At 40.1% G+C, this 288,358-nt stretch overlaps 1 protein-coding gene, 1 long non-coding RNA gene and 1 pseudogene across 3 annotated transcripts; 2 read left to right on the top strand and 1 right to left on the bottom strand.

Annotated features, from left to right (window-relative positions):
• The first annotated feature begins 58,736 nt into the window (after positions 1–58,736).
• Positions 58,737–69,578, top strand: LOC119624928 (uncharacterized). Its single transcript, XR_005241079.2, has 4 exons — positions 58,737–59,459; positions 59,543–59,816; positions 60,385–60,508; positions 67,574–69,578. It is a non-coding gene; the product is annotated as an uncharacterized lncRNA (long non-coding RNA).
• Positions 69,579–74,889: 5,311 nt separating this feature from the next.
• On the bottom strand, positions 74,890–182,729 carry LOC103237691 (phosducin-like protein 3; annotated as a pseudogene).
• CA8 (carbonic anhydrase 8) lies at positions 181,997–280,468 on the top strand. Of its 2 annotated transcripts, XM_008000716.3 has the most exons (9): positions 182,111–182,827; positions 183,990–184,181; positions 198,336–198,460; positions 232,267–232,362; positions 237,663–237,725; positions 240,013–240,061; positions 241,665–241,777; positions 253,879–254,048; positions 272,756–280,468. In XM_008000716.3, the coding sequence occupies exons 1-8, from the start codon at positions 182,728–182,730 to the stop codon at positions 254,011–254,013; spliced, it is 873 nt and encodes a 290-aa protein (XP_007998907.3). In that variant the 5' UTR covers positions 182,111–182,727; the 3' UTR covers positions 254,014–254,048; positions 272,756–280,468. The 2 variants fall into 2 exon arrangements, with proteins under 2 accessions (XP_037856398.2, XP_007998907.3); XM_038000470.2 differs by lacking the exons at positions 253,879–254,048; positions 272,756–280,468 and adding an exon at positions 242,069–242,678 and having other exon boundaries at positions 181,997–182,827.
• Positions 280,469–288,358: the final 7,890 nt, after the last annotated feature.

Genomic DNA, 288,358 nt, shown 5'->3' with positions numbered 1-288,358 from the left:
TCAGCTTATCAATTAATACAAAAAAGCCTACCAGTGTTTTGATGGAGATTTTGTTGAGTCCATAAATCAATTTGTAGAGAGTAGGTATGTTTTTCAATTTTTTATTTGAAAAGTTTTTTTGCAGGTACAGTGGCTCACACCTATAGTTCTAGCACTTTGGGTGTTTTTGTTGTTATTGTTTTATAGAGGCGGGGTCTTGCTCTGTTGCCTAGGTCTTGAACTCCTTGCCTCAAGTGATTTTACTGCCTTGGCCTGCCAAACTGCTGAGATGACAGGCATGAGCTACCACACCTGAGGGTTGGTATCTTAATAATACTGAGTTTTCCAATTCATGAATATGGTATATTTCTTGGCAATGTTTTCATCGTAAACAATTTTGCATATTGCTTAAAAAATTTATTCCTAAGCATTTTACAATTTATGATCTCTTAAATATATTTCTTTTCTTTTCTTTTTTCTTTTTTGAGATGGAGTCTCACTCTGCTGCCCAGGCTGGAGTGCAGTGGCGTGATCTTGGCTGGCTGCAACCTCTGCCTCCCGGGTTCAAGCTATTCTTCTGCCTCAGTCTCCCAAGTAGCTGGGACCACAGGTGCACACCACCACACCCAGCTAATTTATGTAATTTTAGTAGAGACGGGGTGTCACCATATTGGCCAGGCTGGTCTCAAACTCCTGACCTAGTGATCCACCCACCTTGGCCTCCCAAAGTGCTGGGATTACAGACGTGAGCCACCGTGCCCAGTCTGTCTTAAACATATTTCTACATAATTTTCAAATTATTGTGAAAAGTATATAGAAATGCAATAGATTTTTAAAAAATAAATAAAGACAGGATCTCATTATGTTTCCCAGGCTGATCTCAAACTCCTGGGCTTAAGCCTGTCCCAGCCTCCCAAATTGCTGGAATTACAAGTGTGAGCTACTGCGCCAGACCAAAATGCAGTAGATTTTAAAATATTGGCCCTACATCCTATGACTTTGCCAAATTCCCTTATTAGTTCAGTTTTGATTATTTTGGGTTGTCTAGGTACACAATCATGTTATATACAAACAAAGACCATTTTACTTGTATTTTGGATATGTGTATATATTTAAATTATTTTGTGCCTGGAATGTCCCAATTGTTGCTGGGAGCTGGGTCTATGGTGGTGAATAAAACAATTTTTGAAATGTCTTCCTGAATCTCATCACCTATGCCTCATTCCATAGTGAGTTTTTTTAAAAAAGTTAAATGTTGTGTTTTCTTTATACAATCCCAAGTTGGTTATGTGTTATCTTCCTCACTAGTGAACTAGTTGAGGGTAGCTATTCTATAATTTTCACCTTTGTAATCAGAGCCTAGCATAATGCATTACTCTTGGTAGGTTCTCAAGAAATGTTTATTGATCTGACTCAGCCTCTGTTGGTATGATTTAGGAGAGTCCATCCAAATTGGCCAAACTTGACATTTACAGTAGGCAAACGTAAATCATGTTTCCTATGAATAGTTGTACTTAGGGAGCAGGCATACTCATGAAATAGGTAGTATTCTGTTGTGGGAGCCACCTAAGGCACCAGCACTGCTGTGTGGTACTACTCCAGAAAAAGTCATTTATTTCATGGTCTATGAAAATGCAATGCACAGCTTTTCCGCTGTGTTCTGAGAACACAGTCTGAACAGCAGCCATATTGAGAGACAGGACTAGCTGGATTTCCTAGGCCAACTAAGAATCCCTAAGCCTAGCTGGGAAACACGGGGCTTGCAACTGAACCCACACCTGACCAATCTGAGAGCTCACTAAAATGCTAATTAGGCAAAAACAGGATGTAAAGAAATAGCCAATCATCTATTGCCTGAGAGCACAGTGGGAGGGACAAGGATCAGGATATAAACCCAGGCATTTGAGGCAACACCCTTTGGGTCCCCTCCCCTTATATGGGAACTCTGTTTTCACTCTGTTTCAGTCTGTTAAATCTTGCAGCCACACTCTTCTGGTCCATGTTTTGTTAAGGCTCAACCTGAGCTTTCGCTGGGCTCCACCACTGCCGTTTCCCGCCCTGGCAGACCCGTGGCTGACTTCCATTCCTCCTGATCCAGCAGGGTGTCCGCTGTGCTCCTGATCCAGCGAGGCGCCCCCTGCCACTCCCTATCCGACTAAAGCCTTGCCATTGTTCCTGCATGGCTAAGTGCCTGGGCTCATCCTAATCGAGCTGAACACTAGTCACTAGATTCCACGGTTCTCTTCTGTGACCCACGGCTTCTAATAGAGCTGTAACACTCACCACATGGCCCAAGATTCCATTCCTTGTAATCTGTGAGGCCAAGAACCCCAGGTCAGAGAACACAAGGCTTGCCACCATCTTGGAAGTGGCCTACCGCCATTTTGGAAGTAGCCCCCCACCATCTTGGGAGCTCTGGGAGCAAAGACCCCCGGTAACAATATCAGTACTCTTTCTTAACCAAGGCAAATCATCTCAGTTGGCCACCTTCCATTATTATGCAGTGCTCTTTGTCATTGACCACCTTTTTGCTTCCTATATACTACTGTTTAAAACTGTATTCCTTTCAAGCTTTTTATCCTTCTTCTTTATCAACATAGTACCTTGGGTGTAGTGAAGAATTAACTTTACCCAAAGAGAGGTCTGGCCTTTGCCCTCAATTACTTGGCTGTGATCTCTAGGCCTTCAGAATATTCTGCCTGATGGGAGTGTCTTTGTTTGCCTGGGGGCTTTAGCCGCCAGACAGTCTAACGATGTCATTTATGATGGGGGCTTCGGGCCACAATGTATGTTTTGTCTCCACCAGGGACTGGGGACTAAAGGCAATAGCTTGACTTCTGAAAAGGGCTGGACTGAAGTTCAACCACATGGGCAGTATGAAGGAGCCCCAGCAAAACTGGACACCAGTGACTGGGCGAGCTTCTCTGGTTGGCAGTACTCTGCATATTGTTACACATCAACTCTGGGAGAAGGTCACACTGTTCATGTCTCCACAAGGGCAGGACAACTAGAAACTCAATGTCTGGACCTCTTCCCTGGGCTGATTTTATTGTGTATCCTTTCATTACAATAATCTGTATTCCTGAGTATAACAGCTTTCAGTGGGCCCTGAGAGTCCTTTTAGTGAGTTACTAAAACTAAGGGTGGTTTGAGAATCCCCCCTTACTTGTACTTGGTATCAGAAGCAAGGATGGCAACTTGTGGGGACTGGTCCCCCTAACCTACATAGTTGGCCTCAACTCCTGCCAACTCTATTTCTCTCTCAAACTAAACCCTAGAGTACCTTGTAATTACTTACCCTTCTTTGAAGAAAGTTATATGCCTGATTTCGTTCTTTTCTCATTTCTCATTTACACTTCAGCTAATTGTGATTAGACTTGCTGTCACTGTTCCACTCTAAATGATCTGACAGAGATCATGAATAACCTGTTTGCAGCTCAGTCATCTATTTGGTAATTAAACACATTTTTATTTAGTGTCACCACAAGTCAGGTGTAATGTTGGGCCATGAGAGTTCAGTGATTAACAAAATAAAAGCATTCCTTGCCCTCACAGCACTTATAGTCCAGTAGGGGGTTCAGGTAAGCCCTCAGAAAACAGCATGTTAAGGTCCACGTTATGGGAAATAAGGGAGCTATGGCAGACTACCGGGTGGTGGTGGATGGGGGGGTCCCAGCCACCTCTCCTTAGCAGTTGACACTATTTTTTTTTTTTTAGATGGAGTCTTGCTCTGTTGACAGGCTGGAGTGCAGTGGCACTATCTCGGCTCACTGCAACCTCTGCCAACCTCAAGCAATTCTCCTGCCTCAGCCTCCTGAGTAGCTGGGATTATAGGCACGTGCCACCACACCCAGCTAATTTTTGTACTTTTAGTAGAGACGGGGTTTCACCATGTTGGCCAGGATGGTCTCTATCTGACTTTGTGATCCACCCACCTCGGCCTCCCAAAGTGCTGGGATTACAGGTATGAGCCACCATGCCCAACTGAGCATTTGACACTATTAACTAGTGCCTGGTTCTTTCTCCTAGGACTCCTATTTTTCTAACTATTTCATCTCACTTCCTTTGCTTACAACTTTTTCTTTGCGTACCTCTTAAACCCTGGTGTTTTCTGGCATCTGAGCTCAGAATTCTTCTCTCTCATCTTTCTACACTCCTCTAATCTTTTTACACTCTCTCGAGTAGGTCTCCTTCACTTTGACCGCTGTAATTCCCACCCAAACACAATGATTCTGCATCTTTATCTCTCACTTAGGCCACACCCCTGAGCTGTAGACATGTGTCATCAGCTCCCTTCTGGACGTTGTTGCATGACTCAAATGGAACTTCACACATTTCCCCTCAGAACAGCTCTGCCTTCTGTGTTTCTGACATTGGTGAATAATTAGTGTCACCATCTACCTAGGCACAGATGCCAGAGACCTGGCTGTCGGCCTCCACTTCTCCCTCTCTTTACTGCCTCATCCAGTCACCAAAGCCTTTGAGCCTACAGTGTTACAGACATGTGCTGTTTTCTCCATCCCTGGCAGCTGTGGTGCAGGCATATGACACGTATTTGGCCAATTGGTTGCTCACTTTGGATTTTAAATTTGGTTTCCCTTCTTCTACCCATGGCCTTTCAGTTTTGTTTCCGAAGAATGCTTTTCAAAAAATATTAGTCAGGCTAGGCATAGTCGCTCATGCCTATCATCCCAGCACTTGGGGAGGCAGAAGCCAAGGGATCACTTGAGGTCAGGAATTTGAGACCAGCCTGGACAACATAGCAAGACCCTATCTCTACAAATTAAAAAAAAAATTAGACACACATGGTGGTTCACACTTGTAGTTCCAGCTACTTGGAAAGCTGAGGCAGGAGGATTGCTTAACCCCAGGAGTATGAGGCTGCAGTGAGCTGTAATTGTACCACTGTGCTCCAGCCTGGGCAGCAGAGACCTTGTCTCTTAAAAAAAAAGTAGATCATGTCACTCCCTGTTCAACATCGTCTAATAATTTTCCCTCATATTTAGTATCAAATTCAAAGTCATGATTGTTGCCCAGAACAATGTCCTACATGATCAACTCGTAGCTCACTCTTCATGTTCACTCTGGCCATTTTCCTGTTGCTCAACTGCTCTGTAGTCCCCATGTTGTGCCTACAGCCTGCCAAGCGCACTGTGGACTCAGACAGCTGTTCCTTTTGCTTGACATGTTCTTCTCACTGATTCTTTTTTTTTTTTTTTTTGAGACAGAGTCTCTCTCTGTTGCCCAGGCTGGAGTACAGTGATGCCATCTCAGCTTACTGTAGCCTCAACCTCCTGGGGTCTAAGTGATTCTCTCACCTCAGCCTCCTAAGTAGCTGTAACTACAGGCGTGCACTACCCCCAGCCCTGGCTACTTTTAAAAAATTATTAGTAGAGACACGGTCTCTCTGTGTTGCCTGGGCTGGTCTCTAATTCCTGAGCTCAAGTGATCCTCCCACCTTGGCCTCCCAAAGTGATGGGATTACAGGTGTGAGCCACCACGCCCGGCCCTTCTCACTGTCTCTTACGTGATTCACTGTCTTACTGCAGGTCTTCACTCAAATGAAAGACTTTCTGTGACCATCCTACTGTGTAAAATAGCCACCACTCTCCCAATTCATTCTCTGATCCGTACCCTACTTCATTGTTGTTCAAAGCACTTCCCACGGTCCAGTGTTGTATTGTTTACTTATTTGCTTACTGGTCTATTTTCTACCTCTCCAACTAGAATGTAAACTCCACAGTGGCCATGGGACATGCCAGCAGCACCTCCTTGTCATCTAACGACCAAAATCATGCAACGCATTGATGCCCCCTTGGGGGAAGGTGCAGTGCAGCCTCCGACTGAGAACCAGTGCTAGATGTGAACTGGACACATGGGAAATTGTGGTTAGAGATGCAGATGCTCCGTTTTTAATTATTATTATTATTATTTGTAGAGACAGGGTCCTGCTATGTTGCCAAGGCTGGTCTCTAACTCCTAGGCTCAAGAGATCCTCCCCCGTCAGACTCCCAAAGTGTTAAGATTACAGGCATGAGCCAGCATGCCTGACTCCATTTTTATTGGCCCTGCAAGATGCTTTGTTTTGATTGTTCATTTTCACTTCTGCCTCCTTCAGTAAACCTGTGAGTGTCCTGAATGGGGATCAAGATTTGTTTGAGTGTATGATCTAATTTGAATACACACGTGTGTGTGTGCGTGTGTGTATTTCCCCTGCTATTGGACTGCTCAGCCTTCACGGCCTGTTCTTCCCCACTCTGATACACCAGGTGTCCTTCAGCAGGTGTAGTGAAACAAAGCAGAGGCTTTGATGTCACCCACGCTTGCCCTCATGTGACTCCCGGCCCAGCCCTGAGCCAGAATCTACTCCTGTTATTAAGGGTATGATTGTCTTCATTTTACAAATGAAGATATGGAGGCTCATATTCTTCATCTACAACTCATTGATGGATAACCAGGTAGCCCTTGCAACCTAACCTTTGCTGTTGCCTCCATTACAAAAAGCTCTATGCTCAGCCGTCAGTCATGATTTTAGAGAGGGCTCCTCAGGTATCGAGAAAAAATGCTGACCGACAGTGTCATTATTTCAGGTCGAGGTGACTAATAGCCCTGCAGTCCTCTCTGCACTCTGTGCTGAGGGAGAATGACCTTTGATCTGTGGCAGTCGCAGGGGCTGGCAAGGCCTGCAGTCATTTGCAGCTGATTCTGCTGCTTTGTGTCATGAGACATTAAGTGACCTGCTTGGATTCACTGAACTAATTAGTGGCATAGCTGGGATTGGAACTCAATATTCCCTTCTCCAAATGATGGGGTTCCCTCTGTGCTTGGTGTCTTCTTGACTTCTAATGTGTCTGAAATGCGTAATTGTTAGAACCCTGGACATCTGTAACCTTCACCGGTCAACTCTAATCACCCCAAGCACCCTGATGGATTCGCGGAGCACAGAGGACGATCCCAGCAAACGTGTTTATCGTGTTTGTCACCAATGAGGACTTTTGCTGCCATCTCTTGTGCCTTGGTGACTTGGGCTAGAGCACACATAAACCTCCAGGATTATTTTTATCCTTTTAGTTTAAGGTCTAGAGAGAATGAACAACTCTTGGCCTATTATGTTAATCTCAACTCACACCTACTTTTGGCCCTGTGCTTGAGGCATGAAAATATGAGTTTTTTTCCCTTCAGGCCTAGAACAAAGCTGCCACCTTCCCCCACAGTGGTGTTTTTTAAATGCTTGGTTATGACCAATTAGAGGATTATAAAATCAATTAGTGGGGTAACCAGCACTAAAAAAATAGAACAGGATATAAAATAAAAAAGTAGTAGTAGAGTACTGTTCTGTGAAATCTTTTATCAGTAATGTGTGCATATGAATGAATGTGTACATGTGTATATGTATATGTGTGCATGTGCATGTATACTGGATCACAGTTTAAAATGTATTTCTCACTATACTTTGGGGTAAAATAATAGGTGCTTTCAACTTGCAGGTGATAATTATGACTTGGCAGGATGTATCCAAATGACATACCACTCCAGGTAGATTAGAGTCTCTAGAGGGAGGGGCTGGGTGTGTATGTTTTTTAAGTTCCTCAACTGATTATGGCATTATCTTTCTTGCTACCTCCCCATCTCTCTCTCTCCTCTCTCTCTCTCTCTCTCTCTCTCACACACACACACAGACACACACACACACACACTCCACAGTTGTTGCAAACAACTGTATCTTATTCATCTGAGTATCCCCCTATGACTGAAGCAGTAGCTGGCACTCCCCAGGCACTCAATAAATGCTTATAATTGTCAAATGGCAAATGTTTGAAGGCTAAAATGTGAAATTTATATAGTTTTCTTTCATCATGCCCAGCATACATTTTGCACTTGGTAAATGCCACTCAGTGTGGTCATAATGACTTATGGAAAACAAAAATGCAATACTGAGAAGCCAAATGGCTAAAACGCGCAGGTGTAATGAATAGCCATTGGACTGAGCTGGCCTTCACCACCCCAGAATAAAACTCTTTCCCCCTCACTGCACTTGAACAAACCAATCCAAACCAGGAAACCACAGAGAAGGAGTGGCTTCCACCTCCCTAAGTAATAGAGTAGATCTCCTCTTAACCTTGGTGACCCTCAAAAACCAGTAAATTCCTTCTTTTATCTATCCTAAATCCTTTATATTACCCTTTAAGCCAATTTTCTGTTGTACTGTATTCAATGGGAATTGAAAACAGCTGGTCACCATCTGCTGTAGATTAATTCTTCATGTACTTGAAGCCTATAATTAGGTCATTCCTCAGCCTTCTCTTCTCCAGGCTAAATATCTTATTTCCTTTAGCCTTTCCCAAAAGGTTTTATTTTCCAATTATTTAATTGTCTTCATAGTGTTACTCTCAATACCAGGCTCCCTGTCTCCACACACCTCAAGTTGAGAAGGCTGATCAGTGTGAAGGGTCATGGGCATTTAAAGTCACCACTGCCACTTTCAGGAAGTCCTTTTCTGTGAGTTGTTTATTTTCTGAGGGCCATTTAGAAATGCACAGCAGCCTTCAACTGAACAGGACTGTGTCACCCTGAAATTGGAAACAGGAAGCAGAATATTATGCTTTGCTTCTACCCTAATTTCAAATACAGATAAGCTGGACCATAACCTTGATTTTGCACCCCAAAGTCTGTGAGTTAGCCAGTGTAAATCTGTGGGATGTAATTGTCATCCTCAATTATAAATGTGTCATTATAATAGCATTCTTTTTTTTTGGATGGTGGGGACGGAGTCTCGCTCTGTTGCCCAGGCTGGAGTGCAGTGGCACTATCTCGGCTCACTGCAACCTCCGCCTCCTGGGTTCAAGTGATTCTTCTGCCTCAGCCTCTTGAGTAGCTGGGATTACAGGCACATGCCACCACGCCCACTAATTTTTGTATTTTCAGTAGAGACTGTATTTCACCATGTTGGTCAGGCTGGTCTCAAATTCCTGACCTCATGATCCACCCACCTCGGTCTCCCAAAATTCTGGGATGACAGGTGTGAGCCACTGTGCCCAACCTATAATAACATTCTTAAAATGGATTTTTAACTTGACTAATCTCAGGTGGAGAGAAGTGTTCAGTGTTCATCCTATTTTTTTTTTTTTTTCGATACGGGGTCTCGCTCTGTCACCCAGGCTGGAGTGTAGTGGCAAAATCATAGCTCAGTACAGCCTCGAACTCCTGGGCACAAGCGATCCTCTCACTTTAGTTTCCTGAGTAGCTGGGACTACAGGCACGCACCACCATGCCTGGTTAATTTTTTAAAAAGTTTTTTGTAGAGATGAGGATCTCACTGTGTTGCCCAAGCTGGTCTTGAACTCCTGACCTCAAGCAATCCTCCCACTTTGGCCTCCCAAAGTGCTGGGATTACAGATGTGAGCCACTGTGCCTGGCCCAAAGTGTTCTTTTAAGTTCAGGAAATATTCTGCTGGTGGAATGTACCCAGGGAGGAAGAAAGCATGTCCAAGCACCATTCTTGAAGGCAGTGGCTCTCCTCCTTTCTGGAAGTATGTGTATGTGACACATTCTCTAATGTCCAGATTTTGATGAAATACAGGAACATGCATGGATCAATAGATTTTTGAGATGATCAAAATTATATCTTTATTTCTGTGGCCCTCTGTTCTGTCTATCGAAACTGTGTTGGAATTTTATAGCATGACTTTTTGGTTGGAAAAAGTTACCCCCTGGTTGTCTGTCCTTAGAAAGACTCCATCATGACTCAGAAATGATGGCCAGATTGTGATGTTTATTACCTTACTCTATTAAACCTCTCCTCTAGCTGTACCATGCCTTATTCAGAAACAGTCAAAAATGCATGGCTTCTGTTTACTGTGTACAGTCCCTTCATGAGGTAGATATTATCACCACGTCAAATATATATGCATGTTTATGGTTACTTAGGTGGCAGAGCTGGGATTTGGATCAAGCCCTGATTGGTCTCTCTGGTGTCATCAGAGTCACCTTTAGCATGCGCTAAAATACAGATCCCTGGATCCCGGGCTCAGATTCTGACTTAGGAGGCAGGACTCAGGAATCTTCACTTTCAGTTTCCCCAGCAAAGTCTTACGCATTGAAAAATGCCATCTAACTATTAGATGCTGGGGCACCTGAATTAAAAAATCTAGACCGTTGTGTCTCAAACTCTGTTGAATGTCTACCCAGGAGTTTGATGAAAAGAATCCTGGATTCCCCTCTACAGCTGCTGAATCAGAACTGAGAAAAATGAAGTTGGATGTATTGTTGATGTGCAACCCGGAGGAATTGAAGGCCCAGTGTAGTTTGAGGAAACCACTAGTGTGAATCTTCCTGCCAGCAGTTTCCAATCCCAAGCACTTCTGGATGTTTTGGTGGGAGATGGAGTCTGCTAGGGTGAAAGATGGGATGGTAGTGGCTTACAGTTCTTGGCTTCCTAAGTGTGTGAAGAAAGGCTAAGGAAACAGCGGGAAGATGAGCCTTGAGAATGCTTGCTGCCTCACCAGGCAACTACTTCTTTTTTTCTCAGAGACAAGGGTCTCCCTATGTTGCCCAGGCTGGTCTTGAACTCCTGGGCTCAAGTGATCCTCCTCCCTCGGCCTCCCAAAGCATTAGGATTAGAGGCGTGACCTGTCCCAACTACCTCTTAAAGAAGGATAAAAAGGATACAAAGCCATGGTTTTGAAAGCCAAGTATTGCATTTGCAAGCAGAAGTATAGTAAAGGGATAATCACGTGTTATGATGTTGTAGCAGGTACTGTTGCCATGGCAACATAGCAGGGGACTTACAGAGGAGATAGACAGAGGAACAGATGGGACGGGTGTTATTCCATTGAGAACTTAGGGGACGCAAGAAGGTTTACTGAAATGAGCAGCATAAAAAACTACTTGGCGCACAGCGAAAGCTAGTCCTAGAAGATGAAAACTCAGAAGACTTGGTTCTATGAATATATTTTAAATCTACAAAATGTGTTTTAACAACAGGAGTCAAAGAATCCTCATAGCTGTCTGAGAAGTCTTCATTTGACAGATCTCAATTGCAAGCAGCTCTCTGCTAGCGAATCACATAATGTACCATATGTTCTTGGTATAATGTGTGTGGGAAAATGAGTATGGTGTTTGTGCTGAAAAGTCAGAGCCCTACAAATATAATTAAGCTCTCACTAGATGACCTAGAGATAATTGACTGAATTCAGCATAGCAATTTCTTGAGTCGGTATTTACTAGGTAAGTGGATGGAAATAATTTAAGGTTCATGCATATTTGTATGTACATTTCAGTATTATAATAATTATAGGCAATGTTTAAAAACAAATTGAATTTTAATTCCCTAGATTAACGTTGGCTCCTATTTATTGAGTTCATTTTCACTTAGAGCTAAGGAGGATTTATTTATTTATTTATTTATTTATTTATTTACTTATTTTGAGATGGAGTCTTGCTCTGTCGCCCAGGCTGGAGTGCAGTGGCGCCATCTCAGCTCACTGCAAGCTCCACCTCCCGGGTTCACGCCATTCTCCTGCCTCAGCCTCCCGAGTAGCTGGGACTACAGGCACCTGCCACCATATCTGGTTAATTTTTTGTATTTTCAGTAGATACAAGGTTTCACCATGTTAGCCAGGATGGTCTTGATTTCCTGACCTCGTGATCCACCTGCCTCTGCCTCCCGAAGTGTTGGGATTACAGGCGTGAGCCACCAAGCCTGGCCGAGAAATTGTTATGTAACACTTCAACAGCTACTCTTCATCAGCACCTCAAATTCACCTAATCAAAATTATGGAAAATAAAACACAACAATCTCTTTCTTTCAATAACTAAGCTTTATTAGTTCCTTAAATACATAATTACTACATTAAAATAATTTAAAAAGAGGCTGAGTACGGTGGCCCATGCCTGTAATCCCAGCAATTTGGGAGGCTAAGGTGAGAGGATTGCTTGAGCCCGGGAGCTCAAGACCAAGCTGGGCAAGATGATGAGGCCCTGTCTCTTAAAAAAAAAATTAGCCAGACATAGTGGTGTGCACCTGTATTCCCAGCTTCTCGGGAGACTGAGGTGGGAGGATTGCTTGAACCCAGGAGTTCGAGGCTGCATTGAGCTAAGATCCATGCCACTGTACCCAATCCAGGTGACAGAGACCCTGACTCTATTTAAAACAAATAAATAAAACACATGGATTCTATACAAATGTTTATCTCATTACTTTATCAAACAGGTTTTCTGCCATGGTGAGCATTCAACAGATGCTGACCTCATTTGGGCAGGAGAAAGGGAATTCCTTACATTTTTCTTGTTTAAATTGGTTCTTGAACCAAAGTAAGGAGACGGAGGGAAGGAAGGAAGGAAGGAAGAAGGAAGGAAGGAAGGAAGGAAGGAAGGAAGGAAGGAAGGAAGGAAGGAAGGAAGGAAGGAAGGAAGGAAGGAAGACGCCCTCCGAGTGTGACTAAATTCCCCCCAGAATACTCCTTGGGACAAAGTGCTGAGAGACTGAGTCCTCCCTAAGGATCCACACCTTCCCAGTTTACCTTGTGCCTCTCCACAGATGCTGTGCATTGGACTCTTCATTGGACTCTTCCTCACTTGGGCTCCCTGCGATTTTCCAGATCAGATGTCTCCATTTGCTTCCTAGCCTAAAATGAAACACCTTCCAAGGCAGGCAATAAAGGGATCTCTGTTCTCCTCATGTGTTTGGAGGCCTCTGCTTTTTCCTGCTCTGTGCATAGCCTTGCAAAGGCTCTGCATTTCTGTGTTCTGCACTGCTCACAGCTTGCATCTTCAGCCTTCCCAGAATGAACTTCTTGAACTACTCCCTCCTGTGTCCACGCTTCCTGAGAAGTGCAGCTACGGAAATCCCACCCTGAAGCCCGGTAGCCTTGCTTGGGACATCGCTGAAGAGTTGAACTAAGCACAAGGCTATGTGGGACCAAACCTATCTATTCCCCACCACCAAAATCTCACCCCTTTTTCATGCCAGCACTCAGGAAAGCTGTTTTGGAGAAAAGTGAGATCCGCTTTTACGGTGGCTGACTACGTGAGGAAATTATGATTCCCTGACGGAAATAGATTGGTATAGACATGGCCAGAATGAGAAATAATCTAATTAATGATCCATGTGCTCATTCAGTCTCTTCAGTTCATCTGTGTTTACAATCAACAAATCATTCCTGTGGACAGAAAAGTCTCACAACAGAGGTTATCTATAAGAAGAAAAGGAATATCGCAAATCCTGGGATGGTCCTCTTTATGAGGCAGGAGTCCGCTAGTTGCAAACACAGAAACTGATCTGAGTTGGCTTAAACAAAAAGGGGGACGTTTGTTTTAAAGGTAAGGGAGTGTCTCTGGAAATCCAAGTGCAGAAATGCAACCTATGCTCAAGCTGGAAGCAGGGAGTGGAAATCCACGTCTGATCTCTCTATGTCGGCCCATGCTGGTCTTGCTCTTTCCTCTCTCTTACACTGATTTCCGTTGCTTCTCTTTCTCTGTATGGGAAAACGTGGCAACAGTCCTGGGATTTTGCTTCCTGCATTCAGGAGAAAGCCACATTGAAGTAGTATTTCTTCTGAGAAGGGGTGTATTAACTCCAATTGGGACATGTGTGCACTCTTGATCCAATCAAACATAGTTTGGGGGAGGATCATACTACAAAAATGGCTGCTAAGAGTCCTGCTGGCCATGCGGATGGCAATGGGATTAGGGGTACAGATAGGGCATTCCCAGAGCTGGGTAAATGAGTTCGAATTGGGCAAACTACAAGACTACCCTCCTTGCCTTGCACAAACAGACACTTTGTTTTTTTCCTTATGCATTTAAAGATTTCCCACTAACATGCTCTAACTGATACAATTAATATAAATATCAATTTATTCACTATACACCTCTTCCTTAGGCAGGATATCCCAAATTTGTGTTCCGCCACTGCATCCAAAAGAGGTTTTCTGTTTTTGTTTTTGTTTTTGTGATAGGGTCTTGCTATGCTGCCCAGGCTGGATTTGAACTCCTGGACTCAAGTGATCCTCCCTCCCAACTCTGCCTTCCAAAGAGCTGAGATTACAGATAGGGGCCACCATTCCTGGCCAAGAGCTTCTGTGGAGTAATTATTCAGGATTAAAGGTCAGGGTTTCTTGGTGAATTCCATACCTCTTCCAGTTAAGTCTTGTTTCTGTCTACACATGATATCTCACTGTCTTGCAACCCATAGACTATTTAAAGATACACACTTCTTGCTGGGTGTAGTGACTCACAGCTGTAATCCTAGCATTTTGGTAGACCAAGGCAGGAGGATTGCTTGAGCTCAGGAGTTTGAGACCAGCATGGAAAACATAGTGAGAACTTGTCTCTACAAAAAATTAAAAATTAGCTGACACTCCAGCCTGGGCAACAGAGTGAGACCCCATCTCAAAAAAAAGAAAAAATTAACCAGGTGTGGTGGTGGATGCCTGTGGTCCCAGCTACGCAGAAGGCTGAGGTGGGAGGATCATTTGAGCCCTGGAGGCCAAAGCTGTAGTGAGCTATGATCACACCACTGTACTCCAGACTGGACAACAGAGCAAGACCATGTCTCAAAATAAATAAAATAAAATAAAATAAAATAAAATAAAATAAAATAAAATAAAATAAAATAAAATAAAGATACACACTTCTAACACATCTGATGTGAAATGGTAGAGGGAAAATTGGAGTAAGTCTAATAAAAGCCTCTTAGAAAGCAGAAAAAGGGAAAGGTCATCCTGGTAATCGATCCAGAGTTCATGCTTTCTATTGTTAATAAATTTTAGGATCTCAAAATCTCAAAGGCATCCATTGGTCATCTGATTGCTGGTAGGAGAGTGAGTTCCTTGGCCAACTGATTTGGCTGTCTCGGGTTCTGACTGCTGAATTGCTCTTGTCTAGTGCCTTTCAGGGCTATCTGAAAGTGGCACTTGAAATGATATGGGGTCTGTACAAACAAAGCAGTCTACTTTCTGTTGGTGCAAATACTTGGGCCTTGAGATGGCTTTACAAGTTAAGAAATTTTGAGCTCCTTTTCATGAGGCTTGTTTTGTTTTGTTTTTCCTAACAATGCAACTTCCTTAAATCTGAGTTTCATTTGGGGGACTCCCTTTGCTGATAACTGCCACCCAAAATTCTATGTATCTGTTTCTTAATAGTGGGACTGTGTTTCCTCTCCCTTGTCTTTGGCTCTCAGCTGAAGAGTTGAGTTTTCTTCCCTAATCTGCCCTGGAATGTTGCCCCAGCCTCTACTGGAAGTGCTGTCCCCTTTGTCTGCCATGAGAGAGTTTAGTTAGGGTCCCTTTACCCAAAGGATGTCTTCAGGAGAGCCTATCCAGATGTCAGGAATGTAAAGTAGTGCAAAGAACAATAATTATTCACTCCATTTCCTAGCACTTGAAGTTGGACAGACTCACCCACACACAACACAGCCTGGCTTGCAAAAGCAAGCTGCACGTGCTATTGATTGAAGTAGTTACATATTTTAAATAATATCCACTATGAAATACTGCTGAATAATATTTAAATAATGTGCTTCTTTCCTCCCTCCAAAACTCTGCTTGCACTTGCTTTTCTAGTCTTCTGTGTAGAACTCTTAGCCTTATGCTCAGAATTAATCCTTTGTCGCCCTGCTACCCTTGGACTCCCTTCTTGGCAGTATGAAGGTGTGCAGCTACTATGCATTTCACATTTGCCTGCTGCTCCAGTCTTAGAACCCTCCCTTAACCTCTGCTCTTACTCTAGTCGTGGAACCCAAAAGATCCTTTACAAGCGCAGGGGATACTTCACAGTGGGGGAGACTTTTTTTCCTTCTTTGTCTTTTTTTTTCTAGACAAGGGTCTCCTTCTGTCACCAAGCTGGGGTGCAGTGGTGTGATCATAGCTCACTGCAGCCTTGACCTCCCTCGCTCAAGCAATCCTCTCACCTCAGCCTTCCAAGTAGCTGGTACTATGTGAGTGCACCACCACACCCAGCTAAGTTATATATATATATATATATAATTTTTTTTTAAAATAGAGATGGAGTTTTGCCATGTTGTCTGGGCTGGTCTTAAACTCCTGGGCTCAAGCAGTCCTCCCTCCTTGGCCTCCCAAAGTGCTGAGATTATAGGTGTGAGACACTGTGCCTGGGCTGCTTTCTTTGTTTTTAACTACATTTTCTAGATTATTTGTTCCTGGAGCAACTGACTAATCCAGAGACTAAAGTTGGAAGAAAGCATATTCCTCAGAGACAGTGGAGAGTCCTCTGACACTTTTCTCTCAATGGTCATGGCTCTGAAAAATCAGTCCTGGACCAGAAGTGAGGGTGTCATAAAGAAATGTTGCTTTAGGCAAGGGAAAACTGAAATCCAGTTTCCCCGCTACCATGGGTAACCTGGTGGGGCTGTCCTTTGTAAGAAAGGTGAGTGTCTCATGCTTTGGTCGTTGCCTGTCTCCTGGATCCCTCTCCCTCTCCTTCCCTCTTCAGCTTACTTTTTCCTTCAGAGAACATCTCCTGAGTTCCTCTTTTGTGCTGAGTGTGGTGCTCTGTGGTAGGAATGGAATGGTGTACACAAACAGATACTGTTCCTGTCTTCATAGAGCTCAAAGCCTAGTGCAGAGGGAAAACTGATGAATCACATATAATCATTGTGGAAAGTACTTTGAGAGAGAGGAAGAATGTATATTGTAGAGCAGAGCAGGGCTGCCTTTTTTTTTTGGTGACAGGATCTCATTGTGTTACCCAGGCAGGAGTGCAGTGCTGTGATCATGGCTCACTGCATCCTCGAACTCCTGGGTTCAAGTGATTCTCCTACCTCAGCATCCTGAGTGGCTGGGACAACAGGGGTGCCACCATGCCTGGCTAACTTTTAAAGATTTTCATAGGGATGGGGTCTCACTATATAGTCCAGGCTGGGTCTTGAACTCCTGGGCAGAAGTGATCTACCCATCTTGGTCTGTAAAAGCTCTGGAATTACAGGTGTGAACCACCACATTTAGTCTCGGTAACTTTATCCATCTATTTATTTATTTTAATTTCACCAAAGCAGTTGAAATTAACTTTGAAATTGAGGTCTGAGCAGTGAATAGGAGTGAGCCAGGGAGTTAGATGTGGTGGTGATGGTGGTGATGAACAGGCAGTGAAAAGAATCTCGGTAGCAAATGTCTAAAAGATGTCAATGGTGTCTCCCTTCTACTAAGATCTACTTAGGATAGACGCTAATGCCCAACCCACATTCTGCAGAAGTTCAAAGCCTACCTCAAGATCTCAGAGGCTGATTCTTGGGCTTGTGCCTGCTACACCTGTGGCACTCTACCCTTTCCTCGATTACCACAAAAATCCTCTCACACAAGGAATTTACTTATAAACGAAACTTTCTTCAGCCTCTTGGGGTCACCAGGAGGGATCCCATTGCACACGCTGCTCGGCCAAATTCAGCAGAAAAATAAATTAGAGATTTTTTTCTTCAAAGTCCTTTGCTTGTTCACTCCCTCCCTTACCCCTTGAATGACTCCATCCTCCACCCTTTTTCTCATTTTCTCAGGCTTCTTCTTTCATTTCTTCTCCCTACTTCCTCTCAGGGACAAACCCTCAAAATTCCTCTCATTTTCCAAGTACTCAGGGGCTCATCTTTTACCAGTGGTCTCTTGGAAAGACAGCCCCTTGATTGTGATGGTGGGAAATCCAGGCTGTTGAGGAGGATTATGAGTAACGAGCTTTCTTGCTCTCCCCATATCATTCCATAGATATCCAGTTTCCATAGATATCCATTCCATAGATATCCATAGATATAGGGGATACCTATAATATTAGTTATCCATGTAAACAGATTCATTTTGTTCTTGCTACTGCTCTGCTATGTATTACTTAATGCTATCATTACTCCTCCTGCTGCTGTTACTACTACTACTTACTAAACACTTGCTGGACAAAGCACTTAAAATCTATCATTTCCTCTAATTCTTACAAAAATGCCATTAAGTAGGTATTATCTCCATGTTACTCTAAAGAAATTGAGGCTTAAAGACTTTCAGTAACTTAAAGTCACTCAGCTAGTAAATGGTGGTCACTCCTAAAGCCATATATTTAATCATCATAATAGAATGTTACTGTTACAAAGCAACATTTTTTGACTTTTTAATATAGTGATAAATAATGCCACACACACTCTAGCACAGTCTGCAACTGAAAATATGTACTTTAGTTGGAAAACATCTTCATATTGGGAAAACATCTTCAAATCTTTAATGAAAGCCAGTGAGAAAATATATTTGAAAATTTAGCTATCTGTTTTTTTTCATTATACCACAAGTTCTGGGGTACATATGCAGAATTTGCAGGTTTGTTACAAAGGTATACATGTGCCATGGTGGTTTGCTGCACCCATCAACCTGTCATCTATATTAGGTGTTTCTCCTAATGCTATCCCTCCCTTTGCCCCGCATCCCCTGACAGGCCCCGGTGTGTGATGTTCCCCTCCCTGTGCCCATATGTTCTCATTGTTCAACTCCTACTTATGAGTGAGAACATGTAGTGTTTGGTTTTATGTTCCTGTGTTAGTTTGCTGAGAATGATGGTTTCCAGCTTCATCCATGTCCCTGCAAAGGACATGAACTGATCCTTTTTCATGGCTGCACAGTATTCCATGGTATATATGTGCCACATTTACTTTATCCAGTCTATCATTAATGGGCATTTGGGTTGGTTCCAAGTCTTTGCTATTGTGAATAGTGCTGCAGTAAACATACGTGTGCATGTGTCTTTATAGTAGCATGATTTATAATCCTTCGGGTATACTGGGTCAAATGGTATTTCTGGTTCTAGATCCTTGAGGAATTGTCACACTGTCTTCCACAATGGTTGAACTAATTTACCCTCCCGCCAACAGTGTAAAGGTGTTCCTATTTCTCCACATCCTCTCCAGCATCTACTGTTTCCTTTTTAATGATCACCATTCTAACTGGCGTGAGATGGTATCTCATTGTGGTTTTGATTTGTGTTTCTCTAATGACAAGTGATGATGAGCTTTTTTTTCATGTTTGTTGACTGCATAAATGTCTTCTTTAGAGAAGCATCTGTCTATATCCTTTGCCCACTTTTTGATGGGGTTGTTTGCTTTTTTCTTGTAAATTTAAGTTCCTTGTAGATTCTGGATATTAATCCTTTGTCAGATGGATAAATTTCAAAAATGTTCTCCCATTCTGTAGGTTGCTTGTTCACTCTGATGATAGTTTCTTTCGCTGTGCAGAAGCTCTTTCATTTAATTAGATCCCATTTGTCAATTTTGGCTTTTGTTGCCATTCCTGTTGATGTTTTCGTCATGAAGTCTTTGCCCATGCCTATGTCCTGAATGGTATTGCCTAGGTTTTTTTCTGAGGTTTTTATGGTTTTAGCTCTTGCATTTAAGTCTTTTACCCATCCTGGGTTGATTTTTGTATAAGGTGTAAGGAAGGGGTTCAGTCTCAGTTTTCTGCATATGGCTAGACAGTTTTCCCAACACCATCTGTTAAATAGGGAATCCTTTCCCCATTGCTTATTTTTGTCAAGTTTGTCAAAGATCAGATGGTTGCAGATGTGCGGTGTTATTTCTGAGGGCTCTGTTCTGTGCCATTGGTATATTTGTTTTGATACCAGTACCATGCTCTTTTGGTTATTGCAGCCTTGTAGTATAGTTTGAAGTCAGGTAGTGTGATGCCTCCAGGAATTGTTCTTTTTGTTTAGGATTGTCTTAGCTATATGAGCTCTTTTTTGGTTCCATATGAAATTTAAAGTAGTTTTTTTTTTTCTAATTCTGTGAAGAAAGTCAATGGTAGCTTGATGAAGATAGCATTGAATCTATAAATTACTTTGGGCAGTATGGCCATTTTCATGATATTGATTCTTCCTATCCATGAGCATGGAATGTTTTTCCATTTGTTTGTGTCTTCTCTTATTTGACTGAGCAGTGACTTGTAGTTTTCCTTGAAGAGGTCCTTCACATCCCTTGTAAGTTGTATTCCTAGGTATTCTGTTCTCTTTGTAGCAATTGTGAATGAGAGTTCACTCATGATTTGGCTGTCTGCTTGTCTGTTATTGGTGTATAGGAATGCTTGTGACTTTTGCACATTGATTTTGTATCCTGAGACTTTGCTGAAGTTGCTTATCAGCTTAAGGAGATTTTGGGCTGAGACAATGGGGTTTTCTAAGTATACAATCATGTCATCTGCAAAAAGACACAATTTGACTTCCTTTCTTCCTATTTGAACACACTTTGTTCTTTCTCTTGCCTGATTGCCCTAACCAGAACTTCCAATACTACATTGAATAGGAGTGGTGAGAAAGGGTATCCTTGTCTTGTGCCAGTTTTCAAAGGGATGCTTCTAGTTTTTGCCCATTCAGTATGATATTGGCTGTGGGTTTGTCATAAACAGCTGTTATTATTTTGACATACGTTCCATCAGTACCTAGTTTAATAAGAGTTTTTAGCATGAAGGGTGTTGAATTTTATCAAAGGCCTTTTCTGCATCTATTGAGATAATCATGTGGTTTTTGTCATTGGTTCTGTTTATGTGATGGATTATGTTTATTGATTTGCATATGTTGAACCAGCCTTGCATCCCAGGGATGAAGCCGACTTGTTTGTGGTGGATAAGCTTTTTGATGTGCTGCTGGATTCAGTTTCCCAGTATTTTTTTGAGGATTTTCACATCGATGTTCATCATGGATATTGGCCTGGAATGTTTTGTTGTTGTGTGTCTGCCAGGTTTTGGTATCAGGATGATGCTTGCCTCATAAAATAAGTTAAGGAGGAGTCCCTCTTTTCCTATTGCTTGGATTAGTTTCAGAAGGAATGGTATCAGCTCCTCTTTGTACCTCTGGTAGAATTTGGCTGTGAATCTGTCTGGTGCTGGTTGGTAGACTATTAATTATTGCCTAAATTTTAGAACTTGTTATTGGTCTATTCAGGGATTCGACTTCTTCCTGGCATAGTCTTGCAAAGGTGTATGTGTCCATGAATTTATCCATTTTCTCTAGACTTCAAGTTTATTTGCATAGAGGTGTTTATAGTATTCTATAACGGTAGTTTGTATTTCTGTGGGATCAGTGATGATATCCCCTTCATCATTTTTATTGTGTCTATTTGATTCTTCTCTCTTTTCTTATGTATTAGTCTGGCTAGTGGTCTATCTATTTTGTTAATGTTTTCAAAAAACCAGTCCTGGATTCATTGATTTTTTGAAGGGTTTTTTTTCTGTCTCTATCTCCTTCAGTTCTGCTCTGATCTTAGTTATTTCTTGTCTTCTGCTAGCTTTTGAATTTGTTTGCTCTTGCTTCTCTAGTTATTTTAATTGTGATGTTAGGATGTCAATTGTACATTTTTTCCCACTTTCTCCTGTGGGCATTTAGGGCTATAAATTTCCCTCTAAATGCTGCTTTAGCTCTGTCCCAGAGATTCTGGTACACTGTGTCTTTGTTCTCATTTATTCCAAATAACATTTATTTCTGCCTTAATTTTGTTATTTGTACAGTAGTCATTCAGGAGCAGTTGTTCAGTTTCTACATAGTTGTGTGGTTTTGAGTGAGTTTCTTAATCCTGAGTTCTAATTTGATTTCACTGTGGTCTGAGAGACTGTTTGTTATGTTTTCCATTCTTTTGCATTTGCTGAGAATGTTTTACTTCCAATTATGTGGTCAGTTTTAGAATAAGTGTGATGTGGTGCTAAGAAGAATGCATATTCTATTGATTTGGTTGGAGAATTCTGTAGATGTCTATTAGGTCAGCTTGGTCCAGAGTTGAGTTCAAGTCCTGAATATCCTTGTTAATTTTCTGTCTTGTTGATCTGTCTAATATTGACAGTGGGGTGTTAAAGTCTCCCACTATTATTGTGTGAGAGTCTATGTCTCTTTGTAGGTCTCCTAAGAACTTGCTTTATGAATCTGAGTGCTCCTGTATTGGGTGCATATATATATAGGATAGTTAGCTCTTCTTATAGCATTGATGCCTTTACCATTATGTAATGCCCTTTTTTTTTTGCCCTTCTTTTATGATCTTTATTGGTTTAAAGTCTGTTTTATCAGAGACTAGGATTGCAACCCCTGCTTTTTTTTGCTTTCCGTTTGCTTGGTGAATCTTCCTTCATCCCTTTATTTTGAGCCTGTGTGTGTCTTTGCATGTGAGATGGGTCTCCTGAATACAGCACGCTGAAGGGTCTTGACTCTTTATCCAATTTGCCAGTCTGTGTCTTTTAATTGGGGCAGTTAGCCCATTTTTATTTAAGGTTAATATTGTTATGTGTGAATTTGATCTGTCATTTTGATGCTAGCTGGTTATTTTGCCCATTAGTTGATGTAGTTTCTCCACAGCGTCGAAGGTCTTTACAATTTGGTATGTTTTTTGCAGTGGCTGGTACCGATTTTTCCTTTCCATATTTAGTGTTTGCTACAGGAGCTCATGTAAGGCAGGCCTGGTGGTGACAAAATCTCTCAGCATTTGCTTGTATGTAAAGTATTTTGTTTCTCCTTCGTTTATGAAGCTTAGTTTGGCTGGATATGAAATTCTGAGCTCCAAATTCTTTTCTTTAAGAATGTTGAATATTGTTAAAGAGAGCCCCCACTCTCTTCTGGCTTGTAGGGTTTCTGCAGAGAGATCCACTGTTTGTCTGATGGGCTTCCCTTTGTGGGTAACCTTATCTTTCTCTCTGGCTGCCCTTAACATTTCTTCCTTCATTTCAACCTTGGTGAATCTCACGATTATGTCTTAGGGTTGCTCTTCTCGAGAAGTATCTTTGTGGTGTTCTCTGTATTTCCTGAATTTGAATGTTGGCCTGCCTTGCTGGATTGGGGACATTCTCCTGGATAATATACTGAAGAGTGTTTTCCAACTTGGTTGCATTCTCCCCATCACTTTCAGGTATACCAATCAAACATAGGTTTGGTCTTTTCACATAGTCCCATATTTCTTGGAGGCTTTGTTTGTTCCTTTTCATTCTTTTTTCTCTAATCTTTTCTTCGTGATTTGTTTCATTAAGTTGATCTTCAATCTCTGGTATCCTTTCTTCCATTTGATTGACTGGGCTATTGATACTTGTGTATGCCTCACCAAGTTCTCGTGCTGTGATCTTCAGCTCCATCAGGTCATTTATGTTCTTCTCTACACTGATTATTCTAGTTAGCAATTTGTCTAACCTTTTTTCAAAGTTCTCAGCTTCCTTCCATTGGGTTAGAACATGCTCTTTTAGCTTGGAGGAGTTTGTTATTACCCACCTTCTGAAGCCTACTTGTGTCAATTAATCAAACTCATTCTCCGTCCAGTTTTGTTCCCTTGCTGGTAAGGAGTTGTGATCCTTTGGAGGAGAAGAGGCCTTCTGGTTTTTGGAATTTTTGGTCTTTTTGTGCTGGTTTCTCCCCATCTTTGTGGATTTATCTACCTTTGGTCTTTGATGTTGGTGACCTTTGGATGGGGTCTTTGAGTGGATTTACTATTCCTTTCTGTTTGTTAGTTTTCCTTCTAACAGTCAGGCCTCTCTGCTGCAGGTCTGCTGGAGTTTGCTGGAGGTCCACTCCAGACCCCGTTTGCCTGGGTGTCACTAACAGAGACTGCAGAACAGGAAAGACTGCTGCCTGTTCCTTCCTCTGGAAGCTTCGTCTGAGAGGGGCACCTGCCAGATGCCAGCCAGAGCTCTCCTGTATGAGGTGTTTGTCGATCCCTGCTGGGAGGTATCTCCCAGTCAAGAGGCACGGGGGTCAGGGACCCATTTGATAAGGCAGTCTGTCCCTTAGCAGAGCTCGAGAGCTATGCTGGGAGATCCTCTGCTCTCTTCAGAGCCAGCAGGCAGGAACGTTTAAGTCTGCTGAAGTTGTTCCTGCAGCCACCCCTTCCCCCAGGTGCTCTGTCCCAGGGAGATGGGAGTTTTATCTATAAGCCCCTGACTGGGGCTGCTGCCTTTCTTTCAGAGGTGCCCTGCTCAGAGAGGAGGAATCTAGAGGGGCAGTCTAGCTACAGCAGCTTTGCCGAGCTGTGGTGGGATCTACCCAGTTTGAAATTCCCAGAGGCTTTGTTTACACTGTGAGGGGAAAACCGCCTACACAAGCCTCAGTAATGGTAGATGTCCCTCCCCCCACCAAGCTGGAGCATCCCAGGTAGACTTCAGACTGCTGTGCTGGCAGCAATAATTTTAAATCACTGGATCTTAGCTTGCTGTGCTCCGTGGGGTTGGGATCCACTGAGCTAGACCACTTGGCTCCCTGGTTTCAGCCGCCTTTCCAGGGCAGTGAACAGTTCTGTCTCACTGGTGTTCCAGACACCACTGGGGTATGAATAAAAACTCCTGCAGCCAGCTCAGTGTCTGCCCAAACGGCCACCAAGTTTTGTGCTTGAAACCCAGGACCCTGGTGGTGTAGGCACTGGAGGGAATCGCCTGGTCTGTGGGTTGCAAAGACCATGGGAAAAGTGTAGTGTGTGGGCCAGAATGCACCGTTCCTCATAGCATGGTCCCTCACAGCTTCCCTTGGCTAGGGGAGGGAGTCCCCCAACCCCTTGTGCTTCCCAGGTGAGGCAATGCCCCAACCTGCTTCTGCTTGCCCTCTGTGGGCTGCACCCACTGTCTAACCAGTCCCAATGAGATGAGCTGAGTATTTCAGTTGGAAATGTAGAAATCACCCTCCTTCTCTGTTGATCTCATTGGGAGCTGTAGACCGGAGCTGTTCTTGTTCAGCCATCCTGCCAGCCACCCAATCTCTGCTTCTATATTTTATATCTCACAGCTTGGCCATTGTTTGGGGACTCTGTCTCTTTCCCTTTCTTCAGTTTGCAAACTCCATGGAAGGATTCTGATTGGGCTGGTTTGAAAGCCCACTCTTGGATCCCAATCATCTGTGGCCAGATTGGAGTCAACAGTGAAATGGTCACTCCATTCAACTTCCACAGGTGGAGTGTGTAAGAGAACATTTCCTAGAAGAAGGGATGTTGCTGTTACCACAGATCTCAAGAGCAGAAAGAGAGGCAGGGATGGGGACTTAATAACCAAAAAACTGATGTTTCCCACACAGGCCTGCTTTTCACGACCCCAGCATGTACCACGTACCCTCTCCTGTTAAACTTTACCTTCAAATTTCTTCCAGTCCACTAAACTACTTGTCTTAGTCCATTTGGGCTGCTATAATAAAATGCCTTAGATTCATAATTTATAAAGGAGAGAAATGCATTGCTCACAGTTGTAGAGACAGAGAAGTCCAAACTCAAGATGTCAGCAGATTCAGTGTGTGGTGAGGGCTTTCTCTCTGCTTCAAAGATGGCACCCTCTCATATTAGAAAACAGCAAGTGAGCTGCTTCAAGCCTCTTTAATAATGGCATCAATCCCATTCATGAAGGTGGAGCCCCCATGACATAATTGCCTCCCAAAGGCCCCACCTCTTATACTATCCCATTGGAGATTACATTTTAAACATATGAATTTTGGGGAGACAAACATTCAGACCACAGCACTACCTTTCTATTAAAGCACGAAAAAAGACTTCATCAAAGACCTAGACATAAATAGCCCATTTCCATCAATAAATTAAATGAGTTCCTGTGAAGGTTTCCTACAACTGATACATCAGTTATACTTGAGCCTTATTAGTCCATTTTCATCAACCTTCAGGGGAAGTTAACTGGAATGAAGTGACATGACTGAATCTAAAGTTCCTACTGAAACAATCTTTTTATGTAATAATTTCACCAGGATGTCTATCAAGGTTTGGTCTTTTTACATAATCCCATATTTCTTGGAGGCTTTGTTCATTCCATTTCATTCTTTTTTCTCTAATCTTGTCTTCACACTTTATTTCATTCAGTTGATCTTCAATCTCTGATATCCTTTCTTCTGCTTGATTGTTTCAGCTATTGATACTTGTGTATGCTTCACAAAGTTCTCAGGCTCTGTTTTTCAGCTCCATTAGGTCATTTATGTTCTTCTCTAAACTGGTTTTTCTAGTTAGCAATTCCTCTAACCTTTTATCAAGTTTCTTAGCTTCATTGCATTGGGTTAGAACATGCTCCTTTAGCTTGGAATAGTTTGTTATTGTCTACCTTCTGAAGCCTACTTCTGTCAATTCATCAAACTCATTCTCTATCCAGTTTTATTCCCTCACTGGTGAGGAGTCTGATACTTTGGAGAAGAGGCATTCTGGTTTTTGGAATTTTCAGCCTTTTTGCTCTATTTTTTCCTTATCTTTGTGGATTTATTTACCTTTAGTCTTTGCTGTTGGTGACTTTTGGGATGGAGTTTTTGCATGGTTATTATTTTTGTTGATGTTGATGCTATTGTTTTCTGTTTGTTAGTTTTCCTTCTAACAGTCAGGCCTCTCTGCTGCAGGTCTGCTGGAGTTTGCTGGGGGTCCACGCCAGATCCTTTTTGCCTGGGTTTCACCAGTGGAGGCTGCAGAACAGCAAAGATTGCTGCCTGCTCCTTCCTCTGGAAACTTCGTCCCAGAGGGGGGTGACCCACCACGCCCTGCCACAAATTTACTATTTTTAAAAGTAATTATTTTGGCATAATATCAGAAGTTTGACAATGCACCTGTTAGGGAAGCTATGGGGAACAGGTAGTGCCATATATTCCTGGCAAGAATACAAACGGACACAATCTTTATAGAGGAGAATTTGGTGATTTCAAGCAAAATTCCGTATTGATTTACTCTTTGACTCAGATATCCCACCTGTAGGAATTTAGTGTAAAGATACTGATATGGCTTGGCTGTGTTCCCACCCAAATCTCATCTTGAATTGCAATTCCCATAAAACCCATGTGTCTAGGAAGAGACCTAGTGGGAGGTGATTGGATCATGGGAGCAGTTTCTCCCATGCTGTTCTTGTGATAATGAGTGAGTTCTCAGGAGATCTGATGGTTTTATAAGGAGCTCTTGCCCTTTCACTCCTCACTTTTCTCTCTCCTGCTACCACACGATGAAGGTCCCTGCTTTCCTTTGGCCTTCTGCCATGATTGTTAAGTTTCCTGAGGCCTCCCCAGCCATGCAGAACTGTGAGTCAATTAAATCTCTTTCCTTTATAAATTACCCAGTCTTCTAAAGTTCTTCGTAGCAGTATGAAAATGGACTTGTACAGATATACTTGCAAAAATACAAAATTACTAATAGGCTATTAATTGCAGTGCTATTTGTAATAGTAAAATACTGCAGGTAAACCAAATGCCCATCAACAGTGTTCTTGTTGATAAACAATGGTGCATCTATCTAGTAAAATATAATAAAACTATTAGCAAATGGCTGGGTGTGGTGGCTCACACCTGTAATCCCAGCACTTTGGGAGGGTGAAGCAGGTGGACCTCCTGAGATCAGGAATTTGAGACCAGCCTGGCCAACATGGCAAAACCCCTTCTCTACTAAAAATAGAAAAATTAGCCTGGCATGGTGGTGCATACCTGTAATCCCAGCTACTTGGGAGGCTGAGGCAGGGAGAGCTGCCTCAGGAGGCAGAGGTTGCAGTGAGCTGAGATTGCACCACTGCACTCTAGCCCGGGCGATAGAGCAAGGCTCTATCTCAAAACAAAACAAAACAAAACAAAATGTAAGAAAATAATGTGGAAGTTTTCTCTCTCTCACACACATACATATGCGTGAAAAGAGCTAAGTGCAAAAGAGTGTGCATTATATACTTTACTTGGGTAAGGAAAAGAAAAAAATCTATAATATTTGCTTATATATTAAAAAACAAACAATGAGAGGGTAGAACCTGAAAGCTAATAAAAATAGTTACCTATGGGGGCAGAAAGAAGTATGGGGAAGTCATAGACCAACACTAGACTTTTCTAAATATACCCTATTTACCAGTTTCACTATGGAACCATAATGTAATGTCTTACATTAAAAAATTAAATAAAAACTCAAACAAGGCATACCCCCCAAATTAACAACAAATGGAAACACACTTACCTAACCGATAGGAAGTTGGTGGCATGAGCACACAGAGGACTTATCTTAAGTGACTTTAAAGCATAGTATTTTAACTCTGCATTTTGTTTGTTTGTTTCTGAGACAAGAGTTTTGCTCTGTCTCCCAGGCTGGAGTGCAGTGGCACAATCATGGCTTACTGCAACCTCTGCTTCCCAGGTTCAAGTGATTCTTGTGCCTCAGCCTCCTGAATAGCTGGGATTACAGGAGTGTGCCATCACACCCAGCTAATTTTTATATTTTTAGTAGAAACAGGGTTTGACCATATTATGGGCTTGAACTCCTGACCTCAAGTGATCCACCTACCTTGGTCTCCCAAAGTGCTGGGATTACAGGCATGAGCCACTGTGCCTGGCTTAACTCTACATTTTGAAGGAGCTATATCCCAAGGGCAAAAAGATCCACCAAAAAAAGCATTTGCTACATTCAGTGGTTTTATTTTTAGCAATAATACATTAGTCTATATTTTAGAATTATTTGAGGTATTATTATTTTTAAAGTAGAAATGTGAATATATACAAAATTAGTAGTAATTATGTGAATGTCATTAGGACCTAAGATTTATAATATAAGATAAATTAAATACAAATATAAAATAAAAGAATTTAAGTCCAAGATGGCCAAGTAGGAACAGCTCCGGTCTGTAACTCCCAGCGTGATCAACACAGAAGACGGGTGATTTCTGCATTTCCAACTGAGGTATCTGGTTCATCTCATTGGGACTTGTTGGACAGTGGGTGCAGCCCATGGAGGGCCAGCTGAAGCAGGGCGGGGTGTCACCTCACCCAGGAAGTGCAAGGGGTTGGGGGATTTCCCTTTCCTAGCCAAGGAAAGCCATGAGAGACCAAACCGGGAAAATTGGGACACTCTAGCCTTAATACTGCACTTTTCCAATGGTCTTAGCAAAATGCACACCAGGAGATTATACCCTGCGCCTGGCTTAGTGGATCCCATGCCCAATGGAGCCTTGCTCACTGCTAGCACAGCAGTCCAAGATTGAACTGTGAGGTGACAGCCTGGCTGGGAGAGGGGTGTCTGCCATTGCTGAGACTTTAGTAGGTAAACAAAGCAGCTGGGAAGCTCAAACTGGGTGGAAGCCACCACAGCTCAATAAGGCCTGCCTGCCTCTGTAGACTCCACCTCTGGAGGCAGGGCATAGCTGAACAAAAGGCAGCAGAAACTTTTGCAGACTTAAACGTCCCTGTTGACAGCTTTGAAGAGAGCAGTGATTCTCCCAGCATGGTGTTTGAGCTCTGAGAACAGACAGACTACCTCCTTAGGTAGGTCTCTGACCCCCATGTAGCCTAAATGGGAGACACCTCCCAGTAGGGGCCAACTGACACCTCATACAGCTGGGTGCCCCTCTGAGACAAAGCATCCAGAGGAAGGATCAGGCAGCAATATTTACTGTTCTGCAGCCTCCACTGGTGATACACAGGCAAACAGGGTCTGGAGTGGACCTCCAGCAAACTCCAACAGACCTGCAGCTGAGGGACCTGACTGTTAGAAGGAAAACTAACAAACAGAAAGGAATAGCATCAACATCAACAAAAAGGATATCCACACCAAAACCCCATCTGTAGGTCACCATCATCAAAGACCAAAGGTAGATAAAATCACAAAGATGGGGAGAAACCAGAGCAGAAAAGCTAAAAATTCTAAAAACCAGAGTGCCTCTCCTCCTCCAAAGGATCTCAGCTCCTCGCCGGCAACAGTACAAAGCTGAACAGAGAATGACTTCGACGAGTTGAGAGAAGTAGGCTTCAGAAGGTCGGTAATAACAAACTTCTCCAAGCTAAAGGAGGATGTTCGAACCCATCACAAGGAAGCTAAAAACTTTGAAAAAAGATTAGACGAATGGCTAACTAGAATAAACCATGTAGAGAAGGCCCTAAATGACCTGATGGAGCTGAAAACCATGGCATGAGAACTACATGACACATGCACAAGCTTCAGTAGCCGATTCAATCAAGTGGAAGAAAGGGTATCAGTGACTGAAGATCAAATTAAAGAAATAAAGCAAGAAGAGAAGTTTAGAGAAAAAAGAGTAAAAAGAAAGACACAAAGCCTCTGAGAAATATGGGATTATGTGAAAAGACCAAATCTACGTTTGATTGGTGTACCTGAAAGTGATGGGGAGAATGGAACCAAGTTGGAAAACACTCTTCAGGATATTATCCAGGAGAACTTCCCCAACCTAGCAAGGTAGGCCAACATTCAAATTCAGGAAATACAGAGAACACCAGAAAGATACTCCTCGAGAAGAGCAACTCCAAGACATAATCATCAGATTCACCAAGGTTGAAATGAAGGAAGAAATATTAAGTGCAGCCGGAGAGAAAGGTCAGATTACCCACAAAAGGAAGCCCATCAGACTAACAGTGGATCTCTCTGCAGAAACTCTACAGGCCAGAAGACAGTGGGGGCCAATATTCAACATTCTTAAACAAAAGATTTTTCAACCCAGAATTTCATATCCAGCCAAACTAAGCTTCATAAGTGAAGGAGAAATAAAATCCTTTACAGACAAGCAAATGCTGAGAGATTTTGTCACCACCAGGCCTGCCTTACAAGAGCTCCTGAAGGAAGCACTAAACATGGAAAGGAAAAACCGGTACCAGCCACCACAAAAACATGCCAAATTGTAAAGACCATTGATGCTAGGAAGAAACTGCATCAACTAACAGGCAAAATAACCAGCTAACATCATAATGACAGGATCAAATTAACACATAACAATATTAACCTTAAAAGTAAGTGGGTTAAATGCCCCAATTAAAGATACAGACTGGCAAATTAAATAAAGAGTCAAGACGCATCACTGTGCTGTATTCAGGAGACCCAGCTCACGTGCAGAGACACACATAGGCTCAAAATAAAGGGATAGAGGAAGGTCTACCAAACACATAGAAAGTAAAGTAAAGCAGGGGTTGCAACCCTAGTCCCTGATAAAACAGACTGTAAACCAACAAAGATCAAAAGAGACAAAGGCATTACATAATGGTAAACGGATCAATTCAACAAGAAGAGCTAACTATCCTAAATATATATGCCCCCAATACAGGGGCAGCTAGATTCATAAAGCAAGTCCTTAGAGACCTACAAAGAGACGTAGACTTCCACACAATAATAATGGGAGACTTTAACACCCCACTGTCAATATTAGAGAGATCAACAGGACAGAAGGTTAACAACCATATCCAGGACTTGAACTTAGCTCTGTACCAAGCAGACCTAATAGACATCTACAGAACTCTCCACCCCAAATCAACAGAATACACACTCTTCTCAGCACCATATCGCACTTATTCGACAATTGACCACATAGTTGGAAGTAAAGCACTCCTCATCAAATGTAAAAGAACAGAAATCACAACAAACAGTCTCTCAGACCACAGTGCAATCAAATTAGAACTCAGGATTAAGAAACTCACTCAAAACCGCCACAAGTACATGGACACTGAACAAACTGCTCTTGAATGACTACTGGGTAAATAACGAAATGAAGGCAGAAATAAAGATGTTCTTTGAAACCAATGAGAACAAAGACACAATGTACCAGAATCTCTGGGACACATTTAAAGCAGTGTGTAGAGGGAAATTTATAGCACTAAATGCCCACAAGAGAAAGCAGGAAAGATGTAAAATCAACACCCTAACATCACAGCTAAAAGAACTAGTGAAGCAAGAGCAAACAAATTCAAAAGTTATCAGAAGGCAAGAAATAACTAAGATCAGAGCAGAACTGAAAGGGATAGAGAAACAAAAAACCCTTCAAAAAATCAATGAATCTAGGAGCTGGTTTTTTGAAAAGATCAACAAAATAGATAGTCTGCTAGCAAGACTAATAAAGAAGAAAAGAGAGAAGACTCACATACATGCAATAAAAAATGATAAAGGGGATATCACCACTGATCCCACAGAAATACAAACTACCATCAGAGAATAGTATAAACACCTCTACGCAAATAAACTAGAAAATCTAGAAGAAATGGATAAATTCCTGGACACATACACCCTCCCAAGACTAAACCAGGAAGAAGAAGAATCCCTGAATAGACCAATAACAGGGCTCTGAAATTGAAGCCATAATTAATAGTCTACCAACCAGAAAAAGTCCAGGACCAGACAGATTCACAGTCGAATTCTACCAGAGGTACAAAGAGGTGCTAGTACCATTCCTTCTGAAACTATTCCAATCAATAGAAAAAGAGGGAATCCTCCCTAACTCATTTTATGAGGCCAACATCATCCTGATGCCAAAGCCTGGCAGAGACACAACAAAAAAAGAGAATTTTAGACCAATATCCCTGATGAACATCGATGAGAAAATCCTCAATAAAATACTGGCAAACCAAATCCAGCAGCACATCAAAAAGCTTATCCACAAAGATCAAGTTGGCATCCTCCCTGGGATGCAAGGCTGGTTCAAAATACACAAATCAATAAATGTAATCCATCACATAAACAGAACCAAAGACAAAAACCACATGATCATCTCAATAGATGCGGAAAAGGCCTTCAACAAAATTCAACAGCCCTTCATGCTAAAAACTCTCAATAAATTCGGTATTGATGGAACGTATCTCAAAATAATAAGAGCTATTTTTGACAAACCCACAGCCAATATCATACTGAATGGGCAAAAACTGGAAGCATTCCCTTTGAAAACTGACATGAGACAGGGATGCCCTCTCTCACCACTCCTAGTCAACATAGTGTTAGAAGTTCTGGTCAGGGTAATCAGGCCAGAGAAAGAAATAAATGGTATTCAGTGAGGAAAAGAGGAAGTCAAATTGTCCCTGTTTGCAGATGACATGATTGTATATTTAGAAAACCCCATCGTCTCAGCCCAAAATCTCCTTAAGCTGATAAGCAACTTCAGCAGTCTCAGGATAAAAAATCAATGTGCAAAAATCACAAGCATTCCTCTACACCAATAATAGACAAACAGAGAGCCAAATCATGTGTGAACTCCCATTCACAATTGCTACAAAGAGAATAAAATACCTAGGAATCCAAATACCTAGGAATCCAACTTACAAGGGATGTGAAGGACCTCTTCAAGGAGAACTGCAAATCACTGCTTAACGAAATAAAAGAAGACACGAACAAGTGAACATTCCATGATCATGGATAGGAAGAATCAATATCATGAAAGTGGCCATACTGCCCAGGGTAATTTATAGATTCAATGCCATCCCCATCAAGCTACCAATGACTTTCTTCACAGAATTGGAAAAAACTGCTTTAAAGTTCACATGGAACCAAAAAAGAGCCCACACTGCCAAGACAATCCTAAGCAAAAAGAACAAAGCTGGAGGCATCACACTACCTGAGTTAAACTATACTATTAGGCTACAGTAACCAAAACAGCATGGTACTGGTACCAAAACAGAGATATAAACCAATGGAACAAAACAGAGGCCTCAGAAATAACACCATACATCTACAACCATATGATCTTTGACAAATCTCACAAAAACAAGAAATGGGGAAAGGATTCCCCATTTAATAAATGGTGCCGGGAAAACTGGCTAGGCATATGTAGAAAGCTGAAACTGGATCACTTCCTAATGCCTTATACAAAAATTAATTCAAGATGGATTACAGACTTAAATGTTAGACCTAAAACCATAAAAACCCTAGAAGAAAACCTAGGCGATAGCATTCAGGACATAGGCATGGGCAAGGGCTTCATGACTAAAACACCAAAAGCAATGGCAACAAAAGCCAAAATATACAAATGGATCTAATTAAATTAAAGAGATTCTGCACATCAAAAGAAACTGCCATCAGAGTGAACAGGCAACCTACAGAATGGGAGAAAATCTTTGCAATCTACTCATCTGACAAAGGGCTAATATCCAGAATCTACAAAGAACTTAAACAAATTTACAAGAAAAAATCAAACAACCCCATCAAAAAGTGGGCAAAATATATGAACGGACGCTTTTCAAAAGAAAGCATTTATGCAGCCAACAGAGACATGAAAAAGTGCTCGTCATCACTGGTCATCAGAGAAATGAAAATCAAAACCACAATGAGATACCATCTCACACCATTTAGAATGGCGAACATTAAAAAGTCAGGAAACAACAGGTGCTGGAGAGCATGTGGAGAAATAGTAATGCTTTCACACTTTTGATGGGAATGTAAACTGGTTCAACCATTGTGGAAGACAGTGTGGTGATTCGTCAAGGATCTAGAACTAGAAATATCATTTGACCCAGCAATCCCATTATTGGGTATATACTCAAAGGATTATAAATCATGCCACTATAAAGACACATGCACACTTATGTTTATTGCAGCACTATTCACAACAGCAAAAACTTGGAACCAATTCCAATGTCCATCAATAACCAACTGGATTAAGAAAATGCGGCATATATACACCATGGAATACTATGCAGCCATAAAAAAGATGAGTTCATGCCCTTTGTAGGGACATGGATGAAGCTGGAAACCATCATTCTTAGCAAACTATTGCAAGGACAGAAAACCAAACACCACATGTTCTCACTCATAGATGAGAATTGAACAATGAGAACAGCTGGACACAGGGTGGGACACGTCACACACCAGGGCCTGTTGTGGGGTGGGGGGATGGGGGAAGGATAGCATTAGGAGAATTAGGTAATGTAAATGATGAGTTAATGGGTGCAGCAAACCAACATGGCACATGTATACATATGTAACAAAACTGCACATTGTGCACATGTACCCTAGAACTTAAAGTATAATAAAAAACCAGAATTTAAGTAAAACTCATATAATTGTGAATATCAATATGGAATTGATTTTTATTTTTTTTAAAAGATTATGTCTTGCTTTGTTCCCCAGGCTGGTCTTGAACTCCTGGCCTCAAGTGATCCTCCTGCCTCAGCCTCCTGAATCACTGGGAATACAGGCATGAGCCACCACATCCAGCCTCGGCTTTCTATTTCTAAAAGTTTTGGGCTGGGTGCTGTGGCTCATGCCTATAATCCTAGCACTTTGGGAGGCTGAGGTGGGCAGATCACAAGGTCAGGCGATCGAGACCATCCTGGCTAACATGGTGAAACCCTGTCTCTCCTAAAAATACAAAAAACTAGCTGGGTGTGGTGTCAGGTGCCTGTAGTCCCAGCTACTTGGGAGGCTGAGGCAGGAGAGTGGTGTGAACCTGGGAGGCAGAACTTGCAGTGAGAGGAGATCACGCCACTGCACTCCAGGCTGGGTGACAAAGCAAGACTCTATCTCAAAAAGGAAAAACAAAACAAAACAACAACAACAAAAAACTTTGTATTTCTAGCAACTGTATTTCTGTCAACTGAAAGCTCTAAAGGCAATGACAACCCAGTAGCAATGAGTGCCTCTAGTGTTGAGACTGTGTTCCCTAAATACCATTTTCTTGTAAAAGGAACCAGCACTCTTTTGAGAAATTGCTGACTCCAAATATGGAGCAAGAAGCAAGATAAACCTAGGATATCTATTCATGTGAGATAGCAGGGAAGTGCTCAAATACTACTGGGGTAATGTTAAAAGCACACAAGAGCAAATGGTCAGAAATGGGACTAATTGAGAGTTAAAAAAAGTCTTCAATGAATTGATATAATTCTAATATATAAATCTATAAATTAATATGAAATTGAAAGTGATATTTTATTTGTCATTTTTTTGAACTTGCTAGGAGACCAAATTAGTATTTTTAACACAGATACATGAAAAGAATTAAGCAGGTATACTGTCTTTTGTAGGTTACCTCTGTTTCAGGGTAAGCAAATAGTTGATGAGAGAAAATTCCTTATGGAAAAACTTCAACTAATAAATGTTGAGGAAACGGTATAACTTTCAAAGCATTGTTTTACAGCTCTATTGGAATAATGGATCTAGGCAATGGTCATCAGCGGCTACTAACACTATCATGTGTACAGTCGATTGGACACTTTGTAAGGGATGAATCAGACTGACTCACCTGAACCTATTGATCAACCTTCACTTCTTTAATAATGGGACAATCAGATATTATATGCCTTTTGATGAGATTAGTTAGGAAATACACAATATCATCTATTAAGTGCTCCTCAAAAAAAAAAAGGAAGAAAAAGAAAACACTTCATCTAAATCTGATTAAACCTTTAAATCTAATGAGAATTGACAGGATACACAGGAGACAGAGTAACATGCTAACCAATACCACATGAAGGCAACCAGCTGAATCCAAAAAATGAAAAATTCTATACATTTCTCCAACAAATAAATGGCAATATAATGCACCATAAAATGAACACAAAATACAAAATAAAAACAATGAAGAGAGTTGAGGGAACAGTGATGGGTATAAAGAGATATAAACCATCAATAGAATGCAATGCATGAATTTTTTAAAAACCTGATTTGAATGAACCATGTGTATGAAAATTTTAATTTAATTAATTTATTTTTAAACTTTATTTTAGGTACAGGGGTACATGTTCAGGTTTGTTATACAGGTAAATTGTGTGTCACCAGGGTTTGTTTTACAGATTATTTCATCACCCAGGTAAGCATATTACCCAATAGGTAGCTTTTTGATCCTCACCCTCCTCCCACCCTTGACCTTCAAGTAGGTCCAGTGTGTATTGTTCCCTTTTTTCGTATTCATGTGTACTCAATGTTTAGCTCCCAATTATAAGTGAGAACATGTGATTTTTGGTTTTCTGATCTTGCGTTAGTTTGCTTAGGATGATGGCCTCCAGCTGCATCCATGTTCCTACAAAGGACATGATCTCGTCCTTTTTTATGGCTGCATGGTATTCCATGGTGTATATGTACCACATTTTCTTAATCAGTCTACAAATGATGGGCATGTAGGTCGATTCCATGTCTTTGCTGTTGTGGATAGTGTTGCAATGAACATACATGTGCATGTGTCTTTATGGCAGAACAATTTATATTCCTTTAGGTATATACTCAATAATTGCTGGGTTGAATGACAGTTCTGTTTTAATGTCTTTGAGAAATTGCTAAACTGCTTTCCACACTGGCTGAATGAATTTACATTCCCACCAGCACTGCATAAACTTTCCCTTTTCTCTGCAACCCTGCCAGCATCTGTTATTTTTTTTGAATTTTTAGTAATTGCCATTCTGACTAGTGTGAGATGGTATCTCATTGTGGTTTTGATTTCCATTTCTCTAATGATTAGTAATGTTGAACATTTTTTCATATGCTTGTTGTTCACCTGTAGGTCTTCTTTTGAAAAGCGTCTATTCATGTCGTTTGCCCACTTTTTAATGGGGTTAAGCAAATTAACAAACAAAAAACAGACTACAACATCATTACTTCAAATAGCAAAATTAACAAAAATGCTTCAATATTTTTAATACCCAATCTGTGTTCAATTTTCCCTAACTGTCTCAAAACATTTTTTATACTGGGTGTGGTGGTACACACTTTTAATACCAGCTACTTGTTTTAATGATGGTATGGTTTGTTTTTGGCTTGTTAATTTGACTAAGTCTCTTATAGATTCTGGATATTAGACCTGTAGCAGATGCAAGTTTGCAAATATTTTCTCCCATTCTGTGAGTTGTCTGTTTACTTTGTTAATAGTTTCTTTTCCCATACAAAGGCTCTTTAGTTTAATTAGGTAACATTTGTCAAATTTTGTTTTTGTTGCAATTGCTTTTGGCATTTTCACCATGAAATGTTTGCCAGGGCCTATGTCTAGAATGGTATTTTATAGGTTTACTTCAAGGATTTTTAAAAAATAGTTTTAAGGTTTTATATTTAAGTTTTGTTTATTTATTTATTTATTTATTTAGCCCCCAGACAGTCAGGCAGAATATTTATTTATTTATTTTAGAGGCAGTGTCTTACTCTGTCACCCAGGCCGGAGTGCATTGGTGTGATCCTAGCTCACTACAGCCTTGAACTCCTGGGCTCAAGCCATCCTCCTGCCTCAGCCTCCCAAATAGCTGGGAGGCATCACCACACCTGGCATGAAAAACGTTTTGAGATATTTAGGGAGAATTGAACACAGATTGAATATTTACAAATATTGAAGGATTTTTGTTAATTTTGCTATTTGAGATAATGATATTGTGGTTTGTTTTGAAAAGTCCTTTTGTTAGCATTGTTGGTGTTACATTCTGAAGTATCAATAAATAACGTAATATGATGCCTGTGTTTGCCTTAAAACAATTTCACAAATTTTTTTTAAAAAGGTGACAGGAATTAGATGATACAAAGATGGCAAAATGTGATCATTGTTGAAGCTGGAAAATATTACACGTGAATTCATTATACTATTCTCTCTAAAAATAATCATGTTAGAATTGATAAAATATAATATTACTGTCTAACTATATGTAGAACAATAAAATTGTGCCCCTACCTCTCACCATATACAAAAGTTAGGATGGATTAAAGACTTAAATGTAAGACCTCAAGCTATAAAAAATCCTAGAAGACAACCTAGGAGATACTCTTCCAGACATTGGCCTAGGCAAAGAATTTATGACTCAGTCTTCAAAAGCCAATGCAACAAAATGAAAAATTGACAATTGGGACCTAATTAAACTAAAGAGCTACTGACAGCAGAAGAAACTATCAACAGAGTAAAGAGACAACCTATAGAACAGGAGAAAATATTTGCAAACTATAGATTTGACAAAGGACTAATATCCAGGATCTGTAGGGAACTTAAACAAATAAACAAGGAAAAGTCAAAAAAAAACCATTAAAAAGTAGGCAAAGGACAAGAACAGACATCTCTCAAAAGAAGACATATAAGTAACCAACAAACATATGAAAAAATGCTCAACATCACTAATCAGTAGAGAAATGCAAATCAAAACCTCAATGAGATACCATCTCATACCAGTCAGAATGGCTATTATTAAAAGTCAAAAAATAACAGATGCTGGTGAGGTTACAGAAAAAAGGGAAAGCTTATACACTGTTGGTAGGAATGCAAATTAGTTTAGCCCTTGTGGAAAGCAGTTTGGAGATTACTCAAAGAACTAAAAATGGAATTACCATTTAACCCAGCAATCGCATTACTGGGTGTATACCCAAAGGAAAATAAAATTGTTCTACCAAAAAGAAATTTGCACTTGTATGTTTATTGCAGCACCATTTACCACAACAAAGACAGGTTCTCTTTAACAGTGGTTTGGATAAAGAAAACGTGGTACATATATACTATGGAACAGCACACAGCCACCATAAAAAAGGATGAAAGCATGTCCTTTGCAGCAACATGGATGCAGTTGGAGGTCATTATCCTAGGCAAATTAATGCAGAAACAGAAAACCAAATACTGCATGTTATCACTTATAAGTAGGAGCTAAACACTGGGTACATATGGATACAAAAGTGTGGAGAGTTGGGAGAGGTGCATGGGATAAAAAACTACTTCATGGGATAAAAAACTACGTTCACTACTTGGGGGATGAGATCATTAGAAGCTCAAACCTCAACATCATGCAATAAATCCATGTAACAAACCTGCACATGTACCCCCTGAATCTAAAACTAAAAAACAAAAGAATACAGTTAAAATTTTTTTGTACAATACAAATTTCAGCTAGAAATTTTTAAAACCACATTGTTCCTTTTTCTATTCTACTTTATTTTGTTCCTTTCTTGTCTTTTTTTTCCTCTGAGAAGTTTGTAAATTTCATTAATCAGAATCCTATTTCCATTTTTCAGTAGTTCATATTTTATCATTTATTAACTTAATAAAATCATGTTTATCAATATCTCTACATACCTTCCTGTGAAGCAATACAAGGTTCTAGGAATGTTTTAACTTCAATTACTGTCCACTACAAATTTATATATTATTATTGTCCAGTTGATTAGTTCCATCCTAGTTTTATAATTCTCATTACTTATTATTATTGTATTAGACAAAGTTTTCATTAGATATTTATTAATTTCTGTACTCATCATTTCCTTTTACATTTAATTTATTTTGTTTTCCAGTTCCTTCTTTCCTAAGATATCCACTATTAATGTTTTCTTTAAAGATCTATTAGCTAAATACTTTTGTCTTCACTTTTCCAAAGAAATCTTTATTTCATTCCAATTTTTTTTTTTTTGAGGTAGAGTCTCGCTCTGTCACCCAGGCTGGAGTGTAGTGGTGCAATCTTAGTTCACTGCAGCTTCAACCTCTCAGGCTCAAATGATCCTCCCACTTCAGCCTTGCAAGTAGCTGGGACTACAGGTGAGCACCATTATGCTCAGATAATTCTTCTTTGTAAACTTTTTGTAGAGATGGAGTCTTGCCATGTGGCCCAGGACAATCTTTAATTTCTGGGCTCAAGTGATTCTCCTGCCTTGATCTCCTAAAGTGCTGGGATTACAGGTGTGAGCTATGGCTCCTGGCCTCACCCTAATTTTTGAGTGAGAGTTGGATGTAAGTGGTTTTTTGTTTTTTGACTTTTGTTTTTTGGTTTTTTGAAGATGTTGTTCAGTAGCCTTCTATCTTCTGTTATTGTTAATAAGAAATCTGCTATTGATTTGTTATTCCTTTGTTAGTAATTTATATTTACTCATTGTTTGCTTTTAAAATATCTTTTTAACTGGTGTTCTACAGTGTAACTATGATATATCTAGATATGAATTTATTTTTGCTTATCTTGCTCAGAAATTTTTATACTTTTAAAATCTGAATTATTGGATTTCACTAATTTTGTACAATTCTCAACAATTATCTACTTGAAAAATTTTTCTTTTTCATGTTTTCTGTTTTCTACTTTTGGAATGTTCACATTTTCTACATATTTGTCACTTTATGCTGCCTTGTTGATTAGTTCCTCAGATGTGTTTACAGAGTATCTGGAAAGAGTGTCAAATCTGCTGTTTAACCTATCATTGAGTGCTTAAAATTTAGTTAACAGCATTTTACATTTCTGAAAGTTTCCATTTTTAACCTTTAAAATATTTTTTCAGTGTCTTATTTTCTTCTTATAGCTCAATTCTTTCGAAAATATCTATAGTCATATATAGTGGTTTCTGTGTGATTATATGTTATCTGAAGTTCATGGGAACTATTTAATCATAAATTTTACTTATGGCAGACTTTTGGTTTTGTGTTCTGTAATGCTAGATTGCGAGCTCATCTTCAGCAGGCTTTTAGCAATGGGAAGACTGTGAGATCCAGATCAAGTCATCCATAAGAGTGGTTTTGTTCACTTATACTAGATTTCAAGGAAGTATCACCAACCTAGGACTACATTTTTTGTGTGTGTGTTTTAGATATTTTGATTTTTTTAATTGATTCTTTTGAATAGTTAATGTAAGTTGCAATGTGAAAGAGGTTTCTTTCCGTCTCTGTACACACAGTTTACCCTCCCAGATGGAACTGCTGTTGGCAGTTTCATATTCTTTTCTTCATTTATTTAACAAATGCTGAGTGTCTATGTTCCAGGCCTTGTTCTAGGAAGTTGGGATACATCAATGAACAAAATAGACAAAAATTCCTGTTTCCAGAAAGTTTACCTTCTAGGGGAGTGTGTGTGTGTATATATATATACTGGGAGAGGGAGCAGAAAATAAATAACAAACACAACCAATAAGTAAATTGTATAATATGATTGACAGAGTGATAGGTGAATGGGACAAGTAAAGCGGTGTTAGAAGAATAAGAGTGCTGGGGCCAGGGACCAACTGCCTTAATACATGATATCCTCATGGTAAGTCTCCTCAACTTGATGAGACTTGATCAAAGACTTTAAAAGGCAAGTCATTAGCAAATGGATAACTGGGAATGCATGTTCCAGGCCAAGGGAACAGCTTGACCAAGGGGTAAAAGGAAGGAACATGCCTGGCATGCTCACAAAATAGCAAGGAGCCTAATGGGCTGGAGTGGAGGGCAGGAATGGGAAGTAGTGAAATATCTAGAGGTATGGGAGCACAGATCACGCAAACTCTTGTAAGCCATTGGGAGGACTTTGGCTCTTACTTTGGGCGACGCTGGAAGCCATTGCAGGAATTTGAGCCATATATATATATATATAGATGGTGTCTTCTGTATCACCCAGACTGGAGTGCAGTGGCACGATCTTGGCTCACTGCAACCTCTGCCTCCTGGGTTCAAGCGATTCTCCTGCCTCACCCTCCCAGGTAGCTGGGATTACAGGCATACATCACCATGCCCAGCTAATTTTTGTATTTTTAGTAGAGACAGGGTTTCACCATGTTGGCCAGGCTCATCTCAAACTCCTGACCTCAAGTGATTTGCTTGCCTCGGCCTCCCAAAGTGCTGAGATTACAGGTGTGAACCACCACTCCCAGCCATGATCTTCTATTTTTAAAGGCTCACTCTGGTTTCTAAATTTATATTTATTTATTTATTTATTTATTTTTGAGATGGAGTTTCGCTCTTGTTGCCTAGGCTGGAGTGCAATGGAATGATCTTGGCTCATCGCAACCTCCGCCTCCCAGGTTCAAGCAATTCTCCTGCCTCAGCCTCCCGAGTAGCTGGGATTACAGGCATGCACCACCATGTCCAACTCATTTTGTATTTTTAGTAGAGACGGGGTTTCTCCAAGTTGAGGCTGGTCTCGAACTTCTGACCTCAGGTGATCCGCCTGCCTCAGTCTCCCAAAATGCTGGGATTACAGGTGTGATCTGGCTTCTAAATTTAAATTACAATGTGTGAGTGTGGTGAGGGGAACAAAGGTAGAAGCAGGAAGACCTGTGAGAAGTTGGTGCAGTGATGCAGGTTGTCTTATATTCTTTCATGAGATGGTTAGTTTGAGGAGGCCACAAAATGGGACACAATAGAGGCATAGGAAAATATAGTTTATTATCCTCACAGGTCCTAGAGAGATAGACTCACTACACACCACAAGAGGGTCACACAGGAAGGGCACCAAAGGAATAAGCTCAGCCAAGCAGTGGGGAGAAGGGAAAGAATGAGGACACTGGGCCTAGTAATTCCGGGTTAGGGTAGAATATATAAGAAAAGTTGCAAGGTGACTTCACTGGTGGATTTGAATATCACTGGTCACAGTACAGGAAGGGCAAGAAGGAGAACTTGTGTCTTGCATCAGTCTTATCACATAGGCTCACCTAGTTGCCTGGGTGGAATGCTCCCAGGCTATTCATAGGGATGTTGAGGCAGCTAGAAAATATGACGTTTCAAAATTTACAACACACAGGAATTCTTATGATGATGATTTTGTCCAGGGTGGTGGCCATGGAGAAAGTGTAATGCAGTAGGATTCCAGACATATCTTGAAGATAGATCCAATGGTCTTTCCTAATGAATTGGATGTGGGATGTGAGAGCAAGCAGAGACTCAACGATGACTCTAAGGGTTTAGAACCAAGCAGCTGGAAGGATGGATTTACTGTCAGTGAAAATAGGGAAGGATGTGGGGGAACAGGCTTGAGAGGATATAAGAAAAGTTTTCAATTTTAGATGTCTCATGCGTCTAAGTAGAGATTTTGAGTTGACTATTGAATATCCAAGGCTGGGATGTGGGAGACAGGTCTGGGCCAGAAGTATAAATTTGAGAGCAACCAGTTTAAAGTGATCAACAAGCCTTGAAGCCGGGTGAGATCACTAATAGAGTGAGTATCACTAGAGGAGAGATGAGGATCAAAGACTGAGCCTGGGACACATTTTTAGGTAAGATGGTCTGTGCACATGCAACATATATGTACATGGCTATTATTACCTTTTACATTAGTGGTACTCTATTACCTGCACTGTTTTGTATGTTACTCTTTTTTTTCTCACCATAGATCTTATTCCATACTGTTCCATGTTTATGTTATTTTCTTAGGCTCCATGCTCCAGAACCCTCACATAGTGTAAATTTCAACCGCAAGCTTACGTGAGGGCAGGCCTATTGTTTCAAATTATCAGGGAGGGGTTTTTTCCATCAGAGCTTGTGTTAGGATAGACCAGCTTTCTTGTCATCTCCTTGTGTTTGTGGGCAGGTTTTTCTAGTCTTTACTTTTCTTGCTGTTGTTGTTGTTGAACATCTTTTCTTTTTGAATTTTAAAAATTTAACTTAATTTTATTTTAAGTTCTGGGATGCATGTGCAGGATGTGCAGATTTGTTACATAAGTAAACATGTGCCGTGGTGGTTTGCTGCACCTGTCAACCCATCACCTAGGTATTAAGCCCCGCATGCATTAGCTATTTATCTTGATGCTCTCCCTCTCCCCCGACTCTCCCACCTTTACTTTTCCTGAGGTGTAGGAGCCTTTTCCTTTCTCGTGAGATATTCTGTGCATTCAGGGGATTGTTATATTCCATGCAGTATTTGTGCATGGGGCTTTTCTTTTAAGTTTAGTCTTCTGTATAGCCTTAAGTATACCCACTATCCAATCTTTGCTGTGGTCACTGTCGTAGTTCAGGCCCCCTTAATTTATTGTTTTACTACTTCACAAGCCTCCTGGCTGAACTCTTTTTGCCAGTCTCTCCTCTTTCATGTTTTCATCAGATGGATTTTTTATGATGAAAATCTGAAGATTCTATTCCCTGGCCTACAGGTTTGTTTGTTTGTTTGTTTTCGACTGTGTTTGTTTGTTTTCGACTTTCTCTCCCCAGAAACACAAATCTCAATGTCTTTGGTAGGGTTTGTAAGAGATCTTTGCTTCTTCTTTTATTTAACACTCTCTACCCATGGTTTTGTTCCATTTAACCTAAGTGGTTTGTTTGTTTGTTTTGTTTTGTTTTGTTTTTGTTTTTGAGACAGAGTCTCGCTCTGTCGCCCAGGCTGGAGTGCAGGGGCGCAGTCTCAGCTCACTGCAGCCTCTGCCTCCCAGGCTCAAGCAATTCTTGAGCCTCAGCCTCCTGAGTAGCTGGGATTACAGGCCGCCACCATACCCAGCTAATTTTTGTATTTTTTAGTAGAGATGGAGTTTCTCCATGTTGGCCAGGCTGGTCTCAAACTCCTGGCCTCAAGTGATCTACCTGCCTTAGCCTCCCAAGGTGCTGGGATTATAGGCGTGAGCCACCATGCCTAGCTGAACCTAAGTGTTTTTTAAACATATCATGCTCTCTTATGCTTTCTTACGTTTGCTTAGTCTACATTATTATCCTGGAAGGATTTTTCTGCCTAGTTATCACCAGGTGGCCTCTAGGACTGGCTTCAAATGCCTTATTCTTTGAAAGGTCTGTTTTCAGAATGGATCAGGATGCTTTCCTTTGGCTTCGAACTCCTTGCTCCATAGTTCCAGTACATACTCTTATTATTATTCGCATTCCTTACATTGTGATGGGAGCTTCCCCATTTAGAAGGAGCAAATCTTGAGACAGGAACTGTCTTCTCATCCACAGTGCCTAGCACTGAGTGTGTCCTGGTACATAACATGTACTCAATAAACATTTGTTGAATGATTGGAAATATGGAGACAGGAATGAAATGCATTATGTCTTTACAGAATTGAAGATTTTGTGTTGATTTAGAAGGAAAAGATGCTTAAAAATATGGAGATTTAAACATGTTTTGAAAAACCCACTTTTTTGTGTTAACACCTAAATGATACCTGTATGGAATGGGAATTGTTAAATAATGACAGGAAATTGAAATTAGTACACTTGTTCAAATCTAGCAAGAATAGAAGCCTATTCAAAGCAGAGGAACACTTTATGTACCTTAGGACTCTTTATATAAATATAATGTAAAACAAATCTTCAAGGTGCATTAACACTGGCCAAAAATGATAAAGTGATGAAATAGCATTTGCAGTTTAGGATGGGAGGATGATGTGCAAAGCTGAGGCCGTCGGGACTGTTGAGATTGTGTGATTCCTTCTGCTTTAACTGACTATAAGCTTCCTTAGGGCAGGGGTCACATGGTGCTTGATGCCTAGCAAGTGCATAATATGTGTCATTGAACTAAAATGTTCTTGAGAATACTGTGAGATATTCTTTCTTTTTTTTTTTTGAGACAGAGTCTCACTCTGTTGCCCAGGCTGGAGTGCAGTGGTGCAATCTCGGCTCACTGCAACCTCCACCTCCTGGGTTCAAGGGATTCTCCTGCTTCAGCCTCCTGAGTAGCTGGGATTATAGGTGCCTGTCAACCATGTCTGGCTAATTTTTGTATTTTTAGTAGAGAGAGGATTTCACCATGTAGGCCAGGCTGGTCTCGAACTCCTGACCTCAGGTGATTCACCCACCTTGGCCTTTCAAAGTGCTGGGATTACAAGCATGAGCCACCCTTCACCACTGGCCTACTGTGGGTTATTATTAAAGAATATGAGATATGTTTTAGCAACAATGTCTAAGAAGGGGATTTTTAAATTCTAATTTTTATTTATTATAAAGGTTATGATAATGATATGATGGGAAATATTCTAATGACAAAAAATCAGAAACATTCACATAGCGCTTATTATGTGCGAGTTTTCTAAGCAGTTTTATGTGCAATGACTCATTTAATCTGTACATCAACATTACTAGATAGGTATTATTACTTTTTCTATTTTACAAACTGGAAAACTGAGGTACAGAGATTAAGTAACATTTCCAATGCCTTACAGCTGGTAAATGGTAGAGCTGGGATTCAAATATATAATATTTTATAAGCAGGTATTTAGATTTTTGTTTAGTGCGTTGTAAACACTTTCCCAAAGTGTTACAGATGTCTAAGCATTATAATTTTAAATGACTGCATCACATACTACTAAGCTGGGCATCATAATGGGCTTGATTGTTTCATAATTGTTGCAATTTGGGTTGTCTTTAATTTTTTTCTATTGTGCATAATACTAAAATGTTCATATCAATGCACATAGCTTTTTAAAATTTAAGTATGTAGGCAACCCCCTTTAGGTCCCCTCCCATTGTATGGAAGCTCTGTTTTCACTCTATTAAATCTTGCAACTGCACACGCTTCTAGTCCGTGTTTGTTAAAGCTCAAGCTGAGCTTTTGCTCACCATTCACCACTGCTGTTTGCCACTGTCACACACTTGTCACTGACTTCTACCCCCCTAGATCCGACAGAGTGTCCACTGTGCTCGTGATTCAGCAAAGTGCCCATTACTGCTCCCGATCAGGCTAAAGGCTCGCCATTGTTCCTGCATGGCTAAGTGCCTGGGTTGGTCCTAATCGAGCTGAACACTAGTCGCTGGGTTCCACGGTTCTCTTCCATGACCCACGGCTTCTAATGGAGTGATAACAGTCATCACATGGCCCAAAGTTCCATTCCTTGGAATCCGTGAGGCCAAGAACCCCAGGTCAGAGAACAAAAGGCTTGTTCCCATCTTGGGAGTGGCCCACCACTATCTTGGGAGCTTTAAGAATAAAGACCCTCCGTTAACATTTGGTGGCCCATATGGGGATTCTCCAAAGCAATGGGAAATGTTTCCTCCAAGGCAAAAAAGCTCCTAAGATGTATTCTGGAGAATTGGGACCAATTTGACCCTCAGACACTAAGAAAGAAGCAGATTATGTCCTTCTGCACTACCGCCTGGCCACAAAATCCTCTTCAAGGGGGAGAAACCTGGCCCCCTGAGGGAAGTATAAATTATAACACCATCTTACAGCTAGACCTCTTTTGTAGAAAGGAGGGCAAATGTAGTGAAGTGCCATATGTGCAAACTTTCTTTTCATTAAGAGATAACTCGCTATTATGTAAAAAGTGTAATTTATGCCCTACAGGAGGGACTCAGAGTCTACCTCCCAGCCCCGACATCCCCCTGGCTCCTTCCACAACTAATAAGGACCGCCTTCAACCCAAACAATCCAAAAAGAGATACATAAAGAGGTAAACAATGAACCCAAGAATGCCAATACTCCCCGATTATGCCCACTCTAAGTGATGGGAGGGGGAGAATTCGGCCCAGAGCGTGTGTACCTTTTACCCTCTCAGACTTGAAGCAAATTAAAATAGACCTAGGTAAATTCTCAGATAACCCTGATGGCTATATTGATGTTTTACAAGGGTTAGGACAATCCTTTGGTCTGACATGGAGAGACATAATGTTACTGCTAGATCAGACACTAACCCCAAATGAGAGAAGTGCCGCCATAACTGCAGCCCCGAGAGTCTGGCGATCTCTGGTATCTCAGTCAGGTCAATGATAGGATGACAACAGAGGAAGAAGAATGATTCCCCATAGGCCAGCAGGCAGTTCCGTGTAGACCCTCACGGGGACACAGAATCAGAACATGGAGATTGGTGCCGCAGACATTGGATAACTTGTGTGCTAAAAGGATTAAGGAAGACTAAGAAGAAGCCTATAAATTATTAAATCATGTCCACTATAACACAGGGAAAGTATGAAAGTCCTACTGCCTTTCCGGAGAGACTAAGGGAGGCATTGAGGAAGCATACCTCTCTGTCACCTGACTCTGTTGAAGGCCAAGTAATCTTAAAAGATAAGTTTATCACTCAGTCAGCTGCAGACATTAGAAAAAACTTCAAAAGTCTGCCTTAGGTCTGGAGCAAAACTTAGAAACCCTATTGAACTTGGCAACCTTGGTTTTTTATAATAGAGATCAGGAGGAGCAGGCAGACTGGAACAAACGGGATATATATATAAAAAAAAGGCCACTGCTTTAGTCATGGCCCTCAGGCAAGTGGACTTTGGAGGCTCTGGAACAGGAAAAGGCTGGGCAAATCAAATGCCTAATAGGACTTGCTTCCAGTGCGGTCTACAAGGACACTTTAAAAAAGATTGTCCAAATAGAAATAAGCCGCCTCCTCGTCCACGCCCCTTATGTCAAGGGCATCACTGGAAGGCCCACTGCCCCAGGGGATGAAGGTCCTCTGAGTCAGAAGTCACTAACCAGATGATCCAGCAGCAGGACTGAGTGTGCCCAGGGCAAGCGCCAGCCCATGCCCTCACCTTCACGGAGCCCCGGGTATGCTTGACCATTGAGGGCCAGGAGGTTAACTGTCTCCTGGATGCTGGCCCAGCCTTCTCAGTGTTACTCTCCTGTCCCGGACAACTGTCCTCCAGATCTGTCACTATCTGAGGGGTCCTAGGACAGGCAGTCAGTAGATACTTCTCCCAGCCACTAAGTTGTGACTGGGGAACTTTACTCTTTTCATATGTTTTTCTAATTATGCCTGAAAGACCCACTCCTTTATTAGGGAGAGACATTCTAGCAAAAGCAGGGGCCATTACACACCTGAACATAGGAGAAGGAGCACACGTTCATTGTCCCTTACTTGAGGAAGGAATTAATCCTGAAGTCTGGGCAACAGAAGGACAATATGGACGAGTGAAGAATGCCCATCACGTTCAACTTAAACTAAAGGATTTCGCCTCCTTTCCCTACCAAAGCAGTACCCCCTTAGACCCAAAACCCAACAAGGACTCCAAAAGATTAAGGACCTAAAAGCCCAAGGTCTAGTAAAACCATGCAATAGCCCCTGTAATACTCTAATTTTAGGAGTACAGAAACCCAATGGACAGTGCAGGTTAGTGCAAGATCTCAAGATTATCAATGAGGCTGTTGTCCCTCTATACCCAGCTCTACCTAACCCTTATACTCTGCTTTCCCAAATACCAGAGGAAGCAGAGGGGTTGATAGTCCTGGACCTTAAGGATGTCTTTTTCTGCATCCCTGTACATCCTGATTCTCAATTCTTGTTTGCTTTTGAAGATCCTTCGAACCCAACGTCTCAACTCACCTGGATTGTTTTACCCCAAGGGTTCAGGGATAGCCCCCATCTATTTGGCCTGGCATTAGCCCAATATTTGAGCCAGTTCTTATACCTGGACACTCGTGTCCTCTGGTAGGTGGATGATTTACTTCTAGCCACCTGTTCAGAAACCTTGTGCCATCAAGCCACCCAAGTGCTCGCCACCTGTAGCTACAAGGTTTCCAAACCAAAGGCTCAGCTCTGCTTATAGTAGGTTAAATACTTAGGGCTAAAATTATCCAAAGGCACCAGGGCCCTCAGTGAGGAATGTATCCAGCCTGTACTGGCTTATCCTTATCCCAAAACCCTGAAGCAATTAAGAGGGTTCCTTGGCATAACAGGTTTCTGCCAAATATGGATTCCTAGGTACGGCGAAATAGCCAGGCCATTATACACACTAATTAAGGAAACTCAGAAATCCAATGCCCATATAGTAGAATGGACACCTGAAGCAGAAGCAGCCTTTCAGGCCCTAAAGAAGGTCCTAACTCAAGCCCCAGTGTTAAGCTTGCCAATGGGGCAAGACTTTTCTTTATATGTCACAGAAAAAACAGGAATAGCTCTAGGAGTCCTTACACAGGTCTGAGGGACCAGCTTGCAACCTGTGACACACCTGAGTAAGGAAATTGATGTAGTGGCAAAGGGTTGGCCCCATTGTTTACGGGTAGTGGCAGCAGTAGCAGTCTTAGTATATGAAGCAGTTAAAATAATACAGGGAAGAGATCTTATTGTGTGGATATCTCCTGATGTGAACGGCATACTCACTGCTAAAGGAGACTTGTGGCTGTCAGACAACCATTTGCTTAAATATCAGGCTCTATTACTTGAAGGACCAGTGCTGTGACTGTGCACTTGTGCAGCTCTTAACCCAGCCACATTTCTTCCAGACAATGAAGAAAAGATAGAACATAACTGTCAACAAGTAATTGCCCAAACCTACACCACTCAAGGGGACCTTCTAGAGGTTCCCTTGACTGATCCCGACCTCAACTTGTATACTGATGGAAACTGCTTTGTAGAAAAAGGACTTCGAAAAGCGGGGTATGCAGTGGTCAGTGATAATGGAATACTTGAAAGTAATCCCCTCACTCCAGGAACTAGCACTCAGCTGGTATGACTAATAGCCCTCACTTGGGCACTAGAATTAGGAGAAGGAAAAAGGGTAAATACCTAGTCCTCCATGCCCAAGCAACAATATGGAGAGAAAGGGAATTCCTAACTTCCAATGGAACACCTATCAAACATCAGGAAGCCATTAGGAGATTATTATTGGCAGTACAGAAACCTAAAGAGGTGGCAGTCTTACACTGCCGGAGTCATCAGAAAGGAAAGGAAGGGGAAATAGAAGGGAACCACCTAGTGGATATTGAAGCCAAAAGAGCCGTAAGGTAGGACCCTCCATTAGAAATGCTTATAGAAGGACCCCTAGTATGGGGTAATCCCCTCCAGGAAACCAAGTCCCAGTACTTAGCAGAAGAAATAGAAAGACGGCCCTCACGAGACAGTTTCCTCCCCTCAGGATGGCTAGCCACCGAAGAAGGAAAAATACTTTTGCCTGTAGCTAACCAATGGAAATTACTTAAAACCCTTCACCAAACCTTTCACTTAGGCATTGATAGCACCCATCAGATGGCCAAATTATTATTTACTGGACCAAGCCTTTTCAAAACTATCAAGCAGATAGTCAGGGCCTGTGAATGGTGCCAAAGAAATAATTCCCTGCCTTATCACCAAGCTCCTTCAGGAGAACAAAGAACAGGCCATTACCCAGGAGAAGACTACCAATTAGATTTTACCCACCTGCCCAAATCTCAGGGATTTCAGTATCTACTAGTCTGGTACATACTTTCACTGGTTGGGCAGAGGCCTTCCCTTGTAGGACAGAAAAGGCCCAAGAAGTAATAAAGGCACTGCTTCATGAAATAATTCCCAGATTTGGACTTCCCCAAGGCTTACAGAGTGATGATGGCCTCGCTTTCAAGGCTGCAGTAATCCAGGGAGTATCCCAGGCATTAGGTATACGATATCACTTACACTGCACCTGGAGGCCACAATCCTCAGAGAAAATTGAGAAAATGAACAAAACACTCAAATGACATCTGAAAAAGCTAACCCAAGAAACCCACCTCACATGGCCTGCTCTGTTACCTATAGCCTTACTAAGAATCTGAAACTGTCCCCAAAAAGCGGGACTTAGCCCATAGGAGATGCTGTATGGACAGCCCTTCCTAACCAATGACCTTGTGCTTGACTGAGAGATGGCCAACTTAATTGCAGATATCACCTCCTTAGCCAAATATCAACAAGTTCTTAAAACATTACAGGGAACCTGTCCCCGAGAGGAGGGAAAGGAATTATTCCACCCTGGTGACATGGTATTAGTCAAGTCCCTTCCCTCTAAGTCCCCATCCCTAGACACATCCTGGGAAGGACGCTACCCAGTTATTTTATCTACCCCAACTGTGGTTAAGGTGGCTGGAATGGAGTCTTACATCACACTTGAGTTAAACCCTGGATACTGCCAAAGGAACCTGAAAATCCAGGAGACAACACTAGCTATTCCTGTGAACCTCTAGAGGATCTGTGCCTACTCTTCAAGTGACAACTGTGAGGAAAGTAACCAGAATCGTAGATCCCCATGGTCCTCCCTTGTCATATTTTTCTCTTTACTGTTCTCTTACCCCATTTTACTCTCACCGCACCCCCTCCATGCTGCTGTACTACCAGTAGCTCCCCTTACCAAGAGCTTCTATGGAGAATGCGGCTTCCCAGTAATATTGATGCTTCATTGTATAGGAGTTTTTCTAAAGGAAACCCCACTTTCACGGCCCACACCCATATGCGCCTGCACTTCAGACCATACATTTCAATCCCTGTATCTTAAACCTCCTTGTTAAGTTTGTCTCTTCCAGAATCGAAGCTGTAAAACTACAAATCGTTCTTCAAATGGAGCCCCAGATATAGTCCATGACTAAGATCTACTGTGGACCCCTGGACCAGCCTGCTAGCCCATGCTCTGATGTTGATGACATCGAAGGCACCCCTCCCAAGGAAATCTCAACTGCATGACCCCTACTACACCCCACTTCAGCAGGAAGCAGTTAGAGCGGTTGTCAGCCAACCTCCCCAACAGCACTTGGGTTTTCCTGTTGAGAGAGGGGACTGAGAGACAGGACTAGCTGGATTTCCTAGGCCAACCAAGAATTCCTAAGCCTAGTTGGGGAAGGTGACTGTGCCTACCTTTAAACACAGGTCTTGTAACTCAGCTCACACCCGATCAATCAGGTAGTAAAGAGGGCTCACTAAAATACAAATTAGGCTAAAAGCAGGAGGTAAAGAAATAGTCAAATCATATATTGCCTGAGAGCACAGGGGGAGGGACAATGATGGGGATATAAACCCAGGCATTCAAGCAGGGAGTGGCAACCCCCTTTGGGACCCTTCCCATTGTATGGGAACTCTGTTTTCGTTCTATTAAATCTTGCAACTGCAAAAGAGAAAAAAAAATTTAAGTATCTTCAGGGCAAGTACAGTGGTTCATGTCTATAATCTCAGCACTTTGGAAGGCTGAGGTGGGAGGATTGCTTGAGCCCAGGAGTTTGAGATCAGCCTGGGCAACATAGTGGACCCTGTCTTTACAAAAAATAAAAAATTATCCAGGTGTACTAGTGCTTGCTTCTGGCTACTTGGGAGGCTGAGGTGGGAGGATCACTTGAGCCTGGGAGGGTGAGGCTGCAGTGAGCAGTGATCTTACCACTGTACTCCAGCCTGGGTGACAGAGACCCTTTCGCAAACAAACAAACAAACAAACAAACAAATATTTTCCTTAGCATAAATATCTTATAGTCAGAGTAGTTGTAAAAGAATGTAAAAGATTCCATTACTCTTGATGTATAATAAAAAGAATTATGTAAATATAGGCTGCTAACAGCAACATATAAGAATCTAACTCTTCCCAACTGTGCTTGCAATGGATATTAATCTCTTAATTTTTTGTTAGGTATACTTGCTTACTTTTTAATAGGCATACAATAGGATTTCTTTCCTTTTAATTTTCATTTATTTATTAGGCGATTCAAATACTTTTCTTTTCTTTTTTTTTTTTTTTTTTTTTTGAGACGGAGGCTTGCTCTGTCGCCCAGGATGGGGTGCAGTGGCCGGATCTTAGCTGACTGCAAGCTCTGCCTCCCGGGTTTATGCCATTCTCCTGCCTCAGCCTCCCGAGTAGCTGGGAATACAGGCACCTGCCACCTCGCCTGGCTAGTTTTTTTTTTTTTTTTTTTTTTTTTTTTGTATTTTTTAGTAGAGACGAGGTTTCACCGGGTTAGCCAGGATGGTCTCGATCTCCTGACCTCATGATCCGCCCGTCTCGGCCTCCCAAAGTGCTGGGATTACAGGCTTGAGCCACCGCGCCCGGCCCAAATAATTTTCAATAAAATATTTGCTCATTTATTGCCATATTTGCTGCAAATATATTTCCAATATGTTTGCCTTTTAAATTCTAATTTTGATAGTTACCTTCACAGAAATTTAAAACTTTAACAGGGTCAAATTTGTTTATCTCTTTAGTTATAATGTCTCCTATTTCTTGATTTTTAAAATGTTATCATATTGTGGGTCATTTGTTTAATGGCCAGAATACTATTTGATTTTTGGTACAAAACTTTTAAATTGTTAGGAAACTATAAAAGTCTCAGAAGTGTCTAAAAGGCTCTGAAGGAAATGTAGTTGGAGCTACATAGAAAACTGTACTGATTGCTCTGTGACTTACCATATCTAAACTCTGCTGTAGCAGTTTACAATTTAATGCCCAGTGTTAATTGAATTTATTTATAGTTCAAAGACCCTGAATCCTTTCCTGTAGCACATATCTGGCCCGAGACAATAATATCTCCAGTTTTATGGGCTTCAAGCTGTTTTACAGTGTGGAACATCGGAAATGAACTGGCACAAACACACCCAACACTGTTAAACTGTTATTTGTTTAAATTTAAAAGGTGGCATGTGGCAATGTTGGGATGTTATCAAGGGAGGTTGGCTGTGTGAATGCTTACATAGCTCCTCAGTTGGCACTTACCTTCTGCAGATTCCACATGATAGCAGGTCAGCTTTTCAGCTTTGCAGCTTCAAATGTTATAAATTTTAAGGATACTTGGTGGGAATCCGGTTCTCTGGGGGCAAAACTCCCATTAACCAATATGACAAGAGACTGATGTATAAATCAAAGTACCAGTATCATTTTGCAATAAAAACCTTGAGCTTTCTTTTGACAGATATTTCAGGCAATATGATGAGCCTATTATCTCTCTCAGCACCTTTCCTAGGAGAGTCAACATTATACACAGGAGGTTCCCTGATGAATATAGAATAGGAGAAAAGTGAAGGAGTTGTCTAATTTAGATAATAAATCAGTGTGTTTCAGAGGCCATATATATTTATGTCCACTGACTGTAGTGCTAGTCTCTACAGGCCACCCTGCCTCCTCCCTTCATTGAGTGTGTGTGGGTACTAACCTGCCTGGTCTTCAAGTTTACCTATTCTGTGTGTGAGGTTGTCTGTGCTTTCAAGTTCAAACAACCTTTCTCCTAACATAATTCAACAGAGTTGACCAAGTTCCTGCTTACCTGATTGCAGTCACAATTTAAGTCCACTTTCCAGTGGTGATCCTTGGGTCCCCTTTACTGCATCTTGGGTGTTTTCAAACGTATTTCAACAGTCTTGGTGAGACCAGACCACGAAGAACTGGAGTCGTAGATCCCCTATCTTATATCACATATAGACTTGCTGATTTAGCTCTTTGAGGACAAGCTTTTCCCCATGTTCTTGAGTGGGAGGTCCCTCCATGCTACTGCTCTTGGCTCTCTGCATAAGGTGCAGGGAAAATGAGGGGTTTCCATCCCTGTGTCCAAGTCCAAATACCCTTAATTCCTGGCATCTCCTGTTTGCCCCCTCTTGGGAATGTTCCTTAGGATAAATATCTTAAGACGCTTGGCCTACACCTCTGTTTTTTGGCAAATGTCAAACCACTCCGATTTGGGGCTTGGTTCTCCCCTGGCGAAAGTCCCACGTGAACCCTCCTGAGCTGAAGCAAAAGGCCCAGACCTGTCTGTGGAGCTACCTGAGTCCCCAAATGCTGCATCCCAGCTGTATCCCTGGTCTGTCCTGGTCTCCCTCTTGGGCCCCCTGGTTGCTCCTGTCATGTGAGCCTGGCTCCAGGCTGCACACCTGGCTCACCAATGCCAAACAAGCTCTGCCAGCTGCTGCATGATTGTTGACACTCAGGGGTGCACTGGCTGTTTGACCACGTTCCGGAACACTCTTTGCTAAAACCGACAAAGTAAAGTATTCCTGAACATATAACGTAGTACTTTGCGGGGAAAATTAAGCATTTTAGTAGTATATTAAAAATAGTAAATTTCAGAATATTTCACAGTGCCTAGAGCAATGACCTAGTAGACCAGGGAGCTAGCACACAAGAAACCAGTATTGCAAAAGTGAATTGGTTTTCATTATAAAGATATAAAATGCAGCTACTGTGCACAAATATAATCCCCAAACAATAACACTTTTGTTATCAGAACTCTGTTAAGTAATCAAGAACTTATGAAACTTATCAAATATTACAGCTGGAAAATTCATCAACATCATCTTTTTTTTTTTTTTTTTTTTTTTTTTTTTTTTTAGAGGCATGGTCTTGCTATGTTGCCAGGCTGGCTTTGAACTCCTGGGCTTAAAGGATCCTTCTGCTTCAGCCTCGCAAGCAGCTAGGACTATAGGTGTGTGCCACAGCACCCGGCTCATCTTTTTCTTATTGTTACATAATAAATTAAATGGTAGTAGTGCATATGAAATGCACAAAAAGATTAGTCAAACAATAGTTTGCATAATATATATTAGAGATTGTGTGTATATGTATATACTAGTATATATAAATATGCTAGTATTGATTCTATTATAGTGTAGCAATGGTTTTATCTGCCTGAATCAGTGGAGACAGACAAACGGGACAATTAAGGCTTGTGGAGATATGTAAGAGCCCTCTCTTACCGAATGGGTTGTTATCACATTAGCTCAGTGGTTCTCGTGAACTTTTGGCTGGAGCATCACTTCAGTAGTGGAAAACTAAGCAGTTAAGAGTATTTGCTCAGAAATATTCTATCAGAATTCCTGAAAAGAAAATGATGAACTTGAAAAATTAGTTGAAAAAATAATAATTCTGTTGACTGTACATCATAGTGAATCTGACAACCATTTTTTTTTTTGAAAATGCGCCCTTTGGAGAATGCAAGCATGCCCCGTATTGGCATAGCACTTTTAAGCACCTTCATGTCTCCAATCTCCTTACAGCCTTGTGATACATGTGAAACTCATGTTTTCATAGACAAAGAGGTTGCCTTTATAAGAAGCACATCTGGGACTCTAATTTCAGGACTTTCCCTCCATGTGGTGGCCACTCCTGGAGAAATATGCTTGTGTGTGACTAATGAAAGGTAGGCTTCCCACAGACACACTTTTCTTGCTAAGAGCCTATTCCTTCAGGCTGTTGTATTTTGTTGTTAACAGTGACTATGACAAGCGCTAACAGGATGCTCCCTCTGTGTTTGAGAATGTATAAGTGCTTTTCTGTGTGTGTGCTAGGCGTTTGCTTGTTTGCTCTCAGGCCCAACGTCTGTCCTTTCTCTCTGCTCTGTGTCTCTGGATACACTTCCCAGCCTCCTGTATCTTCTGACTTCTACCTCCTCTAGGCAAGGAGAGGCACTGGTAGGAGACTACAGGGTGAGAGGAAAAGAGTAGCCTGGGCCTTTCTCTCCTTCCTATCTTCCTTGTGTGGTATCTCCACATCCAGCAGCAGCTAATTCTCCGTGGCATTAGCTCCCCTGCCCCACCATGCTCCAGCACCTACTGGGGTGCCTGGATTGACTCCCCGGCTCTACAAAACAGCCATCTTCCTTTGTCCTTCCAGCAGCCTCTCTCTAGATGGCCTCTGTTCTGTTTGGCAACTTAGCTCTTCTATCCCCTGTGGAACTAAATCCCTGCCTTGAAATCTGTCTGCTGAAAGACCTACAGTGGTTTTGTTTCATGACTAGACTGTGCTGCTTCAACTCGATATTACTTTTTACCTTCACAGCATTCCTGGAAGGAGGTAATATTATTATCTCCATTTACGGACAAGGAAACCGAGGCTTGAAAGAGAAACAAAGTGCCCAAGCTCATACAGTCTATAAGTGGGGGCTCTGGGACTCCAGAAATTGTGTGTTGTGCTAGCCTCCAGAGGACAGGTGACACTGAGAGAGTGCCTCCTTGTGCCAGGTCCCAGGGCCTGACTGTGCCTACATGTACCGTCTCACGGTGTCTCCACAGCAATCTCCCCAGTGACCGATGAGGAAATGGAGCTCAGAAGCATTACCTTGCCAAAGGAGCTGAGTTGGTAGGCAGGTAGGCGGCAGAGATGGGATTCAAACCTATTTTTTTTTTTTTTTTTTTGATGGAGTCTCACTCTGTCAGCCAGGCTGGAGTGCAGTGGCGCAATCTTGCTCCCTGCAAGCTCTGCCTCCCAGGTTCGAGTGATTCTCCTACCTCAGCCTGCTGAGTAGCTGGGATAACAGGGGCGAGCCACCACACCCGGTTAATTTTTGTATTTTTAGTAGAGATGGAGTATCACATATTGATCAGGCTGGTCTCGAACGCCTGGCCTCAGTTGACCTGCCCGCTTGGGCCTCCGCCTGTACAGTGCTGGGATTACAGGCATGAGGCACCACACCCCGCCCAAACCTATTCTTTCTATTACTACTAGTTCTTCCCAAAAGTTAATGTGTATCACCATGTGGAATGTGGTTGAAATGTACATTCCCAGTTCCCACTCTAGAAGCTCTAATTTGGTAGATTTGGGAAGGGTATAATATGCGTTTTGCACAACTCCCCTAAGTGATGCTGAGGCTACATGGGACCAACGCTGCTTATTCTTTATGGCCTTCCTGTTCTACTGGTGACGCCCTGTGTGGCTGGTGCATGCCTCTCCTTGCTGGCCTCAGTTTCCCTGTCTGTAGAGTGAAGGGCTGGACCAGAGAAACTCCCAGGGCCTCCCAGGTTTTGGCTGAGTCCCCTAAACCTGTGTGCTGCAGAGATGCAAGGCACATGATGTTGTGCTTCCAGGGGGATTGCTGCGTCCACTGAGCCCTCCCAGAGCAGCAGCCAGACAAGGACAGCCGGGGTTTCTCAGGCACCCCCAGGCCATGAGGCTCCACAGGAGCCCTCTGGCTTGTGGGTAAAGGAAAGCCCTGTTTATTGGTTTGCAGCAGTTGGCAAACTGACATTTAAAAAAGGAAGTGAATTGTGAGGTGGGGATTTTAATTCAGGGAAATATTTGAAGAACTCAGTGTTTGCTCAGAGAGGTCATTAAATAGGTTTTGTTCCCACACCCTCTGGAAAAATGATGCTTCATTAAAATGGCAACACGAGGTGTAGTGAAAATGGTGAAACTAGGAACGCTGAAAAGACACATTCACTAGATTCCACTTAAAATGTAAAAGGAGTGTAAAGAAAACAAATGGACATTTTCCTGAGGCAGCTGAGCGATACAAAACACAGGCATCTTTGTCTCCTTCTTGAAAACTTCCACAATGCGTTCTCCTTTCTTTCTCTCCACTAATCTGTACTTCCAAGAGGTGTTGAGTTTCGGCCAAACTTTCTGCTCGGCTCGCATCAAAGGCTGCCCTCTTGTGAATAGCCAGCTCTCACCTAATGATCTCCCTGCTCACTCCTGACCAGGATGCAGGTCATTCCCCAGAATAATTAGCTCACAGGCAGAGTTTCCAGGCGCTTCCAGGAGCATCAATCACCGGGATGAATGGGAAGCCCGTGTGTGGGAACTGCAGGGGGAGCTGCGTGCAGAGCCACCCCAGCCTTGTCACCCTACGGCTATCCTTGCCATGCTTCCTTGGACCCCCATCTACCCCCAGTTTTGGGTGACAGGACGAGTTGGGCCAGTTACCAGGTAAGTGAAGAGAGCTGTGGAAGTATCAGCCCTAACACCCCACCAATGCGAGCCAGGCTGAGCTTCTGTTTCCCTTGTGACAGGATCTTGTCGCCTGGTTCTGATCGTGTCTTGGTTTCCGGCTGGGGTTTTGTGTTTACCACGACCATTGCCTGCTGTCGGGGAGCTGCATGTGTTTCACAACAAACAGGGAACCAGGGAGACCACCCTGCGGGGCTGCCCCTTCCCTCAGAGCTTTCTGCTTGGGTCGCTGGCGTCTTGCGGTGCCTTCATTCCTCTGTGGTGTGAGGTGCTAGTCCAGGCTTAGGCGCTAACAGTGAATGAGAAGGAGAATACGCTCTGCGAGTGCAGCGGAAGGTCAGTATGGAGCCTGGTTTGCTCTTAGACTCTTCCCAAGGCCGATGGGCTTTCTCTTCCCTCCCGACCAGGGGTTTTGATGCCCCTGCCCTGGGCTGCCTGGTTCCTGCCCCCAAGTCTTCAGAAAGATCCCAGGGCCTGGAGACCGTGAATTCAGGTTCAGATGCCTTGCGTGGCCTGTGGATCCTGGGCCTGGTCTCTGTCCCCGGGCCCGTGTTCAGGGACCACCCTGAGCACCAAAGGCAGCCCAGTCCTGCTTTGACTCAGCTCCCAGGGCGGAGTCCCTTGTCCAGCACTGGGCAGAAGGAGGGCATCCTCAAGGCAAGGGTCTGCCATCTGGGGGCTCTGGCAGCAGCTTCCGGGCACTTTCAGATTCCTGCAGCGCAGAGAGGTTTTCCTGGGGGAAGGGAGGACTCTGGCTGGAGAAACCCTGCAGCGAACACCCAGCGACCGGGTCTACAGCAGCACCAGGTCTGTGCTGCCCCCTGGTGGTCACAGATTTTACTATACGCGGCCCACAAATAAAAGGAGTTTCTCTTCAGTGGTCCGGTTATCTTCTGTCGTGTAGGAGAAAGTCCTGAGCCACGGAAATTCGGTAAGGATCGGATAATGGCAATGAAATCACAGCTCTAAATCTTTTCATGGAGTTGAAGACAGACATTTTACTGTGGGAGCCATCTCATCTTTATCTGGTAAGAGCATAACCTGCTAAACAATGCCAGAATAAAAATAACAAATTCAATGTATTTAAGTCGGTTTTGACAATGAGGAATTGAAATTAACTTTTACCCAAAGTTTTGACTTTTACCTAAGTTTTTCTTACAGTTCCATCTCATTTTTCCCTCCTTACATAGTTTGGGGAGCAGAGAACAGTCTATTTTTCACTCCCGTGTAACTGACATGGAGACAGAGGCCTGCGGTCCCTTGGGGGATTAGTGGCCGAGGCAGGTGTGCAGGCCACGGGTCCCTCAATCAGAAGTGGGATGTGAGGCAGAGAGCTTTGGACAGCTTTCATTTTGGATTAGTGGTTTCCTCTCGACTTTTCCTCATTTTTGTCACAGCACACTTGGAACATTTCTCATCAGCTGTGTACACTATGTCAGGCATTTCAAATATGTTTCTGGAAGTTGTCAGTGCTGTTCTCTATGAGGCCTGAAGGAAAAATTCAATGTTTGCAGTAAATAAAGTACTAAAATTATATCAGCTATTAAGAGGATGGACTATTTCCAAGTTGCTTAGCCATATTGGTTGAGCGTTGAATGCAGCAATGGTGCCAACATATTAAGCACAAAAATCTTGTATTCCTGCATACTGGAAGTTCCCTAGAAGATGGTGGTGCAGGGCCAGCTGGCTGGGGATGTCAAGGGGTGTTCAGTGGACTTCAAGAAGGAGTTTATGGAGATGCAAGAGAAGGTTCTGAAAACTTTGCTAGGATGGACCCTTTGTCGAATTAGTTCTCAGGGAGGCTGATTTGGAGGAGACCGGTGATATCAGAAGCTAGAAATAGTGTTTCACAAACAATGAGCTTCCAGGGAATATTCATTCCTCAAACTGAAGACACACGTGTATGGGTTCTGTCTTCCCCTCTGTCTAAGTCTCTGTTTTGGGTGAAATTGGGTCCTCACCCCAAATTCACATGCTGAAGTCTTAACCCCTGTACTTCAGAAAGTTGATTGCATCTGGAGATGTTTTTACAAAGGTGATGAAGTTGAAATGAGGCTGTTAGGGTGGGCTGCAATCCCACATGACTGGTGTCTTTATACGGAGAGGAGATAAGGACACAGACACACACAGAGGGGGAAAGATCATATGAAGACCCAGGGAGAAGATGAATCTGTACTGCCCTAGGAGAGAGACCTCAGAAGAAACAACCCTGCCGATGTCTTGATTTTGGGTATCTAGCTTCCAAAACTTGGAGAATATATATTTCCATTGTTTAAGCCACCTGATCTGTGGAGCTTTATTACAGCAGCCCTAGGTGACGAATCCAGTGTCCTTTTGAACTTAAGGAGCATGACTGGATGACCCATCCATTCAGTATCAGCACCAACCAAGTAGAAACCACCAAAGCAACTGAGTGCGGTGGCTCAGGCATCTAATCCCAGCACTTTGGGAGACTGAGGTGGGAGGATCACTTGAGCCCTGGAGTTTGAGACCAGCCTAGGCAACATAAGGAGACCCTGTCTCTAAAAAAATTAAAAAATTAGCTGGGTGTAGTGGCATGCGCCTGTTGTCTCAGCTACTTGGGAGGCTGAGGTGGGAGAATCGCTTGAACCTAGGAGGTTGAGGCTGCAGTGAGCCAAGATTGCTGCCACTGCACTCCAACCTGGGCCACAGAGTGAGATCCTGCCTCAAAAAACAAAAACAGGCTGGGTGCAATGGCTCATGCCTGTAATCCCAGCCCTTTGGGAGGCTGAGGTGGAGGGTTGATTGAGCCCAGGAGTTAGAGACAAGGCTGGGCAAGATGGCAAAACCCCGTCTACCAAAAATACACACACGCAAAAATTAGCTGGATGTGGTGGGGCATGCCTGTAGTCTCAGCTACTCAGGAGGCTGAAATGGGAGGATGTTTTGAGCCTGGGAGGTGGAGGTTGCAGTGAGCCCAGATTGCACCGTTGCACTCCAGCCTGGGTGACAAGGTCAGATCCTGTCTCAAGAAAACAAAAAACAAAAAGCAAACCCAAACCCCAAACCAACCAACCAAACAAAAACCACCAAAAAACTCATCTGATATGGTTTGACTCTGTATCCCCACCCAAATCTCCTGTTGAATTGTAATCCCCATGTGTCAGGGGAGGGACCGGATGGGAGGTGATTGGATCATGGGGGAGAACTTTCCCCTTTCTGTTCTCATGATAGTGAGTGAGTTCTCATAAGATCTGGTAGTTTGAAAGTGTATGGCAGTTTCCTCTTTGCTTTTTCTCTCTCTCCTGCTCTGCCATGTAAGATGTGCTTGCTTCCCCTTCACCTTCCACCACGATTGTAAGTTTCCTGAGGCCGCCCAGTCATGCTTCCCCAGTTTTGTGGTGTTCTGAAAAGGAATCCAAATAGTTTGAAAAATATCCTCAAGTCTAAATGAATCATGCAGCCAAGTTTTATGAAACCAGCCTACAAAGTTATTAGTTGTTCCACGAAAGGAAATATTTACTTCTGTTACTCCTAGTTTTGTTTTAGCTCTTCTGAGATATCTGGGGTTTAGCTTATGGATTGCATGATTTGATGAAACTCTACACAACAGTTAGCGAGGAAATGAACCTTAGCGCTGAGGACTTAGGGTCCAGCCGATGGCCCGGGTACTGCAGTATATCTTTCACTCATGGTGGTGGTGAAGGTAACACTGATGATTAAGCTAACCTCTACCAAGCACTTCCTGCCCATGGCCACTAAATTCAATGCTTGACATATTTCATTTATGTTTCACAGAAATGCTAAGACCTGAGACATGGTATAAGGGAGTGGTTCAGTTTTGGTTACACTCAGCTATGTAGCCTCGAGCAAATTGCTTCACTCTCTGTGCCTCGGACTTCTCATTTGTAAAAGGTTGTTGGTAATGCAGGTGAGGCGCTTGAAGCAGTGCCTGGCACTGATGAAGGTTTTCCTAAGTGTTGACCACTAGTATTTTTCTTCACACCCTCAGCTGAGGAAACGAAGGGCAGTGGAGGTGTTAAGCAATGTGTGTAACCACTTGTATGCCATCACTTGGGGGGAATCTGGCAGCACAAGAGGCTGCATCACTGAGACTCTGCACCGCCTCCCAGTTGGGCATGCTATCCTTGCAGGTACTTGTCTCATTCCTGCTGAGATGCCCAAAGGTGACTTTAATGTACGTGGCCCAGCTGGGCGCGGTGGCTCATGCCTGTAATCTCAGCACTTTGGGAGGCCGAGGCAGGTGGATCACCTAAGGTCAGGAGTTCAAGACAGCCTGACCCATATAGTGAAACCCTGTCTCTACTAAAAATACGAAAACTAACTGGGCTTCGCAGCAGGTGCCTGTAATCCCAGCTACTCGGGAGACTGAGGCAGGAGAATTGCTTGAGCCCGGGATTTGGAAGTTGCAGTGAGTCATGATCGCATCACTGTACTCCAGCCTTGGTGACAGAGCAAGACCCTGTCTCAAAAGAAAAAAAACAAAAATGTGTGGCCCATGCTCTTTTACCCCCAACACTTCAGTGTGCATTCTCCAAAAACAAGATCATTCTCCTCTATAATGATAAAATCAGGAAATTGACACATTTAATCTATAGATCTTATTTGAATTGTATTAACTGTTTCCCTTATGTACTTTTTAGGAAAAGAAAATGGTTATTTTCCTGGTCCAGGAGCCAATATCCAACCCGGGGTCTCACATTTCATTTCACTGTCATGTCTGTCTTTCTTCTGTCTGGAACAGTTCATCAGCCTTTTCGTTTTTAACTTTTATGACCTTGACTTTTAGAGTATAGGACATTTACTTTGTGGACTGCCATTCAATTTGACAACAGATTTGTTTTTAATGTGCACTTTCTGGAAACACGATATTGTTCCTCAAAGAAATGAAAAAGTGTTGGGAATACATGACACATCATAACAGACACCACGTGGGAATTTTTGAGGTTGGATAGGTCTGAATAACTTTCAAATTGAACTGTAAAATGGATATCATGACTGACCCTGCTATGAAACTTGTTCATGGTTTGTATTGGTAGTTCGGTTGCCTTATATAAAATTATGGGTTTGATGTATGTGGTCTCTAATATTTTATCAAGCTCTGGCATTATACTAATGTGAACTTCTGACATATTGTTAATGATGCTATTTACATGCTTTCTTTTTATTTTGTTTGTTTTGTTTATTTTTTTTGAGACAGAGTCTCGCTCTATTGCCTGGGCTAGAGTGCAGTGGCACAATCTTGGCTTACTGTACCCTCCTCCTCCTGGGTTCAAGTGATTCTCCTGCCTCAGCCTCCCAAGAAGCTGGGATTACAGGCACCCACCACCATGTCCAGCTAATTTTTTCTATTTTTAGTAGAGACAGGGTTTTGCCATGTTGGCCATGCTGCTCTTGAACTCCTGACCTCAAGTGATCCACCTGCCTCGGCCTCCCTAAATGCTGGGATTACAGGTGTGAGCCACCATGGCTGTTTAAACCTTCTCACACTGGTTTCCTGTGGTAAGGAACACACTAATTCATATCACTTTAAGACACATCTTAGTTAATATCCCGTATATCCAGCTGTTCAATTCCCTCTAACTTTACAGTTTTTATTCCACTTTCTTCATGTACTCAAATGCCTTATTCTGAGCATGCCTCTGCCACATGGCCGCTTTTGGAATGTAGTAAAACCATCACATGCTAGGACTGGGATCCAAAACATTTCCTCCGTAAAGGAAACCACCAGCCACTGGGGGCAGCTCTATGTGTAGAACTCTCAGCTCACTGTCACCTCTGGGGCTGGCTGTAGCTTAGTCTTCCCAAGAAATCCATTGCTGTGTATATACACCTGGCAGCCACTGGACCACCTGCTGAACCACAATGCAGGCTTGGGTTGGCCTTGATGCCATTGTTCCCTAGGTGGATGTTCTCAAGCACATTTTGTAGGACCCCTCCCACCCCCAACCGAAGGGGCCTATTTGCTCCATGTTTGCTTTTTAGGGTAAAAGAGAGAGGTAAAAGGCCCATGGTAATGTTAGACTTTGGAAGTAAGTTTCAGAGAATAATGATGCCAAAAAGAAAGATAAAATTTTGCTGACAATTATAATACATAGTGAAGGTGTAGAGTTCCTAGTTCCTGTTGAAATGGAAAAGAATTGGCTCTCTACTTGGAGGGTGAGAAGGATGGAGTCTAGGGAAAAAGGGATATTTGAGTTCCAGATAGCCATTTGTGTGTGATAGTTATAGAATGAATGGAAATTGAATGGTTTGCGCTTTACAAAGCACTTGTAAGTATCCATCCATCCATCCATCCATCCATCCATCCATCCATCCATGCATCCATCCATCCATGCATACATTCATCATTTATTTATTTGGCATATTCCATGGTTCATTTTAGGTCATGAGAATGCAGAGGTGGAAAGAGGAAAATCTTAGTCTATTTGGTGGTACAGGCAGCACAAAAGGTCATTACAATGCGATGTGCCAAGAACCGTAAAGAAGCCATCGATGGCCGGGCACAGTGGCTCATGCCTGCAATCCCAGCACTTTGGGAGGCCAAGGCAGGTGGATCACAAGGTCAGGTGTTTGAGACCAGCCTGGCCAACATGGTGTAACCCTGTCTCCACTAAAAATACAAAAATTAGCCGGATGTGGTGGCACATGCAATTCCAGTTACTTGGCAGGCTGAGGAGGTTGCAGTGAGCCGAGATCGCACCCTGCACTCCAGCCTGGGTGACAGAGTAGGACTCTGTCTCAAAAAAAAAAATAAATAAATAAAATAAAATAAAATAAAATAAAATAAAAAACCATTGATAACTGTAAGGAGGCCTTTAATGGGATATTAGGGAGCACAGAAGGACTAAGTCAGGAAACACAGAGTGGAGACAATTAGTCTGGATTTTGCAGAACATGTAGGAGTTTGCTGTGTGGAGAAGAGAAAGAGAGCATTTTAGACGCAGGCAAAGGCCTGGAGTTACATACAAACAGGAGCTGATCTCTGGAGGCTGGGATTTTGACCAATTATTTGGGTAATTGGAGCCATTTTCAAAATCAGCCCAGATGAAGTAAGGAAGAGGGAGAAGAAACTCACCTGACCCCCTTCCTGTGCCTTTGCTGGGTTTCATTCTTTTGTTGTCAGAGGGAATGGGCTTGGAAGGTGTAATGGAAGAACAAAATGAATAACACTTTGAGAGAGTTGTTCTCACCCAGGGATGCATTTCAGAATCTCTTTGGGAAGTTTTTGAAATGTATGTGGCCAGGCCTGACATCTGACTCCGAGGCCCAGGGTGGAGCCAGCACTGACCTGCTCTGCTGAGCTTCTCCTTGTGTCCTTGGTTGGGAACACCTGTCACGTGTGTTTCCTCTACTGGGAGAATCTGCCTATCAGAAGGAAGGGCACAGATGCTATACAGCCATCTCTGGAGACGGTGCCTGTGGAATTTTTCAGGGTAACCACAGCCTTTATTCTGCTAGCTGGGTGAGAATTCTAATGATAGCAACATCTGCCAGTGTTCCTAGGAATCTCAATTTCAGAAGATACTTTCAAATAAGATTTTCGAATCTCTTCTAGAGTTCCAGAGTCTATTTACATCCCATTCCTTTGTTAATGTTTATAGTTGGGTTTTATCATCATATTAGAGATGGGGAAGAGGCTGACTGGGGCCTCCTTGCGTGTTGACAGTGCTTGATTTCTTGCCTGGATATTGGTTCCATGGGTGTATTCATGTTGTAAAAATTCAGTGAGTTGCTCATTGAGCATTTGAGCACTTTTCAGTAAATATATGATACTGCATTTAAAAGTCAATTTAGAAACAAATGAATATATTTAAGAGTTGAAATTATAGTGCCATGAATGCACAGACCGTTTTCCCCATGGCTAAGTCCCCAAAGGCTGATGTACTCCTAGGATAACTGGTTCCGTGGCTCTGTGCTTTGCCAAGGATGCAGTTTGGCACCCCAGCAGGGACACAGGATCACCTGTGCAGAGAACCTCCATGGGCGGTGGGAATGGCAATCTTGGATTTCCTGACTTTTGTGCATTGATGGTTTCACTCACAGAGTTACTTTAACCCAGTTTCGTAGACTGAATGAAACCATTGGCAACTTTCTGATTTGTTTTTCAGCCTGAGTTGAAGCTGGTAAAGAGGCCAAGAATTCCCAAGCTTTCCCAGGCAAGTGGGGAAGAACACTGGGACGCCTTTTCCTCCTCCTCTGTCCATCTGCAGGCCAAGTGTGCATCGGTCACAGGCAAACTCTGAATCGAGCTTTGTGCAAGTCTCTGGAAAGAGACCCAAGATCGTGTGAGGAGCAAAAGTGACCGTGCTGGTGGCAGCGACATCTGCAGAGCCAGCCCCATCCCTGTCTGCAGCAGAATACGTATGGGAATCCTTTGTGTGAGCAATCCACCCAGGGTAGAATGGGGCTTTTGACATCAGCTGAGACCCAGGCTGCCTTACAATGAGAGGCCTGTTGGTCAAAGGAAGGACTATTTAATGAACTGAGAATCTGAGGCCAGCTCTGGCCATCTGCACTTAGAATCATTAGAGCAACTCTACTGTAACTGGCAACATTGAATAATGCAACAAATTCATATTTCAAAATTGTGAACTTTAAAATTTTGTGCTTGTGTCTATGATGAAAAGCATTATATAAACATTTGATATTACCATTTTATTAGTAAGGAAGCCTGAAACAGTGTCTCTCTTTTGACTCTGAGGTCAATAATGATAATGGCTTTTCACCTACACTGGGATAGAAATGTTCTGTCAAGGATATGAAAGCACTTTATGAGGATGAAATTCATTAAAGCCCTTAATAATCAGGTAGGGAAGACAGGTGCTCACAATTGTCACCACTTGATGAGTGAACACACCGAGGCTCAGGGAGGACAATGACTCAGGAACAAGGTCGAATCGCAGGTAGGGGGTGAAGCTGATCCCTAACAGCATCCTCCAGCCCCCAGCGCTGAGGAAGGACATGGAGGGCTTGCATCGACTTTTCCTGGCAGGCTTGTGATTCCCAGCCAGAATGCAGGTGGCAATGTTATGATTCCTGGCATAACCTTCAATGCTTCAATGATAATCTCTGCCAGTGCCAGGCACCAGCTGAGTGTCACTGTGCAACTCCCAGGCTTAAGTGATGCATGCCGAGGTTTTCAGAGCAGTCTCTCATTTATTAGTTGTGTTGGAAAGAAATCTCTACTACCTAACTGGGTACCTCTGGATTTTAACAGCTGTGGTTTATAAGAGATTTGAGAGGGGGTTTGTTTTCAAAGTGCCTTTCACAAAGTAACACCTTAGATTGTAGTTTACATTCCATTCCAGTAGGATAACTTGCAACACTTCTGTGCTCAGAAATCCAACTGTGCAAGAAAAGTCAGGTTATATTTTCAAACAGCCCATTTTGGCAAATATGCCTTCACACCACTTTCCCTCCTCCTCACCGCTATTGGCAATAGTCCCAATGGAAGAGTTTTATGTCAAATGTTGAGTATCTTGGAAGCTGTCCTGCACAGACACGACTGCTTGGTTGTGTGTTGGAGAGTCGTGGTTGGACTGGGAGACCAGGAAGGTCCCTTCTAGCCTGAGATGTTATGACTCTAGAACTAATCAGTTTCAACTCATAACATGAAATGCTACTAGCTACCATTTGGTAGGCTTTTTCTGTGTTCCACGCTCTATGCTAAAATCTTAACATTACTCTAATTACAAAATCCCTGCCAATATTAACCTCATTTGACACAAGAACAAAGGGGTTTAGGGAAATCAAAAACTTGTCCAATGACACAGATTTAAGATTTAGCAACTGATGGCCACATGGAAATGGATTACAGATTATTCTAATTTGACGCTCTAAACCCACAATTTAACCAGAATGAAATTTAGGGCTGCGTGCTGTGGCTCATGCCTGTAATCCTAACACTTTGGGAAGCCAGGTGTATCCCTTAAGCCCAGGAGCTTGAGAGCAACTTGGGCAACATGGTGAAACCTGTATCTACAAAAAACACAAAAATTAGACAGGTGTGGTGGTGTATGCCTGTAGTTCCAGCTACTCGGGAGGCTGAGAGAAGGGAGGATCACTTGAGCCTAGGAGGTTGAGGCTGCTGCAAGCTGTGATGGTGCCACTGCACTCCAGTCTGGGCAATAGAGGCAGACCCCATCTCAAAAAAAAAAAAAAAAAAAAAAAAAAAGGAAAAAAAAAATGTAGGTACCTTGTGATTGCCCTTCTCTGAGATTAGCTCATGGCTCCAGCTCTCAGGGTGGCGAGTAATGATTCTGTGGTCAGATGCAGTTTTGAAGTCAGGCAAGAAAACCTTCAACAAGAGCTAGAGATGTCCTGTCTATGAATTTCTCCTCTAGGCTTAGGGATAGCCCTGGGATTCCTGTCATGCCAGTTAGAGATCCACTCATGGTAAGCAATACAAATGCCCCGGAAGAGACAGTGCATTAATTGTCACCCGTTAGCAGCATTGTGTGAATTAGTGTGATTTAACACATGCCCAGAGGGATGAAACTCCAGCTCCATAGGGTAGGTCCTGATGACTCCCGGAGCGGGCAGCCAGCTCAGCTCATGGGGAGCTCTGAGAAGTCTCTCAATGCCTCGCATGCAGCCCCTGCTCAGGGGTCATGTGTCACGTCACAGTCTTGCTTTCCAGTGGGTCAAAGCATGATGTTTATGAGAAACAAATACTCAAAATTCTGACTTGTGCAAATACAGAACACATGCAACAAAACGACCGCAATCTATTTTTAACATGTGGTCTGAGAAGTCAGCTTTAATATGACTATGTCATATATAAATAATATATTTTCCACAAAAGGAAAATGTAAATAATAAAATATACCTATTTCCTTTTTTTGTGGAAAATTACTCCCACAATTTGGTCCCAAGGGGGTCTTATTTGTCATCAGGTCTGTGGCTAAATGTCTTATAAAGCAATGATTCTTTCTTTCCAGAGGGGTACAGGAACAGTCTGCACTGACTGCTTTTACCTGTAAATGTTTTGAGAATTCAGAAGTCACTTTCCTTCCACAATAGGTGCTAGGCATTTTGTTTAAATAAAGCAAAAACCTTTCTGTCATAAAGAAGATGTTAATAACTATACTGTTCTTAAAGCTATGCGAAATATACAAGTACAATCCAACACTCATGGTGAAAAATACAGTAATTAAGAGCAATTCAAGTTTTTTTTTTGTTTTGGTTTAACTTTGGAATTAAAATAAACTCAAAAATAAAAAAATAGAAAATAGTTTTATTACATGTCAGATTATTGAGATATAAAGTATATACCAGATACTGCAAGAAAATGTTTCATCTCATTTTCATGGGCACTCAATGCCCATTAAAAAATCAATACCCAATACAGATTTCATCCATGAAGCTAATATTTTCTTAAATTTTATGAGGGCTGTTTTTCAGTTCTGATGGTTTCAAAGACACTTTGAGGCTCAGGTGGAAGCTGTGTGGTGAGGACGGGCTGCCTCCTACTGGCTGGCAAGAAGACGGGGTTTTCTGAGCCCATCCCAGGGCCAGTGCCTCCTGCATAACTACACTTCTGTGAAAGGGGTAGGACCAAATGCTAACCATGAGGGCCTTTTGGCTTCTGCAAGGAGATCACTGAGACTCTACAGATCACACAAAGTAAGCAAGGAAAATGAACTCCCATATGTATCTCTCTCACTGCCACTGTACCATTTGAAAGATGTCCTAAAATTTCAAACGCATGCAGGCAGGTGAGATCTATTCCACTTTTAAGATCTATGAACTATTATGAGATTCTTTTTGTTCAGTAAGTGAGGGGAGCATTTATAAAATGGTAAAAAAAAATTATCTTGGAAAGCATCTTCACTAGTAGAAGTACCTCATTAAATAGAGGTACAAAGGGTGGGGGAATTTAGGTGGGCCAAGGTTGGAATTGCATCCTGACCCCACACCCGGTCCTGTGTGTCCTGAAGTGTGTGCAGGCCCCTCAGAGTCTCGCTCCTGTTGCAGGGCTCAGGCTAAGGGCATCTCTTGATGAGGATATGTGCTCCGAGGCCAGTGCTGCTGGGGAAATTTCTGCAGCTTCAGTGTCTCCTCTGGATTTGCCTACCTTCTAGACCCATTGGCCTTCCCTTGTCCTTTGTAAAATTTGAGTCTTTGCTGCCTTTCTGAACACTGGGATTGCCATGGTATATAGAAAGGGGAAAGCATTGGAGGTGAAATCAATCCATCCGTCAATCAACAAATCAATTTTAAACTCACAGAATAAAATGTCCAGTGCAAGACAGGCTGGCTAAAATAGGATTTTGAAGGAGTTATACTTGAAATTTAATCTTTGACACTGACATTTCACCCAAACATCCATTCAATATCTCCAATACTTGTCATGTTTCTTCTGTGTTTGTCTTATTAATTATCTTATTAAGGTAATAGTGTAAATCTTTCAAAATTCTTTTAGTGCTGGCTGGACAAATGAATCCTAAATTAGGGAAAGCAGATATATTTTGACTGGTACTTCTGTTATAGCAAACTGACCAACTACAAAGTGGACCTTGTGTAGCTACCCCATCTCAATCCTCTTTATGATTTCTTTCTATGTGCTTATCAATAGAACCACAATTCTCCTATTTACTCAGACACAACATGTGGGGACCTGTCACTCATTCATTTGTTCATCTACTTGTTTTCTTAATCAATGAATATTTATGGAACACTTATTAGGTCCCAGACATGGTTCTAGATGCTGGGAGTACAGCAGGGACCAAAAGTGATAATCTCTGCTTTCTTTAGCTTATAGATTAGTAGGGTAGAAAGTCAATAAACTTGGTAAATACATTTTATATCGCATAGTGATATATCTTCACGTGGCCTCTCCTTCTGGGTCTCTGTGTCTTCTCTTCTGTCTTTTATCAGGACACATTGGATTTAGGGTCCACCTGGATAATCTGAGATGATCTCATCTCAAGACCCATAACTTAATTTAATCTACAAAGACCCTCTTCCCAAGTAAGGCACAACCATAGATTCCAGGTGTTACGATGTAGATATATTTTTTTTTGGGGGGGGAGCACCATCCCACCCACTACAAAGAAGAACACTGGGGCAATTTTTTTCAATTTAAAATTAGACCTTATTGGGGAGGCCTTTCAGAGAAGGTGGAATTTGAATAAAAATGTGAAAGGAGCAAAGGGTCTGCAGACTCCTGGAGCAGCTCATGCAGGTGGCAGGAAGGGCAGGTGTGAAGGATTTGCCTGCATTGTTCAGGAACAAAGAGGCCAGGCTGGGTGCATTGCAGGCCCGGGTAATGATATAGGATTTTAAAAATTTATTTTAAGCCAGGCACGATGGCTCACACCTGCAATCCCGGCATTTCGGGAGGCCGGGGCAGGAGAACTGCTTGAGCTCAGGAGTTTGAGACCAGCCTAGGCAACATAGCAAGAACTCATCTCTACAAATAAAAAAATAAAAAAAGTGGCTGAATGTGGTGGTATGCACCTGTAGTCTCAGCAACTCTGGAGGCTCAGGCAGAATGATCACTTGAGCCTAGGAGGTTGAAACTGCAGTGAGCCATGTTCGTGCCACTGCACTCCAGTCTGAATGACAGAGTGAGACCCTCTCTCAACAATTTAAAAAAAATTTCATATATATTTTTTCATTATTTTTCTTTTATATTTCAGAGATGGGGTCTTGCTATGTTGCCCAGGCTGGAGTGCAGTGGCTATTTTTTCTTTTTTCTTTTTTGTATTTCTAGTAGAGATGGGGTTTTATCATGTTGGCCAGGCTGATCTCAAACTCCTGACCTCAGGTGATCTGCCTGCCTTGGCCTCCCCAAGTGCTGGGATTACAGGAGTGAGACACTGGGCTCGGCCTTGCAGTGGCTATTCACAAGTGCAGTCATAGCTACTTGTACCCTTGAACTGCCATGCTCAAGCAACTTGCCTCGGCCTCCTGAGTAGCTGAGACCACAGGCATATGCACCAGCACTGCAGGCTGACACGACCTGACTTCTGCTTAACAGCACAATGCTGGCTGCTGTGTGAAGAACAGACAGAAAAGGCAAAGAGAGAGGCAAGAAGATCTGCTCAGATGCGATAGTCACACAGGAGTGGATGGTGGCTTGAACCACAACAGTCGCTGCAGAAATTGTTGGATTCTGCCTGTGTTTTAAAGACACCGTTGACAGGATTTGCTTATTGATCGAATGTGGGGGTGAAGGAAAAAGAGGAGTCAAGGATGACTCCACATGTTTGGCCTGAGCAACTGGAAAAAATAAAGTCATTACTGAGACGTGGAAGACTGGGGGCATCAGAAGCTTAGTTGTGGACCCTGCAGGCCATCCAGATGACATGGCTAGGAGGGAGTGGGGTATGCAAGTCTGTGGGACAGGGGAGGTCTGAGCTGGAGATGTACATTTGGGACTTACAAACCTAGAGAAGATACTTAAAGTCACGATATGGGGTAATACCACCAAGTGTGGAAAGGAAAGAGAAGTGTGCCAGGAACTGTGCTCTGGGACACTCCTTAGCGTCCGGAGGAACCAAGGAAACTGAGAAGGAGAAGGTGGAAAATCAGAAAGTATGGTGTAGGTCAGACGTGGTGGCTCATGCCTGTAATTCCAGCACTTTGGGAGGCCGAGGTGGGTGGATCAGCTGAGGTCAGGAGTTTGAGACCAGCCTGATTAATATGGGGAAGCCCCATCTCTACTAAAAATATAAAAAATTAGCCAGATGTGGTGGCATGCACCTGTAGTCCTAACTACTTGGGAGGCTGAGACAGCAGAATTGCTTGAATCCAGGAGGTGGAGGTTGCAGTGAGCCAAGATCATGCCATGCGCTCCAGCCTGCGTGACAGAGTGAGACCCAAAAAAAGAAAGCAAGGAGGGCCGAGTCCAGTGGTTCTTACACTTAACACAACACTTTGGGGGGCAGAGGCGGGAGGATTACTTGAGCTTAGCAGTTCAGGATCAGCCTGGGCAGTACATTGAGACTCTGTCTCTACAAATAATAATTTTTTTTAAAAAAAGTAGCCAGGCATGGTGGCCTGCACCTGAAGTCCCAGCTACTAAGAAGCTGAGGTGGGAGGATGGCTTGAGCCTGGGAGGTGGTGACTGTAGTGAGCTATGATTGCGCCATTGCCCTCCAGTCCAGGTGACAAAGCAAGGCTTTGTCTCTAAAAATAAAAAAAAAAAAATTTAAAAAGCATGAAGCAGGGAAGGCAAGAGAAGAAAGTTCTCGACTTTCTACTCATTCATCCTCTCTCCAGATATGGCCCACGCACATCCTCCAATGCAGCTATTTCTTCCTTTCAATCATTTCTTATCCCTCTCCTGTTCTTCCTACACTCACGCTCTTCCCCATTTACTAGCACTAGAATCAGTTTGAGGTACAAAAGGTGAGATTTCATTTTTAAAGTTTTGAGAAAAATAAAGAGGAGAAAAAGAAACCCCAGTGATGGGATTTCAGACCCCCATTCTTCCACCACGGGCATACTGGTTCCTCCTCTTCTTATTCTGTCTGCATGGTGGGAGTCCTTCTTGATCAGCTGGTGGAGGAGGAGAAAGGCCAAGCTTAGTTTGTGGACGGGTCAGCGTGGGATAAGATGCAAGCCGACACTGGACTGCTGCTGCACTGCAGCTTCTCTCAGGCTGGCCCTGAAACACACAGGTGACAGGAACGCCAAGGGGTGGTGAGTTGGGCAGTGCGCCTCATCATCCACTGAGCGCTAAGGAGAGTGGCTGGGATTCCTGAACTAGGGCAGACGGCTGGGCTGGTGGGCCTAGGCCTGCAAGGAGAAAGCCTGGACCATCAGGGACAAGCAGGTCTGGAGCAAAAGTGAGCGGCTGGGCAACGGCATGAAGATCTTTGTTTCTCTCATTGGAGCCTGCCAGAGAGCATCCACCATGCCTGAAGCACTGAACAAGCAGGAAGAGAAGGGCTCACTCCGCAGAAGCTAGCCAGCCTTGTCATTGGCCACCCCAGTGTTGGTGGCATGGCAGCACTGCAGATGGAATAGCCACGGTGCCGGATTCCAGGCAAGGCATGGGCCCACTCTGGAGACTCCGGCATGATGCGATCCCTCTAAGCGACCGCCTGGGGCAGGTGGATCACATTGGACTCTGTAACGTCTGGGTGGAAGAGAAAAAATTGGAAAGAAAAAAGATGAACACCTGACAGGATGTCACTGACTGATAGGGAGTGCGGTCACCACTACTCTTGGTGTCTTTATTTCTGTGTCTGTATCACAAACAGGCATGCACATTTACATTTTATTACACTTTTCAAAATATCCACTAGGTGGAGAACTTGCACCAAGTTTGCCACAAACAGTGTTGCCCATCTAGAATCAAGGGAGTTGCATTTATTTATTTATTTAACCACTACTGAAATAAAATGATAGGTTCCAGCCGACAATGAAATGCATTTATGATTCTTCTTTGTGGCCTAAGCTTTTCATACATTTTAGGCCTGAAAACATTATACAGAATTACATTCCTCTTGTGATTGTTACCATGGAACGTTTTAAGTAGGAAGAGATGAACTGTGTGAGGACAAGACTAACATTTTCACATAATTGTTTTTGCTGAACACTGCTTCTTGATTAGTTTATTGTGATTTATTCTAAACTGTAAAAAATTTTCAAGGTGGTCTTCTTCTTTTTCTGAAAGTGACTATTGATTGAAAGATAACTGCAGATTAAGAAAACAATTTTACTCATTAAAAAGCCTTACCCATTGATGTGCTTTTTACATCTCAATTTTCAAACACCAGGCAAAGGAATTTCTTTCTCCATGCATTGTTATTCTTCCTGATTATGGAGAAAGTTTTATGGAGGTCATAGAATGTAGGTTAATAGAATTTAGTATACTGCGCGTTCCTGGTTGCCGCTCCAAGCAGTGGGAATGTGGCCCCAATTTAGGAGCCAGCCAGCCCTGCTGCCAGAACATTGTACCAGGAATCCTTGCTGGCTCTGGAGGCCGCTGCTGTGCAGGCCTGTGTAGGTCCAGAGCCAAGAGCAGCATCTAGTTAGGGTCAGCCCTACACACAGTCACAGCAGGGTGTCCTGAAAATAGCCTACACCTTGGTCTCTAGCTCTTTAGAGCAGGGATTAGCAAACCAGCCCTTAGGCCAAATCCAGCCCACTGCCTGCACTCCTAAGGCCCTCAAGCTAAGAATCGCTCCTACAAGCAAACATCTGCCATGGATTTAGGGAGAGGGAATGCTAACTTCCAATCACAATTAGGTGAACTGTTTTTCCTTCCCTGCCACATCCATTCTTCCCATTAGTAGACTTGTATTACTCAATTATTTGAATTGAGTAATTACTCAATTAATTGAGTATAATTGAGAAAGATTATACTCAATTATTATTGCTATATTTTGAATTTTATCAATTAAAGTGTGTGGGAATTTATTTCCTCTCTTATTATATAAGTACGTACATAATGTCCAAGATTTTACCTCTTGACCTACAAAGTCTAAAATAGTTACTATCTGGCTTTTACAGAAAAAGTTTGCTGTCAGCTGCTTTAGAGGGATATTAACTTTTTGCTCCTCCTAAAATTATAGCTAAAATAGTGTGGGAAGCAAGTGAAGCTTTTCTGGAGAGAAGGTACCGGCTTTCTTTGATCTGAAAGGTGGCTATGATTAGCTACATGTTAAGAACCACCTGTCCCACTGGACAAAGGCTTGTCCATGCCATATAGTAATAATAATACTAATGGTAGTAGTAGTAGTAACTCAAAGTATTACGGGGCCAATACACAAAGATTGATCATGCATGCAAATATCTGTCTCCATCGTGAATTTAGGGGACCAAGTGGAGGGCTCAATTGAATTATTAAGAATTTGAGGACAGTTCTTTAGCCATAAATACAAAATACACAGATGCTCCTGAATCTATGATGGGTTATCTCCCAAACTCATATGTTGGAAACATTGTTTAAGTTGAAAATGCATCTAACACTCCTCACCTGCTGAACATCACAGCTTAGCCTTGCCTGCCTTCAACACACTCAGAGCACTTACATTATCCTACAGTTGGGCAAAATCATCTAACACAATGCATATTTTAAATAAAGTGTTGAAGATCTCACGTAATTTATTGAATTTTTACTGAAAGTGAAAAATAGAATGGTTGTACATGTACTCAAAGTACAGTTTCTACTGAATGAGTCAAAAACAGGAGTTACTCCCTCCGCCCCACCTTTTCTTGAGACAGGGTCTCACTCTGTCACCCAGGCTAGTGTGATCACAGCTCACTGCAACCTTGAACTTGTGGGCTCAAGCGATGTTTCTGCCTCAGCCTCCTGAGCAGCTGGGACTACAAGCATGAACCACCACGTCTGTCTAATTTTTAAATTTTCTGTAGAGACAGGGTCTTGTTATGTTGCCCGGGCTGGTCTTGAACTCCTGGCCTCAAGAAATTCTCCCCCCTTGGCCTCCCTAAGTGCTAAGATTACAAGAGTGAACCACCACACTTGGCAGGGGCACCCTTTTTTGATGGACTTAAAGAAAAGCACAGACCTTAGCACTGAATATGCTTGTCATTTGTGTCTATAACTGAATGGCACATTGAATACGATTAACTGGGCATTTAAAACAGGTTACAATTAAATGTATGCAATGAGAGTTACTGAAGTTATTTATTCTTATGAATTTGAAGCTAACCTAACTATGATAGTACTTACAAGGAGTGAAGATATAAATTCTGTTATTTGGCATTTTCTGTGTCTCCTAGGGCCTATTCTGTTGTTCTAATAATGACTGCAAGACTCTGAGAGCTAACGCCTCTTGGAAAGCAGAGAGGGGCAGAAAACCCTCTGACAACCAATAGTGAGTCCTTAGAATGCATGTTCAATATTTTAGTTCCATTCAGTTAGAATTTCTGGGAAGCTGAGCCTGTTCTAGGCTTTTCAGATCACACCCACATGAATATTCAAATAGTCTAAATGAATGTTGACCAAACACACCCTTCACCTTCTTGGTGGCATGTGCCTGTAGTGCTGTGTCAGCTACCCTGGAGGCTGAGGCAGGAGGTTGCTTGAACCGAGGAGCTGGAGGTTGCAGTGCACCATACTAGAAGCTGTGAATAGCCACTGCACTCCAGCCTGGGCAACACAGCAACACCCTATCTCTTAAAAAAAAAAAAATCAAAACCCCAAAAAATCCCACAATGCCTGCTTCATTTCTGGAGGTGGCTCAGGTTTATCCTTTTTGCAAAGATGGATGAAAACACTGGGTCTTTAACCCACCCACTGGAAAGAACTAGGACAGAAAGGAAAACAGGACTATTACCTGTCATCCAAGCCAGCATATTCTTGCCCAGTAACCTGGGAAGTGGTGTCTCAAATGACTGTCTTTTTCTTTCTTTCTTTCTTTTTTTTTTTTCAACAGGACACTTGCTCCACCTCATAAAAAGGAGGAGGATTTGCACCCCTTCTTTGATTGAGCTGTTTATGTTGGTGTGATTTCTGGCAAATGCCTCTGAGGGCTTAGCTGAGTGATTTGGATACAACATCGCCGACTGTTCCAATTTAGGAAACTCTCATGAGATTGCACGACGACAAAGACTCTGCAGAGAGGCGCAGCACCACAGCGTTCGAATGCTCTAATCTGAGTTCCGCTCTGCAAAGTTCCTTCTAATCCTCTTGTACCCTGCTGTGTCTAGCAGTCTAGGGAAGGGCAGCAAGAGTGAAAGCTGCAGGATACAGATTTAATTCAATCTAGCAAACATTGACTGAGCACCTCTGGTGTGCCAGACACTGGGCCAGGTTCTGGGGCTATAAAGATTAATAGGATATGGTCCCAGAACTCAAGGAAGTCATTGTTTACAGGCAAAGAGCCACAACCACAGTGGATAATAAAACAGAAACGGGGATGGAAGGGAGTTTGCCACTGAAGGAATGACATGAATGTGTCTTTAATGATAAGGAGCCCTTGATAGGGAAAGAAGGACAAGTGGTCATACGAGGCAGAGAAAACTTCACAAAGTTAAGGAGGTGTCAAAGTCCATGGTATTTAGGGTAAAAGTTGGAATTACTTTGTCTTGGGGAGAGGTGGGAGAAAAGACTAGAAATGTGCGGCAATTGAGGGGCAATTGTTTGTTCATTCAACAAATATCTACTGCTGGGATATAAAAACAAAAAGAAACGAACAAATCCCTACCTATGTAGAGCTCACCTTTGGAGGCAGGAGGTGGAGTAGGGTGAAGACAGGTAATAAATAAAAAACCCAGGCAAATGATACAGTATATGTTTCAGTTTGCTAAGGTTGCCATAACAAAGTATCAGAAACTGTGTTGTTTAGGCAACAGAAGTTTACCGCCTCATAATTCTTAAAGCTGGAAGTCCAAGATGGAGGTGTCAACAGGGTTAGTTCCTTCTGGGGGTGGTGAGGGAGGATCTGTTCCAGGTCTCGTCCCCAGCTGCTGGTGGCTTGCTGGCAATCTTTGGTGTTTCTTGGCTTGTAGGAGCATCACTTAGATCTCTGCCTTCACCTTTGTGTGGTATTCTTCCTGTGTGTCCCTGTATCCAAATTTCTTTTTATGTAAGGACACTAACTGTATTGGATTAGGGCTCACTCTAATGACCTTATCTTTAGTTGATAATCTACAAAGATCCTGTTTTAGTCCACTTTTGTGTTGCTACAAGGAATACTGAGCTGAGTAATTGATAAAGAAAAAAGATTTATTTGGTTCACAATTCTGCAGGTTGTGCAAGAAGCCTGGTGTCAGCATCTCCTTCTGGTGAGGCCTCAGGAAGCAAAGTGGAGCCTTGCAGAGGTCACATGGCCAGAGCAGAAGCAAGAGAGGGAGGGGAGGACGTGCCAGGCTCTTTTTAACAATCAGTGCTCATGGGAACTAATAGAGCTAGAACTCAACACTGTGAGGACAGCACCAAACGTTCGTGAGGGACCTGTCCCCACAAAACAAACACCTCCCGCCAGGCTCCATCTCCAACACTGGGATCAAACTTCAACATGAGGTTTGGGAGACAAAGAGCCAAACCACAGCAGATCCTCTTTACAAATAATGTCACCTTCACAGGCTCTGGGGGTTAGGACTTCAACAGTTTTTGGAGAGACTCAATTCAACCCACAGCAGTCTGTGAGCATGTAATGAGGCTTTGGAGAAAGATAAAACAGCAACAGTGTATTGAGGAGGGCATCTGTGTGTGGCACAGGAAAGGAGGTGGTTTGCAGATCTCAATAAGATGGTCTAGGATACGGTTCACTGCAGAGGAGACATTTGAACAACATCCAGAAGGAGGTGAGGGAGTGAGGTTCACAAATGCCTCGGGGAAGAGTGTTCTCAGCAGAGGGAAAAGTAGTGCAAAGGCCTTGAGTTAGAGTGTGCCTGTTGGATGTGAGAGGGGAGGAGGCTGGTGAGGCTGGAGCAGGGTAAGAAGAAGGCCTTATTAGGAAATGAGGTCAGTGATCATGGGCAGCAGGGGCAGGCAGGGTCTTACCAACACTGGGAAGACTTTGACCCTAGTCAGGGAATAGTATGGCACAGAAGAGTGAGACAATCCAATTTCAGCTTTAAAAACTTTCCAGGATTGGCACAGTGGCCCACACCTGTAATCCCAGCAATTTGGGAGGCTGAGGTGGGAGGATTGCTTGAGCCCAGGAGTTCAAGACCAGCTTGGACAACACAGTGGGACTCTGTTTCTACAAAAAAAAAATTTGTTTTTAAATTAGCTGGGTGTGGTGGCATGCACCTGTAGGCCTGGCTACTCTGAAGGCTGAGTTGGGAGGATCGCTTGAGCCCAGGAGTTTGAGGCTGTAGTGTCACTGCACACCAGCTTTGGCAACAGAGCTAGACCCCTAAAAGAATCTCCCAAAACAATTTCAAAGTGACTTCCAAAATGCTTCTCCTAAAATATGAAATCTATTCCATAGATTCCTATCAGATGATACACATCACCCCCACCCTGCTTCCTCTTGACAACTCCATGATTTCTTTTTCTTTCTTTCTTTCTTTCTTTTTTTTGAGATGGAGTTTCACTCTTGTTGCTCAGACTGGAGCACAGTGGCACGATTTCAGCTCAATGCAACCTCCGCCTCCTGGGTTCAAGTGATTCTCCTGCCTCAGCCTCCTGAATAGCTGGGATTATAGGCATGCACCATCACACTTTGCTAATTTTGTATTTTTAGTAGAGACAGGGTTCCACCACATTGGTCAGGCTGGTCTCGAACTCCCGACCTCAGGTGATCCGCCCGCCTCGGCCTCCCAAAGTGCTGGGATTACAGGTGTGAGCCACCACAACCAGCCAACTCCATGATGTTTTACAGCAGCTGAGTTTCCCTGTACTGGCCCACAAAGCCGTTCCCTCCCTGCCCAGAACTGCCTTCCCAGTCTGCCTGCCACTGCTCTTGACCTCAGATTCCATATCTCATCCTCAGTGGACTGGTGCTTTTCAGGTCTTTCCTCCAGTCCCCACTTCTCTATACCCAGAAGAAGACTGTGATGGGGAACAGTAATCATGGTTTAATATCCTGCCTTTTTACTGTTGTTGTTCATCTTTGTGGAACAGTGGAAAGAGCATAGATGTCTGGGGCAGGTGCGGTGGCTCATGCCTGTAATCCCAGCACCTTGGGAGGTTGAGGTGGGTGGATCACGAGGTCGGGAGTTCGAGACCAGCCTGGCCAACATAGTGAAACCCCATGTCTACTAAAAATACAAAGGTTAACTGGGTGTGGTGCTTGTAGTCCCAGGTACTTGGGAGGCTGAGGCAGGAGAATCACTTGAATCCAGGAGGTGGCGGTTGCAGTGAGCCAAGACCATGTCGTTGTACTCCAGTGTAGGTGACAGTGAGACTCCATCTCAAAAAAAAAAAAAAAAAAAAAAGCATGGATGTCTGAGCCAGGAATACTTGCATTACAATCAGGGCTTTGACAAGTGACAAGTGATCGAAGTGTGTCTTGATCACTCTCTGATATCCATCTTGATGACGGACATAGCAATGTTTACTTAGTGGGAGTATTATAAAGGTAGAGGCAATGTGGTTAGAGTCATACTCAGTACCAGACTTGTAAGAGGCACTCAAGGAGTGGAAACTATTAGTATTAAATATTAGTTTGGAGCTCAGGGGAGAAATTGTCTGGAATGAGACTCTCAGGAGTTGTGAATATCTGTGGAAACTTGGGCAATTTACAATTTCCCAGGCAGATGGTGTAGAGAAAGAGACAAGGACCCAAGACAGATCATGCACAATTAATTTAAATTTTAAATGACACTTAAAATTTCACCACATTTCACCGGTTTAAATTCAACTAATTTAGATTTTATGATATTGCAGGCAAAACTGGGTTGCAACTTACTTTTGTGCTATTTATGAGAAAATTAATAGGGGGAATGTGATTCAGAGCTCTTAATGTGGGGATGGTTAACCTACTTAAACAAGTAAACTTTTTAACGTTTTGTGAGAATCAGTTTAGTAGGATCCATTTATGTAGAGACCATGTGCTACTTGAAATGATGTAGAGATGTGAAATTAGAATTTTGAAGTCAGAAAGAATATAGATGATTAACATAGCCCCCTCATTTTAAAGATGAGAAAATAGAGGAACAAAAAGGTCCACTGATTTATGCAAGCCCACACAGAATAAGCCACAAAACTGAGTTGAGAAGCCAGGCCACGTGACTCCTGTAAAGGTTCCTTTGGATAGGCTGGACATGAATTTCTGCATTAAAAGTCATCAACATTTTTTTTCTAGGCCACACCTGGTTAGCCATTAGTGTTTTTGCAAATTCTTGTTGGCAGTTAAGTGGCTGCTATTCACAAATTATTGTGTAACTCAGACTTACTATTAATTCATGCTAGTGTTCCCAGTGTGATTCTGGAATGGACTACAGGGATTTGGCTGGTTTACTTGGGCAGAGTTATAAAGAGAGACCGGTACAATGAATAAAATCCTGTTGGCAGTATCACACCGAACAAATGTTCTTTATTCAAAATAAAAAAAAAAAAATTGGCTTCTAAACACTCAATTTAACTCACTGGTCCTTAATTAGGACCATTGTAAGTTTAAGATTTGCTGTCCAGAGTAAATTTTCTGAATCTTAAAGTCTGGCTTGCTAAGCAACTTAGTCTCAGTTAAGATACAGAGCATTTTATCCACAATACAACACCCTCCCCTTATGATCTCACAACAAGGAACTATGGGAAATGCACTTTCAGCGCCATGGCTTTTCAGGCTTCCTCATTGGCTGAAATGTGAACACGCACACATTTATCACACTGGTTGTGTTCTGAGAAAAATCAGCTGACTAAGACGAATGGTCTTAAAGAGTGAAGAAGATTATTGTTGTTTGTAAAACCTTTTTGGCCCAGAGTGTATGAATTCTCCAGAATTCTTACTACTTGACTTCAAGAGAATCTGGAAAGAAGGAATCCAGTGTGATTCATTTTCAAAAGGTCTGTGTGTGTGTTTGACATAAAAATGTGTACTCTTAGCATTGTTGCTCCAGGCTGCCAAGACAAAATAAATCAGTGTGTTAATTACTTGAATAAAATAACAGTAGAAAAACAGCTGCAACTAATGGAAAGAAAACAAATAGAAGTCTTAAGTGTTATTCCACTGTGGAAGATTACAGACTACGCTGGAATTATACACATTAAGAAATCAATGAGAATGGACGCTTCGGACCTCTCTAAATCACATGACCACAATTAACTGTATGGACTTCTTTCTACCTGGGGAGGAAGTAGACAAATTATGACTCACCCTTTAACATCCCATCATAATTATAAATTCAAGGAGAAAGCAAGGGAGAAAAAAAGAAGAAAAGACAAAGTCTTGGATGTTAAAGGGTGAGTCATTAATTATGATGGGAAGAAAAATGTAGATAACACTTAAACATATATTTTTGGTCAGAAGAACAAAGAATCTATAAAAGATGTTGGCATGAACCCTACTGCATTTATCATTTTTCCAAACTGATTCAAACTTCAGCATGTGGCTGGGATGTTCCAGATGCCCTAGGGCCAATCTTTCGTGTTGCAGGGTACTGGAACTTGCTGCTCCCTCTGCCTGGAACCTGCCCTTTCCTTGTCTAGTGAACTCTGACTCATGATGCAAAATTCAATTCAAATACTTCCTAGTGACCCTCCCTGTAGACAAGGACCCCAATGTGTGCTGTCATTTCCTCCCGTACTTTTCCTTCATAGCTCTTCTCAGACATCGTAATTAAGGATTTACTTGATACTTTGGTCAATGTCTGCCTCTCCCTCTCAATGGTAAGATCCGTAGGGCAGGGTCCTAGGTTGGTTTTCTCATCACTGTATGCCCAGGGCCTGGAATAGTGTTGGATTATTATTTTTTTAAATACCAATAGCTGGTTTTAATTTTTTTTAAGGAAATACTACAATTTAAAAAAAGAGTTCCAAAAAATTAACAAAATTTCCAGCAATGATTACTTTTGACATGTAAAGATTTGAAACATAATTTATACAAAACTAAAACCCGAAAGGATTTATTCCTACTTTTTCCTTTTTTAAAAAATCCAGACAATTTGTCACAAGAAAGTTCAGCAAGTTATAGCAGCTGCAGCCTCCATCACCCTTGGAATCACTGTCCCTCTTCATGAGGACAGAGTGCCACACTGAGGACAGCAACACGTCTTCAGTTGGTTTCTTAGGGTTTCCCTCCAAGTCTGTGTTACTTGCTCCAGATTCAGACAGTTTCCACTCCAACTTATCTCTTGTCAAGTTCATGCCGCCAAACACCAGAGGACGGATAAACTGAGGCTTGATATCTCCTTCCAGGTAAACAAATATCGTGGGCAGATTCCTATCAGGATAATTGTGTGTGCAGGTTGTTGTTGAAACGGCTTTGATAAATTTGACATCAGGAAACTTCCTGGCAAGTCCACTGAGGTGCTGATTTATCAGGGCACAGAGGGGAAGTCCTTGTTTGTAAAGGTGCAAGATGACCCACAAATCCTCACCAGGTAACTTCTTGAACATAATCCTTTCCTGAGACCTCAAAGACTTCTCCACATTTATTCTTCAATTTGGTTACTTTCCACTCACCCAGTCTCTGCTGCCTGTATATTTCAACAGCATGTTCATCCTCCTCATTACATTCGTCTTCATGACCCTCCAACTCTTCAAAGTCAAATCTTCATATGTTTTCACCACAGACTGCTGGAGGACACATTGCTACTCTTCCTCCTTTTTCTCCAATTCTTTCAGACTTTCCTTGGCAGCACATTACATCTTACACAACAGGGGCATCTTGAAAGAACTGTGTCTGCATTGGGGTCCTGCATCTTGTTTGCAATTGCTCAAGCCAGTTGTGCCGCGGTGCCCCCGCCCCTCAGCTCCCTTTTGCCCAGAGTTGGATTCTTAATCAGTATTTGTTCAGTAAAATAACAAACCTCTGCCTGCTCATGCCTGTAATTCTAGCACTTTGGGAGGAGGCTGCGGCAGGAGGATTGCTTGAGGCCAGGAGTTCAAGACTGGCCTGGGCAACATAGTGAGACCTTGTCTCTACAAAAAGTGCAAAAATTTAGTCAGTGTGGTGGCACTAGCCTGTGGTTCCAGCTACTTGGGAGGCTGAGGTACAGGATTCCTTGAGCCCAGAAGGTTGAGCTAAAGTGACCAGTGATCATGCCACTGCACTCCAGCTGGGTGACAGAGCAAGACTTTCTCAAAAAACCAAACAAAACACTTTAACTAACAATAATACCCACTGTTTATGTAATGTTGTTATGTACTGTAATAAATGCTTGCCGTATTTTAATTAAATATCACTTCACAAAGTTTTACTTTATTCCCAATGTATATAACACTATCTTCATTAGTCAGTCATTTGATATAAGTCCAGACCTTTTCTTTGATTATGAGTTCATTGATTGGAAGTTCCATAGTTTTTGTTTGATAAAATACATCTATAATGCTTCATTTATAATTTCTAAAACGTCTAGGATATAAGAACACCTGCAATGGAATTTGAGTGCAGAATCTTTTCAGATTTTTAAAACTTCTCCCAAACCAATTTTTCTAGCTAATCACCAACAACTAATTTGACAGTATTTTAAAATGACTTGTCTTTTATTTTTTGCCTTTGTACTTTACGGGTATATAAAATGTTTGTTCTGTAATTAAAATAGCAACTAAAATTGGCACATTTAAAAACAAACGCAATTGTATTTTGGTGGTGAACCACTGGTAGGCGGGGCTTTATCTTCTTGTAGGCCTGCTTGCATGGGGGATTCTGGGAGTGTGCGGAAAAGATATTGATGCTAAAGGGAGCTGGGAAGATCTTTTTTCCTCTGGAAATGCTGAATAAACTTTGTATTATGGGCCTGTGTTTCTACTGTGACTCATCACATGAGGTCAGGTGTGAAACTTTCAACTTTCCACTGATGGCATCATGTTGGCATTCAAAAAGTTTCAGATTTTAGAGCATTTTGGATTTCAGATTTTCAGGATTTTAGGAATGCTTAACCTATAATAGGAATCTCAGAAGACCGTACAGAAAAAATGGGTGGGAGGAAATATTTCAAGAAACAACAAAAGAGGTTTTCCCACAGCTGAATGATGCTAGTTTCCCAGAACAATGACTAGGTAATAGACTCATTTCAACTTACCACTGTAAAGTTTCCAGAAAAATATTAAAAGAGAACAAGAAATTTCCAGAGATAAAGAAAACAAATAAGCAAAAAAACAAGGTCACTTGTAAAAGAACAAAAATCAGACTATCTTTTGAACTTCCCCTCAGCAATCCTGGATTACTAATACTGGCATGTACTTTCTTTTCTTTTCTTTTTTAAGAGAAGAGCCGCCCCCTGTTGCCCAGGCTGGAGCATAGTGATGCGATCTTAGCTCACTGCAGCCTTAAATTCCTGGGCATGGCACAGGCAGGTCTTGAACTCCTGGCCTCAAGCGATCCTCCTGCCTTGGCCTCCCAAGGTGCTGGGATTAAAGGCATGAGCCACTGCACCCAGCTGGAATGCATGTTCTAAGTTACAAGGCAACACTATTTTCAATCTCACATTTTATACTCAGCAAAGCTCTCAATCAAGAATGAAGGTAGAATGAATAGCTCTTCAGGTATGTAGGATTTAGGTTTACTTGTTCCATATAGTTTCTTAGGGAGTTACTTGGAGGACATGATCCAGCTCAAGAAGAGAGTAAATCAAGAAAGAAGGCATGGGGTCCATCTCAGAGGAATAACAAAGTGAGGTTCCCGCATCATAGCTAAGGAACACATCTGCAGACACTCTCAGTCTAGATGGAGGCACAAAGAGGGAAAGATCTGGAAAAATGGGAGGCTGACGATTTGTGGGATCTTTGAGAAATTGGAAAAGTAAATATTTGATACAGGCAAGCAATGCAAAGAAGCAACTGAAGCAGAAGAAAGGAGAAACAGGAAAAGGGAGAGGAGGAGGAGGAGGAGGAGGAGAAACTCTTAAAGAACACAAAAATTTGGAATGTAATAATAATACTTGGCAAAACAGTCAATAATATTACATAGTCATAATAACAGAAATACTGTTTGCTGATTTTCAAATTTTCAGATCAATCAAATAACAAGGGAAAGAAGTCTTGATTATGTATACACACGAAAAAAGAGTTATCAAAACTGACAAGAAAAAGTAAGTCAAGGTACTTAAAGTAGTGCTGAAAGTTATAAGGTAAGCTGGAGAGAAAAGAAGAAAGAAAAAGACCACTAATAATCCCTTTTTACCACATAAGAGCTCAAGAGATATCTGCATATTTATATATAGCATTTAAGTTAATAGATAATCAACAGGCCAGGCACAGTGGCTCACGCCTGTAATCCCAGCACTTTGGGAGGCCGAGGTGAGTGGATCACGAGGTCAGGAGATCGAGAGCATCCTGGCCAACACGGTGAAACCCCTTTTCTACTAAAAATACAAAAAAGTAGCCGGGCGCTGTGGCGGGCGCCTGTAGTCCCAGGTACGGGGGAGGCTGAGGCAGGAGAATGGCAGGAACCTGGAAGGCGGAGCTTGCAGTGAGCTGAGCTTGCACTCCAGCCTGGGAGACAGAGTGAGCCTCCATCTCAAAAAAAAGAAAAAAAAAAAAGAAATCAACAGAGGAACGAACGATTCTTACTTTCAGTGGCAGGAGGGGAGGAGAGAGGAAGGCTGTCATGCCTTAGAAAGTCCATAGGTGTGGATACTTAACGTATCAACCCATAGTGATTTAAGCTTGTTATTTAGACAGCAGGCAACTACCAGAAAAACTAAAAATGAAAAAATTATCATAGTTAATATAGTGCCTCTGATACACAGAATTGAGATTGTAGAGGCCTGGGAAACAGAATTGTTGCTTTTCATTTTAAACTCTTCTATTTTATTAAATTCGAGCACTCATTAGCTTCATCAAAATTTAAAATATATCCATTTAAAAATAACGCTAGTGGGCCGAGTGCAGTGGCTCACGCCTGTAATCCCAGCACTTTGGGAGGCCGAGGTGGCTGGATCACAAGGTCAGGAGTTCAAGATCAGTCTGACTAACATGGTGAAACCCCGTCTCTGCTAAAAATACGGTAATTAGCCAAGTGTGGTGGTGCGCACCTGTAATCCCAGCTACTCAGGAGGCTGAGGTTGGAGAATCGCTTGAACCCGGGAGGCAGAGGTTGCAGTGAGCCGAGATTGCGCCACCGCACTCCAGCCTTGATGACAGAGAAAGACTCGATCTCAAAATAATAACAATAATAATAATAATAATAATAATAATAATAATGCTAGTGAACATATCACATTAAACTTTGGTTTTTGCTTGGTTATTTCTTCTATGTTTTAGGAAAAAAATTGACTAGCTAAATTATAACAATTATTACAATTTCTAATACTGAGAAAAGTATTTCAACATAGGCATGTGTCTAGGACAGGGGACTCCAAAAGCTCTAGTCAGTCTTTTGCTTTCAGTAAATCTAGGAAAATGTTTTAATGTTCAGCCACAAGGCAGTCTTTTCAAGGGTGAGATGTTTTTGTACTTGCCTCTGTTATTTTCTCCAGAGGACTGCAGAGTGTGAAGACTATAGACAATTGCTGAGATGCTTCTCGGGGTGTTTCCAACCAGTGTCAAGGAGATGGCCACCTTTATGCCTCTCTGGATGGGAGCTGGGGTGCATGAAGGCTTGGTATTTGTCCTTGTACTCAAAGGTGTTAGATGGGGCATCCTGTGCTTTTGCTCAAGTGTCAACTTTCCAGAAAAGCTATCCTGGGCTCTGCTTTCTGAAGCAGTGTTCCCTGACCTCACTCTTTTCTATTCCTTTACCCACTTTGTGTTTTCTAAACTTCTCCTCACCTAGCATTATGCTATACAGGTTTTGGCTTTTGTTTTTAGATTTGAGGTCTCACTGTTTTGCCCAGGCTGATCTCAAACTCCTGGCCTCAAGCAATCCTCCCACCTCGGCCTCACAGTGCTGGGATTACAGGCATGAGCCACTGTGCCTGGCTGGTTTTTGTTTATTCTCCATCTATTCCACACCAAAAGGTATGATGTACCTTTTGGGGGAAAAATGTTATTTTGCACACTTCTCTATCTGTTGTTCTTTCTATTATATTTCTGCTTTTTTTCTTTCATATTAAGTCTTTGAAATCTGGTGTATATTTTACATTTAAGTTACATCTTTATATTACTCAATAGCCACATTTTAAGTGCACATTGGACACAAGGTATGCTCGGGATACCTGAGTGTCTTCTGGAACATACTCTCTCCTGAGTGTCTTCTGGAACATACTCTCTCACTTACTTAGGTCTGTCTTCTGGGGCATTTGGGGGCTTCCTTTCTGGGGAAGCAGATAGGAAGAAGCAATTAGCTACCTGAAAAAGTTGCAGGCTCTAAGAAGCTGTGACAGTCCAGAGCAACAGCCCTCCTTGGTGTTTATTGGATTTTAAATGGGTTTAACCTTAAGTTTGCTTAGTGACTGTCATGTCTTTACCAACATGTCTCTCGGTGATTTTCCTGGAGGTCAGTAACACCTAACTCCTCTCGCCTTTGTTATTGGCTGGGCAAAAGGCTTCTGAAGTTCCTTGCCTCCTACCTCTTAAGGTGTTCTTTCATATCTCAACCGCTGGGTCTTGGGTGACATTAGCTGGTAATGGGGTTATGCAAAGGGCTGAACCACAGTTTTAGATCTTTCTAGAAAACTCCAGATTAAGCACTTCGCTCTCAATGTCCTGTTTTATTTAGGGAAATCATGCTAAGTCTATTTCTGTATGTCATTTCTAGGACATCCCTATTTAACCGCGTTTGCTCTCTTCCTTTGTTCATAAGAGATAGGATTGTGTTGATTACAAGAAGGAGGCAACACTGTCTTGTCATTGCCACTGAATATGATTAGTGTCTGTCTGCAAAGCATTGAGGGAAGGGGCTCATTGTCAGACCAGGGGCCAATGTATAGCCATGCAGCAAGGTTTGTTGGGTGCTAAATAAATATTTCCATAACACACTCTAACAACTACTTCTTTCTTTTGGCTAATTACTTGGGAACAATATTAATTATGAGCGACTGTGGCAAGTTTCACTTGTAAAATGATTTATGCAACTCTGACAAGGGTATTGAGACCCGATAGGAACATAAGAGCAGTCTGAGTATATGTGAACTTGCTGTTCTTCTTTAGTTACCCAGTACTGAAAAATGGAAAGTTTTTTAACATTCTTGAAACATTTTAAAAACTAAGACCTAAAGGCCCATTAACAGAAATACGATTTAGTTTAGAAAATGATTCATAAAGCTCACGTTATCCCATGTTATCCCATGTTTTTTTAACCTCATGTTATCCCAGTGTGAAAACTGTCTTTTGCACAATCTCTAAGACTAAGGTCTTCATCGGAACACTGGATCTCAGCTGTCAGAACTTTGCCTGCTCTAGGTATTTTTTGTTGAATACAGTATTCCCATTTAACAAGTGTGATGGCTCAGGTAGAGATATGCTGCTGATAGGAAGAAAGGATTTCCTAATAGTGAGTTTTTACTCTGCTTATGGCTGCTTACATACCTGCTGGAAATCAGTTTAATCTTGCAGACTTCTATCTGGCATTTCAGCCACGTTCCCTATACTTTCCCAAATGTCAGTTGTTTTCTCTGTAAAACTTGCAATGGAATTTTTACTGGCACACAAGTGTAGATTCAACCTTTTTGCTTTTTTCTTCGATCTCTATCAGGAAAATGAGGTTTGGGATTTGATGGGGTCATGTCAGAATCAAATTCCCTTAATTCTCATTCTAACACAGTGTTCTATCTAGTTGAAAGGTCTTCTGCTCTCCTGACATTTATTTTTTCTACATATGTTGTATCTGAGGAGGAAGTATGAGAGTATTGGGTTTTACATATCAATCGGAACAGCAGCACGGATGGTTGATGTTAGTCCTGTCATGGATTTTTAACTACAGTGTATGAGTTGGAAGTTGTAATTATTGAAGGCCTTCATCTAAAATGACTTTACAAAATATTGTGTTCATTACATTTCCAGATTTTTTCCATATTTTCAGTCAAGACTCTTGTTTCATCTTGTAATACACATTTTAGAGTAGCAACATTAAACTATTCATTTGATGTTTACAGCTTGATGTTTTATTTTCTAAGGAACAATACTGTTTTCTATTTTGTCATTGTGTCTCCAGGGTTTTTTGAACCCATTTTGGTGGCTTTATTCTGGATTGTTTGAAAATGTTTTCCTTCTCTGGGGGGACTGGAGAAAGAGCCTGAATTTCTCACTGTTCAGTTTCTTTACTGGCAAGAATAAAATTATACCTGTAGTGCTTAGACTAAATTATGTGATTTCCTCCTCCTAAGCCACAAACCATAAATGATGTTGGAATCATCTGTTATGGAAACAAAGTTTCATAATCTGAAATATCTGGCTTTAATAGTCATATAATAAATGGTTGGATGTGGAAGCTCACTCCTGTAATCCTAGCACTTTGGGAGGCCGAGGTGGGTGGATTGCTTGAGGCCAGGAGTTGGAGACCAGCCTGGCCAATGTGGCAAAACCCCCTTTCTACTAAAAATACAAAAATTAGCCAGCACAGTGGCACACACCTGTGGTCCCAGCTACTCTTGGAGGTTGAGGTGGGAGGATTGCCTGAGCCTGGAGGTGGAGGCTGCGGTAAGCCAAGATGGCACCACTGGGAAACAGAGGGAGACCCTGTCTCAAAAAAAAAAAAAAAAAGTTTTGTAATAGATGATACTGAGATAATGGTAGAGATGTCTGGGATGAATAGAAATTTGGCTCCAGAACTGAGGCCAGAATGAAAGAGTCTGCAGATGGAGGCACAAATAGAGGGCCAATTTCCATCTTTCTGTTTTACATTTTCCCAGGGCATCGTGTTTAAGATACATTGGCTTCTTCTGTTTTGCATTGTAAAGATGGACAGATGGTGAAATGGGATCAAATAACAGAAAGCTGACATACCCTGTTCCCAAGCAGTTTAGTAGGTTCATAGATTAAAGGGTAAGCCCTTTCCCCACCAAGAGGGCCTTATCAAGTCTCTGACTTTGGGTCACGAATTTGATGAAATTAGGGAGGAGTGGTCTAACTGCAGATTGACATGGCTCTGAGCTTGTCACCAAAGAAACATTCCTGTCTGCCAAAATAGTTAACAATAGAATACATAAACAGCCCTTCTTTCCCCTGGAACTAGTTTATTCTTTTATTTTCTTAGGCTCTAAGTCAAACCACAATATCTTATCAGTACCTTATGATGGGGTTTATTATTGCTTTTCTTTTAACACGGAATTTTTACATTTGAATTGTTAATATGCTTTAAAATAAAAGTACTGACTTTTTATTGGGCTTGCAAGGGTTCTACATTTTTTGGAAAGTTTAGATAGAAACAAAATGCTTACTTTTCAGTTGAATATATCTAAATTGAAAAGGATAAAATTCACACCCTTTGTCCCTGAAAATAAGTCTAAGCATTTTATTATATGCAGATCATGTGGTTTAATTTTATGAACAATGAATGACCTTCCTTAGTTGACAACTGGCTTCCCTTTGAAAGTATTTCCAGAAAGAGGGTCTCCAGATAAAAAAACAAAAACCTCTTAATTTTTAATAGACCCCTCCAACCTCCAACTGGTTTATAGTTAACAACCCTACAAAACAGGTAAATCCAGTTAATTACATTGAGGTCAATTCAGCCAACTATCTTAGGGGTTTGATAGATACTTAACGCTACTTAAAGTTGGGTGCTCAACTGGTGTTTTAATGAGGTGGTTTTGTTTTTTTTTTTGTTTTGCTGAGATATTGGTAAATAATTTTCCCTGCAAAGACTATTGTTTCTATATTCTAAATAACAGAGTTTGAGACCCAGCTACTTCTTTTTCTGTGTATTAGAGTAGAAAACCTTGTCTGTGTCCCCCTGTACTCTCTGCCCTCCTCTGTGTAGGCACTGAGGCTTTCTATTCTGTGTGTGACCTTTTTAGGTGCCTCGTTTTATTTTTATTTTTATTTTTTTGAGACAGAGTCTCACTCTGTCACTCAGGCTGGAGTACAGCGGCGCGATCTCAGCTTACTGCAATCTCCACCTCCTATGTTCAAGTGATTCTCCTGCCTTAGACTCCTGACTAGCTGGGATTACTGGCACGCACCACCACGCCTGGCTAATTTTTGTATTTTTAGTAGAGACCAGGTCTTGCCATGTTGGCCAGGCTGGTTTTGAACTCCTAACCTCAGGTGATCTGTCCACCTTGGCCTCCCGAAATGCTTGGATCGCAGGTGTGAGCCACTGTGCCCAGTTCAACTTTTAAGAATCTGCTAACTTCACTCCTGGCTCAGCCGACTGAGCCTGAAGTATATGTGTCAGCTTTTAAATGGCAACACAGAATATCTGCATGTCTAAGTACTTGTCAAGAAGGGTTACCCTGATTCTAGGGTACTCTGAAACAAGATTTATGGAATTATGTCTGAAAAATTTGCAGGCCACTTTCTAGATATTCACTTTGATTTTTGCCTGAAACTTAAAGCAAATAGTTTTTTCCTCCTACAGTGAAATTACTGAACTCTGTTAATATAACATGTCATAAATACACTTTAAAGCAATATTACAAATGACCTTATGAACATTTTTGTATTTACTCTAAGAGTAATGGTAAAGATTAAGGGTACTAAATTAAAGAGAAACTTCCTTATAAAGCGCTCTCCGTAGTAGGTGTTTCTCAGATTTCAGATACTCAGGATGAAGTAGATTTTGTTTATGATTCACTTTTTTTGAAGTGCCTGCTAGACAGCTCAGAGATAAATATTCAGGCCACCTCAAGCAAATACACATGATTATATGGCTTGCATTCTATGCATGAATTTCACTTATAGTTTCATTTTTTATCTTTCTAACATTATGTTTCTATAAACTCACTTCCTACTTGTTATCTAGTTTCCTTGTATATATTTTTAAAATTTTAAATCTTTCTGGAACTAGGTAAGGCACAAATAAAGACATAGCACAGAACTAATTACATTTTTTTTGGGTTTAGAACCAATTAAAATGTCCACAGGGTACGATCCCAGTGGTAGGAAGTGACTCCAGCATTCATGACAGTGGGTGGGGCCTTCAGCAGCTTGGAGGCAGCAGGCTGTGTCCCTCACTAAAGGGAACAGGAACAAGATGGCAATAAAATGACAGGTGCAGACAGGATATGAGCCCCCACCCCCCAAAAAAACTTCACAGAAATAATTAGGGATGGGGATGCTTTCTAATGGGATGGGCTCTAATTGCAGACGGATGGAGGAGTGAGGGATACACACTTACCTACTGTTTGGACAGCTCTCTTTTAAACCCCAAATTGGGCTGGCTTAACGAGACATGCTTTAATATACAAATGTAGCAAGCAATTCTTCAGTGTGGATTTTGAAGGAAACTCTGTCTTCACCAACCTGCTACAAAGACCGACATACTATGATATAAACTTACCCCTGAGGATGAAAGTTTTTTATTTTCAAGAGTCTTTTGTTGAAGATCAGATAAATGTGAAGGTAACATGGTGAGACTTGGCTATTGCTAACAATATGTGGGAAGGAGGGAATATGAAACAAGGTGTATTGTAGTGGAAAGCGTTTGGGACATTAGGCCTAGGCTGGGGAAGTGGGAGGCTGTCTGGTGCTGGGAGACACAAGAAAGTACCATTAGGGCACAAAGGAGGATTTTCCAACAAAACCTCAACCTCACTTTTTTTATTGACAGTAATTCTCACTTGGCTCAACTCTCTGTCTTCTTCCCCTTTTTCTTTACTTTTCCTGCCTTTTCTTCATTGGTTTCTAAGACCTGTTGACTATTTGCTACTGACACCACTTTTGAGCCCACACAAACTCTAGCAGCAGCTGCAGCCTCCAGACTTCTTTCCTGCCTCCGTGCCGGGGCCACCTGCCATCCTCGCGCCAGTTCTTCTCAAGAGGGGTTTCACTTACAATCTGGAGCCTTTCCTTTATCTACCCTGGCTGGGGGGAATAATTTTTCCCAGGTGTGTCCCTGTAACTGGCCATCTCCACAGAGATTGGAGATCCAGACCTCCCTGCCTGTGAAGCTGAGGGGGCGCCTGCCACTTCCACTGGCGTCGCCCTGGTTCCCTGGGTAGTTTCCTGAAGTTGGACTCTCTCTGCCACTGCCTTCATACACAGAGTCCCACGCCAGCTCAAACACCTAGCTCTATGCTTGTCAAGAAGCTGTTAAAACAATGCACCCAGGGCTCCCGAGACCCCACAGAGACATAGGGTCACGCCACCCTCTGCCTTTTCTACATTTACCCATTGTCCCCAGGACTCAGATGCTACTCCATGAAGTCTGTTCAAGGACCCATGTCAGAAAAGACACAGATCTTTTCCCAAATATCTTGGAGTCCATAGTCAGCTCTCTCTGATAGAGAACTTGCATTTCACTTTGAAGCTTTAACTACAGGCATATAAACCCATCTCTGTGGACCTGTTTCAGCCATGAATTGAAACAGCATGGTCAGGCATGGTGGCTCATGCCTGTAATCCCAGCACTTTAGGAGGCTGAGGCAGGTGGATCACTTGAGGTCAGGAGTTTGAGACCAGCCTGGCCAACATGGTGAAACCTCATCTCTACTAAAAATACACAAAATTAGCTGGGTGTGGTGGTACATGCCTGTAATGCCAGATACTAGGGAGGCTGAGGCATGAGAATCTCTTGAACCCGGGAGGCGTAGATGGCAGTGAGCCGAGATGGCGCCACTGCACTCTAGCCTGGGCGACAGAGCGATACTCTGTCTCAAACCAAAAAACAAGCAAACAAAAAACCCAAAACAGCGTGCAGCTCCATCCTCTGAAGTGGTAAGAGGGATTGAGATGTACCTCTGGCCCTGCATCCAGGCCCATCATTGGCCAAATATACTGACAACAATGTTCCTCAATATGTGGTCAGTCCTACTTCTGGCTTTCATTTTTGATAAACTGATTTATCAAAATGTTTTACCAATTGTTTTCCAGTGTAATATTTAAACTGTAGGGAGTCCTTACAATTATTGCAAATTGATAGATAGGTCGTGTAGGTATATATATATATATATATAGAGAGAGAGAGAGAGAGAGAGAGATAGATGGAATTTTTTTTTTTTTTTTTTTTTGGCTGAAGTTTTGTCATGTTGCTTAGGCTGGTCTTGAACTCCTGGGCTCAAGTGATCCTCCTGCCTTGACCTCCCAAAGTGTTGGGATTACAGGCCTGAGCCACCATGCCCGGCCTAGATGATTAACTGTTTAGAAAACAAATCTATTTATTTGTAATCACTTGTAAATGAGTCCCAGATGCCATATAAAGAACTTTGGCACATTATTTTAATTTCAAGTTTAGAGCGCAATGGGAAGAGGTTGCACATATCTACTAGATATTCATAGCATCCAGTATCATCAATGTTCTTGCTGAATTATCTCATTTGTTTTCTGATGGTCCCAATCCTCTTCTCAGAGAAAGTAATTAGGTTTACTAATGCTCGTCTTAGTCCATTTGGGCTGCTCTAACAAAATACTATAAACCGGGTGTCGTAAACAACACATTTATTTCTCACAAATCTGGAGGCTGGGAAATCTAAAATTAAGGCAACCAGCAGATTTGGTATTTGGCGAGGCTTTGTTTTTAATAGGTGGCGCTTTCTCACTGTGTCCTTATATGGAGGGTACATTTATCCTCCCCCACCGTACCCTCCCCCAACAGCCCCTATCTGTTTTCAGGCAGAGGGCGAGAGGGGCTTGAAAATTTGCCCGAGGCTATCCACCTCCCAGCTGCGAGAGAAAAGGGCTTTAGTTCTTCCCCTGCCTGTAAAGTCTGTACACCCGCCCAGATTTGCACCCTCTCCTGAGTTCTGGCCAGGAGGCTTCTCGCCCTGTTCAAATTGCTAGGCTTGGCTCTCTCATTTGACTCAACTCTAGGTAAAGTTGGAAACTTCCCCCGCAAACAGACCGACCTCTCCAGTGGGAGTGTGTGTGTTCGGGAGAGGAGGGTCTCCCTTTCCCACTTTAGCAGTTGGGATACTCACAGTACTCGGGGTGTCTCCCAGGTCCTGCAGGAACAGTTCGCTTCCTTCAGAGCGTCTGTAGGTCCTCTCCGGATTGCTGGTTTGCTCTTGCAGTCGATCTGGAGCTGAAATTTACAACGCAAGCCTCCGCATGCTGCTCTGTCCAGAGCTGCAGTCTAGTCCTGAGTGGCGTCCGCCATTATCCTCGGGCCTGTTTTATAAGGGCACTAATCCCATGAGAGCGACACCCTCATGACTTATCACCTCCCTGAAGGCCCCACCACCTGTAACTATCACCTTGGGAAGTTAGGATTTCAAAATATGAATTTTGCGGGGGGGACACAAAAAAACTTCGGACCATAGCAATGCGTGTGGTTTTATTTTTACTCTTTTGATCCTTAAATCTCTGGTGATGGTGGCCCTGTCCAGTTAACCATTCCCCACATGCAGAATCTAGTGTTGGAAGACTGGAGAGTTCCTCTTCTGTATTTGAGCATGGGTTGTTGTCAACATGGCTGGTAGCTGCAGGAAGCCAGGCTTCCTCTATAAGGGGCCACCACACTATTTACCCGGATGCCAACAGAGCTAAGTGAATGACTCTACAGTACACTGTGGGAGACGGTCCTAAAAAAGCACCTACCCCTGTTTGCCATTGAAATGACAGCCTGCCTGACAGTAAAGAATGCAGTCATTCAATAACATTTTGGGCTTCTTTCAATCCTCTGTTACAGTGAAACAATTCTGATGTGTCATTGTTATTTAAATAGCAAAAATCTATGAGTGTTATTTGAAGAAAAAAACCATGGCAATGTTTTCGGTATCAGTGGGATATTATTAGTTATGTAACTTTGTCTCTAAAAGCACATCTGCTGACTACACAGACTGTACAAGCCTTTCATCGTTGTCAAGAATTCTCTGAAAATTCTTTTCAGAGGCATGTGAGATTGGGGATTAAATCCAGGAAAAAGAAAACAGGAACTACTAAATTTGGGCTCTGCATAGCAGATCAGTGGAGAAAAATTACTCTCGCAGGTGGCTTAGTGGGAAGTTGGAACTTTGGAGATAGACTGATTTAATGGTGATTTCTTCTTAAGTAGATTTCACGGTGTGGGATTTGGTCTTGTTCGTCCATTTCTTCTATGAAATATTTAGAAACATTACTACTGTTAACTCATATTCTCAGTGTGACTACAGTCAGTCTTTTCTGGACTTGTGAAGACTGCTGAGTTCAGAAATACAGTTAACATAAAGCACAACAGGTGATGCAATGGGTTGAGCTGACTCTTGGGCATGTCAACAGAAGATGGAACCTCGGACAGAAATGAGAAGGACCATGGAGAGATGGGAAAATATTGACACATATTCCAGGACACATTCAGGGCAGAATTAGGAGACATAGTTTTTAGATTGAAATTAGTCTTACAGGAGGCATGGACCACATAGAAATCCAGAGAGGTGGTAGGGAGACAGAGTTAGTACAGCCTTTGGTCTCTTAGTGACTAGGAGGAGCTGAGCTAGTTTCTACATGGAATAATACCACTATCAAGAAGATCTTAGCTTGTAAAACCACATTCCCTATAAATAACCAGCATAAGAAGCAAAAAGGCACCATCTAAATCTAGAATCAAAAGGAACCATGCAAACACACTGAGATAGCATCCTAGGTGTTTCTGCCATAGCCAATAGTGCCGTAAACCAGAATCCCAAATCTACCAAAGGAGTTACAGGGTTCTGTTTGTTGGATGGTGTAAGATGAGGGGGTGTTCTCATAACCAGGAAGCACCAGGACGGCTCAGAAAGAATGGAATTAAATGAACAGAAATGTAGACAATAGGTCAGAAGTTAGTTTTCTTCCTTAACATCACACGAATTTCTTATTGCCTCTACTTTTGTAACAAAACATATCCATTCTTTAGGATGGTGATTTTTGGACTCTCTTTTTAAAGTAAGTAAACACTTTCTTTGAAGTTATCTTTAAAGATAACTCATGTGAAATCCTACTTCGTAAAATTAGTAAAAGTGGATCTTTTCTGGTTGAAGTTTATTCTTATAGCCAAGGGCTCTGCCTCTTTGACCATCCTCCTTTCTCCCCATCTATCTGTCTGCCTCCTGCATTCCTCCAAATCCAAGCCCCTTTGAAAACTTTTTGAATCTGAGAGCACTGTATGAAGGTGCTTCTCTAATTAAAGTCTTCAGAATTGTTTTTGTATATTGGTTGCCAGATCTTCGAGAATTTCTACTTCCAACCTGAAAGTATGTATGCAGAAATGAATGTCATGATGAAGCAACTGCCTAAAAAGTTTAATTATTGGCTGTGATTCTGACTTGTTGATTATTGTACTTAAAACATGAAGCGATTTCTGGTTCTGACTTAGCTTCTTTAATCGAAGGGTCACCCACACTACTTTGCCCTGAGCATACTTCAAGGCTGCAAGTCATTTTCTTGTTTGTTTTGTTGATGTTCTGTTTTCCATATTAAAAATATTGTCTCACAGATCTGGAACCAAGCATAACTTTGATAAATTAAAATAAAATGTGAAATAAAATGACATGGTTACTCTGGTCTCCTGCCAGTGAGTTTGTGTTGTAAGTTTTTCCCAGTCATAAAATCTCACAAGTTGTATTTTTAATGATAATTCAATGTATTGAATCGTATTTCACTCAATTATGTTGACAAATTATTTGTCATCTGTAATGTCTGTGTGCCAACCAAATGTCCAAATCTGGCAACAAATTTTTACTTCTGTGATTCTCTAATACTCAACTGTCATTATTAGGACCTCAACATGCTCTATACTTACAAAAAGATATCTGCATTTACTTAAAATACATTATTCAGCATACTGGAGTATTATTGGAAGATAAAAGTATGTTAATAACATTAGATCACTTACATGTTGTCTCCTGAATCCCACCTGGCCCATTAAAGTAAAGAGATTTCTTAAAGATATTATGTGTATTACCTTTGAATTCTATCATTCAGTACTTTGGTGTATCAGGAGTTGCCAAACCAAGATTTAGAACAGAGAAATTCAGTCAGGGTTAAAAGTGATTCAACAGCTCACATGCCATCTATTTTCTAGCATGATTATGTGTGTCTGCATAGTATACTTGAGTTTATTGCATTTAGATAATGCAATAAAGTAGTGTGCACTAGTTCTTAGAAATGTATTCCATGGAGTCTATGGAATATCTGATTACATGTTATATTCTGGATCTTTTTCATTCTCTTCTTCTCTCCTCCTGCAATCATGTGGTATGCAGACTGCTCCAATAAGGCTTTAAGACTGCAAATGCTGGTGAGTGTCAGTTCCTGACTTCAAGGATATCATAGGAGGAAGATGTGTGAACAGAGTTATGTAATGGAGAGAAAAATGCTTATGGAGATTTATGCAGGGTTGTAGAATAATGTATTTTGGCCCCTAAAATTTATCTTTCTTTGTCACCCTCTCCCAATCCCTTCTTTTGCCCCTTGGGTTTGTAGTAGTTTTCTATTGCTGTTATGACAAATTACCACAAAGTTAGTGGCTTCAAACAATGCAAATTACATTGTTTGCAGATTACAATGTTACAGCTTTTGAGGTAAGAAGTCCAAAATAAGTCTCACTGGGTTAACACCAAGGTGTGAGCAAGGCTTCCTTCCTTGTGTGGGTTCTGGTGGAGAATCCATTTCCTTGCCTTCCCGGCTTCCAGAGGCCACCCCATTCCTTGGCTGGTGGCTCCCTTCCATCTTCAAAGTTGGAAATGGCATCACTGTGACCTCTACTTCCTCTCTTTTTCTGTGACTCTCCTTCCTCCTTCATCCACTTATAAAGACCCTGTGATTACACTGTGCCTACCTAGATAATTCAGAATAATCTCCCCATCGCAAAATCAGCTGATGAGCAATTTTAATCCCATCTGCAACCTTACTTTTCCTGGTCATATAAAAGAGCCTGCTCACAGGTTCTGCAGATTAGGTCATAGGCAGCTTTGGAGGCTGTGATGTTGTAAAATATATATTTGGTCTTCATTCCCCTTTCCTGGCATACAACCCTTAAAATCCTTGGACTCTCCAGAGTACTTTTTGTGTGTTGACTGACAGTGTCAGGGTGGGGCTGGTCACTGGAAAGAGAAAGGCATGATTCAAAGGTTGGGACCTTCAACCTTACCTCCCAAACTCTAGGGAGAGGAAAAAGGCTGAAGGTCAAGTTGATCACCAATGGCCAATGGTTTAATCAATCATGCCTATGAAATGAAGTCTCCATAAAAACCCAAGGGAACAGGGTTGGGAGAGCTTCAGGATAGCTGAACACATGGAGCTTCCTGGAAGGTGGCATGCCCAGGGAGGGCGTGGAAGCTTCGTGCCCCTTCTCCCATACCTTGCCCTACATATCTGTTCATCTATATCCTTTGCAATATCCTATGTAACAAACTGGTAAATGTAAGTAATTGTTTCTTTGAATTCTGTGAGCCACTTTAGCAAATTAACCCAAAGAGCAGGACATGGGAACTCCAACTTGAAACTGCTCAGAAGTGCCAGAGTCCCAGAATAATGACTGGTATCTGGGGCAGGTGAGTCTCGTGAGACTAAGCCCTCAATCCGGATCTCACAGTATCTGCAAGTAGTGTGGGAATTGAACTGCAGTCTACTGCAGAATTAATTGCTTGCTTGCTGGTAGGGAGAAACCCATCCCTCCACATTTGGTTACAGAAATCTTCTGTGTTCATGATTGTTGTTGTTTTAAGTGAGATAATAGGAAAAATGGTTTAAGAGTTTTTGTTTTTTTTTCCCCCTAAAACAGGGGCTATTATTTTGTCTATCCCAAGGTTACTCCCCTGATGCAAACTTTGTACTTTGTGACCATACCTTTTTTTAAAAAAACCCTTAGTAGTTCTTTTTTTTTGTTTTTGGTTTTTTGAGACGGAGTCTTGTTCTGTTGTCCGCCGAGGCTGTGCAGTGGCATGATCTTGGCTCAGTGCAATCTCAGCCTCCTGGGTTCAAGTCATTTTCTCATCTCAGCCTTCTGAGTAGCTGGGATTACAGGCACCTGCCATCATGCCTGGCTAAGTTTTGTATTTTTAATAGAGATGCCTTTTCACCATGTTGGCCAGGCTGGTCTTGAACTCCTGACCTCAGGTTATCCACCCACCTCAGCCTCCCAAAGTGCTAGGATTATAGGCATGAGCCACCACGCACAGCCAAAAAAACCTGTAGCAATTCTTTAATAGCATCTATTATCTAGGGAGTATTCACGTTTCCCGGGTTGTCCCATAAAGATTTCTTTTTCCTCTGGCAATTTGTTGTTTTTTCACCGAAGAAACCAGGTCACTTCTGTAAATTTTTCGTAGTCTGGGTTTTGCTGACTGCATTTCTGTGGTATGGGTCATATGTTCCCTGATCCCTGGATTTCTTATAAATTGGTATCTATAAACTGGTATCTAGAAGTTTGCTTAGATTCAGATTCAGTAGTTTGGCAAGGTTTTAGTAGGTAGTATTGATTGTCTACTTCTACCAGAGTTTAGCTTGATATTTTTTGGCAAGAAGACCTCTTCATGGGGGGTGGGTGGTTAAGTCCAGTCAAGTGGAAGAAACCACACCACACTGAACACAGGTCACTCTAATATAAAGGATTGTTAATGGGCACAGAGTTGTTAATAGATATGTGGAGAGGTAAACAGAGAATGTGAAGTTATCACAGAGTAGCAACCTCAGAAGCCAGCGAAGTTGGAAACAAGAAAAGGAATGGGTTAGATTTATGAATATTGAGGAGCACAAGAGGAATCTTGAGGAGTGAGCATGGACCCTGTAGAGAAAGCCTGGTGCTGGCTGGTGTGTCTGAGCTTAAAATAGCATCTCTTAATGCCTTCTTTCTTTTTATTGTCAAATAATATTTCATTTCTTTATTCTCTCATCAGTTGATGGATATTTTGGGTTGTGCCCAGTTTTGGCTGTTATAAGTAATACTGCTATGAATATTTGAGTACAGGTTTTTGTGTGGACATATATTTTCATTTCTCCTGAGTAATATACTGGTAGTGGATTTTCTGGGCCATATGGTAATTCTGTGTTTATCGTTTTGAGGAGCTGCCAGACTTTTCCAAAATGCCTGCACATTTTACATTCTTAGCAGCGATGTGTGAGGGTACTAATTTCTCCACATCCTTGCCAACACTTGTTATTCAACTTTCTGATTATAGCCACTCAAGTAGGGGTAAAGTGGTGTTTCATTTTAGTTCTGATTTGCATTTCCCTGATGGCTAGTGATGTTGAACATCTTTTCATGTACTTATTGACCATTTGTGTATCTTTGAAGAAATGCCTATTCCTATTCCTTTTCTTTTCTTTCCTTTCTTTTCTTTTCTTTTTTTTAAGAGATGGGGTCTCACTATGTTGCCCAGGCCGATCCTGAACTCCAGGGCTTATGTGATCTGCCTACCTTGGCCTCCCAAAGTGCTGGGATTACAGATGTGAGCTGCTGTGCTCGGCCTCCATTCCTCTTCTTTGCCCATTTTAAAATTAGGTTGTCTTTTTATTATTGAGTTATAAGAGGACAGGCCCGTTGGCTCCTGCCTGTAATCCCAGCACTTAGGGAGGCCAAGGCAGGAGGATCACCTGAGTTCAGGAGTTGGAGACCAGCTTGGTCAACACGGTGAAACCCTGTCTCTACTAAAAAAATTAGCCAGGCATGGTGGTGCATGCCTGTAATCCCAGTTACTCGGGAGGCTGAGGCATGAGAATTGCTTGAACCTGGGAACCTGGGATGTGGAGGTTGCAGTGAACTATGATTCTACTACTGCACTCGAGTCTGGGAGACAGAGCGAGACCCTTCTCAAAAAAAGAAAAAAGAAAAAAAAACAGTTACAAGGGTCTTTATATATTCTAACAAGTCCTTTATCAGATATAGAATATGCAAAATGAGTTGGGAAGTGTTCCCTTGCTACACTCTCTTCTATTTTGAAAGGGTTTGTGAATAACTGATATTAATTTTTCTGTGAATGTTTGGTAGAATATACCTGTGAAGCTAACTGGTCTTGGGCTTTTTATTGCAAGTTTTTTTTATTTTTTTTATTTTTACTAATTTCATCTGTTTATTTGTTGCAGATTTGTTCAAATTTTCTATTTCTTTTGAGTTAGTTTGGGTTGTTTGTGTCTTTCTTGGCATGTGCCCACTTCATCTAAGTTACCTTTTTTTTTTTTTTTTTTTGAGATGAAGTCTCACTCTGTCACCCAGGCTGGAGTGCAGTGGCACAGTCTTGGCTCACTGCAACCTCTGCCTCCCGGGTTCAAACAATTCTCTTGTCTCAGCCTCCCGAGTAGCTGGGATTACAGGCATGCACCACCACACTTGGCTGATTTTTATATTTTTAATAGAGATGGGGTTTCATCATGTTGGCCAGGCTGGTCTCAGACTCCGGAATTCAAGTGATCCATCCACCTCAGTCTCCCAAAGTGCCGGGATTACGGGAGTAAGCCACCGCACCCGGCCCTAAGTTACCTAATTCATTGGCATAAAATTATTCATAGTATCCTTTTATAATTACTTTTGTTTCTGCCATGTTGGTAGTGATGTGCCCTCTTTTATTCACACTTTTAGTAACTTAAGTCTTCTTTTTCCTTGTTTAGTTTGGCTAAAAGGGTTTGTCAATTCTGATCTTTTCAACCAACTAATATTTGCTTTTGGTGCTTTTCTTTATTGTTTTTCTACTCTCCACATAATTAATTTACACTCTTGTTTTTACTAATTTCTTTCTTCTGCTTGCTTGTATTTAGTTTGTTCTTCCTTTTTCCAGCATCTTAACATGGAAGCATAAGATCACATTGTTGATTTGCGTTCTTTTTTAAATGTAGACATTTGCAGCTATCAATTTCCTATGAGCTTTGCTTTAGCTGTATCCCATAAATGTTGGTATGTGTATCTTCATTTTCACTTATTTCAAAGTTCTTTCTAGTTTCCTGTGGCATTTATTCTCTGACTCATTGACTGTTTAGTAGTATGTTGTTTACTTTCCACATATTTATGATATTACAACTTTTTCCTGTTATTAATTTTTTATTTCATTCTGATGAGAGAGAAAATATATTAATTGATTTCAGTCTTTTAAAACTTGTGGAGGCTTATTTTATGGCCTAATATATGGCCTATTCTAAGGAATGCTCCATGTGCACTGAGAAGAACGTGTTCTGCTGTTGTTGGGGAAGTTTCCTGCTGTGTATAGTTTGTGTAGTCCTCTATCTTTCCCTTTATACATTTTCTTTATTTTAAATTGACAGCATTGTGTTTTTATGGGTATAGTATGATGTTTTGAAGTATATATACATTTTGGAATGGTTAAATCTAGATAATTACCAGGTGCGTTACCTCCCATTACCTTGCTATACAAGAGCTCTCTTGAAATGTATTCCTTCTATTATGCAGTCATAAAAAGGAAAGAGATCATGTCCTTTGCAGGGACATGGATGAAGCTGGAAGCCATTATCCTCAGCAAACTAACACAGGAGCATAAAACCAAACACTGCATGTTCTCTCTTATAAGTTGGAGCTGAACAATGAGATCACATGGATAGAGGGAAGGGAACAACACACACCGGGGCCTGTTAGTGGGGGGGATGGGGTGGTGGGAAGGTAGAATATTAGGAAAAATAGTTAATGCATGCTGGGCTTAATACCTAGGTGATGGGTTGATAGGTGCAACAAACTACTATGGCACACTTTTACCTATTACCAAACCTGTACATACCGCACGTGTACCCCAGAACTAAAAATTAAAATTAAAATTAAAAAAGAGAAATGTATTCCTTCTAATCATAATTATGTATCCTTTGACTAACATCTCCCATTTCCTCCCAAATCCTCTATTTTCTTTCTTATCTGCCTAGTTGTTCTATTCATTATTGGAAGTGGAACATTGGAGTGTTCAGCTATTATTGTGGAACTCTATTCTTCCCTTTAATTCTGTCAGCTTTTCCTTTATGTGTTTTGGGACTCTGTTGTTAGATGTATTTATATTTATAATTTGCATACCTTCCTGATGGGATTTACCATTTTATCATTAAAAAATGTCCCTCTTTATCTTTAGTAACTTTTTTGTTTTAAAGTGTACCTTGATGTTAGTATAGCCACTCCAGCTCTCTAGTGGCTATTCTTTGCATGATGTATCTTTGCCCATCCTTATACTTTCAACCTATTTGTATCTTTGTACCTAAAGTTTGTAGGAATATTATTGTATAGAGAGCATACAGTGGATTTTTTTTTTTTAAATCCAGTCTTATAATCTCCGCCTTTTGAATAGATCATTTTACCCATTCACAATTAGTATTATTATTGATACTGCTCAATTTGTGTCTACTATTTTTTTTTATGTCACATATCTTTTGTTCTATTCCTTCTTTACCACATCCTTTTGCATTAAGAAAGTATGTTCTCTTGCCACATTTTAATTCTTTTAATAACACTTTCACTTTCTAAAGTTAATTCCTTAGTAGTTGCTTTAGGGATTACCACGTACACCTTAATTTATCAGAATCTAAATTAGATTTAATTCCAGTGAGATATAGAGATGCTAATTCTATATAGCTTTATTCTCTCTTCTTTTTCCTGTGCTAATATTATTATATATATTATGTCTTTTAATTTTATAAACCAATAATATATTGTCATAGTTATTACTTTATATAATTTTATGTCTATTGAAGAATCCAATAAAAGAAAGGAGAGGAAGTATTTGTTTATTTATAGTTTGTTATATTTCTTCTAGTTCTTCTAATTTACAATTTCTGGTTCACTTAATTTGTTCCCATGTGTCCCAGTTATGATCAGCTGTTATTTTGCTACTCCAGTACAACTCTGCTCCTACCCATTTCCTTGGTGCCATGGATGTCAAATATATTACATTTGTATACGCTATAGATGCAACAAAATAATTATGTACCCATTCTTTTATGTAATTGGTTTTAAAATCAGTTAAGAGAAGAAAGAAATAGAAGTAAGCATTTAGATTGCCTTTTATAATTATTTAATTACTTTTCTTGGTTGTGTGTGTGTGTGTTTGTTGTTTCAAATTACTATCTGGGAAGTCAGATGATTTCAGCCTAAAAATCTTGCTTTACTATTCTCTGTAAGATGAGTCTTCTAGCAACAAATTCTCTCAGATTTTGTTTACCTGGATATATCTTTATTTTGACTGCAGGTTGAAAAGATGCTTTTGCTGAATATAAGATTCTTGGTTGATAGATTTTCCCCCTCCACTTGGAATAGGACATCTCACTGCTTTCTGGCCTACATTGTTTTTGAGAATTTAGCTGTCTATCTTATTGGAAGTTGCTTGTATATCAGTTTTCTCTTGCGCCTTTCAAAATTTTCTGCTTAATTTTATCTTTTAACATATTTACTGTGATATGTATGGGTGTGGACTTCTTTGTGTTTGTCCTACTTGGAATTTGTTGAGCTTGTTGAATGTGTCGATTACAGTTTTTCAGCAAAATTGGAAAGTTTTCAGCCATTATTACTTTGAATATTTTTTCTGTTTCTTTTTCTTTCTCTTCTCTTTTTGATATTTCTATTATACTTATGTTGGTGTAACTAAAGATGTCTAATATTTCTCTGAGGCTCCATTCATTTTTACTTATTCTTTTTCTGTAATTCAGATCATGTGATTTACAGAAAACCAAAATAAAAGGTACCTGTAGTTCTGTTCTCCTCCCCATGTTTATTTGGATTCCCTTTTTCTTTGGTCCACATGTCCCTGTCCTGCTCAGTTTATTAATTTCTCCTCAGTGAAATTCAATTTATTCTCAATGAAAGTGCTATAGACTGAAATATGTTCCCTTCCTCAAAATTTGTATGCTGAAGCCCTAATGCCCATGTGACCATATTGGAGATAGAGCTTTTAAGGATGTGATTAAGATTAAACAAGATCATAAGAATGGAGCCCTGTATTTAGAGTTCTTTAGAGAAATAGACCCAAACTTATTTTACATATAAAAAAATAAGTTATTTTGCAGACTCCTGTCTGGGAATATTCCCAACTCCTTAGGCTCATATGATTATGGGGGCCGAAAAGTCCTGTGATGTACTGTCTGCAAGCTGGAGACACAGTAAAGCTGGTGGTGTAGTTTGAAGGTCTGAGAGTTAGAAAGTTGGTGATGTAGCTTCCAATCTGGGACTAAAGTCTGAGAACCAGAAGCACCAAGGGCAGAAGACTGATGCCTCGGCTCAAGCAATCAGGCAGAAAGTGAATTCAACCTTCTTTGCCTTTTCGTTCTATATAAGCCCTCAACAGATTGGATGATGCCCACCCACACTGGTGAGAGCAGATCTTCTTTACTCAGTCTAATGATTTAAATGTAATCTCTTTTGGAAACATCCTCACAGACATACCCAGAAGTAATGATTTACCAGTTGTTTGGACATTCTGATGCCCCATTCAGGTTGACACATAAAGTTAACTATCCATAAACCCTGACCTGGTAAAAGTGATATCCTTATAAAAGAGAAAGTGACATCGGAGTGTGCTTTTTTTTCTCTCTTTACCATGTCTGCACACAGTGAGAAGACAGCCATCTGCATGTCAAGAAGAGGACTCTTACTGGAAACTGAGTTGGCTAAAACTTTGATCTTGAACTTCCCAGCCTCTAGAACCGTGAGAAATCAATTTCTGTCATTTAAACCACCCAGCATATGGTGTTTTGTAATGGCAGTGTGGGCAGATAGAGGAGTTTGCTCTAGAAGTGAGACCAGGATTGCAAGTTTTGAGAATTCCTAGAACCAAGATTATTTCTGCATGTGTTGACCTTCCCACAGTGTCCTTGCTTTTACCTGTGCATCAGTTTGCTGATCCCATCTAGGAATGTTCTCAACCTCTTAGGCAGTTACTAAGAGTGATTTTAGATGCTTTTGTTCTCAGGGCACTCAGATGCCCCATTTTCCTCTTTCCATTTGCTCCCACATGAATGTGGATAGCAAGTGAATCTTGTCAATACTGGTGGTTCATTCCTTCTTCTCACATTTTGGGATTCTTATCCACTAGTTTTATTGCAGATCAGTATATCCTTTTGATAGTGTAGTTTTAGCCTAGGGATCACTATATCAATAAATATGTAACTTACATGGACTTCATAGGCCACACCTAGAAATCATTCTGTACTTTTAATCTTAATGTGAACTGAAGAATACCACTTTATGAAGCAGAATGGTGATAACAGACTATCCAGGAACTTTATCTTACTGGACAGATCTCTGAATTAGCTTAAGCCTGATGAGCTAGTTGATCTAAATTTCACTATATTTTAACTTTATCTCTGAGCCAGATCTAATGATCTTCAGAAGGGAAAAATGAGAGTTTTGGTTTTCATTCCACTTCTGTTTTAAAAAAGATTCTCCATCCTTGAAAAATATATGTCTGCACCCAGTGAAATTCTTAACCTCTTGGAATCACTTTGTTCTTACATAACAAGGCCTTGATCCTGTATCAGAACTAAAATTTACAAAGTTATGAACTGTAAAGGTATCCAATTATTTTCAAAATACGTCTGAAGTTATGAGCTAATCATGTATATGAGAAAAGAAATCACAGTTGAATCATGGTCATTTTTTCCTTGTCAGAGAAGAGACATGGAACTTACACTGAGTTCTCTAAGTCAGCTATTTTATATGCATATGGTTTTAAATAGGAAATATTTCTTTCCTGAAACATTGATGTGTAAATCTGGGGCATATCCTACTTTAGGAAGTTGTTCTGTAATAAAATGTAAGGCTTGGAGCTATTAAAATAAAAACAATGCCCTACCATTGCTAAAAGTTTCACTTGTTCAGGGACAGAATAAATGATGGGATTTAGAAAATCATAATGATGGCTTTGACAATTCTAGTTTATTTTGTCAATTATTAATTACAAGTATCATTTGATTTTTCTGCATATTTCTCCATCAACAAGTGAAAGCTTTTGATCTGTGTTCTATGTGGAATCACATGGGGAGAGAGAGAAATAATAGGAAAGAGTGAAATAAAAGGAAATGGAAATTAGAAAAATATTTGCTTTTATATATTTTAAATACTGAATTCACATTCCAATAAATTTATCTTTTTTGAAGGTTTTAAAAATGTGAACTCAATAATCTACAAATAGACTGTTTTAGTCTATCTACTATGTTTTATAGGATTTTTCTCCCTTAGTAATATAAAATAGTTTCTAACTTGGTCCCCAAATTGCTTATTGATATGCAATAAGCCAAGGTACTTCTATCCACTGTGGTAGAGAATAAAGGGAAGCCAGGCAGTACGGGTCAGGATCTCTGGGAAACTGCTAGCTTCTAGCAAGGCTGACAGGGATGTTCCCACGGAAGGAAAGAACCAAGGGTGCTGGTGAGTAGTTCATCATGAGGGTCAGCCCTGCGGCCCTTTCTGTGAGATTGTCCTCAGCCTGTGCCTTGGGAAGTAGAATTTCCTATATGTTCTCCACTTAGCATGTTATCAATAATATACCCCATCAGGCACTCAGTAAATAAATGAATGGAAATCCTCCAAATCAGGATAAAGCTTGAATACTGTCTCTTCTGTGAAGACTACTTGGATCACCCAATCAAGAACAATCCTTTGCCCTTCCCTTCCCTTCTCTGGCTGCCTGACATGAAACATATTTCCTGGTGTTGACTAAATCCAGGGCTCACCCTAAGATTTTTACTACAGAGTAAGAATGTGCGAAAAATTGTATATCCCATTGGTGGCCACATCTATATATTTATTCCATCCCACTTGGTTCTCTTGCAGTCTGACGGACACTCCCCCACCAGGAGCTGGGAGTGACGGGAGTGATGTTCACTACTCTTTAATTGGGGTATAGTCTTGTGCATGTCCTGACTGCCCCAGCAGGGTATGGTGGAAGGAATCCCATGTGGCTTCTGAGGCTAAGAGGCTAGATCACAAAATGGAGAGTTTTTTTTTTTTTTTTTTTTCTATCTCTGTCTCCCATGATGCTTACCCTTGGAACTCAGCTGCTGTGTTGTAAGGAAGTCCATGCCTCTGCTAGATCTGCAGCCAATAGCCAGTCTCACCACCAGATGTATAAATGAGCCTCAGATGATGCCAGCCTCAGCCTTCGAGTCTTCCAGTTGAGGCCCCATTGTGCAGAAGACATAAGGTATCCCCACATGCCCTGTCTGAATTCCTGCCCCACAGACACTATCAGAGATAATAAATGATCACTGTTTTCAGTTACTAAGTTTTAAGTTACTTAATTATGCAACAATAAATAGATAATCAATACAAAGACGCATACTACTCCATATATAAATGTCTAATGTATCTTTCATGCCTTCCTCCAACCCTAACTTGTAACACTTTTGTAGCAATTAGCACCCAATTTGCACATGAAATACAAATCATATTTCTTTAAATGGTCATGAAGGTCAAATAAGATCACACACATGAAAGAACCAGGCGGGGTATTCAGTAATATGAAGTACTCAGTAAATGTTAACTGTACACGAATTTGCTGAAACATGTTTCTTATGTTTAAATAATGAATTTGCTTTCCCTTGTTTTTCTTGCCTGTATGACACAAAAAGAAACAGTCTGATCACATCAGTTCAGCAAAGGCACACCCCATCAGTTGGTAAAAAAAATTGGCTTAATGAATTGCAATCACACCAACAAAACTACAACTTATTTGATTAATTTTTCCACCTCTCATCTGGTTTCTCTACCTTATATTTGTATTCTGATTCTGTCCTTTTATGGTTTTCCTTTTCTTTTAAATCCTTGGATGAATTTTTAAATATCCATTGCATTTTTTTTTATGTGGCCAAAGTCTCTGGAATAAAGTCTTATTGAAATTTCTACAATGGCTGGATAAAATTGCATCTCAGCTCAATTTTTGCATCCTGACACAGGAAGTCTCAAGTATTGCAGAACTGGATGGAGACTCGTAGGCCCTCTGGGCAGGCTAATACTTTGCTTTCCCATCACATGGATATTCATAAAATACTTGTTAGATATTATGTAGGAGTGAGGCTAGAGAAGGCTAGCAGGACCAGGGCTTACCCACAATCTGGCTCTGTAAGACAGTGATCTGGCCGTGATGGCCACAATTGATCGACTGTCTTCTCAGCCCTCCGCAAATGTACTCATCGGGAGCAGGTTAACCTTCTCAAGCAGACGATGTTCCTGTGTTCTGTCAAGAATATACAGGACACAGTCTGTGCCGATGCTGTTTTGTGCATGAAACATATCACCTTAAGAAGATTTGCAAGTCCCTTTGTGTGTAGTATAGCAGCAAGGATCGTAGACCTGGTGTCAGCAAGCCTGGACACACAGTTTCTCTGAGCCTCTCCCAGTTGCCTTTCAAATGAAGGTCTTGGATAAATTCACTTTTAAAGCTTTTGCTTGCTATATTATGTCATCTCTTTCTCATATGAGCTGCATGATAAATCAGTATAGGAAAAAGAATACACATGTTTTACAAGAGAAATTCAAAAAAATTAACCTATATATCCTTTTAGGTTAATTAAAATAGAATTCTGACTTATGAAGTTTCCATCTAATTCAGAGCTAATACTTTAAAGTTTTTACAAAATCTTGGTAAAGCAAAACCAGTGAGTAATATATTACCAACTATAGGATTCGTGAAAAAATGGGAGTTGAATGAAGCACTGCCACATTGATCAAATCATTGTATAATTTTTAGAAATAACAGCATGTGAACCTTGATGTCACTGCTGCAAATGCATTTCTATATTTGGTGTATAGTTTTGAAAAATTTGTAGTCTGAGGCTACAAATATGTAATATAATTTCCTTCAGAAAATAATATTTGTAATTATGAATACCCAATGATTGCATGCAGGAGACGTTTACTTGTTGGCTGAATTACATTTATTGAGAAGTAAGAAAATAAAAGATCCTGGAATGATCACTACAGTAACAAAACACCTGAGATGCCCATAGTTAAACTGCTGGGACTGCCAGTTGGAAATTAGACAATGAAGAAGGAGAAGACATGAGTTCTAATAAGGTGAAAATTGTTCTTCGGGGAAAATGGAATAATAAACATAGCTTGGTTTTGCAAACACTCTAGGTTGTGTAAAACGTAAAGATGAAACTAGAATTTCAAGTCTGGAAAGAAATATAGATACCTAGATACACTGAGCTTTGACTACAGTGGCCTATTTATACCTAGCTACTGGTTACTTCCACTGAATTGTATTTAGGATTTAAAATTTATGAAGTTTTAATGAATTAAATAAAAAGCTGTGGTTGTAGAAAAACTATTTCTCTTGTTCTGAAACTTCTCTGATTGCTTTAATTTTCTCACAACTCCCTTTTCTTATTTTCACTCTACTCTCTCTCTGTCCCATTCTCTCTCTCAAGGGTGGGGTGTTCTTGTATAAACTGCCACATAGAGGTGAGATATATGGTATAGAGAGAGTGCTGATTAATTTATAAAATCTTGAAGTTCCTTTCCATTGTTAATTTTTTAAAAAAGTTATTTCATCATGTTAATCAAAATTAAATAATATTCTGCAAAATAACTGGCTTGTATTTGTCAAAAATTCAAGTTCAAGAAAGACAAGGAAAGACTGAGGAGCCATTTGAAATTGCAGAAGACACAAGAGTTGACAACTGAATGTAACACATGATTTGAGATTTCACCCTGGACTGGTAAAATTTTCTTTTTCCTATAAAGAGAATTATTGAGAAATATGACAAAATGTGAATTGGATCTGTAGATTAGATTATAGTAACATATTGATTTCATGACAGATACGGAGATATTCTGATTATATAGAATGATGTCCTTGAATACTCACTAAAATAATTAGGAGGTCATATTTGCAATTCACTCTCAACTGGCTCAGAATAAAATTATATTTATGAGAGAGAGAGAGAAAGAGAGACAACAGAGATAGAGAGACAGAGAGAGAATGTGAAAACCAATGTGGTACATTGTTTATAGTTGGGGGAACCAAGTGAAAAATATGCAGGCATTGCTGTACTGTTCTTGCAAGTTTTCTGTAAGTTTGAAATTACTTTGAAATATAAGTTTAAAAGACAATAAAAAGGGGTTTTCAGAATATTCTCTGTAGCTTTTAATTTTGGGGGGAGGAATAAAGTCAAGATTAAATAGTAAAAACTAAAAATGAATGACTCACCCTCTGTAAATATTCTTTATAATTTCAAAAAATTGATTTTTAGTTTTAATTATCCCTTTTTTCTTTTCTTTGAGAAAGGGTCTTACTGTGTCACCCAGACTGGACTGCAGTGACATAGTCATAGCTCGCTGTAACTTTGATTGTGCACCTGAGTAGCTAGGACTAGAGGCACACATCTAGCTAATTTTTAAATTTTATTTATTTTTGTTTTTAGAGACAAGGTCTTGCTATATTGCCCAGGCTAGTATTGAACTCCTGGCCTTGAGCAATCCTCCCACCTGGGTCTTCCAAAATACTGGAATATCAGGTGTGAGCCACCGTGCCTGGCTAATTATCCCATTTTGAATCACAAATTTCCTAGGGAATTTATGACTTTCAGCTCTGTACTCTTACCTTAAATTGTTTAAGATTTATTAGCCTTTTTCAAAATAGCAGTTTTTCATAAGAATATAAAGATTCCCAATTTTATGTTATTTTAAACTTTTTACCACTGAAATTAAGCATCCTAATAAAGAGAATTCTAAAACTTTAAGCAAAATGTTGGACTTCCAGGTTATGACCATAATCTTGATAGCAACAGTGCTAAGCAAATAAGACATGGTCCATGAACCTATTTATGTATTATTAAAAAACATTCCAATTTGAGCTCAGACTTAGCCTAAATATTTAAGTATGGGATATGTATGCACATTTATGCTTTAATTTACTTTTTATTTTATATTTTTAATAATATATGGGCTTTGAAGACTAGTGCTGCTTTCTATTCTTTTCCAAATGCCTTCTTCCCCCATCTCCACCACCTTAGATTTTACATTTATTTATTTATTTATTTGAGATGGCGTCTCGCTGTGTCACCCAGGCTGGAGTTAGAGTGCAGTAGTGTGCTCATAGTTCACTGCAGCCTCCAAACTGGGCTCAAGTGACCCTCCTCCTTCAGCCTCCTGAGAAGCTGGGACTACAGGTATGCACCACTGCACCAAACTAATTTTTGGGGGGTTGGGCAGAGGGTAGAGACAGTGTCCTGCTTTATTGCTCAGGCTTCTCTTGAACTCCTGGCTTCAAGTGATTCTCCTGAATTGGCCCCGCCAAAGTGCTCGGATTACAGGCATGAGCTACCATGCCCTGCCCCAACTTAGATTTTAGACGTCAGAAACACCTTCCCTTTTACATTATCATGGAATGATACGACAAAGAGAAAAATAATCAAGTAACTCAATTATAAATGAGAATTCCTTAGAAACACACAGTTACAAATACTAAATCTCTAACAAAGTTTTCCTTGCCAATGTTATTTTTATTCTACTTAGAGTTCATTGAGCTTGGATGTGTAGTACTGGTTTTCATCAAATTTGGGAAGTTTTAAGCTATTATTTCTTCAAATATTCTGTCTGGCCTTTCCTCTCCTGGGACCCTTATTTTGCATATATTATCATGCTTCATGGCATACTGCAGCTCAGTGAGGCTCTCTTCGTTATTCTTCATTCTTTTTTCTTTCTGTTCATCAGACTGATTAATCTCAATAGACCTATCTTCGGGTTCATTGATTATTTCTTTTGCCTGCTCAAAACTGTTGAACGTCTTTAGTCCAACTCCAGAACTTCTATTTTTTAAAATTCTTTTTTAAAGAAATAATTTTAATCTTTTTATTGATAGTTTTCATTTGGTGAGATATCACTCCCACACTTTCCTTTAGTTCTTTTGACATGCTTTCCTGTAGCTCTTGAAACATATTTAAAATAGCTAATTTAAAATCTTTGTTGGCAAGTGGAACATCTGGGCTTCCTCAGGGACAGGTTGTATTGACTGCTTTTTCCCTGTGTATGAGGAATACTTTATTGTTTCTTTGCATGTCTTATAATTTTGTTGTTGAGAACTGCACATTTTCAGTTCCACAAACTCTGGATTCTCCTCCCTCTCCAGGGTTGTTTGTTGTTGTTGTTTATTTAGTGACCCTTCTGATCGAATTCTGAGAGTGTATTCTTTGTCATATGTGGTCATTGAAGTCTCTGCTCAGTTAGTTTAGTGGTCAGCTAATGACTGAACAGAAATTTTCTTAAATGCCTGAAACCAGTAAGTCTGCCAGGTTTCACCAAGGGTTTCTGTGTGTTGGAGCAAGCCTTCAGCACTCAGTCAGGCAGTTGACAACTCTGCCTTAGCCTTCATTTCTTGCTTATGCAGGGCCTGAAGGTTAACCAGATATAAGGGCTTAGTTGCTTCTCAGGTCTTTCCTGAGTATATGCACAATTCTGGGCATGATCATGACCTTCTAAGTTCCCAGGAATATGTCGGAGCTTATCAAAGCCTCTATAAACACCTCTTTCCCCAGCTTTCCTTTTTTTTTTTTTTTTAAGATTTTTAGTTGGTTCATTGTTTGTCTCAACTATTATCTACCACCTAAGGCAGCTGCAATCTTACACTAGTGCTTTTCACACTGGATCAGCTATGAAACAGGTCAAATAAAGAGGGCTTTGTGAGTGGGATCTTCCAGGGAACCATTGGACAGGTCAAATAATGACAGTTCTTTGAGAATGGGGCTTCAGAGGAGAACTAATCCTTTTCTGCCTCCTCCCGTAGCTGCCAGGCTATTGGTTTTCACTGTGGTAATGCTCTTTTAGTTTTCAAGGTTACTGTGGAACTGGGGAGGGAAAGATGGGAATAGAGTAAGTTAAGTCATCACAAAGCTCACTTTTCTTCATGAGATTCAGCCATTTCTTGAATAAACACTACCTGGGTTGCTGCAGGCCTTTGATTAGTTTCTAGTGTTCTGAAAAAGTTGATTCTGATTATTTATTTATTTATTGAGACAAGGCTGGAGTGCAGTGGCAGGATCTTGGCTCACTGCAGCCTCAAACTCCTGGACTTAAGTGGTTTCCCTGCCTCAGCCACCCAAGTAGCTAGGGCTACGGGTGTACGCCACCACGCCTGGCTAATTTTTGTTTTGGGCTCAAGTGATCCTCCTAGCTTGGTCTCCCAAAGTGCTGGGATTACAGGAATGAACCACCGCACCTGGCCTTGATTCTGACCATTTTTGCCAGTTTTTTCATTGTTTTTGTGGAGGAGAAAATTTTTGGAGATCTGTACTCTGTCGTTTTTGCAGATGTCACTCTGTCAGTGATATTATCTTTTTTCTTTTTGTGTAGTCTCTGTCACTGTTACTGGCATTAAGCAACCAGGAAGACAGATAGTAAAATAAGCCATATCAAGAAATGATTTACTCCTTAAGAAAGAATAAAAGGAAAATTTCAAAAACAGGAACACCCTTTTATAAGATTATAATTTTGAACAAAACACCTTGTCAGATGTAGAACTGAATATGTAAGCACGCATCTGTTCATACTTAACAAAAGATATTAAGTCCACACCTAACAAAAGGTATTATGATGTAGGTATTTGCATTTTCTGTCTTATATTTGTCTGATTTCAAATAGAGAATTAAAAACATAAACTAAAATCATTCTGTTTATTTATTTCTTGTAAAACAGGTAAGAAATTGTACCAGTGGTACTTCATTCACACAGGAGCCATTCAATAGTTAATAAATTGTACCTGGACTCTCAATACACTCAAGGAAAATAAAGTCATGTTTACCTTGATTTAAAATTAAGACTTAAAGAATTATTTATATTTGCAGTCAGAGGCTCAGAGTCTTTTATTATTATATGCAGAATATGCCTTATAGCTCTTTTTCTTGTTTCCATTCATATGATATAGCATCATATCAGCAGAATAATAATAGAAAAATCAAGCTTGCAAATCTTAAGTTTCAATGAAGAGTTTATGATAAAATAAATATGCTACCTTTCTGAACTCTTATAAACTGGATAAGATTTCAACAGCAAATGTTTTTGAGACTAACAAAATGTTAAATTTTAATGATATTTTTTAGTCTTAAAAGTACTTGTGGCCAGGTGCAGTGGTTCACGCCTATAATCCCAGCACCTTGGGAGGCTGAGATGGACAGATCGCCTGAGGTCAGGAGTTCGAGACCAGCCTGGCCAACATGGTGAACCCCTATCTCTACTAAAAATACAAAAATTAGCCGGGCGTGGTGGCAGGTGCCTGTAATCCCAGCTACTTGGGAGGCTGAGGCAGGAGAATAGCTTGAACCTGGGAGGCGGAGGTTGCAGTGAGCTGAGATTGTACCATTGCACCTCCAGCCTGGATGACAAGAGCAAGACTTCATCTCAAAAAAAAAAAAAAAAAAAAAAAAGAAAAGCACTTGTGTGTGTGTGTGTGTGTGTGTGCATGTATTAGTCTGTTTTCACACTGCTATAAAAGTACTACCTAAGACTGGGTAATTTATAAACAAAAGAGGTTTGACTCACAGTTCTGCATGGGTGGGGAGGCCTCAGGAAACTTACAATCATGGTGGAAGGGGAAGGGGAAGCAGGCACCTTCTTCACAAGGTGGCAGGAGGGGGAGAGAGAGAGAGAGATGGAGAAAGCACCACACTTAAAACCATTAGGTCTCATGAGAACTCTCTCACTATCATGAGAACAGCATGGGGAAAACCACCCTCATGATCCAATTCACCTCCCACCAGGCCTCTCCCTCGAAATGTGGGGATTACAATTCGAGATGAGATTTGGGTGGAGACAGAGAGCAAAACCATATCAGTGTGTGTGTGTGTGTGTGTGTGTTCGTGTGTGTGTGTGTATTTTTCAGTGCTACAACAATACTGTAAGATTTGTAGGAAAGGAAAATTGACATATTTCATTGATATTCAGAAAGGTTAACTCACTTGCCCCAAATCAAATAACAGTGTGCTGGGACTGGGTGAGAGGATTAGGAATTAGCATTTGGTAGTGCTCACTACCGCACTCATAAAGGTATATTGTGCAAGTGCAAGTGTTCTGTACAATTAGCTCCTTTCATTCTCACAATTATCTTTTGAAATATAAATTAATATCCTTATTTTTCAGAGATGGTAGCTAAAGTTTAGAATGGATAAGTAATTTGATGCTGATTAAAAGCCTAACAGGAAGAGGGTCTAGGAAAATGTAGAAGCTTAGGTCTGAGGTTGCCTGACTTAAAAGCACAGATAATACATATTACTCCAGACCCAGTATCTCAGGATTGGGGTATGACTGATACAGGGGTACAAACCCCAACCCCCTTGCCTCAAAGGTGGGGCAGCTCTGCGTGGAACGATGCTCCTGGACACCCATCCCGACAGGGCTCAGGCTAAGTTTTGATTTGTCCTGAGACCACAGCCTTGCTCTAGTCCTTCCCTTTCCTTATGCTACTTCTCTCCCACCCCTTCCAATTTATCCTGAAGGGTACTCCTTCAGTAAATCACATTAACCTATATTTTGTCTCTGATTCTTCTGCTAGGAAATCCAACCTAAGGCAGCAGGTACCAGGAGTGTTCTAGAAGCAGATGGTAAGAATGGGACACTGGAGTTTGTCAGTCACTGGCCAGCTGACAATGAGGAGCCAGCTCTGGTGCAGGGAAGATGTTGGTGCCTCTAGCATGCTGCAGCATGTGATGGCTGAGACACTCACATATGCTGAGCTACAATGGAGTGCAGGTGGAAGGGGATAGTGCTGTGTGATAGCTCCGTCATTTGAAAAGAATGGGGGTGGGAGGAGAGAGAACATACAAGGACAATAGAATTGGACAGCTGCTGCTGGGCACTGTTGATGCATGAAAGAAAGAAAATGGCAGGCTCGGGTTAGCAATCAAAATTTAAAATGTGAGAATCAGAGGACTTCCTTCCCAGCATCTGAAGAGACTCTGCACCCTACTCCCTTACTCCGTTCAAGTTGCTATAAAATTCCATAGACTGAGTGGCTTACAGACACATTTATTTATCACAGTTCTGGAGGCTAGAAGTCCAAGATCAAGGGGCTGGCAGGTTTGGTGTCTACTGCGGGCCCACCTTCTTGATCATAGATGGCTGTCTTCTTGCTGTGGCCTCACATGGCAGAGAGAGATCTCAACTATCTTGTGTCTGTTCTTTTCCTTCCTTCCTTCCTTCCTTCCTTCCTTCCTTCCTTCCTTCCTTCCTTCCTTCCTTCCTTCCTTCCTTCCTTCCTTCCTCCCTCCCTCCCTCCCTCCCTTCTTTCTCTCTTTCTCTCTTTCTTCCTTTTTTTCTTATGGAGTCTCACTCTGTTGCCCAGGCTGAAGCACAGTGACACGATCTCTGCTCACTGCAATCTCCACCTCCCAGGTTCTCCTGCCTCAGCCTCCTGAGTAGCTGGGATCACAGCCATGCACCACCACACCCAGCTAATTTTTGTATTTTTAGTAGAGACGGGGTTTCACTATGTTGACCAAGCTGGTCTTGAACTTCTGACCTCAGGTGATCTGCCTGCCTCAGTCTCCCAAAGTGCTGGGATTACAGGCTTGAGCCACCAAATCCAGTTGTGTCTTTTCTTATAAAGTAATATCATTCACAAGTTTCCACCCTCATGACATACTTGCTTAACATGGGGTGGAACATTTATTTCTTCAGAGCAGGGACCAGACTTGCTTTTAGGAAAATAACTGTCTTTAGGTGGAAGATGAGTGATGATGTAGGAAGAGGGCATGGTTTAGTAGCAACCAAGGAGACAAAAGAGTTAGTTAAGCCAGATGTGGTGGCACATTCCTGTATTCCCAGCTAATCAGAGGCTTAGGCAGGAGGATCATTTGAGCCTAGGAGTTTAAGTCCAGCCTGGGCAACATAGGGAGACAGTGTTTCTAAGAAAAAGAAAAGAGAGAGAGATAGTTAACTTTTCATGAAGAAATGGACTAGATGCAGTTGGGAGTTGAGCTGGGGGCTGGGAGGAGGGAGTGAAGGAAGGAAATAGGGGGGCTGGACACATGGCCAGAGGCCAAGCCTGACTTCAGCAGTGGCTGTGGCCTATTGCGTGTCCCCTGGTAGTTAATGTTAAATCCTCACCAATAACGTATTCTATTACACAAATATCTTGAGTGGGGCTATGTTTAGTGGAAACTGAAGTAGAAATCTGCATCCTAGGTCTGAACTGGAACAGCCCAGAGCAACAGAGCTCAGTGGGACAATCCCTGAGCTGAGCTAATTCAGTGGCAGCAGGAGCTTCAAGCTCCTGACAGCATAACGCTCTGGGACGTTGAAGATAACTTGGGTTTGGGGGTATGAGGGACATCCGGCAGAACTTCCATGATCTATGGTGAGGGGGTTTGAGTTCATCTCACTCTGCAGGAGTGGCCAGACTGCATGTGACCTTGATTCTACGTGTCTGGGTGTTCAGGGAATGGTTTCTAGAGAAAACAATTTCTCATTGGTTCTCATTCTAGAGAATGAGTTTGGCTAAGTAGACACTTCAGTAGAGTGGTGGAAATGTAAGTCAGGTTGCTGGAAACTGAGATATTTAATAAGGAGAGAAGAAAGGCAGTATATATTGGTAATTGTGGTGTGAGGTATAGCAGGAAAATAAGAAAGAATCAAATACAAATGAGAAATTGACTATGGTTGAACAGATTTATTAATTTCCCATTTGTCTCCTGTAAAGAAATTGAGCCAGATGGTTTCTGAGTTCACTTTCTATAATTCTAGTAATTATTTTGTTTTATAACTTAGCATGCAGATAATTTGCATTAAATCTACTATTATAGATTCAGTATTTTGGTTCCCCCAAAATTAGTAGGTATGAAGCTCCAACCCCTAGTGTGCTGGTTTTAGGAGGTGGGCCCTTGGAAGGTAATTAGGGTGAGATGAGCTCATGAGGGTGGGACCCTCATGATGTATTAGGGTCTTTATAAGAAGTGGAAGGGAGATCAGAGCTTGCTTTCTTTCCACCATGTGAGGATACAGCAAGAGGTGGCCATCTGCAAGCCAGGAAGTTTCCAGAAACTGAGCCCTGCTGTACCTTGATCTTGGACTCTCCAGTCTCCAGAACTGTGAAAAAAATATATGTCTATTGTTTTAGCCACCCAACCTGTGGTATTTTGTTATGGCAGCCCAAGCTGAAACATGTGCCTTCCTCTTCTCTTTAGCTCAGATGCCAAGGCAAAGTTTTCATGCATTTTTCCACAGCCTAGTTGGTTAAAAAGTAGATAGTGATCCCTCAGTAATATGGGAAAATGTGATGATTAATAGCCACTTCTTAGAAGTAGTGTGGTACAGTAAAGAGAACCCAAGGTGCATAATCAGAAGTGTGTCTCAACACTGGCCAGCCCTTCTGAACTGGGGGGTCCTGGCAGAATCATGATCTCTATAGCCTCAGTCTACACAGCTCTTTAATGAGAGAATGAGGACACCTGCCTCTTGGATGTTTCAGACAGTCAAGCAGAGTTATTTGTATTGTAAATGGTAACTACTGGATACCTGATTCTGTAAGACTTTACAAACAGAAACTCACAGAAGTACTATAAGTTATTTTACAGATGGACAAATGAAAGGCATGAAAGTGAATTAATTTACCTCTCAGGATTAAGTAACAAAACAAATTTCCTAAAACTTACTCTATGGTGTTATTCAGTTACTTACTTCGCTTGTTTGGGTATTTGTCTTGTTTGGGTTGTGATTTTTTTTTTCTTTCACTGAGTTATTCAATTTTCAAAAATAGGATTAGTGCATGAAAACAAATTAAAGCATGAAATACGTTGTTCCTTCATGATTGACTAGAACGTGGTAATCAAAGGAAAATGAGAAGTAAATGAGTTAGGGAAGAGATAAGAAGAGGGAGGAAATGAAGAGTGGATTGGGAACAATGATGTTCTTGATTTTTTTGCAGTTCTTTCAACATGTATTGTTTTAACCTAACAAGTTTGTAAATGGAAAAAGTAGTTAGCAATAATTTTCTCAAGAAGAAACAGCAAGAAGAATGCAACTTTGAAGGTCAGTTAAGATAGCAAGAGTACAAAAAGGAAAGCAAATCGAGAAATCTCCAACATCTCGGTGTAATTTGGAAATTATTGTGTTCTTGATTTTCTCCCCTGTGACAGCACATTAGTGACAAATGACATCTCTTATGTGTTCCCCACCCTCCACATTCCCTTAACATATTTAATTCTGAAATTCATTTCCCACCTCAACTCTTCCTTATGTTTAATTACCAACTATTGTGGACAGTAGTAGTGGTAACTTAGTGTGTTTTATTTACCTGGGCACAAAACTCAGAGGTAAAGTAAAGGACCATCTCTTACATAGCTTTTTGCTGTTTTAGCCTTCTTATTATAGCACTGAAACCCTTCACCATTTCCTCTCTTTTAGGGGATAATAGAAAGCATTCTGGCTATTATATTTCATTGCCTATCTTGGTGTGGTCATACTAATAAAAAAATAATTATAGTGGTTGCCAATACCTGGTCTTGGAGAGAAACAGAACCTAGTAGACACTTTATAGAGTGTTGTAAATACAAAATACACTGGGCATATGAAAGCTATATCTTGAATTCTAAATTAATACAATAAAAGGAAGCATTGCATATCTTGCAAATACTGCAGCTAGACCGATGTAAAGTTTTGTGAGTAATTATCTAAATTTGGAAGCTGGGAATAAAGAGACTCAGCAAACGTCAGATTGTGTATGGTGCTTTTCTAGTACATTGTTATATTTTCTCCCCAGTAGGGAAAAAGAGATGTCTAGGGCTTATTAAGTGTGCTTTGGCTTAAAAGGTACAATGGATTACAGATAATTCTCTACTGGCTAAATAAATATTTGGTTTGTACCATTGCCAAGTCTTTTGTTTCCAAGAATACAGGAAAGTTTTCTGCCTCAGGGGGACAAGGACCAGTGGAAAGCTAGTCTTGCCCTGATGGATGGGAACTGGGAACTGGGGGCGTGGCAGAGGAGATGGGGCGGGAGGAAGCACTTTGAGAAGGTTTACAGTGGGGGCTGGAGGCGGAGCTTCTTTCTTGCACATCTGACTTGCTCAGATTCTGTTTGAGATCTAATTAGACAACCAGTCGAGTAACCAGTTTCCCCAAAACAACAAGTTGAGTTGTTGCCTTACCCCCAGCCACCAACTCAGGAAGAGAGGAGAGATTTCTGCCTTGTCTCTTTGTCCAGACACTCAAATAAGTAGCTCTATTTTTTCTTTTTAGTCCTTAGTATTAAAGGTATATTGATTCACCTTTGAGATTGGGTAATGGAGAATTGGAACAGGTTGTAACATTTTTAAGTTAACTCAAGAGTCAAGTTAGCTATACTTTTATTTTTAGGAGGTACATCATATTTTGTATGTAACAAAAATGATCATATTTCATTTCTACTTACCAAATGATTTGGTGTTCTTAATATTACTTTTCAAAGAGGACTTTGAGATCAGGGAGAACGTTTAATATTTCTCTCATATCTCAGATAATTTGCAATATAGTGAATTTGGATGTAATGGCTAAATTCAGAGAAGTGACTGAGAATTAATACATAGAAAACATCAGCAACTGAGTATGTAAAACGAAGATCTGCCTAAAGTCTTTGTTTTACTACATACAATTATAGTTTTTTAAAAAAATTCTAGTTGCATGCACAAAAAAGCAGTCAATTTAGTTTAGAAGGAAAAGGGGGCCGGGCGCGGTGGCTCAAGCCTGTAATCCCAGCACTTTGGGAGGCCGAGATGGGCGGATCACAAGGTCAGGAGATCGAGACCATCCTTGCTAACAGGGTGAAACCCCGTCTCTACTAAAAAATACAAAAAAAAAACTAGCCGGGCGAGGTGGCGGGTGTCTGTAGTCCCAGCTACTCGGGAGGCTGAGGCAGGAGAATGGCGTAAACCCGGGAGGCAGAGCTTGCAGTGAGCTGAGATCCGGCCACTGCACTCCAGCCTGGGTGACAGAGTGAGACTCCGTCTCAAAAAAAAAAAAAAAAAAAAAAAAAGAAGGAAAAGGGAAGTGCTATTCATCAGGATTTTAAAAAAATGTCCTAAGTCATAGAATTTAATCAGTTCATTTAATTTTATGTCATAAAGGAAAGAAATTCTCAGAAGCAGCCTTTTAGGGCTTCCCAGGTTACCGCAGTGCTGTTTTCTCTCAATATTATAAACTTCCTTTGAATTCACATCCAAATTGTTCATTGCTGGAATTCAGATATTCGGGACTGACAGCAAAGTCTGCTTCTTTTGGTATATATTTCTTAAGTGCATTTATTTTCATCTTCAGAGAACTATACTACACAACCTCATTTGGAATGGAAGCTATGTTTTTAAAATAAAAATTAGTGAAGAACATAATGCTTTACATTTTGTGTATAATAAGCACTTAACACACATAGCAGGTTTCCAAATAACATTGTTTCTTTCAAAGTGGTTTCATTATGGTGTTGATGAGAAAAAAAAACCCAAAAAACGAAAAACGGACTCCTGGCCAGGGCCGCTGGCTGTGTGGAGTTTGCATGTTCTTTCTCCCCTTTCTGCATGGGTTTTCTCCAGCTCCTTTGGTTTCCTCCCACATCCCAAAGAGGTGCAAGTTAGGTGAACTGGCGTGACCACATGGTCCCAGTGTGAGTGTGTGTGTGTGTGTGTGTGTGTGCTCTGTGATGGGATGGTGTCCCGTCCAGGTGGGCTCCCACCTTGCCTAAGAGCCGCTGGGATAAGTTCTGGCCACCTGCAGCCTTGAACTGGAATAACCAGTTTGGAGAATGAATGGATTAATTAATATGAATTACTGTCAAATAAAAATGCATAAAGTCTGCAATAATCAATACAAATGTAAGACAATAAATGATGCAAGAAGAAAGCTCTCTGGGAGTTGCCACGTTCGTGATGGTTTGGTTTTGAACTTCCTGGTGGGAGGAGATGCTCCTGACAATTTTCGCTTTGCAAACATTTATTTCTTGATTTAACTCATCACCACCATGACTGCCATCACTTGTGGATTCACCGGAAATTGGAAAAATTATCCTTCTGTTTTTATTAATCTTTCTTAAATGTATGCATAGCTCCCATAGTTAATATTAGAGGTGTTTTGGGTCTTTATTTAGAAGTTTGGTGATGTTTGTGACCATGAATTTGCCACAGAAACTTAGCTTTTGCTTTTCTGTTTTGAGACAGGGTCTCACTGTGTTGCCCAGTCTGGAGTGCAGTGGTGTGATTATAGCTCACTGCAGGTTCGACTTCCTGGGCTCAAGGGATCTGCCTGCCTTAGGCTCCCAAGTGGTACCCGGGAATAAAGGCACACTCCACCATGTTTGGCTAATTTTCTTTTTTTAAATTTTTGCAGAGATGGGGTCTCACCATGTGGCCCAGGCTGGTCTCGAACTCTTGGACTCAGGTGATCTTCCCACCTCAGCCTCCCAAAGTGTTGGGATTACAGGTGTGAGCCACTCCACTCAGCCTAACTCTTGTTTATATCAGTTAGCTTCTGGGAAAATTGATTTTGTTATACATTGTTTCACTTAAAGTCACCACCAATAATAATATCAAACAACAGCAGCAGCAACAGCTGCAACCCTTTACTTCCAGCTGCAGGTGGAGGGTGAGAGGTTGTAATGACTCGAGGCCTGAAGTTTCTGCCTGCTTGTTTTAGTAAGTTTACCACTTTAAACTCTGGATCTTAGCTTGAGGAAATAATGCTGAAATCTGTTGAGCAATGAGTTTCTTCCCCACCTGATTCATCTAATCTCAGAGCCATCTTGTAAGGTGTGGCCTTTGGTGGACCTCCGTGTGCCGCATGTTTCCTCCTCACGCACATAGGGCTACCTTGAGCAACTGGTAGTAGAGAAGAGAAGTGTCCCCTAAATGTGTCCTATTTTACATATACAAAACCCTGATTTGTATTACAATTATCTTTTTCCTAATTCCAACACCCATTTTGTCAATAATACTTGGGAGACACGATAGCATACAGTTAATCATTCAAATATTTGTGTCAGATAATCACAGATTTGAATTCAAATTTCCATACTTACTAGCGACCTGGAAAAGTTTATCCAAGTTTTCTGGAACCTCTGAAATGAGGATATTAATGTTTATCTCATAGGGCTGTTGAGAAAATAAAAATTTGCATATTATCTGATATATATAACCTGTGTGACATTAGAGAAAGTTAATTTTTCTCTTTGATTCTCTATTTTCCTCCTGAAAAATGTTAAAATGATTTTGCTAGAATTCTATGAACTTTTGATTTGTTGAGAAATCTTTTGGTTATTTTTAGTTTTACTTTTCTTTATATTTTTTACTTCAGAATTTGGCTTTATTGGCCGGGCGTGGTGGCTCACGTCTGTAATCCTAGCACTTTGGAAGGCCAAGGTGGGTGGATCACCTGAGGTCAGGAGTTCGAGACCATTCTGGCTAACACTGTGAAAACCCATCTCTACTAAAAATACAAAAAAATAGCCGGACGTGGTGGCGGGAGCCTGTAGTCCCAGCTACTCGCGAAGCTGAGGCAGGAGAATGACGTGAACCCGGGCGGCGGAGCTTGCAGTGAGCACAGATCACCCTACTGCACTCCAGCCTGGGCGACAGAGCGAGACTCTGTTTCAAAAAAAAGAAAAAGAGAAAAAATTTAGCTGGGCCTGTTGGTGCATGCCTGTAATCCCAGCTACCCCGCTACTCGGGAGGCTGAGGAGGAGAATTGCCTGAACCCGGGAGGCAGAGGTTGTGGTGAGCCGAGATTGTGCCATTGCACACCAGCTTGGGCAACAAGAACGAAACTCAGTCTCAAAAAAAAAAAAAAAGACTTTGGCTTTAAGTTCTTTTTAAAAAATTTTAAATGTTTTAAACTTTTATTTTAGGTTCAGGGGTACATGTGAAGGTTTGATGCGTAGGTAAAGTCGTGTCCTGCGGGTTTGTTATATAGATTATTTCATCACCCATGTATTAAGCCCAGGATCCAACAGCTATCTTTTCTGCTTCTCTCCCTCCTCCCACCCTACACCCTCAAGGAGGCCCCAGTGTTTATTGTCTCCTTCCTTTGTGTTCATAAGTTCTCGTCATTTAGCTTCCATTTATAAGTGAAAACATGCAGTATTGGTTTTCTGTTCTTGCATTAGTTTGCTTAGGATAATACCCTCCAGCTCCATTCATGTTGCCACAAAAGACATGATCTCGTTCTTTTTTATGGTTGTGTAGTATTCCATGGTGTATATATACCACATTTTCTTTATCTAATATGTAATTAAGGGGCATTTAGGTTAATTCCATGCCTTTGCTATTGTGAGCAGTGCTGCAATGAACATTCACGTGCATAGGTTTTTATGGTAGAATGATCTATATTTATATTCCTTTGGGTGTAGGCCCAGTAATGAGATTGCTGGATTGAATGGTAGCTCTGCTTTTAGCTCTTTGAGGAATTGCCATACTGCTTTCCACAATGGTTGAACTAATTTACACTCCCACCAACCAGTGTATAAGTGTTTCCTTTTCTCTGCAACCTTACCAGTATCTGTTATTTTTTAAATTTTTCATGATAGCCATTCTGACTGGTGTAAGATGGTATCTCATTGTGGTTTTGATTTGCATTTCTCTAATGATTGGTGATATTGAGCTTTTTTCATATGCTTGTTGGTCACATGTATGTCTTTTTTTTTTTTTTTTGAAAAGTGTCTATTCATGTGCTTTGGCCACTTTTTAATGGGGTTGTTTGTTTTTCTCTTGTAAATCTATTTACATACTTCATAGATGCTTGATATTAGGCCTTTGTCAGATGCATAGTTTGCAAATATTTTTTTCCATTCTGTAGCTTGTCTGTTTACTGTGTTGATAGTTTATTTTGCTATGCAGAAGCTCTTAAGTTTAATTCAATTCCACTTGTCAGTTTTTGCTTTTGTTGCAATTTCTTTTGGTGTCTTTGTGATGAAGTCTTTGCCTGTTCCTATGTCCAGGATGTTACTGCCTAGATTCTTTCCTGGGTTTTTATAGTTTTGGGTTTTACATTTAAGTCTTTAATCCATCTTGAGTTGATTTTTGCAATATGGTGTAAGTAAGGGGTCCAGCTTCAATCTTCTCCATATTGCTAGCCAGTTATCTCAGCACCATTTATTGAATAGGGTGTCTTTTCCCCATTGCTTGTTTTTGTCAGCTTTGGAAAAGATCAGATAGTTGTAGGTATGCAACCTTATTTATGGACTTTCTATTCTGCTCCATTGGTCTATCTGCCTATTTTTGTATCTGTGCCATGCTGTTTTGTTCCTGTAGCCCCGTTGTATAGTTTGAAGTCAGGTGACATGATGTTTCCAGCTTTGTTGTTTTTGTATAGTATTGCCTTAGTTATTCAGCCTCTTTTTTGGTTTTATATACATTTTAAAATAGTGTTTCTAGTTCTGTAAATAATGTCATTGGTAGTTTGATAGGAATAGCGTTGAATCTGTAAATTGTTTTGGGCGGTGTGGTCATGTTAATATTGATTCTTCCCATCCATGGGCATGGGGTGCTTTTCCCATTTGTATGTGTCTTCTCTGATTTCTTTCGGCAGTTAGTTGTATTCCTAGGTATCTTATTCCTAGGTATTTTGTCCCGGGTTAGTTGTATTCCTAGGTATTTTATTCTTTTTATGGCAATTGTGAACAGAATTGCCTTTTTGATTTGGCTCTCAGCTTGGCTGTTGTTGGTGTATAGGAATGATAGTGATTTTTGTACATTGGTTTTGTATCCTGAAACTTTGCTAAAGTTTATCAGCTAAGGGAGCTTTTGGGCCAAGACTGTGGACTTTTCTAGACGTAGAATCATCTCTGCAAATAGAGAGAGTTTGACTTCCACTCTTCCTATTTGGATACCCTTTATTTCTTTCTCTTGCCTGATTGGTCTGGCTAGGACTTTCAATACTCTGTTGAATAGGAATGGTGAAAAAGGGTATCCTTTTTTTGTGCCAGTTTTTTTGTTTGTTTTTTGTTTCTCAGACAGAATTTCACTCTTGTTGCCCAGGCTGGAGTGCAATGGCATGATCTCGGCTTGCTGCAACCTCCACCTCCGGGATTCATGTGATTCTCTTGCCTCAGCCTCCCAAGTAGCTGGGATTACAGGTATGTGCCATCACACCCAGCTAATTTTTGTATTTTTAGTAGAGACAGGATTTCGCCATGTTGGCCAGGCTGGTCTTGAACTCCTGACCTCAGGTGATCCGCCCACCTCAGCCTCATAAACTTGTGCCAGTTTTTAAGGTGAATGTTTCCAGCTTTTGCCCATTCAATATAATGTTGGCTGTAGGTTTATCATAGATGGCTCTTAATATTTAGAGATATGTTCCTTCAATACTTAGTTTATTTGGATTTTTTAAACATGAAGCAGTGTTGAATTTTATCAAAAGCATTTTCTGCTTCTATTAAGATAATCATGTGGTTTTTATCTTTATTTCTGTTTATGTGATGAATCACATTTACTGATTTGCATGTGTTGAACCAATCTTGCATCCCGGTGATGAAGCCTACTTGATTGTGGTGGATTGGCTTTTTGATGTGCCGCTGATTCAGTTTGCAAGTATTTTGTTGAGGATTTTGCATCAGTGTTCACCAAAGACATTGGCCTGAAGTTTTTTTGTTGTTGTTGTTCTCTGCCAGGTTTTGGTATCAGGATGATGTTGGCCTCATAGAATTAGCTGGGGAGAAGTCCTGAGTAGTTTCAGCAGGAATGGTACCACCTCTTCTTTATACATCTGATTGGATTTGGCTGTGATTCCATCAAGTCCTGAGATTTTACTGGTTGTGGGATTATCATCTATTACTGATTCAGTTTCAGAGCTCATTATTGGTCTGTTCAGGGAATCAATTTCTTCCTGGTTCAGTCTTGGGAGAGTATATGTGTCCAGGTATCCATCTCTTCTAGGTTTTCTAGTTTGTGTGCATAGAAGTGTTCATAGTGGTTTCTGATTTTTTTTTTTTAAATTTCTGTGAGATCAGTGGTAGTATTTTCTTCATCATTTTTAATTGTGTTTATTTGGATCTTCTGTCTTTTCTTTTTTATTAGTATAACTAGTGGTCTATCTAGCTTATTAATTTTTTTCAGAAAATCAACTCTGTTTTGTCTGAAATTAGGATTGCAACCCTGCTTTTTTCCGTTTTTCATTTGCTCTGTAGATTTTCCTCTGTCCCTTTATTTTGAGTCTGTGGGTGTCATTATGTGTGAGAAGGGTCTCCTGAAGACAGTATACCATTGGATTTTGCTTTTTTACCCAGGTTGCCACTCTGTGCCTTTTAAGTGGGGCATTTAGCTCATTTGCTTTCAAGATTAGTATTGATATATGTGGATTTGATCCTGTCAGTGTGCTGTTAGCTGTTTATATTGGCTCGTTTGTGTGGTTCCTTTATAGTGACGCTGGTTCGTGTGTTTAAGTGTGTTTTTATATTAACTGGTAGTGGTCTTTCCTTTTTATATTTAATGCTCCTTTCAAGATAGCTTGTAAGGCAGGTCTGGTGGTAACAAACTCCCTCGACATTTGTTTATCTGAAAAGGATCTTATTTCTCCTTTGCTTAGGCAGCTTAGTTTGGTTGGATATAAAATTCTTGACTGAAGATTTTTTTTTTAAGAATGTTGAAATATATGCCCCCAATCTCTTTTGACTCATAGAGTTTCAGGTGAGAGGTTCACTGTTAGCTTCATGGGGTTCCCTTTGTAGGTGACCTGCCCTTTCTCTTTAGCTGCCTTTAACATTCTTTCATTTCGACCTTGGAAAATCTGACAATTATGTGTTTGGGGCTGATCTTCTTGTGTAGAATCTTCCAAGAGTTCTCTGCATTTCCTGAATTTGACTGTTGGCCTCTCTATCAAGGTTGGGGAAGTTTTCATGGACAATATCCTGAAATATGTTTTCCAAGTTGTTTGCTTCCTCCCCCTCCCTTTCAGGGATACCAGTGATTCTGAAATTTGTCCTCTTTACATAATCCCACACTTCTTTGAGGTTTTGTTCATTCTTTTTTTTATTATTTTTTCTTTATGTTTGTCTGACTATCTTATTTCAGAAAGCCAGTCTTGAAGTTCTGAGATTCTTTCCTCAGCTTGGTTTGTTCTGCTGTTAATACTTGTGATTGCATTATGAAATTCTTGCATTGTGTTATTCAGCTCTGTCAGATCTGTTAGGTTATTTTTTTATGCTGGCTATTTTGTCCTTCATTGGCTCCCCATTGCCCACAGAATAAAGTACTGCCTCTCCTTTGCTTGGCAGTGAGAGTCGTCACGGGCCAGTCTACATTCCTCCTTTATAGCAAATGTCTCACAATTTTCTTTCATGAAGCATGGGCCAGGCCAAAACAACATCTTGCAGCTCTCTGTCATTGCCTCCAGAAATCTTGACTTTGTTCCTCTCCTGGACATCCCTCCTGCTTGCATTTTCCTTCACTGCGACTCTGGGTACTCCACTGCTAATGCTTGTTTCGGGCCTAACTCAAATGCCACCTCCTCCCTGACATCTTTCCTAATCCAGGCCCCCATAGTCACCTTTGCTTCTGAGGTCATAGTGCATACTGTGAGCCATGCTCATAACCTTGCTTTGTCGTGATATAGGATTTCAGTATGAGAGTTCCTCAACAGGGTAAATGGAGATTTTTTTCTACATTGTGAAAAGAATATGGGAACTGAGACATTCAAAAGGAATGAAATTTGAGTTGGACAGATGTCAAATATACCTCAAGCATGTTCTGGGAAAGAAAAGCTGAGGGCCTTTTCTTAGTAACCATCTTTCAGCATTTTTTTCTTTAGGATATCATTTTCTATATTGGGACTGGAGAACAATACCCCTTACTTTTTAAAAAGACGTTTCTTTTACCCGTAGAAGGGGAATATTTTAAATAAAATGGAAGATTATGTTTTGACTCTAAAAACAGCAGTTACAAAACTGCAGCATTTCTGATTAAAGAGTTCATGAGTAAATACACAATGTGGCCAAAAAAATCATCTTCATTCCAAGAGAGAACCATTATATGACTACCATATGGAAATCTGAAGTGCTTCAAGGCAAGGTGGCCCTGTGCATGCTGAAGAACTGAAACGCCAACTGTTGCCTGGTGGACAATATGTTCCATAGAAAAGAACTAGATGTGGAAAGGATTTAGATAGGGAGCTCCATGTTTGAGGGGTTGTCTTAGTCTATTTTGGGTTGCTATAACAGAATATCTGAGACTAGGAATTTCTAATAAACATAAATTTATTGGCTCACAGTTCTGGAGGCTGGGAAGTCGAAGTTTGAGAGGCTGGCATCTGGGGAGGGCCTTCTTGCTGTGTCATCCCATGGTGATAATAAAATAATTCTTTATAAAAATGAATTTGGTAGCCATGGGTATGTTGGTGTGGGGGAGAAGATGGAAGGGTGATTACAAAGTTATTGTCTTGGCTCTGGCAATAAGAATTCAGAACTTCAACTAGGACAAGGGCAATGGGAATGGAGAGATGGGATTGGACATAATGCATGCTGTAATGTAGCCTCAGGATAAAGAAGTTGAATGAGTTTGGCATGTGGCAATAAAGAGGAAGAAGTAAAAGGTGAACCCGAAGGTACAAGCCTGGGCAACTGCAAGAATGGTGATCCATCACAGAAACCAGAAATGCAGGAAGAATGAGTTTGGGAGTTGAGACAATGAAAATAAATGTTATAGATACTATAGATGGAGTATTACTAATATTTTAGATAAGTTAAACACACAAAAAAAGTTCAGTGAAGTTTTGAACACAAAATCCTGAAGACAAGAGGTTTCAAATGTTGTAGTGAGTTATGAAGGATGAGTTAGAAGCAAATGCCTGCCTAGCCACATTGAAAAGGAAGTTTGGTTTCCAAATCATCTCAATCCATTGGCTCAAGCAGGTAAATATCTTTGTGGAGAAATCTCCCAGGAAATTGTTTTTATAACTCCTTATAAAATCATCAAATATTTACTTTCTGGCAAGGAAATTTTATGCTAAATAAAGGGGATCCCCTGTGTTTACTATTACAACAAAGTAAAAATAAATGCCAAACAAGGTGGTTGTTAAAGTAAAAAAAAAAAAAAAAAAAAAAAAAAAAAATACACTGAAACATCCTTTACTGAATCCTGTTAATATTTTATTGAGGAAGTAGCACTATTTACTTCTGAGTAAGGGTTAATTGTCTCTGTTAGGGATTGGAGGATTGGAGAGCAGTTTTTATTGCAAAATAATTAATTTGCTCCTCATTCCTACCACTTCCAGATTTCCCAAGAGTCTTAATTTTAACTCAACTAACTTGCTATGGAAAACACGTAGGTAGCTTCATTTTAAGTGTTTTTTTTTAAGTCATTTTAAAAAAGTTGTGGCAAAAAAACTGTACCTGTTTATCAGGTAATTTTAATACTAGGCTGTTTTTGTAGTCTTCTTTCTAGAGTACCTATTTACAGTATATGGTAATATTCATAGTTATATACTTAACATCTTAATAGTGGCTTCAGATATTTGGCAAAAACAGTCATTTGTTCAACACATATTTGGTACATACGTTCCATATGCTGTTAAATGTTTGACATGCATTATTTCATTAATCTCCACAGCTTGTGTTATTATTACAATCAATCTTCACTATTCATCACTTCTGTATTTGCAAATTTACATATTTGCAAAAATGGATTCGTAACCCCAACATCAAAACTGGTGATTTTGCTGTTTGAGATGGCCCCCAAAGCTAGTGCTGAAGTGCCATCTGGTGTTCCTAAACACAAGAGGCTGTGAGGTACCTTATGGAGAAAATGCATGTGTTAGGTAAACTTCCTTCAGGCAGGAGTTGTAGTGCTGGCAGCTGTTCAATGTTAGCTAATCAGCAATATTTTATCGAGAAAATAGCACTATTTACTTCTGAGTAAGGGTTAAATATCTCTGTTAGGGATTCAATATGCTGTGTTTAAACAGAAACACACATTACAAAAAAGATTATGTATTTATCAGTTGATGAAAATGTGACCAGGGGCTGGCAGGGATCTAACCCCATATTTCCCATAAAAGCACTGGCTCACTATTCACAAATTCAGTGTTTGCAGTCACTTTAGAGTGTAACTACCATGAATAAGGAGAATCGACCATCATCTCCACTTCATAGATGAAGAAGCTGAGACCTGGCTCACATGCCTGAAGGCTTTCTGAATCTAAGTGGACCCTATTTCAGTTCAGCTTAAGGACCTCAATCCTCCGCTGCTTACAATTGTCCCTTTGTTCCTTGCTGTGCTCTCCTGTTGTTGATATTTTCATTTCAGCCATTCAAATTGTGAGGAACGTTTCTTCCACTTTGAGTTTGAAAGTTCTCATTTCCTGGCCACCACCACTGGTGCATAGGAATTGGAGATGGCTTGACAAAACAGCCTAGTCTTGGACATTGGGACTTCTCCACTGTGTGTTGTCTACTCATTCTGGTCGACAGGCCATGTGTGCCTAGAGCAGCTGGAAGTATGGGCAGTATGGTGGTGAGGGCAGAGGAAAAGTCAGTCCTCATATGGGGTCAAAGGAATTGTCAACCTTTGTTTTTATCCCCAGTAATTCTGAGCACAGCACCTTCAAACCTAGTGTTATTGTCTACATTTTATCTTTGGTCAACATTTTTAAGATTTATGATTGGTACATTGTATTAGTCCATTCTCACACTGCTAATGAAGACATACCACATACTGGATAAATTATAAAGGAAAGGGGTTTAATTGACTCACAGTTCCACAGGGCTGAGAAGGCCTCAGGAAACTTACAATGATGCTGGAAGGGGAATCAAACATGTCTTTCTTCACATGGTGGCAGCAAGGAGAAGGGCAGAGTGACAGGTGGGGGAAGGCCCCTTATAAAACCATCAGATCTCATGAGAACTAACTCACTACCATGAGAACAGGATGGAGGAAACCACCCCCATCATTCAATTATCTCCACTGGGTCCCTCCTGCGACATGTGGGGATTATGGGAACTACAATTCAAGATGACATTTGGGTGGGGACACAGCCAAACAATACAATTCTCCCCCTGGCCCCTCCCAAATCTCACATCCTCACAATTCAAAATACAATCATGCCCTTCCAACAGTCCCCCAAAGTCAACTCATTCCAGCACTAACCCAAAAGTCCACATGCAAAGTCTCATCTAACACAAGGCAAATTCCTTCTACCTATAAGGCTGTAATATCAAAAGCAAGTTAGTCAGTTTCTAGATACAATGGGGGTATAGGTATTGGGTAAATACACCCATTCTAAATAAGAGAAATTGGCCAAAACAATGGGGCTACAGGCTCCATGCAGGTCTGAAATCCAATAGGGCAGTTATTAAACCTTAAAGTTCCGAAATGATCTCCTTTGACTCTATGCTCTATGCCTCATATCTAGGGTGTGCTGATGCAAAAAGTAGGCTCCCATGGCCTTAGGCAGCTCCCCCACTGTGGCTTTGCTGAGTACAACCCCCAGACTAATTTACTATATTAGTCCGTTCTCACACTGCTAATAAAGACATACCCAAGATTAGGTAATTTATAAAGGAAAGAAGTTTAATTTACTCATAGTTCCACAGGGCTGGGGAGGCCTCAGAAAGCTTACAATCATCATGGAAGGGGAAGCAAACACATCCTTCTTCAGATGGCAGCAGCAAGGAGAAGTGCAGAGCAAGAGATGGGGAAAACCTCTTATAAAACCATCAGATCTCATGAGAACTAACTCACTGTCACCAGAACAGATGAAAGGGGAAACCCTCCTCATGATTCAATTATCTCCACAGGTCCCTCCCATGACATGTAGGGATTATGGGAACTACAATTCAAGATGAGATTTGGTTGGGGACACAGCCAAACCATATCACACATGTTCATTGTATATATTTATGGATTACAATGCGATGTTTCAATATATATGTAAATTGTGTAATGATCAAATCAGGGTAATTAGCATACTGATCACCCTAAACATCGATAAATTTATTTGTGATGAGGATGTACAATACATTACTGCAAACTCTAGTCATAATGCTGTGCAATAGACTACCAGAACTTACTCTTTCTGTCTAACTGGAGCTTTGCATCCCTTGATCAATCTCTCACCATTACCCTCTTCCCTCTGCATCCTCTGGTAACCACCATTCTACTACCTGCTTCTATGACATCAGTGCTCTTCACTTCAACTCATCAGCATCATTAAATACTCATCATCCACAACTTCCTGGAAAAAAACATGGCTGTTTGCAATCACTTAAGGTAGTTGAACAATTACATTTTGTTAAAAGCACAAACATTTTAGCAACAGCACACATTTCCACCTAACAGTTTACTAACTCTGGCACAGACACCTTAATTTGCAAGCCTTTGCTTTCCTGGAGCTCTGAGCTTCCAGCAACTAACATCTACGCTCCCCAATTTACTTCATGTTTTAGAAATTACTTTTTTCTAAATACAAAATTAATTTATATTCATTATAGACTATTTCTGAGAAATACAGAAAAACAAGGAGATTGTAAAAGGTATTTGTCAGTTCCATCACTCACGTATAATCCTTCTTAGCATTTGGGTGTGTCCTTTCAGTCTTTTCTCCCCTTTAATTTATATAGTAACATAATGTTGCATTCTAAGCTCTTTTTAAACTTAATATTAGACTATAAATATTTTTCCATTTTTAAAGATTTAGCTAACACTGTTTAAGTGACAGCAAAATATTCTACTGTATGGGCTAATCACAAATTATTTAGGAATTTCATATAGGTGCACATTTACATTGCTTGCTTTTCTTGACATTATACAACTTTACTGTAAGAATTTTTATGGCAAAATCCTTGAATAAATTTTCTCTGTTATTTTCTTTGGAAAAATTATTGAAAATAAAATTGTTAGGTCAACAATATGCATACTCTTGAGGCCTTTGAAAAACTTATACCCAGTTGCAGTATAAATATTGGTTAGCATCCAAAAATCTTTTACTCTTGAACTGATTTTCCTGTATGTCAGCAAACACTAGTGGTATGTTGGACGGGCAGTGTGAGACCCAAAGAAATATACTTCAAGGACAGTGTTTTAGAAGTGAAATCACCACCTCTTAAAATTTTTAAATGTTGATGGCAGAAATGTAAAGGGAAATTAAAACCAGATTTGGGGTGGGAGAGCTCAGTGGGCAGCTGTCATAAGGGCCCCATTTCTTCCCACAGCAAGTTCCAGATCATCCTGACATGAGGTGTATACTTAAACTTGCCTGGAATGCCTGCTGTAATGGGATAGTGACTTTTGAACACCTTATTTTAAAATCAGCATCTGCCACCTCTCCATTAACTGGCCAAATTCCCAAGCAATAATCAATCTGGAGCTTGGAGCACTTATTAAAAAGTGACTCTTGCAGAAATGGTTGCCACAGGGTACAGCCCCATTGGGCAAATCCTCCTTAGTGATGAAATAGAATCATTTAGTACAGCTAGTCTGTATTTGGAGCTGCAGATGTCTGTTTTCATCTATCTATTTTCATCTCTTGGAAAGATGACCATTATGCCATCAATAACTGATACCATTGATTAACTTTTAACCATTATGCCTAAAGAAAAACAACCACCACCATATCAGTCTTCCTGCTTAGAGAGAAATTAAGAATAAACTCATAGGAGGGGATATGTGTTGCTTACATCTAGCAGCCAGGCCCACTCAACTGCCTCTTCCATGGTGTGCATGTGAATTGCATTAGATCCAGGAAAACATTACATATGATTTACATGTCACATCAAAATTTCTTTTTTGGAGCCTGAAAAAATCTGATAGCAGATAGTGATAACATTCTCCCTTTTCATCAAGGAAACTTTTATTGTACACTTTCTTAGTTTATGCACACCCAAATTTGTCACAAAGACAAGAATTGGGTGCTTTCTTGTCTTCTGAGTAGCTGGTAGTGGCAACAAATAAAATTCACTTTGGGGACTGTGATTATGCTAAAGCAAGCAATTTATGCATTCACTTATGCATTAGTGAGCAATTTAAACCTTGTTGTCAGGGCTGGAAAAAGCAGTAGGCTGTTTGTCTTTGAGGCCACTACTTCCTCTTCTTGGACACTTTCTGTTGTTCCCACTTCCTCTCTCACAACCTGGGTCACAGAAGATAAGATAAACAAATTTTCAGTGAGATAATGATAGTGTATGTTACCTCTTCTGGGAATATTTAGAAGACGGAGCACAAGAAAGAGGACACCCTTAGCAGCAACGTAATTTATTTCCAGTGTGTGTTTCTGTGCCATTGTGATATGTATATATATGCTTGTAGAGATGTGTATTTACTTCGGTGGTAAGAGGCATGTGGGAAACGTCAGAATCAAGACTAGAAGAATATGTCTCTCTACAATACCATTGTTTTTGTTTGGGCAAAGGTATTGTCAATTAATCAGATTGTCAATGTGAACAGCCAGGTGGTTGATGGAAGATTCATTCCCTTTTCATTTGTAGTTCTGTATACTTCATCCACTCTCCTACAATTACAGGAGCAGAATTTAGAAGCTGTAAAGATTTGATTGCTATTAAAATCACCGACTCTGTTTTGGCATTGTTAAAAAATTCTACATGGTTCATTTCAGCAAATTTATGCTTGATTATACTGGAAATGTTTCCATAGCTCATTGTTTTCTTTTTGAACTAGGGACAAATATGTGTGCTTAAATTTAATTGGCTGCAATTCTTAGTCAGTAGTCAAGCACATAGGATTTTAGAAGTGATCAACAAGATTAATTTATCAGTTCCTCCATGTACACTCCAGCACTTACTGTTCTGTTAGAATTCAGATTTCTTTATAGGTACGAATATCTACTCGTAAGAGGCAAGGAAAAATGAAAGAGATTGTATGCAGTAGGCTGGGCGTGGTGGTTCACACCTGTAATCCCAGCACTTTGAGAGGCTGAGGTGGACGGATTATGAGGTCAGGAGTTTGAGACCAGCCTGGCTAGCATGGCAAAATCCCATCTCTACTAAAAATACAAAAATTAGCTGGGCATGGTGGCAGGTGCCTATTATCCCAGCTACTCGGGAGGCTGAAGCAGGAGAATTGCCTGAACCTGGGAGGTGGAAGTTGCAGCTAGCCGAGATTGCACCATTGCGCTCCAACCTGGGCAACAGAGCAAGACTCCATCTCAAAAAAAAAAAAAAAAAAAAAAGAAAAGAGATTGTATATAATAAACAGGAGCGTTTCTAGCTTTTCTAGCCTAATTTCATTGGATGTATCTTTTATTTTATGTGTCTTTCTTTCTTTCTTTTTTTGTTTTTTGGAGTCTGGTTCTGTTGCCCAGACTGGAATGCAGTGACACAATCCTGGCTCACTGCAACCTCTGACTCTAGGGTTCAAGTGATTAAGTGATTCTCCTGCCTCAGCCTCCCGAGTAGCTGGAATTACAGGCACCTGCCGGCATGCCCAGCTAATTTTTTTTTTTTTTTTTTTTTTAAAGCAGAGAGAGGGTTTCACCATGTTGACCAGGCTGGTCTTGAACTCCTGACCTCAAGTGGTTCACCCGCCTCAGCCTCCCAAAGTGCTTGGATTACAGGCATGAGCCACCGTGCTCAGCCGTTTTTCTTTTTATTAAAAATAAAATCTTATCTCTTTGGTAATGAGTAGCAAACATTTGGGTCTAATAAGAACTTGGGAGAATTTTGTGTATGCGTGTGCGTATGTGTGTGCGTGTGTGTGTGTGTGTGCGCGTGCACGTGTGTGTTTTAGAGATGGAGTCTCGCTATGTTGCCCAGGTTGGAGTGCAGAGGTTATTCATGGGCATGATTGTGCACACCACCGTCTCACACTCTTGGACCCAAGCAATCCTCCCACCTCAGCCTTATGAGTAGTGTGGACTACAGGCAGGTGTGCTCCCCCATGCCTAGCCTATTTCATGTGTTTTTATCTTTAATTTGGTTTAGAGGAGTACATCCAGGATTGAATAAGAGCAGCATTAGTGGACACAAGCCAACAGTCAGTCTACCCAGACCCCAAGGCACCTGCAGCACAGCCCTCCTTTTGCGTATGACGCCAGCTACATAGAGGATCCTACAGGAGGAAGGAGAAACCCACATTTGCTTTATAGCAGGTAGGCTTGCTCTGTGGGTGCAGATGGAAAGTGCATGAGGGCTGCAGCCTCATTCAAAGGTGGCTTGCAGAGTGTGGCGAGAGGAAATCCTCTTAATGGACAGAGTTTCTGGCAGCACCCTTGGTCACCCACTTTATAATGAAGGAAGATACAGCCCACAGTTAGAAAATAATGATAATCATGGGAAGTACTGGAAGATCATAGATGCATGTGGATGGATAGAGTGAGTGGGCCTGCAAGTGAAGATTTTTATGCCATGTTAACACTCACAAGAGTGTCCACGGAAGAGGCACTGAACGACTGAGGAGACAGAATGACCCGGCCTATTGACATCAGCCTGCCCCTACCCTTCACCACCTCTAGAGCTGACTCCATGAGCCCATGAATACAGTGGCCATGGAGGACATGCATGGGGCCCCACAACCTGGACGCCCACTCACTAAGCCCATCTAGCTGCCACCATCTAAATTGCCAGCTTCAGAGAACACTGTGAGAATTCCCATCTTCTCCAGGGTGCATCTCCATGTCCTGGTCCACTTCTACCCCACCCCTGCCCTGATGCTGGCTTCAGTCTATACCAAAGAGGCCTGTATTGTAAATTTTTAAAACTTCATATTTTCCTGATGCCTCAGTATCGCACAGGCCATGAGCACGCTGCCCAGGGCCCAGGTGCACTAGTGTGATAAGGTTGGTTCAGCTACAAGTTCCTCTTCTTGTTCTTCTCTGACTGTGACTTACTGACATTTAAAAGCACCAATAACACTCCCTCATGCCCCTTGCTTGTGTACTGCACCAGGACCCCCAGTAAAGGCATTCGTTCATGGGGGCTGACTCTCTTGTGCCCCCACATTCTTCGTGGAGCGCTCGCTTAGTACTTCTTCCACATGGCCCCTTGCATGGCATGGTGTGGCCTGTGTCCCTCTCTATGTCCTATGAGTAGAACAAATCTTTTTATTTCACGTTATCTGAGTGTAATTTCCCAAGTTGGAGACTGGAGAGATCTCCAGAGTTGGAGAGATCCTTAAAGACCCCACAAGGGGGACTTACTCCCTGATTTACAACATGAGGCCACAGATTCACTCTTAGAACAGCTTCTTGAAAAATCTGAGAGAGTATTCACTTTGCAATATTAACACAATACTTAGAATTCTTAAAGAAAACTTTCCACTAGTCAAGCTGACCAAACTCAGCTTTAGTAGAAATATAATTTGACTTAAAATTCTTTTGGTTGCTTTTAGACAGCAAGTTGACATTTATTGAAGAGGTCAGTTTTAATAGCACTCAAAAAGCATTACAGAAATCTCTTACAAGAAAGTGTAATGGGCTCACATAAAGTGCCAATGGCGAGAAGTGAGCTTTTTTTTAAAACTCCACTTCCCCCAGCTTTTAAATAAAAATGTATTCAACATTATAGGAAAACATTAACATGACCTTTATCGATTCACAGTATCTCATATAAATATGTTGAAGTCTTATAGAATGTACATTTTTCAAAAAGACCAGTATGTTTGAGAGAAAAAAAATAAAGTGATCTTATACAGAAGCCATATGAAAGACCAATACCGTAACTGAGAAAACATAAGAATGTACATTTGTAATGTTTGCAACCTGTCAAGATATTGAATATCTGAAAGTTTAACTTTTGAGAAGTCTATTCTTGGCAACAGAGTATAATTTCAACTGGGAAAAGCAATCCTTGAACCAGTTAGGGGATTACCTGGAGTTTTGGCATTCAGATAAAGCCCGCTTATTTGGAATAAACCTACTTTGGGGTTTTAAGATTTGTAAAACGTCACCCTGCCTTGTATTTTGAACTTTATTAAAATAACCTGCAGCCAAAAAAGTCCCTATATCATTGCCCCAGAGAGACAACATCTTATAAGGACACCTTGAGGTGTGGTGTAGCTATGACACATGACAAGGCCTTCTCTGTCTTCTATAATAGAAAATAATCATCTTGTAATGCTGTAAGCAAATGGCAGAAGAGGTGCCTACTTTCTTTTACCCCAGTCAACCAGAAGAGAACAACTGAACTCTTTGAATGCCTGGTACATTATCCAATGGCAAGTGTAACATTAAAGAGAACAGGAATTGCTTCTGGCATTTTCCAAATACTAATTGTGCCTTTGGGAGACCTTTGATTTTAGAGATTTTTGGAAGCAAAATAATCTGGTTTTCTCATATTGAATTAATGGGTTAAAATAGCTAAGTCATATGACGAACTTGTACCTTTGCTTTAATACTGATACCTACTGAAAATCAAGCACATCTGCCCTGGCAGCCGCATAGCTCCGCAGGTGCTCTGCTCTCTAACAGTGCTACCTGCTGTGCCCTAAGCACTCCTTGTTTCTTAATGCATCTGAGTCTGTGCTCTATTGGAAATCCTGTCCATTCTTAAGGTCTAGTTCAAATTATCACTTTCTAGAAGAAACTTTCTTTGATTCTCACAACTGTGATCAAAGCACACAGAACTTAGCCACTTTCAGCTGTGTTACCAACATCTATGTGATACACATGAATCCTTCTCCAGATCACAAGTGAAGGCAGGGACCCCCTTCACTTTCTTCCAGCTCTCTGTTAAGAGTCTTCTTCCCCCTCACTATGCACACAGCCTGTGCATGCCTGTGCTTCTTGCATTACAACACATTTTTCTTCTTCCTAACAAACTTCATTTTTTAATTATTTTTTTCACAATAAAAATTGCATATATGTAAGATGTATAATGTGATGTTTTGATATATGTATACATTATGAAATGATTACCACAATCAAACTAATGAACATAGCCATCACCACATATAGTTACCTTTGTGTGTGTGTGTGGTGAGAACATTTCAGATCTACTCTTGTAGCAAATTTCAAGGATACAAAACATAATTATTAACTATAATCACCATGCTGTACATTAGATCTGCAGAATTTATTCATCTTATAACTGAAATTTTGTGCCCCTTGGCCAACATCTCCCTATTTTCCCTCCCTCCCTTCTGCTCTCTGCTTCTGTGAACTCATTTTTTTAGATTCCACACATAAATGAGATCATACAGTACTTGTTTTCCTGTGTCTCCCTTATTGGGTCCCGGGATGACCCATTTAACACAGATCTCTGCCTCTGGAGGCTTAATGGCCATTCCCCTCTCTGCACTGTGAACTCCTGAAGGGGTGGTTGTTCTAGGAGTATTTCAAGAGCCACTGTATCCAGAGTCCAGATCATCTGTAGAGCTCCTGACCCATGGAATGCATTTAATCCATATTTGTTGTGGCTTTATCCCGCTACAGTTCATATGTTTAAATTAGTAATTCTATTTCATTTGGGTCAAACCATAATTATTAATACATATTTCCAATCTGCGAAGTGGTTTTAGAAATGAAATAATAATATTGTGGTCCAATATTATTCTATAACTTCAGTTCAGTTCAGGTAATGTGATTAATGACTTAAGGGCATGGCTACCTGACTGTTATGTAGTAGAGATGGAACTTTTGTAGGCATGTGGCCTCTCTTAGGTCAGCAAAAGCCACAATGCATGATTAAAGAAAGGTACACAAATGAACACAGGATCTATTTCCAATGTTGTAACTTTTCCCTTAACAAAGGGATCACTGGAAAGCACCTTGTAATCCAACGTATATTTCCATTTCTAAACCTATAAAAATAAAGAACTGAAGCAAACTGAAAACTATCATATGCTGAACTAAATAAGTTGGAAATGTGTGAAGTCTATACCTGTAAAGTTTTATTACAAAATGCAAAATTCGAATTTTGTAATTTGTAATAAAACTCTCAGTATTTGGTAGGAGTGTTGACAAAATGTTTTAGTGTAAACACCACTGCAGAAATTAAATAGCTGCTCTGCAAAGGAAAGTGGAACTTGGGAATACTTCAAATGAATGGCATGTGTGTGGGGAGTTCCATCTTTTCCACCACAGTGAAACCCTGTTACCCAAGTTTGGAAACTGTTTACACAAAATGAAATGAAATCTTAGAACTCCTCAGATGTGCAAACCAAAAATTAAACAACACCAATAACACAAACTGAGGGAAAAGGCTGTTACTTTTCTCTGAAATAGTCCTTTTCATGTAAATAAAATAGGTGACTTTTTTTTTTTTTTTTTTGAGGTTAAAATTTGGTTCATTTTAACTTCAGGCAGTGATTTGTTCCTAATGTTTGTTCACCGTTTTCCCAGCTACATCATCATATCTTCAGAACCTTCTTAGAAACCAAAAGGCCAGGCATCTTCACTCTAGTGAGAAGACAGAAATCCAGAGTGGGGATTTTCCATGCCCAAACACATAGTTTGAATTCTGGAAGGAAAGTCCCACAGCCTTCCTTTTCTTAAGACCTGATTAAGACCTTCTTAATCTGATCTTACATTTTCTAATACCAGAACAATGAAGTTGACATGCAGTGAGAGTTAGCCGTGTGAATTTATTTCGTTCTACTTACTTTCCTGAAATTGGGGCCACTGGGGAAAAGAAACATTTACTCTCTCCTGTCTCTGATGATAATAAAATGCCGGGTATTGCTGTTGCTTTCTCCTCTCGTAAACCATTTGACGAAATCATCCCTCCAGCCTTGCATAGGCTTTTCTTACTTTCATCTCTCTCTGTCTTAGTCCATTTTTGTGAGCCTTCTGCTTCACACCTTTGGAGCGATTGTAGCTCTTTGACTCTGGTCAATGATTTTGTTCATAATTACAAACCCTTGAACATGTCATAACCTGTAAAGTGTCTTTTTCTTTTTCTTTTTTTAAGATGAAGTCTCGCTCTGTAACCCAGGCTGGAGTGCAGTGGTGCGAATTCGGCTCACTGCAGCCTCTATCTCCCCGGCTCAAGTAATTCTTGTGCCTCAACCTCACAAGTAGCTGGGACTACAGGCGTGCATCACCATGCCTGGCTATTTTTTTTTGTATTTTTGGTAGAGACAGGGTTGTGCCACGTTGACCAGGCTGGGCTTGGTCAAGTGATCCACGGGCTTCTGCCTCCCAAACTGCTGGGATTACAGACATGCGCCACCGCACCGGGCCTGATAAATGTCTTTCTTATCAAAACGGTAGCATAGCAGTGAAAAATGTGAGCTCTGGAGTGAGACTGCAGTGGATGCAAATCCCTGACGCTACTACTTAGCTACTATTTAATCGAACCTATCTCTTAGGGTTGCTATGAGCAATGAGATAATGTTTGAAGGTAGCTTAGCACATTGTCTGCTAGACAGTTAGTGCTCAATAAATGTTACCTGTTGTTTATAAGTGGGTTACCATTTCTACACAGTCTTCTATTCTTTTAAATTCTGTTGGGACTATCATCCTATCCAGCCCTTCATTATCATCATAACTGGGTCATCCTAAGCTATCTCTGCCAGAGAGGTGCTTCAGGCCTCACCTTGCAAAGCACTGATATTAATTCATTTCTTTTTAATTTATCAAGGGACTTTCACTAGCTACTAATTTAGCAGAGCTCAGAGTCTCCCTGTATGTCCTTCAGCTGAGACGTAGGAGATCAAGTACAAAGAAAAAAAATACTAATTGCTTAGCCTTCCAGCTGTTCATTTTCTTGTTTTTCAAAATGGCCCTTAGCAGCAAGCAGGAGACAGGAAAAAGGTTGTTCTAAATTGGAGCTTGATTTAATGTGTTCTGGACACAAAACTTTCACTTTCAACCCCCTTCAAGCCCTAAATACACAAAATACAACCTGTAACGTATTTAGTAAATGAGGAGTGGCCGAGAGGTCAAAGACTATTTGGCACTAAAGAAAAATCTGATCTTGTTCAAAAGTCTCTCTTGCAGCCTGGCTTTTGGCTGGGTGTGCTTGACTGTCGGTTCTGGGAAAGCAGTAACAGTGAGGCTAATATTGTCCCCTTTCGAGCAGGTAGACAGAATCCTTCCCTGATTCCTTTCTCTGTCTCTTAAAAGGCAGTAGGGAGAAAAGTTGTTTATCTGATAAAAATTGTTTATCTGTCTTATTTTTCTCTGTTTTTGATTCATTGACTTTTATTACAGTTAAGACTCATCAAGGGATAAAATCTGAAAACTTATAAAGGATACTTACTACAGAAAAAATTTAAGGGTAAATGCTTTTTTTCCCCCACTGTCTTTATTCAGAAAAAAAAATGTAGGAAATGTACTTAAGTTGAAATAGAGATTTTAACTACTGAACTCATAATTCTGATACTAAATAGTTGTTTTACTTGGTCCCTTAATATTTTTGGATGTCTGCTTCCTCAGATTGAAAATGAAGGGCTTAAATATATGAGCTATAAGGCCCCTGTCAGATTTTAAAACTTTATGGTTCTACTAGATGTTTAATTCATAAAGAAATACACTCTCCCCCTCCCCAGACAGTTCCAGATAATGTGCTATTTTTCACAAACATTGCTGATACAGCAGCTATTTTCAGTTTCCAATGAAGCGAAGAACAATGTGACCTATTTAAAAGCTGGCTCATGAGAGAATATTAGCCGCCAGTTATCAATCCTTTTATTTAATTTTCTTGATAAGGACTGTATGATAGAAACATTTATTTGCTGCAAAACTAATAGCAGCCTAGACTGTATTTGATAATACTGTACATGCACTCTGTAATACCTCTGAAACATGCATTTCATATTTGTTGCCAATTCAATTTAGATGGGTTGAGAAAAAAGAGAAAATACACTTTTGTGCTCATCTTTCCTGAATGACTAAACAGTTAAAAAGACATATGGTTTCTCTAGATCATTAAAAAACTTTAACTGTTATTTTCCGTATGGGTTGCTTCTCTGTGTAGGATCCAGAAATGATTGCTATTAAGATTGTAAGAAATTTCTTTTTTGGTTTTTTCTTCTGTTCATATACATGCTTTCTTAGAATGAGTTAACAGATATTTACTAAGAAAGACAAGAGAATAACTAAATGGGAAACCAAATTATTTTAATGAGGAAGCAGCAGCATTATTTTAATGAATAACTCAGTTTGTGAATGTAGTTTCCTTAATTTCACCTGTCTAACAACAACCTGGTTAATGTCTATTTGTGGTAATTAAAACATATTTTTAACATTTTGTTTTCCATTCCATGCTCATGTATAGGAAGAATCGATATCGTGAAAATGGCCATACTACCCAAAGTAATTTTAGATTCAATGCTATTCCCATTAAACTACCATTGATATTCTTCACAATATTATTAAAAAAACTATTTTTAAATTCACCTGAAACCAAAAAAATAGCCAAGAATATCCTAAGCAAAAAGAACAAAGCTGGAGGCATCATGCTACCTGACTTCAAACTATACTACAAGGCTACAGTAACCAAAACTGCATGGTACTGGTACAAAGACAGACACATAGACCAATGGAACCAAATAGAGAACTCAGAAATAAGACCACACACCTACAATTATCTGATCTTTGACAAACCTGACAAAAACAAGCAATGAGGAAAGGATTTCGTATTTAATAAATGGTGCTGGGAGAGCTGGCTAGCTATATGCAGAAAATTGAAACTGGACCCCTTCCTTACACCTTATGCAAAAATTAACTTAAGATGGATTAAAGACTTAAATGTAAAACCCAAAAACTATAAAAACCCTAAAGGAGAATCTAGGCAATACCATTCAGGACATAGGCACAGACAAAGATTTCATGATGAAAACGCCAAAAGCAATTGCAACAAAAGTAAACATTGACAAATGGGGTCTAATTAAACTAAAGCACTTCTGCACAGCAAAAGAAACTATCATCAGAGTGAGCAGACAACCTACAGAGTGAGAGAAAATTTTTGCAATCTATCCATCTGACAAAGGTCAGTACAGACAGTAGAGAGTGGAGTAAATGAGGGAAGAAAAACAACCAGAGTGAGATGGAGGCTGAAGAAGACAAAAAGAAGGAGGGCAGGAAGAAGGGACTCCTTGAAGATTGGCTTGGCCTAAAGGAGGGTGACTACACATTTTGGTTTGCCTGTGATCCTGGTAGTTTTAGAGTGTCCCTTCACTCTAAAACTGTCCAAGATGGATGATAAATGGTCACCCTATATACACAAATGCCCCAAATGCCAGTAGCATACCTAACAGTAGGACACCTGTCCTGGCATATTGGCTGTCATGTGGTGCATCCAGGGAGGAAAATTGCCCAGCATTTGTAGATATTCGACAACAAATGGTGTCCATAGGAAAAAACTGCCCCTGCATTTTATGGTATACTTGTATACTTTAATTGACAGACTTCTTGTGGCTTAGATATGTAGAGAAGGGATTTTGTATCAAAAATTATAATCTTACTGTTGGATGAGACTTTTCCTTCGTCAAATCTCTGCCACTGCTTCTGTTTTCCTTTGCTTCTAAGGTGCCCCAAGGGTAACCACGCCCTTGTGCTCTCCTTGCCCCTTGAGTGTAGGCTAGCTTCTGTGAGTCGCTTCTAGCCAATAGAATGGGGAGAGGTGATGGCATGACTCTTCCAAGATTAAGGCCTAAAAAGACTCAGTATTTGTCTTGGTGCTCATCACCCGCCACTTTCTCTCTAAGGGATACTGGTGCTGTGAAGAGACCCATGTGGAAAGGAACTGAGGACTCCGGGCAAAAGTCACCAAGGACCGAGGTTGCTGACAGTTGCATGTGAACAGGTTGGAAGCAGATTGATCCTTGCCCAAGCCCACACTTTGTCTACAGCCTTGGTGAGAGACCCTGAGTCAGGGATGCACACGCAAGCTGCACCCAAACTCTTGACCCACAGAAACTGTGAGACAATGAATGTGTTTAAGTCCCCATATGGTGGAGTCGTTTATTACACAGCAAAAGATGGCTAAGACGAGCACTATTTTTATCCCCTTTTGAGTTCGTGGCTTGGTCTCTCTACCTCCCACTGACTAAATGTGGCTAAAGTAAAATCCTATAACCAGCTGTCTCTGAACAATATTACCTGAATGCCTGCTGTTTACTAGCATGGGAGGAATTCAAAAGAGTTTATGAGGGAAATGGCCACAGCGAAGCAGAGGATTTACGTGCAGGGAAGGCTTCATCCTGGCAAATTACCCAGGGCAGACCTTGCCTCCTTCACTGTCTAAAATATCCAAGTCTTATAGTTTCAAATCCCCATCTCTTATTGTCTGTCTTATAGAGACCACCCTGACTCCTCAAATACAGCCACTCCATTCCCTATGAGGCTGCTTCTTTTTCTTTCTTTCTTTCTTTTTTTTTTTTTTGAGACAGAGTCTCGCACTGTCGACCCGGCTGTTATGCAGTGGCACAATCTTGGCTGGCTGTAACCTCTGCCTCCTGGGTTCAAGCAATTTTCCTGCCTCAGCCTCCTGAGTAGCTAGGATTACAGGCACCTGCCACCATGTCCGGCTAATTTTTTGTATTTTTAGTAGAGACGGGGTTTCACTATGTTGGCCAGGCTGTTCTTGAACTCCTAACCTCGTGGTCTGCCCACCTTGGCCTCCCAAAGTGCTGGGATTACAGGCGTGAGCCACTGCGCCCGGCCGAGGCTTCTCAGAGATGGGCCACTTCCTCTAGTTTTCCACTTGACTCTGGTCTTCCTCCTAGTTCCCTTCCTTCCGGGCAGAGGCTGAGGCCAGGCACATGGTACTTTTGCTCTTACTGTGTCTGCAAAATCAATGGCTGCATTTTCCTGCAGCTGACTAGGAAAGCTCTTGGCTGACTCATTAAACATTTTACCTTTGTTGGTTTCAAAGCACAGCTTACATATTAATGAGATCCACCATTTCTCTTTTTGATAAGGACTCTTTTCTAGTTTCATGGCATAGTTTACTGTTGAGAAACAACAAAGCATGGTGCTTAAGAACTTGGCTCTGGATCCCAATTTTCCAGTTTCAGGTTCTGGCTCTCAAATTTACCAGCTGTGTGATCTTGGGCAATTTGCTTCACTTCTCTGTGCCTCCATTTACACATAAAAAAATTGGATAATAATGACTGTAATTGTGAACCAAAGAACCTGTGTCCCTATTTGGAATTACTAGAAATGGTTAGCTGTTTTAGAATGCCAAACAACTGGGAATACGTGGGCAACAGTCCTGACGATGCTTGGGCACAATGAAGTTAATATGTATAAAGTGCTTAGAGCAAGGGCTGTCTCCAAGTGAGCACCTGTGAGCCTTAGCTACTATGATATTATCACAATATCATCTGGAGCAAATATAAAGCAACAGTTTTTTAGATCAAAATGCTTTTCTGAGCTGGGACTATCTTCTTTGATTTAAATTTATGGAATTTGCCATGAATTGTGAAATAACCCACCAGCCTATACTGGCTTCTTAGAGAGAGTGATCCATGACTCAAATTCTTCAAAAGAAATGACTCCTTCCTCTCTGCAAAGGCTTTGGAAGTTATTTGTAGGCAAAGAATGGAGATAAGTTTTGTGTTGCTCCAGGAAACAGAGAGGCTGCCTATTTAATAGGCAAGATGAGGATACTATAGAATCATTTATCAAACTTTCAAACAACTGCAGTTTGTAAAATAACAGACATTGTGGAAAAGCCAGTCCTCTTAGTCGAAGGAGAATGCAATTTAAGTTTCAGTATTCCACATAGAAGAAATGAATCCATGCTCAGTGATGATGCAGAGATAGTCACAAGGGCCTCATAGATGTTATTAATAGTATTTTCAGTGGACTAAGAAACAGGTATGTATACAATACTTTGTTTATGGAAGTGAACAATCTGTTTTGGAATAACAACTCAGAAGCAGTTGTACACACACACATACACACATGCCTCACAGCTTTCCCAAAAGAGTTGGGTATTTCTGCTGCTAGAATTCTTTCTTTCTTCTGCTTTCCTGATTCTGTCCCCTCTCTCTTGACTTCCTGCTTTTCCTAACCTCAACCAATCTTCCTCACTCTGCTCCCTTGCTCCATTCACATTCTTAATATAGATACATGCTGATGCTAGACGGTGTTGGTTAGAGCCACAAGTACTCATGGTGGTGATGAGAATGTGAAGTTTTTGCATAATTTTCCCAGAAGCACAGGAGTAGACGTGGAGAGAAAAATCTATGAATGAGCATGTTTTATTAAAAAAGAAAAATAAAACTACAGTAGATCCTAGACCCTTGAAACTCAAAGTATGGTTCCTGGAACACTGGTGTTCCAGCTGTCACTTGGCAGCTTGTTAGAAATGCAGAACATCAGACCCCAAGCCAGACTATTGAAACCAAATCTACTTTTTAACAAGATCCTCAGGGATTTGCATGCATATTAAAGTTCTAGAAGCAGTTCCCTAGAAATATGTTAGGTTAAAATAAGTTCTTTTTTTTTTTTTTTTTTGAGACGGAGCCTTGCAGTGTCACCCAGGCTGGAGTGCAGTGGCGCCATCTTGGCTCGCTGCAAGCTCTGCCTCCTGGGTTCACGTCATTCTCCTGCCTCTGCCTCCGGAGTAGCTGGGACTGCAGGCGCCCGCCACCACGCCCGGCTATTTTTTTGTATTTTTTTTTTTTAGTAGAGACGGGGTTTCACCATGTTAGCCAGGGTGGTCTTGATCTCCTGACCTCGTGATCCGCCAGACTCGGCCTCCCAAAGTGCTGGGATTACAGGCGTGAGCCACCGCACCTGGCCAAAACTCAAGCTCTTATAGCAGCATAGCACAGCAGTGAAAGCATAAAACCTGATACTAGAATGTCTAGGTTTAAATCCTGTTTCTACCACCTGCCATCTGAATCATACTTTATCTCTCTCTTCCTTCCTTTCTTCCTTTCTCTCTCTTTCTTTTCTTTCTCTTTCTTTCTTTCCTTTCTTTCTTTCTTTCTCTCTCTTTCTTTCTTTCTTTCTTTCTTTCTTTCTTTCTTTCTTTCTTTCTTTCTTTCCTTCTTTCTCTCTCTCTCTTTCTTTCTTTCTTTCTTTCCTTCTTTCTTTCTCTCTCTCTCTTTCTTTCTTTCTCTTTCTTTCTTCCTTCCTTCCTTCCTTTTTCTTTCTTTCATTTTCTTTTTCTTTCTTTTCCCTTCCTTCCTTCCTTCCTTCCTTCCTTCCTTCCTTCCTTCCTTCCTTCCTTCCTTCCTTCCTTCCTTCCTTCCTTCCTTCTTTCCTTCCTTCTTTCTCCCCTTCTCCTTCTTCCTCTTCTTCCTCCTCCTCCTCTTCTTCATCTTCTTTTTTTGAGATGGAGTCTCACTCAGTCACTCAGGATAGAGTACAGTGGTGCTATCTCAGCTACTGCAACCTCCGCCTCCCGGGTTCAAGTGATTCTCCTTCTTCAGTCCCTCCTGAGTAGCTGGCACTATAGGCACATGCCACCATGCCTGGCTAATTTTAGTATTTTTAGTGGAGATGGGGTTTCACCATGTTGGCCAGGCTGGTCTCGAACTCCTGATCTCAGGTGATCCTCCCGCCTTGGCCTCCCAAAGTTCTGGGATTACAGGTGTGAGCCACTGCACCTGGCCCTGAATCGTACCTTCTAAACCTTTAGAGACTCAGTTTTCTCATCTATAAAATGGGAATGATAACAATACTATCCCATTGAATTGTTAATTGAATTAACAATTATAGAATGCTTAGAACAGTGACTGGCACACAGCAATTAAGCACCATATAAGCATTAGTCAAATATATTTTCCAAAGTTAAGTGTAACATAATTAACAAATTCTAGAACTTCTTTAAATAATTAATGGAATAATTCCCAAAGCCCACTTGACCAATTTCTCCATATTCTAACCCACTACTCTCTCAATCCTACTTCTAGGCTGCCTCTGAGCTTTGCATATAAGCTTCGTGCTTATTAACCCTGCAATGCAATTATTTGTTTATTGTCTGGCACAAGAAGGAGATCAACAAATTCTTGTAAAGTAAATGAATAGATATTTGATTTATCATTATTCCCAAATCTTCCTCAAAGCCCAGAAATTTCTTTGTTTTTCTCATGCATTTTCCTCCTTGTATTGTTAAAGACCAGAATATGCCACCCCAAAATATGACTATGAAGTAATTCAGGATGTGCCACCCAAAAATATGCCACTCTTTGATTATGTTAAGCTGAAGGCATTTGAAAAACAGCAAATTCAGGGAGAGGCTTTCTCTGAACTCCCCTTATCTGCTTAAAGACAGATCTTCCAAAAAGATCTCAATTGTCATAAACCCTCTCTCCAGGAAATTTTATCAGTCAGAGAAGATTGACTCTTCTCACAGCAGAGGAGACTAGAAGTTGACACTAAATCCAGAAAAACGTTGTCCCAAACGATCATATCTCCCATTACTTCTTCCAAGGCCCCTCATCTTTCCTAAATATCATTTACTCTCCAAGTGACCTGTATCTCCCTCTCCTTCCCCTTTTAAGATAGTATATAAGCTTTCAAATCTCACTGCTTTTCGAGTACTCACTCTCTTTTTCTGTGATGACCCATGCATATAATATTTAGAATTCATACCTTTGTATATCTTTAAGAAATATTATTTTAGATTCAGGGGGTACATGTGCAGGTTTGTCACATGGATGTATTACATAATGGTGAGGTTTGGGCTTCTAGTATACCCATCACTCAAATAGTGAACACTGTGCACAACAGGTAATTATCCAATTCTCACTCCCTTCCTGCTCTCCCTGCTTTTGGGGTCTGCAGCATCTATTATTTTCATCTTTATATTCATGTATACCATTGCTTAGCTTCCTCTTATAAGTGAGAACATGCAGTATTTGATTTTCCGTTTCTGAGTTATTTCATTTAGGATAATGGCCTCCAGGTTCATTCATGTTGCTGTAAAGGACATTATTTCATTCTTTTTTATGGCTGTCTAGTATTCCATGGTGTACACATACACATTTTCTTTATCCACTTAACCATTGGTGGATACTCAGGTTGATTCCATGACTTTGCTACTGTGAATAGTGCTGCAATAAACATATGAGTGTGGGTGTCTCTCTATATAATGATTTGTTTTCCTTTGGGTAGATAACCAGTCGTGGGGTTGCTGGGTAGAATGGTAGTTCTACTTTTAGTTCCTTGAGAAATCTCTATACTGTTTTCCATAGAGGTCGTACTGATTTAACATTTTTACCAACAGTGTATAAGCATTCTCTTTTCTCTACATCCACACCAACATCTGTTGTTTTACTCTGGAAAAAAATCCAAAAAAAATTTCAGGCATCTGAAAATAGGCATTGTTAAAGAAAAACATTATTCAATGACACGTGTCATAGCACAGTAAGGCAGACTTTATTCAGGTCCACTGCAACAGGTATAGGGGCCACAGCAATGGGGTATTGCAGTGAAGGAGAGAGACTGGGCTCAACTCCGAGTACAGAATGGGCAAGTGGGACCTTAGAGCCAAGGAGCAGGGTGGGGGTCAGCAGATGGAAAAGTTACTAAGAGGGAACCTCAGGGGTAAGGTGAATTCTGGCTAAACTGATTTAGCAAGGGTCTTGGGAAAACTGGATTTTACATGGAAGTGCACGGATGGGCCTAGAAGAATATTCAGAAAGCTGAGTAGAGTTTGGCCAAGCAAAGATTCTTTGTCTGTATCTATGAGGCCTCTAAATAGGAAAACAGAGTAAGCTTGGAATAATTTTTAAATGATTCCAAAAAAATAGGTGCACGGAGACTAGATTTTTATAAAGGTCAACAGCTTTGAAAACTTCATTCTGTTAAAATCAAGATAATCAGTTTCCCAAGTGATCTCTAAGAATAATATAGGAAGTCATGGGGCTGAATAATAATAGTGATAATAGTAATAATAAGTGTTCACCCCCAAAAAGGTCCATGGAGTTTGTACATATCTTTTGTAAAGAGGTGGGAGTCACAGAAATGAATGCTATAAAAATTGTGAGTTAGGCAGGAAGTCAGCACTCCTAGGTACTGAGGATGTTCTCTGCACTGGCACACCTTAGCAGACCTTCAGACAGACTTAACTGGGAAGCCAAAGAAGCTTATGCTCAGGGCCCCTCACTTTCATAGGGTACCTTACAAGGCCCTTGGAGAGGCTCTAGAAATTTTATATTCTTAATTTTATATTTTTTTGAGGAGAGTAATTTTAGTGAAGTATGTTAACATTGTATAAAGAAAAATGGACAATTTTGCAATATTCTGTTATTGAGCAAATGGGCTCACTGCTTGATATGCTTAGAAGCCATACTGTGGCATCCGCTTTTGAGATAAAAAAGAATTTATTGAGAGGCTGACCCGTAAGGACACAGGAGGCACGACTGAAATCTGTCTCCCAAATTTGAGTACGGAGCAAGTTTTAAGGGCTTGGAAGGTGGCAAGCGAAAGGATTTTGGTGTGGTGAGGTCTGATTGGAGAGCTTCAAATGTGACTATTTTTGGTAAAGTACACTGAGGCTGATTTTAGCCCTGGATCTTCCTGGCCGTCAGGCCCCCTCACTTTTGAAATGGTTCTGATGTTCGGGTTCCGGTTGTGTCCTGGTCTTCCTGGTTCCACGGGGAGGAATTGTTGGTTTTGGGTGTCAGAGGTCAAATCTTTCCTATTGCACATGCCTGGGCCATAGACCTGCAGTCTTGGCTCTGTTATATCTACAAGGTACTTAGCCATTCTGTTACCAATAGAGTAGGCCCAGTTTGAGATGCTCCCGTGGTTACAGTTCTTCCTGGAGAGGACCGCTTCCCCCTCAGTTGTGTAAGTTTCCCACACACCTGCATCGGCCTTGGCTGGATCGTGCTTCTGCAGAGAAACCCTTGTACTCCCTTCTCTCTCCCGCATCCCAGCTATGAAAGCAAGTTCTGCTTACCCAAGTCCTCTGAGTTCTCAGCGGTTTTGGATTCCGGTTTTTTCTTTGATAAAGACATAAATGACATGACAATTGTTTCCTTGGGCTGGAGTAATGAGCTCACATTCTCAACATTAAATTTAAAAGAAATAAATACTTAAAAAGCTAGCATTCATGTTACAAAATACAAGGCATAAGATATGAGAAACTTGGCTACAGTATCATCTGTGAAGAAAATAATTAAGTGTTTTGTTTCACTCTGTACTCAGAGTGTCAATAGTGCTAATGAGGTTATTAAAAAGCTCTCGAGTTACCATGCATAGAGTCACCAGGCAAGCAGGAAGGACTCACTGCGTTCTGGGAATCCTGTTTCCTGAGGGTTAAAAGCATAATTTTCAAAAAGGTAAAATCACAAAAATAAAATAAATGTGTCAAATATTTTATTTAACTCATTAATTAAAATCCACTTAAAATGAGATTTTGATTTGCAGAGATTTGTATTCTCTGCCAGACAAAATTCATTTGCATTGTCATGTACGGGAATCATTTGCATTGCTATGGGCAGGAAACATTTGCATCGTTATCCATTTTCTATCACTTAAACCCTATTCCTACGGAGCTGTAGAATAGCCTAGTCAATCACAGGCAATCGAAAGTGGAATTAGAGAATCCCAGAGGGTCTGCTAACAATGTCCTGCCCTCCACTGAAAGGACACCAGGAATCACTTTGGTCTATTTCTAAGACTTGGACCGTTTTTCCTACGTGAGATACATTAAGAAGAGAAGAATATTTATCCCAGTGTAACCAGCAGAGAAGAAGCTCTTGAAACCATGTATTAATATTATGTGGACACGCGATAGGACCAGGAATACTTTCAGCCTGTGCACTGTGGACAGTGATCCAAGTTATAAAATACTAAAGAACTGTCATGAAGCAAAAGGTTGTCCTTATTTTGTGTAGTTCCAGAGGTCAGAAACAGAGTAAATGAGGTTGGGGGTAGGGGTAGGAGGGGGTAAGAAGCTACAGCAAAGCAGATCTAAACATATGAAAAACTTGTTAAGAAATGGAAGTTTTGGGCCAGGCCAGTTCAGTGGCTCATGCCTGTAATCCCAACACTTTGGGAGGCTGAGATGGGCAGATCACTTGTGGTCAGGAGTTCAAGACCAGCTTGGCCAATACGGTGAAACCCTGTCTCTACTAAAAAAAAAAAAATTAGCCAGGTGTGGTGGCATGCACCTGTAATCCCAGCTACTTGGGAGGCTGAGGCAGGAGAATCACTTGAATCTGGGAGGCGGAGCTTGCAGTGAGCCTAGATCATGCTAAAACACTTCAGCCTGGGCGACAGAATGAGACTCTGTCTCAAAAAAAAAAAAAAAAAAAAAAAAAAGAAAAGAAAAAAGAAAAGAAAAAGAAAAAGAAAAGAAAAAGAAATAGAAGTTTTGATATGTGGGTTCTCTGTCATTGAAAATGTTCAGGCAGAAGTTATATAATCCTTTATAGGAATGTGAAAGGAAAAAATCTTGGGCCCATGATGGAAGGCAGGTAACTCCTTTATGGAGTTTAAGCTCACTTCCAACAGGGAAAATAAATTGTTTGTTTGTTTGTTTGTTTGGTTCCTGCTTCTAGGATGGTAGAGAGCAGTCTTCAGCTTGAAATCCATTCCTAGGTAAGTAACTGAATTGGGATTTGGCTTGGCTAAAGTTAAGATTAACAAACAACTGGTCTAAATGTCAGAGGCATTTGAACCAGAGCAACTCCATCTTGAGTAGGGGCTGGGTAAAATGAGGCTGAGGGCTGAGACCAACTGGGCTGCATTTCCAGATGGTTGGGCATTCTAAGTCGCAAGATGAGATGGGATGTCAGCACAAGACACAGGTCATAAAGGCCTTGCTGATAAAATAGGTGGTAGTAAAGAAGCTTGCCAAATCCCACCAAAACCAAGATGGCAACGAAAGTGACCTCTGATCGTCCTCACTGCTACACTCACATCAGCACCATGACAGTTTATAAATGCCATGGCAATGTAAGGAAGTTACCCTATATGGTCTAAAAAGGGGAGGCATGAATAATCCACCCTTTGTTTAGCATATAATCAAGAAATAACTGTAAAAATGGGCAAGCAACAGCCCTCAGGGCTGCTCTGTCTATGGAGTAGGCATTCTTTTATTCTTTTCTTTCTTTCTTTCTTTTTATTTTTTTTGAGATGGAGTCTCACTCTGTTGCCCAGGCTAGAGTGCAGTGGTGTGATCTCAGCTCACTGCAATTTCCGCCTCCCTGGTTCAAGCAAGTCTCCTGCCTCAGCCTCCCAAGCAGCTGAGACTACAGGTGCGCACCACCACACCCGGCTAATTTTTGTATTTTTAGTAGAGACAGAATTTCACCATATTGGCCAAGCTGGTCTCAAACTCCTGACCTCAGGTGATCTGCCCACCTTGGCCTCCCAAAGTGCTGGGATTACAGGCGTGAGCCACCACACCCGGCCTACTCCTTTATTTTCTTAATAAACTTGCTTTTACTTTACTCTATGGACTCACCCTGAATTCTTTCTTGCACAAGATCCAAGAACCCTGTCTTGGAGTCTGGATCTGGCCCCCTTTCCTGTAACATTAATTTCTCCTTACCATTAGCATGCTCAGTGATCATATTACTGAGGTTTTGTTGTTTGTTCCCATTTGAAGTTGTTGTTTAAGAACCCTAATTCTAGTTTGGAGATGCATTCGAAAGGGTCTTCTCTATTGTTTTTTCTCCCAAATTTTTAATCTTAATTGAGTTTGTCTGTGTGCATTTGCATGAGGAACTAAACTGTTGTTTTCATATGTTAATGAGAGACTGATGTTTCTTAGCCCTGAAGAGAAGGGGCATTTTGCTCCTCCCAGCTGAAAGGCTCCCTTGGGTGACTGGGGGCCCCATGGGAGTGTCTGGGAGGTTGACCACCCCATGATGTGCAGCGGCCCTGCAAGGGAATCCCCAACAAAAATAAATTTAAAAATGGCTCATCTAGGTAACTCATGTAAGGGCTAATCATCCAGTGTTTTGAGCCCTCTCTGAGGTCACAGACTTCTGGAGGGACGAACTGAGACATGTATATGGGTGGAAACTACTCAGTGGTGATACACTGTGGAGTCCTGCCCACAAGCAGCACATGTTGATCCACCACACAAAAACCGTAGACCATAGCTCAGTTCCTCCTTTAAAAAAAATAAAAAAGAAAGAAAGAAAGAAAGAGGGGAAACAATCTAAGAATGAGGAGAAAACAAGGAGAATGACCCCCTTTTGAGCAGTCTGTAGGTTTTATGGCACCTCTACTTGCCAAAGTTTATGTAAAATGGAAATAATATGGTCTTTGTGCACATTTACATTAAGGAAAAAAGAGCCCTTGGTTGGGTGTGGTGGCTCACCCCTGTAATCCAAACACTTTGGGAGGCCAAGGTGAGTGGATCACCTGAGGTCAGGAGTTCAAGACCAGCTTGGCCAACATGGCAAAACCCCATCTCTACTAAAAATACAAAAATTATCTGGGCATGGTGGCTCATGCCTGTAATCCCGGCTACTCAGGAGGTGAGGAAAGACAATCGCTTGAACCTTGGAGGTGGAGGTTGCATTGAGCTGAGACCACGCCACTGAACTGCAGCCTGCACAAGAGATTCCATCTAAAAAAAAAAAAAAAAAAAGAAGAGCCCTAAAGAACCCTAAGTATCTGGTCTCTGAGCCCAGGCTAAGCCATCATATCCCCTGTGACCTGCATGAATACATCCAGATGGCCTGAAGCAAGTGAAGAATCACAAAAGAAGTGAAAATGACCAGTTCCTGCCTTAACTGATAACATTCCACCATTGTGATTTGTTCCTGCCCCACCTTAATTGAGCATTAACCTTGTGAAATTCCTTCTCCTGGCTCAGAGGCTCCCCCACTGAGCACCTTGTGACCCCTGCCCTTGCCTGCAAGAGAAAACCCCCTTTGACTGTAATTTTCCACTACCCACCCAAATCCTACAAAATGGCCCCACCTCATCTCCCTTCACTGACTCTCTTTTTGGACTCAGCCCACCTGCACCCAGGTGATTAAAAAGTTTTATTGCTCACACAAAGCCTGTTTGGTGGTCTCTTCACACAACTTGCAAACTAGAGAGTTTTAAGTCCTCATTTTCTCAATTTGTTTCTTTTTTGCCTGCTCTAAATCTGCTTATTTTTCTTTTCCTTTTGTTTTGTGCGCACCACCATGCACAGATAATTTTTGTATTTTTAGTAGAGACAGGTTTTCACCATGTTGACCAGGCTAGTCTCAATCTTCTGACCTTGTGATCTACCCACCTTGGCCTCCCAAAATGCTAGGATTACAGGCATGAGCCACAGTGCCCGGCCCTATTTTTCTATTAAGATAAAAACTAGTGTTTAGATCCAACAAGTTCTTTTTGCAAGCTGGTAATTTGTAATTATCTATGGCTAAAAGTTCTAAAGTAAAAGCTATAGGATCTGTGTGTGTGTGTGTCTGTGTGTGTAATTTTAAAAGACCTTTAAAATTTCTATAAATTTGTGTTTAATTGGCAATTAGATCCATTTTAATTTCCCTCTAGCACAGGCAACTTTTCTCTCTGCACCTCATAATGTAAATTTTGGTATTTGACTTTCACCTGAGTTGCTTCTTTTAATATGCAAATTTAAGGCTATATAGTTGACAACTGCCCAGGGTTGTAAAACAGGTTATCAAGAATCTGAAATTCTAAGAATGGAAGTAAAGGATTTTTATGAATCCATCATTCTTTCAGCATGCCTATCTATTTATGTGTTGTGTACACAATGTTTCACTACTAAAAATATGTAAAAGAGCTCTAATTAATTGCTTAAAAAATAAAAGTGCTTAAATCAGATACTAAAAAGGAAAAGACTAGTCAAATACTTTTCCAAGTTTGTGTAACTTAAGTAAAATCTTTAACAAATAAGCTAGCTTTAAAATTATTGATAAACTAATATTAGAAATGTCCTAAGAATTGCCAGCATACTTTTTGTTGGCATTCATTAATCAAGCAAGCTTGTTCTCTTTGGCTGCTACCATCCATGTAAAGCATGAATTGCTCCTCCTTGCCTTCCACCATGATTGTGAGGCATCCCCAGTCATGTGGAACCTCTTTCTTTTGTAAATTGCCCAGTCTTGGGTATGTCTTTATCAGCAGCATGAAAATGGACTAATACATTGGTTATTTTCCAATACATATATAGTAGGAAAACATTCTTGCTAAAGCAAAACAAAATAAAACTGTGCCCTTATTAAAAAAAGTGAACAACTTTTGTCTGATTCAAAGCTTATTTAAAGGTTATATATAAAACAAGATAAAAGGAACCAGAAAATAAAAGAGGTATTTTTTCGTTGTTGTTGAGGTAAGAAAGCGTAAAGATAAATACTTTTATATGAGAAAGAATCTTGTATGGTAAATTTAGTCCTAAAATAAAATTACTGGTTGTTTAAGAAAGAGGGATGTTCAGGACAAACCAGAAAGTCTGAGCATGTCATGAACAATCAGTGTAAGTCACAGTAAGAGGATTTATATTAAAAAAAAAAAATCCAAAACTTTAATATGATCAAGTTATCATATTAAGTTTTGGTTTGCTTAGGAAGATAGAAACAGATAAAAAATTTAAGGTTATTCCATCCATGTATCTTCCTGTATGTGCTTTTAAAGTCCTTGTGACATTGAGTTACAGGGCTTTGACTCCTGGATCTGAAAAGGACACAAAGTCCTGCTGAATCTTAAACACTAACAGCAATTAAAGCCTCATTTCAGGCCCCGTAGAAGATGACAAACAAAATAAACTGCATTCCTGAGACACAGGAGAAGAAATTAAAGCTATTCAACTCCTCAAGGCCCACGGACTATCACGGAAGAGGCAGGCACATATGATTGTAAGGGCCAATTTTGAAAGATAAAATAAGTTCAGTTTCTCTATAAATTAATCATTAATATCAAAGTCTCACTGATGGAAGACCAGCATATGGGCCCCTGTGAGTATTAAGGTTTTCTTGAAGCATTCACCAACTCCTTAATAAAGGTTAGAAAGGTTATAAAAGACTTATGCAAGCTATATCTTATGGTCAAAATTAAAATTTTATAGATTGTTTATAAAATTTTGGAAAACAAATTTAATTGTCTTCATGCTGTTTTTAATACTGTTTGGAAAATCAACTCTCCTCTCTCAAAAAATAAAAATTTTCACCTTTTTAAAAAAATCTTTGAGTTATCCCTTTGGTTAAATGAATGACTTATTTTACAATGACCTGTGATCTTATTTTGTGATACTGAATGTTTGAAACCTTTGATATTTGACAAACTTTCCTAAATCAAATTATAAATTATGTTTTTGTTTCTGACCTAATTAATCCTTTAAGATATTAGGTTTCCTAAAGTCCAAAAAAAAAAAAAATAATTTATCTTATTTGGCACAAAAATTATACAGGAAGCATTGTCAAATATGAAATGGTGATGTGTTTTCTTTGGGCATATGGTATAACTATGTTATTGGTATATGTTCCAAAATTATGGGAAACTCCTATAATTCTGATATAACTCAGTGTATGTTATCAGTAATAATCATAATTACTATGTTAAAATTATTGTGTGCCAACAAATGTTTTTGTCAATTGTGTCTTTGACTACGGTTGCCCTAAAACTTTTTGTCATCCATGGACAATTGTTGTCTAGTTTTGGTCCTTTTTAGAAGGAGGTTTTATAATCAGCTGTACAACAGGTGCTCTTCAATGCAGGTTTCTGATAACTTTGGAGACAGTAACATCAGAATAGAGATGAAATTTTCAGGACTTGTGGAGACCTAAAAAGTTCATGAATATCAAGCAGAACAGGAATTAACCGCATGGACTAAACTAATCTTTTTGACTTTTGCTTAAAATGTTTGCTTATCCTTTGTCTTATTTTTCAGAGTCTCACAACTTTTCTTTTGAGCTATTGATGGCTTTAACAATTTAGTATACTCCCATGAACAAAATTTGGAGCATATTTGTTGCTCTCTACCTGATTTCTCCAGTATTTGGAAACCATTTGTGAGTATTCTTAAATTATGGCAATACAGTTATTTGCATAAGTGCAATAAGAATCTGTTTTCTTTTGTAACAGGACACAACTGGAGAAACTAGTTATTTTGCTAAGGCTTTGACTGGAATGATGTGCTTTCCTTTAAGGAATCAGACTTATGGAGCCAATAAAGCCTTTGGAAAAACTGGCCTCATATTTTGTGTACACAGTCCCTGTGCAGGGTTTCTGACCTGTGGTTAGTAAAGAATGTCATTTACAGACAGGTCTAGAAGCCCCAGGTTTATCTTGGAACCTGAAGAGAAGAGGAAATTCACCCAACTCATAGATATTTGATGGCACAAATCCATGGCTGGGTTCAGCTTTAGAAAGTCTTATCTGAGATTCCTTTTAGGGAATAAAGTTCCATCAAAGCCAGTTTGTCTCTCACCTACCTGTGACCTGGAAGCCCCCAGGGGTCAGGGTGGAGGGGGTGGGGTGTTGGGAGGATTTCCTGAGGCTGTGTCACAGGCAAGTCCTCCTCAACCTTGGCAAAATAAACTTTCTAAATTAACTGAGACCTGTCTCAGATTTTCAGGGTTCACAGGAATTTTGTGGAGGGAATTTTTACACTTTTAAGAGGTTTGCAACAGAGCAGTGTTTTCCCATAGAAATATAATGCAAGGCATATGTAACTGTAAATTTTCTTGTAGCCAGATCAAAAAAAAGTAAAAAGAAATGGAATAAATTGATTTTAGTAATATACTTTGTATGACACAATATATCTAAATCATTATTATTTCAATATGTAATCAATATAAAAACATTAATGGAATAGTTTACCTTCTTTTTTTCTGTACTAAGTTTCTGAAATCCAGTGTGTTTCTTACATTTGCCAACATGTTTCAATTTGGACTAGCCATGTTTCAAATATCCCATAAAGACATGTGGCTCCTGGTGACTGTCCTACTGGACAGCACAGATCTAGGTCCATGGTCCTAAACTTTAGCCTCCCCAGAGCTTCTGATTCCCTGGGTCTGGAATGGAGCCCAGGAATTTGCATTTCTAACAATTTCTCAGGTGATGCCTATGCTGCTCGTCCAAGGACCACAGTTAGAAAACCCCTGGTTTAGACAGACAAAATGCTTCTCTTTACAATGGATATACACTTTTGATGTTTCTTATTCATTATTGTGAAACAATGGTCTTTGTGCAGTGAAGCTGAGACTTTCTGGATAGACTCCAAAGGATCCTGATTTTCTCAGTCTTCATGCAATGTTTCCTCCACATCATTGTCTCATTATTGGGCTCCTAATGTTTATTTGGATTTTTGTTTTTTAGGGGAAGAAAAGGTGTGATATATTTCCTCACTCATCGTGAGGATCACTGCCCATACTCCTGTAACGAAAGACAGACAGGTAAATGAGAGAAAAGCGTAACAAATTTATCAAAGTTTTATATGACATGCGAGCTTTCAGAATGAAGACCCAAAGACCTGGGGAAAACTGTCTATATTTATGCTTGGGTTTGATGAAGAATGGGCAATGGTGTAGAAATGTTACTGGACAAAAGGGTATGACCTAATGCGAACAGACTGATGGGGAAACCCAGCAAACCTGTCTGTTCCAAGTCTTCTTGGCTTCTCTATGTAGCATTTCTTTCTCCTGGGTATGGGGCAGGACCTCTCTGGAATGAGCATCTTCCAGGGAGAAGACAGAGAGAGTGCCCTTTCTAGGTTTTATGGCTTCCTTTGGGGGATAGGGGTTCTAGTTTCTATGTGCCCCCTTGGGGAAAAGGAATTCTGGTTTCTACGACCCCTTTTTGGGGGAGAAAGAAGAACAGGAGACAAAAGGACAGGAGAAGGTCGGAGAGAAGCATTCCTTTGTAGGCTGCTTATGAGGCCTCTCTATCTCCTTTAGTTCAATGTACTCAGCAGGCCAAAGCATCATATTTTGGGGTACTGTTTTCTGAGTCCCAATGCTTTCAACAAAGGTGCTTCTACAAATTTTACTGAGTGTATATAAATATTAATGTAAGAATAAATCAAAGGTGGTGTTTCAGATTCTTGTGTTATTATAAAGGACATTTAGTGATAGGACACAATTTTCCAATGTGTTAGATCTCAGAGGCATACGTATCCTTACATTTTCCTTTTGCAGTGTATCCACTGGCTACTGAACTCATGAATATATCTAAATCTTTCTTGAAACTATACATTTGTCAACATGTATCATAATTTTTCTAAACTTATTAATTGCATAAAGGAGAACTTTTCATGTTTCTTAAAATTACATCTTTTAATCTCCAAGAGGAGCTTTCTTAATTTTATTATTCCAGGATTTGGTAAACACATCTATATCTAATGTACAGACACTGCTAATTTGCCAACTAGAATGTGCCTGGATATCTCCTTGGAAACTTTCATTAGGGTCTGATTTCATTGATGTTTATCCATTGGATTTATCTAGCTATCTCCACAAGGGATTACTTTTCCAACTTACGCCATGAAAACTCACATTTTTTTGCACAAATTGGTTTGGTCCCATAACAATCATCTGTTAGTACCAAAGCAGTTGTGAAAAGAAAAAAAAGAGGGTGGGGGGCGGAATTGCATTTCAGTCTGTTGGAAAAGGAGACAGGCCTGGATATTCTTGGAAGCCAAGAAGACAAAAGTTTCTTTTCAATAGATGCAAAGAAAGACAGTTCTTTATTTTTGTGTAACCAAGAAACAAAAGTTTCCTGTTGGTAAGATGTTCTGGAATGCAGCAGGGGCCATTTTCTCACAGTCATCCCCAAGGCACAAGGTTTCTATCAACCCCAAATACAGATGGGCTTGGATGTGTGTGCGAGTCAGGAACACAAGGTCTTCATCAGGCTTTCCTTACAGAGGGGAAGATTATCCAAGCTGGAGCATTTCCCAAGGAGGACAAAATTAATGGTTTAAAAAGATAAAATATAAACAGTTTCAAAATGTAAATTAAAAATTTATCATGATGCTTTCCATAAAAAATAATGAATTCAGATCTTTTGTGGTTTAGAGACGCTCTGTAAGAATAGGACTTTGGACTTCAAAATGTGTAGCATATGAAACAATATATTTCAGTTATTTTTTTGCCTGAAAACTTTTTTTTTTTTTTTTTTTGAGACAGAGTCTCACTCTGTCACCCAGGCTGGAGTGCAGTGGTGCAATCTTGGCTCACTGCAACCTCCACCTCGTGGGTTAAAGCAATTCTCCTTCCTCAGTTTCCCAAGTAACTGAGACTACAGGTGTGCACTACTACAACAAGATAATTTTTGTATTTTTAGTAGAGATAGGGTTTTGCCATGTTGGCCAGGCTGGTCTGAAACTCCTGACTTCAAGGGATCCACCTGCTGCAGCCTCCAAAGTGCTGGGATCACAGGTGTGAGCCACTGTGCCTGACCCTGAAAGCTTTCTAAATGATTCTCGGTAGACCCAGAATTTTCATTTTAGAAAGTCAAACATACGGAGTTTCCCAAATATTTGTTATCAGTTATTTTTTTAAATAGTAAGATCTAGTTATGTGAATTAGTCAATAAGCATTTGCTGAGTGCCTACTATGGGCCTGACTCATACTAGGTCTTGGGGATTTAAAGATGAATAAAGTGTAGTCACTGTCTTTGGGGAGCGTATACTCAAGTGCCAGAGAAAGACATATAAGCAATGATTACAAAGCGAATTTTTCAAGAATACCAAATGCTTTGTAAAGTGCGGGAATCAGGGAAGGCTTCATAAGGAGAAATAATTTGAGCAGTGTTTTGTAGGCAATGAGGGATGAAGGTAGGCTGAGGAGGGGAAGAATGGGAAGAGGAGTGAAAAGTGTCCTGCATTTGGGCTGAGGGAACAAGATTCTGATTCACATAATTAAAAATAAACAGTTTATCTGGGGACCAGCAAGTTTCTGGCATTGGTTATTATAAGATGTTGGTTCAATCAATTGAGGTAGATCCTGGGTAGAGGGCATGGGAGTTTTGAGAGCATGGGATCTGGGGATGAAAAGAGTCTCAAGGGAGGGAGACAGGTTGGGAGGCAATTGCAGTAGTCAAGAATAGAAATGATGAGGTCGAATGAGCTAGCATCCTCATTCTCTACTCAGTGTATCAGCAGGGACCTGAAACATTTTGAATGTCAAATTCATTTAACAATATATTTTAGCTAGTCAGCAATCAATTGGCAGCTATTTATTGATGGTTCATCATGTTCCTGGAGTCACAACATTCTGTGATTATAGTAACGGAAGTCACCCATCATTGAAGCTAGACATTTTGTGCATATTCTAATTTTACCACTTATTGTTTCTGTCATGTTGGGAAAGTTACATAGACTCTCTGAGCCTCAGTTTCCTCATCTCTAAAATGGAGATAATGACATTTACATCACAGAGTTGTTCTGAGGGTTAAGTGAGTAAATAAGCCCAGCAGTACCTGGTGCTAATGTGCTCACCCCTGCACCTGCCCTAACCCTTGCCATGCCTGGGTGTGAAGTGTGGTTTTTCTATGACTGTTTATAGGCTTTTCATTGAATTTATTTACATAACCTTTAAAATTCTGTGGCATCTCTGGGGAAACGGGAAACATATGTGGAATGGTTTAGTTGAGGTTTACTCTATCTAGTTCGTTGATTTCTAGCCCAGTGACTCTTAGCCGTATTATATATTGACATCCTTTGGAAGAGCTTTTAAAAATTATGATTCTTGGCTCTCACCACCTCCCACAGCTTAGAATCACTTCTAATTCATTTAAAGAAATTCCTCTTAAGAGCACACTGATTTGGGGCCATTGTGTTAATTTTTCACAGAGACTACAGTCACTGATCTCAGAAAATCTGAATGAGGTCCACAAGATGCCCTTTCATAATCTGTGTTAAATTTGCAGGATCATGTTGAAAATGTGGAATAGCATTTAACTTGCCATAAGACTGTTCCCTCAATACCTTTTAGCCTAAGTCAGGTTCATTGTGAGAGATTTCTTTTCTGGGTCATAAAATGAGCTAAATTTTTTTTTAGACAGAAATCACATACTACAATTATTTAATTTCGTTCACTTGCAATGACTTTAAGAGTTGGTGTTGATTAACTCCTGACCTCAGGTTATCCACCAGCCTTGGCCTCCCAAAGTGCTGGGATTACAGGCGTGAGCCACAACGCCCGGCTGAGATCGCACCATTGTACTCCAGCATGGATGACAGACCAAGACTCCATCTCAAAAAAAAGAAAAAAAAAGAATTAGTATAGATTACTCTGTATTTCTGGGCAAGACACAGCTCTGTAGATGTTAGTAAAACATGAGACTGTTAGAAAAACAGTCAAGCTACTATCGTTATTGCTGGAAGTATTTAGATTTTTCATTATGTTATAAACATCTAGGGTAGCTCCACAAATTATAACAGAACTCTTATGGAGTCACAGTTAAGAGTATCCAAGAAAGTGTATTGTCAGAATAAGCCTTGGAAACCCAGAGAGCGTCAATTAGAAAAGGAAAGAAAACTTTGCCAAAATTCAAGGTTGGGAATTTCTAGTTAGAGGAATGCTGAATGGTTCTACAGAGAGTGGAAAAAATGTTAAGCATCAAAAAGAGACCTGAACCTGGTCTTTGTAGGGTCCAGCCCTACGGGGCTTAGCGGGTGTTCTCCCTGTGTGCGGAGATGATAGATTGTAATAAATAAAGACACAAGACAAAGAGATAAACAGAAAACAGCTGGGCCCGGGGGACCACTACCATCAAGAAGCAGAGACCGGTAGTGGCCCCGAACGGCTGGGCGCGCTGATATTTATTGCATACAAGACAAGGCGGGCAGGGTAAGGAGGGTGAATCTTCTAAGTGATTGATAAGGTCAAGCAAGTCACATGATCATAGAACAGGAAGCTCTTCCCTTTGAGGCAGCCGAAGCAGAGAGAGAAGGCAGCATACATCAGTGTTTTCCTCTCTATGCACTTATCAAAAAGATCAAAGACTTTAAGACTTTCACTGTTTCTTCTGCCACTATCTACTAAGAACTTCAAAGAGGAACCAGGAGTACGGAAGGAACATGAAAGTGGACAAGGAGCGTGACCATTGAAGCACAGCACCACCGGGAAAGGTTTAGGTCTCCGGATGACTGCAGGCAGGCCTGGATAATATCCAGCCTGCCACAAGAAGCTGGTGGAACAGAGTGTTACCTGATTCCTCCAAGGAAGGGAGATTCCCTTTCACAGTCTGCTAAGTAACGGGTGCCTTCCCGGGCACTGGCATTACCGCTTGACCAAGGAGCCCTCAAGAAGCCCTTATGCGGGCATGACAGAAGTCTCACCTCTTGCTTTCTTGGTCACTTCTCACAATGTCCCTTTAGCACCTGACCCTATACCCACTGGTTATTCCTTGGTTATATTAGTAATGCAACAAAGAGAAATATTAAAAGCTAATGATTAGTAATGTCTATACTAATGATTGAAAATGTCCATGATTATTTCTATATCTAATTTGTATTACGACTATTCTTATTCTAACTATTTTCTTTATTATACTGAAACAGTTTGTGCCTTCAGTCTCTTGCCTTGGCTCCTGGGTAATCCTCCACCCACAGGTCTTGGTTTTCTACCAGGGTATAAACTTGGGAAAATCACATGACTTTACTGAGCACTGCCTTTAAAATTAAGGTATCTTCAAGATCTCTTCTGTCAGTAAAAGTCATGATAGACATTTAAAGTAGGCAAAAGAGATGCTTGGGTGTTCTTTCAATAGGAAGTTGGGCATTGTCCAAGGGACCCTTCCAAGGTACTGTGATTCTTTCGGGGCTGTGAACCATTGATTGTCTTTGATCTATTTTGCAACTCTGTAGACATAGATAGAAAGGGTGCCTTCAAATCATTAGTTTATAACTTGACTGAGTGGCTACTACAGGCAGGAACCTACTAGATCTTGGAAATGCAAAGATAAATGATATGGGTTTCTGATCAGTTCCTACCCTAAAAGAGACATATATACTCATTAATATTGAGTCTTCCTGCACCTATTCCCCTGCCATCCCCCTTCCTATCCAGGAAAAGGGAACGGGTCAAAGAAGGAACATTATGCAAAAAGACATGGTGGGCATGAAAAGAACCTTGGATATTTTGTAGTTAATAAGTCTTGTGTGGTTGGAATTTTGAGTTACTTATAAAGACCAAATTTAATGAGGCTAAGTGGCAAGATTTGGCTATCCTTTTTTAAGGTCCTTGTATTCTGTACTCAGGGGAGGGGATCTTACATGCTGCATGCAGCAGGAAGTCAGCAGGGATTTTTCAGCAGGAAAGAGACATGATGTGAACTCTACCATTGATATCAAAGATGAGCAACAGAGGATGGAGTGTGGGCACACTCATCCAGGTGAGAGTGGATAGATTTTTAACTATGGCAGTAACTGTGAGGATAACAAGAAAGGTAGGGGTTGAGCAACATGTTTTGAAATGGAATTAACAGGTTTGAATTAGAGAGAAATACTGGAATTGTGAGAGAAAGAAGTACAGGCTGATTCCATGTTTTCCAGACTGGATGAATGGTAGCTTCCCTAGCTGCAACAAAGAACATAAGAAAAGCAAGGAGTGAGGGCAAGTGGGGTGAGTTGGCAATGAGTTTAGTTTTAGACATGTGATTTGAGCAGCAACTTAGTTGTGAAACTAATTTGCGTTTGCATAATTATTTACAATGTTCAGGAACCCTCATATATATTTGACAGTTGTGAGTTGATGAGAGTGCTAATGTCTTAGTGCATGAATGTGGATGAAACAACATGTGTGCAGTTCTCAGAATAAAGGCACACAGGTTGTTTTTTGATTTACAGTCAGGGCTTCTGTATATCAGGCTTTCCTTGTTGATGGCTCTGTGTGAAACCCAAAAGCCCCCCATCTATGGTACCTTTTCCAATGGTTATACATGATTTCTAAAGCCTGTTTCTTATGGTTATAACCTTGAGGCATTTCGAGTGTGGGTATACTATTTTCAAAGTTCTATGTTCCTTGAGAACAAAGACCAATTCTATTCATCATGGTATCCCAAGCCTTTAGGACAGTGTCTTTCAGAGTACCTAATCAATAAATATCATCTGGATGAATGGATGTATGATTGAGCATGCTGAAGTCAGTAAAGCTTAGGTAGAGCAGTATAGTTGTAGTATTGACAGATTGCCCAGAAGAACCCCAGAACTTAAGTGTTTGTATTCTCATTGTGTCCTTCATTGTGCAGAAAGCTCACATCTCAAAAGATCTTCTTGCCTTCTTCCTATGACCTCAGCTGTGTGATGGACCCACTGATTACCTCTGTCACTCTTGAAATGTAAATATCATCCCCTATTTATGTGATCATGGGTTAAGGAGGCTTATAGATAACTAGTCCTGAATGCATGTGGGTGTCTAAAACCAGACTAGCTTGATGTCAAGTACCTGGGGCTACTGCTGATTACCAGCAGGTCCTGTTTTTATCTGTAGTCTCTAAGGGATATAGATATGTTACTAGGGCACTCAATATGTTTGAAATCCTTAAGTGACAAATGATTCTTGTATTGTTTTATACACTTTGAGCAATCTCACAAATGTATAAATCATCATGACATTCCTGAGTATGAATACAATAACAATATATGAACAGTACTCAAACTAATGATAATAAAAATTAACTCAAACATGAAATTATCTAAGAAAATATACAGATAATATACACCAACCATTTCTTATAATAGCTATAAAAATAATAATTACATTATCTTAGTACTTATAACATGCCAGAGACAGTCAGTTTTGCTATAATGTAACACACACTCCCGAAAACTACTGCATTATGCAAAATTGGCATTAAAAATCACAGGGTTTATGGGGAAAATGAGTTTAGGGGCACAACAGTCAAAAACCTCACTAGTTACACATTAAAAACAACAACAAAAAAGGAACATAATAAAATGGCAGTAGTTTGTTACGCATGTTCGATGGTTAAGAAAGGCATAAATGCTGAAATAAGTATCCATTTTAACCTGGAAAAGAACTGATGCTTGCCTGTGGAAGTGAGTATCACAAGCTGTACCTTGTGAGTTACTGTGAAGGGATAGAAGGAGGGTTAGCTAAAACGTGACGGGAAGTTGTAGCGCCTGATGAGGATGGGGGATGGCTCACAGCACACATTCAACTGAGGTAGCTGGTAGGTGTTTGAGATGTGTGCATGTGTGCATGTGTTCATTTTGTGCATTCTCTGCATGACCCAGTTCAACTGGCTGCAGTTTTCTGTGTTTCCAGCAAATGAAGGTGGCATCAACAAGCATGGAAGTCTCATTGTGCTCAAATTGTTCCCTAATATATCAACTTCATTAGAACAAATTTGCATTTTCAAAACAAGCATTCTAGTAGAACTGATTGTTCTAGTTCAAGTGCTTTATCTGTATTAACTCGTGTAATCCTCCCAACAGTTATTTTGGTTTGGTACTATTATGGCCCTCATTTAATTGATGAGGAAATTAAGGCAAAGAGAGGTTAAATAACTTGATCAAGATAGAAACTTACTAAGTGACAAAACCAGTGTGCCACTCTGCCTTCCAACATATTGTATTATGCTAATGACATTAATACACTTAATAAGATAAGTGTTTATCCCAGACTTTTGAAGTTAGATTTATTTTGGAGAGGTTCACTTTAAGTAATTCTTAATATCTGATAATTATCTTACTTAAATCTCTGATGTAGTTTTAGCACATTTTTCTGTTGTTATCTCCACTGTCAAAGTGGGAAATATCAAGCTATCATGTCGTGTTAATGCCCCTTAAATAACTGAGGACCAGTTGAAAGCAGTGTAGTCAGTCTTGTTTAGTGCTCAGCATGTACTCAGCACCAAGTTTGACTGTCTCTTTCATCATTGATAATTATGCTAAAAGTTACATTCAGTGAAGTCTAATCAATGGGGTTCCAATCATAATGTAAACATGCTGTGCTCCATTAGCATTAGAAATGTTTATTGCCTTGTGTATTTCATTAGTGTCCCTGGTTCCTCCTCATTACACAAACTCTTTATGGAATAGAAATATTTAACATAAAACATCTTGAATGCTTTCTGTTTTTGAGGAGTAGCTTTTTAGATTGCTAAGTAGGCACTTACCCATTCATATCCCATGGAGAGTTGGTTGCACATGTGAATGGATGAATAACTAATGACACTTTGAATGCGAGTTTTGGCACAATAGTGAGTAAAAGTTGACTGTGAGGTGCCAGGTGGGAAATGGTTATGGATCTCTGGCTTTAGAGCTGGTTAGACCTAGGTTCAAATCTTATCTCCTCCATTTGTTAGCTGTGTGATCATGGGAAAAACACTTCTCTGGGTTTCAATTTCATCTATAAATGCCTTTGTTGTATTATTGTGAATTAATTAGCTAAATTATGTTACACACATAATATATAATAGGTAATTGGTAAATCAACCCTCTATAAGAGAGGACCCTGCAACCTATCAACAGACTCAATTCCTGGATTGTTGGTCTGAGTGGTACAAGCCCGAGGTTGAAGGTAAGTGGTGGACAGGGAGCCATGAGACTCAAGGCAGCAAAGCTAGCGAATGGGCTAAAACTGGCAGGGGCTGCAAGGACCGGCAGGGAGAGGCCAGACTTGTAGCATGCAGAGATCGACTAAGGTGTGCTGGACAGGAGGGCTAGATTAGGAACAAACCTCTCCAACATGGGATTCCAGCCACCGATTCTCTTTTCTGTACCTGTGCATAGAATGTACAACACAGGATGGTCTCGACTGCCTGACCTCGTGATCTGCCTGCCTTGACCTCCCAAAGTGCTGGGATTACAGGAATGACCAACATGGTGAAACCCCATCTCTACTAAAATACAAAAAAATTAGCCAGGTGTGGTGGTGCGCACCTGTAGTCTTGGGAGGTTGAGGCAGGATAATCACTTGAACCCAGGAGGCAGAGGTTGCAGTGAGCCGAGCTTGTACCACTGCACTCCAGCCTGGTGACACAGAGTGAGACTCCGTCTCAAAAAAAAAAAAAAAAAAAAAAAAAGTACAACACAAACAGTGATCCTTAATGTAAGCTATGGACTTCGGTTAATGATAATGTATAAATATTTGTTATATCAATTGTAACAAATGTATCACACTAATGTTAATAATAGGGGAAATGGGTGAGGTGAGGGGGTGTATGAGAACCCTGTACTTTCCATTCAATTTTTCTTTAATAAGAAACTGCTCAAAAAAAGAAAGTTGGCTGGGCACAGTGGCTCATGCTTGTAATCCCAGCACTTTGGGAGGCCGAGGCGGGTGGATTAATTGAGATCAGGAGTTCTAGACCAGCCTGGCCAACATGGTGAAACCTGTCTCTACTAAAAATACAAAAATTAGCTGGGTGTGGTGGTGGGTGCCTGTAATCCCAGCTACTCGGGAGGCTGAGACAGGAGAATCGCTTGAACCCAGGAGGCAGAGATTGTGTGAGCCGAGATCGCATCCTGCAGTCCTACGTGGGTGACAGGGCAAGACTCTAAAAAAAAAAAAAAAAAAAAAATAAGAAAGTCCGCCAAATAAAAAAAAAGTTTCTCTTGTAGTTTTCTAACCTAGCTTCCTTTATTCCTCCTTTTTGGACCCTTCTAGCCATAGCAGCCAAGACTTGTCCAACATATCTCATGGTTTACCCAGGAAGAATGCAATTGGACTGTAGTGTGCATGGGAGTTGGTGTTTGATTCCCAACAGCGTCTCGCAGAGATGGAGCGCACTGGCTGAATTCACCCTCTCTGAAGGCAGTAGGGTTTGATGGCCAGGAGCCCAGATTCTGGAGTGAGACAGACCTCTCAGACCACTCACTGCTCCATCTGTGGTGGTGGACACATCTCAACCTTTGTTTTCTCATCTGAATACAGCATGAGATTATTGAGCCTCTTATGAGAATTAAAGAGAATAATCTGTGGGAAGTGTGTGGCATAATATCCAGTTCATAGTAAGTGTTGCTTCCTTTATTTATGTTGCGTAATAAGCCATTCCAAAGCTTAGTGGCTTAAGACACTGATTTATTATTTCTCATGATTCTGTGGGCCAGGAATTCAGGCAGTACCCTGATGGACATTTTATCTGATCCACATAGTGTCAGCTGCATTCAGCTAGTGGCTAAACTGGGTTGGAAGATCTGAGAGAGCTTTACTCACGTGACTGTGCCTCCATGTTCCTCCACATGTCTTCTCACTCCCTGTGGCTGGCTTAGGTTGACTTTTCTCACAGCATAGTGGTCTCAGGATTTCTTATATGTTGACTGGTTTTTGCGAGCAAAGAGAAATTTTCCAGCCCTCTTAAAGGCTCAGCCCCAAACTGGCATGGTGTCACTCGACGACAGCCAATGGAGATGAAACAAGTCATAAAACCAGTTGTGGTTCCACTTCAAGGGGAAATAGTCGCCCCTGTACATGGGAGGAACAGCACATGCCTACTGAGGGCAGGAATTACGGCAGCCATCTTTGGAGGTGACCACAGCGCTCAAGTTTTTATTTTCCTGTGCTTTGGTTTGCTGTCTTGTCTATCAGGCATAGCAGCACCTTTGACAGCCAACAGCATGCTGTAGGGCAGAGTGAGCTGTGGGAACTAAGGTATAGATGTAGCCTTGAGGCTATTCTAACTTGGCCCCTTCTCTTAAAGTCAACAAGGTCCAATACATTTTCAGTATTGCCATTCTGCCAACAACAGGCACTGACTTAAGCATTCCATCTGCTTTGTATTTTATCTCATGTCATTATTGTTTTGAAACATGTTTTTAAAAAACACTAAAACAAACACAGACATACAATTTCAATATGTTGTTTTCCCTTTTATTAATACCATGGAAAAAAGAAAATTAACTTGATCAAAAGAGTGAACCCACACTGGCTTCTATATGTGAGCTTTTGTTTTTTGTTTTTATTGGAATGCTTTTCTTTTTTTCTTTCTTTTTTCTTATCAGTCTACATCATGCTTTGAGGAATGTGGTTTTTTACCTCCTCCCCTTCCCTTTCTGAGGGTAAAGCAGCACTTATTTATCTTCCAAGGCCCAGCTTCCATGTCACTTCCTTTATGAAGCCCCTATTGACACATCTGCCATGAGGTAAACTTGATCACTCCCCTTTTTTTTGTGGCTCTACTGTGCCTTGAAAGCTTCCACCTTAGTAACCACAATTTTTATTGCACGAATATATTTATCCAGGCTAATCAGGTCACTGTATGGTTGATGGCACAGGGAAACAAATTCCTAAGTGCCTACCGTGTGCTACATGGGGGCACACAAAGCAGCATCGTTGTTCACATCTGGAATATTATTTGCTCACATGCCGCCCACTCAAACTCTACCCATTTCCTTTAGTTTGCCTCAAATGCCATCTTTTCCAAGAAACTTCTCTGAATCATTCACATTAGTATGAAAATCCCATTATCCTTAAATGTAGTGGTACCTGCATTTCTATTTAACATATTTCTTGCATTATCATTATTTACTTGTATTATAGTTATAATTATTTACTTGTATTATAGTTATAATAATTAAAATTATTTACTCCTCCTCCCGCATAGAACTGTGAATTTCTTGAGAGCAGAAGCAGTATTTTATTCTTTTTTTTGTTGTTGTTCTCGCTCAGTGCCTGGTGCCTTGCTCTTTGGGAGTTCATTGTTTAGAGAAGAAGGTCATAAAATACATATTTAAAATATAATCTTAATTTCAGGTTTAGAGATCTATACAGGGCATCATGAAAGCACTAAGAAGAGGTAATTTTAACCTCTGTGGCTTAAACACATAAGGGGTTTTGTTTGGCAGAAGGTGCCCTAGAGCTTTTGGTGACTTAGGAGTCACCAATGTTATTATCTTAAACATTCCTATATCAGCATAAGTCATTTTGGTGCTGAATTGATGTAGGGCCTCAGGCATAACTGGCATGGTCTGAGAGAGGGGAAGAGAGCTGTGGTCCATGTTTCTTAGAGAAGATGGGGATTTTCTATGGATAAGGGCTTTCTCATTCTGCCATGAAGTTGTCAGGGCTCTAGGGCATCTAAGAAATTTGCGAGGTGAAGATAAGGGCGCCCTTGGTACTAGACTGTTTGGTTTCTTTGCAGGCCAGAGAGGTCCTTTTTTTTTTCTTTGAAGAAAAAGATAAAGGCAAACACAGCATTTGAGCAAATAAAAATTACCCTTGAACTTACTTTTACCTGATGGGCTACTATGCCTGCTTTTGATAACACCTAAATCTTTCTTCTAGGAAATGGTGCATGCCACCTCTACTCATATTTAATTGGTTAGAGAAGTTACATGGTCAAGCAGTGAAAGGGCAGCAAATGATAGAGACAATGATGTCATCTCCAATGACTACATGGAGCCCTAGTCGTTTGTTTCTGAAGATAAAAGACCAAGAAGAGGTCAAACAAAAAGGAGGCTTGTAAATGTAACTTTAAGCAGGTGAAATAAAAGATGAATCCGTTGAAAAAGGCAATTTAAAAGCAAGAATTAAATTTTTTTATCAACAAAGTTTGAAACCTTCAGAAATCAAAATATATATAATGAAGAAAATTTTGCTGTCTTTTCTGACAGAAGAAAAACTAGACATAAGGAATTAAACAACCATAGGAAAAAGTGCCTTACTTGAGACGTAAGCCTAGAGAAGTCATATTTTTACTTACCCGAATTGATTTTGGCAGTCACAGATGGTATTTAAGGGAGCAAATGGATCCGCGATGAGCATTTGCATGATTCAGAGTCATTATTCACACCTGGAATGTTATTTGCTCACATACTGCCCACCCATACTCTACCCATTCCTCTAGTTTGCCCCAAATGCCATCTTGTCCAAGAAACTTTTCTAAATCATTCCCATTAGTATGAAAATTCCATCTTCCTTAGATGTAGTGGTACCTGCATTTCTATTTAACAGATTAATATTGCATATTGCCTTGTATTATAGTTATTTACTCCTCTCCTCCCCCCAGAGAACCATGAGTTCCTTGAGAGCAGAGGAAGTCTTTCATTTTTATTTTTGGTTCTCCCACAGTGCCTGGTGCAGAACAGGGCACATGAAGGAACCCAATTCATTGCTGTTGAAGTTTATGAATTACAGTTTGTATAGGAGCCACGTGACAAGCATATGTTAGTTGTACCCTTGAGGTGATCCCAGAGCATAAGGTGCACATGAGAGGAGGTCATATTTATGACTCTAGGGCCTAGACTCACCGATACAATAAGAAAGTTTTGGTAAGGTAGACAAGCAGTGAGGAAAGATAGGAGAGGGCTGTCTAGGTTCCGGACTCTGGGATGCGACCTTAGTACTTCGGTTCCTCTGACATCTAGATTAGTTTGTCCTTTTTAGATATTTCCATTTATATTCTGTTAGTATCAAATGGTAGTTAGTTATATAGGTCTTAGTTTTAATAAATTGTTCTACTAATATGGTTTGGCCTTAGTTATGCAAGCACTAAAAGTGAGCAATATAAAGTTAATTTAAGGGATCAAATATAATATTAGGCTGAAAGCCTATTAAAAATCATAGAGGACTATATGGAGGACTTACATTCATAATACAGAGTATGAATATTTTTAGATTCTCTGATATTGGATTTAGACTTGCTTGTTCTGTTTTGTAAAACAAAGAATTGGCCTATATCTTTGATCTGTGTGTCTAGATTTTTTTTTAGTGACAGACACTTTATAATAACTAGAAATAGAAATTCCATCTTTGGTGGTAATATAGTGCAGGGACCTGAGAAGAGAAGGTCTTAAGGTGCTGTTAATTAGCAAAAATCTGAACCTCATAGTCTCAAAGCAATTAAGGCTATTAATTGAATATTTGGATGCTCAGAGGATTGGCTCATATGTGGCTGTACAGGGAACCCTAGGCTTGCATACAGGAGTTACATTCTACAAATAATCCTGAACAATTCAGAAAGAGCAAATATAGGCCAGTGTATGTTTGTCTAGTAGTCAACTGCATATTTGAATAGTAATACATTGCTGGTTATATGCAAAATTGTCTTTTTACTGTAAAGTAAACACTAACAATTCAATCGTTCAGCCTATCTTTTGTAAATATGGCACACTATTGATTCACAGAAAATTCAGTTTTTACCATGGTGATTGTACCATCCTCTGGTTTGATAAACATCTCTATGATTCACCTGAAACTTTAAACACAGTTGGTGGTCACACAATGGCTACAATGTCACACTTAGGCACATTTGGGGGACAGAGGAGAAAGCCATTGCTGATGAGCTCAGAGTGGCAGTGCTTTTATTATCCAAGTCCTTCATAGCCTTTGTATGGGCTTCCTTAGCTGTGGCATTTGATTAACATGTGAACGTACTTCTAAAAAGAAACTTAAAACAAATAGAAGATTACAAAAAAGTTTTCAAGAAAGGAAAAATAATTGTTCCTTTTAGGAGACCTGCAGTGAAAAGTAGTTAATATTTTCAGTAGTGCTTATTATTTTTAATAGCTTTGGCTTTGGGGGAGGTTTCTGCTTCTGCCAGACCCAGGCTTGCAAAGATGCAAACGAGTGTCCACTAAAGAACACCCAGGATGCAGTGAGTCAAGAATGAATTTAGTTTCTCACACTGGTTCAGTCCTTTGCACAGTTAAGGAAAAGAGAAATTATATGAATGCTTAAAATCCACGCGTTATCCTCCAAGCTAATGTTGGCCAGTAGCTTTCCATCTATTTGTTTAAACTTTCCAGAAAGTGGCAGAATTGAGTGAGTTGAGGGTTCCCCCAACTTCTTTCCATCTCAGTGTACTTTATGGAGCAGTCTGTAATAGCTTTTTTTTTTTTTTTTTTTTTTTTTTTTTTTTTTTTTTTTTTTTTTTTAAGGCTATGAGGTGTCTTTTTAAAAAGTGGAGGTGCTTAGCAGGCAGTAAAGGATATGAGCACAGAACCTAAACATTCCCAAACAGATCATTTCCATCCTTATTTGAGGAATTATGCATTCATAAGGTTGGTGTGATTTAGGAACAGGCCATTCAAACTGCAAATAGTCATCTTCATGAATGACCAGAGCATATAAAAAACAAATTGTACTTAAGGTCCTAACCCGAGTTTATTGTGCACATATATCTTCTAAAAATGTGGAGTTAACTTACTTAGGGGTTACTGACCAGGGCTTCCAAAAGGCGCAGGAACAGAGAGCTGAAGTCACTAGACTGGGAAGCACGTTTAAGAGTAACAACGCCACCTCTTTGGATCAGAAGAGTTCCTGTTTGTTATGCAATGTGTGCACTTCATTATTTACACAATTTCACTAGGTGACTGGGAGCTGTGTACACAGCCAGGTGAGCCTGCAGAAGCGCCCCAGACCTGACACCGAACACCCTCTGTCTACTGCCTTCTGCTAGCTCTGCCTTTGAAATAATACCTTTCTCTGGAGGAAAAAAAAAAAAAAAAAAAAAGGAAATCCCTAAATCATATCTTACTTCTCTAGATTACAACCATTTTCTTTCTTTAAACGTTTTTAGGAATTAACAGAACTTACTTGGAAAAATTTCCATACTCGTTTCCACTATGCTGAACGGACGATTTAAAAAGTAAATACTCAGAAAATACTAAGATTCCGCTGGAGAGCCTCTTTTTATTGTGTTATGGGGTCTCCCAGCCCTCTCCTTTCTCCTACCCATGGCAGCCCATCTCTCTCCTCCAGGACCCCTTCTTTTTGGTATCCTGGAGTACGAATGAAAATAAATAGGTGAGCAGCCTCTGGGCCAGGCCAGGCACACAGGGGTCCCGAGGGCTGACCTTGGGAGACTTGCGGGCTTCTGGAAGGAAGGCGCGGGAGGCAGAGCAGGAGTCTCCGCTGCGAGGAAGCACCAGGGGCGACCCCGGGGGAAGGGCGGACGGGGATGCGTCGACATTTCCTTGACTTGGGACTGGTCGCCCAAGGCCCATTCTAACTGTCGGCTCCCTGGCCCCCGTGGCCAAAGAGAGAAGGGGGCGGATCCTCGCGTGCCAGACACGCCCCGGCCGGGTATAAAATTCGCCAGGCGCTCGCTCCCCAGGCCACCAGGGCTCCCTTGTTCCGCTGGGGCCTTCGGACGCGCTCCCCGCGCAGGTCTCTGGAACACTCGGGCCGAACGCAAGCCCGATTGCACTCACACTGCAGTTCACACCCGCAGGCGCGCTCGCACCCACATTGCCGCTCACGCGCGCTCACACTCCCCCACGCGCGCTCCACTCCCGCTCCAGCCCCGAGCCCCGCGAAGGCGCAGGCACCGCCGCCGAGAGCGCCAAGGGGCCCCGCGGCCTTCCCATGGCGGACCTGAGCTTCATCGAAGATGCGGTCGCCTTCCCCGAGAAGGAAGAGGATGAGGAGGAAGAGGAGGAGGGTGTGGAGTGGGGCTACGAGGAAGGTAAGCGGCCACGAGTCGGGGTGTCCGGGGTCCCGCGGCGTCAGTGTCTCGCCGAGCGCGGGACTGGAGTCCTGCTGCTGCCGCGCGCTCCGAGCACCTCCACGTCCCCTCTTTCCCACGGGGGTCTCCGCCACTTTTCCACTCCCCTGGCGCGTTTCGGGCGGGAGGCGTTCCAGGGAGGCGTGCTCGCCGCCTGCGTTCTCCCGCCGCCTTCGCTGTGGCCCAGGAGCCTTCCGCAGGGCTGGCGTTCGCACCTGCTGCGGTCCGGAGGGCGGGCTAGCCTCCAAGCCATGGCTGTACCTTTTATGTCTTCTGAGTAGTCAAGAAGAGCAGCGGTACATTTTACTTAACACCTGAGGAAGACAGTGTTAGTGTTAAGAATTCTTTTTTGACTTGAAGACTTTGGGGAGAAAGTGTTTCTGCCTCTGGTCTTTTCATGAAGCCTGCTAGCAACGCTCGTCTTTCTAAAGTATGTCCTAAATTTCAGACTGAATCGTTGGGTTTGGCGAGAAGCGGTTGACTCTCTGAAAAACCAGTGTTTCCTAGATTTATTAAAGACCCAGGGCTCCTATTAGAGCCAACCAATAGTGCTGATGTTTACTACATATGTTGAAACCAATATAGAATATATAATTTTAATTATAAAAAATTTGGAAAGAGTATGGGAATATATATGTACATAGATATATACATATGCACACTTTAAAATACTGCACTTGCATTTCTGATAAGGGGCGTCTATTTACTAGCATGAGAGTTAGGGTTTTTGACTGTCATAAAGTATGTTTAAAGTTACAGCTATTTCCCAAATACTGAATGTAATTTTGAGCTAATAAGCAGAAGAAATTGTTCTGGTATTCTTCTTTTCTAATCACTTAAAGATGACCCACATTTCCTAGAGTCATAAATTATTATGTCTTTGTTGACAAATACAAATAGAATATTTTGTTAGTCCGGGATTTTGTATATGGTATTTGATAATATCAGATCATTCAAATAATGAATGCAAAAACACATAGAATTACCATATTTCATCTGTATAGTGATGGTATCATTACTGTCTTCATAATATCAAGGATTCTAAGTGTTTGGTTTTTACATGTTAAATTTTACTGTAACTTATTTTTTAACCTGTTTTTAATGTATTTCATTTTGTTCTTAGGTGTTGAGTGGGGTCTGGTGTTTCCTGATGCTAATGGGGAATACCAGTCTCCTATTAACCTAAACTCAAGAGAGGCTAGGTATGACCCCTCACTGCTGGATGTCCGCCTCTCCCCAAATTATGTGGTCTGCCGAGACTGTGAAGTCACCAATGATGGACATACCATTCAGGTTATCCTGAAGTCAAAATCAGGTATTTTAGAAAATATGTTTGTGTGGTCTTTTAAACTAGAAGTCAGCATGGAGTTATCGAACTGTGATTTAACTTGCACAATTTAAAAAGTACAACTGATGTATCTCTATGTTCAGGATACCTTTATATTATAATATAAAGCATTTTTGGGAATTACCTTCTGAAACAATTTGGAAAGGATAAAAGGGTGAAATTATGATGATTATCAGTCGGTTGTTCTGCTTCTTACGATGTTACTGGAACAACATTGGTTTGATCACCTTACACCTTGTGAAATATGAGGACAGGTACATGCAGGTGCACTGATCTGCATTTTGTCCAACATTGTTGGTTAGCTTAAATCACTTAGATAATCATAATTCTGTTTTGCTACTGTGTGAAACCAAAAATTAGGATTTATTGACATAATGTGGCATTCAAGGTAGACTTCTCAGGTTAATTTTCTCTACTGTATTAATTTGCTGAAAATAGTTTTAACTAATAACAGTAAAAAAACCCTTTAAACTCAGTCAGAGGTTTAAGTGGTAAACAAACCTCTTGCTTTTGTTTATTTATTTAAGTTCCATCCCATGAAACCTCCCCTACCCCTTGCAAACCTATTTGAGATGGATCTGAAATGTTCTGTGGAAAAGGTGTTAGGCAATTACCAAGGAAATCAGTTTTTGGCTTTATTGTAGGAAAGAGGAAATCAGATTTTTTAAAAATGTAGCATTAATAGCATGCATTTCATAGTGAATAATAACTATCTTTTTCTTTTGGGAAAAATTAAAGTATGTTGAAATATTAGGATGTACTTGATAAATAGAGACTGTGCTCAAACATTAATTCCAAGTTGATAAAGTTGATGCCTCAAACCATAAAATCTTTAGGTTTGTTATTAATCAAGGCAGCTGTTGATTTCCAACTATGGATTTATTTTATTCATTGTAAACGTTTCTAAGCTTTAATTTAGAATCCATGAGATAGTCATAGATTCATGTCTTCTCCCTTGCTGTTATGAGTTTAGTCAGCATGTGAGCATTGCCAAAAAGAGTTTCTGGGCTTTATATGTACTTAGAGTCAGTTTAAGATGTAAATTTCAACTTGAATTACAATTTTTTTGTGGGTGTGCTTTTAGCTTTGATGGGACATTACGTAGTTTTTTGAAAGGATATTGTAAAATTATTGAATGCTGGCTGTTCTGGCATATAAAAAGCAATTTAAAGAAGTACATATGTGTGGATATGTTGAGATGCTTTGAACTTCTGGAAATGAATGTTTATGTATCTACAAAACAAAAATACATTTCATGTCAGGTGCCATGATGAATATTGGTTGCATATAAATGGATAAGACAGTTCTTGAGGATTCGTAGCGTAGTGAAAACCCAGTTCTTTAAAGTGTTAGTGTACACATGATGTAGCAAGTGTTACAAAGGGTTGTGGGAGCAGAGAGGAATGACTAAACACATATACCCCACTGCATCTGTATGTGACTAGTCTTGCTCTGAGATCAAATTCACTTCAGCAAGTTGAATTTACCATTTTCTTCTGCTACCTTCTCAAACACTCACAATTTTCTTTAATCTTCTGCCTCACTCTAAAACAGAGACTGTGGACCAACATCTGGGCCCTCTCACCATGAAGTGTGTTTCTTCCTCACTTAGCATTTTGTGCTTTTCTCTTCCTCCTTTCACCCTTGCCCGCTGAAGAAGAACTGTCTGCATTTCTGTCTAGGCCTTATTTGGACACTCATGATCCAGAGCCCATTTTCCTGCCTCCCTGGAGACCTTCCTCCCTCAGATTCCCCTTCTCCTCTCTGTCATGATAATAATTTCCTCCTTATTGTTCCTTCCGTTCCAATATTTCTGCAAACTCAAGAAAAGTAACCAAAATACCATGTCTTGAGTAGTTGTTTTTTCCCCCAGGATATTTAAGCTCCTCAGAGGAATCGTTTGTAAGCTCTAAATACCCTGTCATTCACTTATTTAAATAATATTTTATCTTTATTGAGATAGAATATAAACAAAATAGTTGAATAGGCCGGGTGTGATGGCTCACACATGTAATCCCAGCACTTTAGGAGGCTGAGGTGGGCAGATCACTGGAGGTCAGGAGTTCGACACCACCCTGACCAACATGGTGAAACCCCACCTCTACTAAAAATACAAAAAAGAATAAAAAAATAAAAAATAATTTAAAAAGGCTGCTTGCGGGGCTGAGGCAAGAGAATCGCTTGAACCTGGAAAGCAGAGGTTGCAGTGAGCCGAGATTGGGCCACTGCACTCCAGCCTGGGTGACAAAAGCAAAACTGTGTCTCAAAAAAAAAAAAAAAAAAAGTTGAATAGTACTCTTTCTGCCTGTGGTTATACCCTACTCTTCCCCACCTATGGTTGCTGTTCCCTAGTGACAACTACTTTGAAACTTTCTAGCTGTTTCTTTTGTGGTTACCTCCAAGAATGTAAGAATATAATAATGCTGTTATGCTTTGATATGTAAACTATATGTGAACTCTCTACTATGGAAGATGAGGCCAACTTTCTTTCTTTCTTTCTTTCTTTCTTTCTTTCTTTCTTTCTTTCTTTCTTTCTTTCTTTCTTTCTGTCTTTCTGTCTTTCTGTCTTTCGTCTTTCTGTCTTTCTTGTCTTTCTTGTCTTTCTTTCTTTCTTGTCTTTCTTTCTCTCTGAGACAGAGTCTCACTGTCTCACCCAGGCCGGAGTGCAACTGTGCAATCTTGACTCACTGCAGTCTCTGCCTCCTGGATTCAATTGTTTCTCTTGCCTCAGCCTCGTAAGTAGCTGGGATTACAGGCACCTGCCACCACACCCAGCTAATTTTTTTTTGTATTTTTAGTAGAGACAGGGTTTCACCATGTTGGTCAGGGTGGTCTCGAACTTCTGACCTCAGGTGATCCACCCACCTCGGCCTCCCAGAATGCTGGGATTACAGGTGTGAGCCACAGCGCCTGGACGAGGCCAGTTTTCTTATTGCCCTCTTTCTTATGATTTCACTGTTTCATTATCACAGTGCACTTAAATTAATTTTAAAAATCTGTTTAGATTTAAAGGGTACAAGTACAGTTTTGTTTCTTGGATATATTGCATAGTGGTGGAGTCTGGGCTTTTAGTGTAACTGTCACCCAAATAGTGTACAGTAATTTCTCATGCCTCATTCCCCTGGAGTCTACTTAAATTCATTTTCATTTAAATTAATACTCAGTATTTTTATTATTACAACTGCAACTGTTGTTTCCAGCTGGGATTATATTTTGTCTCACGTATTAAACAATGTTTTGTATTTTCCTGGAGTTAATGCATTTTTGTTAATTGAATTTTGTATCTGTCAGTAATTAATTTCCAAACTCTCAGACATATGACAGATCTTCTCTTAGGACATTCGCCTGCATCAGGTTGTCTTCCCTCCCTTGATCCTCCTCATCCTTTCTTTTTCCCTGTGGAGGTTGCTTTTCCTTTCTGCTCTCCAGGCCTCTCTTACAGCCTCTTCCTGCAGCTCCTTGGACCTCACGCCTGGGAAGTCCCCTCATTTGTCTCCTGTGTTAGATCGGATGTTTCCTGGATGCCGTGGAAGTCCCCTCGTTTGTCTTCTGTATTAGATTGAATGTTTCCGGGATGCGTGCCATCCTCTTTTTTGAGTTGCTCCCTCATCTCAGGGAATTTCTTGGTTTATTTGCTTCTACAGTTCATGTTCCGGGAACTTCCTGTGAAAAGGGGCAAGTGAGGGCTACATGCTTGGATGCCTAAGTGTCTATAAGTGTCTTTATTATACTTCGCACTTGATTGGAGTTAGCATGGAGTAGCAGTCTGGGTTAGAAGTATTCTTGATGTCGTTTGATGTTTGACATCATGATTACATTGCTTCCAGCTGCCAGCGTTGCGGTTGAAAGATCTAGCGCCATTCTGCTTCTCAATCCCCTCTGTGTGTCTTTTCTCTTTTTTCCTTTCTGGAACCTTTTACAGTGTTTTCTTTACTGCTGTTGTTTTGAAGTGTTACAACCATGTGCCTTGGTGGGATTGTTTCTGCACTATATGCTGGGCACTTGGTAGGATTTTTCAGTCAAGATAATTGTGTCTTTTATTTACCAGAAATTTTCTTGTATTTCTCATATTATTTCATTGATAAATTTTGTATTTTCATTTTTTCCCCCTTCTTTTGGTAACTCCCACTTTCTTCTTTCCGTTCTCTTCTACTTTCTAGTAGATTTCTACAATTTTTAATCGTTTAGTCTTTTGATTGAACTTTTACTTTCTGCTTTCTTGTTTTTAATTTCAAAACATTGAACTTATGCTGCAATTAAAAACCTTTTTTTTTTTTAAAAATACAACATCCAGTATTTATTTCATGAATTTATGATCTTTCTTCATTCTTTGCTATATTGCTTCTTTTCTATCCCTGCCTGTCTCTGTTTACTCTGGGTTTCTTTTTCTATTTATATTGGTATCCCTCTTTTATTTCGGAGGTTCTCCTCAAATGCCAGTGATCTTTGGCTCTTTGTTCATACTTAAGAATGAGTCTAGGAAGCAGATCAGAAGCTCTGTGCACCTGGGCAGGGGTTGAGGGCTGTTGGGCTTCACAGTACCATGATCAAGAAAGGACCTGGCCATGTTGTTGGAAGAGTCTTTGTAGCTTATATCAGTTTAACTGGAATATGCTTGTTTCCTGTTTGTGTTTTTGTTTTGGGGTTGGGAATGGCTTAAGTTGGCCACCAGCTTTCTGGTTGTTGGCACAGATAGGAGACTATCACCATTTAGCAAGTCCACATTTCCTTCATCTTCTGCCAGGGATCTCATCATCATGCCTGACCATGCATGATGAGGTTTAACCGCTCCTTTTAAAAACTTTAAATCGGTTTTTCTGTTTTCAGTTTCCTACTCTGCACTGCCACATTCAGAAGTATCTCTACTGCTCCCAGCTCCTGAGTCCTTTCTGATGTCTTAGTCTGTTTGGCTACTATACTAAAATACTGTGGAGTTATGGGTAGTTTATAAATAATAGAAATTTATTTCTCCTGGTTCTGGAGACTGAGAAGTCCAAGATCAAGGTGCTGACAGATTTGGTGTCTGGTGAGGGCTCTTCCTCTGCTCTGTACATGGTGCTTCGGTGCTATGTCCTCACATGGTGTGAGGCAGAAGGGTCAAAGAGGCTCCCTGGAGCCCTTTTATAAGAGCCTCATCCCATTCTTAGAGCAGAGCCCTCATCCCATTTACCCGATCACCTCCTGGACATCTTAGATTGTTGCATTGGGGATTCAATTTCAACATGGATTTTGGAGGGGGATGCAGGCATTCAAACCATAGCTTCTGGGTTCTGTGGTAGGAATTGCATGCCTCTTGTGGCCTTCTTCCTGTAGTTACTTAGCTTTTAGCTTTCTCTGTTTCGCTGAATCACTCACTACCTTTCAGTCTGCTTTCCAGCATCACCCTCTACTGCCACCCAATTTTCTGGGCATTCCTCTTTTGCTGTTGTTCTCCAGTCTTGTTGATGTTGCTCTGGCAAGTTGTGCCCTTTCCATTTAGTGAGAATTAAGGAGGGAGGGCGGATCAATGTTTGAGTGCAATCTTCCTTGTCTAACTGGAGGTACCCCCTGCAAATACAGCATGCTGTCTTCTTAAATTAAAAAAAAAAAAAATCCACACAAGAAGCACAGTTCGTTTTAGAAATTAAAGCTGACTTCACACCACCACTGTGCTAAAACCTCAGCCCTCTCTGAGGCTGTCTTTGACGTGGGTTATTTTTTTTTTTTTGCTCTGTTTATATTAACAAATCATAAAGAATTGCCAAAACGGTTTAAAACAGTTGTATAATTTAAATGCTTAGACTTATTAAACTAAAACGATTAACATAATCGTCATGATATTGTTCTTGTATATATAATCCCATCTGGAGTTACTGCCTTAATATAAATTTAAGGCTTTTCAGGGGCATGAACCCCTGCCCCCATCCCTCTCTGCTGGAACTTCTCAAACCAAGGTCACTGATGAACTCATCATCCCCTAAATCCAATGGGTATTTTTTATTCTTACAGGACTTTAACTTTGCTGCATTGGAAATGGAAATTTTGGAAGTTCTCTCTCCTGTTGGTCTCTGGGCCACACAATTGCCTGACACTTCTTCCTAATTTTGACTGCCTTTTTTCTGCTGGTGTTTCATGTTCCGCTGTGCTTCAGTAACAGGGTTTCTTAAGGCTTTCTCCTGAACCGTCTTCTCTTGCATGTAGCCCATGAGCAGTGCATCTGCATAGACTGTGTGCTGCTTTGTTCGTCTTCTGTTTCTGCATAAGACAGCAAAGGAGCTTAGAAAAGGGGTTGCAGTGACAGGCTCTCGGAGTGGCATGGGCCAGTGCAGCCTCCCATCTCAGACTCCCTGGCAAGTGGGTGGGCAGCTTGAATAGCTCAGGGAAGGAAATCCGTTTCTCACAAGAAAACCCATTTTGCTTTTGAGCAATTCCAAAATTCAGAAAGTTCTATTATCTCTGCCATTGTTTGTCTTTTAGGTCTCTGGACCTATTTAGAACAAATATAATTATACTTCCACATTGACGTCCTTTCAAATACTACAGTGATAACATGCAGTTGCCATTTTTCTTTTCAGACATTCTTAGTTCTTTCAGCTGTTGCTCACATGACAGTCTTTCATTCCTCAATACTTATTTTATTGATACTTTACTACGGGAGTTATAGACTCAGTTGTCTTTTAGACCCAGGCATATATAATACTATACATGAGAGCAACCAGGAGAGCAAGAGATTGTAAATAGCTACTGACCCTCTGCTTCATCTGCAGTGTCAGCAGACAAGACAGTAGGGGCTGGTGGGGACTGCAGGAACTGGCAAGCTGCAGAAAGCAGGCCTAGTTTGCCAGATGTTTAATGTGTCAGGAGAAGCTGGAGATGTGCACTTGTGAACTCAACGTACATGTTCATTGGTTTCATCTGGCCTGCAGAGTGCGGTTGGTAATCTTTGTTTCATCTTTTGCAAACAGTTACATGCTTTGGATAAGGTAAGTATAAATCAGATCCAAAGCCTGCCCTCAAGGAGGATACAGTGGTAGGTCATAGAATATATTATAGCTATACATGGAGAGATTATTTTTGGTGGAAATTTTTAGGGAAGGATTTGTGGAGGAAAGAGCATTTGAAATAATCCTTGAAGTATGAATAGCATTTGTATATGGGGAGCCTGGGGTGTGTGGGAAGAAGGGACAGCTTGCAAAAAGGACACAGATATCGGAAGTTCTAGAGGTTGTACGAGGAAAGGCTAATTCTTCAGTACGTCTGGAAGAGAAGATTTTGTTCATGACAAAAGGGGTTAACAGGAAGTAGAATAGAGAGGGTATTTTGGAGCAAATTCATGAGGGACCCTGCACAGAGAAGAGTAGAACCTTTCTTTTTTTTTTGTAGGATAAAGTCATAATTAGAACACTGCTTTAAGAAAATCAAGCTGGCAGCACTTAATGAGATGGGATCTGGGAGACAGTGTGAGCCAGTTTGAAGGTTAGTACAAAAGACTCAACCAAAACCACAGGCATTGCAGTGTCAGTGGAAAAGGAGGGGAAGACACAGGAGTGATCTCTGCAATGCAATCTACAGAATGTCATGGGTTAGTTATGTGGAGCAGGGGAGTGGAGGAGATCAGTGGAGAGAGATGGCTGGGATGGAGTCCCCCAGTTTCAGATCCTGTCACTATTCTTCTACCTCTACTCTGGGTAAGTTTCAAGGTAGCAGAGTCCCTCCCTCCTAACACGGAGTCGAAGCAAGCATCACATTCCAGGGTGATCTGACCAGACTATTGGTTCTGATATCTCCTGGAGTATGGAGAATTTTATTAAGGCTGCCACATGTATCATTTAGCTTCTCAGCAGGACAAATGGGTCACTCTCAGGAATCTTAACATTTAAGGTACACAGGCAAATTAAAATTAAACATCTTTGCAGTGGTATAAAGAGGATTGTAAGCATAAAAATTAATTACAGATTTCAGCCAGGCACGGTAGCTCACACCTGTAATCCCAGCACTTTGGGAGGCTGAGGCGGGCAGATCACGAGGTCAGAAGATAGAGACTATCCTGGCTAACATGGTGAAACCCCGTCTCTATAAAAATACAAAAAATTAGCCGAGCGTGGTGTCAGGCGCCTATAGTCCCAGCTACTGGGGAGGCTGAGGCAGAAGAATGGCGTGAACCCGGGAGGCGGAGCCTGGAGTGAGCCGAGATCGCGCCACTGCACTCCAGCCTGGGCGACAGAGTGAGACTCTGTCTCAAAAAATAAATAAATAAATAAAAATAAAAATAAAAACACATAAATAAATAAAAAATAAAATAATAATAATAATAATTACAGATTTCTAGCCTGAGTGGTTTGATACTTAAGTAGTGAGAAAATGTGTGAGACTGCCCACACCACTTGTGCAGTAGTGTCACTCCAGCTGACTATAAGCAATGTCTTAAGGGTAATGACATTTTTAATGGACCATCATTATAGGAGAAATTACTAATCAAGATAGGTCATTTGTGCCCTTCACTGTTACTTATTATAGAAACTTTAATTAGAATATTTTACTTCTGGGTCTCTTATAATTCTCAATACTAATTTTAGGATAGATGGTGATGATTATTAATCCTACTTCCCCCCCCCAAACATGACAACTTTTTACAGTGTTTCTTAGCAACCTTGCTGATTTAAAGATGAAATTGTCAAAAATATCTTAAAAATTATTTTCACTGAAGAAGAGGCTCCGTATTTTTTGTTTATATGAAATGTCAGGGCTGACTTTCTTTTTCCTTCTTTCTTTTCTTTTCTCTTTTCTTTTTTTTTGACAGGGTCTCATTCTGGTGCCCAGGCTGGAGTACAATCATAGCTCACTGCAGCCTCCAAGTCCCTGGCTCAAGCAATCTGCCCATCTCAGCCTTTCTGGTAGCTGGGACTACAGGCCTGACACCATGCCCAGATAATTTTTAAATTTTTGGTAGAGGCAGGGGTCTTGCTATGTTACCCAGGTTGGTCATGAACTCCTGGATTCAAGTGATCCTCTCGCGTTGGTTTCCCTTAGAACTGGGATTACAGGTGTGAGCTACTGTACCTGGCTGGATTAATTACTGTATTTATTATTGGATAACTTTGGTGCATTTGAATTACCTGGTTAGTTGGTGTCATCTGCATCACTTTGCATGTGCTTCACTTTGCCCGGCCTGCTCTCCGTGCTATTGTTATGATCTTTACCCTTAAGAGCTGAAGATATTTAATAGAGCTATAGGTTAACAGCCAAGGACAGTTTAAAAATATTGAAAAATTTTTGCTTTTAAGGCCTCAAATGTTAAAAAAGAGCTAAATAATACTATTTTGGGGAAGTTTTAGAGATAAAATTGTAATTTCTTAAAAGTTACTCTGAGGTTATAAAGTCTCTAAACCCATTACGAATGAACCCTTTGGGGCTGGGCATGGTGACTCATGCCTGTAATCCCAGCACTTTGGGATGCCAAGGCAGGTGGCTCACTTGAGGTCAGGAGTTCAAGACCAGTCTGGCCAACATGGTGAAACCCTGTCTCTACTAAAAATACAAAAATTAGCCAGGCATGGTGGTACACACCTGTAATCTCTGCTACTAGGGAGACTGAAGCAGGAGAATCACTTGAACCTGGGAGGCAGAGGTTGCAGTGAGCTGAGATCACACCATTGCACTCCAGCCTGGATGACAGAGCAAGACTCCATCTCAAAAATAAATAAATAAATAACAAATAAACAAATAAATAAATAAATAAGAATGAATCCTTTGGATCCTTCGGGTGGTGTACCAGGGACCCACTGGTGTGGGGCTTCCTCTGTGCTGGAGGTGTGGCTCTGCAGGCTCCATCTCCCGGCCTCACCATCTGTGACTGGACATGATAGCAGCTTTCTAACTGGTTAGGCTTACTGTTTGTTATTCTGTCATCTGCAGATACTGCACGAATAATACTTCAAATTGCGAATATGACCATGTTAGTCTCCTGATTAAAAGCCCTCGATGGTTCCGGACAGGAGAAACCCCCGCTCCTAAGCATAGGCTGTACGTCTCCTCCTCATGCCCGCCTTGACTGCTACTAACTTTTGATTTTATTCTCCTAGAACACACTTAAACTGCTTCATGTCTCAGAATATTTCTTAGGCTCTTTGCTCTACTCTGCATGCACTTTTCACCTGTTAGCTTATTCAAGACTCAGCTGAACTGGTATCTTCTTGGGAACATCTTCCCTGACTTTATGATTCATGCTTGTTACTGGCTTATCCCTTGCTGGATGCTCTCCTGCTACTCTTTCCTGCTCTTAATATGTTCTATTTAGACTATTCAGTTTACTCTTTTAACCACTCAGACTGCCCAGTCAACACCAAGCCTGGATCTTCTTCGCTTTGTACACTCAGTGGTCAGCACAGGGCCAGGAGTCGAGTTGATCTCAAAACTTAGCGTTGAAGTCAAATGAAAAGAGAAAGAATAAGGCTTGAGCACTAGCCTCTGAATTATCTGGTAAATTGGTTTTCAGCAAAGGATTGTAGAAGCTTAGATAGATTTAGATAAATGTATATACATCACATCTTTATAGGGTTTTCAAATCTTACAGAAACTTTCTCAGGGAGCTCTTGTTTATGTCTTATAAATGGAATTGCCAAGCATATTAAAGAGCATTAAAGAAAATGGAGGCTGTGGCAATGGCATCAGTTTATTTTATATTCTTTTCACGAGTTCCTTTTCTAAAAAAATTCAGCATGTCATCAGTAGGAGTTTCATGTTTTTTCATTGTAACTTTATTGAACCAGCTGACATCATAACTAATAAACCTGCCATGTAGTGACCCAATATCACTCAGCAAAATTATTAAATTTGATCAAAATTTGATTTGGATAAATCTAGAAAAAGGCTACCCCTTCTGAGATCATTTTTTTCTTTATTTAAAAAAATGTAAGCAGTAAAAAAGAAGAATAATGCTGAAAGAGGATGTTACCAGACAAGTCTTTAGATGAAGAACCAGATGGTTAAAACAGAGCTGCTATTTATTTTTAGTCCATAAACACAATCATTCTTGGGGGATGAACAGGTAATGCTTTACCTGGCACCTCATAATACCCTGAATTCAGAGTTTTGTCATTTTTTATGGCATTGTGTGGCTATGTGACTTTAATATGGTTTAACTTTGGATTATTCATCTGCAGCAACAGTGAAAAGTACCCAGAGCCTGGTTCCTGGCTGATAGCCACCTCTTTGTCACCTCTCCCTGGAGAACCACGCTGGGGCAGAACACTTGCCTTCTCAGTATATTCCCTTTCATACCATAGAATATAACTACTTTATTGTCATTGTATTGAGTATCATGACATGATAGTTAATAAACCTGCGATGTAATAACCAGATAGGACTCAGAAAAAATACGATCTTGAAAAATATATGAATTTACACTTCAGCATGATAGAATGTAAGATCTACAAGGCCAGGGAAATTTGTCTGTTTTGTCAAAATCAATGTATTGTAAATACTTAATACAGTACCTGGTACAATGTAGTAGATGATCAAAAAAATACCTGTTGGAAGGATGAGTAAACTTCTCTGGATTTTGAAGTTCTCCCTATCAAAACGTGGGTCTATGCAGTTTGAATTTCCACAGTGTTTCACTTAAACTGTCTCCAAGTTTAAGTGAAAGGCTTCATTGCTGTTAAGGAAGTTTTGAGCATTGGTCATGCAGGGAGTGTATTTTTGAAGCGTGGATCTCTTTATGGTCCCCTGAAATCACTGTCAAGACTAGCTACAAGCTGTATCATTCATTTCCATATGACAGTACTAGTAGACTGCTGTTTACTAGTAGAGCTAGTAAACTGCTCTGTAACAGAACAGTTTTAGAAATACCATGTGCCTTTGTGTGTGTGTGTGTGTGTGTGTTCTGAGTGTACGTGATAAAGGGGTTTTGGGGAAGGAGTTTTAAAAATCCTCTTTCCCATTTCACATGTGCTTCATTTCATGACGCTCCTCTTTCTTCTTCCTTAGCCATGTGGAGCTGAGCCTTTTCTAGGACAGTTTTATCACTTTGTTTTAGAAGTGGTGTTATAGAGCTCACCCGCTGAGGCCTTGGGCCCCACTGTTGCTGGGGATGGCGAGGGGTGTATTTTCTCGTTCTCTTTTTCCTTTTTGGTGTGGGAGGTGGGGTACACAGTGGGTAGACTCCTAGTCTCAGTCCTGGTTTTTCTTAAGACCAAATTTGGACAGCCAAGAGAAAGGAATGAGTTGTGAGGCTATTTAGAAAACATTTCATACATTCTTAAATCCACAGAATGGATGTTTATTGGAGAGGAAGGTGAAGTGAGCTTGCACTGTGGTTCTGAGTATCTACAAACCTTTCTGATCCATGTATTACAAGTTTTTAGATTATTCTGGGAAATAGGATGAAGTGCAGTTCTCCAAGGAGCAACTTCAGTTTATAAATCTAGGCTTAGATAAGTCATTGTTTTTTAGTTCATGCTCACAGATACTGACATGTAGGTTTCCCTATCCCTGCCTCACCCCTGGAATGTAGGTCAGAAGATTCGAGTTCCAGGTCCTGTCCTGGAGCCTGCCAGGAGGCTGACTGTGGCAGGTCACACTTAGCCCCTCTCATCCCACTTTTCTGCCCTGTCTGTGGGGTTGATGATAACACTATCCCCTTGGATTTGTTGTGTGACGTAAGTCAGACCAAGCATGAGGACAAACACTAAAATCTAAAATCATGCATGACGGTGTCATCCTAAAGGCCGTAAATCTCACTTCCCTTCCCCTTGATGTGAAGTGTATCCACTCAAAAAATTAAAGTTATCTCTTGCTCTGGATGTTGCTTGTCTTTGTTGTTTGAGCTGTTAGAAAGCTTGGGAGCAGATTTGTGGGGCACCTTTATCAAGGACTCCATGACCTCCATTGTGTCTGATAGCCTCATTTCTCCATCTATTTTCAGCCTCTTTCTTTGCTTCCCCTTGTTCTTTTTCCTAATTTATGCTATCTGACTGTATTTTATGTACCTTGACATAAGCAGCCTTAAATCCTTTTTGGAACAAGTCTTTAGATGAAGAACCAACCAAACAAGTAAATATTGTTGCACCAATTTGCTTTCTTCTTTGAGTTTTAGGATAAGGATGAATGACAGAACTCTTCCTCAAAAGAGGTGTGGAATCTGTTATGTCCTCCTCAAAGGCAACCCAAATGTGAAGGATGATCTGTTTCAAAAAGTCTACTTCTAGGAAAGGGAAGGTGTTGAATTTTGTTCACTAAATAACCTAAAATTCTTAGCTGATACTATTCAGAATTGGGAGTTGCTAGAGGAAAAATGCCCTGAGTTAAACAACTTTTATTTGTATTGAAACTGACCATTTGTTTGTAGGAAACTTTATTTCAAGTTTGTATGTATGCTGTCAGGGAATTTTTAACTAAAGAATTTTATTGTTTTGAGACAGGTTCTCATGCAAATGTATTTTTCATTATCCTTTAGTGTGCCCATGTTGGGGACAAAGGTCTTGATCATATCCAACAATGAGTAAAAGAGACATGATCTTGTGGGACTGATGTTAATATTTTGAGTATTGTTAATATTTTATTGCAGTTTTATTTTGTGTCATTTGTGGTAATGAATGTCCATCAGCTATTGAAGTGCAATTTCATTATTGATTGACTTAATGCTAATCAATCCTCTTCATGGATAGTTTTGTTAGTCCACACCACAATTCTCTAAATTGGAAGCCTCCTAGTGCAAGTGGATGATCTGCAAATGTGGTTTAATTTATTTAGACGTCTACAGAATATTATTGGTCAGTCTGAGAGTTAAACCATATTTTTTGTCTCTTGATCAGTGCTAAGCTTAAATCTCTAAGAGAGGAATTTGCTTTCCTTGTCTACTTCTAGACTGAAAACACATAGGAAATTAAAATATACATATCATTATGAGTTTTTCAGAGGTTTCGAACTTCTGCTATGTCTGAATGGCCAGAACAAGAATTTCAGCCAAGCCTAGATTGTTTAAATTCACCTCACAGTTGTGGTAAATTTCTCATTTTGACTTTGTGAATTTAATCTGTAGAACCCATGAGAGCATTTTGGTGAAAAAAAAAAAGTCTCTAATGTTTATAATGCTGAGGTAAATGTGTGATGTAATTCAGTAACATATATTTTCTTTTTCAGTTCTTTCGGGAGGACCATTGCCTCAAGGGCATGAATTTGAACTGTATGAAGTGAGATTTCACTGGGGAAGAGAAAACCAGCGTGGTTCTGAGCACACGGTTAATTTCAAAGCTTTTCCCATGGAGGTAAGAGTAACAAATCATCTTGTAAAAATCTTGTTTTCTGAATAAAGTATTCAGCGATTTACTGAAAATGATTTAGTTTAAAAGTAGATGCATAGCTCTTGAATTTTATCAGTTTATACTAAAATTTTAAAAATGCTTAATGCAACAGAAGCCTAGGGCAGCACATGAAGCTTCCTTCCCATCTGCTCTTGTGGCTTGGCATGTGCCATGAGCATGTGGCCAGAAAGGCAATCTACAGTATTAAATTTGACCCTAGTGTTACTATTCTTGTAAAAATTCTGCCTCTGCAAATTCAGTAGGTCACTTTTGTGGATGCTATGAATGGGTGACGAGCTGAAGACAAACAACCATTGGAGAAACTGCAACAGTAATGAAAAGTCTAGGTTAGCTAGTTTAAAATTGGTGGGTTGGTTTTATTCACCCCAAGCCACTGGGGGAGGGAGGGAGAAAGAGAGATTTTTCGAGAGTGATTCTTCTGTCCAAAGAATTCTTTCCCGACTTACATTCTTAGTTAACTCCTGCTCTTTCTTTGATAGCCAGTTGAAATCTTATGTCTTCTGTGGAACTTTTCTCTAGTTTCTTCTCTAGGCAGAATTGCTCTGTCTCTCTGTGCTCCCTGTATGCTTGATAGGGCACTGCCACGGCGCTGGCCCCATGGGTTGTACCATTTAGTCTTCTTAGCGTCTTTCTCGCTGCCTGTGAGCTCCTGAGGAACGGAGCTCCCTCTCGCCCCCCTTTTACTCCCATCATTTGCCCACTGCCAGGCACAGTGGAGACAGACAGTCCACACTGGTGAAAGTGAGAGGATGTTGGATTCAGTCCAGGTCTTGATGATATGTCTAGAAGGAACCTCAGTTTACCCCAGAAAATAGCCCTTTAGTGTCATGTAAGAGTATGTTTTGGGGGCCGCTGGTCTTCCAGTCTTTTCTCTGACATTCCCAACTGTGTATGTGCTTAATATTAAATATAAAATTGCTCATGACCGGATACGATATCCAGTACCACTTCAGAGGCTGGAAATCATGGCTGCATAATTTTATGTCAGTGATACATGTATGTTAGAAGATGCTGTTGAAGTGTTTCACAGCATTACTTTAATTATAATAAAAAAAATCTCTGGAAGCTCAGGATATGTCTTTCATTATTAATAAAAGATGTGAACTTTAGATGTGAAACGTTCCATGTTTTAAGACTGGAGAGAGAAAACCCAAACCAGCATATTGAAGTGTGGAGGAGGTGTGCAGTGGTGCGGACAGTAAGGAGAAGCACTTTCTCAAAGGCCTGGATGGGGAAGGCCCTCAGAGCTTACCTGTCTAGGAGCTGTTTGCTCAGTACCTATAGATATCCTCTCCTTTCTACTGCCTGCGACACTTCTGTGTCACCTCTGGCTCCTGTCCCATCCTCAACCAACCTGACAAGGAAAAATTCACACCAGAATGCATCAAAAAGGAAACAAGACACAAAACAATCCAAGACAGTTAACTCCACTGGGTTGTGTGTCACAAAGTGAGGGGCAAGACCACCTTGGACTGTCAAGGTCTTTGCCCTGCCTCCTTTGGGTTTCAAAGGCCATTTCTTCATTTCATCTCAGCCCTCAAAGACAGACTCTGGTAACAAAAGTTCTGGGGAAAGGTGGCTGTAAATGGAGAGGCAAGAACTTCTGGTTGAGAATTCCATAGCTCTGCTCATGACATGAAGAACTTGAAAGCTGTGGGAAGCGTAATTAGCAAGCTGCGCTCTTTGCTCTGTACTCAGATAGCATTTCTGGACCGAATATCCAGACTGGTTCGGTTACTTGGTGGCGTTTCAACAGCTCCGGTCCATTAAGCACAGGTAATGGTTTGTTTTGAATGAAGATTAAATCCTGGTAGTGAGGCTTTGTTTCTGCAGAAATATTTGTATTTCTGTATTTAATATCCTAAATACTTTTGTATTTGTATTTAGGATAATGGAATTGCTGACTATGATTTTTCCAAAATACGTGGCGAATAATATTTATGTTCTCTTTTAATCCCAGATGATCCCTGATCCAATTCCAGAGAAAATACTTGTATCAGTCATCCGGTGTTCACTTAATGCTCTATCCTGTTGAGTGTGTAAATGCTATGGTTACGCAGAACTAGGAGGAGATCTCTGCAAGCCAGGATTGTTTATTGATTTCTTTTTGTGGAGACTGTGAAAACTGAGGTGGATTCTGAGGAGGAGAGTGCTCTTGTGTTATGGTAAAAGAGAGGAGAGAGGGTTTCCATGTGGAAGAATGTCCTGGGAGTAGGGACGAGTTGGCTCATACAGAGTTAGGTGTGAGTTGGCTTATACAGGGGACTACAGGTCCCCTGGTTCTGAACTGCCACCAAGGGCCACCTCAAGCACAGGGACGTGGCCAACCGCGCAGTGTAGAGTAAGACCAGGTACGCTTTTGGGAATGTGTTTTTTTTTTCCGTGTGTGTGTGTGTGTGTGTGTGTGTGTGTGTTAAAGGTCACTTTCCATATTTTACTTACATTTTAAGACTGACTTTTTTTTTTCCCCCCTCAAAATCACATATCCACGCACCTTTTTCTTTTTTGTTGATTTTATTGAAAATTAAATGGCTGGCTTATTAAACAGACAGACACTGTAAGCAAATACTCTGTCTGTTACATGGAACACACAGGAATGACCTTTTTTTTTTGAGAGGGAGTCTTGCCCTGTCACCCAGGCTAGAGTGCAATGGCACAGTCTCGGCTCACTGCAACCTCCGCCTCCCAGTTTCAGGTGATTCTGTGCCTCAGCCTCCATGGTAGCTGGGATAATAGGTGCATGCCACCACGCATTATCTACTAGTAGAGACGGGGTTTCACCATATTGACCAGGCTGGTCTCGAACTCCTGACCTCAGGTGATCCGCCCATCTGAGCCTCCCAAAGTGTTGGGATTACTGGCGTGAGCCACCTCGCCTGGCCAGGAACAGCTTTTAATAGAAATCCATCGAGTTATCTTCCCTCACCTTTTAGAAATTATAAATATAATAACAGCCCTAAAGAGATTTTTGATACTCCCAGTAGTCAGCACTGACACGGTTTCAAAAATTAACAGAGTTTGGGACTTTAAACGGTTTAAACTGCAGCTCTACACTAAACAAGATGTATTTGTGTTTTTCCTTCTTGATACCTGTAGGTTTCAGAAACACGTATCTTTCCACAGCCATCTGACACTGCTTATCATGCTCTCATCTGGTAAATCTGAATTCTATTGTGAATACTCCAGGTTATACTTAAATGACAGTGCCTTATAACAAGAGAACGATATAATCATGCTGCATTTTTCCTCCTGTTACCTGAAAGGGTCTCACTATGTTGCCCAGGGTACATTTGAGCTGATCTCAAGGGACCCTCCTGCCCCAGCTTCCTGAGTAGCTGGGACTATCGGTGTGTGCCACTGCACCCAGCACCAGCTGGAATCCTTTTCCATAATGTGTGGGTGTTTTGCATTGTGATATTCAGTCAAGACATTAATGTGAGTAGAAGATTATTGATTTAAGACAAGTTTGAGTTCAACTAAAATTAATTCTTGTGTGTTTGTTCTGGCGGCTGTGGAAGCTCCTTATTTTCTTTGAACCTTGTTGGATGTCTTAGCTTGTGAAGTCCAACTTTAATGCTATATGATTTTTTTTTTTTGCCATTTTGCTAACACACTAGTTAGCAAAATGCATTCACTCTGTGCATTCACCATTCCACTGGAACTGTTTATTCCCTTCACATTAACTTCTGTTACAGATTTAAGGCTCCTGGGTATTTAGGCTCACAGGTTCACATTCTATGTTCAGGCTGTATATTCTATGTGTGTCATTTATCTGTGGACACTACCATCTTTGCTGCTTCAAAGTAGCCTAACTCTGTGGTCTGTGTAATTTTTGGTAAATTATAGTGAATTTTTATACATGAATAGCTACTCTCATAATTCCAGGGAAGAGAGCTTCTCAGGCATTTAGATTTTTCTGGATCAATACAATTTACAAAAAAATGGGGCTGGGTGTGGTGGTTCACACCTGTAATCCCAGCACTTTGGGAGTCTGAGGCGGGCAGATCACGAGGTCGGGAGATCGAGACCATTAACATAGTGGAACCCCGTCTCTACTAAAAATGCAAAAAATTAGCCAGGCGTGGTGGTGGGCGCCTGTAGTCCCAGCTACTTGGGAGGCTGAGGCAGGAGAATGGCGTGAACCCAGGAGGTGGAGCTTGCAGTGAGCTGAGATCGCACCACTGCACTCCAGCCTGGGTGAAAGTGATGGGGAGACCCACAGTGTGTCAAGTTTTAATTTTTCCAGTTAAGAATGTTACTGTCTGCTGTCCTCATCATTTTATAATGAGAGGATCTTTAATAGCCAAATGTAGGAAGGATGTGATCTCAAAATAAGTCATGGACCCATACATTGAATAGATTTAGGTTTTTAAAAATGTACATTATTTCAATTTTTCTTGCATCACTACAGATGAATGATAATTTTGTCAGGGATAGGCACTGATCCTGCCCACAGACTAGCAAGAGATCATGTATGGTGAGCCTGACTTTCTTGCCTTTCAGGCCTAAAAGCCTATGATTGAAGAGTGAATTGCCAAGAAGGAGGTCTAGCCATATTGTATGCTGGACCCTTATCTTTCTTTATATTGTATTTAAAGAGCAGCTGCTGCTCTGTGTACTCTGAAAGGACTTAGTGACGATTGTGCCACATACTAGCTATTGATGGAAAGTTGGGTGCATTAGGTAAATAGAAAAATAATTCATTGTACAGAGCAGGATGCTTTAATTGTGAAGAGTCCAGGCCTTGGTTGTAAAATAGGCCAACAAAAATATTCTGAAGACTTTATCTCATAATATAGCGCTAATCCTTAAACTACATTTGGCCCCTGTACCAGGTCACCAGATATCACACATTTCTTCTTCTCTTTCCAGGCAGCACATGGTAGTGTCTAGTATTTAGTGTTCTCTTAGTAAAAGTGAATGGTCTTTAAGATTGCTGCTCCCCAAGTCATTTGCATGCTTGCCTCACAGAAGGATTTATTTTTATTCATGTATTTTGGTATTCTAAGGAGATCCCAGGAAGAGTTTGCCTGGTTAATAGTGAGATTATGACCTTTCAAGTTATTTTACTTTCAGGAACATCTCAAATAGAGCTTCATGTTTGTTGAACCTTTTCTAAAATAGGGATTTCCATTGATTTTCCAAGGAAATGTAATGGGATGACTTTAGTTTGAGAGTGAACATTCTGAAGATTAGATACAAGATATATCACTAAAGAAATACAGATTTAAAAGGAACTTTCATGGTCGTCTAGTCCAAACTCCTATCTAGCATAGAAGAAATCTAAGAGTTCAAAAGGTTAAATTGCACAGGATCATTTGTAGGAAACCATATGTATGGCCTGGATGAAGAAGAGTATCATCTGGTTAATGAAATATTCCATGTAAGGATTATCCTCTACTGGTGCTCTTTTTGCTTATGGTTTAGTTGCAGAGAGACAACACAATGGGCTTTGTCCTTCCACCCCCTACCAATATAAGGAGCTTTGATGTCTGTAAGCACCGCATATTCAGAGGGGGACTGCTTTCACCTTCTACAGGAGGGTGGTAGTGAGGCTGTGGCACCCTGCCCCTGTCTTAAAGGCTGTGAAGTTAGAGTGGCTTTGTGACAGCAGAGGAGGGGTGTGTGTTGCAAAGGTCGAATCCCTGCTACCTCCAAGAATAGGGTTGAGGGGGTGATGGATTTAGTAGATAGCCTACTCCTGCCCACTTTATAGAGGTACTCACTGAGGTCTGTGGAGGAGGGGTTAGCTCAGGGCCATAACCTCAGAAATGGCCCATGAACTGACTTCTGCTCTGGGCAGTGCTTTTTTTCACCTTCCACAGCCAGTTATTACCAGGAAAATCAACTCTAGTTTGAGATTTTATTTTGCAGCTGTAGTTAATACTTTGGATTGAGGTTGCTTTGGGAGTAAAAAGAAAGGTTTGTATTAAGAGGAGTTAGGACTGACACTAAAGGAAATAATTTGAAATTTGAATGTTCAGCTTTTCTGGCAAGTCTTATTATTTTGGTCAACCAGAAAAAAGGAACAACTTGTCTCTAAATGTAATAATTATTACAATGATGATTATTTGGTATCCTGCAATTTCCCATAGAGCTAGCAGATTGAGCCTGTATATAAACAGATGAAGGCAGGAGAGCCTTGTGCAGTGGCCTCTCCAGAAGTCATGATTGCAGAATCTCCCTCTCACATCTTTGCAAAAAAAAAAAAAAAAAAAAGAAAGCAAACAAATTTTATGTTTCCTGAATTCTAATGAACACTTGCATTTTTACTTCATAAAAATCATGGTTTCTGCTTTGATTCAGCATATTTGTTTTTACATTTCATGGAGAAACCTCACAGTTTACTGAGTAGAAAATAAATTACAATGTTGAACAAACAGAAATGTTCTTTTAGCTGTATTCCCACTCAGAAGTGAATAAGGCCAACTTGACCTTTGAGAAGCCAGTTTGAAGCTACCTTTGATTTTATACTTGTTAGTATTTCTTTTAGTAGTTCATTCTTTGCCATTGTTTGAGGATGTACAAAAGGTTGTTTTGGCAAACTAAATTTGCTAAAAGGCGTTTATATTATAGCTGATTTTATGATAGAAGGCAACTTTGTAGAAAAACTAAAAATTGGTTCCTATAAATGAGTATAATATGTAATTAATGTATGGGTAAGGTTATAGATACTGCAGGTAGAAAATATTTTCAACTGGGTTCTGACAGATCTAAATTCTGCAGTAAAATACATTTCCTGCCAATATGTTTTCAGATAATAAGTAGCGTCTGATTTGAATATATAGTCCATAACCAGGTGGCCATCTAAATAACTCATATCCATCCATTCATTCTTTTATTTGTCCATCCATCCATCCATCCATCCATCCATCCATCCATCCATCCAAAGTATGTCATGTTCAGGCCCTGGACTAAGTGCTAAGGAGACAGCTATGAGTACAATAGACAACTCAGGGAGTTTTTCATACAGTGGGGAAGTTCTAATGCAGTTTGTGATTTTTCTCCTACTCACTTTTTTTCTAAATGGGTGAGTCTTTAGAACAGGGGTCCTCAAGTCCTGGGCCATGGACTGGTACCTGGCCTGTTAGGAACCTGACTGCACAGCAGGAGGTGAGTAGTGGGCCTGTGAGCCTTACCTCCTGAGTCCACCTCCTGTTGGATCAGTGGTGGCATTAAATTTTCATAGGAGCATGAACCCTAATGTAAACTGTGCATGCGAGGGATCTACATTGCACACTCCTGATGAGAATCTAATGTCTGATGATCTGTTACTGTTTCCCATCACCCCCAGATGGGACCATCTAGTTGCAGGAAAACAAGCTCAGGCTCCCACTGATTCTACGTTATGGTGAGTTGTATAATTATTTATTTATATATTACAATGTAATAATAATAGAAATAAAGTGCACAATAAAATGTAATGTGCTTGAATCATCCCAAAACCATCCCCTGCCCCCAGTCTGTGGAAAAACTGTCTTCCATGAAACTGGTCCCTGGTGCCAAAAAGGTTGGGCACTGCTGCTTTAGAAGATGCAGTAGTCCCCGCTTAACTGTGGAGAGTACATTTCAAGACCCCCAGTAGGTGCTTGAAACTGTAGCTAGTACCAAACCTATGTATATTAATACTTTGTTTTTTCCTATACATACATATCTGTGATAAAGTTTAATTTATATATTAGGCACAGTAGGAGATTAACAAGAACCAATAATAAAATAGAACAATTATAACAATATGCCAACATCACTACTTTTACACTTTAGGACCATTATTAAGTAAAATAAGGATTACTTGAACATGAGCACTGCAGTACCATGACAGTGAATCTGATCTCTGAGAAGACTCTTAACTGGCTGATGGGCAGGGAGCGTGCACAGTGTGGAGACGCTGGACAGAGGAAGGATTCACACCTTGGATGAGATGTAGCAGCATGGTGTGCGATTTCATCACACTACTCAGAATTTAAAACATATGAACTGTTTATTTCTGCAATTTTCCATTTAATATTTTTGGACCACAGTTAACTGAAACCACAGAAAGCAAAACTGTGTTTTTGTAACATTGAAAAGACCTCACTCCCCTAACCTGCCTCTGCAGTATGCAAATTTAGGTCATCAGAAGCTCATTAGAGGAAGATTTTGAAGACATTTCTTCGAATACAAATATGTTGTTTGAGATGTGAATACATCTGCAGTAAAATACATTTCCTGTCAATATGTTTTCAGATAATAAGTAGCGTCTGATTTGCATATATAGTCTATAATTGGGTGGCCATCTGAATAACTCATATCCATCCATTCATTCTTTTTATTTGTCCATCCATCCATCCATCCATCCATCCATCCATCCATCCATCCATCCAAAGTATGTCATGTTCAGGCCCTGGACTAAGTGCTAAGGAGACAAGCTATGAGTACAATAGACAACCCAGGGAGTTTTTCATACAGTGGGGGAGTTTGAATGCAGTTTGTGATTTTTCTCCTACTTGCTTTTTTTTCTAAATGGGCGAGTCTTTAGAACAGGGGTCCTCAAGTCCTGGGCCATGGACTGGTACCTGGCCTGTTACCTAGTACACAAAATATTTACCAGCTACTATGTGAAAGGCATTGTGCTAGGTATAACCAGTCATGGGTCATTATAGGCTAGGCTAACTTCTGTAACCCATCAAAATGAGAATCAGCGAGACACAGGGTAGGAAAATGTTCTTGATGGGGAAGAGTTAAGAAAGGTGTAGGTTCTGAAAAGTCACTGGAGAACCTGGGACCCCTGCGGCTTCCTCCCTGACTCTGTGGCAGTGTGGGAGGAAGTCTGAATGATGTAGTTAGCGAATTCAGGCTCCAAAGTTGAAAAAGCCTAGATTTACATCTAACCTCTGCAATCTCAGGCCAGCTGGTAAACCTCTTCCAACCTGTCTGTAAAACTCATCTATGAAAAAGGGCTAGACATTAGTTCAGAGGTCAGCGAAGAGTAAGCCCTGCTTTGTTTCCTATTTTTAGGAAGAGTTGGGGAACGCCAAAGGTGGGACTGTGATTGTGATGACAAAAATCTTCTCAAAACATCTTGAGGGAGATGCAAAAACCTTTTTGTGCTGGACGCAGTGGCTCATGCCTTTAATCCCAGCACTTTGGGAGGCTGAAGCAGGCAGATTACCTGAGGTCATGAGTTCGAGACCAGCCTGGCCAAAATGGCAAAATCCTGTCTCTGCTAAAAATACAAAAATTAGCTGGGTGTGGTGGCAGGCGCCTGTAGTCCCAGCTACTGGAGACTAAGGCACAAGAATCGCTTGAACTAGGAAGCAGAGGTTGCAGTGAGCCGAGATTGCACCACTGCACTCCAGGCTGGGTGACAGAGCAAGACTCTATGTCTAAAAAAAAAAAAAAAAAAAGCAGAGTATGAATGGAGAAAATAATGTAAAGTCTTCTTTTTTCTTTAAAACTTCTTCCCTGTTTAGTTGAATATATTGTATTTTTTTATAAGTCTAACCAAAGGACATTTCCAGGTCATTTTTCCTGACACATCTTTTTATTATGATGATTATGCATGCATATCTGGTAAAATTTATATTATCACTGTATTTTGCAAGGAAAATAAGTATTGCCTTGAGAAGGATAATTGGGCAACAGGATGATAAAACTTCTAGTTGAGTCAAATGATAGGAGATTTTAACTCTGTAAGTTTTTAAACCTGTATAGAAACCATATGTTTTGCTTTTGTTGTTTTTTCTGGTATTTAAGATTTGACAGCTTAAAATGGCGCAGGGATGTTAGTAAGATAATTGCGGCGTTGCTACTGCTTTGCTGTACTTGAATACATTTTCTCTTTTAGCTTTGTAGGGCTCCACACAACAAAAATTCATTATGGAAGCCTAGAACAACATACCGTGAGTCCTCCGAGACATGGACCTTTTTGTGACATGGTTCCCTAGGCAGCAGCCTACTCTGGCAATGTAAATTTTTAGTCAGGGAGAGTGGCATTTTGCTTGCAGTTCATCATGACATTTGTTTTCTGACTGTTTAACCTCAATGCCTTCATTAGTACATAAGGATAATAAAATTCTACCTACCCTTATACAACTCAGGAAGAGACTGTAAAAGTTAATAGTTTAGGCCTAGTGTGGTGGCTCATGCCTGTAATCCAAGCACTTTGGGAGGCTGAGGTGGGCGGATTACCTGAGGTCAGGAGTTCAAAACCAGCCTGACCAACATGGTGAAACCCTGTCTCTACTAAAAGATGCAAAAAATTAGCCAGGTGTATAGGCACGTGCCTATAATCCCAGCTACTAGGGGAGCCGAGGCAGGAGATTTGCTTGAACCTGGGAAGCAGAGGTTGCAGTCGCCTGAGATTGCACCATTGTACTCCAGCCTGGACAACAAGAATGAAACTCTGTCTCAAAACAAAACAAAACAAAAAATTAATAGTGTAATGTTGGAAGCACCTTGGACTGAATTTCTCATGTAGTGGTGGAAAATGTTAAATAAAAGCCGATATTCACTTGAAGTGCTTTCTAAAAACATTTTAAGAGCAGTATTAGGTATATTGGATGCAATGTTGTACCATAGGGGAATATAGTTTTGTTCTTTAAGAAACTGAAATGAATAGAAGAACTTGAGTTTCAGTTGTTGAAATATAAACATTAAGTACAGAAGGAAGACATTTATTCTAAGGCCTGACAAATGAAAGGTAGACCCTTTTTCATCAATTAATGTCTTCACTTGGGAACCCAAAGGCAGGTAAATTCTCTAAACTCAGCTTAATGAATCACTTAAACCTCTGGATGAGAGTTTATTCAGTGGAACCAATTTATTTGGCTCCAGAGTTAATGCATTTTCCAGGAATATTCCTTGGGAACTATAAATTGGTGAGTTCTCAGAGGAGATCCAATAGAGCGATCCCTTCTCCCTAGCCTGAGTTCTGAACAAATTGGGAAAGAAGGTATTCTTAGAGTCATCAGATGAAGAACAAAACATCACCTCTGTTGTGGCCAGAACGATACTGGAGACGTAGCTTAATTCCAGAGAAGAGTGTCTGCCCAGAATTAGGCAGGGGCGGGGAAGGTAGGGCGGTGGGGGGCAGGGGGTGTTCCAAGTAGGATTTATGAGTCTGCTCCCTAACAGTAGCTCAGATTTCACAACAGTTAAAACAGAAAAAAGGAGGAGGAGTTGGTTGAAGGAGCAGAGAGGAAAGCCAACTTTGTTCAGGGAAAACCCCTCCTTACAGAAACCAGGAATAGGGAAGCAGCATTCCCGTTAGTAAGACTGACCACTCTCTCAAATTCTCCCACTTACCCTTTAAAGCTCATTGGCACTGGACACTAGCAAGAATCTTGGACAAAGCGCTGGGAATCAGTAAAGGAAACGTTGTTTCCTTTCACTGCAGGTTTGTTCATTTTAGCCATCTGGGATTATGTACACCCCTTTTTGCTTGCTACATTGTATCTAAGAGTAACACAGTTTTCTACTTTCTAAAAGGATTTAGGAGTAGGGTTTGGTAAAGAGGGATTTTGACTCATCCAGGGCTTATTCGTTTTTTCTTTTCTAATTTACTTGGGTGGGTTTTTGTGCAGTTTACCATCTTGGCCTGAGCTGATCACGGTTTGAACCATGGATATAACTAAGGGTGGTTTATGGATGATTCACTTTTCAAAGACTGTGACCCTGGTCCAGGGCTTAACTCACTAATCCTCTTTCAAATTTGGGTTGTACAGCACTGGAAATATTTTGCAGTGATTTTTAAAAACAAGTATCACTTATCCAACTTGTTATGGAGAACAAATATTACAGATTTTTATCAGTGGGTATTGTTCCTAATCAGCTTACCAGCCCTGACGTGGTTTGTTTAACTGTGTTCCCAATCTTGCTGTTTTCTGTTCTAGCTGATCTAGAGCCTGACTGTATTAAAGGGGTCTACCTACAGGTAGTGGCATGGGTCATAGCGGAATCAAGGCTGTACCGTTGGCCATGGTCTGTCACCTTCTTCTCAGCTGAGCTGCGATGGGATGTTCTGTGGTAACTCTTTCTCTTCCACGGGCTGTTTACTGAGTTTTGAGCCTGTTAGGGAGGGAGATGGTAGAGTGGCATATACCATTCAGCAAACAAGTATTTAAGTGCCTGTGTTTAAAGCCAAACCCTGTGAGAAATATAGAATGTAAAAAATCCCAGTATTTGTGTTTAATGATTCTACAGTCTGGTTTAGAGAGGTAGAAGTAAGACAGAAACATGTGAAAAGATAATGATTAAAGGGTTAAAAGACAACGTAAGTCAGTTCAAAACACACTCAGGAAGCCACTGCTGTGTGTTTGCCACTGTGACTGGTGCTGAGGGTATGAGCGTGAGAGAGAATCTAGGCCAGCAGTTCACATTCCCATGGTGTGGCAGGCCTATTCAAAAGCTACTGTGGCTACTATGTATGAAAAAAGCCCTAGGGAATGGGATATAAAGAACACAGATCAGAGAACAACTGATTTTTACTGGGCTCAGAGAATACTCTAGAAAGGAATGGATGTTGGAGCTGGGCCTCAGTGACTGAGTAGGAGTTCGCTGGGTAAACAAGGCTGGGGAGTTCCATTTCAGACTGGAAAAGCAGCATGAGGCAGGGCAGAAATGCTGGGCTCCGCACGGTGTGTGGGAAAGGGCACTAGAGGGCTTTGATGACTGAGAAGTTCGCTGGGTAAACAATTCTGGGGAGTCCATTTCAGGATGGGAAAGTAGCATGAGGCAGGGCAGAAATGCTGGGCTTCTCACGCTGTGTGGGAAAGGGCACTAGAGGTAATCCCAGAGGGTTCTGGAGTCAAGTTGAGGAGGGCCTAACTCCTTCCTGAGAATGAGATGCTACCTTCATAAGGCAACCGAGAACTACTAGCACTTTTAAGCAGGTAGATGATGTCAGCGAGTGGACTAGGGTGGTGGAAGGCGAATAGGAAAAAAAAGATGTGGGTAGCAAAAGAAGAGGGTGTGAGAGATGCCATTGAGGATAAATGGATTCGGCTTGAGGAGTGTTCAGAAAAAGCCAAAAGGATGCTGAGAAATGAAACTTGAGAAATGGAATATTATTGGAATGAAATTATTGGAATAAACATGGTATACACTTAATAGGAAAAAAAGGGAGTTGGAAAGTGAGGTACCATTATGAAGGAAACTGATGAATTTTAACTATTTTAACAATAGTGTCACTTTTGTTACTGTCCATATTGCTTTTATTTTTATTTATTTTTTTGAAACAGAGTCTTACTCTATCACTCAGACTGGAGTGCAGTGAAGTGATCTTGGCTCACTGCAGCCTCCGCCTGTTGGGCTGAAGCCATCCTCACACATCAGTCTCCTGAGTAGCTGGGACTATAGGTGCGTGCCACTATGCATGGCTAATTTTTTTTATTTTTGTGTAGAGACGGGATTTTGCCATGTTGCCCAGGCTGGTCTCAAACTCCTGACCTCAAGAGATATGCCTGCCTCAGCCTCCCAAAGTGCTGGGATTATAGGTGTGAGCCACCACCCTGGGCCATGTTGCTTTTAATTCCATCCACTTTCAAGTTAGTTAAAGAACCATATAGGTTGAGTATCCCTTATTTGGAATGCTTGGGACCAGAAGTGTTTTGGAGTTTGAATGTTTTTTTCCAGAGTTTAGAATCTTTGCAATATATTCATATATTAACTAGTTCAACATCCCAAATCTGAATATCTGAACTCTGGAAAGCTTCCAAATCTGAAACTTTTTAGTACCAACATGATACTCAAAAGAAATGCTCACCAGAATATTTTGGAGTAGAGATTTTTGGATTGGAGATGCTCAACCTACAGTAGTTGGGGTCACAGTTCCTTGAAAAGCTGTAGAGATGTCATTAGCTCTAGGGAGGGTGAGGAGATCACAATGTTTGAAGCTATACTACACCTTATATAATTTGAGTCCTACTCAGAACAGTGCTGATCTCCTGTCCCACAACAGAAGAGTGAGTTAAACTAAGGATTAGTAGATTTTAGTTTATATTTATTGCTAATTGGAGTAGGTTTGTATTCTCAAGGGAAAGAATTCAGCTTCGGAATTTCTATCCCCATTTAAAGTCCGATGGTCTTAACGTATTGATGTTCACAGGGTAATATATGCTTCTGCTTGAGTTTCTTAGGCAACACCAGCAGAACTTCCCCTTTAGGGATGTCTTTTTGAGGGACTTTGTCTTGATATCTGCACTCCTTGGAATCGCTACAGCTTGCTGTTGTCAATTGATGGTCCTGAAATCTCTCCCTTTCTGTCACACCCTTCTCATTGTTCATGCTATTTTTCAATGTAGATGTACATATCCCATCAGTGCACCTGGGGGCTCTTATAACTTTCTATATCTTTATAAATTTTTAAAAATAGAATATAAAGATAAGGAATATTGAGTATGAAACCCACAAATGAAGATGCATCAAATTACATGGATATTTTACATTTACCCATATCTAAATTTGAAGAGACTTAACTTTGACATTGATGTGATAGCCAGTATTGTGTAAGCACTACATAATTCTAATTTAGACTATTAAGATTTGTCCTACTGGCATTACTGATGTGAAGGGAGCTAAAAAGCCTTGGGACAACTAGACTTTTGTTTCTTGATTCCATTTAAATTTGAGCCTTCCTTATAGGAAGAATTATACTTGATTGCTCTAGGCTAATTTCAGAAGCATTTTGAATGCGTTTTTGAATAAATATTGAGTTTTATGGCAGGCAGGGGGGTTGGGCAAAGATTTGAAAAATGGCAGATGACTTTGCCCTTCTCTTCTAACCTTCTTCTTTGGGGTATGGACAAAGATAGGAGGTATGAAATCGGGCTGACCAAATACGATGTTATTTTTCAGAATAATATTCGGTGAACATGTACACAGTGTTAGGCATGAACTGAGATTTTGAGCATGAGGCTTAGGAGACCCATGTGTTGTTAAATGACATGGCAGTGCCAGGAGGGGAAGGGTATTGGGAGAAAGTTGTCCAGGTCAAATATGGTCGTGCTGAATGTGTGAGTGGTTGAAGTTTTTATGTAATTAAACTCAAAGCTAAATTCTAGGAATTTTATATTTGAAAGTTTGACTTGTAATAGAATTTTAGTTCCTGGCATATAGTGGGCTATACATAAGATGGGCAAAAGAATAGATGAGAAGCTTTGAGGCATAGTGACAGGTGTTGAGAATGTAAAGAGGGCAGAGACGTCCTTCTCCTACCTAGGGAACTTTGCCTTTGCTGTGTCCTGTGTCTAGAGGATTTCCTCCTCCCACCTTGCCCCCAGATAGCCACATGGCTTGCTTCTTTAGCATCTTTATATCTCTGTTCAAATTCCAGATAATCTGTGAGGCCAACCTAAACTTTCCTTAATCTACTTGGAACCTGTGTCAGCCTTCTCTAATTTGTTTTTCTCCATAGAATTTTATAGTAATTTAATGGCATATAATATATATATAGCTATTATTACATATATAATATAGATGTATAAAATTAAATATAACTGTTTTATAAGTCTATTTTGGCTGGAGTTTGGAGAATCAGGAAATTTGTTAGAGATAAATTTAGAATGGTAGGTTGGGGACAAAGAATGGAAGCTCTTGAATGAAGTTGGTCAGATGTGTGATGTATATGTGTTATTTGACCAAGAGCAGTGGAGCATCACTGTTCAACATTGCACAGTTATGAAATTTATTTTATTCACTAAATATTTATTGAGCACCTTCTGTGTATGCTCTAGGCAGTTTTAGGTATTAGGATAACGCAGTGAAAAAAATATGCAGAAATCACTTCCCTTACAAACTTTCCCTTCTAATGAAGTGAAATGTAATCAATTACTTTGGTCATAAGAGGTTGCTGCCCTTTAGGAAATCATGACTAAAAATCAGATCTGATGTTCAGATAACCTGAAATGGGATGATGGCCTTGACAAAAAGAAAAAGAACGAGTGTTAGAAACAGCGTGGGGAGAGAAGAATGTTGAGAGCTTACTGAGCTTTGATAGTTTGTTTGGAGATCGGGGAAAAGAGGAGCTTTTGGTTCCTCTAAGATTTGAGTCTTGGTAACTGAAAGGATGGCAGAACTCCTAAGGATTGTCAGAAGTGGGGACTGTTTTGTTAGGAAACTGTGCTGTGGTATATAATTTAATATGTTTTGAATTTGACAGTTGCCATTTATCTTGTGGAAATGCCCAGGAAAGGGCTGGAAAAGTGCATCTGTAACTCAGAAGAGAGGTCAGAGAATGGGATTCATTGCAGTAGCTGATATTTACTTATTTATCTATTTAAAAATAGTCTAGCTGTAAGTAAGTAAGTTAATAGAAAACACACAGTATGTGTTCTTTATTCAATGTCATGGGGTAACAGTTGCGATTTTAATTTGGTATCCTATCATCAATGCTTATCGGTGTCACAGGAATATGTAATATTTCTGAGCAAGTCTAATCATGCAGTACTTCACCAAAGGGAAATTATATTTCTGATGGTAGGTAATGGCTATTTTACGCCCCCACTTTGCATATTATGATTGTAGCTAAAATAGTAGCATATGTTGTCCTTATCCACATCAGTAATCAATCCATTCTTGAAACTTATTAAGCTACTTACAGTAATAAACTACTACTACTAAGATCTGCTGCTTAATTATTATGAAATATTGATGTGAATATAAAAGATTTGGGATTAGGTTTAGACTCTTAAAATTGCTTTAGCTGATAATACATTTTATGGTCATTAATAGCAGTTTATATTCTTCATGTCTTTATTTTTGGGGATACTATAAAATGATGGTACAGAAAATACCTTTTAGATTTTTCTGTGTGAAAAATCTCTATATCAGAGCAAAAAGCTCAATTTACTTATCCTTCGACACAATTTTATTTTTAAGAAATATTACATTTCTATCAGAAGCCAACATTTGGATTGTAATGAAAATGCACAATGAAAATGTTATTTTATTTATTTATGTTTGCTATGCATACACCTAAAGGATTTGGTATAAGTAACCAATGGAGTGTTTTTGCTCAGCATCTTATTTCTCTGTTGTCTGAGTGCATTGGTTTTAAAAGGTAAACAATGGAAGACACAACTAAGAAATAATAGGAAATATTTCCTTTCACATTACAGGAACTACTGAAGGGTGGTGCCACTGTTGGTTTATGTGGCCACTCAGCCATATTTCCACAGGCCAATTTCTTTCTGTTTTTCTGCTAAGGTATTTTTAGCATTTTAGCTTTTCCTCTTTGCTTTGTTTACTCATGGTTGCCAGATGGCTACATTACCTCTAAGCATCAGATTCTCACAAATTAATGGTTAAATGTAAGGGAGGGATTTTACTCTCTTGCATTAAAAAAATAGCTTTATTGAGATATAATTTACCATAACAGTTATTCATTTAAAGTAAGCTAGTCATTTGGCCAAATCTTGAATAAACTCCCATTCACAATTGCTACAAAGAGAGTAAAATAGCTGGGAATACAGCTAACAAGGAAAGTGAAGGACCTCTTCAAGGAGAACTACAAACCACTGCTCCAGGAAATAAGAGAGGACACAAACAAATGGAAAAACACTCCATGTTCATGGATCGGAAGAATCAATATCGTGAAAATGGCCATACTGCCCAAAGTAATTTATAGATTAAATGCTATTCCCATTAAACTACCGTTGACATTCTTCTCAGAATTAGAAAAAAGTACTTTAAATTTCATATGGAACTAAAAAAGAGCCCGTATAGCCAAGACAATTCTAAGCCAAAAGAAAAAAGCTGTAGACATCACGCTACCTGACTTCAAACTGTACTACAGGACTACAGTAATCAAAACAGCATGGTACTGGTACCAAAACAGACATATAGATTGATGGAGCGGAGCAGAGATCTCAGAAACAACACCTGACCTTTGACACATCTGACAAAGACAAGCAATAGGGAAGGGATTCCCTATTTAATAAACGGTGCTGGGAAAACTAGCTAGCCGTACGCAGAAAACTGAAACTGGACCCCTTTCTTAAACTTTATACAAAAATTAGCACAAGATGGATTAAAGACTTAAATGTAAAACTGAAAACAATAAAATCCATAGAAGAAAACCTAGGCAGTACCATTCAGGACATAGGCAAGGGCAAAGATTTCATGACAAAAACACCAAAAGCAATTGCGACAAAAGCAAAAATTGACAAATGGTATCTAATTAAACTAAGGAGCTTCTGTACAGGAAAATAAACTATCATCAGAGTGAACAGGCAGCCTACAGAATGGGAGAAAATTTGTGAAATGTACCCATCTGACAAAGGTTTAATATCCAGAATCTACAAGGAACTTAAACAAATTTACAAGGAAAAAAAAAATCAAAAAGTGGGCAAAGTATATGAACAGACACTGCTCAAAAGAAGACAGTTTTGCGACCAACAAACATGAAAAAAAGCTTAACAGCACTGATCATTAGAGAAATGCAAATCAAAAACATAATGAGATACCATCTCACGCCAGTCAGAATGGCAATTATGAAAAAGTTAAGAAACAATAGATGTTGGTGAGCCTGTGGAGAAACAGAAATGCTTTTATACTGTTGGTGGGAATGTAAATTAGTTCAACCACTGTGGAAGACAGTGTGGCGATTCCTCAAGGATATAGAACCGAAAATACCGTTTGACATGGCAGTCCCATTACTGGGTATATACCTAAAGGATTATAAATCATTCGACTATCGAGACACATACACACGTATGTTTATTACAGCATTATTCACAATGGCAAAGACATGGAACCAACCCAAATGCCCATCAATGAAAGACTGGATAAAGAAAATGTGGTATATATACACTATGGAACACTATGCAACCATAAAAAAGAATGAGAACGTGTCCTCTGCAGGGACATGGATGAAGCTGGAAACCATTATTCTCAGCAAACTAACACAGGACCAGAAAACCAAACACCACATCTTCTCACTCATAAGTGGAAGTTGAATGATGAGAACACATGGACACAGGGAGGGGAACAACACACACTGTTTGGGGGGTGGAGAGGAAGGGGAGGGAGAGCATTAGGACAGATACCTAATGCATGTGGGGCTTAAAACCTAGATTATGGGTTGATAGGTGCAGCAAACCACCATGGCATATGTATACTTATGTAACAATCCTGCACATTCTGCCTATGTATCCCAGAACTTAAAAGAAAAAAGAAAATATGCCATGAAGTGATCACTGTAAAGTGGTTATTATTTTTACACAAAAATAATGTTTTTATTGCACTTTCTATCCTTTTAAAGGCTGAACAGGAAGTTAATTAAAAATATCGAATACTTTTATCTAAAAGCAAAGATAATGACTGTACCTCTGTAATAACTTTACATAGTAAAATTTTCTTCTGAGTTACACTATGTATGGCAAAGATGGTCCTTGGCATTTTTAACAGGCCTTTCTCAGTAAGTACATATAAATATACAAATAAAGTTTTTAAATTGGTATTATTTCTATCACAAATGTGTGGCCAGGCACAGTGGCTTACATGTGCAATCCCAGCATTTTGGGAGGCCAGAGCAGGTGGATCACTTGAGGAGTTCGAGACCAGCCTGAGCAACATGGCGAAACCCATCTCTACTAAAAGTACAAAAAAAAAAAAAATTAGCCAGACATGGTGGTGCACACCTGTAATCCCAGCTACTCAGGTGCCTGAGGCACAAGAATCTCTTGAACCTGAGATGCAGAGGTTACAGTGAGCTGAGATCATGCCACTGCATTCAGGCCTGAGCAACAGAGTAAGACTGTCTCAAAACAAAACAAAGCAAACCTCAAACCCCCAGAAATGAGTTATTCATAATAAAAACTTTGAGAAAAAATAATTTTGTTTTTTTTATTTGAATTTACATAGGTTTTTGAGAATGCTTTGGATGGCTAGGATGATAAAGGCATTGAGCAGTACAGTGTATGTACTTGTTAGGCACCTGTGACTATGCAGACCAGGGGAATGAGCAGTGCTGGGAAGTCAAGTCTCTAGTCAGTCCTGGAGAAAGAGGCTCACTGTTAGGTAAGATTGGATGTAAGGGAAGTCCTCGCTGCCTAACTGGAGCTCCCATATCTGCTGTCAACATTTAAAAGCACTTTGGCCATTGAAGATTGTTCACTTTGGATTATGTTCAAAATGTAATAATCTTGTTTTAAAAATCCCACTCCCTCCTGACCCAGCCCAGTCAGTATGAGCTGTACTGAACTGAAGTGCATTTCCATGTAAACATAGGTAAAATTTCCTATCTGAATTGTTGCGCTTTTTTGGTTCACACCCATTGATGCCTTTCCTGTTCCTAATTGACCTTTATAAAAAACTCACAAGCTGTTTTGGTACAAGTTCCACCTCAGTCAAGGAAAGTGATACTTCACCTTGTTACAACATTGAAAGGGAACTTGGGCTCTGTATTTCAGGTCACTAGTGTGTTAAAAGTCAGTTTTCTAGAATGTCTTTTAAAATAAGTTGATTGCCTATAGCACTGTTATTGTATTAACAGGAGAGTCTTACACAAATCTCAGCGAAGCATAATTCCCTTTAATTAACACTAGAAATAGTGTGGTTTATGATGAGTTTGCTAAAGAATGGTTCTTTGTGCAACTCCCTTGAGCAACAAGTGAGTTGGATTAGTTTGTTATGATTTTAAAGTAAATTACAAAACTTATATAAATAAGGAAGTACTTTGGGGGAAAAGCATAGGTGAAGATTTTCACAGGGCTGTTTGTCTTTCAGATTAGGGCAGTTTCATTTAGTTTTAGAGCAAGAAAAATTCCTCCACTTCAGAGAATTTTTTTTTGTAGAATTCTGGTTATATGTGTCTCTATGTATATATTTGTTTTTTTTTTAGCCTGTCAAAATTTACTTTTCTCACAGTATTTTGAAGATATAGGGTGTTTATATTGTTGGAAAGTTTTGTGTTCTTTGCGTTTTCTCATGGCCGTGGAGTTAATACAAGATGCATTGTACCATAATCCCCAGGGAATGGTGGGAATGCTTATGAAGACTCTCTGTTTGCCAGACACATGCCATATCTTATTTCATCATTAAAATATTCCTTAGAGGTAGATGTTATATCTGTTTTTCAGCTGAATAATCAGGTCGTGAGACATTAGTTGCTCAAGGTCACTTAGGTAATGACTGAGACTTGGACCAACTACCATTCTCTTCCCTATACACTGTATGCCTTCCCCTATTTCTAATAAACAGGTTCTGATTTTGGCTTTAGATAATTGCTTTTCAAAAAGTGAAAGACCCTGAGTAAGCAGTGTTAACAGACAAGTACCTTTCTAGGTGTAGTGGGAATTAAAATAGAGTGGTTTTTAAAAACATTTTCAGATAAATGCATTTTATTGTAAATTGTAGTATTTTGAATTGTAATTGGATTTAAAAAATACTCTTTCTGAAAACTAGGTTGTTAGACAATCTATTAGCTATGTAAAGTTGGAGTGTGCAAACTGACAGTGGTATTTCACAGAGAAATGAAAGAGAAATGAAATAGTGCTGAATTTTAAACCCAATTAAAATTGCTCTATGTGCATGCTTATTACTAAAAAGACCTTATTACTCTAATGGTTATCACCAACACACCTGAAATAGTTAATACATAATAAACCAAATTTGCCATACTTATCAAGATTGTAAAACGATATATTCATTTAGTGAGTGCATTGCATGTGAAGGAGGATGAACTATACCCCGTGCACAGTAAGGAGCACCTGAGGAGCAGGCTTGCAGTATATAATTACAGGGTAGAGAATGAATCGAAGCCAGCTTTGGAGGCATGGAGACAGTTAAGAGATAGGCATAAGTCTAACAATAGATTATGGATCTTGAAACGAAGGCACTGGCGATGGGAATCAGCCAAGTGGATGCATTTGGGAGATTTTTCGAGAGGTGAAAATGGCAAGACATAGCTCTTCGTTGTTTGTAAGGGAAGAGAATAATGGAAGAGATTTCTGGCTTGGGTTCCATCACCAGAGGTGGGAAATGAAGACAGAGACACAGTCTGAGGGGCAGTGGAGGGAACTCAGCTGTTAAATGCTAACTTTAAAATATCCCACTGGAGATATTTCACTGGGCAGTTTAATAAAGGGATATAGTCTCAGGACAGAGATTTTGATTTAAAATGCTGATTTTGGAGTCATGAGCATTCAGGCGAGGATTGACGACATGTGAGTAGATAAGAACAGCCATCAAGAACATGCTCAGAGAGAAGAGGTATCAGGGTGGAACCCTGTCAGGGGGAGAGAACCAGTAACGGAAGCTGCAATGGAACTACTGTCAAAGAAGAAGGAGACCAGGAGGGTGTGGCACTGCGAAACCCATGGGAAGGGGCAGTGTGAGAAGTACAGGCAAGGCTATCAGCTGCTGCAGAGCAGGCGATCTGGTCTCCCAGGCCAAAAACGTGATTTAGTGGGAAACGTGGTGAGCAGTTTCACTAAACTGATGGGATGCGAGACAGATTTCAGTAGATTGCAGAGGAAATGGGCAGGGAGGAGGTGGTGATGGGAGTGGAGATAAGTTTTTGAAACAGTTTGCTGTAAAGATAAAGTAACAGGGTATGTGAGGTCAAGCAATTTTTTTTTTTTTTTTTTTTTTTTTTTTAGAGGAGAAAAATCTATGCATATTTAAATAGTGTTGAGAAGGAGCTAAGGAGAGAGAGGTTAAAGGCTCAGAAAAGAGCTGGTGGATAAAAACCCTTGAGTGGTGGTGGCAGAAAGGAGCAGATGTTTACTCCTAGAAAAGAGGCGGCGGGAGGAAAGACTGGCAGGAGGTCCCGGCAGGAAGCAGAGACGAACTTCCTTCCGATGGCTTTACCTTTTCTGGGAGGCAGGTGACCTTGGTGTTAGAATATTAATGATGTGTATGCAGGGATGCTGACTGGTGGGCCTTTGGGCTGGATTTAAGGACGGCTCCAGCTGGCACTGTTTCATAAATTGTGGAGTTTAAACACTTGGAGGCATGGCCCCAATGATTCCGTTTTTCACAGCTCTGCTGTCCTCACTTCTGGAGACATTTGAGGTTGCGTCTCTGTGGTGGTGATCTGGCCTTCTATAATGGAACGCATTATTAGTTTTCTTTAAACTGTAAGAAGGTAAGTAGGTGAGTTCAGGCGGCATAATGAGAAGATAGCCCTGCTGAAGGTAAGTGACCATACTTGTGTTTTCCAAAGTGGGGCGCTAGACCTTTCAGCACTGCCAACCTTTCTGTCACCACCTCCCGCTTCTCTGACTCGGATTCTGCTCTGGCCAGTACTTACTCTGTATTTTCTAAAACCTTTCCAGAAACTATTCCTTGCCCTTGTAGGGGCATCACACGATAGACAGTCTGGTCTCCCTTTTACAGAGGAGACTCAGGTCAGGTAGCTTTCCCAGGAGCTGGAGTGAGAGTGCTCACTAACACCAGGTGTGTGGCTGGTGTGCCAGCAGTGTCTTGGGTTGCACACTCTCGCTTCCTTTCCCTGGTTTTTCTTGTGTCTGCAGAGAATGTTGCCATTCTTCCATGCTTTGTGTGAATATTCACACTGTGCATTCTACCCCGCTCAGTCTTCTCCAATCCTCCCTCTTGGGATCAGAGGTGGCATAGGTGGTGGAGCCACACTCCCTGTGTCCACAGTCTGTCTCTGTCACTTGTTTGCTGTGTAATCCTGGACAGGTTACTGTGCCTCCATTTCCTTCTTGTTAAATTAGGGTGTTGATGATGGTCATAGAATCTACCATTATAAAGATGCTAATGAGGATGGAATGAAGTAATATTTGTAAAGAACAGTGCTTGGCCGAAAATGTAACATCAGTGCCTATTAAATCAACAAAAATACCCACAGCATCCTTTAACATTTTTATTGTGCACTAATTGTTTTCACTCATCCTTTTCTTCTATTGGGCTACAAATTTCATATTTTTATTTATTTACACCCTGGATTCTTTTATAACAAGATTTGAGGTCTTTGCATTTCCAGTGTCAGAAGCAGTGAACACAGACCCTAGATACTGTTGGTGCTCAATAAATGTTGAGATGAATGCTGCCATTATTTCAGAACTCGTTCATCATTGTGGCTCTCATTCAGGGATGAGCAGGGAGAGGATTGCAGCCATTAGTCACTGATTCACTGTATAGAATGAACAGATCCAATCTATAAATGACTTACATTCTATAACAAGACCCATTGACAGTCTCTTTGCTTTCTTTATTTTACAAAATAGTAAATGAAGTAGGGAAGTTATAACAATTTAATTGCAGTTATAGCCTACAATTCAGGATTTTGTTTTGTTTTGTTTTTTAAGAAAATAAAATGTAGGATATTTCCTGGAAATGAAGAAACCAGTGTTGAAGAATCAGTTTTAATTGCTTCTGATTTTACATTAAGTATAAAACATAAAAATGATGCAGTTTTTCTTTTCTTTGATGCATGACTGTGCCAGCAAGCTTTTCCCAGCCTTTTATAGTGAATTTCATAAAGGAAGCTTCATTTTTGGGAGAGGAGTCCAATGGTGTTATGATGCCCTGTTCCTAAGAAGGCAGGAAATCAGTCAGTATTTAAAAAGGCAGTCATTCTGCTTTGAAATAAGATCTTCTTTTTATAAATTACATAGTACCAGTGCCTTTTAAATGGAAGATTCTGAATCCTAAGAACACTGTAAATACCTTTTGATATTAATGTCTTCATGGGGGAAGTTGCTCTGAAGCCCTCTGTCACATTCTCCTATTTCTCTTCTACCTCTCTGTGTAAGACAAGACATAAGTTTCGGCAGACATAACAAGTAGGTGATAGCTAGAGATAGAATTTCAAATAATTTATGTTCCATTCCATGCTTTACAGTATTTTGTCGCTGTTATATCTGTCTACAACTTGAATGTCCTTCTCTGAATAATAGCCGCGTAATATATTGACAATGATGACTTAAAGCGTAACAGCATCTGAAAATAATACACACTAAACCTTGATTTATCTGCTGATGAATGGGCTGCTTAATATAATTATGAGTGGATCTAGAGAGAGATGGTGCTTTCTCTGTTAACTATTTTTCAGTTATTTAATGACCTATTTTGTGACTCAAATGTTTCACTTCCTATTTCCTTTTCCCCCTTTTTCCTTCTTTTTCCAGTGCTTACTATCTTCTTTCTTTCAATTTCCGGTATCATAAGAACAGCTGAGATATAACCCTTGTTTTTTTCTTTTTCAAAATTTTATAGCCCCCTCTGAGTGCTCTGAGAAGGGCTGATTTGAGTGTGGTAGAGCATGGGTGGATGAGATACTTAGCTTCTGGAACTCAGAATCTATTGGGACCTGCTACCGTTTTCTATAGTTGGATTTTCTGGGGGCTGAGGAAGGCAATTAAGCAAAATCAGGATACAGAAATGAACATCCATGCTTGATGATTTTTTTCCCTCTGTGAAGCTATACTCTATAGCGTCCTAGCTCAGAGGAAAGTTCTTAACCACTGTACATTGGGTAGAAAGTGGTTTTCAGGTCCAGTTGCATCTGAGTTCATGGGCTGCATTGAATGTTTATTATTCGTCAAAACTTAACAGCAACCTGTTATTTCTCTCCAGTTTTACTTTTAACCATTAAGAAAATAGATAAGAATATTAAAAAGTCAAAGGTGAACTTTGCTCACTCTCAAACAGTGATTTCAGCTGACTTCTAATGTTTGTTTTCTGATAATCCTGCCCACCTTATAGGCTGATTGGCCTTGCTCCACTTGTTTTATCCTGATGTCTCTGTGTTCTGCCTCTTTGCCTTTCACTGTCTGGAAACTGCCATCTCAGTAACCTAAAAAACAGTAAGTCCAAAGTCTCTTTCTGTCCTCATTTTTCCTTGTTTCTTTGTAGCTGTCATAGCTTTGCTGCTAGTATCTCATTGACACTATTGATGCCCACGCTGTCTTCTAGGAAGTCTGTTCTCTTTTAATGGCACTTTGGAATTTTCTGAGTTCCCTCCTGCATGTTTGATAGTCCCTCTTTCATTATCTCACCATTTTCCAAAGCTCAGTCTTTGGCCCCCCGTCAGTTTCTCTCAAGACTTGATCCATGTATTAGTTTGTTTTCATGCTGCTGATAAAGACATAGCCAATACTGGGTAATTTATAAAGAAAAAGAGGTTTAATGGACTCCCAGTTCCACGTGGCTGAAGAGGCCTCACAATCATAGTGGAAGGTGAAAGGCATATCTTACATGGCAGCAGGCAAGAGAGAGAATGAGAGCCAAGTGAAAGGAGAAATCCCTTGTAAAACCATCAGATCTTGTGAGATTTATTCACTACCATGAGGACAGTATGGGGGAAACTGCCCCCAAGATTTGATTATCTTCCACAGAGTCCCTCCCACAACATGTGAGAATTATGGGAGCTGCAATTCACAATGAGATTTGGGTGGGGACACAGCCAAACCATATTAGTCCATGAGTGAACCAACTGTACAAGGTCACATTTCTCCAGGGCAGGCTTGTCCAACCCATGGCCCACGGGCCACATGCAGCCCAGGATGGCTTTGAATGTGGCCCAACACAAATTTGTAAATTTTCTTAAAACGTTATGAGATTTTCTTGCAATTTTTTTTTTTCTCGTCAGCTATTATTAGTGTTAGTATATTTTATGTGTGGCCCAAGACAATTCTTCTTCTTCCAGTGTGGCCCAGGGAAGCCAAAAGATTGAACACCCCTGCTCTAGGGGTATCTGCTCCCTGTACCTTTAGCCCTTTCTCAAGGCAGCAGGAGTTCTGCATCTCTCACTAATGGGGCACTAGTTTGATGGTTCCGATGTGGGTGTACACTCCTATCTAAAACTGAATTCAGTTGTGGCTCACACCTGTAATGCCAACTCCTCTGGAGGCTGAGGTGAGAGGATCGCCTGAGCCCAGGAGTTCATGGCTGCGGTGAGCTGTGATTTTGTCACCGCACTGCAGCCTGGATGAGACAAGACCCCATCTCTTGCAAAAACCAAACCCTCAAAACACCCCTGAATTTATGTCCCTTTTGATAAAATGATTCTGATGAAAATCCCGGTTTTCTCCCCTCTTTCTCTTCCTTTTTCTTCCTGTCTGTTGGTTGAAGTTCTCTGTCTCTGTCTCCCTTCCCGCTGTCCCCCCTCCTCCCTGCACCCTTTATTTCTGCATCTCCAGGCTCCATGTTTCTGTCAGATGCCCATCTGTGCCCAGGAGGACAGGGAGAATTCTGGCGGGTGTCAGGGCAGATTGGGGAAAGGCATTCCCGGTGAGTGGGCAGAAGCAGAATGGGGAGCTGTTGTGAGGAGTCAGGGTCAGGCTTGGTTTGAGCGTGTGGGGAGAGTTAGGGTGGGGAAGGATGTGGTTTGAGAAATGTAAGCCTGATACAGATAGGAAATAAAGGAAATCAGAGATTTTCAACAGAGGAAATGTGGTGAAAGTTGTGTTAAAAAGAGATTAGCTGGGCTTTGTAATGTAAATACCAGGGCCCAGGAGAGGTCTAGATGAGCTCTGGAGATAAAGGCTCGGGGGTCCCAGGTCTCAAACCCGGCAAGCGGGGTGGGAGGGGGACTTCTATGAAGAGTGTGTGGGTGGGAAGCTCCTTTGAAGAGAGTCGATGTCAGTTGTAGAAATGTTCATGTTGAGGTGGCAAGAAGACATCTGAAATGAAAGGTCCCTGCATTTGCAGTTAGGAGATGTCACAGAATTTGTATGAGTGCCCAGGGCTGGGGAAAAGGAAATTTGTGAGTCATAATTGCCTTTTCAGTGTTTACTACTTTTTCCATTCCTCATGATTCATTCTTTGGTACTTTACCGCCATCGTGTTATTTATGCTAATAATAAATCTCATTTATCGTGAAGATAGCTTTCTGTTAAGCCGCCATGAAATCTTCAAAGCTATTTTTCTCAGTGACAAATGATGATAAGGCTGAGGCATGTCGCAGTTTCGTAACTTTGGACAAATTTATCTATTCTGTGAGTTAAGTACATTAAGATGAACGTTTTGAACATTTGACAGGTGCTAATGGTAAGGCAGCATAATCAGTTGTGGGAATATGAAGTTGTGAGTCCTGTAGCAAAAGCTCGGTCCAAGATTTTCCCTGAAGCTGTAAAAGGATACATTATGGTTGTTTTCCTGTGGTCCGATTTTTTAACAGAAGACATAGTGGTCATGATGCTGGCAGAGTAATAATGGATCTTGGCTGTTTTATGTCTTTGTAACACTGCCTCCTTTTGATGGGGTGGGGGGAAGAGTTATAAGGAGCGAGGAAGGACTCAGCTTTGATTGTTACAGAAAACCACTTTCTTCTACCCTGACGTGCCCAAGCATAGGAGGAGACTAAACCTTTTGACTTTTGAGGGAGAATGGCTAAAGGGAGCCTCGAGGCAGATTCTTTCAGTAGGAGGAATTCTGCTATTGTTGTTGGTAGCCATAGTAGGCTTTGGGTTCAGGCTGCAAGAGGCAGCCCCTCAGCCACCTGCTGTGCAGTGTGTTTACCAGGCAGAGCAGGTCCAGGCTCTTGAAGGCCTATGAGGCAGGGTACTGTCTGGGGCCGTCTTTAGTCCAGTGGACCCTTGAGGAGTAAGTGACCCTATACAGTAGCCCGTCTATCTCTAAACAACAGATGCAGTGCTAATGCCGCAAACCCTTGCTCTCCTTAGAAATGGTAAGTGGCATTTATATACTTGGTCTATACTATAATCCAGTTGGCTGCTCTTCATTGTCAAAATCCATCATCCTGCTTCCCTGCCTTTGCTGGCTATATATAACTAATGCTAATAACAGTAAAACGTGATAAGAATATAGGAAAAATAGTACTATGGGAAGATAAAGGCGTGAATAATCCAAGCTTTTAAGATACAGTCTACTGTGTTACAGAGAGACTGATGCTGAAAGAAGTTAGTGACTAGTGAAGTTCACAGAGCTAAAGAGTTGTAGAACTGAAACAAGAATCTTAAGACGAGATTCCTAGCTGAGGTCTTTTATGAGAGCACATTGCCTGTCAGAATTTATCAGTGGAGTTGGAGAAGTGCACAGGGTTGCTGCCTCTGTATCCTGCCCTCTCCATAGACCAGACACACCCCAGAGCATATCTGGGCTGTTAGGCTTTGAAGTGAGTCTTGTGAGTCCTTTCTGCTGATAATAGCTGTCTACTTGGACCTTAATAAGACAGTTCATAAGATGTACTGCGGGCTGCTTCATCATTTCCTGAGCCATATCTGTAGTATCATATGCTTTTCCATTCAAACCTGTTTGTATCCAGATGTCTTTAGCCACTGCATTAGGACAAACTTTGGAGCATGTATCCATAATATGTGTATATTTGTTAATAAATTATATTCATGTACTAATATGTATTTATATTATATATTTTATGAAGCATAGAAAAAGTTGAAATAAAAAGCAGTTTGATAAAAATAAATATAAGTAGAAGTTATAATATGTTATTTTTGATCATCAGAGGATTGTTTTGTCACTTCATCCCCCCTCCCCAAGGAGACCATGTTTTGTCTTAGAAGAATAAATACCAAATGTTGTCACAGCTAAATGTTAGGGTCATTTTTCTTTATTCCCATTGGCGTTAGTCATCATCAGATTTAAACTTCTCTTGGTTACCATACTTTTTTTTTTTTGTTTGCATGATCCATATTAGGGTTCTCCAGAGAAACAGGGAGAGGGAGAAAGAGAGAGAAACAGAGGGAGAAAGAAGCGATTGGGATTTAATTTAAGGGATTGGTTCATGTGGTTGTGGGGGCTGGCAAATCTGAAATCTGCAAGGTAGGCTGAAAGCTGGAAATTCATGTAAGAGTTGATGTTGCAGCTTGAGTTTGAAGGCTGGAAACTCAGGCCAATTTTTATCCAGAGCTCTGGAGGCAGAATTTTTTCTCCCTTGGGGACCTCAGTCTGTGCTCTTAAGCGCTTTAACTGATTGTATGGCAGAGGCCTGCTCATACAGTGGAGGGCATTCAGCCTTACTCAAAGTCTGTTGATTTAAATGTCAATCACATCTAAAGAGCACCTTCACTGCAACGTCTCTACTGGTGTTTGATCAAACAATTGGGCACCGTAGCCTAGCCAGGTTGACACATAAAATTAACTGTCCTGCATTCCTGTCATCATTTTTTAGCTGGGACTTTTGTGGTATCCTCCTAGCTTATATTCCAGCTTTCAATGTCTGCTACTTCCAATCCAGCCCCTGCACTATCAAAAAGACCTTTGAAAGAAAGAGGTTATTATGGGGGAGTCTGATTCCAGACTGCACACATAATATTCATTGAAATAATATATTGGTTTAGTGTTTTCCAGAATACAGCTATGATAACATTTAAAGCTCTGTGCAGTCTGACCCCTCTAGCTCTCTAGCCTCAACTCTTGTCATTGCCAGACTTCTGTACCCTTTAGCTACCCATCAAGGTACCGTTAGTCCTTCAAATGCACTTACAATTTCCTGCCTCTGTGGCTTTGCTTTGTGAAACAGAACCAGCACTAATTAATATAAGGCACAATATGATAAAATTATTGGAATAAAGAAGGGGCAGTGGCAGAACAGATGTTGATGTGAATAATTCAAGCTTTTCAGATTTGAAAAGACTTTCTTAAGGTGAGCAGAAAGCAAAGGGTGAGATAGCTGGTGTCTTGGGCAGAATTGTGGCCCTGCCAAATTCATATTGAAATGCCAATTACTAGCACATCAGACTGACCATATTTGGACATAGGGTCATTACAGAAATAATTAGGTTAAAAGGAAGTCATTAGGCAGGCCCTTATCCACTATGACTGGTGTCCTTACAAGAAGAGGAAATTTGGACAAGACTCCTAGAGAGGCAAGACCATGTGAAGACAAAGGGAAAAGGTAGCCATCTATAAGCCAAGGAGACAGGGCTCAAAAGGAACCAGCCCTGCCCACACCTTGATCTCAGACTTCCACCCTCCAGAAATGTGAGAAAATAAATGTCTATTGTTTAAGCCACCCAGTCAGTGCCACTTTGTGATGACAACCTTAGCAGACTCATACAGATGGAGAGGAAAGGCGCGTGGGGAGCAGAGCAAGCTAACTTGAGAGGCAGCGCAGGTGCAGAGTGCTGTGCCTGTGGGCCACGCATCTAGGTTACCACTCCTAGGTTACAGATGAAGGTTGGCTGAGTTCCAGAATGGGGTGGACATTTGCCTGGTACTTGAGTTGGCCGACCTCTACTGGTGTAGAAAGGGCGTCTGTCATGATTTGTTTGGTCTGAAAATGAGAGAAAGGACCTTTAAGAGAAGGTTTATCAGAAGCAGGACAGAGCTTTGTTTTTTAAAGCTTGGGTCCCTTGTTATTGTGAAGGGAGAATCTTTCCTGCCCTGGAACCGCCAAGACTCAGGTGATTATTGAAGACACAGAAGGTAGAGTGAAGGATGCGTGGGAGAGCTGCTGTTGCTGCTTTCATTTTGTGTTATTTTGCTAGACATGTGGGGGTCATAGCAACCTTCTGTTATCCTTGTTAGCTTGGGTTGACTGAAGTGCCAGCATATCTCTTAATGTTTGTCTTTGGTTAAAAAGAATATTTTTTAGAGCAGTTTAACATTTATAGGAAAATTATAAAGGCAGTACAGAAATTCCCATGTACTCCTACCCAGTTTCTTCTATTAGTAACACTTTACATTAGCATGGTTACCTTTGTCACAATTAATGGACCAATACTGATATGTTACTAATCCATATTTTATTTAGGTTTCCTTAGTGTTTACCTAATGTCCTTCTTCTGTTCTGGGATCTCACCTATGACACTATATTGCATTTAGTTCTCATGTCTGCTTAGACTTCTTTTGGCTGTGATATTTTTCTCAGGCTTTCCTTGTTTCTGATGACCTTGACAGTTCTGAGGAGTACTTACTGGTGAGGTATTTTGTGGAGTGTCTGTCACTGAGATTTGTCTGATGTTTTTCTTGTGGCTAGATTGGGTTATGGGTCATTGAGAGAAAACACAGCAGTGAAGTGCCATTTTCTTCACATATAAGGATACATACACCCTATCAACATGACTAATCACTGTTGATGTTGACCTTGATCAGATAGTGCTTATTAGGTTTATCTACTGTAAAGTCACTATTTTTATCCCTGTTCCATACTTTACTGTTTGAAACAAAGTCACCACCCACGGTGCACACTTAAGGAGTGGGGACCCTTAGCTTTTTAAACACACAAAAAATGTGCAGCAGCTTTTGAAGGGCAGGTGTGAGTGATAATGTTGCTAAATTGTGGGGAGTAGGGAAAAAGAAAAACCCATGCTTTTGTGGTTTATTAATGTTTTGTTTAAAAAAAGTCCCAAAATATTGCTGTGAGAAGTAAGAAAAATGTCAATTGGAATTTTGTAATTTGTGGAATAAAAATTTATTTTAACCTTGGGCCTAGACCTGCTTTGTTGGTGGTTTAATTAAGGCAATCAGTTCTTACCTCTACCACTAGGACTCCTATGCTGTTGTTGCAGCCAGAGAAGGGAAGATTAAAATTGTCTTTTATTATTGAGAGATTATAGAACATGGTTTTCTTAAAAGACATTATAGAACATGTCTTTTATTATTGAGAGATTATAGAACATGGTTTTCTTAAAAGCAGTGCCTTTCAGTTGCGTTTACTGGATAGTCACAGTCTCTGTGAGTTTTTCACAGCCTCACAGCCTGACCTGGCTGAGTGAGCCATGGGGCACTTTTCCTAGTTACCTGTTCTATTATTGGTAGAGGATTTCATTACCTCCCTCTAGTGGTCGGTTTTATAATATCAGATTCTACTTGGATTAATTCAGCAGTAGAAAAATCCAATTTGTGGCCATCTTTATGATAATTTTCTTGAATATTTTAATATAAATGCTAAAATAAATAGTGGTTGAATTTTAGCTATGTCTTTTGGTATTAGAACTAATTTTAAAATGAGGCAATGTTGTAAGGCGGTAATTATAACTTGATGAAAAGCTGTGGTGATGAAGGTAATATTTACCTACCTACTATTATACTAAGCAGTATTTAGCATACTAAATACTTAGTATACTAAAGGTTTACCTACCTACTATTAGACTAAGAACCTCAGTGGACATTTGGTTTTTAATCAGGAATTGAATTTGGCTTCTTGCAAGTGTTTTATCAGTACTGTAGGAGCAAGTGCATATTCCAGATAAACTTGAAAGCTGCAAAGCTTTATGAGGCTAGGAGTGAGGGAGGCCTCTGAGCATTGTTTGTCATTTCTTCACAGATAAAATTTTATCTCCAGTGCAGGAAATAGCCTTCTTTTAGAGATTTACATCAGCATTTATTATTTTACCATGGCTTTAAATATGCAGCTTTTTTTTTTTTTTTTCTTTTTTTCCCAGGATGCTATCTCTGGGTATTCTTAGAAAGTTAAAATAATTTACTAGAACTACAGACTGGCTTTGTACATTTCCTGATGGAAATACTGGGTGATGCAGGATTTGATTATGCAGGTATTCATCCTTTGAATGAGTTCTAGTGTTTGTGCCCAGACTGGGAGCTTTGTTTCATGGAGATTCAAAAGGATGACATCCCAGGAAAGGTAACTGAATCCATGTGAAGTCTGTGAGTCCCTCTAGTCATCTTCCTCCTCATCAGGACGAAAATTGGACTTAAGAGGCAGCGATCCACTAAGCACTGCTTCTGTTCAGAAATAATAAGGAAGGAATTCATACAGAGAACTCATATTAAGCCAGTAGTTTGTGTCTACTTGTGATCCTCTTGCTGTGTGTGATACCATATAGAAATCGTAAAGAAATGGCTATATCTTTGCTTTTATGACTAGAAGTAGCACATTAAATGATGTGATTTGTCTGTTGCCACTCACCCAGCTCCATCTGATCCACTGGAACTCCACTCTGTTTGGCAGCATTGATGAGGCTGTGGGGAAGCCGCACGGGATCGCCATCATTGCTCTGTTTGTTCAGGTAAACTCTCTGCTGTGATTATCATATTGTTTAGAGATGCTGATTTCCAAATCATTTTGTAAAATACTTTTTATTCTCAATTTTATTGCTTAGACATGAAATTACACACATACAGAGAACACTTGATAAAAATAGAAAACTTGATCCTTGTGGTTCATCAGAATTCAGCCATAGTCATTGGTAGAAAATAGTTCTGTTATTTAAAGTTAGAAATTTTCTTCAGAGAAACATTCAGGATCTTTGGAGAAATGACTGAGAAAATGACTTCTGAAGGTAGATTTTATTTTATGAAAAAGGTTTTCAGAAAATGTCTTTAGACCCTGGGTTACACAAAAATCTACAAAAAAAAAAAAAAAAAAAAGAATTATGTAGTAGATTACTTTAGCCCTTCTTTGTTAACAATTTTCACTCTGAGATTACTTGAAATACCTTTGCAGATATAGTCAATATAACATTTAGATTTGAGCACTGTGGTAGGCAAAGGATAGTATATACATTTACCCAAACATATGAAAGCAGGTCTTGTGCTTTCAGAGGTGAAAACTTAATTCAGTTTTTAAGGTGAATCTTCTAAATTTTGTCTTATTACCTATTTGACATCGTAAAAAATTTAGAGGTGAAAGACTACCTGTAAATTTTAGCTTTAAAGCTGCCATTAGGACCAGAAACCAGAGTTCCCGCTCTGCGTGGCTCTGGGCTGCCTGTTGGATAACCTGGGATTAGAGCATGTTAGCACAGTGTTCTTCAAAAACTTAATTTTCCAAAGAGAGTTCAATAATGGGCCCTTTTAAACTTATTTTTTTATGGCATATATATCACAAATTAATTGCAATAATTTTTAATACATATCTCCTAGATGTTTCTTTATTGATGTTTGAAAGTAGCCATCCAGTTTAGGCTCTTAATATTTTAAAATCAGCATCTTGCAAATATGACACATCATAGAAATTTAAAGGAAATCCTTACATTTTTCAGTGAGTCCTCTTACTATTTATTTCACAGCTTTGTCACAGGTGGGGACCTACGTTCCTTGTGTTTTATAACTGCATTATATAACTAGAAAGAAATCACAAAATATTAATGAAAACATTTTTTTCATTATAGAAATATATTTTGATAATTTTTAGTATATTGAAGTAATAATTATGAAAGACTACTCTTATAACCCAGAAAAGTTAATAAAGTATCATCCAAATCTGAGAAATTGAGACAGTAGAAGGTACTAAAAGTGAGAATAAAAAATAGTAAAATAAAAATAAGAATGCAAATAACCATATATTCATATATAGAAGGGGAAGGAACACGTCAGTTTCATCTTTGGAATTGGTACTCAAATATTTGTGGATGGAATTAGGTGTGATAACTTAGTATTTTCATTTCCTGATTCCTACTACGTAACAGGTGACCTGGATTTGTAGAGCGCCGGACTGAAAACCCAGCCCCTTAGAACTAATGCGAGTGTTTCCAAGAACAAGCTGCATTATTGCAGGCGAGGGAAAGCCTGGAGAGCAAACACACTTTTTCTAACTTTTCATAAGTTTCTATGAGGAAAAATTCAGGTTATCTGGGTGCAAATTCTCAGGAGAGAGTAAAACTGCAGAACTGAGAGCAAAATTTCAGGAAGGAGGGAAGGAGAGGGGAAGGGAAGGATGGGCTGAAATCCATCTGGGGAGTCTGGCCCTCGGGCTGGAGGAAAGAAATTCGGTGGGAGGGAAGTCGGAGGCATTGAGTAGACTTTCCTTTCAAGAAGTTTGGCCAAAGGAAGGAAGGAAGGACAGATGGGGCAATAACTAGCGATGATGTCCAGTGAATCTTTTGAGATTTGAGATCTGCCTGTAGTTTTTGTTTTTGTTTTTGTTTTTTTTCCCGAGCAATAAGATCTTTTGCAGAGATAGAGATTAAAAATACTGGAAAGAGAGGGTGTCACTGATGTGGAAAAGTCCTGGAGGAGGCAAGAGGGCATGGGATGGAGAGCTTATGCAGTGGACTAATCTCAGATAGGAGCAGACCCACCCCTTCTCCAAAATAGAGGGCCAGGAGGAAAGGGTGGGCACACATGGGGCTGATTTGTAGGTGGAGAAGGGCAGGACATTAAGGGAGTTCATGCCTGATGACTTTCATTATCTCTGAGACACAAAGCAGAACTATTTATAGAACAAAGAAAATGTGAATGTGGGATTGAGTCTTGAAATAGACCAGAAGGGGATGATAATAGACTTGGCTCACTGAGGGATTGGACACCCCAGATCATACAGGACAGGGTATGATGGGTTGTTCTTTATCCAGGTAAAGGACTAGAGAGTTCTACTAAGTTGTTGTGTTGATCCATCACAGAGCAGATGATTTAGGAGGTAAAAGGATTAAAGAATGGAGAGTGGTTGGAGAGACATCGTTCTGTCTAACCAGTCCCACACCATGTCTAGGCAGGAAGGGGAAGGAGAAGAAGCCACAGGGACCTCCCAGCCTTGGCTCCTGGTGATCAGTGAAGGGGAGAAAGGAAAGAGCAGGAGAGCTGGATGACCCAGGGCATCTGGTCAGAGAGGCCAGTCTTTCAGAATTGAAGTTTTCAGAATGAGAGCACGTACCAGGAGTGTCCTCAGAGTTAGTTTGCTGAGGTGGAATGGGGCAGAAGGCCACAGACTGAAGGGTGAAGAGACTTAGGCCAGGGAGGGGCCTCCATCCCTGGGTGCTGAAGCTGTCTAGGGTAGTAGCAGGAGGTGATGCCTGGGAGAGATTGTTTAGTGGGTCAGTAAGGGAGAAAGAAGGAGGCCTTGATAGCCTTAGAGGATGGTTCCCTTGGGAGGATGGCTTGAGCATGTGGGTCAGAGAGTTCCACACTGAAGGGAGCAAGAGTACACTGACTGTGGATTCCAGTCTGTCTCCTTGGGGGACTGCATGGCGTCTACTCGAAGGGCCTGCAAAAGAGCCACGCCCTTGGGCAGACCCGAGGGGTTCAGGTAGATCAGGAAGTGGTGGGAGATGTGGGCAGAAATGCAGAATTGTTCTGTTCTAGAGAGTGCAGTGGAAGATAAGGAGAGATTGAGTTAGAAGTGAAAAAAACAGGTGGTTCAGGGCTGAGATGCCAGGCAAGGAGAACGGACCAAAGTGTTTTGCATTTCCAGTGGTGGTAAAAGGTGGCAAAGGTGAGAGCTGAGAAATGAGTTGTTCTCAAGGTTCCTAATGGGCTCTTGGTACCAGGTTGTGTTATCTGAACAGTTGCTTGCATGGTTTTAGCAGTTGGGGTGTGGAGATTATCATCAGTACTTGCTTTTTGCTGGTCATCATTACTTCATACAAAAATTTGGCAAGGAAGGAAAAGAAAGAGATGGCGTAATAACAGAGTTTATAGAATTTGCAAGATATAAAGTTTTGTCCATAAAGTAGGGTCTTTATAGATAGAAGGAGCTAGTAATAGTTGTTAAGCACTACTGTATGGAGAAACTATATTTGATGCTGTAGGGCGTCCAGATTAAGAATAATAATGGACATTAAATGAATTATGATGACCCAAACCTGTTCTACAGCTTTCGTTTGATTTAATCTTATCTACAAACCTATCATTTTTATCCTCCCCAGCAAATAGCTGAGGAAGCAGAAGGATGTAGAGGTTAAGTACACTTGCTTAAGGCCACACAGCTAAGAGGTGGCAGAGTCAGGATTGAAATCCAGGCAGTCCAGTGCAAAGTGAGCCTGCTCCTAAGCTACCACATTGAGTGGCCTTAGTGTACATATGTGTACTCTTCAGAGAGTTTACAACCCGACAGGAGTTGCCTGAGATGAAAGCAGACCCCAAGTGCAGACGTAGGCCTCCCAGTGCTATAGCAAGGTTAAAGCAGTAAGACAAAGAGAGGTCCATTTCTCCTGAAGAATGGGTAATGATTTCTGCCTAAAAATTCAGGCTGCTGTACCCACAGGTACCTATGCATTAGGTTTTAATTTTTTTTGTTTGTTTTTAACTTTAGAAAGTTTACTTTCTGTTTTTAGAGCCTATCTCAGGAATAATTGTAGACTCTTGGAAAGTAGTTCACGTCCTGATGGTTCAGAGCTGACTGGCCTGCCTTAGGTGGAGCATTTCTTGTATCTCTCCTGTCCCTTTGGATGCTCTTTCATCTGCATGTTTTGCAGTTGGTTAACATTGGGAGAGACAGAGAATGTGAACATATTGACAGCTACTCTTGCTTCTCTTAGGTCATTCTCCAAATATCTATGTAGAAGGAGAAAAGCTGACAAAAGCAGTGATTATTTATTTGAGGTTCTAAATGACCTCCATTACTCTCCTCCATTATCATGGACCATTGGAAATTGATCAGATTTCACTTAAAAGTTTTAAAGCCAAAGTCAAGAATATTAAGTGTTAGAATTTTTTTGTCTCAATTTTTTTGGGAGCATTTTATACACTACTAATATATAGTGATATGTTTTTAAAAATAAGGCTATAAAAAGCACATTCTTATTTATTTAAAAATAGGTAGTTATAAAATTGTGTCTAGTAGTAATCAAGAAGGGTCTTGATTTTGGTGAATTTAACATACAAAATCACATACCTGCTTTTCTAAGTTAATATAATTTTTCAGTATTGTTAAAATCTTTATAGCAATGATCTATAGATGCCAGAGTTAAACATGGAAGGGTTTGAACATGTACTGAGTAATTTTAATTCAAAAATATCCTTGATATTTTTATATAACAGTGTTTTATAATTTGATATATTATATGTAGCAAAATGAGTGATTCCTATACATAGTAAGAAGAATTTAGAACGAGTTCTTGTACATTTATATATCTAATACTTTATTATATTAGCTTCGTTACAACTTTAATTACCTTTAGTAGACATTGACCTAGTTATTAATAAAAGGCCATTTAATTGTTCCTCCAAAAGGACATTCAGATGGACTGGAACCAAGTTCTGTTAGTTTTTTTTTTTTTTTTTTTTTTTTTGGTAGTAGAGTCTCGCGCTGTCACCCATGCTGGAGTGCAGTGGCATGATCTTGGCTCACTGCAACCTCTCTGCCTTCTGGGATCAAGTGATTCTTCTTCCTCAGCCTCCCGAGTAGCTGGGACTATAGGTGCGTGCCACCACACCCAGCTAATTTTTTGTATTTTTAGTAGAGACAGGGTTTCACCGTGTTAGCCAGGATGGCCTTGATCTCCTAACCTCATGATCCACCCAACTTGGCATCCCAAAGTGCTGGGATTACAGGCATGGGCCACTACTCTAGGCCCTGTTAGTTTTTTTTTTAGTTAAAGCTAAACACTGAAAAATGTTGTGGTTGTGGTTTATGCTTTATATTTTTCAGATAGGAAAGGAGCATGTTGGCTTGAAGGCTGTGACTGAAATCCTCCAGGATATTCAGTATAAGGTAAGTCATTATTTAAAATAATATAGAAATACTGGTTGTGTAGGTGGTCCCTGTGATCACCTGCAGGCTCGATGCTGTGTTAGAAGGACTCACAGACCTCAGAAAAGCTGTTATCCTTGTGGTTATGGTTTATTACAGTGAAAAGAAACAGATCCAAAAGCAGAGGGAAAAGGTGCACGGAATGAAGTCCAGGGGAAATCAGGCACAAGCTTCCAGGTGTCCCCTCCCAGTGGAGTCATGTGAGGAGGCCCCTAATTCTCCTAGCAATGATGTGTCATAACATGTGTGAAGTGTTGACAACTACAGAAGCTCACTCTAGCCTTAGTGTCCAGAGATTGATTAGGGGTCAGTCATTGAAGCACAAAATGCCTGCAACGTAACTGTCCTCAGCTACTCACTCTCTAGCAGCAACCCTCTCCCTGCCCTCTTCACCATAAGTCACATTGTTAGCATCAGCTTCTCTGTTGCAATTGGTACAGTATGTCTGAAGGCCTCAAATGTAACAACAGGAGTTCGCCATAAATACAGCATGGCCCAAGGCTGCAGGCACACAGAAACAGTCTTATCAGGTAGAATATTCCAAGCTCAGAGTTTATATCTCAGGACCCAAGAGTTAGTCCTAAAAGCAGGCCTTTATATGGGATGTGCAGGATTTGAGCAACTCAGGCCTGCTGAGTTAACCCTTTCCTACCTGCATGCTATTGGAAAGTTGTATAAATGAAACAAATAAAAACTTGGGGAATCATATTTCAAAGTATTTAGGTTAAATAAATTTAAAGAAAGAAAACAAGTACACATATGCGGTAAGATAACATCCAAGAGAAGGTGATCAACATGACCCTGCAATGATACGGCCTAGCATTGCTAGGAAGCCAATGCCACCACCACGCTCAGCTAATTTTTGTATTTTTAGTAGAGACAGGGTTTCACCATGTTGACCAGGGTGGTCTTGATCTCTTGACATCATGATCCACCTGCCTCCGCCTCCCAGTGCTGGGATTACAGGCGTGAGCCACCGCGCCCGGCCCAATGCCAGTCTCTCTTATAAGCGGTGCCTTCTTGGCTCACTCTTAGTCAGTTGAATGTGAGTGGCCTGGGGGAGGGGAAGTAGTCCAGTCTTGTAGGGCTGCTGGAGATACAGAACAGGAGTTGAACTTGTTTAATTACAGGAGATCCAGAGACCCAAAGCCAGTTTTAAGAAAGATCAATTTGGGAATCAAGTTTGATTAGGTTTATACTAGCACAGACCAGGGTATCCTGAACCAGGCAGAACCTCCACTGAAGATCTCCTGAGTAGGTTTGGGATGAACCCAGCTTCCAAGGGAAGTCCAGTCCAGACAAAAGAAGCTGATAAAAAGACGGTGAGGGCACATTTTGACTTATATTTGTACAACTGCAATGGGCTATGAAAGTTTCCTTTATTTCATCATCTAATAGGACACCAATCATTATGGAATTCAGGAGGATTGGGGAGGCGACAAGTAAGCTAGATTCTTTAACGTATAAAATAGTCCCAGGAAGTCAGGAAGGGACTTGGAGGTTATGCAATAACTTTCCCTATTGCATCTATATTGATAGAGAAAAATCTTTTAAGAAACATCTGATTCACATGACAGGACTATTTGCTTCTAAAGTCTAAGCAATTTAAATGACATGATTTAAAATGATGATCTTAAATGTGAATTGTTGAATAAGGGCACACATGATTCCCTTGCAATTTAAATCTAGCTTTGATAAACACTGATTGGAACAGAATATTTCCATCTGTTTCAGATCTCCCTTTCCAGATGAGGAGAGCATCTAGCATAGATCCCAGAGCTGAATTACCAAATCCAAATAGGACAAAACAAGAAGTTGCAAGTCAGGTTGTAGTGCCAAAAAGGTTAGGAGCTGAAATGAAAGTAAGCAGGAGGAAAGGCATTTTGAAAATTCCCCCATCCAGGGTTCAGGCATTTTACAATGAGAATTTAGCCCAAGTCTCTGGTATGAATGTGCTCAAAGCAGAAAAGGTAACTGACATGGGGCAGATGGGGCACCATGTGTAGGTTCCACACCAGGACTTACAGGGAGAATTGAACTGTGGTAGCAAAGACAATAGCCATAGAATTAGAGCAGGAACCAGACAATGTTACTCCAGTGAGAAGGTGGAAGGAGATACCCACAAGTCTGTGGAACCTGATGAGGCCATTCAGAAAAGACTTCATTCTAATTTTTTAGTTCTAATAGATTTTTATTCTAAAATCTAGAAATATTACATTAACATTGGGTAAACATTTTTTCTTTTCAGGGGAAGTCCAAAACAATACCTTGCTTTAATCCTAACACTTTATTACCAGGTAAGTATTTATCTGATTGCATAAAATGAATTTTAATGATCCATGAAGAGCTTTCATAGGATTGTCATTTGTAAAAATTGCTACCTCTGTGTAAAGCACCAGTATAATAGAATAACTTTGGCCGGGTGTGGTGGCTTATACCTGTAATTCCAGCTACTCAGGAGGCTGAAGCAGGAGAATCACTTGAACCCAGGAGATGGAGGTTGCAGTGAGCCGAGATCATGTGACTACACTCAGCCTGGGTGACAGAGTGAAACTGTCTCAAACAAACAAACAAAGAAAGAAAAAACCTTGATGTACCTCTAAGACTGATCAGTGGAGTTCTTAATCCTTAGAGTAAAATAGACTTTGTATCTAATTTTGTAAGGTTACCTCTCTGCAGTAATACTGTTATTATATATTACTCTAATTGTATTTGTGTAGAGGTAACAATTATACATAAAATACTCAGAATATGATTTAAAGGTTGTTGTATATAAAATTTTGATCTTTACATTTCTCTGCCCAAATTATGTGCTGTCTCTTAGTGTTTTAAACAAAACCAAATAGTTGGTGCATTGTATCTTCTATTTTCTACATTTAATTACTCTACAACAAACCAATTTCTATCATATGTTAAACATTTATCCATCATATTAATCATAAATTCCTCTAATGCAGAGCTAAAAGATTTCATAAGAATGACCTATTTTGTTCTATTGTAATATTTTAATATTTTGCTGTTGCAGAAGCAGTATAGTGGTAGCTAGAACTGAATGGTTAAAAATACAGGCTTTCAGACAGACGTGGTGGCTCACACCTGTGTAATCTCAACACTTTGGGAGGCTGATGTGAGAGGATTGCTTGTGACCAAGAGTTTGAGACTAGCCATAGCCAGACCTCGCTCTCAGAAAAAAGAAGAAATAATTGCTGGCTGTGGTGGTGTGCACCCATAGTCCTAGCCACTTGGGAGGCTGAGGTGAGATGGTTGCTTGAGCCCAGGAGTTTGAGGCTGCAGTGATTCATGATCACATCACCACACTCCAGCAGCCTGGGTGATAGAGCCAGACCCTGTCTCTTAAAAACGATAATACAGGTTATGAAGCCAGACTGCACGAATTCGAATCCTGGCTCTGCCAGTGATTATTAGCTGAGTGACCTTCGGCAAATTACTACTCTTTTGAGATTCAGTTTTCCCATCTGAAAAATAATGTTAATATTACTACCTATCTCACTGGTTTGTTGTGCAGGTTAAATGAATTAAAGTAAATTGCTGGCACGTCATAAGCGTTCAATAAATATTAGATATGAAATAGTCAGGTAAGTCCTTTAATAAAGTGAAAAAACCCAAAATATAGATACACTTCTAAAGTGATTAAACTTTACAGGTATATATAGTAATCCATTGATAGAAATCACTGTAAATAATAGAGAATTCATCATGTTTTTTTATCAATTATTTTTTCCACAATGAGTACTGTAAGAATGTGGAGCTCTAGTTTAAAAACGACATCCATCTTAGAAGCATCATTTGGACAGTTTGTAATTTTGAAAATTGTTGGAGTCATCAGGATTGTTATTAATTCACTTGCCTTTTCCATGACATATCCACGTGGCCGTGCAGACCCTCTGCTGCGGGATTACTGGGTGTATGAAGGCTCTCTCACCATCCCACCTTGCAGTGAAGGTGTCACCTGGATATTATTCCGATACCCTTTAACTATATCCCAGCTACAGGTGAGTGTGCTGCTTTGGATCTTTCAGAGTAAAGTTACGAGTTAACCATTGTTTCTGAGAAAGGAAAACGTCTGTTTTATGTTTTAGCTCCTTTTAGATCAGTCATACCTCTCCAGATGAAAGTTAAGTGGCTTGAACTAGTGAAAGTGATTGAAAGGTCAAGGACGGACAGAACCCAACACTAATTTATGGTCTGTATTTTAAAAGTTAGTTTTTAGAGAGTTAATCGAGATCACTGAAAGGCAAAAACTTTTTATTAGTCTAGTTATTTCCTTATGTGAATTTCCCCAGGTGTGGAGAATAGAAAGTCTGGAAGTAAAGTGGGGATGCTGGTTATTTCTGTGAGTCACTCATAGGCTTTGAAATCATTTTGCCTTGGTGTGTACAGGAAAATTCTGCATGTGTGGGGTGAAGGACCCAGAAGGAGTGCCCTAGAAAATTCTGGATTGTTTGCTAGTTCCACTTTTGGTCACCCACCCCCGGCCTTGGGCTCTTCATAGGTGCCCTAAATGCTACTGCACAGTGGGTGGGAGCATCCGAGTGAATTGTCACTGGGATGTTAGCTGGTGGAACATGAGGCAGCATCACTCGAATCTATTTAAACCATGATTTTGATATTACAAAAGGGGCTTTAAATATCTCCTGTCTTTCAGGGATCTGTCTAAGGGATGGATATGTTCTGGAAAGCTGTATTGTTTCTTCATGATCAACCTCAAAAGACTTGGGAAATACTCTCAGCAAACCAAGTTTTCTTTGGTAGCTTTTAAATATTCACCATTATTTCTTGAAGTTAAAAAGCTCAAGTTCACTAACTTCTCAGTAAAGCTTTCTTTAGTTTGTCCTTAAATCTTAAAAAAATCCTTCTTCCAACATTTAATAATTTTATTTATTTGTGTTTTGCTAGGGATTAATTTAATAATTTCCCCACTCAGCCTCTCCTTCTCACACCCTTCATTATTTTATGAACTTTGATCATATCACTTTTGAACCTTATATTTTTACGACAAATTCTAATTCCTATATTTAGTCATTCATCTATTTGTTTTTATAAGAGACTATTCTGCACATGATTAGACTAGGGGTGTGGGTTTGAGAAAAACAACTGTGGAGGTGAAGGGCTCTTCTCATCACACTGAACAGGGGTATAAGTATATGCCAGCACTCACTTATCACTGGTGATGTGTTCTTGTTTTTTAGTACCACTAAATGCACTTTGCTTTTAATTTAAAAATGAAGAACAAAAAGAAACCCTTCCTGAATGCCAACTGGACACAGAGGATAATGAGATTAAAACAACTTTTACTCTCAAAAAGTTCACCAAAGAGATGGGGAGGCAGATGACTAAACAATTAACATGATAATAAGTAAGGTGCTCTGGAATCACCTATGGAGGAAACCCATAGGTGGAGGTTGCAGTGAGCCAAGATTGTGCCACTGCACTTCAGGCTGGGCAATGGAGCAAGACTCCTTCTCAAAAAAAAAAAAAAAAAAAAGACGGAATAACAAAACAAATGAGACATCCAAGAAAAGAATATCAACAGAGAAGAGTCAAGTAGTGAGGATGGGAGGAGATAGTCCCCTGAGGTCCTGAGGTACTTTCCTGAGGCTGATACTTCCTGGGGTATCCTTCCTAAGAGTCTTCTAAACTGGGAGGACCCTGTGCAATTCACTCTTTTCTGTTTGCCATCTGGTTGCTCCAGGTCCCTTCTCTTGCTGACTTTGTATTTCTGAAGCAGAGAAGCAGTCTGGGGTTAGCAGGTGTGTGAGGGCCATGCTCACTGCTGGCCGCCCCATCCAGGTCAGACTCAGGGACTGCAACTTGAGCAGGGGCCATGGGTCATACAGTCACTGTTGTTCTATGAATGACACATGTAAAACATCAAACTTGCCTCTGCATTTACTTTTCCTACAATTTGACTCGAGGGTACATACACATTTCTTTGTTGTTGTTGCAGATAGCCCAAAATCTTAGATGCCCAAATTTCAAAGCCCTAAGGCTTAACATACAGCTTGTTTTATGATACTGGGATGCATTCATTTGCTTTTACTTGTCATTGATCCTGTTAATACAAGCAGTGTATTGATATGGTAAGGTAATTATTGCATAGTCCTAGCTTCCTTTTCTTTATCCTTCTCGTAGGCAGTTTTTAGCATGCAAAATTGCTCCTTTGAGGCTGATGTGGAGTCTGAAGGAATGCATGCATTCATTCCTTCATTTATTTGGCAGTTATTTGACATTTGCTATGTGCCAGTTACTGTAATCAGTACTGACAAGGGGAGAGCCAGTAAGACACTCTCAAAGAATTCACTATCTAGGAGGAAAGGCTAGCTGATACATAGGTGTACATTAAAAACAAAACAAAACAAAACAACAAACAAAAAAAACCCCAGTCATTTGCTGTGTCCAGCACTATGGGATGATATGGACATAGTCTTGAGGTAGCACATAGGAAAGGTGCCTGGATGACAGTTAGTTATCTAGAAGGCCTTCCCCAAGCCAGGTCAAGAGGTATTGCCTGAGTATTTGTGGGAATTGCCAACGGGAAAAGTGTATGTATGCTTGTGTCTGGCAGGGAGGCCAGAGAACAGGGTGCATTTGGGGAAAGCTTGTGATAAGTGTGGAGAGCCTATGACATGAGGGGGTTGGAGAGGGGAGCAGGAGACTTCCTCAGTGAGCCTCAGGGCTGTGCCATGGAGATTGATTTTTCTCCTGAAGGTGGCAAAGAATCACGGAAATGTCATAAGGAGGAGGGAGATATGACCAAGTTTGAATTCGAGCAGCATACTCTGTAGCTGCAGTGTGAAGATGTGGGTCACATGGCAGTGAGATGGAGGGAAGGGAGTAACTTTAGAAATAATAAAGAAGCAGAAGCGGAACCTGGTGGCTGATGACATAGGAAGGATTTTGGGAAGGAAAGACCCCCTTGTCACTGGACCTCCCCCGGATTTGGCTTGGTTGACTGGCAAGTGTAAGGTGTTGCTTTCTACCATGACAGGGAATCAAGGAGGAAAAGCAGCCTTCATGGAGAAGATGCCAAGTTTATGGTTGCATATTGACAGTTTGAGATGCCTTTAAACATCCAAGAAAGGGGTATGGTGGGTGAAGCTGTTAGTGTAGAAGAGGAGATCATTCAGGGAGAGAAAAGAAGTGATTCAGAGAACAAGGGATGTGTAACCAAGGGTGTGCACTATAAGAGTGCCCCCAGGGAATGGCTTGAGAAGTGGAAAAAGTCAGGAGTCTCATGTGATGGGTAGAGAAGCCATGGGAGAGGCAAGTTTCAAGTTTCAAGAAGGAGTAGAGAAATCATGAGTATCAGATTCTGTACACACATTCAGTTAAGGACTAAAAAGTGTTAACTGGATTTAGCCACTAGGAGAGATTATAGACTAGAGAACAAAGTAGATGAGCTGAGTGTCTATAGTCACATTTGTTCAGCATTACTTTATCGAGGGTAATTTCCTAAAAGTAGATCAGATCTTTTAGTGAAACTTTTTTTTCTCGGCCAGTTGCGGTGGTTCACGCCTGTAATCCAAGCACTTCGGGAGGCTGAGGTGGACGGATCACCTGAGGTCAGGAGTTTGAGACCAGCCTGGCCAACATGGTGAAACCCTGTCTCTACTAAAGATACAAAAGTTAGCCAGGTGTGGTGGCAGGTGTCTGTAGTTCCAGCTACTTGGGAGGCTGAGGCAGGAGAATCACTTGAACCCGGGAGGCGGAGATTGCAGTGAGCCGAGATTGCACCACTCCAGTCCAGCCTGGGCAGCAAGAACGAAACTCCATCTCAAAAAAAAAAAAAAAAATGTTCTTTATAATCACAACAAATCTTAATTTATTGAAAGGTTTATTGGGCCTTGTTGAGTGCCCAATATTCCCATTTCCACCTAGAATTCCTTTAAGGATTCCCTTGCCAGCGTTCACAATATTAATGCTGAACTATACTGAGAATGTTAACTGATCCTGTAGATAAGATACAATATTTTATTACTATACTGGCCAGTGTGTTATGCTAAAATCCAGAGACAGACCATTGTGCCTTAGGCTCTCTGGCTTCAAAGGGAACCTAGCTTTGTATTTTTCCTTGAAATAAGCCAGTGACAAAGTCTAACCCTAACCTACTAAAGTCATGCTCCCTGATTATTGGGAGACAAACCATCTCTTACCACAGGGGAGCTGAAGCTGAATGAATGCATATTGGAAGGAATAATCTCGGCTGCCCTTGAAAATAGATAACTTTTCAATTAGCTGTCCTTCTCAAGGAGAAGATTTAGGTGCTATTAGCACAGAGCTCCATCACAGCATCTGTTCAGAGGGCAGCAGAGTTAAAATGTAGACACACACAGACACATATTTACGTATATTACAATGCTATTTAGAGTGATTTAGAAAAAAATTATAATCTTAGGGGGATATAAATCAGTCTGTCCTTGAATGTTTTACTTGGTGCTGCTCATAGAATTTCACAGGAAGCAGAGCAAAAATGGAAAAGGTCCAAAGAAGGCAGCAAAAGTGAGAGGAATCAAAGGAATAGGATGTGATTCTAGGAGTTAGACCAAGAAAAATTGAGAAGCCTCAAAAATTGAGAAGGGGAGGAGAGAGATGCTTGACATATAAAATAGCAAAAGGAACAATGAATGGCAGGTGGACTTTCCACATAGCTGATTATATTGAGAAATTTAAAAATTTGCATTAAATTAAAGAACAATGTTTTCTTCTATATCATAAGGTTTATGTATGTAATTAAGCTGCTGAATATTATTATGCAAAGAATTGGTATCTTGACATGCATCACCTGCCTTAGGATAATGGTATCGGCACTAGCAACATTGAAGAAGTTCTAAATCATAATGGTTTCCTATTAAATGCATAGTAGCTGTGATTCAGGGAGGTGTAGACTTCAGCTGAAGTATAATATGGGCTGTTAAGCCCATCATACATTGTCCTGAGTACTATTAATAGGAATTCTAGAATATGGGTCTGGAAGCCCCTTCTTAGTTGAATTTTTCGTATTATTCCTGGTTAGCATGCCTTATGTAGGGAGAAAAAAAACAATTGGATGGATCTGAATGAGTATATATTTATTTTTTAAAAATGATCTCTATCTCTAACCATTAAAAAACTCTATTAAAATTTTTTTATTTCCATAGGTTTTTAGGGAACTGGTGGTATTTGGTTACACGAGTAAGTCCTTTAGTGGTGATTTGCGAGATTTTGGTGCACTGATCACCCTGGCAGTATACACTGAACCCAATTTGTAGTCTTTTATCCCTCACCCCCTTCCCACCCTTTCCCCCTGGGTCCCCAAAGTGGGGACTCTGTGTGTGTGTGTGTGTATACACATATATACATATATAATATATATAACACACATATATATACACACACACACACATATATACACACACACACACACACGCACACTCACACCACAGTTTCTTTATCCACTCATTGATTATGGGCATTTTAACCATTAAATAACTTTAATATAAACGATGGTCTTAGCATTCGGAAGCCAAAATAAAAAAAAAATTTTTTTTTCAGCTGGATTGTCGTGTTTGGAAATGAGATTCCAAGAACAGAATATAAATACCAAAACATTACCAAATCTAACAACAGAAATTTTAAGACATATTCTGATTTCCCAGAGTCATTAAAATGTGAATACATATTGATCTTAGAACTGATAAAACAGAGCATTATGGTGTAGTGGCATCTGTGCAAATATGTATATACACATACAGAAATGGGTTGATAATTAAGTTTTACTGTCCTTTTCCTGCCCTCTTCTTCCTCCTTTTTCTGCATTCCCTCCCTACTTATCTATTTCTTAGCTTATCTATATTTTCATATTAAATGTCTTTGTTTTTTCTTTTCTCTTTCAACTTAAAGTAACACCAGTAAAATGAAGGAATATGAATGTGTTTATTGTTTTTTCACCCTGTGGATACATGACATGTCTTCTAGAATATTGAAAACTACTTTAAACGTTCTTTTCTTCAGTCTTTCCTCCTCTTCATTCCTTCTGCATTCCATGTTTCCTATGGGTTGGAAAGTAGGACTCTTTACATCCTGACAGCCCGAGTTAGTGCCTGGCATGTGATCAGCCTGTGGGATCTAGAAGCACATCTGGCCCTGGACAGTCAAGGAAGTCTGACCCCATTCACGAAGCAGCAAGCCTTTCTCAGGGGTCTTCATGCTCCCTATGGAATCAAAGGGGCTGTTTCCCTAAAGTCCAGGTTGCCGTAGGGCCACAGCATGGTTATGTTTGAAAATAACTTCAAATGATTGGGGATATTTGTTGTAGGTTTTCAATGATTGGGAACATTTGTTGTAGATTTTCTTCTATGCCCATTGCTGTGGTTTGAATGTGTCCCCTCCAAAATTCAGGTGCTGCCAATGTGATGTATTAAGAGGTAGGACCTTTAAGAGGTGTTTAGGCCATGAGGGCCCTTCCCTTGTTAATGGATTAAGACCCTTAAGAAAGAGGCTTCACACAGCATTTTCTTGTTGGCTCGCTTATCCTTCTGCCTTCTGCTACATGAGGACGTATCAAGAATGCCTTCACCAAATGCCAAATGTCTTGATCTTGGGCTTCCAGCCTCCAGAACTGTGAGAAAATACATTTCTGTTCTTTATGTATTACCCAGTCTCAGGTATTCTGTTACAGCAGCACAAAACAGATGAAGACATCCATGGTTCTCAGACTTGAGCATGTGTCAGATCTCCTGGAAGGCTTGTTAAAGCACACCTTGCTCGGTTCCACCCCTATGTTGCTGATTCAGGAGGTCTGGGGTAGTTGCTGACAACTTACACTTTTATTCTGGGAGGATACTTTGAGAACCATTGTTACATATGTACCTGCATTCGTCTCTACATGTAACTGAGATCAGCGCTCTAACCGGAGAAGACTGAGGTCCTGAAGGCTAGTGTGAAGGGCAATGCTAGGCCAGCCCTGTCCAGTGGGAACATGATGTGAGCTACATATTAAACTTTCTAGTAGCCATGGTTAAAAAAAAAAAAAAAAAAAAAAGTCAAAAGAAACAGGTGAAATTAAGAAATTAATTCAAATAGTGTATGTAACCAAACACTTGCAAAATACTATCATTTCAATATGTAGTCAAGATAAGAAGTCATTGATGAGATTTCTCCCATTCTTATTTTCATACTGAGTCTTTGGCTTGCAGTGTGTATTCTGCACTTAAGCACATCTCAGATTGGACAAACCACATTTCAAGTGCTTGGTGGCCATGTGGGCCAGGTGGCTGCCATCCTGGACAGTGCAAATCAAGGGTCTTCTCTCTGGGGAGACACTTTCTTCACTTTCTTAAAATGTGTCATTTTTAATTGCTTGTAGATATTTTTATATGTATTTTCTCAGTGTCTTAAGTGATAGGCAGCACTTTCCCTGTGGTTGTGAGCTCTCTAATCTGTAATTCTTGAGTATGTTTAAATCTGTGTGGCTCAGAAACTCTCTCAACAGTGGTTGAGGCTGGGGCTCCTTTAGGCTGGGGATGGCATCAGGATGGTTGACATTGGTGTTACCAGGGAGTGAATGTTCTTCCTATTCTCTTACTCAAAAAAATTGAAAAGATCGATTAAGGAGCCATGACAGAGTGAGAGATGGTTTATGAATGAGAGGTTGGTAAGGAAGAGGGAGCATTGATTTTAGATGGAACATTTTATAATGGGGTAGAAGAGAAACGAGGCAAAACCAAGGCTGCAGTACGTGAAAGGTGGAGAGTCCTCTCTCTATGTTTGTCTATATCTGTCTTTGTATACATATATGGACTGTTTAAGTACAATTTGCTTTTGACTTTTTAATTTGATTAGTACCATGTAGAATTATGTTATTCTGACTCTTGTATTGTTATTGATAATAAAAGAAAATGAGAGCACTAACTTTGATAAAGAACCATTTTATCAAGGTCGTAAAATATCTGTCACCTCCCAAAGTTTCCTCCCATGTCCTTTGTTGTTACAATATTTTGCTGAGTCAGAACACTTAACATAAGATCTACCATCTTAGCAATTTGAAGCATACAATGCAGTATTGTTAACTATAAGCACTGTGCTGTATAGGAGACCTCGAGGACTTGTTTATCTTGCACAACTGAGACTTTGTACCCTGTAACTATTATATCCCCATTTCTGCTTCCTGCCAGCTGCTATTGGCCAATGGCAGCTGCCATTCTTCTCTCTGCTTCTAAGAGTTTGATCATTTTAGATTCCACATATAAGTGAGTTCATGCAATACTTGTGTTTCCATGTCTGGCTGATTTCCACTTCTGGATACAGATTGAAAGGAATAGAAGTCAGTATCTTGAAGAGATATCTGCACTCCGTGTTCATGACAGCCAAGACAGGGAAACCACATGAATGTCCATAGATGGGTTAATGGATAGAGCATACTGACTTTTACGTGTTGTATTTCTCTTTTAACATGATGGCACATGAAATGCAAGTCAAAATAAATCTATTAGAACTTGGTAACTCCTGAAAGTTAACTAGCACTAAACCACAAACCCTGGAAATCAGCTCTTTGAATCCATTAATAAAGAAGCAATTTTAAAGCTGAACTTTTAGTGGATAATTTGGTTTGTGAGTCAGTGAAGATTGGAATAAAGGTCTTAGACCAATTGGAGTGCATCTGTAGTTCAAAGAACAGTGGCTGTTGAATCTAATACCTTCAGAAGATGGGGACTTCTCCGTGAAATGTTCAATGTGGGTGCCCCACATTCAGTTTTCTCTTAAATTGGTTAAAAACAAATACCATGTTTAAGTAGAGTAGCATTAAAAATGCATCCAGTCATACATTCAGATACATGTGATAATAATGGTCTCTGGAAGGCCCTGACATTTGAGTTTCATTAAAGATTTCTGTCCCGAAATATTATTCTATTATTCTGTTCATTTGTCACAATCTCTCATTTCAGTGTGGCTGATTCAGTATGCACTTGAAACCATTTGAAATGACTAAAGGGTTTTGGGGGTGGCTGCTTTAGAAAAATTGGCATTTCAGTAAGACACATTTTCCCCTCCATCTCTGTTGATGTTTGAAGTCTTCAAAGTGTTGCTGTGATCAGAGAAAAACATTTCTTGTGAAATAGTTTTCTCTGAGAGTACAGTGATTTGAGACTGGCTGGCTGTTGATTCAGATCATCTCTTCTGGAAGAAGTTGTTTTCACAGAATGTGCTTCAGGGTGAGGCCTGGGGCTTGAAAGATTTTTCTCCAGTTCAGAATACATAAATATAAAATTAACCCAGCTTTCAAATAATCTTCAAAGTCAATAAAAAATGGAGTCTTTCATATGTTGAGGCAGCAAAGTTCCTAGCCCACATTGCTCCTCAGTGACCTGTGCATGCTTCATAGGTTCAGGTTGCAGGTATTAAGTATGATTACATGGAAAGTGAGTGCTAGGAGAGACGACTTTAAATTTCCTCAGTGAATGATTGGTTTATTATAAATACTTTCTGCATATAAAACTATAGCTCAATATTTATCTCAAAATGCTAAAGGTTTCACTTCAAAAGAAGTGCAATAGAAGTGCTAGTATTTGTCAGACACTTCCTATGTGCTTGGAACTATGCTGAGTGATTTTCCTGAATGTTCTTTCTTATTTCCTAGGCTATCCTTGTGAATACTGTTATTATCTCTGTTATACACATGTGGAAACTGAGGCTTGAGGAGGTGCAGTCATTTGATCATTTGGGTCTTAGGTGGCAGAGCAGTACAAGAATTGGCCTTTGGGTGCAGAGTTCACTGCCCTCACTGTCATATTCTTCTTTTTGAAAAAGCATAAGATTCTCTCACTGACCAGGTTCCTTTTCACTCTCTACTTAGGGAAAACTTCAAGGTGAAAGCAAATATTAAGGGATTATCATGCAGCTTCGTCTCTAGAAGGTTTTCAGATGCAACAAGCAATAGATGCTACTTGTATTTTCATTCTAATACCTGAAGAAGATCTAGCGAAAAACCATCAAGTAGACTAAACAGCTGATTGCTTATCTGACTGACTCCTCTATGTAAATACAACATATAGGTGTAATAAAAAACTAAACAGGACAATCCCAGTTGGGTCAGACTTAATCTCATTAAGGGAAATCAGTCATACATTCAGCGCTGTGGAAAAATAAGACATTCGAAGTGCATGTAAGTGCAGAGAAAAAGAAAGAACAAAAACCCACAGAAAAGAAGCTGACCATCCTGGCTAACACGGTGAAACCCCGTCTCTACTAAAAATACAAAAAATTAGCTGGGCGTGGTGGCGGACGCCTGTAGTCCCAGCTACTCGGGAGGCTGAGGCAGGAGAATGGCGTGGGCCCGGTAGGCGGAGCTTGCAGTGAGCCGAGATCGCGCCACTGCACTCCAGCCTGGGCGACAGAGCAAGACTCCGTCTCAAAAAAAAAAAAAAAAAAAAAAAAAGAAACATGGATTTCTGACCTGGATTCTAATCGAACTAGCCATTTAATTTTTCTACAACTCTATGTATGAGTTATTGAGTTAAAATGTGTGATTCAACTCTTGGAGTCAGGGAGCCTCTCCTGAGGAAAATGCACATGTAACAATTTGCATATCATTCAGGGCTTTCATGGGCCCCCTAAAGTCTCTAGGTGTCTCTTGACTTTTGTTGAAACCCCTGAATTAGTTGCTCTCTTGCGTTTCATTTCTCTTCATGAATGGCAGAATTCTGTAGCTATGTCATATTAAGGATCTTCGTAGATATAATCCCTTGATACACAGATGGTGAACTTTTGGTGTATTGATGCTGCCCAGATCACATATGCTCAATACCCTGGGGTGTATGAAGGGGACAGATTATACTGAATTGACTAGAATTCCTAAAGAGATGGCTGTGGAGCTGAGAAAAGAGCAGGTAGACCTGGAATAGTCAGACTTACCCACTAGCTGATCTGGTAATTTTCAAAACTGTTCCAGCCTCAGTTTCCCCTTCTGTGTACGGAATGAAGAATGTGTCGTGACTCTCTGGCACTTAAGTGAATTAACAGTGAACCCTGTAGTTAAATAGATAAATGGAAATAAGCCTGGGGAACGCTCATCACTTTTGCTTGTTGCTTAAACATTAATATTTCCCAGAGAGTCATGTCTGGCAGGCTCTGGGTTCTTAGAGAAACTGTAGGGCGGCTGATGGGCAAGGTCCCTGAGGACTCTGAGAACCACTTCACTTACAGTGGGGAAGCCATGGGACCTGGAGAGCCCACCCAAGAAAGGGAAATGAACTTGAAAATCAATATTGTGAAGACAGGAAGTTGGGCTCAGGCTTTTAGAAAATCATTTCTTGGATCTGTGCTCTCTAGAGGGCTAGAAAAGTGGCAAAAAAGTCTTTTGATGAAAGGAAACCTCGAATCCATCTGATAAATCTAAGATCTAATCAGTGTTTACATACAGTAACATAATACTTCATTAATTAAAATGTATTTGGAAAGCATTTAAGAGCACATTCATTTGTTCACTCTTTCTTATTATGCTATGGATAGGCATAAAACCTTTCTGGGAGAGGTATGTATCATTGTTTTTTTGAGATGGAGTCTGGCTCTATTGCTCAGGCTGGAGTGCAATGGTGTATTCTCGGCTTACTGCAACCTCTCCCTCATGGGTCAAAGTGATTCTCCTGCCTCAACCTCCTGAGTAGCTGGCATTACAGGCACGCACCACCTTGCCCAGCTAATTTTTGTATTTTTAGTAGAAACAGGGTTTCACCATGTTGGTCAGGCTGGTCTTGAACTCTTGACTTCGTGACGCGCCCACCTCAGCCACCCAAAGTGATGGGATTACAGGTGTGAGCCACTGCACCCAGCCTGTATCATTTTTACATTAACAAATGGAGCAGATTTCTGTGTCTATTTGAGTTGTTCAGAGACCTTGATGTGTCTACTTCTGTTGCCATCTCTTGAAAGGGTCCTATCTAATGTCTTAGGTCTGGAAGAATTAAGTCTGTTTTTTTTTCTTTTGGAAGCTTAATTTTAATTTTCTCTTTAATAATTGTTGTAATTTATGCATATGTTATGCATGCCATTTATGAAACTCCAATCTTGTTCATGTCTGATAATTGATTAATCTATTTTCTTCTGCTTTTATTTTCAGATAGAAGAATTTCGAAGGCTGAGGACGCATGTTAAGGGGGCAGAACTTGTGGAAGGCTGTGATGGGATTTTGGGAGACAACTTTCGGCCCACTCAGCCTCTTAGTGACAGAGTCATTAGAGCTGCATTTCAGTAGCCAAAGAGGACAGGAACAAATCTATCTTCATGAGGGTATGTCCAGATTAAGTAAGGAAAATGAGGTGCACAGCTACTTAAACCTAGCATACCAAAGGTACACTTACAGTGATCCTGGTAATTTAGTAATAAAAGCATATGTACTTAATCTTGATAAAATTTATGACACATTCTTGAGCTCTGTTAATTACAGGTCAAGTAGTTATTTTAATCTTATGCAGTATTGAAGAAAAACTATGATTATATTTTCCTATCAGAGTAGCCTTTAATTCCAAGTTTTGGTGGCTTTCATAAGGAAAGACACCCTGAGGCCCAGAAAAAGTGACATGCATACCTCTTTAGTAACTTACCATGTTGTCCCCTTGAAGCAGCACGAGTCATATCCCAGTGACCAAGGAGCACACAGGAGGGGGCTTGGGGAACATGTGAGCCTCAGTGTGGATCCTACTTGTTTCCTGCACAGTTGATCCTCTTGTTTCTCAGGGTAGGGAGCATATCTGGCATGCATTGAAATACTTCTTCTATGGAAGTGCTTTTTATTTGATAAATTGAGAAGCAGTTATTAATTATCTGAATATGGTACACGGTTGAAACATTATGTATTTTAATATACTGAATTCAATGTATGTATTCGTTACTCTTAAGGAACTAACAAAAAATATCACAAACGTGTAAGAGATAAAATATAAAAAAAGACTATATATTGGATTATTTCTTTACCTTGTAAATTAACTAAGAGTGTATAGATCATTGTACATCACTGGCAAACCCTAGCTTCCTAAGGGGAAAGCATCTGTTGGAATGGAACCTAGGGAAGCAGCGAAATCTCATCTCTATAAACAATTTAAAAATTAGCTGGGTGTGGTAGCATACACCTGTAGTCCCAGCTACTCAGGAGGCTGAGGTGAGAGGATCACTTGAGCCTGGCAGGTGGAGGCTGCAGTCAGCTGAGATCGCACCACTGCACTCCAGCCTGTGTGACAGAGTGAGACCATGTCTCAAACAACATAAAACAAAACAAAAAAACAAAGAAGTCTGTCAGGTAGCTGAGGTGACAGATGTGGAGGCTTGGACACTAGAATAGAAACAGTGGAGGTGGAGAGAAGTTAATGTATGTGAAATAGAAATCACAGGTTCTAGCTCATGATGAATTGGATGGGGGTGGAAGGAGATGGAAGTGTCAAAGATAACTTCTGGGGTTTTACACTTTGGAAACCCTGGATGGAGTGTCACTGAGTGGCAGTGGGAAAGCTGCGGGGAGGCCCTGTTTGGTTGAAGATGAAGAGTTGAGTTGCAGCACAGTGAGTGAGAGATGCCTGTCAGCTAAACTGCAATGGTGGACTCTGGTCATGAAGGTCATTAGAATTTCCAGAGTAGAGAACAGAAAACAAGTCTGGGTTGAAATAGGGAAGTATTGGGCGTAGACATTGTATATGTTCATATAATGCTCTGATGGATCTAATGGAGTTACTTAATTAAGTGTGTATAAAATCTTGTGGGAGGCTTTACAGGCAAGTTAGCCAAGACACAGAGAAGTGAGGCTACGGCCCACAGTAATACAGTTATTGAACAGTGGAGCCAAAGCAGATCCAGGTAGCTTGACTGGCAGACCCCCTTTTCTCCACCACGACATGGGCAGAGGTTAAAGAGTTCTGCCACACTGGTGTTCGAGTGGCACATCAAGGAGGGATTCTGTTGCAGCAGGCTGAAGGACATAGGAAGGGAGGAGCTGGAGACTCCAGGTCGCAGCCACCTTGGTGGGCTGGGCTGGAGTGGGGCAGGAGGCCATAGCAACAGAGAGGGGGTGGGATTGAGGAAATCTTTTTTTTTTTTTTTTTTTTTTCTTTTTTAAATGAAAGAAATAGAACTTGTCTATATACTGGGGGATGGAAAAGGAGCAAGCAGATGGAGAGAGGCTGAAGGTGCTGCTTTTGGGAGGAGCTGGAGCAGTGAAGTCTGAAAAGTGGAAAGGGATGAAATCCTAAGCACAAAGGGAGCCTGGCTTTTGCTGAGAGGATGGGCACTCTCTGTACTGGAATGGGAAGGAAGAAAGAAAGAGGTGGTAGTTTAGAGCTGCTGTGTACCCATGACTTGCTCTTATTATTTAATGATGAATGGGGCAGGAGCTAGGAGCAGGAGAACAGCAGGGAAGATAGGATAGGAGCAGAAGAAAAGGGAAGGATGTGTTCATAGGAGAGGCCAAGAGGCAGCGGAGGTGGGATGAGGGTTGCAAAGCGTGAATGTACGCATTTATCCAGTCTAGGTTTAGTTAGTATACTCCCTGTGAATGTGAATAACTGTAAATGATACTTTTAATGAGGCGAGATTATTCCCTTGAATGTTTGGTTTGTATCTGGTCCTAGACCAGAGTTGCCATTCTCTAAATATCTAAATGACTATTATTATTTTCTGTCTCTCTTTTATACACACACACACACACACACACACACACACACACACACACACAGAGAGAGAGAGAGAGAGAAACGTTGTTTATGAGATTTTGTATATTTCACATACTTCGTATTCTTTATATGATAGATGAATAATGTGTAGTTTTTCAAAGTTTTGAGTTAATTACAATTTAGGTACTATTTCTGATAGGAAGATGGATTTGTATTCTTATCTTGGTGACTGAGATTACTTAAAGGGCATAATTTGCTCCCAAATTCCTAAGAATAGTACAGGAATTCTAAGGTGACTCTAAATCTGATTTCATTTTTTTATGAATACATTTTTTATCGTTTTATCTTGAAATGTGTAATACAAATCTAGTCAGAGTTCTATATAAAAATTATATTGGGAATCAGACTTATGTGTGTGTACTTTTTATTTGATATTTAATAATGCCCTAAGGCAGGTAATTCAAATTTTTATTAAAGTGAAATGATTTGACAGTCACACTTTGAATTTAATGCATGAATGTTTCATTTAAGCTCTTGGAACTGAAAAGGAAAAGACATTTCTCTGGTAGTTGTTCTCTAAAAAATGTTTAAAATAATTCAGATGTATTTTAGCTATGTTTTACTGAAATAACTTTAGTTTTTAGACTTAAAATGACAGATTTTTAAAAAAATGGCATGTCTGGGCACCTGGAAGACTTTGATAACCAAGCTTTATTATTCCCATGAGTAATCTGTGACTTTTTATATTACCATTTAAGAAGTATGAACTATGATTTTGTATTATACTTGTTTAAAGAATTAGTATGTAATTCATCCAGGTGCTGGAAAATCTTTGGTTCAGCAGTGCTAGTTCAGATTTATGGGGGCCTATTGATTTTAAATGATCCTTTACCCATTGAATTTTCTCTATGATGCAGGAGAACTAAATGTATTTTAATAACAATGAACAAATGATATAACAAATTTAAGGTCCAGTTTACTTGTTACTTTTGCTATCATGACATTGGTACTAATCTTCCAACAAAATGATTATTTGATTATTTACCTTTTTATTTCATTAAGTGTTCGCCCATTTTTAAAAGACTATTCTGACTGCTCAAAGACTGCCTCGCTTGTGACCTAAATATTGTTAAGCTGTATACATGTTTATAGTAACTATAATGAATTATAATTATTTTCTGTAAAAAGCAATGCCACATGGCTCTTTAAATAGTTTCTCTTTTTTTCCCCTTAAAGGCGGAAAAATAAGAATTCCCTAAATAGGTTAAAAAAGAAACAAAGCCAGAAAAATAGGGTTATGCAGCAAGCATCTCCAAATAGTCCCATTGTCAAACTTGCCCTTATTTTTCTTTTGGGATCTTTGAAGTTATCCTTGATTATTGAACTCTTCCTTACTTGTACTTTTGCAGTTAATAATATTGTCTTCTTAGCTTTAGTAAAGCTATAGAAAGCATCAATTTCATGTCAGTCTTCTTTGATAACCTAAAAGAGTTATAGGTTAGAAAAGGATAAGGCGTTATAGAGAAGGGTGTGCCTGTATGGGGAAAGTGAGAATGTTCACTCTGAATGACCAAGTAGGTGAATGCTATTATCCTTCGAGATTAAATGGAAAGCTCAAAGCCATATTTTCAGTCAGTGGAACTTGGACTCTCCTCACTCTGATAATTTAACATGGTACACAGCATTAGGGTGAGAATTGAAGGCTCTGTAGATATAGCTGTTTTCTATTTATTATATCTCATAGAATTTCCTGCAACTGGAATGGATTTCCTACCTGATCTCAAAATGATTTCAGTAAAATGCTAAAACACCAAGGATGCTCAAAATACCTATTATATTTTGATTATGTGATATAAAAATTATTAACCCACCAATGAAAAATACAAGAGCTGTAAGAGCTCCTTTCAAGATTACTAAACAAAGAGAATAATTCTTGCTTTAAAATATGTCTCTTCCTTTTTATGTTTTAGAAATGTTAATAATTTATCATGGATGAAAATTTCAGCATGATTTTTTTTCCTCCCACTATGAATTAAAACAAAATTGTGTTTGGGAGGAAGAATGTTTTGCAGTCATGGGCCAACTTGTATGTTGAATGTTAATATGTTCTGACACCCTCAATATAGTAGATTTCATGATTTTAAACCTAAAGAATATGTTTTTCCATAAGGAAATCACTGTGACCATTTTGTCATCTAAACATGTTCTTTCATGCCTTTTACCTCATGGATGCTCAAAAGGTAGAAGCAGACATAAAAAAAATTGTTTTTATGTATCAGCAAACGGCTTTGAATTAGCTAAGGAAAGAATTTATTTCTAGAGGCTACAAGAAAGACCTTTCCTGTAAGTAGATGGTCTAAATCTTGCAGTGGGGTTTCAAGGAAGACTAAGGCATTAAATACTTGAGGTTCCTCAGTGGTTTAGGTGGGACCCTGCCTGGACAGGGCTTGGGGAAATGTTCCAACAGACCTCACAAGGGCCGTTCGAGCACTGGATATTATAGGTCCCTGGTTTATGATGAATGTGGTTTCCTATGTCTCTATTAAATTTGTCATGGAAAAGAGAAACCAGAGGGAACAGGAAGCAGGTAAATGAGGAGGAAAATGAAATGAATGCTTCTTTATGAATGAGGTTTTGTTAGTAAGTCTCCAACTGGAAACATAAAGCTTAAAAATTCATCTGAAGAAATTACTAAAAATGCTAAAAAAAACAAGAGCAGAAATCATTGGAAATCACCTATACTTTAATCAGGAGTATAAGGAGATACTTTTTAAAAAAAGCATTGAATAAATTTTATTTTATATTTTCTATACCTCTTAAAAGAGGGTATTATAGAAGCAATAGTATCAAATAAAACTTTTATGTCAGCATTTTATTATGATTAAAAATCTTAAAAATAGAGGGAAAATAGAATCAAAATAAGATTTATACTGAGATTACCATTTTTTCAATTGGAAAAACTGAGAGCATTGCCTAAAAATCTACCTCAGTCAGATTAAATTAAGGGGTAAAGGAATTGAGCCTCTATTAAAAACTAGATTGTTACTAGGTAGATACAAAGAGTTCATATCAGACTGTGTAAGAGTAGTGACAATCAGGGAAGTTATACTTTTTCTTTCAGTACAACTTTACCTGACCTTCAGCTTTCTGGTTGTAAGCATTTCATTTTTCTTTTTTGTATCTCTAATCTTAGCACCTTGACAATTTGTTTTAGCTGTCTGCCTTTTTTGGGTCACTCCTAGAAATCTACCAACCTAAAGTCTAGAATATTCTCCTCTCTGTTCTCTATTTAAATGCTGTTGATATTTGAAGGACCAGGTTTTACTTCCATGAAGTCTTTTTCCCAAGTAAACTGGCCTTACTAATCTTTCTTTGCTTTCTAAATTTAGTACCATGTTAGTTTAGTTTTTAATTATTGTTTTTTGTTTTCTAATGCACTTAGCAGTGTTTGTTTCACTTACTCCACCAGACTATAAATGTCTATATAGTAGCGTCAAACAAGTTTGTAACATACTGCATTAAGCAGGTTTTCTTCATGCAAGACTTCTGAGAACCTTTAATATGCCAGGGACCTATGTGAATCTCGAAGAGGGTATGGTATAGTATACAGCATTTCACAAATTTCTTTAACCAGAGAACAATACGAGACTGCAGAGTATGTTTTGGTAAGTGCTTTGGAATGATCCAAAGCATTCGTTGTGATCTGGGAGGACCTGAAATAGGGAGTGTGGTAGAGTCTACAGGTGGGGGCCAGAGCCCATAGATGCCCCAGCCTCTCCTCCACATGCCCTTTAGGGATGGCAGGTTGAATCCTGGATGTGTCCTGAGATCTTATTAAGCTATGTTAGACACAGCATGAAGTAAATTTAAAAATATTTTTTAAATTTTATACTTAAGTTAAAAGCTAACAAACCCTTCATGGAAACCGTCCAGTAGTAATAATAATTTGTTTGTAATAAATTGTAGTGGTCTGTGCCAAGCACTATGAGAGGTGTTTCATGTATGTCTCATTTCACCTCAGAACAATTCTTCAAGATGGACATTGCTTTATGAAAATTTTATCAACAAAGAAACTGAGTCCTGGCCAGGTACGGTGGCTCATGCCTGTAATCCCAGCACTTTGAGAGGCCACGGCGGGTGGATCATGAGGTCAGGGGGTCGAGGCCATCCTGGCTAACACAGTGAAACACCGTCTCTGCTAAAAATACAAAAAAAAAAAAAAAAAAAAAAAAAATTAGCTGGACATGGTGGTGGGCGCCATTAGTCCCAGCTACTTGAAAGGCTGAGGCAGGAGAATAGCATGAACCCAGGAGGCGGAGCTTGCAGTGATCCGAGACTGTGCCACTGCACTCCAACCTGGGTGACAGAGCGAGACTCTGTCTCAAAAAAATAAAAAATAAAAAATAAAAAAAAATAAATACAACTGATGAAACTGATGGAAACAGTCATTTAAAAATAATGCCCTTAAAATTCAGATATTTATTTTGTTATGTTGGTCAATTCTGATTCTGAACAGCTTTCAACTTTCAAGGAGATGATTATACTTGCATTAAAGTACAACATGAAATTTAAAACTTCTAGGTTAGGAAATAATGAAGTAAACTTAGTTGACCAATCTAGAGCCTCATCTAGTACCTTACAAATAAATACTTGTCAATTAAATAAAAGTGAACTTCATATTTAGCTTGGAATTATTTGGAAATTGTGAAAGTGTGACTGTTTGTATGTTGTCTTTTACATATTTTAAGTACTTTATTGTTATATAATGACACGACAAAAGGAATGTTCAATTTTTTTCCTCACCAAAAAATGATACATTTTTTAAGGGCAGTAATTTTTAAGGGGCATTTTTAGACCTCATTTTACTGGATCTCTTAGCAGCTTCTGAAACTGCCTGCCTTCTTGCCACACTCTTATTTTGGTGTCCATATACCCGGTTTTCTTTCTGTCTGCACCACCTTTCATCCTCTGCATGCTGCACAAATGTTCTTTTAGGAGCTACTTAATGTTGGAGTCCTCATGGTTGAGCCTTTGGGACTGTCTTTGTAGGTGAACTCATCCATACTCACAGCTTGTCACCACTAACTGCACGTGACTCATTTACATTCCTAGACTAGGTCTCTTAATTAACTTCCAGAATTGAATGCCCAAATGTCTGTAGAACTTTTCTTTTGGATGTGTCAGAGACATCTCAAACTCAACATATACAATATTGAATTTCTGGTCTTCCTTCACAGACCTGCCTCTCTTCCAGTTTTCTTTGAAACCTGAGTCGTGCAGGACACCTCTCTTCTTTACCTTACCCCATATTTGCAATTTATCATCAAGTTCTGCAGATTTGCCTTCTGATAGCTCTCAAAGCCATATATGTGTTTCCACGTTTGTCATCATAACCCATAAAGTTAGCATCATCTCTTGACTGTTGCAAGAGCATCTCCCCTCTCTTCTAAATAGGACTGTTATGGCAAGATTAAATACAAGATAATAAATACAAGATTAAGTACAAGATAAAATAAAAAATAGTAATAAAATAAAAGACAAGATGACATATAGCACTCAAACTTGCATGCCAGCTCCAGTTGATTGGTACCAGCTGTCTGGAGAGTGTTGAGAAGGATTCTGAATCCACATCTGAGCACAGTGGGAGTGATGAAATTGATGGGGAGGAGTGTGGTGGTCTGTTACTGTCATCCACAAAATAAGGTGGTATTATTGGCATTTGATTTAAATATCTGAGCTAGTTAGTATGAAGTATGTTAAAAATGGGCCCTGGAAAACTGATCTACATTAGATCTACTGATATGCAGCTAGGTGTTACCAATTATTGAGGAAGCACAGAAACATGATAAAATTACTGACATCTCCTGATGTACTTTCTTGTTAATATTTTTATCTCATTTATATATAGATTATGGTTCTGATGCTTATTATGGCAAATTGCTTACATACGGCAAAAACTAGAGAATCTAAAATCTCAGCATGGAAATGAAATTACATAAGGGTGAGGAAAGGATTATGGTAGTGTGGAATAATTTACCCAGACACTCTTACTGGGGGTAGAAGCCATCTCCCAAAGAAGGGAAAGGGTTACGTGTTTTCCATTTGGGCTTCTATAGCAAAATACCATAAACTAGCATCTAAGCAATAGACGTTTATTTCTCACAGTTCTAGAGGCTAGGAAGTCCAAGATCGAGGCCCCAGCAGGTTTGGTATCTGGTGAGGGCCCTTTTCTTGTTTTGTAGAATGCTGCCTTCTCACTGTGTCCTCACATGGTAGAAGGGGCCCACTGGTTTCCTGGGTCTCTTCTATAAGTACAGTAATCCAGTCATCAGGGCTCTGCCCACATGACTGATATAATCACCTCTCTCAGACTCACCCCATCAACTTAGTAGTTAAGATTTCAACATGGGAGTTCAGGTTAGAGAAGAAACCATGTAAGAGAAAGGTAAACACTGACAACCCTCAGAAGGGTGAGAAACATGCTATTTAAAAATATTTTTAACAAGAATATACTAGAAACAAAAATTTTCATTTTAACTAAAGGTCTTTGAGATATTTTTATGTTGGTACGTATAGATTGGCCTCATCCTTTGGGCTACATCAGTTTTACTTAAACATTGCAGTTAAAACTTGTTTTCATTACATACAAAGCTACAATAATCTAGATAATGCCCAGTACTAGATAATCCCCAGATTATCTAAAATAGTCTAGATAATGCCCAGAATCTGAAATATGTGTTGGATAATGTGGAGATTTCTCCAATCAAGAAGTTTGCCACCAGGTAACACTAGGTAATAAATTAATTGTTAAAACTATAAAACTACATTGGTTTCAGATGGGTCTGTTCTCCATTTCAGTGCTTCTTTTTACCCTTCAGAATCTCTGAGTTCTTACTGCTTTTATTGCTCTGAATTCTTAATGGTCATTCTTTTATGAGTTTTATTAGGAACTCATAAATGTCTTTAGGGCTTGTCCAGAGAATGTATTTTCAGAGACATCTTAGGAGCATGGAGTGAAATTGTATCTCAAGAAGTTCCTTAATCTAGTTTTTGCCTGAAGAGGTCTTCAACTAAATTATTCCAGATGGTTGCTCCGCATACCTAGAAAAAAAAAGAAAACTGAAGCAATAAACCTTTGTTGTCTGATAATATCTCCTTCAGCATTTACTCCTGCCTAATGCCCAAAGGAAAAAAAAATCTTTTATGAGATATTCTACCTGTAAAGTGTTAACTGAGTTGGAATACTATTTGGTTGGTAATATTTTTAGTTTTTTGTAAATAAACATTTTTTCATGAATATAACTGGATTTATTTGAAGCATTCCAAGATTTTTGTTTTCCTTCTGTTAGCAGCCTGTGAAAATTCCTATAACCTTTATGTTGCAGAGAAACTTAGGCAGTTTTTTGCAGATATGAATGTTCATTCGGGTTTTAGTATGGGTACAACCAATGGTTCTCTAATGGCATCTTTTCTTTAAACAATAATTATATTTAGTGGATCTTAGCAATAAAATCACTGTAATGAGGAATAAAGGATGACAAATAAGAATAACAGTGTTATTAATCATCTAAATTAGTTGTGTATGGAACATTCCTGTACCTGAAATGTTTCCATAGGAAATAAGGCTAAAACACACATTTACTTATAATTAGATGTAATACAAACCTTCTGTCATTATAATAGTTGCCCAAATCCCAATTCAACTTAATTTCATTGACTTTGATTTCTGGACTAAAAACATTAAGCTTGAACTAGTGAAAAATGTATAATATGTGCATTCAATTAAGAAGTAATTAGATAGTCAATCACCCTTACAACTCACCAGGGATTAGAGAAGAGGGAAGAAAAATGTGACTCACTGTAGTGTGTAAAACAGTTTTGCTAATTAGTTTAGTGCTAATTGAGATTGAGAAAGTGTCAGAGTATCCTAACACAGGTTTACTTCTGAATAACTTTAAAAGCTAAGTTTAGTGTTTTAAAATATTACCGACTTCTATGATTTATCCTTGAGTTTTGATCAAAGCTTATTTATTCATTCTAAGTTACACATATTAGTGAGTGATGAAAACAAAAAGAACAAATGCTTTTTTATATTTCAGACATGATGCTGTATTTTGTCTCATTTAATCCTCACAACAATCCTGTGAGGCCCGTATTTTTATTTTCATTTTAGAGATAAAGAAACTGAGGCTGAGAGGTGTTGAGTAACTTGCTGAAGGTCACAGCCAGTAAAGTGCAGAGAGAATTCAGACCCAAGTGGGCCCCACTCCCAGCGCTGAGCTCTTTTCACTGTGCCACATTTCACAACAGCAAAGTGCAGAACATTATGCACTGTGTTTGTCTTTGCCTTCTTATCTCTTGTAGATAAATTCCAGGAATTACATTCCTGGGAAGAAAGAACACATCTGTTTTCATTTTTTCATAACATATTGCTGAAGTACCCTCTACAAAGGTTATGCTAATTTGTGCTTGCACTGTTGATTGGGTATTTTATAGAAGGCATTTTTGCCATTTTTTTTTAACCAGTCGTTCAATATACCCTCCATCTCTTTCTCATCTTTTTACTCTTCAGTTTACATCTCCTTCTACCTATTGAAATTGCTGTGGCAAAGGTCACCTTTGATTTCTGTTTGTTTTTTGTTTCCTTGTCTCCGCATATAGCACATGTTCATAGTAGAATATTCAAACAGTACAGAATAAAATGGAGCAGCAGCAAACGTCTGTCAAACTCTCCTCTTAGTGATAGCATCCCCAGCACTAGGGGTTGCAATGGATATGGAGGGCGTGGAGCACAGTGGGGATGGCTCGAGTTCCATTGTGATTCCACCAGTAATTAGTTGTGTGACCTTAAAAACGTTAACTGATAAGTGTGTCTTGTTTCATCACTTAAAAGAAGGCTATAATGGTATTTACCTCATAGGGTGGTTGGAAGATAGCAATGAGATAATGCAATTAAAGTGCTTAACATTTTGTTAAGGATTCAAAATGTTACCTTTATCATTATGATTGTCCATTGACCTTTCTTTATATATGTATCTCATATGGTTATGTAGATATGTAATGTTCCTTGAGATTATACTGTGCATGCTATTTTTCAATCAGCTTGATGATATATCTTTTCATGTCATTGAAGTTATTTTTTAAATGGTTTTACATACATTGCTTTTAAGTATATGCCAAAATTTGATGAGTTGTAATCAATAATACTGTGGTTAACTTACCTATTTCCTTTAAAAAATTCTTAGAAATGATATAACTGGGTCAAAGAGTTTTATTGTAATACATATGCAGATTGCTTTTCCCAAGAGTTCTATGTTTATGTTCCCAGTAACTATGTGTCAGACTATACTTTTCACCTTCATCAGTGTTGAATATTTTAAATTTTTCATCCTTGCCAATCTCATTAAAAATGGCTCCTTACATTATATCGTGTCCTGTAAATACTTGGTTCTATTCTTGATTTCCCTATTCTGTTCCATTTATCTGTCTATTCATGTGCATTGACCACAATGTATGTGGCATTAGTGTATATTTCAGTGTTTGGCCAGACAAGACCCTCTTTACTAGTATCTTCTGCAGGATTTTTCTGGCTATTTTTACATGTTTAACTTTTTCAGATAAACCATAAAATCATTTTCTCAGAAGGATAGAAATAAAGAGCAAAAGAAAGAGAGGTTGAGAAAAAGAAAATGAAAGACAAAAATAAAAGAGAAAAAGGAATCCTATTAGGATTTTTAATTTGCATTATATGTATAGAGTGATTAAGGAGAATTAATACCTTATAATATTGAATATTTATATCAAGGAAAAATGCATAGGTCTATGCTTATTAAAGTTTTTATGTCTGTCATACATTTTATAATTCTCTGTTCTCACAATATTTATTCCAACTTGCATATTTGGGCTCTGGAGTCAGCTGGAGTATGCCTTGATGGGGAACACAACACCTCTATTTGCTGTTCCACAACTTGGGCAAACTGTTGATTCTCTTTCAGCCCTAGTTTCCTCATCTATGAAGTGGATATACTAAGAGTTATAACTTCCCAGGGATGTTGTGAGGATTTCATGAACTATGGTAAAATGCACATCACAGTGCTTTGTAGAGGATTCGCATTAAATATGAGCAATTACTATTATCATTATAGATTTTGACTAATGATAGATTTTTCCGTTGTATTTTTCCATTAGTTAATTTTTTTATTGAAAAAACAGTGGATTAGATTTGTCCCTGGCTTGCTTATTAACCTTTATATAGTTTTCAGTAAGATTTCTGCTGATTATTTTGAATTTTCCAGATAGACACTGATAACACCCAATGATGATGAAAGTTTTATCTCCTTCTTTCTGATTTTATTTCATTTCATTATCTAGTACTCCAGAATAACGTTAAATAATTAACAGTGGTATCTGGCACCCTTTTAAAAATGTCTGATGTGCTTGGATTTCTATTTCCAAATCCAGTGGCATGTTTCCCTCTTCTCTTTTGAATCTTCAAAAGTGTTTGACGCTCCTGACCTCTTCCTGTTTCTCCTTTCTCTATTTCCTTCTCATGACCTGATGCTGTCTTGAGTGAGAATGTTGAAAAAGAAGATGTCTACATGCCCTTGCTTGTAATGGAAGGGCATTTATTTTTAACCTTCTGTTTGGTGTGTGGCAGTATTCTAGGGGCTGAGTGAAAATAACCAGAGATCAGCTTTCCCCTGAAATAGCTCACAGCCTAGTGTCAGGGGTAAATCAGACACACAGCTAACTCCAGGTCAGAGCAGCGCGTGCGAACTGCCTGACGAAGTGTTCCACTAGTGTACAGGAGAAAGAGCCCCTTCTGAAGAGGAAAGTTCTTATTTCTAGCATATTGCTATTTCTTAAACGACTCTGTTTCAGAGATTTTACACTGAAAACTGTACTTAAAGAGGGATACTTTAGTTAGTTATCAATGAGCTGAGCCAAAATTACTGGAACTTACATTAGTACTGTGACCTGCAGCAGCCTCTGAGGAGTACGATGTGTGTGTACACGTGATTTTTTTTATTTTTGGTAGCGTTTCAGGAAATTCTCCAGTAGTGATTTGCTTTGCAGTCATTCCCTTGGGCCTCTTCATAAAAGATAAATCAAGATTAAGAAAAAGTCATGTGAAAGATGGCATCTGCTATAATTTTATTGAAATAGCTGATGGCTTAGAAGACTCCTTAGGATGTAGCCATACTTTGAGGTCATCATTATGAACAATGATCATAGTATAATAGAAAATTTCTCTTTATAAGTAAGCTTCCTTGTTATTTAGACGTAGATAAATGAATGTTTGGAGAAAATCTCAAAGGGAGAAGGCCAGCTTTACCTTTATATATACAAAGTATTACTTCTTTAGGTTGTTTTATCAAATAAATTTGTATTCTGATTACTAAGTAATGTAGTTATTGTAGAAACTTTAGAAAGTACACAAAGGCATAAAAATGAACTTCTGTTTCAAATAATGACCATCAATTGAAGATAGGTAATTAATTTTGTTTCCACCACAGACTGCATTAAAATAACAGGAAAGATTTTTTTTTAAGTGCATTGACTCACAAGGATACAGAAAACAAGAGAGGAGACAACAGCCACAATACTTTGGAAGCTGGAAGCAGATGGTCTTGTAACAGATTTAGCAGATGTGAGGAACAAACCCGTTAGCGTGATAGAATCTCTCAAATTCCCAGGAATTGGTGGCAACAGATATCATCTGGAAGCTGGAGTAAAAGGAGGCTAAAGTCATCTGTATCGGTTGAAAGCTATTTAAGAAGCACTTTCATCTCTCAGTCCCCTCCAAAGCCTTGGCAGACCAGAGATACTTGTGTTCTGGAGATGATGAAAAGAGATACTCTATACTAGGGGACACAGACACAATTGAGTGAGTAAATAACACCTTCAGACTTCATGTCATCCTCCCATACACTGGCAGAAAGGCCCCTACTCTCCAGATGAAGCTGGAAGTATCTTCTGGGGAGGGTCTGACCAGCCCAGGTGACTTCTCTGCCGAAGTGGACCAACAGGCTCATCCGGTGGTGATTGTGTAATGAAGAGGCACCAACTGTGCCCTCAGCCTCCACTCTGGTTTTGTGGTAGTGGTTGTTTGCCAGTGCCAGATATGAACAGTTATAGATATTTGAAGAAGAACTGTAAATGAAAGAACCCAAATCAGACAATAAAGTGAGTTAAAAGACATAAATACTTTGTAAGAAGAGAAAAGCTGTCAAGAAATTGTCACTCATCTATTTGGAGAGGTAAGGAAAGAAATTGCATCCACAAAAAAAAAAAAAACAGGGTACCATTAAGAAAAGGAAGATTTAGAAAATAGAGCTTTTGGAAACTGAAACTGAAAACACGAAAACAGAAATGAGAACTTCTACAGAAGAATCAGAAGGCAGAATTGAAAATTCTCAGAAATTAGAGCAAAAGGCAAAAAGATGAAAAATACAGTAATGTAAGCAAATTAGAGGATCAGTCTAAGAGGTCCATCATCCACAGAATAAGCTAGAGAGAGAACAGAGAAAGTGAAGGAGAGGGATCAGGCAACAAAATTATCCAAAGCATTTCCCCAGAACGCATGAGCATAAAGTTACAAATTGAAAGAATCCACTGAATTCCCAGCACAGTAGATCAAAACACACACACACCAAGACACTATCATTGTGAAAGTTCAGAACATGGAGGGAGAAATTCCAGAATGGCAAAAACCAAAGCAACAGACATGTCAAAATCAAGGAATCTGGAATTTGAATACCAGACTTCTCAAAAGCATCACTGGAAGCTAAGGCAATGAGCATGACCTTCAGAATTCTGAGAGAAAATTACAGTCCACCAAATTCCTTACCTAGTCAAACTTTTAACCCAGTGTGTGGTTACAGTAGTCATTTTTAGACATCAAAGCCATCACAAATTTATTTCCCAGAAGCTACTTGATAATGCCACACCAAAATGGAGTAAGCCAAGGAAAAAGGATGTGGGATCCAGGAAACAGGAGAGCCAGCAAAGGAGAAAAACCAAGGGGATGAATAAATGCCCAGAATGGCAGTGGAATGAGATCATAGGCAAACCAGGCAAGTCAGTCCAGATGTGAGCATGGGAGAAGGTTATAGATGAGCTTTCTTCAGGAATGGTGAAGTTGATACAATGCATGATATATCTTCACTTCTTGAGAGGAGAGTTAGATAATGGATAGGTATTTGTGCATTGAATTAGTTATGAGTACATAGAATACACAGGTGGAAAAACCCAAGGTACTTATCACTCCAGAGAAAATGTTGTGCAGAAAAGAAAAATTAACACATGTAGTTCACCTCTAAATACTTTAACATCATTACAACAATAGAAGTTTTTCTATATAGCCATATTTGGAGGATGGGGTGATGGGAAGATGTGAAAGAAATGGGGTGGGGTGTGTGTGTGTGTGTGTATGACGTTGACAGGAGGAAAGAGGGTCAAATCTTCATTCTCCATAGGAAAAATTTATATATAATACTGAAACAGAAAATTGAAAGGTAGCAATACAATCATGCCATTTAGCTCTCTAGTGTTAATCAGCTGAAAGAGTTAAGGAGAAGGAAATTGGTGACACATAGGAGAAGTGACTGATAGTTTCATAACACATTTAAAAACTTTAAGTCTTTATATGCATGCATAATTTTGATACAAATAAAATTAGCAATTGCTACTGTTATTTTGTTGCACTTTTTATGCATGTACGCACACATTTTCTGAGTGGTTCAGGGCAGGTGTTGGGCTGGAGCTTGGGAATACAGAACAGATGAGACCAAGCATTACTTTATCCTGTGAAAACTTTCTCTAAAACACTGAAAAGTAAATCTCCAACACATGGCATAAAAATGATGGGCCATACTTCACATTTATGTTGGGGTGCAGTGTTGTAGTTTAATTTTTAGCTAGTGAGATGGTTTTAAAATCAACCAAAATTATTACTCATAGTACTATGCTCAGCACATGATATCTGCTGTCATTACAGTCTCACACATTCCCTAAGAAGTAGATATTATCGTGAGTCTCAGAAGGGGCAAGTAAATTGCTTAAAATCTTACAGCAATTGGATAGAAGAGCTGGGATTCGGATTTGGTTCTCCTTCATTCCACATCCATACCCCAGATTGTGATTGATTGAAACATTTTTTCAGTTAATCTGGTATTTGCAGTAAACAAGATTAAGTGTACATTTTTGAGGAAGGCAAAGCTAATATAAAGACCATCTTCAGAGAGCCTTGGCATAGGGAGGTGTCATTTCTTTGAAAAATATATAAGTAAGAAAAGCTCAATAGCATAGGGTATTCAGTTTCCCCTGTGAGGGAGATTTCAGCTGAGTGAGTGTGCAAATTCACCAGTAGATTCTACACGTAGGTAAATTAGAATTCATTCAGCATCTACCAAGAACCCCCTGAATCATGCCCTGAGAGCTTCAAAAATGAATAGGACACTAACATGTATGTGCATCTGTTGCACTGTGGATGTATACGAAATGTTAAATTCTGCTTTGGCTTGAGACCTGACCTCGTATGATTAGAATGACTATGTATTTACCTACCCATCTTTTATTCGTGTTTTGGGCCATGGTAGCTTAATATTTAGAAGGCTGGATATATTCTTTATAATGAAATTTCATAAACTTAGGATACATGCTTCTAGACCAGCCTCTCCCAAATGAGTTCTGCAGTGCACTGGTCCTCCAAAATGTGTGTTAAATCAAGAGGTGACTGTTCATGTATATCTGGAGAACCTGGATGTACTAATATCCTCCTTTTGGAGATTTGCAATCACATCAGCATATTAGAGCCTCTGAGATGGCTTTGAATTAAAGAACCATATTTTAACAGAGTTGATACAATATTTTTTAACATGGATTTGATACAATATTTTTTAACATGGATTCATTGTAGTTTTTTATGGAACACAGTTTGGGAAACACTGGACCCCAGGTTATTTGCTTTTGCAGAAAATTCATACATTGTGACCTTTAGGCCCCATTGACTCTGATTTGCTGTGATTTTACAGTTTGATAATCAGTTTCATGTCACTGTCTTGAAAAGTGCTAGAAGAGTAGATTTCTAACTATGTGTGGTAATATACACGCTAATTAGCTTGATTTAGCCATTTCACAATGTGTATATATTTTAAAACATTTTGTTGACGTGATAAATATCTACAATTTTATCTGTCAATTTAAAAAAATTAAAAAATTTAAAAAGATTTTATTGTGACTATCATATTTGAAATGTAGTTTGGTCCTGGTAGAGTGGGAGCAGAAAAAAAATAGATGGTTTGGAAATACATAACCAATCATTATAAATATTTTCTAATAAATTGTTTCAGACATTCTATATATTTATATATATCTGTTTATATATGTATGCATATGTAGAAGTGTGTGTGTGTGTATATATATACATGTTGTGTGTGTGCAGGTGTGTCCACAGATACATATGTACTATATATGCATAATCCTGAAATATTGCATAGTAATATAATTTATTAAGGAAAGGAGGCTATTTATTTTGTTGTATTATTTTGTTCTTTTTTTCCAAAGGACATTGCCCAGAAGGAGATCATTTAGATTGTTTCCACTTTCTTTTGCAGTGAGTGTCCTTACTATAGACTCTTTGTATCCTGACTGGATAATTATATGTCTATTATAAGTTCCTAGAATTCCAGGTCCAAAAGTATATGGATTCTAAATTTTAATAGAGATTTATTACCTACCTTAGGCAACTAATAAGACTGCAAGTTTCCCACTGCCTTTGCTGGCAATGCTAGTTCAACATCGAAAAGTTCAGTATCATTGAACTAAAGTCTTAGCTGATGTTGTTTTCCTATATGAGAAGCACGTTATTTGTTATCTCAAACAAGCACTATTGTCATATATATAATTCTGCATTTCTTATTTATTTAATAGCATTGTAAGTCACTTGGGAATTAGGAATGAAGGGGTCTGTGTGCTCTTGAGTTACCATCCATCTGTGATTATTATATGCAAAATGAATGACAAGAATTTTATTTTTATTTATTGTTTGACATGATATACAAATTTTTTGTTTGTAAAATAGTACAAGCATTATTTATTTTGGATGAAAGTATTTATTTCTGTGAAATTCTGCATTAATAGGTCTGCCATAGAAATAAATTTTGTGGAAAATTTTGTGGGAAAATTGCAGAGATAACAAATGAGCACGAAGATGTTTGAAATTTTTACGTTTTCGTATGAAATTTTTAGTTTTTACTGTCTTGTACTGTAAAAAGACTTTCAGTCTGCTGTGGAAGAATATCAGTAACATAATTTATTCTTTTTTGTTGCCTAAAGGAGGAAGACAATGGTCTTATAGTGCCCATGGATGAGAAAAGGAAACTTTTGAGCTGCACCTTCAGTTTATCCTCAAAGCCTGCGTTGTCTTCATCTAATCCAGCTTTGATGGATGTCTGTGATGGTTGCCTGTACACTTGCTGAAATGAAATATTAGAAATGGCTGTACATTCCAAAGAAACCCTATATTATATATCCACGTTACTGCTGCTAGGATTCATATTTGCACGTACTGTTTATTGCTTATGTGTAGAGGGAATGAAACTAGTTTCCAGAGTTGTTATTAATCTGAATATATATCATGTGTTAATATTGAGAAAGGAAAAATACATTCCCAGTGTTAGTAGTTCTTTATTTCCTGTCTCCAACAGAAAATTAACTCATTTTAAAACTAGTGTAATTCTTGATAATAAATTAAGAGTTTTGATTAAGAACAGCAAAGAGCTTCAAAATGCAAAGTGAATGATTAGTAAAATTATGTCTCATTTTATTTTTTCAGCACCCATACCACAATTAACGTTAGGCTGGATTGCCATGGGAAACATTTTTTTGGTGTTAATGCAGCAACATAATACTCACTTTATGTATTACTACATAGTTAAAGGATTTAACTGAATGTATGAATCAAATTATATTTATTTGACCTATTCAAAGCTGTGGTTTATAGGAATTTGAGAAAGGTATAAGAAATAGGATAAAAAGAAGGTCACCACCATGTACCAGGAATAGCTTTACTTTCCATAAATAGAAATATAAATTTAATGGTATCCTATATTACTTTAGTGTTGTATACTTTGTAAGACTTAAAAATATTTTATTCTATTGATTCCACTTCTTTAGTATGTTAAGACATTTCTTTAAAGATGACCAACAATATCCTTATTTTAGGTGCTACTAGCAAATGTAAGCATATACTTAGTTGCAGTTAGATGTGACAGAATGAGATAATTTATGTAAAGTAGTAGAGTGCCTGGCACAAAGCAAACAATAAATGTTATTGTTGTTATAATTGTAAAATGAGTGACTTCAAAAACATAGTCCTAGTTTGGAGGGATTTTGTGATGAAGAATATCTAAGTTATAGAAATAGAAGACAGGTGGAATAAGTATATGTTCAGAGTTTTTAGATGTGTTGAGTAGAGATGGTAATAATGGAAGCATTAATTACAAATGAAAATCACACCAGATATCCCTGAAATGGAAGCAAAGAAGGTTCATCGTCTAGTCTTGGGCAGCAAGAGAAAGGACTAAGGCTATGGCAGTGTGAGGAAAAGTCGGGGCTTGGTAAGGGTTGAGATCTGTTGGTAGCCCTGGATCACATGGGGGCAGCACCAGGCAATAACTCTGAAAGCAGAGCGAGGTCCTGGACTTCCCTTGTGTATAACAGTTACTAGTGTCCTACAATGAGGAAATGGCAAAGCATGGTTAGAAAACTGTGACAAAAATTTTTACATCTGGCACTGTTACCACTCACATGCCAAACATTGTCTGCACCGGTGTAGCCTTATTTGTAGTTAACATCAAAAGACTAGATCTGAAGCCTTCCATGAATGAGAGGCCATTCATAGGGCATTTCTGAAACAAAACACTGTACAGGTATCAGCCTCTCCACTCCTGATCGGGTTGGTGCTGAACAGTCAGGGATTGTTCTTGGACTAGCCTTCTGATGCTTCTTGCAGTCTCCTTTCATCTGTCCCTGAAATACACAAAATAAACAAATATAATAACAAATAGTAATTAAATGAATTTCAGGATAACGTCTAGTTGTTCGGATTTCACCCTTCACAGGTGTGTGTGTGTGTGTGTGTGTGTGTGTGTTTATGTCTGTGTATTGAAGCAATTTGAATTTATTTACTGTATGTTTTCTGAGTAAAAGACTGAAATGAACTACTTGGTTCAGATCTTGGTTTCCATTGGTGAGATTGTTTGGAGGCTTAATATTGTTTATATGGAAAATCCTTTAATTCCACAGTTACCTCAGATTCAGAATATGAATACTGTTTATAATATGCTTTTGTAGGAATGAATTTGAAAGGTAGTTTGTCAGTAAACAAAAGTACAACAACTAATCTCAAATCTGTTTTAATGGTGTGATAGGAAAGAAAAGTAAAACCTATGAAATGGACCCTGTAAATGGGGAAGGAATCTCCCAAAGAAAAAGTAGGGGAGAATTAATGACAAATGCCATAGATCTTGAAATTTAATTTAGGGTGTGTTTTGTTTATGAAACAATTTAATAAGGCAACAAACTGAAATGATTTTTCATGTAGCCTGTACACATGTAAGTGCCTCTGATTTATGGTAACTAATGTACCTGATGGTGTGTAAAGTAATACTGTTGTCAGAAGGTTTGCAATTAAGATAATTTGAGTTTACTCTTTTTTTGTTGGTCAGTTTAGCTAAAGGCTTGTCAATTTTATTGACCTTTTCGAGGAACCAAAGTGGATTTGGGGGTTTTCTCTATTGTGTTTCTATTCTCTATGTCATCAATCTCTGCTCTAATCTTATTATTTTCTAACTTCTGCTTGCTTTATATTTAGTTTGTGTCTTTTCCAGTATCTTAAGGTGGAAGGTTAGGTTATTGATTTGAATTCTTTTTTGAATAAAGGCATTAACAGTTATAAATTTTCCTCTGAGCATTGCTTTAGCTGCATCCAATAAGTTTTGGTATGCTATGTTTTGTTTTCATTCATCTCAAGGTCTTAGAAAATACTTTGCCTTTTAATTTCTTTTTGATGCAATGGTTACTTGGGAGTGCATTGTTTAATTTCCACATATTTATGAATTCCCAAATTTGTTATTGGTTTATATTTTTTTTCTGTTGTCAGAAACCATACTTTATATGATCTCAGTCTTGAATTTATTGAGGTTTGCTTTCCGGCTTAGCATATGGTTTATCCTGCAGAATATTCCATGTGTACTTAAGAGTATCTATTGTACTGTTGTTGGATGATGTGTTCTGTAGATGGCTGTTAGGTCTATAGTATTGGCCTGTTGTGTTGTTCAAGTCTTCTATTTCCTTGTTGATCTGCCTATTTCTGTCTATTATGAAAGTAGCGTATTGGATTCTCTGACTGTTGTTGAATGATCTCTTCCTTCAATTCTGTCAGTTTTTTTCTACATTCATTTTGGGACACTTGTCCTTCTTTATCTCTAGTAACATTTTTAAATTTTAATGTATACTTTGTCAGATATTAATATAGCTACTCCAGCTTTCTTATAGTTGCTGTTTGTATGATGTATCCTTTTTCATCTTTTCACTTTCAACTGATTTATATTTTTGAATCTAAAATGTGTCTCCTGTAGACAGGTGGATCTTGTTTTTGTGTTTTTGAAATCCAGTCTGACAGTCTCTCTGCCTTTTAATTGGATTATTTAACCCATTTGCATTTAATGTTATTGTTGATATAGTTGGATTTGTGTCTGCCATTTTACTTTTTTTCTACATGTCTTGTGTCTTTTTGTTGTTGTTTGTCTATTCCTCCTCTATTGCTTTTTATTTAGTTAAGTGAATATTTTCTAGTATAATATTTCAATTTCTTTAATGATTTTTTCACTTTTTTGAGTTTATTTTCTCATTGGTTGCTAAAGGGCACATAATATACTTGTTAATTTATCAGAATCTATTTCGGATTTATAATATATTACAGTGAGTTATTTAGTTACTACTAAATAGCTGTGAACTCTCTTCTCCCTTTTTGTGCTATTATTGTTATACATATTACATCTATACATGCTGTAAGCCCAACAATACTTGTAAATTTTTTATTTTATATACTTGTATGTATATTAAAGAAGCAAAGAAAGGAGAACAAATTATATTTATAGAATTTCTTCTAGTAAGCTTTTAATTTACCATTTCTGGTTATATTCATTTTGTCTTGTAAATTTGAGTTACCATCTGGTGTCATTTCTTACTCCACTACTTATTTGTTCTTATTTACCTCCTTGTGTTGTCATTGTCAAATATGTCACGTTTGTATATGTTCTGGCTCTAAAGTGCTGTTACATGATATTTTATACAGTTGCTCTTTGAATAAGAGAAGGAAGAAATATGCATTTATACTGTCTTTTATAATTACATAATTACATTTACCAGTGCCCTTTTTTTTTTGGGATGGAAAAACAAATTCAAATTTGATTCAAATTATATCTGGGGTCACTTCGTTCCAGGCAGAAGTCCTTTTTTTAAGTATATTTTTATATAAGGCAAATCTGATATGGGCAAATCTTTAGTTTTTGTTTTTATGGACTATATTTTACCTTATTTGAGATAGTTTTGCTAAATATAAAACTCCTGGTGAAAAGTTTCTGTTTTTGGTTTTGCTTTCCTAGCATTTGCTGAGATACCAGCTATTGAAAGCTTAATGAGGTTTCCTTCTACAGGACAAATCCTTTTTCTGTTTCTGCTTTCCAAAAAAAAAAAAAAAAATGTTTCCCCCTCCAGAATTCATACTATGATGTATCTGGGTGTGAGTCTGGGTTTATTCTGCTTGGAATTTGTTGAGCTTCTTGGGTATGTAGATGAGTGATTTTTTTTAGAAAAAAATTAAATTTGGGATGTTTGAGCCATTATTTCCTTGAATATTTATTTCCACTTCTTTCTTCTTTTCTTCTGGTACTCCCATTGTGCATGTATTAATGCACTTAATAGAGTCTCATATTTCTCTGATCTTCTGTTCATTTTTGCCCCATCTTACACCACCCCTCTGGGGCTTTTGTTGTTTTTGATTATTTGTTCAGTGACTTGTCTGTACTATTTTATTTTATTTTATTTATTTATTTTTGAGACGGAGTCTCACTTTGTTGCCCAGGCTGAAGTGCAGCGGCGCGATCTCGGCTCACTGCAACCTCCTCTACCTGGGTTCAAGCAATTTCTCCTGCCTCAACCCCCCGAGTAGCTGGGATTACAGGTGCACGCCATCGCACCCAGCTACTTTTTTTGTATTTTTAGTAGAGATAGGGTTTCACTATGTTGGCCGGGCTGGTCTTGAACTCCTGACCTCGTGATCCACCCACCTCAGTCTCACAAAGGGCTGAGATTACAGGTGTGAGCCGCCATGCCCAGTGGCTGTACTATTTTAATTGAGTCTGTTACTCTTGTAGTGTGAACTGTATAATGCGGTTTCTCAGAGAGCACTGCCCTGGGCATGTGCACAGTCACTCTGTGATGACAGTAAATTAGTAGGGCTCTCTTTGTCTCTTTCCTTGATTTCTCTGCCTAGCTCTTTGCTTCCATTGGTATTTTACCTACCTGTTAGGTTTCACTGGTTGCTAGTTACTCTATTGTTTTTGGCAATGCCTTGGGACATAAATCACTCCCCAACTGATTCAGTTATACTTGGGCTCTTTTGCAGGATTAGTTTTGAGGCCAGTCTTTAAGGTTTGTTCTGACCCTAGGGGGGTTCTTCTTGGTTGTAGCTTTCCTTAGTTATCTCTGATAAACTACCTGGCCTACAGTTTTACTTGTTTTCCTTATTTAGCTAATAAGCCTCTTCTTAATTACTTGCCTCAAAAATCCTGATTGTTTTCCAGAGAACCTGTAGGCTTAAACTTTCCATGTGCTATTACTAATAAAGTCAGTTCATTTGGTAGAGCTTTGGTGCTCTTTTTTATTGACTGCCTCTTGCCCTTGGCAAAATCTTTGAGCCACACCTTGGGAGCTGTGGTTGGAATAGTGGCTTGCTTCTCTTGGAGTGACATTCCTCTCTGCAAATAGGGCTCTGAGTATCTACTGCCTCGGGTCTTTATGGTTTGCCTCTCCCAGTATGGATCCTCCACCATATGAGTGAGTCAGGGTCAGGGTGATCAAGGCCCCAACATTCTTAGCCTGCTCTGCAAAGTCACTCTGGAATGAGGGTAGGTTAAGGACTCTCTTTGTCTTTTTCCTTGATTTTTCTGCTAAGCTCTTTGCTTCCATTGGTATTACACCTACCTGTGAGGTTTCACTGGTTGCTAGTTAATTACTCTATTGTATTTGGCAATGCCTTGGGACGTAAATTGCTCCACATTTGATTCACTTGTATTTGGGCCCTTTTGCAGGATTAGACATAGAACTTCTGGTCTGTTAGTGGGGATTGGGTAAGGGAAAAGGGCTCATGACCTCTGGGTCACAGCCTCAAGAGATTTAGCCTCTGCAACCTATTAGTATCTCTTGACTGGGAGCTGAGGGAAGAGGGAGCCCCATCTTCTTGATCATATTTCCCAAAGAGTGGAATTTTAATCATACTAAACTGGGGTAGAAGAAGGGAGGCAGTGAATTTGTGGCTCAGATGAAATACTCTCACTCTTCCTACTGAGATTTAGTAGATTTTCTTGAGTAAATGTTTCTTCATTTGCTGTATACCCTTAAGACAGTTTTCAGGCACTTATTTATTTATTTTTTTAATTTCCACAGTTTTTTTCACTGGGGAGCAAGTCTGTGGAGATCCTCACACAGCTATCCTGGATGTAGTTTTCTGTCATTTAAGATAGTACACTACTCAAAATGTCAGGCTATCACTCCTGTTTTGGAATTTTCTCTTGAGTAAGCATATTTTTCACAATTTTGTATCATAATTAAGGGTAGGCTCATGCTTTTTGATAGCTTAAAGTTTAAAAGGGAATGTTTCTTAATATGAAAATGAAGTTGATATTACCTAATATTAGTCATTAACTTATTGAGTTAATTACTCTGAAATTTTGTTTCTATATTTTAACTAAAGACAATTAATTAGAATGTGCCAATTAATGATTTTTAAGTCTTCACGAACAACTCCAACATGGCATAGTTATAAAATAGACACCTAGAAAAACCTCATTTTCCTTAGAATGCTGTCCACTTGTTTCTATTAAAACATACTAATATAGCAAATATTGATTGATGAAAAGCAGGCTATTAAATATAGTTTATAATCTTGAGTTGTAAAGAATTATGAAGAGGATGAGGCATTATCCACCAGTGATGTAATGTAGCCCTAAGGATATGTACAAGGAAATAGCTTTTTTTTTTTTTATGTTTCCTTCCTTTGTGTGGAGCTGTTTTCCTGTGGTACTTTTGTATGAAACTCTTACCTGGCACTCACTGAGGATGTGAGGTGGTGAGACGTGACTGACCCTTCAAACATTTTTAGGAAACAAAAACAACACAGATGCAGAGGTTTTTAATTGGAAATTTGTGCTATATCAGATTTAGATCAGGTTTTAATAAATCATACTAGAGGTTTTACACTTCAGGTTATACAGAATGCCCATTCGGAAATGATGCTATTGAATTTGAAGAAATTTTTCCATGTCTGAAACTTGAGTGGAGCCTGTGATACAGCTTTTTCCTGCACTAGAACAGTGACTGTAGTGAGTCAGTAGAACTTAAGAAAATTCTTAGAGCCGTTCCAAAGATCTAGACCAGCTTGTTTTACACTTTTTGGATCTGATTCATTTCCAGGATAACTGTACTACCATTCCTTTGATGGACTTTAATTGCTTTCAAATTACACTGGAATTCAGTCAGCCTCAACAGGAATTTTCCTATGAAAATATAATAGAATCTGGCCCAAAGGGACTTTTCAAAAATGCAGATTGAGGTCTATGCATTGCATGAAAACATTTTCTTTTATAACATGAAGATACTTCTTTATGGCATACAGGAAATCTATTGTATTATAGCACAAGACTGAGATGAAAGCTGACCCCTTGTAATTTTAGTCATATTAAATAAATTTTCTTGCAAATGCTTTTTGAACGAATCTCATTTGAATGAAATAATCTCTTAATATGAAACTATAATATACATGATTTCTTTTTCATATTTTTACTCACTTATGGAAATTATCTTCATATGAAATAGTTCCAGATACTCAAGAAAAATATTTGGAACTCTTAAAAAAAATCACGTTCAAGTCTAGTGAAGTCTCTTATGATAGTTTTGCAGAAAGGGAACTGCCTCCGCTCCTTGGCTCAGTAGTCACGATGGCCAAACTCAGCCTCGTACATACTCAGAAACAGGAAGAAGTTTAAGAAGGACAGGGAGGAAGCAAGTATGAAGCCTGTAATTCCAAAGATTATTTTCTGAGTCCACAGAGAGGAAATGTGAGCACTGTTCTCGTGGGTAAATTGGTCTTCCCAGGAAGAGGAGCTAATGCTTCTAGTGTGCAAGGAGATTATTTTCTCTTTTTTAAAATTTTTATTTTTAGAATTAGTATCTTGTTTTGTCTCCCACACTGCAGTGTAGTGGTATGATCATAGCACATGGCAGCCTTCAAGTCCACACTTGGCTACATTTTTAAAAGATGTTTTTAGAAACGGGGTCTTGCTATATTACCCAGGCTGGTCTTGCACTCCTGGCCTCAAGCAATCCTCCCTCCTCAGTCTTCCAAACTGCTGGGGTTACAGGTGTGAGCCGCCACCCCTGGCTGACTTTCTCATTCATGCAAGTATAAGGTAATGTCTAAGTGGCACTCTACTGGAGAGACGAGTAGCAGGTGAGTGGTTAACTCCAAGGAACAGTACATCTCACCTAGGTTAGGACTGTTATTACTGTTAGTGCTTGCACAAAACTATGTATTTGAAGCATTTCATGGATATTGATTACACTTGTTAGTTATGACCCTCGGGCTCCAGCCTTGTGTTCCTCTGTTATCAGAGCTTCCTTGAGAAAGCTAATAAGTCCATTGCTAACTTTTACATCTTTGGCAAGAGAACACATATTTTCAGTGCCACCCTGGGAGGCCTTACTTATGTTTACCATCACATGCATTTGTATTTGTCAAATACATGCTTATTATCAAATCATTATACTGTAGAAATGAGTTCAAAGGAGACAGACAATGTTTGAGCCAATAATGTTTTTTTTCTTTCTTTCTTTCTAAATTGTCTTTTAAAAACCAGCCAGATAAGATGACAGACTTGATACCTGGGCTTCTTTTCTGCAACTTTTAAGTTCAGGGGTACATGTACAGGATGTGCAGGTTTGTTACATAGGTAAATGTGTGCCATGATGGTTTGCTGCACAGAACATCCCATCACCTAGGTATGAAGCCCCACATCCATTAGCTATTCTTCCTGATGTTCTTTTATGGCTGCGTAATAGTCCGTGGTGTATATGTACCACATTTTCTTTATCCAGTCTACCATTGATAGGCATTTAGGTTGATTCCATATCTTTGCTACTGTGAATAGTGCTGCAAAGAACATACATACACATACATGTACCATTATAATAGAATGGTTTATATTCCTTTGGGTATATACCCAGTAATGGGATTGCTGGGTCAAATGGTATTTCTGCCTCTAGATCTTTGAGGAATCGCCACACTGTCTTCCACCATGGTTAAAGTACACTCCTACCAACAGTGTAAAAGCATTCCTTTTTCTCCACGACCTCCTCAGTATCTGTTGTTTTTTGACTTTAATAATAGCCATTCTGACTGGTGTGAGATGTTTAACTCATTGTGGTTTTGATTTGCATTTATCTAACAGGTACATTGATTTCTTAATTGTGTACTCTCTCTAATTTAGCTAAAGGAAATCTTCTACTTCTTTTGACCAGAAAGAAAAATGTGTTAAGTGTGTCTGTGGTCAAAGGACAATTATTTAGATTTTGAATTCATTTAGGATCTTTCCTATGACTTGCACAATACTGGTAAAAACAAAAACAAAACAAAACAAAAACCAAACTTCCCGCAACATCACCAGTTCCCCCATCACCTTGGGAGGCAGGAAAATCAGTAACAGGAAGCTGTGGCACATCTCCTACAGCTGAAATGTGAAAGGGGTGTCTCATCACAACCAAGTGGAGGGCAAAGAGTGCCTCTAAGCAGGAGCTGATATATTACAAGAGAATGCGCCTGGGGTAGGTGCAGAAATGAAAGCGGCAAGAGTGATGAGAGATTTCACAAAAGGAGTAGAGGATTTCAGTGCAGCCAGATCCCCAGTGGAGTAACAACTGGGGAAGATACAGGTCAGTACTTTAGGTGAATCCCATTGATATTTGTAACACTGTTCTCTGGACAGTTTTGTGACTAACTCCAAGTAATGCAATCGTGTGGTCACATTGTGTCATATGGTCCTAGAGGCAGGCAATATGGAGGTTCAGGGCATAGACTGGAGCCAGACTCCTTTTATTAAATCCTGGCTCTGAGTCCTCCCAGCAATGTGTGCCTTGGGCAATGTACTTAATTTCATTGGGCCTCAGTTTCTTCATCTTTAACCTCAAGACATGAATCTTAAGATGTTTGTATTTTAGTACTCATGGGAATATATTTGAATAAGTGTTTGCTATTATTACTCCATCACCCGTAGGAATATCTAAAACATTAGAAAAGCCCTTTTATCCTACAATTATGCTTTAGTAGTTTACAAAAATACTGATTCCACAACTGTTTATTGAGCATTTTTAAAAGTTCCAGGCACTGTGCTAGGAAACAGTAACAGTAACAGGGATGAATGGGACCAATGTAATCTCTACCCTCATGGAGTTGATAGACTTTAAGTGCGTAGGCTACCTGGATGACCTAAACTTGCCAACCCATTCTGCATTCTTCCTGGAAACTTTACAAACTACATACTTCTGTGTTTAGCCTGTCAGCATCCCAGGCTCCGCTGCACCAAAGGGCCTGATCCCTTTTATCTTCCCAGATCTCATTTCCTATTCAAGATGACTGACAAGGATGACATCCAATTACAGCTTCTCATTCTTCAGTCAGAACACCAAAAGGTGGGTTTTCTCTGGATCTTTAATAGTAACATGACAAAACATTAAACGTGAAAAACTCATGACCTTAAGTAGGGCCTAAAGACTGAGGAACTTTGTGGTGCTTTCGTTACCTCACTTTCTATGACCTGTATTAATTCTGTCATGAGGATGGAAGGGACCAGCCTTGTGGTTCTGTGCTCTCCTAGTGATGGTTGGCAGGCCCACATGTTTGGGGATAGAGGAAGCACCGCCACATGCCAGTGGCTAAGATCCCTGGGCTGCTGGAGCAAGACTGCCCAAGGTCCTACTGATTCAACCACTGTCTTGCTTCTCGTCTTTCTCACTCACTTTTTCTTTTTGGAAGGATAATCATTCCAGGGCCCATCAGCTCCACAAGAGCCCTCTGCACAGACAGTCATGGATCGCTCTCTGCAACCTGTGCCTGTGATACATGCTCAGGTACCAGGAGAGGAATATCACACTCATCAAGGCAGAGACAACTGAGGTGCCTCTCACCGTTTTTTTTTTTTTTTTTTCTTCTGCACAGTAGGCACCAAAAGTAACTGCATTGCTTAGGAAGGATCAACCTAGAATATGTGCTGGATATCAGAATTATTGAAGGACATGAAGGATGAGTAAAAACTTGGGAGTTCACTATGTGGGAAGGGCATGACAAAGCAATACACTCACAGGAAGGGGCAGGTCCTCTGGAGCAGTAGAGGGGGAACAGCTTGGGGAGAGAGACTCTCCAAGAGGGTGCTTAGGCCTCCTATTAATAAGAGTATGTGTGCCAGGCACATTGGCCCACCCCTGTAATCCAGCACTTTGGGAGACTGAGGCAGAAGGATCACTTGAGGCCAGGAGTTTGAGACCAGCCTGGGAAGCATAGGGAGACTCCATCTCTACATAAAATAAAAATAGTTGGGTATGGTGGCACATGCCTAAAGTCCTAGCTACTCGGGAGGATGAGGTGGGGGGATCACTTGAGCAAAGTTTGAGACTCCAGTGAGCTATGATGGAACCACTGCACTTCAGCATGGGTAACAGAGTGACTCTGTTTCTTAAAAATAATAAAAGCGTATGTGGAGGTACAGTACTTCATTTAAAAAAGTAAGAGCTGTGCGACCTTTTTTGATGCACAAGCTAATAAAGGAAGTCATATCCATTATTTACACACAACAAACTGTAAAGAAGATGCAGTGGGTTTGGATGCACATCTGCAGCTCTTCCTCCCGAAGGTGGTGTCACTGGCCCTAAGCCACGTGGCAAGGAGAACACGCTCACCTCCTCTAGGGCCCTTCCTTGTGCTGCACATTGTTCTCTTCCAAGCCAACTCTTCTGATTTTTTCCTCGTGATAGCGTCTTTCTCATCACAGATAATTCTTTGGTCTCTTTTTATGTACTTGCCCCAAAGTGCAGTCTTGAAGTCCTGAGTCTTTTTCAAGAGATTTCTCCAGAAGATGTCTTTTCTCCAGAATGTTCTGTGAGGGGATGGTGCCTCATGGACTTGTTGATGAAAATGGCTGCAGGAGGCCCCACTCTCTGCCTTTCTTTGTCCTGTGGCTGCATCACTGTTCTCTATAGCAGTTTCTTTCTCCACAGTGACATCAGCCTTCTTTACAATGTAATGATAGATGATGAAACACTTATCACCTGTTTGATCAGAAAGAGTCATTTTCTGCTTGGATCTGAGTGTAATAATCTCCCACATTTCCTCACAACGCACTAGACTTCCTATGCAATAACATGAAATCTGGGTGGGTGATGTGGGCTTTCTTTTTTCATCAATTAATTCCAAGTGTTGTACATGTTATAGAATTACTGGATTAAGTAAGAAAGAAAAAAATCATCTTCTTTGCAGAAACATGGATGCAGCTGGATGTCATTATCCTACGCAAATCGATGCAGAAAACCAAATACTGCATGTCATCAATTATAAGCAGGAGCTAAAGACTAGATATACACAGACATAAAGATGGGAACAAAAGACACGGGGGACTACAAGAAGGGGGAGCAATGGCTGAAAAACTTCCTGTCGGGTACTGTGCTCGCCACCTGGGTGACAGGATCATTTGTATCCCAGACCTCAGCATCATGAAGTATACTCATGTAACAAACCTCCATGTGTACCCCCAAATCTCAAAGTTGAAAAAATTTATTACGTTAAGAATTCCTAGCTTTTCCTATCTTTAATGGGAATAGAAAGAATAGTTTCCAGGACACACTTAGATAAGAAATTGAAAACACTGTGGAGATAAATGGACTTTTTCCTATGTTCACCAAATATCAACACTCATTGCTTTTACTTCCAATGAAGAGTTAACATTTAGACTTCATCTATGGCCTGTTCATTGCCCACAGTAAAGAAGCATCTCTTAGGGCCAGACGGCTGAATGAAAGGAAGCTCCTCAATTGCCCATCTACCTTTATAAATTAGTTGTTGTTGTTTATATATAATAATGGAGCTGCAAAGACAAACAAAGACAATGTATGGACCACTTGTTTCATCTTGCTGTGTGCAAAAAACCTCTTCAATCCACACAGATAGATTCTCAGCAGCCCTTTAGCTGCCAAGCAAATATATGACATTAACAGAGCTATCCAGAGTTTCTGCCTGAAAATATTTGGTCTGTATGGTGAAAATAAAGAGATGATCAAGGTATGATATGATTTCAAGAGTCACATGGTATCTGGTCAAAGGGAAACTATTTTCTTAGGTTCATAATGCTTAAAGAGGAGGAGAATAACATGAAGAAAACTCACCAGGAATACACTGGATAGATGAGGTGCATTAACCACACAGGAGTGGGCTCCAAACTTTATAAAGTCAAGTTACTCAATTAGGATAGAAGCAGACCTTTAGGGAAAGTGAAGTCTAATTAGTGGTTCAGGGTCAATAACTCATATGTGGGGTCTCAGAAGGTCTGAAGTCATAGTCCTGAAGAGAAAGGGGAGTTCACTCCAAGTTCTCACACATGGGATCTGTTAAGAGGTCACATTCTCAAAGGGAGGAGGGGATACACTGCAAGTTCTTATTATGGCAAAACATATATCATTCACGGAGCAATGTTAGTGTTTGGAATCATTTCATAGCTACATAACAACACTCTAGCAAGAGAATCTCAAGCAGATAAATAAATGGCCTTTTGATTCATACAAACCATAGACTAATGAATTTGATCTAGTTCTAGTATTAATACGTTAAAATGCTAATAGTTTTGTTTAAACTAGATTTTAGACGAGGTTCTTTCACTTCGTAAAAAATCAACAATTACTGTATGATTGAATTGCATAGTTAGGAAATGGGCAGGGTTCTTCTAGTGGGACGTTGAGTACAGAATTAAGTGACAAGGAGACTTGAGGGTCACTCAAGGACTAAAACTCTCATTCACTTACACAATGCACAAATCCTTTCTTGGACAGGATGTTGGTTTGTGGGAGGTGATCCAGAACATAAGTGTGATTAACAGTAGTACCTTTAATTCTATTCCCCCACATTCCTAATTAATACCACCCCATTGGACCACTGCCTTATTTTATGTTCCTTTATACACTTATGCCACAAAACCCCAATTTAGTCACCATTGATGTTTTCTCAGTGTACACCTTCCATTTATTTCTGTACCCAGCCTCCAGTCAGGACAATTTTTTTTGGTAGCAATATGTTCTTTGCCTTTCAATTTCAACCCATCAGAACTCCTCAACAAATGTCCTGATATAATAATTGAAACAATTCCTGAAGAAAGTATTTTTTAGAATGCATTGAATCAATGCATTGTCCTTTTTTAGAAATTCTGAGATTTCTGAAGAATAGTCCCACTATCAGGTGTCCCTAAATCCAAGCGTGTAAGCATTATTGCTTACTGAGATGCCTCCTGGAATGATGGTGAGCTCACTTACAGGCAAAAAATAGAATAAAATCAGATTTGCAGGCTCCTTGAGATCAGAAAATCCATTAGGATGATTTCACTTAGTGCTTGCCATGAACTTTGTTGTTGTCTTTAATATACATATCCTAATGTGCATTTTATGTCTGGTGAGCAGATGTCTGTATCCACCAGTGCAGGGGCTGTTGGACAGAAGGCTATGTGAGGGATGGCTGTGGATGGCATGGAAAAATGGGTAAAGCCAAGTGCAGTCATTAAGCTCCCCCATCTGACTTGTTTCTCTTCTTCCTTTCCTATTGCTGTAAGTTACACATGATTGCTAACATTCTGATATTTCTTTCTTGGCAGTGAGGGGGACAGGATGCTATGCTGTTATGTATTTATTTAACAAATGCTTATTGAATTCTTATTGTGTGTAATTACTGCATTGGGACTAAGAAAAATGCAATCCTTGCTCTACACACACCTAATTATAATTCAGAGTATCTTGTAGAAGCTATGTGGATGGCACACGTGTGGATTCAAAAAAGAACAAAGAATATGCTGAGGTGATCAGGGAAGGTGACATATGACTTTAAGGTTGGAGAGGGCAGGTGAGGAGAACAGATTCAGGTGTGTAGACTAGCTGGAGGAAAGGTGTGAGAGGGAGACAGGAAACCCAACAAAGAGTTGGTGGATGGACTGAATCTAAATATATACAAGAAGGTGGAGAGAGGTGACAATAAAACACAGGATGAAGGAATCAAACTGAGTGCTTTGAGAACTAAATTATGAAACTGGACCTTCACCTACCTATAGAAGATAATGGATCCATTTTACAAGTTAAAGATTGAGCACTTAAGTTGCAGACATTATAATAGACACTGGAGATACTTGAGGATAAATAAGACCCTGCCATTTAACCTCAAATAAAAGCACTGATAAGACCTGACACATTTTTTAACACAGAACTGATGTTTTCTGGAGTTTAGCCCCACACATTATTCATGGTGGACTGCAATGGGGAAAAATGGAAGGCAGGCAAACCTAACTCCCAGACGTGTGT

Source organism: Chlorocebus sabaeus, chromosome 8 (genome assembly GCF_047675955.1).
Source record: "Chlorocebus sabaeus isolate Y175 chromosome 8, mChlSab1.0.hap1, whole genome shotgun sequence".
Lineage (NCBI taxonomy): Eukaryota > Metazoa > Chordata > Mammalia > Primates > Cercopithecidae > Chlorocebus > Chlorocebus sabaeus.
This window is presented reverse-complemented; position numbering and strand designations above follow the sequence as displayed.

Coding starts and splice junctions, on each gene's coding strand:
- CA8 (XM_008000716.3), top strand. CDS start 182,728: ATGGCGGACCTGAGCTTCATCGAAGATGCGGTCGCCTTCCCCGAGAAG. Junction 237,726..240,012: donor TCCAGGATATTCAGTATAAG/GTAAGTCATTAT, acceptor TTTTCTTTTCAG/GGGAAGTCCAAAACAATACC. Junction 240,062..241,664: donor TCCTAACACTTTATTACCAG/GTAAGTATTTAT, acceptor GTGGCCGTGCAG/ACCCTCTGCTGCGGGATTAC.